Raw genomic sequence first — 243,793 nt, 5'->3', positions numbered from 1 at the left:
GGCTGAATTTTATCCTGAAAATTTCTCTATATGAATAAATTGTAAGGATTTGTAGTTTTTCAATTAATTTTATGTGTTAGCATTACAAGGCAGAGGATTCATATGATTTTCATACCACGGAACATTTTCAAAACATGTGACAAGCAAATTTAGTGCCTCTCAACCACTTATCTTTTCTGGAATATTTTACCCTATAAGCAAGTATTCCTGTAAGTAAAGAAACAGTGCAATTGGGATCTAGGTCTTCTTTAATGGCATTTATTCTGACATTATAAGCCTCTAGTCAGATTCAAGTATACAAATTTTTTTAAAATTTGTTGATAAAATAGTCCTTCCTCTCCTCAAAATGGGGAATTACTTCCAAAATCACGCTGTGCAGAATCCAAATTCATCTTAGAACTATAATTCTCACCATTCAAAAAAGAGCTAATAGGTAAGCAAATAAAAAAGGAATAAAAAAAGTATTGCAAGTCAGTTTTAGAAGTTTCATGGTTCTGAATTCTGCACAGTTGGACTCACAATAACTAAGGGTTCTAGCTCATAAATCAAGGAATCTGAAACACATTCAGATTTAAATGTTTAATGTACTTTTTCTACAATGTGAGACATTGAAGAAACTGTAGTTTAAAGGTTATGACATGATCTTTAATTAGTCATTGATAGCTTCTGCTATCCAGAAACCATTAATACAGGCAATGTTGTTAAATACATTGACAGCCATGCAAATATAAAAGTGTCTGAATATTATATACATATGCATTCTTTTTTATATGGAGTCTAGGGAGATAAGAGGCTTGCTATGGGGAATAATATTTCTGCCCCTCTGTTATAACAGTGAGTTTGCTGCTGACTGAGCAGATACCAACACTAGATCCTGCAATTCTACTCTAAGAACTAAATAACAAATTTTGATGATGCAGTTAGCGCTGTTTTGTCTTACCTCTTCCTCGGGGAAGCATTTTTATGTTGGTGCATCTATAGCTACATCCATTCTAGAAACTCCATTGTAATAAAAACATTAGAAAAAATAAATACATCTTTAACTGACAGTACTGTAAGAGTTTCCAGCTTATACTTGGTTTTTAAGAAACTAGAGAAATATCATACTGTTAAGTGTAGGCTAGAATGGGGGTTTGTATTTGATTTGTTTCTAATCTTGTTCCTAAAAAACCCGAACTTCTAATTTAGCTTTACTAATTTTGATCTTTTCTTTCTTACACTTTGTTAACAGGATTGTCTTGTGCTAAGGTAAACCTGGGTGAAACTGAGAAAAATGGCACTTACTTTCAAACCCAAATGGAGCAGTGTGCCAAAGCAGCTGAAGAGACCCGTACCCCAGCACGTGTTATGGGAACGGGGGATCTGGACAGCATTTTCTGTCAAGCTGTGAAGGCCTGTATGGGAACTAGCGTTTCGGGGAGGCCTTCCCAAATCTAATACCTTTCCGGCATAGACCTGGCATTACCTAGCCAGAAGGGCCAGAGCCATTCAGTGGTTCCAGATTTAACCAGAAAACGTCCATTCCCATTTCCTCAGAGGTGGTTTGCACTATTGTCCTTCAGAATGAGAACTGCAACGTGATGTATTCCTCCTCATGGACAACTGTCGTTGTGCACCGTAAAATAACCTCCTTCATTCACTGAGTCATGGATGTATTTAAAATGAAAATACCCATTTTAAAATATTCTTGTATGTTTATCAACATATTTTAGGGATCTGATAATTTCTCTCTCTCGGTTTACTGAAAGGGTATGTCCTGTTATCAGCAATTCCACATTCACCATTCAGTAATCATGCAAATAGAGACCAGCATGGAGAAACATGAAATACTCCCTGCATCAGAAAAGGCACCATCTTCACAGAGGTAAGAAAAAAAAAAAATCTAAATTGACTACTTGACAGCTTTTATTTTTACTTAGATTGTTCTATAAAGTGTTGGTAGGATGTTCTTCTAGTACACAAAGGAATTGCATCTGAAAGTACAAAAAAGATGTTCAGGAGTTCAGGTTTTTAACCATGTTTGTAATTCTGCTTTTTAGCGTTGAAAAAGAGAAAATACCATCTTTCACCTTTGCATTTTTCGAGAGAAAAAGTCATGTTACTATGGGTAGTTACCAGGTAGGTCATGTTTGGTGTCGTTCTGTAGGTCACTTTTCAACATCCAGTTCTTGGTCTCCCTGCAGACCCAGGGGGGTTCGGCGGGCGGTGAGCACAGGCCCGGGTTGGCAGCCGGCAGCAGCGGCGCTGCCCGTCCCTGCCCGTCGCCCCGCGTTGCCGGCAGCAGCGGCGCTGCCCGTCCCTGCCCGTCCCCCCGCGTTGCCGGCAGCCCCATGGCCCGTTGCCGGCCGGCGGCGGGCAGCGCGCGGCTGCGGAGCGCCCCCTGGCGGCGCCGAGCGTTCCCTCGCGCCGCCGGCAGCGCCGGCCTTGACTTCCGGTGCCGCGGCGGGGCCTGCGCCCGCCCGCGCGGCGTGGGCCCGGGCTGTGTCCGGGCGAGCGAGGCGGCCGCTGTGCAGGCCCAGCGTTGAACACGCCTTAAGCCACGCGGCCTTCTTCCCCGGAGATGCAGGTGGGGCCTTTGGCAAGTTTAGGTTTGGTTATGAGGATACACGGTTTTGCGGTGTGCACATACCTACTGTGGTAAATCTTGGCCAGCACTTTTTTCCTGTGCTAGCCTAAAAACATTGTTTTAAAAGAAATTCCTTACTGTATTCATACTTTTGGGTGAAACTGATACAAAGTAGCTAAAGGTAGGGAAAAAAGCATCTAAAGTTCGTTTAAACTTGTATTAATCTCCTAATATTTTCTACAGGTACCAAGCCGTAGGGAAAGAAACCTTCATAAGGTAAGCAAGACACAAAAGCATTCTAGGCCAGATTATTCTCCTATACCGGTCAAAATACAAAGGTTTTGTTAAGTAGAATTCATTCAGATCTGGTATGACTAAGAAGGGAATGCAGCCTACCATGTAATTTCTTGAGGCTTCTGTATTTTAGTTCAGCTTGCAGGACAACTCAGCGTTCCTCTTCAAAGTCATTATATTTAAGTTCACTTATTCTGGTGTTACTGATTTAGCAGTGGATAAACTATGTATTCATTTAACATTCCTGATACCTAAAGCTCACCTGAGGACATCTATATGGATGGGCTTTGGGTTTCGAAGAGGGAATAAATTTTATTACACTGCAGTTGTACAGCCAGTACTGCTAAGTGAGGTTTATGCATACACTGAAAGATTTACTATCGCATTTTATTGAAAGCCATGTGTTCAGATTTCCTCACTTGATCACACACAGGATAGAACAGAGCAACAAATCCAGGGACCTAAACCGGAGTGCTTTGATATTTTAGGAAAACATTTAGCCTCATTTGAGCACAGAGACACTATTTAAAGTGATGACCTTGCATCCAGATTGCAAACATACTGTTTCTGGGTTCACACAAATGGTGTTGAAGATCTGTACATTAATTACAGATGGTTCTAGTAAAAAAAGGTAGAAAAAGGGTTTTCCTTATTAGTCGTTCAGAAAAAAAGCATTTAAGAAAATATATTAGACAAAAATTAGTTTCTGTCTTGTCTTGTTCTTTCTGTAATTGGTAAAATAGGAAACTTTGGACTATAGCAGAGTTTGGGAGATTAACGGTGTTGTGTTCAATGGCTCAATAAAGTATTCCTCTCAATCCTTGGTCTCAAAATATTATGCACATTATGGTTGTGATATAGTTTTGCAACATCCTGAACATATACACTTAACACTAAAATGTTCAAGGCACAGAATTTTGCAGCATAATATCTATGACATCTGCATAAAGCGTAAATGAGCATTTAACGAGCATTTTGCACTCTTTAGCAAGACCAGGACCTGACACAGGCAAGACACTTTAAGGAATGGTTAGGTCAGAGCAGCCCACTGATCAAGGTAACCATGTAAAAAAGATTTCTGGAAATGTAACCTTCAAAGGGGAGATGGTGGGAAAAGATTTAGAGCAGAAAAAGGAAAAGATATGTAGCAGGAAAGAGATCAAGAAAGAAAAGGAGGTAACAGGTGACTGCTACTGCATCTAGCGGTGGGAGGCAGGTAATTTAGGCTGTGAACCTAAAGGAAGTTGTGCAGCGTTTCAGAGGTGTGGGCAAAGAGCTTGGTTTGACACGCTGAAGAACAGGAAATTACAAAAGGGTTTTAGAAACCGAGACAGTGGTTTGGCCAGAATAATGACATTATTAACTGACTGAAGATTTTAAGGTGGCATTTTGAGGACAGGAAAATAGGAGAAGGTTACAGTAATTGATACAAAGTGATAACCTTAGCATGGTAGTTTTGCTCATAGCTTAGGAACAAAGAAAATCCACCCTGTATTCATTGATTTTTTAATTTTGTCTGTAATTTTCATACTTGAGATAGCATGGATTTTGTTGTCATCTTCTAAACCTTGACAAATTACTTCAGTTTTAGTATAGCATTTTGTAATTGTTCTACTGGGCTCAGAAAAAGACCAATTACAAATTAAGTTTTGTTATTTTGCTCCTTCAGTAGTGTTTTAGAGGTAAATTTTGTATATATACATATGTATAGGTATAGTTAACTATAACTTAACACCCTGTGTGTATGTATACCTGCTTAGCAATCGTACTGAAAGCTGGTATTAACTTCCATAAGGAAAAAATCCAACTAAACCGTGTTCTGCAAAATGCCGATTTTCAGAAGCTGCTAAAAAAAGCGGCAGAAGCCGCTGCGGGGTGAGGTCACCCCTCTCGGCTTGCTCACGCAGCGCTGGGCGCCGTGGCGCCCCTTCGCTCAGCCTGCCCCTACCCGCTCCCGCCCCGGCTCCGGAGGCAGCCGCTGCCCGCCGCAGCCCAGCCGTTACACCGTTACACCGTTACCCCCTTCCCTCTTCTCGGCCTTTTTTCACATCCCTTTCAGGCCACACGTGGCGGCGGTCCCGCAGTCCCGCGCTCTCCCCTCCCCGGCGTCACTGCACAGCGCGGCCACCTCCCCCCTCCCCCGGCAGGTTCTGGCCGGACAGAGGGACGCTGACGGACAGACACCGGTGCCGCTGCGCCCCGTCCCTCCGCGGCCTCGGCGGCGGTTCTGCAGCAGCGCCGGCGCCCCCCGGCCCCGCCTCCCCGCGGCCCAGCCTGCCGCCAGCGGACGGCCCACCCGCCCCCGGCCCGCCGGCCAATGGCACGCCTCCCCGCTCCCGCCGCCGGCCAATGAGAGGGTTCGTTTCTCTAAGGTCCAGCCCCAGCACTTGCTTCCTGCTGAGAGTGTGACAAGTGCGTCACCACGGCCCCATTGGTCCGCCCGCCCCAAGACGGACAGGCCGTGGGGCCAGTCCCCGTCCCCAGGGCGGAATCCTCAGCCGCCGCCCGCCCCGCGCCGTGACAGGAGAGGAGCCGGCCTTAGTGCATCCCCGAGAGGACCGTGGCTGTGATTGGCTGGCTTTGTCCCGTCGCCCCGCCCCGCGGGACCTTCCCGGAAGAGCCGGGCGGCGATTGGCCGAGAGGAAGGCCGGGCCCGGATGTGCGATGCTGAGGGGCGGGCTTTAAATGGGGCAGCGGCGGGGGTAAGGGGGGAGCGGCGGCGGCTGGTGGGGCCTGGGCCGCGCGTGCAGCGGAGCGGCGGGAGCCTTGGAGCGGGTGAGCGCGCGCGCTTGAGTGCGGTGGCCGAGCCGGGCCTTCCCGGGCGTAGCGCCGGTCGCGGGGAGACGGTTCCCGCCGGTACGGGAGGGCGGCGGACAGCTCTGGCCGCGGGTCGTCTGTCTGCGCCCCACAGGGCCGTCACCTGTCGCTGGGAGGGGCTGGGCCGGCCCGTGCGGCGTCCTCCCGTTCGCCCAGTGCGGAGCTGCCACCGCCGCGCGGACCGTCTGCCGGCCCGGCCAGCCCCGTCCCTGCCGGGGGGACCGGCCGCCCGTCGCGTGAGGCCCGCGCGGCCCCTTCCTCCAGGGAGCGCGCGGCGGGGGCGGGCACCGGCGCTCGGGGCGGCCGCCGGCGGGGCTGGGGCCCGGCGGGCCTCCCTCCACGCCCTTCCGAACGGCGTCGCTCCGCGGTGGCAGACGCAGCCCTGGCCTGGCCGCGAAATGCCTCCGGGAACTGACAGGAGAGGCTTCGCCCCGCTCGGCTCCCGGCACTTGGCAGAACTGTTTTTTTTCCCTCCTGTGACCCACCAGCCCTGCAGCTGACAGCCCCCTCCGGAAACCCACCTCTCCTGCCCGTGCTCCAGGTCACCCCCTTGTCTCTTTTACTGTTAGTTCCTGTATAAGAGCTGGTTTCGTTGGCGTAGATTATGATTTCCTCGAGGAGTGTGTTAGAGGAGTGAAGTCACAGCAGCAGGTGTCGATGTGAAAGGTGTAACCCACCCGTGGAGGAAGGGTTGGTAAACAGGCTTGGCTGGTCAGCGTTCCTGTTCGCTGCCTGCACCCAGTCAGCGGCTGCCGGGCTGGCCAGTAGGTTAAGGGGTGGGCTAGTGAAGTCCTTGCGTCCTGAGAAGACCACGAGTGGGTGTGCTGAGGAGAAATGAGATGTGGTGTAGACTGACAGTTACAGTTGCTGGACAAACGTGTAACAGTGTTGTGATCAACATGTATTGTTCTCTAGTGCTCTGCCTAATCCGCTCTGTTTATTTTCAAGTGTAGGAGTGGTTCTGTCCCCTTTTGGGTAAGGAATAAAATGCATAAAAACATATATACAAAAATTTGTATATTATGTTTGTCTATACATTATTTGTTATCTTCTTGAGGAATCACTTATGTTTCCAGACAATATTTAGAAAAGTGCTGTATTCCAGGCAGATGGAAGTTTTTCTCAAATTGGTTTAGTGTTGTATCTAATCTAATGAGTCTGCTGATGACAGGGGAAAAATACAACACATGATATGACAGTAGGTATAAGTAATAGAAGTAATCTTTAATGAAAATACCTACTGTGGAGTAGGAAAAGGTGAAAAACAAAGCACTTAACATTTTGGTTTTCCTTAGAGCTAACTTTGTTTTTTGAAGTATTTTAGAGTGCTAATGGAGTACTGCCTGAGTTTACCCTTGCTCTGACTGCTCTCGTGCACTGTGTACCTTGGCGCTGGTGAACGTCAGCATAAGGCTACGCCTGGTGGCAGGTGGCTTTCTTAGTCCGCCTGTGACAGGACCTTAGTACCACAGGGCTGCTTAGGAGCTAGAAGGCCTTTCCAAGAAGCAGCATTTGAAATAGTGTTTCTTCACAAATTTGTGTTGTGTTTTTTTAATTGCTGTTGTACTAGAAGAAAAACACTAGCGAAATAAATACCTATAAAAAGCCCGTGTGAGGAGGACTGCTTAGGAGGATTGCTGTTACTTTCTATTCTTGAAGTAGTAAAAATTAGTTGAACTAATTAGTAGAAATTAGTAGAATTATTAGAGTGGTACACTATTAAGCCTGTTCTTAGATGAGGCACTGTGAATCATGACAGTGTGAGAGTGATGATTTTGAATGTATTTATTCTTTTTTTCATAAAATGAGGAGAATGTATCGGGTTTTTCGGGAAGCCTGTGGTTTCAGTAGTTACAGCACTGTAAGATGCTGTAATGGCAGGTACCATGTCGTAGACACTGTAGCCCCATGTAAGACTGAATGACTAAACTGCCTAGACATTTCACTTAATGGTACTGGGACTTGGCTCTCCTTGTCTGCTGCAGACCTTTGACATAGTAACAAGTAGGATAAATAGTCTAACTTAAATGTGCTGTTACTTAATTATTTTTTCAATATTTTTTAAAATTATTCTTATGATTAATGTGGGGTGGTAAATTGTGAGGTGAAGACACCACAGAACATAAGCAGTTGCAGATAAATTTCCTGTACTGACACGGTTCTTTGCTTCCGTGTAGCATAGCTAGAAGGAGTGAGTGTAATTAGAAATAAACAAACTGGAATGCCTTGAAAAGGCTTTTCAAATGACCCTCCTCTGGGAAACTGGTACTATGAGGTTATTAGTTCTCCATCATAAATGATATTTTAACAGGTGAATGAGACTGGAGACAGTTTAACAATAAATTTAGGACAACACCATGTATGATTTATTACTAGCAAGCAACTGGATAAAAGATCTCTGTGTGGGAGACTCTCTGGAAGTTACTCTGTAGTTTAACTAGAGTTAAAATAATGTTTTATTTGAAGATATAAAATGCTCTTAATAGCCTGTAAGTAGTCATCTCTATATGATGAAAAGCTTTTCAACAAAGCTGAAGGTGTACTGAGATGCACAACTGCTTTTGGAAAGGTGGAGTCAGTGACTGAAGTCCATCTAGTACCAGTTGTCAAGCTTCTAGATCAGTTCCCTGTTTCACTGGTAATAGGTCAGGCTGTTTTTTATATGCATATGTCATTCTTTGTCCTCCTTAACTCCTGTGTCTCCTGTCTCTGGAATGATGCAATTTATATTACCTAGTCTTAAAAAAACACCAGCCCCAAAGAAAGAAAGAAAGAAAGAAAAAAATCCCAAACCTCGTAATCACTCCAGATTCCAGCTAATTGTTTTCCAGCCTGCACCTCAGGTGCCAGCACTTTTTTCTCTTGTCAAAGCCATAGCACTCAGGTGCTGCCTTTGTGTGTCAGTTCCTCCACCCTCTGATTACACTGAAGTTTCCAGAGGAGATGTCTTGTACCTTCTTAGGTACAAGGTACACCCAAAATGTGTCCTGCTGTCTTAGTCTGGCTGGTGTTTCATGGAGGAGAAAAGGCCCGTGGCATAGCCCTCTGGTGTGGCTCTGCTTTCCAGACAGGAGATGGGGGGGGAAAGTGAAAATCTCTTCTCCCTGCTATTGCAGGGCATGCCCCAGCACAGTAGTCACGCTTTTACTTTCTGTTTTCAGTGGCTCAGAGTGGTGTGAGACTCTGGCTGCTGAAGAGCAAAAATATCTGCAGGAACCATGTGTACTGGAATGTGAAAGTTTGAGATGATTTTGGGGTGGGGAAATTAATTAGTTTTCATCACTTTTCTGAATGGTGCTTGCATTTTTCAAATACTTGGCTGCTATATAGTCTAGAAGGATATCTGTGACTTGGGATCAGTGTTTCTTTTAAAATTTACTATTGCCAGGCTTCCTTTGGATAAATTGTCTGGCTCTTTTTTTCTTTTAACAAGACTGGCATTTATTTTTCTTTTAGGAAGACTTTTGATCATAATGTTACCATTTTCTCTGTAAACTAGTCAAAGCAATTGATGAACAGGTGGTGCCTTGCTTACTGTAGAAAAACTTAAATGTTGACCACAGTAGAAGCCTCTCTACTTCTCTCACATCCTGTGAATTGCCTTGGTCAGTGTTGTACAACTTCCTATTAAAGGAATTGAGTAAAGTGAATTGCCTCAAAACCTTACTTAATGGAGCCAGAAATAGGGGGTGAGGGGAGGGAAGAGGAAGGGAAACTAGGAGAACTGGAGGGGAAAAAAAAAGAGAGGAGGAAATAGGCTGTGCCAGACAAGAGGTGCTGTAGATGAGAGTTCTTGCACAAATAATAGGAAAACTTTTTTTAAAAAAAAAAATAGAGAGAAAAAGAAAACCAAGGACATATGCGGTAAATGGATGACACACTGAAACTCCAAATACTGCTGAGGTGCTTGTTATTGAGCTGCTGATCTAAAGAGCATTAAGCCTTAGTACTCATAATGCAACCACTAAATAAGCTACAGAAGAACTTCTGTGTTCTGTGGCTTTGTCTGTTCCTGGTGATGTTCCAATGCAGTTGAAAACAAAATGACACACACGTGATGCAAACTCAATGGGAGGATCATCTCTTTCATTGGGAATAGCAGAGATTTTTTCAAACTGGAGCGCTGCACAAACATGCAAAGTTAGCAGTGTATGTGAGGGACAACACTGAACCATGCTACAAGAGTTAGCTGTTGAAGTACTGCCCAGTGCTGGACTGAAAGGGTGAAGTGATAACTTTTTTATATTTGCATGTGTAGAGGATCTTTATTGACTGTGCTGAGCCAACAGATGGTCTTTTTTTCTAGTTGGCACAATAAAACATGGAATGTAGAATCTAAAATGTCTTTCTAGCAGAAAGAAGGCAGGGATTCACACATAAAAATTATTTCATAGACAACTATATTATTGTCCTGGAGTCTAATATGTAATAGAGCTTGGGAAACTTTACCTATTTTCACTTAACTACAAGAAGTTTTGTTCTGAAGTTACAGAAGTATAAAACTGGCTGCAGAATTAAATCTGAATCCTATTTGTATATAGAGTCCTGTTTATCTGTTAGAATGCATATTCATTCTGTGTATTTTTAGGGTATAAACCAGAGGGGCCTGAGGACACTCTGAAGACACTGAGAAGTTGCAGTCCTTTGTTTGGAATACACGTTATGAACCCTTTCTGGAGCATGTCTACGAGTTCTGTGCGCAAGGTACTTAATGAATGGATGCCATAAGGTGTGAACATGCATTGAGGTGTGGTAGTAGTTCTGGAAAAGACCATTGGACAATCGACAAATACAGTTGGGGTCTGTGTTTTATCCTGAGGTTTGTGATCATCTGCAATAGAAGTGTAAGCTAGCTTTGAGCTTCATTAACTGCAGTGTGCCTGTGGATGGAGTCTACTCCAGAGCTGGTTGACTTTTCTTAGCTGAAGCATTGTAGGAAAGATGAAACAAACTTGTTCAAATGGTTGAAACGCTTGTTTCTTAGGACATTTGTTTACTGTCTTATATAGATGCTAGCCAGGCACTGCGTGGGCAAGTGAGCATTGACAAAACTGTGCCTCCATAATGCTATTGCTACTTCGGATTGTAGCAGTGATAAAAGCATGATAGTTCTAGGGTTAGTCACTTCTCAGGCATTCAGCGCTAGGTCAAATTATGTAACTTTGATGATGCTTGTAACATAGGTATTGTTACTAGTCCAAATCTCAAGTGCTTTAAAACACTATAGCTTAAATCATGCCTTTAGTCACCACAGCTAGTCTAATCACAAGTCTATAGCCTGTAGGTTTGTCTTGGCTATCTATAGAATGATTCTGAGATCTGTACATAGTGTGTTCACTAGGAGTGTAGGAGTAACCAATTAAGTAGAAAAGTTTTGTTTGTTTTTTATTTTTTGACAAAAGACAGCATAAGCATAAAAAGATTGCTATAGCAAAGAAATTTAAACTCGCTATTACTGTCAAATGGTGATTCTGTCACAGTGGGAATGGGCTATATGATCGGTTCCAAGTGGGATGTTTGTGTTTTAAGCACAGGCAGGAAGTGAAATACATGAATTTTTCTGTAGAAAGTTCTTCTTGCATCTCAGGTTTACTACTCTACTTTTAAAGGTTCTTTGAAGTCTAGAATGTGGGGATGCTTGTCATTAGAAATGATTTATCTTGATGCACTGTGTGCTAGAAATAGATTGTCTTCTAAGCTGATGTTATGGACTATCTGGTTCCAGTTTCTAAATAAATGTAAGCCTCCTTAAGCATTTGTCCTAATCTGCAGATTTCCTGTCCAGCATTGATTACTTCTGTGCTTGTAGGCTAGGTTTGACTGAATAAAAGCATAGTTAAAAACAAACCCCAAAGAGACATGACCTCCACCCCACCACACCCAAGCAATAGAACACTGAAACCCAAGATATGTTTCATTGGCCAAACTTGTAATTAGCAAGATCGGGTTTAAACCTGTGCTAAAACATATTCATATGTTAAATGTTTATGAAATATGGCCTGTAATCTTGTGTTTCTCTTTTAATCTAACAGAGACCTGATGCTGAAGAGAAAACATTGAGTGGAGAGCTGCGAACCAGTCCTCTACGAGCCTCTACAAAGAAACAGTTGCCTTCTATTCCAAAGAATGCTGTGCCAATAACCAAGCCTGCTTCACCTGCTGCAGCATCCCAGTCGACAAATGGAACACATGCTTCTTATGGGCCTTTTTACTTGGAGTATTCCCTTCTTGCAGAATTGTAGGTTTTCACTTTTTTGTCTTTATCAGGTCACTGCACTTAAGCTTCAGTGGGAGAAGAACATACAGGGATCTAGTTCTTGCACAGTGTCTCTGCCATAGTCCTTGAAGAAGGCAGTAAAACTTAAGTTCCACTAAATTCTTTTTCTGGAGCAGCAGTCTAAATCTCTCGAGGTAGAAGGGGAGAGGAGAATGAGATGGGATTTTAAGGGATGTGTTTAGATGCGATTCTCTGAACTATTACATTTCTCAATCTTGAAGTAAACACATTTTGGGTTTAGGCATCCTGACCAGTTATCCTAATAGCTTTTTGGTCAGAAATATTGAATTTTTCAGACAAGTGTTAAAATAGAAGCAAGCAGATGTCTAGTGGGAAGATGGTTATGAATGTATGGTACTGTTTAATGGCGTTAGGATGTGGGAGCTTCCTTCAGTTGTTACACGGAGCACTTGAACGCCGCCCGATATGGCTCACTAAATGGGTATTAGGAAGACTATATTCTTTCCTGTCTTTCAGTGGTATTTAACATGAAACTTATGAGGGGAGGAGTTAGTGTGATTTTAATAGCTTTCTTTGAATCAGTTGAGTTTGATCCAGTCTAGTGATTTGTAGGCTGCTGTGGGAGCATACAAATCTCTTATTTGTCTGCAGACCTTCCTAGTCATATAAAGTTACATAAACTGTTTTGTGCCACAAAGCTGAGGGGACTTCCTCAGTAATAGACATACTGGATTCTCAAGTATGTAGTGCCTTTTGGAATTAAATCCCTGGAGTCGTTATGCAACACTAAGTCTCAGTTCTTGCATTTAACCATTAAATTGAAAGTGGGAACTCTCAGAACGTTAATCTTTTTTTTTTTCAGGGAACTGACCCTGACTACTTAATTCAAGAAAGATGTTTTTCTTCTGCAGCATGCAGAAATACATTTATATCATAATGTAAACTCCTCCAGTTTAACAAATTCATTATTAGGGAAATAATAATGAATATTATGGAAATTGTAAGCAGAGAACTATGTTAATATTTTTCTTTAAGATTATTGTTTATTTGTGCAAGCATGCGGAGTTCAGTTTAATGGACCAATATGTCAAGTAACTGGAAAACTGATGAAGTGAATAATTTGATTTATCGTTTATAGTGTCCAGGAGAATCTGCATATCATACAACTACAGCTGGTTAAACTTCCTAGCAGCTTTTTGTGCTCTTTGGTTTGAAAAATAGTAAAAATAGCGCATTTTGCCCCAGTAGTACTGTTGATTATCAAACAGACTTTCCTAAAAGACAAACAGAGCGATTGAAACTCTTTTCATAATGCACTGATCATTGATGACTGAAGATTATTGCATTATCATCACAGTGAAGAAGTGAAATAGCAAATAAGTGCAAGTTTTTAGGAAAATGACTTCATCCATCCTGTTAATGAGATGCCTGGAATCACTCACTCCAGATCTCTAACATACCCTGCTCCTTGACTGTCCTTTTTATTCACTGTTACTTTGTTTTGTCAGTTACCAGTGTAATTTTTGACCTGCAGCATAGTCTCATCTAAAACTGAGAAACTATTTGTTTAAATAATGAAGTTAACGTTCGGTCACATTTCAGAATTAACTACAATTGACTGCAAATCTGTGTTCAAAATTACCTAATTGCATTTTTTTTTTTTTCCTTCTTTACTTTGAAACTGGGGATTCAGTAGAAAAGTAGAAATTGCAGTACTGACACGCGTTAAATGGGTCTACTGGGGGAGGAATTTCTACTTGTCTACTTCGAGTTTTCTCAGGAGAAACAATGTTTCCTATTAGTAACTCTCTTAAGTGGAGGGATAGGAAAAGCAAGAGTGAAAGAATATGCTTTCACTAGTTTTCTGCCATCTCCTCCTGTGAGCAATCTGCCCTTGGCAATTGAGTGTAAGTTTGCAGAAGTCCCCTGCTAAGCTATTGGTAGGATGTTCTGGGTTTACTGTTGTCAGCTTGCTGTAGATTTAGTGTAGTTGTGGAGCTATTCTAAATACTGATTCTAATTGCAGTACCTTGGTTGTAAAGCAGAAATTGCCGGGTGTCTACGTGCAGCCATCTTACCGATCAGCATTAAGTAAGTTTAAACTTAACTTTTAAAATTTTTTTATATATATGTGTTTCTAAATTCTTTCACTCAAGCAAACTTTCTCACTTGCAGTGTGGTTTGGTGTAATATTCATAAGACATGGGCTCTACCAGGATGGTGTGTTTAAATTTACTGTCTATATTCCTGATAATTACCCAGATGGAGACTGCCCGGTAAGTGGTTGTGTGTATTTTTGGTTTTTCTTGTGTTCTGGTGTTTTAAGTGTGACTTTCTGTTACAGGTAACATACCAGTTAGCTTTTCATTTTCTTGAACTAGTTTTGTTCAGCTGGCTGGGCTCGCTTGCAATGTCTTGTACATATTTCCTAACATCTGTGGAGGAATCCTGTTACTCTGATGACTGAGGCTGGTGTAGAGTGAAATTCCTGAGGTTAGATGCATTAAAGTATTAAGTAATAAACAGGTTCTTTACCTCAGCTCTTGATCTGCTACTTCCTCAGCAAGGCAGTTAACATTGAAACACTTAAAGAAGTATCCAAATTCTGAGTAGTGATATAATGGAACATGAAATCCAGGCACTTGTTCTGTGCTTGCTGTAGTACTGCAGGATTTCTTGCCTGTCTCTCCTGAATTACATTGAATCAAAGAACTAAAAGAATTTGAGGAGAACGCTGGTGAAACAAAGGGAAGAGGAGATAATATGGTGTTACCTTCCATTTGTTTTTCTCTTTAGGAAAAAGTATCCGAGTAACTACATCAATGAAAAAAAAGTAATCTTGTGGCAATCTGACTCTCCAGAGCAGAGCAGCTGGCCCTCTTGGCCAGATTTCTTTTAGAGGAAGATTGGGGGGCAGGTGTATGTAACTGCTGTAACTGAGAACAAGTTGCTGTGTCAGGAAGCTGTCTGCTGGGTATCAAGTTTTGTGTAAAGCTATCGTCTGTAAAAGGACAGAACTAGTAGGAAACAGTTTCTTTCAAAGATTAGACTTTAGTGTCTCTCATACAGCCATTGTTCTTTTGCTATCATAGGGCTTTAAAACCTTCCTGTTGAAACTAAGTTTTCTTTTGGAAGAATGCACAAACACCAGAGGAAAGTAGCTGTACAGAACTGAAGACACCACGGTGTCACTGCAGAGTTTACTTTAAAGTGTGTAGGATAAAAAAAGTGTTGATTGTAGCTCAAGTATGTAAAAAGCTTTCAGTCACAAATAGCTAAACCAGAAAAACACCTTCAATCTGATCTTATCTGATATTCTTGCCTGTGTTGGCACTCGTGCCTGTGCAGTTAGCTGGATTAGTTTCCTGATTTGGTGATAAGTGTGTGAGAGGGGACAAGACCCTGCATGTAGCATGGGTGTGCTGGGTTACAGTTTTACAGTTGGTATAAATCACTTCAGGTTGCTTGCTTTTAATACAGTAACAATTAATTAGTATTTGGAAGCAACATCTGACTGACCTTCACCTGGTGGTTTTAACATGAGGATTGAAGTTGCCATAATGAATTTCTTTTCTCTAATGCAGCGCTTGGTTTTTGATCTGCCTGTCTTCCATCCGCTAGTAGATCCTTTATCTGGTGAACTGGATGTGAAAAGAGCATTTGCAAAATGGAGGTTAGTGATAACATATTGATGTATAATTTGGAAGAAGTTTGTTCCTTTCTCATTGTGTTTTGTTCTTTTTAGGCGAAATCATAATCACATATGGCAAGTATTAATGTATGCTCGCAGAGTTTTCTACAAGATTGATACAACTAGTCCTCTGAATCCTGAGGCTGCAGTGCTGTAAGTATCTTCCATGTGTATAGACGTGGTCTCTTAAGAGATTTTTGCATAGACTTGCAGAAGCAAGATGTCTGTAAAATTGTTTATCAGTTCATGGTCTCTACCTCCAGAGGTGGTTGTACTAGGAACTGAAGTTGAGGCTTTGCCAAGTCTGTGCTTCTAGAGTAAATCTGTGCCTCCTTGCAATTACTTAACATGACTTACTTCTCTCTTGCAGGTATGAAAAAGATATTCAGCTGTTCAAAAGTAAGGTGGTGGACAGTGTCAAACTATGCAGCAGTCATTTATTTGATCAGCCCAAAATAGAGGATCCCTATGCAATCATGTAAGTACCATGAGCAAGTTTGCTGTGTCCTAATGTTTTGAGAACAAGTTTTGGTGTAGTTGTTGATTTGAAGCCTTTTTCTGCCAAGTTGACTGACCTCTTTTTTTTCTTACATTTATAGCAATAGTTTGAATATTCCTACCCTCATTTCCTTCTGTTTACTGTTGAGTGAATCTTAAATGTAATCAGACACTTGTTTACTGTTTTTTTTTTTCACTAAGCAACCAAGACTTAAAAAATAAATCAACAAACCCCCAAAACCAAACCAACAAACCCCAAACAAACAAAAGCCCCAAAACACCCCACCTCCCTCAAGTAGAAATACCCATGGAGTAAATACTGCTTTTGGGCTTTCCTGAACTCAGTTTGCATGACTGTAGCTTTGGTCATGCTTTTAAAATACTCTTAAGCTTGGCTGCATGGGGGATGGAGCAGTCAGCTCCATAGTGAATACGTGTAGTGTTTCATGTAGCCACCTGCTGAATTGCCAGTTCTTATTGCAAACAAAAGAAAAACCCTAAATATTTCTTGTTGAGAAGATCCATGACACTGTGAATGTAGTTCTTAATTATATGTTTTAACACTGAAAACTCTAGACTTGTGGTTTACTTGAAATTCCACAAACTAAACCAAGGAAAATTGCTGCTTTCTGCTCTGTCTGCAAAAATGCAAAGTAAGAGATAACTCTACCTTCTCCATAGTTTTTCTCCATGGAATCCAGCTATACATGATGAAGCTAGAGAGAAGATGTTGACTCAGAAGGTATGTGCAAAGTCCAGATTCTCGCTGTAGTAAGGGTTTATTGCCTGATAAGGGGAGAAAGGTTCTCTCTTTTTGATGAACATGTACCAGACAGACCTTATTCACCCCTCCTTTGGATCAGCAGGCATGCTGAAACTGATTCGGTCTCCTAACTAAGCACTTATGTCACCGTTCTAACTTCAGTGTGTTAAGCAATTAATCATTTAGCCAGCTAGAAAGCTTTGTTAGTACAATTGTTGGCACACCAGGCAGATTTTTTGTTTAGGGATGGAAGGGAGGGGAAAGAAGAGATTTGCTGACTGCCTGTTAGCTTGTCCTGCCTTTGGCCATTACCATTTCTGTATAACCTGACAGTCCCCAACTTCTTTGTTTTTTCCTGTTAGGAGATCTTTCCTTACTGACTCAAAGCTTCAGGGCGTTCTTCTCATTCCAAACTTTTTGAAGGAGCAAGCAGAGTACTTTGCTCACATTTTTAATGCTACCATTTCTAATAGGATGTTAGCTAATCAAACGGTGTTTAGAGTTACTTCTCTCACAAAGCACCTGTACTGATACAGCAAGAATGTGTTGGCACATACAGCTTTCACCTGAGCAACACCTTCGGTTTTGGAGGGGAGAGGGGTTCGTTTGGTCTTTTGTTTTGTGGGTTGGTTTTTTTTTTCTCATTGTTTCTTTGCACTTGACAAGAGCTGACAGCAATTTGTCTGCACTGAGTGGCATGACAAGTCAGTCCAATTACAGTGCCTGGGGATTCTGAAATGGTGGCTGTATCTTTCCTAAACTGGCAAGGAAATGCACTCTGAAGGTTTCAGTAACTGACTTGGGCTCCTTGCACTAGAGCTGTGGTGTGGCTTGCTGCTTTTTTTGCAATTAAAAAAAAAAAGTTTGTCATTCCAAACTTCAGTCTTCCTTGATGCAAGCTTGAACTCGTGTTCTTGCATGAATGAGATTTTTACATTGATCTTGATACAATATGCTGCTGCCTGTAAGCTCAGTGTAGTGATGTTCCCAACTGCCAGAGTCACATCAGCGCCTGAGATGAGGTGGCCTTTCTCCAGCCTTAAAACACACAGGAAAATTTTGATCAGATTCTGACTTCTTGATGTTCTTAAAAACTTAAGAAATACTTTTGACTCTACCCCCCCACACCCCTTCACCTTCATGCTCTACCTCCTCTTTTCTTATCCTTTAAATCAAAGACCTAAAGAGAAAGAATGGATTGAGGTGTCTGAAACGGAAGGGATGTGATTTTTGTCTGAGACTTGTGGCAAATGATGACTTTTCTTTTGTTCTTTTTTTTTTTTTTTTTTGGAGATGCATGTTAATTTCTTTCTAAGCAAAAACTAACATCTTCAGTAACTAGTGCATGTGTGGTACTTTAGTTGCTCGAGTAGTTTGGTGATAGCAGGAGTGACCCAGCTTCTGTGCCTTAGGAGATTTGTTTCAAAATGTCAGTGTAGCTGAGAACGTTCTCTTCCATCCCTGTAAAAGGAAGTTCCTAACCCTGTATCCTGTCTTTCCCTTCTTCTGCAACCCTGGATCCTTGTTTATTACCTGTGTAATTCCTTTGCCCTGGGAAACACTAGGCCGTTCTAGAACTGTAGCCCAGGAAAGGCTGTGACATCCCCGTTCCCTGCTGAGCACATGGCACTTGCTAGATGATGTCCTGTGTGCAGCATATGAGAGGCAGCTGCTACTCTGCCAGGCTCAAGCTTCACTAATCCCTCTTGTTTGTTGTTGTCTGATGTGTTACTGCAATTATGTCACACAGCGTCACCTTTTACACAAAATATGGGGAGGGACAGAAGTGGTGCAGGTTCAGTTTGCTTGCTGACTTAATTTACTTTGTCAGGCAAAAGACTTCCTGTAGTAGGATGAAGCCTACTCTCATAATTAGCACTTTCTAGAACCTGATGTGTCATTCCAGGTCTGATGTAGTTGGCATTCAGATGATCTGATGAGCCTATAGCAGTGTGGAGGCAGGACTAGTTCCTGGTATGCATAAAAAAACCCTCCAAGCTAGTCAGTTTCTTTGTCGTGCTAGAGCAGGTATCTAATTTACAAATCTTCTTAAACTACTTTAAATCTACAGATGCTTAAAGTTGCATCTTTCTCCCTCAACTTGAAGCTTTTTCTTCTAAATTGCAGTAGTCGGTCTCAAATGTTTGTTGCATTGTGTTGGGTAGAAATAGTTACTGTTCAAGCATTAAACCGTGATAAATGCTCAGGGAAGGAAAGGACCATCCTTGGAAAGCATTAAGAAACTCCATGGTTTAGCAAAGGTACGAGTTGCTACTTTGCCATGTTAATTTACGTTCAGAAGCCTTCATGGAGCGGGGTACTCCTCCACCGTATGCCCAACATCGCGAGGTCGTGTGCTATGTTATAACGTCGGGTTAACGACAGAAATGTCTTGGTTTGGACTGACGTTTCTCTCTGTAGAACCAAGAGATTTGGCAAATAGCAATGTAGTGGTGCTGGCCAGTAGTGCCAAGCAAAGGCACTATTCCAAGAGTCTCTTCTAATCTTCATGGCATGACAGGGTAGCAGTACATGAACCAAGTCATTAAAACTCTCCTGTGATGTCAGGGTGGTTCTACAGATCCCAGATACATTCCCAGAAATAAAACCAATAGCCATTTTACTGTTCCTCTTCGAGGAAACGATGCTGGCCTCTTTTATGCTTGGATTTGCCAAAAGTAGAGTGAACAGGGACTTAAGAGGGTTTGGGATATCTAATAATTCTGACTGCAACTTTCTTCTACCTAGAAGAAGCCAGAAGATCAGCACTGCAAAAGCATGCACGTCTCTGGCCTGTCATGGGTGAAGCCGGGCTCCGTTCAGCCTTTCAGCAAAGAAGAGAAGACGATGCCTACTTAGCTGTTCTGGATGATGGTGCACAAAACACTTTCTGTGGGTGGAGGGAATGTAAGGGAGGGAGAAGCAGCAAAGCAGCCGTTTCCTTCTTGACTACGGATTAGTACAAACCGAATGGTAGCAGTGACTCCAGTAAACCTGTTCAAGGGATTACTGACTCTTAATGTTTTACATATGCATTAGGTTTTAAAGGCTTGCCTGGAGTTTGGAAGTCTCTCTTGAACACTGCAGTACTTCTACCTGAAGACTGTCTAGGGTGGGTAATTCCTCAGGGCTCTGAAATGCCTGGAGGTTTTGGGTTGGTTTTTAAGCTTTTATTTTTTTCCCTCCAGGAATAGCAATTTTTTAAAGAAATCTTAAATTACTGGCAGAAATATTAGCATTGGAAATATGATGCCAGAAGTAAGCTGTGTTCATGTAAACTAATATAGCAGAGTTAAACACTATATTTAATGGTTTTAAATACTTTTGGTTTCTATTGTAAATATATTAGGATTTGAAATTGTAAATAGACGGTTCATTGACTCCATTTAGCACTTTCCAGAGGTAAAGCTGGGGATGACGTATGATGTATTATTGATTTGTAAATGGATATTGTCACTAAAGCGCACATTAGTCTGGCAGAGTGAAAGCTTGTTAGACTTTTATTACATAAACACTAAAATTTTTTAATGGCGGTCTCTTGAGCTAATAAAATCTTAGAGGATTTTAGATTCCCTAGGTGTCTAGGGGATTACTTAGGAGAGCTTGGCTAATGTGTGTTAATAGTGACATCTTAAAATAAAAAGACACCATGATCTAGCCTTTGTCCCTCTGTTTGTCTATATTGTAGACACTTAGCAAAGACTGGAGTTGGAATGGAAGCACCTGGCTGCCTGCGTACATGCCTGCGCGTGTGTTCAGGACGCGAAGGGGGCTGAAGGGACTGGCTAAATACAGTTTTGTTCCACACTCAGGAGAACCTTTCTAGAGCATGTGTGAGCTCAGGACAGAATCTCTTACCTTTCATGAGAGTCGTCTTAATGTCATAGCCCAGCGTAAGGCCTTATCCTTGCCTGGCAGGATTTTCCTATGAAAACCTGTGATGTTAACCCTTTACAGCTGGGCTGCCTTTTTGTGACACCTCCTACCTGTCCTGATGGCATTAGTGCAAACCCTTCTGTCTAGTAACAAGTAGTAGTGACTTTTGTGTATAAACGTGATGTGGTGTTTGGGGAGGGTGGGGAGTGATGTGGTGTATATTTTGATTTTTGTGGGGTTTTGTTGTCTTTCGTTTTTATCTGACGAGCTAAATCCACTTGTCATAGAACAATCTTCCCCTGTTCCCTTTGAGAACAACTTCTTGGGAAACAGACAAAAACTTCACAAGTAATATGCTATCACATACCAAATGAATAATTTAATGTACTGGTGAGGATGACTTGAGTGGTTTCTGTGCAGCACTTAACATTGTATAAATTAAGTACTTTCTCTGTTTTAGGTAATGTTGAAATCTTACTGCGTGATGTAGCTTTAAACCTAAAGCTTCCGCCTTTGAGATGCAGCAGTTTCCTGGGGCTGCCTGGAGTGTCTCCAGTACTGCTGGAATTCCTCTTTAGACAGAAGAATGCAGAGGGTGTGCAGAGAGCAAGGATCCTCTTTCAAGGCAGAGAAGGAAGTGCATCCAAAGGTGCATTTCTTGGGGCTACTCTTTCCTCGTTAATGCCCTCATCTTTTAAAGTGTCTATTATAGGACCTAGGTTCTTGACTAAATGCTAAAATGTTCTTTCTAAACCTTAGTATAGCCATTTATACTCAGTGTAATAAGAGAAATATAAGTCAGAGCGGCTCCTTTCTAAACAAATTTGAGGTTCAAGTAAGAGGAAATTTAAGTATAAGTTACCAAGCAGGAGCTTCTGAACAAGGTATTTACAATTGAACTATTGCCTTCAGCTCTCAGAAAGCTCTTGGGAACTCTGTACTAGTGAGGTATGGGACTATGTAAACCGAAGGCTCTGGCAGGCTCTGGTCATGTGAATTAGTACAGCAGATTTAAACATATTTAATGGAACTTTTTTTTTAATTGTAAACTGTATTGAAAGTGGTGGTTGAGTGCAGATCTTCCAAAAGGACATTTTTGCCAAGGTTGAGTCAGTCCCTGGGTGAGATGTCTGTGACTTGGTACGATTTTGTAGGGCAACTAACTCAGAGTAACCTCAGTTTCTACTGCCTTCAACACAAATCTGTCTCCTCTAGCTCAGAGCTCAATCCAACTTTGCTATGAGGCTGAGAAGATGATGTGTTAAGGCAGTGGATTTAAAAATGGATAGGGAAATCTAGAGCACATCTGCAGTCTTTCGTGACTCTGAAGGCTGCTGCTGATACGTTTTCAGACAGTTGCAAAGTTATTACTGGAGTAACTTTGTGTATTTCCACTTATATCAGTATTGCCATGTCATCCCCAGAGAAGCTCGTCACGGACCATCTAGTGCTTTGGTGTATCAATAAGTAGAATAAAGCCAACAGACTCGGGGTAGGATGTTTTACCGTTTAAGTCTTGAAATGGTGGCTGCCATCAGGAGAAGCACTGTGTTTCTGCAGCAACACAGCACCGGCAAGGTAACACCAAACTAAATGTTGCTTTCTTGCTGGTAGTGATGGCTTGTTGGAGCAAAATGTTCAACTCCAAACCTCAAAATAAGCCTATGCAGATAATGGATTTGAGATTTTTTTTTTTGTGGTCATTTCTCTCGTCTCCCTTTCCTACCCCTTTGGACAGAAGGCTTAGGACTTGTAAGAAATTTGCTCTTACTCTTAAGTATTTTTTTGGGGAAGGAAAAAAAAAAAAAAGAATGTTTCATAAATAAACTGTTAAGTACTGTCTTCAGATCAAAAACTTTGAGTGCAAATTCTGAACCAGCACTTTGGTTCGTGTACTTTTTCCTATAGTAGCAATATTCTACCCCTTTATTTAAAGGCATTTTTCTCTAACCTTGGTTTTTTGGTCTTGCATGCTGAAGTAAGGTATTTTGTGAGAACAGGACTTGGATGGCAGATAGCTGTAACCCTTTTAAATTTTTTACATGTATCAGTGTAGAAAAGAAGAAAAAGCCTGTGGATCTTGGAAGAAAGCAAGCAGTTCTCTCTGCTGTTCCTGTTCTCAGTTCTGGGATGACACGTGCAGAAAGACTTTCTGTCCTTCCCTCGCTTCCTTACCCACTGTGGGAAAGCAAAAGGAAGCACAAACCTTCTGGAGCAGTTGCTTAGTGCCACAGCTGTTCCTTGAAAAGCTAGTGAGTAACTAATGCTGCTAGTGAGTGAGTAACACTGCTAGAGAGTAGTGTGGGAGTGTGCGTGTGTGTACGTGTGTGCGCGGGCAAAAGAAGGAGGAACTGGGCCCATGGCACTTCTCTGCCCCAGTCCTCCTCATTCAGTGATCTTTAGGAAACCACTCCCAGTGTAAAGTGGCTTGGAAACTTATTTTTTCAGTCTTTGAAAGCAAAGAATGTTGGTGTCACCCTGTATTGCCACCCATGGCAGCTGTCTGGCCCCCTCCATCGGGGCAAGGGAGGCCCCGTGGGCCGGGCGGCTGCGGGTGCCCACCCTCGGGCGCAGCGGGCGGGCTGCCTGCACTGGCACGGTAGGCGTGTGCTGGTGGCACCTCCTGGGCCAGCGTGGCCCTGCGCCGCTCCACGCCTCCACGCAGCTCTGCAGAGCTCCCGGCTTCGCCTCCCAGCGCGGCTGTGGTCACCTCTCCCGGGGATCTTTGCTGAGGAGATTGAAGCCCTCATGGAAAAGGGTGAGTGGTCTCGCTGCTGATCTGCTCCTTCGGGAGGGAGGGAGGGAGAGCGGGACGTTGGTAGTGGGGGGGTGGCGTCTTGCTCAGCCTCCCTCCTCTTCTGCCAGAACAAAAGCTTGAAGGTGGTGCAGGACAGGGCTGTAACAGCGACTGTAGTGTGGGACTCCAGTTGTCTTCTGCCTCAGGTGCTTCTGAAATACTTGGTAGAAGCAAAGGCTGCTGAGCTGCTGTATTGTAGAAGCAAAGGCCTTGAGCGCTTGTGCACATAGACTGGGGTTGAAGGGAACTGTCCAAAGACCCTTTTGTTCTCAAGGGCATCCTTAGGTTCTTGGGCATGTTTTGCTCTTTTCCACACTTGCCATTTTGCAGCCCTGAGGGCGGTGTGCCTGGGGGAGCCACCATTCTGGGGCAGGAGCTCAGCTGTTCCCTTGCTCTGCTTTAGATCCCTCCAGTGCTTTTGGGTATCTTCTTAATGGCTCTTATTTAACCCTGTGCTTTGCAATCTGTATTAGGAAGGGCATGTGCAGGAAGCAGCTCGCACCCAGCTTGCACCTTCCCCAGCACTTTGATGCTTTGATGTGTGGCACAACACAGGGGAACATTTGCAGCAGCCACAGCTGATGTCTCATGCCTAAATCAAAGGACTTCTGGGAGTGAGGGGTGGCTGACAGCTGCTTGACAACTAGCTTAGCATTTGGAAAATGTTCCTTTTGTTGCTCTCATCTTTTTTTTGATTCTTGTGCAGCTGATTTGCTACTTCAAAAAAAATCCTTCATAGTGTTTCTGGCTTTTGTTATTTGCATTGTAGGAACAGATTTCTGATAATCCTAAATGTGCACCTGTTCAGTTTCACGCCAATCTCCATGTCATGTGCCACTCAGGGGTTGTTAACCTTCCCAGCTAACGTAGGGTTTTAGTCAAGCCTGACCTGCCATTGAGCAGCTTGCTTTCAGTTGTCCTTTTCTGCTGGGGAAGTCTCTAGAACGGGGCACAGGGTAGCTGGAGTGGGCTTTAATGTGGTGTTGGACTTGTGAAAACTTGAGAGAAGCAGCCAGCTGCCTTGTAACCTGTACAGAGGAAAAAGATGGCCGTGTCTCCTGACTTCTGTCAGCTTTCTCTTCCATGTGGCATTCATGCCCCCGTTAGCCTGTGCGTGGTGGATGTCTGGCAGGTTCTGAGGAGTCCTGAGGGCCTTGGCATTGTCAGATGTTCTGAGTTAGCAATAGAAAACAGAAGCGAAGGAACTGACCCGAAAGCTGAGCTTGCCTTGCCTGGGAAGTGGCTCCGTGGCTTTTTCAAGGAAAGCCTGTGGGAAAAGTTTTTGAGGGCTCGTGTAGCCACTAAAATGCTGTGAATGTTAGTTCTGTTGCTGCTGTTCTTTCTCTCACATGTTTATTGGGAAGGCTGAAATTGAAATGTGAATGCTTCAGGTTTAGCATTAGTGAAGTTCAGTTAAAGGACTCGGTGTGGAGCAGAAATGGGCTGGGCAGTGTGACTGAGCACCATGTGCCAGCTGGGCAGGGACACAGCACCAGTGCTCAGCTGCAATGGGATGGTTCCTCTTTCCTTATTTTTATGATGATTCAGAAGCCTTTGTAATAAATCACTGACTTGCAGATTTTTCTAAGCCACTTAGGTGAAGGACTTGCGTAGAAGTTTAATCCCTTCTAATCTCGGGATGTTTTTCATCTCGGCTGCAGCAGAGTGGCCATGGGACCTAATTCCTACTGTGTCCAACGCAGGAAAGCGCCTGTGTCCCCACGCTGGCTGGTGCTGGGGGGGAGTTGAATAGGGAGCAAACCTGGTGTCACCCAATGTCAGCTCTGAGCTCTGGCAGCTGCTGTTTGATTTGTCCCATTGCTGCTGGGGTTTAGAAACCACCAGTTAGTAAAAAGAGTGACAAGGAAGAATGGCAGAGTGAGGTAGTAGAAATGATGGTTATTTGAGTATGTTTTGTTTACCTTTGAGCTATTATAGACCTTAGAAGGGCTGGTGAGTCGCTTGGATTGCTCTACGCTAAATCCATGCTAATAGCAGTTTGCTGAAAAGAATTTATTTATTTAAAGATTACAGAATTATTACTTTTAGAATTGAATAACCTGAAACCATCTTTTCTTAAAATTAGATTTAGAAAGGGGAGAGAACACTAATGATGTCTTCCTGTAAGTGGATTTCTGTATCAAAAGCAGCTGTTCCAGGAGCAAAGTAGGTGAATGAGTAGTGAAACAATCCCACTGAAATCAAACCCTTTTGTCCTGAATTGAGCTGTCAGCTTTCCTAGTGCAGGTGTGTCATTTAATGGCAAATTTAAGTTTAGATCCCTGCCAGTACTTTGATAAGGGGCATTTTTGAATATCATCTTTGTAGCTGTGAACTCTCTATTTCAGAAAGAGAAATATAAGCTATGCTACAGCAGTCTTCAGCAGTTGAGTTTGCAGTTGGACTAGATGATGGTTGTAGGTCCCTTCCAGCTGAACTATTCTGTCTTGAAGAAATACTCTGAAGTTACTTCAGATTTTTTTTTTTTTAATTTTGTTTACATATTAGATATTTTTCCTTTGGGACACCTCTGTTGACTTTTTAAGCATTTGTTTCAAAGCATAAACTACAAATTGTACCTCATATTATTTACAACTGAGGGTTACTAAACAGTTTGGTTTCAGAAAGGGATAGAAACCACAGAAGCTGATGAAAATGAGTGCCAGGGCCAGTGGGTACAAGTGCAGGGGCAAACCAGTACGTGCTTAGCTATAAAAATACTGTACCTGGCTGCCAGTGGCCAAAACTGTTCTTAACAACTTAGTTAAGAATTGTTAGAAACTTCCCTAACTCAGCTCAAACGCGAGTGCAGAGGCTAGTGTGTGTGGCAGTAATTCTGCTCTGGCTGGCTTAAAATGTGTGATCTGGAGTTAAAGGCGGCCGCTGGGCTCTGGTTTCTAGGGCCCTCTGCCACGGGGGTGAGCCTTGGGGCTGTCCCTCTGCCCCAACTTCGGGTAGTGCCACAGGAGGAAACACCTTCAGAACAGACACAGCGGCTACACTGGGGCAAGAGTCAATCTTTTTCCCTGCAGTGGGATCAAGTGGTGTGTTTATTTTTTAATTTTTTGTTAAACCATTAATTGCAGTGCTTGACTGAAGTCCCTGCAGTCCCCTGTACTGTGCTGTGTGGATGCACTGAGATCATCATTTTGATTATTTTCTTTTGCACTGACCAGTCCAATGTGGTATTTGAGAGCTACAGGCTATTTTTGGCTTTGCACATACAATGCTTTTTTCACACAAGAACATAAAATTGTGAGTTTATAAATTCTTTATTGAAAAATACACTTGCAATATTTTCATACAAAGTAACATAAATGGTAGAGAGTAACAAGAATTGTCAATTTCATAAATATTTTTACAGAAACATCTACACACTTTCTGGACTTCAGCCTTTTTTGTTATCAGGTAAGAATTCCACTGTAAATTCAATGAAAGTAAAGTAAAAGCATCTTTCATTAAGCCCTAAATTTTTCCCATTATTCAGAGGAGTAGGAATGACAGGAAACACAGAGCTTTTAACTTTTGCTTCCTTATAAAAGCTTCTAGAATTGGAGTGTGCTACATGTTACATTACCACCCCACCGTCCCCAGTTACGACACCGAAAAGCAGTAAGGGGGTGTACTGTCCCGGCTGGTAGTAGGCTTAATGCTTTCCTATTAAGTCTGGTATTTTGGAACTATTTTAAATGGAACCAACTAGTAGAAGTCTAATATATGCACCACTTCCTTATCCTGTTAGTAGGGGAGAGATTTCCCCAGGCAGCCTGATTTAGTCCATTAAAAAAACCCCAAAACAACCCCCCCAAGCCCTGTCCTTTAAAAACAAAAAAGCTAAGTCTATGTTTTAAGAGCTGGACCCCACCGTCCTTTTGCTGAGGAAGTGGAGGGGCCAGTTCCTGACTTGAGAAAAGCGATCTGAAGAAACATTACAAGCATATAAAATTCCTTAAAAAAAGCAAACATCCCTGGCTTCCCGCCTTCGCCACTGCAGATGCAGCAAGCGAAAAGGAATTCCTCGTGGCATTTGCTGAAGAGGGGAGCTATGGGATGTCAATTTGAAAATAAATACAAAAGTCAAATTGCTTCAATACAGAAAGACAGCTGAAGTCAGCCTTTGAAAAAAAATATTCACATGTAGAAAGTGCCATTGCAAATATACAGCAAAACTAATCTGCCTTAAAAATGACGCTTCACAGCCCTATCAAAAGTGCCACCTTTTGAACATGAGTTCACGTTAAAACATTGCACAGCTAAAACCAATGCATAAACAGAGTTATCTACCTTTATACAAGGTGCCCAGGCGTTAAAGCAAGGTAAGGTGATGGTTTTCAGGGGCACGCAAAACATTTTGGCAAGAGTCCATTCAGACAGCTTCCTTCGGGGCTTAAAAAGATGATTCCCATCTTCCCTTTCCAAGCAGAACCGGACTTCGCTAGACTAGTACTTGTGAGTCAGTGATTTTGTGGAGGCGGTTCCTGTGAGAACCGAGGCAGGGCTGAAGAGGGTTCCCCTGGCGCAGTGTTCCCCCACCTGCTGCCCCTGTAACCTTCTGGGCCCACGGCGACAGGGGTCCAGCGCTGACAGCAGCGGCCTGAGCGGGCTGGTCAGGGCAAGTGGGTGGCAGGAGCCTGCGTGGGGCCTGGAGAGGGAGCAGGTGCTGTGCGGGGTGGGCCGTGGGCCCGCACTGTCCCAGGCAGCTCTCCTCCAGCCCCGGCCTGGCCTGGCTGCCACAGAGGCACGGGGTGGGGAGGGGGCCGCGGGGGGCCGGGCCAAGCAGGGGGACAGTGGCGCAGGGCCTCCCTGCGCCCGGCAAAGCCACCTGGCCCCGTGAAGCTGCAACGAGGGAGCAGTGGGCTCAGTGAGACCCTCTGTCATTTGCTACGTCCTGGAGTCGTCTTAACAGAGCCGTGTGATTCTCCTGACAGATTCGCTTCGCTGGCGCTTCAGTGCCATCCTCCAAGAGAATGCCTCTCTTCTTTGTCGGCGTTTCTCCAGTTCTAACCATGCTGTTAATTTCCTTTAGTCTCTGGAGAGAGGAGGGGGAAAAAGGTAGAATTATTTCTCATTATTGTGACTCCCAAAATACAAAGCGAACGTTTGGTACTTGCATTACACTGGGATTCCTTGTTTCTGGAGAGCTGTTCTGTTCACAGTGCTCCTGGTGGCAGAGTAACCTTCCCGAGGGCTGCACTGGTCTCTCCGTTCCCAGAGTACACTAGAGCCTCGCTCAGCCCCACGCAGGCGTGTTGCCGCCGCGGGTGCAGCGTCTGAAGGCCGCCCTTCCGCCCTGCTCTTACACCACAGGTGCAACGTTCCAGCTAGAAGGAAGATGCTTCCCAGGGAAGACTTCTGCTTCACTCTTGGTGGCCAGAGATGACAGGATTCAGCCCATTACACACTGACCTGGTGAGGCCGCTCATGTTAAGAGCCCTGTGGAGGACTTTTTCCCCGTGAGGCTGGTAAGAGTGTGATTGTGCTTCATGTTCCCTTTGACCAGTCTCTGTGCCCAGTGACCCCCCGTGACCAGACAGCCGAGGGGCCCAGTGCTGTGCAGCCCGAGGCACTCATGGGGCTCGGTACAAAGAGTAACTCTGAAAAGTACACAAGGACCTCAGACACTGATTTGCTTTACAGCTTCTCGGTTACCTGAGCGGACAGTTTGAAGAGCTTTAGGGGAGAGAGTACATGTTAGACAATGCAAACCAAAAGGTGCCTTCAACAATCTTCTCTAATTTTGCTACCAGAAAGAAAAGGTAGAATTAAGGATTTATAAAAGCAAACTAAAACGCTTTAGTCTCACCTTAGATGGGCTGCTGCTGAAATAATAGAATATTTTCTCTCGAGGAGAGAGAGTAGACTCGTTTTTGTGTGGCGAGATGTACACGGGGTGATTCTGGGACAGCTGGATTCTGCGAGGGGAGCCAATCCTTACGAACGGGTAGGGCGAGAGTGGGGGAGAGTCCGTCTGCTCAGGAGAAAATGAGAATCACCCAGTGGCTGGTACCTGACCTCAGGTGTTACTACTGTACGGCTTCTGTGAGCTGGGCACCTTACACACAGGTTAGGTTCTTCCACCAATGCCATACCATACATGTTTAGAAGCTTTGTCGTGTTATTAGGCCAGATAAGTATTTTTTTATTTACTTTTCTAATGCTGTCTGAGGCTGGTGGGTGACTTGCCCAGTGCTGTTTCATACAGAAGGAAACAGTAAATAGGCATCGGAAGTACTTAGTATTTTAGCAGCAGAGCATGTCCTTGAGGGGAAACTATTGACATAAAACCAGAATCCCTTGAATTTGCTTACAGTGAGGTTAGCTAAGAGTACTTCACTGCATGTGCAGTAAAACAAGATCTACTTACTAATGAAAAGCACAAACTTTAACTTACTGCGTTTGAAGTGTACTTCAGGGCAAATTCCTTAATCTGCTCGATGTAGATGTTGTTGTAGAACTGTATCAGGTCCCCCCGCTCTTCCTCCTCGGTGTCACTGTTGGCACCCGTCAGGCGGGTGGGCGTGGGGGGAGCGCTGCTGGGGTGGGGCACGGGCAGGGTGCTGCTGGAGCGCATCACCGGGCTGGAGTCCCTGCTGGCTGCGAGGGCCACAGACACCGCTCCGTTAGTGGCCACCTCACTAGCCCCCGACCCTAGGTGCAGAGCCCCGCCTTCCGCAGGACAGCGACCGCCATCTGGTGTCAGTATCAGTGATGCTAATTCGGGCCCCTTAGCACCTTCCCATACAGAAAAGCTTTACGTTGTTACAGACCAGCAAACTGCTGCGTGCGTGTACAGAAACACACCTGATTTCTAACTTTATACTGGATAAACTGCAAGTGGCTTTTCTGTATGAGCTGAGTTTCGTCATATGAGGAGAGCTAAAACTCCTTTTTTCAGGCATTTCTGCTATACTTTTAACAGTAGCTCTTTCTTGTTGCCAGCTGGCACTATTGCAAATCAGAAACAGTGGTCTTTTTCAGCTGGTAGTAGAAATACTTGGCTTGGTAATACTTCCTGCTGGTTTAACAGGGAAGCTGCATAATATATAGTATTTTGTCCTCCCCTCCCTGCCATCTCTATGTGACAAAAAACATTAATACCTACAACTTACAGTGTTATCTATTAAATATTTTGAAAACGGAATATACAACATCTCTTATTTGCTTTCCTTTATAAAAGTTCATTCAAGGAAAATGTGTCAATTCAATTATCAAGGAAAGAATCTTCAGAGACATCAGATACACTGAAATAGATGCTGTGGGTGGCTGGTTTGTTCCCATCTCTGCAGCAGCCAGCGACTGCCGCGAGTAAGAGTAGTGGTGAGCAGGGCCTAGCACCCGTTTCCTTGCATTCTACAAAGAGATGGGCAGTGGTGCCCAAACCTCACAGTAACCTCGTGAGGTAGGTGCGAGATTCAAAGCTGTCAAAGTGGGGGTAATACTAAGCTTCAGTTACAGCAACTCTTCAGTGTTATCGATATATTCTGAATTGTGTCCAAGCTTACCAAAGAAGGGAATGTTTGGGGTGGGGTGACACAAAATCCAACTGTTACCTTATGCATGCTGTTTTGGAAATGGAACTAAACCCAAATGTCTGGAATTTGGAACCACTCACTTCTTTCTTTGTTTCTCTCTTTACTTCTGTCCGTAGGCGAGTTCTGCTGGCTACTGCTGTCGCTGCTGCCAGACCGGCAGCGTCGTCTCCTGCCTTTGATCAGGACACTCCGGTATACCTGCAGGGAAAGAGGCGCATAACAACACGAGGATGATTGGATGTGCAGTCGCACAGCCGGGAAACAATAGTCTGCATGATATATCTGCCTTTTAGAAACTTCATTGTGGTATCACGTTGCTTCTTACAGGGGAAGACACATCCTCTTAAGAGGAGTATTATCCAATAGGCACTGCCTCCTTAGATTTTAAGTGAAGATATTTTCTGTTTTAGGTATAGTTTAGCATAAAAAGCTTTCAGGAGTGCAGGATTTTGGATATGACTGCTGTGTCCTGAGAACAGCTCACAGACTGCATTCATTTAATAGTAAATGTTACTTCAAAAAGCAATCCATTCCTAAAATGCAACTAAGGTGTTTACTAAACTGGCCCCCACGTTGTTCAATAGTAGCTGTGCTTACATGACTCTTGGCTTGGGGCTGTGTCCGATAGCAGCGCATTATGTTCTGGAAGGACCTATCTTCCTTAGTAACCTAAGAGGAGATGAAGAGAAGAGGTTAATAGTTTTTCTGTGGGTGGTTTATATTTGTTTGGAATTGGTTGTGTGTGGTGTTTGGTTAGCTGTGGGTTTTTTTGAGGAACTGTACTCTTTAGAACATAGTCTTGAAGAGGTTTTCTGGTTGGTTGGTTTTCTTTATTCACACCTTACCTTTGCCATTACATAGATGGCACACATCAGCAGCTGATCCAAATGTCTGTCCATCATGATTTCAGGGCAGTGCACCAAGGAATACTCAAAACACGTCCAAATCTTTTTCCGCAGCTCATCAGATATATCAAGTTTGACACAGAGATCTCGCAGCCGCACACTAGCTAAATGATAAACCTGTTGAGATGGAGAGTGCTTAGGGACTCAGCAATACTGCTTTTCTTACCCCAGACTTGCACACCCTGTAGCACTTGTGCAAATGAGGAGCCAAAAGAAGAATAACTAAACTTAACTTGTTTGCTTACAGGACACAGACCCTCTCAGTACTGGTTTGGATGCTAAGAAAACATTTATTTGAAGCTTCAATTCTGAGTTGTCTTGAGCTCAGGAAGGGCACTGCATCCCCTACAGAAACCACTGTGTTGAATAAACCAGAATTTCTTTCTTTTAAAGAGCTATAAAGAAAATGGCCACCTGTAAGTACCAGCTGGCCAAGTACATAATCTACTTCACAACTTGTGCTGCGGTAGCTGTGGTGATAGTCTACTCCTTTGCTAGTGAGAAGTTCCTGCATAAGAAAACTACTCTGCAGGTATGTGCGTGAATAGACATCGGGTGTAGATTAACTTGGAAATTGAATATTCTCTTAGTAGTAGTAATAATAAGTATATATTTTAAAAATCACTGAAGATTTACCAAATACAAACTAAGCAAAGCACCAATTAGATTGCAAAGTACCTTTCTAAAGAAGAGTGCAAGGGAGCCCATCTTGCGAGGCCTGGTGGCCATGGCAGTGCTAAGTTGCTGGGTTGGTCTTTGCTCTCCAGGAGAGATCTGCTGGACAGTTAACGGGCCTGGTAACTGCAGTGTCGCCCCGGTCACCTGAGGGTTCAGGGTACCAGCAAGGGTCTGAGCACTGAGAGGCTGAACGGGCCCGGAGACAGCCTGCGGCTGGGTACCTACATTTACTTGGACTGGGAAGAAAGTTATTCCTCCATTTTCATTGGCAATACCTGTAATTTAAGAAAAAGAGTCTGAAATAAGAGCGATTTGGGGCAGGGAGTGTTCCTGGTTGTTAGTGGTTTTGTGTCGGTTGGTTTGGTTTTTTAAAGAATTCAAGAATTCTCGTATTAGCTGCTTTTAACTATATGTTTAGTATATTATAGATGAAATTGTTTCATCAAAATACTTTGGACTTTTCATCATAAGGAGACAAGATAAGGGAAATTGAACTAAGTTTGTCATACTAATGTAACTTTCATCCTGTGCCAGTTCAGGAAGGAAGGCTTACAGAAATAACTAAGTTGTATAAAATAGATGTTGGCAGTCAGAACACCCTTGTGCTGTACATGTTCTGTCTCTAAATTGTGCTCGTCTATTCAAACAATTCTTCCCAGTTATGAATCCTTAAACATACTTTTTTCTTCACTGGCATACTGTTGCCCTCCTCTCCCCGTTACTGTGTTCTAACACTCTGCTGGGAACAAGCCTGAATAATTCAACAGTCGCTTTTCTCTCACCTTGCACTGGTATGGTCACAGTTTGCCCGTTGTTGGCTGTGACGGTGGCAGTTGCCACTGTAACCAGCGTCTGGCCGGGCACAGGCGTTACCGACATGGCTTCAGGATTCATGTTCTGCACAGGCACCGTGTTCACCACGGGCTGTTGGGAAACTCTGACTGGAGTGCCACTGTCAGAGGTACTATCGCTGTCAGCAAACAGTCTCCTCCTTGTAGGATTGGCTGTAGGAGAACTGTATCTGTCATACAGGGTAGTGGGAGAGGATGACAGGCCTGTGGATTAAAAAAACCAAAACATATATAAATATATATATTTAACACTTGTTGTATAAACCTTGGTTATATAAATACATGACAGAAAGCTAATGAGAACCAAAATATGTCAATGCAAAGCTCTTCAGGAAACACTTTTTAAAATTCCGTATGTCTACATTTGTGGCTTACAGATTGCTTTTAGCAATGACTTAATCCCAAGTAATGCCAATGGATGATGGTTTATTTTTCCAGAGAAGAAGTTTGAGACTTCACATAACATAGTGGAGCTTCAATTGTGGTATAACAGTAAAGCAAACTGTTCAAGTGCTACCGCTTATAACTTAAGTAGTGTGTGTGTGTATAAATATTATTTTACATACATACATGCTGTTCATATACATAGCCTCCTGAAAACACCCGATCACAACAGTATTTTGTTCACACTGAAATAAGGAATGCATTGATCTTAGACATCTGACTTAACTATGTGAGTTACAATAAAAAAAGTCATTTGCAAATATGTTTGCAATTAACTGTCCATCGACATTAAAGCCATGCTTGAAGATGTGTAAGCATGTTATTAAGTCTCACCTTTTCCTAGTCCTCCAGTTTCAGCACGAACCTCGTTTATTCGTCTTGGTGTCAAGGGTGAACCTACAACACTGTTCCCAGCAGATCTCTCAAAATACTGAGGTGGCATTACCTAAAATATTTATTTATTAGAGTGGCTGGATCACAGATTAATTACATAACAAATTTTTAAAAGCTTCTGTACTACAAATTTGGAACAGCAGAAGTGTATGGCAAAAAAAAAAAACCAAGAACACTGAACCACTTACTTACACCACACACTGTGCTACTCTAGAAGATGCACTACTGTAATAATCTTTCTGTGACTGCAATTAGAAGTCTGTACTTTTTACTATGTTTCTTCTTGTCTAGTAATCTTTTCAAGTGTGAGTGAGTGACTGGGCCAGACCTTCCCTGCTTGTCCATTCTGTTCACAGCTCTGCTGTGCTGTGCAAGCACGGGGTGAGAGTCAGCGCAGCGGCAGCTCTCCTCTGACTGTCTCTATCAAGGTGTCCGTGAACAGGCTCGAGCATGCTACACCGACTGTTTTCTCTGCCCGGGTTAACCTGTGGGGTGAAACTGAAACCTGGACCCCTGAAGTCTCCCCTTCGGGGTATAGCATCCACTCTCTACCTTCCTGTCTGATATATATATATATATATATATGGAGGTGCTCACCTCTTCACAAGTAGGAACTTTGTTTTCATTCTCTTTGATTCTGTCCCACAATATGGATTCCTGTTTCCATGCCATACTTTCCAAGATCTGTTCTTCAATATGATTAAGGTGTTTTACCACTTCCCGACAAAGGCCGTCCTCTGCTCTAATGAACACCTCAATTACCTGTAAGGTGTATAATCGTGATCAACATAATGTACTTGTTTCATACATTTCTTCTTACAGAAAGATCTAATTCCCAATTTTCAAGGAAGAGATCATTAGAAACATTAAGGCTGCATTTCTATGATTCAATCATACGTTGTCTTGCAGTTTTATCAGAAGATAGTTGTTGGTATCTTATAGACACTCGAGCAGTATTTTTTTCAATACAAAAGGGACAAAGCTGAGAATGAAGAGTTAATATCTAAGTTAAGGTCAAGGTAAGGAGATTACTTAATATAAGTCAATAGAGTACTCATAACTTGATAAGCATTTCTAGTTATCAAGCACTTTACCTTATAAAAATGATAAACTGGAATGTCAAATATTTCAGTGATGAATGGGAAGTTCCCAGGTGGCTTATATGTAAAAGTAATTATCTCAAGGCAACATGCCAGCAGAGATCTATGAAACACATCTTGCTCCAGTATTGCCTGCAAGAGAGTTGCAAATTTCAATGCTTAATTTACAGTGTAACCATAGAATAATAAAATGCTTTCTATTCTGCCTCATCCAAAATAGCATGATTATCAAGCTTATAAAAAGAGATTTTTTTTTTATGAGACAGAACAGAATCTAAAATGAGCCATTAAAAATTTCATATATCTTTGTGTTTGTAAACAAATAATTTCTTCTACACTTTTTCTTCCATTCAGGTGTACTTAACAGCCTATTTCAGAGATTTACCCTCATTTTAAATAGTTGTCTGTTCTGCTCTACTAGTTTCCTTTTCTGTTGGTCCAACTTCAAAAATGAGGTACAATTTGATTAGTTTTCCTTACAGATAAGTCAGTGTCTCCCAGTCTCCTCCTCTCTTGCTCAATGACTGATTCCAAGACCTTGTAGTATAGCACCTCAGCACGACGAAAATGCTTGCTAGCAACATCTGCAGGAATTTTAAACAGAAAAATATTGTGAAATGTGAGAAAATAATTATATCCTTCATCTTAAGCTATAGAGATACAACAATTTAGTGGCCTCTGTGTATTTCTGTGCTGCTGTGGCTACAATACTTTCACGACTAGATCAGTTAATTTTTTAAATTAACTTAGGCATCCCTCTCCTACGCTGCACTGACTTGTGAATGCAGAGCAGAATAACATATTACTGAACCCAGATTCTGACGAAAACCCTGTATATAAGAACAATCCTTAACATTGCTGTAATATAATAGACACGTTTCAAGTTCAGAAAGTACACTGAGAAGTATATCTATACGGATCCAACTTGCACTGCGCAACAGAAAACCCTGAAGCAACTATGCTGACAAGAACAAAGGAAGGCCCTATTAAGAAGCAAGAAGGTCAGAAGCATCTTCCTTATTTTCAATCCATCTTCATGCACTTCACAAATCATGACAACTTTGCAAATAATACTTTGTGTTTATACTGGCAGGATTTTAATATCTGTACTAATCCATCCCTGTATGCAAGCCAAAACTGCTGTAGGGTTTTTAAACACTACAATTAGTCAGATTTTTCATTACTATCACAGAAATCCATACCATTGCTATTATTTTTATTTGAGAGAGAAACAGTGGTACCCTAACTGTGCTTTCCATTTCAGTTCCGTACAACTGAAAGTATCATCAAATTCCAGTGATTTAAGCTAAGGCTGATTATAAAATTCTATGCAGGGTTGAAATTTGCCACGTCTTAAGAATACAGGGAAAGACAAAAGTAATAGAAAAGACGCTTGTGCTGAAGCATAACCTGTAAGTAAAACAGTAATTGCAAGAGATCAATGTGTTTACAGGCATTTTAATTCTTATCTGTATAAGTAAAATGTTACCCACCTTTGGAAAAATTACTGAATTCTCCTTCAGACTGCATGCTCTGGCAGTATACTTCATACATCTCTTTTACTCTGTTTGCAATAGATTGAGAAGGATCTCTGGAACATGCCCTGAAAATAGAAACTAAACATTCTCAACATTCCTACTAAGACAAAAAAAAAAAAAAAAATCAACTATTTTTGTAATATGATGAAGCATGAAACTGTAAATATATTGCATAGCAATACAAACACACCCGTATGTGCCTGACTGCATATGCGCTGTAAAGTGTCCACAGCATATTATTATTATTGTATACATTGTAGCAGGGATAAATACTTAGAATTTTCCACGTGATATATAAAAATTGCTTTAAAATATATTGTACCTGAAGCAACAGTTTAGCTATATGGAGAATAAATTTTATTTTGCATCTCCTAGATTATGGAGTGATTTGCTAGGAAGTGAGATTTGCTAAGTAGGAAGAAAAGTCTTGAAAATTTTGTATTAACAGTTTGCTGTTAGAGCCAAGCTTAAAACTATTGGGTTTTACATGTATGTTCTTACAACCATCAATCTCTTCAGGACAAACATGTCTAAACCAAAGTCTTTTGAAATTTAAATGCCTCTCTGGGTCCTATTTTACTCTAGAACCTTTCAAGACTGACTCACATTTTAAATTACACTGTTTAACATTAACATTTGTTATTAAAACTATTTAAAAAATAGAATTATTTGGTTAGCTAAGCATCAAACTTACCTGAGTATTTGCTCCAGATTTTCACTGGGGGCATTTTTCAGTCCTGCCAGCATCGTATGAAGGCGGCTCAAACTGTATGTTGCTATGGAAACAGGTGTCACATACGGGTTGCTCTCTTTAATATACTTGCGGCCAGTAAGTGGGGTTGTAATCCTAAGTGATTTGGACTAAAAAGACAAAAAGTAAGCATATAACTGTACACTATTATAAAACATAGATACAGGCCATAAACAAGAAAGTGTCGATCTGTAGAATTCTTACCCTGTGTTGTGATATATATGCCTGGAAAAAATGGCTAGAAATCAAACAGCCCAAAGTAGCTCATGTCTCAGATAACAGCCAGCAACGAAAGATCGATCTGTGTCCCTCGGTTGTTTGTACGGGACAGTACTGTATATACACAGAGAGGATGTGACCTCACACTGAAAGGCAGATACTGGGAGTGAAGTGTGAAACAACTAGGACAATCTAAAAAAGCCCCCCCAAAAGCCCAGCAGTCTCCTCCTATCCACTGAGTACCAAAGGTAGCCATAGCTCAGACAAAGCGTACTGAGCCAGGGTTTCCTTTCAGCGGGTTTAATACTGACCATGAAAAGTCCTCCTGAACCTAACACTTAGCATTTTAATTCGTTTGCATCAGTTCAAGCCATCACATCAAAATAATTTAACACCAAGGATGTTCCTTCCATTAGTGTACAGCAAAACCACGCATCTTCTAATTATCTAACCACACAATTATTTACCAAGAAATGTTTTCCTTACTTTAATGAATATGTTACATTTTGCAGTCTTTTCACCATGAAGTCTAGCTCCCAATACTCCCCCCATTTTCCCCACATGCTCCTAAGTCTGTTTTATTTCTGCCTCCGTGCCCTAACCAGGAAAGATGCTTCCCCCAGCCCTGCCCTGGGCTCGCCGGTACATGTCACAGCACAATTATTGCACCTGCAAGCTGCTGTCTTACAGGCCACGCTGTTTCATCACTCCAGAAACCTATGAGAGTCACGCACCCAGATCTGTGCCAGCAAAACTCGGCAGCTGATTATTTCTTTAAATAGATCGGAAGCAAAGAATTAACTGATTGCACCGATTTTGCAGGTTAGGTTATTTTGATCTTTTCTCTCCAGAATGTTGAAAGCCACTAACCAACTCTCACTCTGAAAAAAGATCACATAATTATTTCAGTGATCTAGACTGTTTTACCCTTTTGCTCTCTGTAATCCAATTGTGCTAATACAGCTTATATCCTTCTTTATTTGCCTGTCTTGTATCCTTCCTCCTTTAAGATACCTTTTCCACCTTCAGGAACACTTTGATACTCTATAATCACAGGTATACAAGTCTGCATTCAAAGCTGGCACCTGTTTTTCAAAAGCTACTCTAGTCACACAAAGGCCCTGCTAATTTTCAGGGTCTTCACTTTATTATTCTGAAACACGTAGTTTTCTTTATCCTCTCAAAGACCATATTCTATGCTATTTCATTAGTCGTATATAGAGACATATCTACATGTCATGCTTTTAAGCAAGCAAGGTGAAAACTATTCCCTAGAGATTTAACTAAAACAGTGAACAGATGTAATATCAACACCTGAAGCACACCTGTGAAACGGAAACAAACAGAATGCATAGAGCAAAGTGCTGAGCAGCTTTGTGTATGTTAAACATATGGGACAGGGATAGGAGGGGAGAGGATGTGGGACAGACAGGTCCAGAGGACCCCGACAGTTGTGGGAGAAATCAGCACCTGCCAAACAAGCATGGAGAACTGCCTGTTCTGTTGTGCTTGAAAATCTTCACCTAAAGATACCTCTTTAAGTAATTACCTAAATATTCTCTATACTGGATTTAATCAAAGAAAACCCAAATGAATGGAGAAATTCTGTCCCAAAACCCCCGAAGTAAACAACATATCTAACCAATTACGAACCCTAACACAGCTATGCTGGGTGCACTCCCAGATCACCTTTAACAATAAAAATGGTAATTTTTAGTAGCTGCTTCTCTTCATCAGACAAACTTACTCTCCATATACAAACAGCAACACAGACCGTGTCATACTCACCCTGTCAAAGTGTTGCTGCAAGTTATGCTTCACCTGTACTCTTTCAGCTGTTTCCATTCCTGAAGTTGTATTTAAGCACCTTGTGAGAGTTCCAATTTCTTCATCTGCATCCTCCCCAAGAAATATTCGCTCATCGAGATTTCCTACTGACAAAACATACTCCTCGTAGGCCTTGTTGATGGCTTTGCTACAGCAGAAAAGGGAAAGACAGATATAAAACCCCCTTTATTTAGACAGTGCTTTGTTCACCTGCTTACCAAATGAACACAGTTCTGGCCTGCTGGGAGTCTACTTCACAACTTCTTTTGACCCTGACTTAAGCATTGGAGCTCTTTTAAAATCTACAGTATCTTAAACATGACATTATTTTTCCACTATATCTGATGGCTTGCCATTTAGCATAGCTGCAGGAGGAACATCATAAAACCAATCTTATTTGGCTGGAAACTCCTCAAAAGTTACGCAGCATCACATCATCATAAACTACGCTTACATTTTTCATACCATATGAAAGAAAGTAAGTCCACCTCATAAGCATCTCTAGATTTCTAAAGAAAAAAATACCACCAAACCTTCTTCCCAATACCACTTGCCACTCATTTAGTGTGCTCCCACATCTTTTTCATACGAATACTTTGAGTTATATATGAAAGAAAAAAAAAAAAAGAGGAAACATAGAAACATAAGAATAAAAGCAGACGTCAAGCAACACCACCCTGAAAAATCATTCCTCTTTCAAATTGTACCACCTCAGATCATACCACCTCAAAGAAAAGGAACTGAAACACAATGTAATGTATAAACACCAAAAGCTACCCAAGTCAACTTGCATAATAATGCAAGTGCAACTGTATTACAGAGGGATACTGATGCAAACCAAACCACAAATACAGTGACTCACAAGCTATCTCCAAAGTTCCCAGGATCTAGAAATCCAGTGAGATTTTCATCTTTTCCTTTTAAAAGCTGTAAGACAGTTAAGAACAAAGGAGGGACATTTCAGTTCTTAAAAAGGTTTTGAAGATAATGGGTAAGGAGAAACTTTTCTACATTACATATTTATTGACCAACCTTTTTGTCAAAAAGTTTCCGAATATATGGCTTCCAAAAATGTTCCTTTATGCCTTTTGCTTCTAAAACTAATCCATAATGTAATGAACACAGTTTTTCAATGATGCAGGGAGGATCAGATGATACTTTATAATCCTTACTATGAAAATCTTCAGGTAGACCTACAATTAAGAATACTGTATTATTTAATTTTGCAAATCCATATCCTGTTACCTTATTAACCTTAAATTCTATGCTGTGTAGTCTAGACAGTGTGAAATTAAAATGGTAAACTAATTAGTTCTCTTGAAAGAATTCTTAATTATGTATGCCCACTCAATTAGATAATGTTATCAAAAGTCAATTTTGAGTCAGAGATTTAAAATAATTAGATATTGAGTGATAAAAATTAAAAATATCAGTTCTAATAGAAAATTGATCAAACACTCATGAACTATAATACTCAAATAAATTTGAGATAATGGTCCCAGGTCACATCCAAACCACTACAAAGTAAATGGATACCGTACAGCACTGAAAATGTCTAGAAAAGAATTGAATCAGAAAGAGTCTGGAAAGAATGAAATGAGAAATTCAGTGGAAACTTCTCACCATTCATTTGCATTTGTGGTGATCAAGTCAACCTGCATTTCCATTCTCTTCAGAAAGAGAACAGCAGCAATCCAGAAATGAGAGGGAAACAATCAAGTTTCCACTCTCATATTTGAGCACTGAATCTTTCCAAACTGCTGCCTCAGAGGAACTCTCCAGTCTGACTGTGTCCAAGAATGACCGCATCGTTATGCACTCTTTTACTGACATTAAAATGTCATTAACTGAAATTTTTACTTCGGAACTTCCTTCAATGGTGTTTCCATAGTAAATTAAATTCTTGACTTACTATATTATTGACAAAATTCAGAAGTCTGTTATTACATACTACATTAATAGAAATCTATTTGTGCAGCCAGATATAGAACATATTAATTCCCACATACTTCAAATCAATATTATTCAACTTATTCTCTGTCACACATTTTCACACTAATTTCAGTAGCCTTAGAAGTTCTTGAAGACTTTATAGATAGTTTTTTTCAACATACCTTTAAAATTAGGATTCAGAAGTTCTTTACGGTTAGGACACTGGAGAGCATTTCCATACACTAGATCCAAAGCACATAACAAGAGATGGTAGGAATTGACCAAGTCATCACTGATCATAGGGAAATTACCTTCAATATCAGAAAGATGCAAGACATTAATTAAAACTAGCATAGAGTTAAAATTCTTTTAAGCAAGAAACTGCTGATATTTCTATTACAATCAATAATGGGGTCTTGGAAACATGGACTTTGGTGACTATAAATATCTGGATAGAAATGCAGGCAGTAAAACACACACACACTTCATAAAATATAGCAAATATAATAGTAAAATATGTTTTTAGGGAACAGCAGCAATTGTGTAGGAACTCAAATATACTGTGCTGTGTTGAAAACAAATCTTACCAAAATGGTGATAAACACGATATTGCAGACTCTCTCATCCACAGTAATCTGATTAATCAGTGCTTAACTTGAAGCAGCATGAACAGTATAATGTAAAGTGCCTCAAGGAAGAAAAATTTGTTACCATAACTCTGGCAACACAAGCCCCACTGTCTGGCAGTGTTACGTCCTTCGAGATTCTGACTCCATCTGCCCGAAGCAGAATCTTGTTCTGAAGGCACGGAAGAGGGAATAACGTGTTCCAACTGAGACTCTCCTTTTCCCCAATTATGCATTGCTGTAAAGCATTGCAAAGAACTTTTAACTTTTGCTAGGCTAAACCCAAATGTTCAGATGTCCTAGAAAAAGCAAGCACTGCTCCCTCCTTCAATTTCCTCCCATTCTCCAGAATGAATCTATATTCAACTCAAAGTCAGGAGATTATTTTTCTTTACCAATCTGCTTTCTTTACAAAAATTTTGTGGGGGCATGCTCATTATAAACAGTAATAAATTAAACTTTATTTCTCTTGCGCTTTACAAAAGAGTTCAAGTGTGTTTCTCTGATCTGGTTTACAACGTAGCTTTATTTCCTATAGCTCCTAAAATATTTTTTATTTATCACCTTCCTGTAGAAAAGAATCCTTGTAACCTCTTCACTCTTTTATCACTTTTCACAAAGATTATATTCAGATTCATTACTCTCTACTGAATTCATTTAGGTTTATGATATTCCTTTAGAAGAATGGCCATAGCTAAAAACAGTCTTGTAAAATAAACGATACCATTAATTAATACCATAAATCACAATTCCATTAATATATATGCACAGCATGATTTTCTGTCACTCTTTCAATACTAATAACTCTTCTACTCTTTTTTTGTTTTTTTTTTTTTTTTTTTTTGGTAAGCTCCAAACCACTTAGCTGAGCCCACTATGAAGAACAGGTTTAAATCCTTGAAGAAATCTATCATACAGTAGCAAATTCACTTAAAACACATCAAAATGTATATATGATTAAAGAATTTTCTAAATTATGCTGTTACTTTTCTACCTGTAATGTACCAGTTTCTTCAAATTTATATTCGATTTTCCGATTCCATGTTTATTATAAGAAAATAATTTTCACGCAGTTGAAACAACTTAAAGTATTGAAGCCTACATGAAATGTGATTTAACTGTACACATTTATCAGTTATTTCCAAATCATTAAAGGTTCGCAGCAAAGCAATGAAAGTCCTAAATAAAATAGCAAAATATTAATCGATAAAAATTTTAATGAAGTAACTCTCGTAACATAGGTTCACTTTCATAACCACAAAGTCTAGCACGGCAATCGTTACTGTCAGCACAGTCAAAAATAAATCAAATTTTACAGAACCAGTAGTTTCATACAAATGATTTGTCAATGACATTTCAAACAATAGCTCACTGCTTCCTTTCACAACCTAGTACCAAATAATAAAAAATAGTTATCTCAGTGCAGCAGAGATGTGTTTTTTCATTTCCATTTTAAAGAAAGAAAAAAAAAAGTCAAGATAGAGAGTTTAAAGACAAATTCTTACAAGAACTGCAGTATCGCTACACAAAGTCGCTATCTCACTTTGCAGCGTATACCAAAGGTACGAACAAGACTTGTACTTTCTGCATCTGTGAAACTGAACGCAATGATCTTCAGGCTTGCAGAAATATCACAGAGACAAGCCTGAACTTGCCACTGATGTGCGGTTGCCATGATAAGGATTACTGCCAACCCTCAAAACACAGCGAACAAAATGTAACATGACTATTTAATGCCTTAAATGGTCAACATTTAGTTTCCATTTTTGTGCTGCCACACTTTAATAAATTTACCACTAGTCACCAATTTCACAGTTTATAATTACTGTAGATTTTCCTTTTTCTTGTAAAATTTAATTAGCTATGCTATCAAGACAATATCCTTTGCAAAGTTAATTTGTGTGTCTAAAACTGCTTCCTAATTAACATGTAGTTAATTGATGATGCAGTTACACAAACATATTAACCAACAATTTAGCAATAGAAAGACTCAAAGTCCCTTTGCACCTTGTCAACTGTTCAATCTACCCATAGAGGTGGGGACTTCACAGAAAGGAAAAGAAAAATCAGTGATGTTTCAGACTGACCACTTGCTCTCTCAGCTGCCTAACTGTGCTAAAGAAGTAAAGTTCTGACTGACTGGAAATAGAGTACTAACTCTCCTCTGGACTCAGTGGAATATGAATAGGTATTTCAAACTACTTGAGAGCGCCACTCTGGATTGAAAAAAAAAAAAAATAAAAAGGACGAAAATCATACTGTGTTTCAGGGTTGCAAGCAGCATACTTGTTTAGGAAAGATTTCTGTTTCCCAGTAAAGTGGACTCTGCAGCCTACTGGAAAAAGGCATCTGCTACACAAGAGAGAGTGTTCAGTATGGCACTCATGCTACACCACACCCTGCTTGATCTTTGTACAAAGATGTGGTGGTGAGGGTCAGTAATACTGCCAGTATCTTTTCCAACAGGGAGCTGCTGGCAACCCTCTGCAATGTGGTGCAGTGTAGAAAGAAAGGCTAATCTGTAAATCAACAAAATTAGTGCCAGATAATTCAATATTGTGACAGCCTACTCGGTCCTCTCCTCAAAAGCAGCCAGTTAAAGAAATCATAGCACGCTGAAGGAATCTTAACAATGATTTGCTTTTAAATTGGAAAAAAGCCACCCCACCACAGCCCCCCAAACCAACTCAAAATACCTTTTATCCCTTTACTTGTAGAAATTAAACTATTAGTTTTCTTCTACTAGAAGTTATCTTACGAAAAAATATAAAAAGTCTCTGGAAATTATCAATGGACCTGAATCTACAAAGCTATTCTTTCAGTGAGGAATATAGATCTTGTCTTTCTTTTCCTCAAAACACTATCTTTCTTACACAGAATTCCCAGTGAACACTCATCCAAGCAGTACTTGAATAAAGCCCTAGGTATGCAGAAACTCTTTTAAGATGCAGATTTGATGAGGAAAGGCTTTAGATTATATGTGATACAACTGAACAACTTAAGCCTAAAATAAGGGTTTAATCCTGTTCCCTCCTGTGGCTTTTTCTCCCAGCAGTCATTATCAAGAAAAACTGCTGAAATCCCCTATTCTTATTAGCTTTAAGGCTGCTCTTATGATCAAGGTTATATATACACTACAATATATTGTCTGTTCATTGCATTATTTCTACAGAAGCATATTAACAGAGGATCCCCTTAAGTGTTCCAAAGGAATCTGAGTCTTCAGGACAGTCAGCCATTTATATATATACTGCTATGGTCCAAAATGCAAGAGAAAATCACCCTTGCAAGGCAGGTGTGGGCAGATATATTTAGTAATGCATATGGTTATTTGACACAGTTGCTGTGTGCTCATTTTTTAAAAAGGTAGGGGGGCAAAAAGGCTATCAAAAGAATTAGAATGCTATCTGATACTAGCGTGAAAGTATTCACACCTAGAATTTTATGATAAATTTTTACTAGAAAAATCATTAAATATTTTCAGTGTTGCTGGAAACCTAGGAGATATTTAAATATTCTTTGTTCCTAGTAAACCTACAAACACACCTTATGTTAATTACAACAACATCTAAATAAGAATTCACTAAAATTCGAAGCTATTTTTTTCCCTTGGAATTACAGCGTAAGTCTCCACAATACTAGAAGCTTTGTGAAAATATTCCCCACAAAAGCCAAACTATTTAGACGTATAGCTCACTTTAGAAGTGTGGTAAAACATACAGCTGGGGAAATTATGACAGAATACATTCCTTCAGGCTGTTCTGAGAAGGCCCATTCTCCAAAGGCATTGCTGGATTCAGAAATGCCTGCACATATTTCAGTGTTTAAGGACTGATATAACTAACAAAACGAGGTTTGCCGTATTTAATCCCTTTCAAATCTCTTACCTTTTGCATGAACAAACAGCACCCAGCAAAACTGGAAAACTTCAGTCACAGTACATGGTTGTCGTCTTTTGGGGAAAAATACAGCAAGAAGACACCAAATAAGCTCAATGAATGAAGACCGATAGAACATCATATAACATTCAGTCATTCTAAAAGAAAAGTAAGTTTTACTACAGTGTGGCCAAAAATCTTAAGCCCTTCCCCCAAAAACCTGAGTAAAGGTAACAAAGCAAGCCGCATGCTGGTTTCACAAGTGGAACCCCAGTCTCAGTCTGCATGTGAAGATTCAGATGTCACTACAGCAGACCAACACAGCAGATTCCATTAGAAATACTCCAAGACGTGAGCAGAAAACCACTGTAAATTTAATGTTATACATGGCTGGCCTAAATGTTTTCTTTTAAGGCAAAATTGCTCTCTCAGTTGCAAAGAACAGGTAAATATCTGAATTTAAAACTTACAGAAAATATTGTTTCTGCTTTTTCATACAACAAATTGTACATATAGTCAATTGAAATAGTTTGAGAGCCAGAGCTGAAATTCCTTCTTTTATAAGCATTCTGAGCAATCTAAGCATGTACGCATGTTCTTAGAGGAACACATTGTGTTGATATTAATATACTCAGTACCGGCAAGACTTGCAGAACTCTGTGTTCACAAGAGTGTCATCTATCTACATCACGTAAAGCATTTTGTATAGGATTTTATGTAGTATACAGAATTTTGAAATATATTAAATGTTTATCAGAACAAAGTTCCTCTGCTGGTCTTTGTTTAAAATGCTTTCAAATAAAATATAACTCATTCACGAGGTCCCTTCTTAAATCAAAAGTTTTGCAGCTATTGAGAATTTATTATTTCTTAATACTACCATGTGTACCATACTGGATGATTTTCCTAAATCTTCTTCCTACTTTCACATTTCTGGCTACTGGCTAGTAAATTCGGTTTGTGTTCTTGGTAACACAAAAATCTTGGCAAAGTAATCTACTCATCCAAAGTTTTTATTTCCCCCCCTCAAAAATCAGAAACTATGCTCAAGTATTTACTGTGTGGATTAAAAAAAAAAAAACACACCCCAAAAAAACAAAGAAAAAAACCACAAAAAACCCCCATCCCCTAGCACCGATTTTTATAACTCGATAGCACCAGTCCTTGTTTCTATATAACATATCGCTACAAGTGCTATTTCATATATTGCAGCTCACCCCCAGGACAGAATAACATTAGAGCAGCAAAGAAGGTGGCATAGGGATATGTTTTGTTCAATATTATCACATTCCTTTTAATTTTTTTTAAAGTATAGCTGTCTGATTTAGATTGTACAATAGGCATGGGAGCCTCAAAACCAAGCAGTCTTTGCACAACATAAACCTTTATCAGGTTTTCTGTGTTTCTAGAAGCATTGCTTGCTCTGTAAGACTGTATTTAGTATTATTTATTTCACTCCATATTATGTATTTCTGTTGGAAATTCTTTCATTCAGGACAAATTAGTTCATGGTGAGTCCATATTCTTTTCCATTTCTCCAGTAGTTTGTTCAGCCTTAATCTTTTATTTTCTTATTTAACTACCTCATCAGGTTATGTAAAGAATGGTTTTCAATGTCGAAACTAACATACATTTCACATAAAAATTACTAAGTCTCATGTTCCAACTTAATCTTCAAAATTACTTCACACCTAACCAACTAGCAGGGTTTACACTTCTAACCACAGAATTATATATGCAGGATATTTTAATTTCAGCATTATATACAAGTAATAGTTTCAATACACAACTCTATTCCATCTGTAGTCTAACTCCAATTTACTCACCTTTTGCACTCTCCAACAAAATAATTTAGGCACAATCTTGTCTTTTATTACAGATTCAAATACATTTGGATTATAAATGCCACTAAGTGATGCTCACAAGAACATCGGGGGGGGGGGGGGGGGGTGTGGTAGAGCCAAAAAACCCCAACTAAGAAGTAGTCTGGAAATATTACAAAAAGTAAAAGAAAATTAAAAAAAAAAAAAAAAAACAAAAACAAAACACATAAAAGCAACCAGACAGTGGCACTTCACAGTAGTGAAGATGAAAGAAATAATGAATGGGAATAAATCAATCTCTACTAACTACCAGGAGAAATCAGAAGCCATGCTAAGTGTTGGCACAAACAGATGAAATCTTGTTAAGATCAGAATAACTCAAAAAGCACTTAATTTTCACAGCACTCCTAATACAGTAACAAAGAAACAAAGCTTCTATTATAAAGTACCCAGAAGATCTGCATCTATGAAGAAAATGATGGGAATTCCCAGGCAGTGAAACAGGCTGAGTTGTTCTGTGAGCTATCGAGGCTAGATAGACTCTACAACGATCAAATTCTTTCAGTCTTTCCCATCTTAGAAATACTATTTCTCTTGTCTACAGACTGATTTTAACATCTCCCCTTTCCCCATCCCCCAAATCATAGACACTTAGCAGCTTTAGGATTTCCTGTACCCTGTTAGATCTGACAAACTGCAAAAAGATTCAAAAATTAATGCAAGCAAGGACAGACAGACCAACTTCAATATTCTAAAGAACTAATATGAAAGTACAGTTAAAAATACAACTAAAAAAATGGAACAACTTCATTATATTTTTGTAACAGTAACACTCTAAAATCAGTCTGGAAGTAACAGAAATGTACCTCTGTTTTCTTCCTCTCTGTTGACGAGGTTGATCTTCTTGAGGATATCTGAAAATATCCTGAAAAATGGGCTCATACTTCTTAAAAATTACTGCAGAAACTGTAAAGTTTCTCTCTAATCTCTCAGTTCGTTCTCTGAATTGGGAGGGTAGATTTGCCATGTCTTCCCACTTTTTCATCTTGTTAAAAAATTCGATCAAGCTGAAAACATCAAATGGGTTAGATCTGACAGGGTTTGTTGTGATTTTTTTGTTCCCCCCCCCCCCCCCCCCCCCCAGAAATACACAATACATTTTCAACAAAAGTGCAATTTCTGCTTCCCAAACTACTGATAGAAGGGCAGTTACAAACACAACAACATACTCAGAGCCAGTCCTTCACCCATAAACAAGGATGAGCTCAGACAGCTTGCAAAATATATTTATATCCTCAGTTGATGACCATGTTAACTATATATTCACAGTTTTGGCTTTTCCTCACAAAGACACAATCACCTCCAACAGTCAGATTACTCTAAAATCATATTTCCCTAATTTTTCTGAATAATTTATTAACTTAAATAAAACAAGCTCTGCATTCTACAATGCTAAAAAGATTCTACAAAGTATGAAAAAACCCTAAGTTTCAGTAAATTTCACTTTATAAATTTGGCTGTCGTTTATTTTTCCACTGCTTTAGCTACACCTACTTTTTCAGTGTTATTAGTCTTTGATAGCCCAGCTCACAGAAACAATTTATCCACTTTAAATTCCCTGAATTTCTGATTTGGAAAAAAACAAAACCCAAACAACAGTTTTCAAAGGAACATTTTTATATTGTTTAAACCAATAGCAATGCTCCAACAGTAAAGGAGATGGGAAGAAAAAGTGCATAAGTACATTTGTTTTTTCTGCCATTCTACTAAATTGTTATGTAATAATCAGATTGCTAATAAAGTCAATTGTTTCAGGAAGTCTTTCTTCATTGCTTTACAGAGATAAACATTTCCTACAAATTTCTTTGTCAGATTCTGACATCACTTAAATTTCATAAACCAAGAACATGTGGAAAGCAAAGTCTTCTTACAAAAAAAAAAAAAAAAAAAGAAGATAAATTGTGTGAATATTTTCACAGCCAATTAAAAATGGATTCTCATGTGAGAAGTTCACACTTTGCACACTCTTCAAAAACAGACTATTCTTCAGGGACTGGTTTCTTTCTCCTTTGAGAGAGGGAAGTCAATATCTGATTTTGGAAACCTGTGTTTTGACAACATAGCGATGACCAAAGGGTACTGCCCTACTTCTGTGGCAATGAGCTATAACACAAAGATTCCAGTGATATAAATTCTGTCTTTAAAAGCAGGAAACAAGACAGACGCTTAGCCTTTGTTCTCAGTTTCTAAATTTCACAAGGTGGTCTTTGAGATTTTTGAAGGTGTTAAAAAATTAGCAAAAAGAAAAGTTACCTTTGCTCTGAACAGCGCAAAATTCTGGTTAAAGACACGTAATTTCCCTCAGCTGTCCCTCTGCTCACAGTTGGAACTGCTTTTCTGCAAGCCACATACAAGGCACACGCTAGCCAGTGCAGATCATTTCCCTGTGAATTAAAACACCAGACATCTAAAAGAGTTCATTGGAAAGAAAAACATACTTTTCAGCTATGCGCCCAATGTCAGGAGAAAGGACAGAACTGTGTCCTCAACGAATGAAGTTCAACCAGTGACAAAGTTGATTCGTCGTTTCAAAGTTCTGTTGAGCTACTTTGTGTTTCTAACTACAACAAAAAACAGGCCTCGAACAGACACTTAACGCTGAACAATGTCAAAACTAAAATCACAGTTACTAGTTACCTTTATAAATTTCACATTGACACAAAGTTTAAGGGTATATTTTTAGTGTTGCTCTTCTCATATAGTAACATTTTGTACTGCCTTGGTATTAAACCAACTAACAAACAAAGTTAAAGTTCCTTGCTATCAGAACATTCTTCTGTCCTGAACAGACAGTGGGAACAGAAAAACATAGTTTCCATTTTTCTCTGTATTACACAACAGAGCAATTACTCAATCTGGTACCTAAAGACAAAAATTAATTCTAACAAAAACCTCCCAAATCTTATTCTCCCTCTTCAATTTAAAAATAACGTTTCAATAGGAAAAGGACAGCAAAAAAAGAGGCTGTGAACGCTGAACTCGATGCTGTGGGTTTCCTGGGCTACGTGATATCACCGGGCCAGAGGAGCACACACCTTCGGAAAACGCAAGTTTTCTGTCTGAGCCTCCCAGCCCGTTTCTGACGGTTACGAGCGGCGTGTGGGACAGAGGAGCTTTGAGACCTGAACACTTCCTTCCCCCGGCAGCCGCCACAGCCCCGGGCACCGCGGGACTAACCACCTTCCACGTGTGCTGCCTGCACCGAAAGCTGCCTGGCGCTGGGAAGGGAAGCCCGGAAGAATTCCGGGTAACTGCAGGCAGACATGCTTTTATCATAAGCGCCACCTTTATTTTTAAAAAGCCACCCGGTAAAAGGGATGTCACAGAGAAAGAGGGTGCGTCACTTTATGTTACCGTTTTCAAGAGTGATGTTACAAAACCCGCACGCTTTTAACAGTCCATGAAGTTTTGTTATTTGTTATATCTGTGCTGAAATTATCTACATGGGCAACTGAAGAGCTGCTGTTAAACGTTCACCGAGATAACTGTATTACGTCTGTCAGCTAAACAGCTGAGAGTAGAAAGGCTACACCGATACAGTCGATTTTTGACGCCTTTTCACCGCTATGACTCGGCATTATAATTCTTTTCCCCCCAGTTTCAGCGCTGGAGAGCACCGCTGCGCTCTGTGCGCGACGGCGGGCCGGGCCGGCGGCAGCGCCGCTGCCCCGGCGGGCGGGAGGGCCGAGGCCGCGACCACGGTGCGGGGCGGCGGGGCGGGATGTCCCTCAGCGGCGGTTCCCGCGGCGGAGGCGCGACCCACGAGCGGGCCGAGGGCTGCCGGGCCGGGCCGCGGCCGCGCGGGCGGAACGTGCCCTCGCTCGGCTGCGCGCTAACGCCCGGGCAGCGCCTCAGCGCCGGGCGCTGCGAGGGAGAGGCCGTCGCGCCTCAAGGGCCGTCCCCTTCCCTCCCCCCCGCTTAACCCTCTCCCTCCCGCCGGGCTGTCCGCCCGGGGCCGGTCGCCTCAGCGCGGCCGGTCACCTCGACACGACCGCTCCCCCCCCGCCCGCCGCCTCAGCGCGGCCCCCCCAGCCCCGCCGCCCCTCACCTCCAGCGTGTAGTTGCGCTTCATGCTCTGGTAGCTGAGCCAGGCCTCGGAGCGGGCGCGCTCGTCCATGTTGAGGCTGCTGCAGAGCTCCTCGTAGCGCTGCCGGGTGTCCCCCTCCTCGGCCGGCGGGGAGGGGGGGGCGGCGGCGGCGGCGCCCCCCCCGGCCCCCGACTCGGCGTCGTCCTCCTCCTCGCCCGGCATCCCGCACCCCGGCGCTAGGGGGCAGCACCGCCCGGCCGCGCACTGCGCTTGCGCCGCCGCCCCTCAGGGTCGCGACGCGCATTCGAATCCAAACAGCCGGCGCCGGGCCCCGCCCCCCCTCCCCCCGCCGCGGCCTCTCGTTGGGCGGCGGCCGAACGCGCGGCCCGTCCGCGGCCTGGCTGCGCGCAGGCGCACCGTGCCCTCGGCGGCGCCACAGACTTCCCCTCCCAGCCTGCACCGCGGCAGCGCTCCCGGCAGCCCGCGCCGCACGCTCGTGGCGTCACCGCGCACACGGCACGGGCGGCGGCGCCGGTCCCTCCGCGCCGTTAGACAGCGGGAACAGGAGAGAGGGGGGTAGGTCCCATGGCGCGGCCTGCACTAGGCGCGGCCGCGGCCCTTCCACCGCCTGCCGTGCTCCCGGGGCAGGGAGGAGCTGAGGGGCCCGCCGCCCGCGCTCCCAACGGGGGTGGGCTAAGACGGCTGTTAGATGTAATTCTGCACTAATAATTAATTACGGGTAATGCTGTAACGTTGAGAGATCTTCAGGAGCAGAACAGAAGCAGTAGTGGTTAGCTGTCTTAGAGAAACCAATACATAAAACGGAAGGACAATGAATTCAATCAGTTAAATGCAGCTGTACAGAGCATTTACACAATCACGTAGAAATAACAGCACTCAGTTTTTCAAACACACTTAAGTTTTAGACCATTATGAAGAAAAAAACAGTTTCAAAACAAGGCCACAAAGTAACAAGGGTTCATTTGAATCACATCTGAGTCAAAGCTTCTACCTGTCAGTCCCAATAGCGGGCAGTGAATCAGGTGATAACCAGCTTTCAAAGCATGAACAGTGACACTGGACAGATAAAGCGAGAGCTCCTATCGTAAAGGCCCTACTGAGAAGAGACTCCCTAAGCTAAGCCTTAAGGGGAGGTTAGTCCTAGAGCAGGTACATGTGAACTTAAGAGATCAATAAAACAGACTGCACTTTATTAAAAAAGATTTATTGACTACGCCTGTTTGCTTTTGTACTACTAACATTTCAATGCTAACAACAATGAAAGCTTCAGGGGGGGAAAAAAAATGTCAAGAACAGATGATTTGGCTAACCTGAGATATTTTCCAGGACATGAGTATGCGTTTTACCCAGCTGCAAGAGCGCCACACAGCACCAGAAAGGCCAAGCTGGTGCTGCAAGATGGTGATGGCAGCAGGGTTCCACCGCCCCTGCAGCCCCCCAGCCTGACAGGACAACTTGGGGTCTTGCCTATTTCACTGTGACATTAAAAACTAATGGTTAGGCTGCATCTAATGTCTTACATCTCTTTTTTTTAGCACAGAGGAGCTGTGAACTTTGCAGCGAGGCAGCAGCTGCTTCAAGGTATACAGGGCATTGATGGGATGCTCTCTGCCACCCAGAAGTCTGTATAGAATGCTGAAGGGCTTTTCTGTTAAGCTGGATTTACTGTATCCATTAAAGCAGAAAGCAGCAGTAACACAGTACAGTATTTCACTTTCTGCTGAGAAACATTAATTTACTCTTTCAAAATCCTTTGGCTAAAAAAAAAAGTTACAAACACCCCCATATTAAGATAAACAAAGCCTAGGTTAAAGGTAAGGTTGTTAAGCTGTGATTACACCTGCATACTTCCCTATGTTTTTGTGCATCCAGAATTTGTAAATAAATGGTTTAACTTGACTGCTCTTGTGTAGAAGACTTTAAAAAAAAATATGTAATTTTTCACTGAATGGTCTACTGAAAACTTAGACAAGAAGTTTACTTTAGCCATAATAGACACACCAAAATATTTTTCATCCCTGAGGACTTAACTTCACCTCTCCCCCCATTTTTTCCCCTTACAAAGAAGCGGTAACTTTATTCAAGACAATGGCAGTGTTCAACATGAACAGTTAAATAAAGAGAGATCCTCATTTGGCATGTTAATTACTTGAATAATTTCCGCTACTGGATTCCACATTGTATCTGTGAATACTCTTAAGTTACAGCCACTGGTGTTACCATTGATGCAGAACTCGAATGGGGACACCAAGCCATCCTCTCAGTCCGGGTCCCTGAGAGCTGCTAGGCTATCCTATAATGAAATATATTTTTTACTGTTTTGAAGTTTCAGAACTTAGCTGATGAACATGCTATGAAATGGACTTCTGTATGAACTACCAATGTTAGTTAAGAGCATCAAAGGGCTTCAGGCACACATATTTGTTTGGTTTGTGCCCCCCGCCATGTCACACGGGAATGCAGCCGTGCCAAGTGGAGCTCTTCAGACAGCTGGCACTCCAGAGACACAGGGACTGCTTCCAGCTCACAGAACAACTAGCAAATCTTTTCAAAATACAGTTGCACAAAAATAAGGCAAATAGCCTCTAATTCTTTCCATCCTGGTGACTTTGACAATAAACTCTAGTCTCCTTGCAAGATACAAGAAACAGGCAGCACATCTTGAGGCCAAACTAATACTGCACAGTCATAGCACAGGCCCTGGCTCCACCGGCCCCAAGTAGGGAAGATTGACTGTGACAAGAGATGTCTGAAATGGTGGTTAATGTGGTCTACCTGTGGGGAACTAAGGTGGCCTCCCGGATATATGCTAGATACCTACCAGGCACAACCTGATCTCCTAATACTGAAAGTCCAAGATGACCAACTCTTGGAAGTATTTGTGTAAAGAGAAAAACACACCACGGAAACCTTTCTTGCAGTATCCTCCCTGAGACCTTCCCAACACAGCCAGTCTCCTGATACGCCTGATGCTATCTCATCAGTGTGCATGACTTTATCAGGAATATTCCAGTATTTGATACTTTACCTTAAGCTGCAGTTGATGAAGACCAATGATTATATGAACGTTTCACCTGTCTTTGGAATAGGAGAATGTTTCTTCATCTCATGACTCTGAGAAACATTCATAACAATAAAAACAAACAAACAAATCAATTTAGGTTAGAATTGCTGCTGCATTAAAAAAAGTGAAGCAGTGTACACTTATCTTATTTAGGGACGACGAGTTAGAAACTCTTGCCTTTCAGGAGCAAAAAGCCAAGATCCGCCCACCTGCTCTGAGAAGCTGAACAAAGATCAGACAGAGTGAAGCAGAGGAGCTGACACACCAGTTCCCAAATCAAAAGCTGTTCCCAGAAAACAGCTTGAGAACACGTGATAGGTTTTGGTGAACAAAGGTGAAAAAGAGAAATGAGGATACAGTAATGTGACATTAGGATCCCAAGAATTTCCCAAACCAGCCTCCCTTATACACAGAAGAAACTGTAAAAGGGTGAGGCACAGAGACCTTACCTGGAACACTAATGAAAATTTTGCACTTTTAGGGCTCGTTCATAGTTGAAGCAAACAAGAGGCAGAGGAAAAAAACCAGAATCCTCATTTTGCAGAATAACTTTACAGCAGGATCTTGTGAATAGCACTTTCCTTCTTTCCTTGCGAGAACCTAAATGGAATCAGTGTTAAAAACAATTAAATCATAGCCTTAATTTGTCTAATTTGAAAATGTCCCTGGCTCCTTAAAGTAGAGAAATGCTAGAGTTTGATTAATGCTAAGTAGTTTGGGTGTTTTAAAAAGAAATCTGTATGTTCGCTAGAGTATCAAATATTCTAAATTGAAACTAAAATTTAAATTACGTAAGTCAAAGCGTTTTGGGGTCATACCTATTCTGAATGGAGATACTTACCTGTATGTACGTCCCCAATTCAAGACTTCAAGCCATGCTATTTTGTGGAAAATTTTCCTTCATTCTTTGTATTTATTATTTCTCAGTGAACAGTGTTCCTAAAATGTTGGGTTACAAACTGAAGTTAACAATCAAAATATTGTTTATAATTTGTGGCAGGCTGGAACTTTTGGCAGTATGAAGGATGTAATTTACTGACACCACTAGAGTTACAATGCATTTCAACATCCTTCCTCTGTGTGTGTTGTCACTATTTTCAAAGACTTCTCTCACACATACTTAAGTTACTAAAATGTTGAAAAGGTTTTCTCCTAAAATACTTTTCTACAGGAAAATGTTAACTGAAACTTAACCACTGTCTTCAGAGACACTTAACCATCAGAAGTCCTTGCTGTATCTTTTAAGAAAAAAGTTTCATTTTACAAATCATTAGTTAAAAATAGTGATTAAGATTTTCTTACTATTTATGGAAAGCTAAATATTTCCTTTTCCTCTAAATGTAACAAAGAAATGATACTACCTGTCTGTGTAAACATTAGGGCCATTTAGATAAGCTGGGAGAGTTATTTTATAAACTTCCATAGCTACACCAGTATAATTAGTCTCCTCTGTAGACACCAGCATAACCTCAATGTCCCAACAATGTACAGATGTAAAATAAGAAGTTTTGGTCAACTATAGCACTGTAAATCCCACATTACACTGATACAGCTTACTTAGGTTGAATATAAGTATAGGTGTAATAGAACTAGATCGGAAACTTTTTATACAACTAAATGTTAGTAACTTTCACATCACATATAATTTCGTGTAACACTACGCTGCAGATCCCTTTACATTAACCTTGTACACCAGGCACACTTCATCCCACTACAGCTTAAATGCAGGCATCAAGCAAACACTCGTTTTGATGGTGTATCAGTACTGTTGTACAGAGCAGTAAATGAGAAAGATTACCAAATAACAAGAGAAATCATTTTGTCAGACACAAGATATAACGAATAGGACAGGAATTTGCCTGGGACACCTTGTTAAAAGTCTCATCTAATCATCATATCCAGATGCTGTTTCCAAACAGTTCGAAGGAGTGCAAGAAACTGAACACCAAATACTGTGCCTAAATCATCTGTTATTGGAAAGAGTTTCACTGAAAAATAGATCTAGTTATATTTTAATTTACAGACTAAAAGGACTGGATTGTAAAATTACAAGACATGATTTTTTCCCTTCTTTTTTAAAATCCATGACAGTTTTCTGATAGACCTGCTAAAAATAAATTTAAAAAATACTATTAGAGATTCTGCAGGACTTCCAAGGAAAAGAGAAAGAGGGGAGTACATGGAAACAGAGCTCATATGCACATGCACATTTTTATCACCTGCATACGGATCTGAGAAAGCAGCAGCTCAGAAGGGATGATCATGATCTGACTGGAATAAATAAGAAGGATAACAAGAATCATTCAAGTGCAATGACAGGTTAAAACAGGAAGGCACCTGACAACCAGGAGACGACTCGTGTTCAGGAGAAATGTCCATGCCCTGTATGAAATACATGAAAAATAGCAATATTAAGTGCTGTGTACATAACTAAAAGATTTAGTAGAAAGTAATGCAGAGTTTTAAAAAGAAAGATTCAAAAGGTACTTCACTGCCAACATGCTTACCCTGGAACATTAGCTGTATCGTTATTTCAAATTACGTCAACTTTTGGACCAGAACCTAGACTGTACACTCCTTTTTATCCATAACTACTGAAGGGCTGAACAACAGCTTATTTTGTTTGTAAGACACCAGAATTACAGGAAACTGATTCCCAGAAAAATTAAACAACAGTAAAGCATGGTCTTGGGCTGGGGTGGGGCTGTGTTACATATTGGCCTTGAATTTTTTTAGGTCTTAAGAATAATTTCAGTTTTAGAGCTTAAGACTGAAACTTAACTTTTGCTGCTGAAAGATACATGTTTAATCCTTACACAGACTGCATTATTTTCACATATTGAGGCCGACATCATGGGTAGTCAAAGAATATGTTTAATAAAAAATAATTAAACTTCCATTTGCTCTATAGAACATCATAGAAAGTAATTCAATAAATTACAAATGACTTTTTAAGACGCTTGTTCAACTACAGAAAGCAAATTCAGACTACACAGAACACAACTGGCAAATATTGCAAATGTCCAAAATAAAAACCTGGACTAAGACTTGGATCATGAAGCCTGAAACAAGGGATAGAAATACAAGGCAATAACAGCTAAGGTTCTTTTAGTAACTACCAACACACACTTTATCATCACCTTGGATATCCTTTTAATTTTAACTTCAGTATTAGTGTAATTCTACTGAGGTTTCCTTATAACCCTTAACTTTATACAACCATATTTGCATATAGTTTAGCTGATAGTGGGACATTTTTTCCCCTTCTGGTTCAAACTGATGAAAAATAAACCCAATATATTATGTTCAAGTCTACACCAGCCTTCATTACTTGAAACTGTAATTGCCTTATTACATAGAAAGAATCACTAGAATGGTAACCAAACTCACTTGACCATAATTAGGAAAATACTTTATTTCATAAATCTGATATAAATTAGGTTTTAGCCACAAGATTTAGGATTTGTTTTGTGGGGTAAAGGGTGGGAAGTGATGGTATTGTTGACATACTCCATCAGCAAACTAAGTTAATAACTGTTTGTAAAACTTTGGCTATTTTATAGATGCATCCTAGTTAAATAAAAGTGCTATATTACAAAGGGCAAAATATTAAATACGAAATACCTTTTTTTTTTTTTTTCCCCTCATGAAGAACTGCTACCCCCTTCTTTTGGCAGTTTAGTTTTCACTATTGCTAAGACACTGCATGAAGGGCCAAAAATCAGAATACTATTTGGGAAAATACGTAACCAGCACAATTCAAATGGTACTTGTATAATTGTGTAATTACATGTAATACTGCTTCTAATCATGGGGCTAGTTATTTTGCACATAGAAACTTATATTTCATTGGTAAAGTTCTTGATAAAAAACAACACAGTTGTTTTACTGTACAAGCAAGCAACAGAACTATATCAAAATATACAGTTTTTGTTTTTTACTTTTAAATTTATCCCTTTGTAAAGCTTTTTCAATGACTTCTACTAGTACCTGTATATATTTTCTCTTAACACTTGCCTATTCTTGGACCGCAAATGATGTAACCAAGGTCAACTGAAGTCTCAGTCAGTTCAGAACTTCTGTAAATGTGTATCTGGGCCTTGACTGTGTCAGAGTAATAGCAGCTTAAGAAGGAGGAATCATATCACACATCAAATATTAGACAGATTTTATATAGTAAAGGGTTCTAAGGATTTGGACTTAGGCAGATGCCTTATGCCCTGTTACTGTGGTTTCTAGGAATAATTTGTCTTTCTTACTATTCAAAGTGCTTTTTCTTTAGTGGGTAACTCAGCATAATATATGAAGTGATATCCCAAATAATGAGTTTGGGTAATATTTAATATTTAGTCAGATTTAAATCTGCAGAGAAGTTTAAACTCAAAAGGAGTTCAAAACTATCTATACTTTATTTACCATTATTAACTGGTAACTCCAGGAGGTTTTATGACATAAAACACAAATAGAAATCTACACAAACAAAGCAAACAAACAATTTTTACATGAAGTATGCAGTGTTGAAAGGTCTTTTCAGTGGCACTTTATGACAGTTTGCCTCTTCTGAGTCTTGGGGAAACTACTCCTCATTTTGGGGCTTTTAATTCTGCAGAGGGAGCCCAAAACTTTGCAAGATGTAAACTAAATAGATCTACATGGTGCCAAGTAGCATGAGATAAGACATTTTTCTTTAATTTCCCCTTACTGCTGTCAAATAGAACAGTTGTAGTAAAGGGGAAAAAAAACCCAATGGTCATATCTCAAATAACTCAGATTTTAGCATGATATACAGGATGTCTTTAGAAAACAAAACAAAACCTGAAAACAAGTAATAGAAACCAATGTAAACTTCCTAAACTAACTCAGCTGAGGTAACAGGTAGCCAGTTTAATTGGCTGATTGGGAAAAATTTATCTTCTTTTAAACACACTTGTACCTGAATTGGAAACAGCAGTGCATCACAACACTAGAGCATTTTCATGTAATTAAAGCAATGGATGGTGATGTAGATTCTACAGCTTTCATGACATTCATTAGCTGCCCAAATTATTGCTGAGTTTTGATCTGTAAATTATAAGTGTCAAGGAGGCTGTAAAACTATATTCAAATTAAATCAATAATATGCATAAAGTATTCTGTGTTCACTGCAAATATATTAAATATACAGCTCTTACTCGAGCATTATTTTCATAAAATTAACCCCCCAACAAAATTATAATGCCTTTTGTTGTAATTTTACACCATTGTGTATTTGATAGTACATACAAGTTCAGAAACTTATGAACTTCAAGAAATATTACATGCAAAACGTCTCTGAAAGCAGTTTGCACTTCTAAACAAATACTGAAATGTTCGGTCAGTAAATCATTGATGCACTCAACACTGGGTTATTTACAATGAAATAATTAAAGAACAAATTCAAAATCAGTTTATAATTTAAGTGCAGAGTCTGGGGTCAGTCTTCATCACTAGAATCTGAATCCTCAGATGAAGACGATGTACTATCAGATCCAGATGAAGCATCTGCTTTCTCTGAACCCTCATCTGTGCTGTTTTCATTGTGAGAGCTTGGCTCTGTTCCCCCTTTGTCTTCCTGATCTCTAACCCGAGAATTTTCCTCCTTTTCTTCTGTGGGCTTGGCTGAGCCTGTGTCATTGCTTTCACTGTTCTGTACATCAAAAATATTAGACTGAGACAAAGCTGGGATATGAAGATTAAGGCCTGGAGTGAGAAGCATCCCTGGGTAAAGTATGTTGGACAGAAGTAATGGGTTAAGAGAGAGAGGATTGGCAGCTGCAGCAGCAGAGGATGTCGAAGGAGAACTTGAAACAGAGTTTTCACCACCAGTATCCGTATTTTGGTCTTCTGTCCTTTCTTTTTTTGTATCTGCCTCCTTTGAATCGCTTCCCTTTTTTTCCTCTGAAATAGATTCTGTAGACTTTGTTAGAAGTCCTCCCATGCCCAGCAAGTTGGGTAATCCAGCCATCCCTGACAGCAGCATGGGGAACATGGCCGCCATGTTCTTCGCTTCTCCTCCAGCAGTTAAGCCAGCTGGCATTCCCATTAGTCCTGCTGTTACTTGCAGCGACTGCAGGTTTTGCAGGTTTTGTTGTAAGGCCTGAAGACTAGGCAGATCCACTCCTGGAAGCAATCCGTTAGCGAGCAGAGGGTTAACTGATACGCTTGCAGCGGTGGCAGCTGCCGCAGCTGCTGTTGCCTTTGCAATCTCACTTTTGGGGCGCCTTCCTCTCCGACTTACTTCTTCCCGCACAACAGGTCCAGTGAGAATACGATCAAACATACCTTCTGGAAGAAATCCCTGCAAGAGACACATTGGGTATTTTTAGTATTTTGAGAGCTTAAAGATGGAGAAGTAAAAGCAAACAAAAGACCCAAGCATACGGTAACAGTGTCAAAGATTATTCTGGTATGTTAGCACAGCAGCCTGATCTGCAAACAACTCACTGGAATTCCTGGTGACTTTGTGCTATTGCATTTCACACCTCTAAAGGCCCATTTCCACAGTGAGGTCTACACAGGTATCTTCTCAGACCCTCTGCTAACTCATCCTTAGAGGTTTTTTTGCAGATCAAGCCAAATACAGCTAATTATAGGAGCAATCTCAATTTAAGATCTAAACCAGCATTCCTTTGCAATATTACCACATTCCAATCATTTGACAATTTAATTAAAAAAATTACTCAATTTAAAGTTACATATAAATGCATGGTTGCACACAGAACAACAATTTCTGAGCCCTTTTCATTATTGCTAGTGTGTTTAACATCCTCGTACTTTACCTCATCCACAAGCTTAAGAATGAACAGTAAAGACTCAAGTTCAAATAAAATGAAATGCAGAACACTTCTCTTTAGGGCTTGCACAGTATTACTTCACCTCTGTAAGCCCTCCCACCTAACGATGAAGAACTGCAATGGACACTAATACTCCCTTTGAAATGTTTAGAAAATTCCTCTTAAAAATGGCAATCGTAAGACCACTATTATTCACCTCCACACAACAGCTTTTCATTCCCCAGCAAATATCTCTAATTTAAACTAGCCTAATACAACTAGAGAATTCAGAACTCATGCTCTGTTCTTCTGCCCTGTGGATAACTACTAAATTCTAAAAGTAATTCTGCTATTATTTATACCTTTACTCACTGCAGTCTAACTCTGTTCCTAGTTACCTATTTTTCTACCAGAACATCCCATAAGGGCACTGGAGAGACTGGCATTTAGAACCTCACAGAAAGATTACAAGTTCTGTTGATAGTGAACTAGTAAAAAAATTTAACATGGTCACTTCTTTGCCAGAGGCTGAAGGTATTGCGTAAATATAATACACTTCTGGCAAGTTATAGTAGGTGAGGGAATAGACTTCACAAGAATATTGACAAAACCATCTTCACTTCTGTTAGACACGTGGAATGGAAGAGTAACTGGGTTACCCAGAAACCATTCTGTATCATACAACACAACTTTCTGAAGTTCAAAATATGTCCTTATCTTGAAGGCAAACAGGGAATTAACTCAGAACCTCACACCACACTTGAACCAGCGATGCTTAAAAGGAGAGAGATAGCAGCTATATAATAATTCTTGTAATGAAAATGCACATCTGCTGTTTTGTTGGAACTGTGGACAAAGTCTGTCAAAAAACTTTCTTCTTTTGAATGTAACCAAGTACAAACCTCAAGCAAAACAAAACCTCAAACTCACTGAATGCATCTTGTAAGAAGCTGGCTCAGGACTACCAGGGAATGCAGTACTCTTATCACTAACTTTGCTGGTAATCCATACAGAAGGAATACATGGGCAACACTGTACTCCTAAAAATATATTCATATATATTAACCTCATTCTCTTCACTGGAATCTCAACACTAGTTTTTAGCTAAAAATAAAACCTCTAAGAAATAGAAAACAGAAATTCTAAGTAGTAGAAAACAGCTATATTAATACTTGATTTACATCTTGATTGAGAATAGTAATTTCTTCAAGGTGCACACTGGAAGTAAATTAATTAAGAAGTAAAATAAATATTTAAAACTATATTTATCTTTCTAACTGTAATTTTAAGAATAAGCAAGTATTCTGTAGGGTAATATCTTTCCTAAAAACCTCCAAGGCTACATTTATGAGAGGAAGTCACAGTACTATAGCACCTTCAACCAAATCTCTGAATTGGGGTTGCCAGCCACTGTCCCTCCCTTCCTCCTACTCACAGCTGTGCCAGCAAACCAGTTCAGGGAGCTGAGCTGGCAGAAAGCAAGCTAACACTGACTCACATTCTGCATTTAATATAATGCCAAAAATGAAAAGCATGCCTTTTGGCATGCCTTTTTTTTTTCCTGTTTGCCTTGTTTGATTTTAAGATACATTTCATGTCACGGTTATCTCATTCTGCAAATACTCACAGACTGTTTCACAACTTCTCCCCATTCAGGAGCCACTCCATATTCTGGATTTTCTTTCAAGAACCTGCACAAATCCTTCAGAGGCGGAGCAAATGCACCCCCTACCTGCAAGGCAGAAGATAGAAGTCAGGAAATACTTCTCACTCAGTAAGAAAAAGGCAACATTCATACCTGACACTGTTTCATTCTTGCTTTTTATATAAAACAATACAAATAAAGTCTCACTTTAAATTATCAATGAGTATGATGCAGCTTTTGACTACTCCTGGTGGTATATGTTAGATACTCCTGATTTGTTCTGAATCTACTAAACTCAAACTCATCCATTAAACTCATACTTCGCAACTTCAGTATTTGACAATCCTACTAATGTTTAATATCAGAGTTTATTTAGACATGGAATGAATAGAAGAGCAACCACATGAACGGAGAACAATAGTGGTGCAAGTATTACCAACCCTGTTAAGCTTTTCCTTTATCCACTAAATCAGTCCTATCATCTCAGACAACTTCTAAAAACACTTCTATTAAGAGGCTCTGTTTCTCTTGTGAAATTAATTCTTCTATTTTTTTCATGTGAAAAAGGCCAAGTTTGCTAAACTGCATGTTCTAATAATATCATATAAGCAGGAAAGTAAACTTCAAATTAATCAGAAGTATTATTCAGATCCAGAAAGGAAGAAGAAGTGGTAGAAAGAAGAAAGGAAAAAATTCCAGTTTCTGCTCAACTTCCTTTATAAACTGCATGTTAAACTCACATTTTCTAGGCTACTTTCCGTCCCCTCACCACCTGCTACTAAACATATAACTGAACTAAACAAGAAAATGAGACAAGATGAGTTTGGTGACGCAGAGAAGTTGGGTACAAATTATAAATGGGAAAACTGAAGTTAATAAAGTCAGAGTCTCAACTATGGTGTGGCAATTTATTAGAGAAAAAAGCCATCATGAAAACACAGGCTTTTACAGCAAGCACAGATCAAATCTCACTCCTTAATCATCAACTTTGAAAAGATTCCTCAGGGCACAGCTTCCTGTAGAGCAGCCAAGGGTCTGTTTTTCAAGAGACTAGCAACATACAGATTTCTCTTAGAGCTGCTGTCTCAATGCACTGAAGAGATTAAAGACTCTCAAATGCTGCCGCGCTCTCCTCCACAGATGCATAAAGCTTCTGACCTTAATATAGCAGCATAAAAAACTTTCCTGCTTTCCTTGCAACTGCTCTCTAGCAAGAAGAAAAGCTAGCAGTATCGCAAGAGAAAATGCTCCACACATTGACACAGTATCTCAAAGATTCCTACTGGACTGCTGCTCTGGTACTATGCTGACATTCAAAGACACCATCCCACACATCTGTCCAAATAAACAACAGTAATGTTCTGCATGCTTTTCTTGAATGTTGCCTTTTAGCCTTTCCCAAAGCCTACTCAAATGCATTATACCTTTCCCAAACTTTGAACACCTGTCCAAAAATTTGAATTCAACACGTGGTCTCCCATATTCCGTTGTTGGGATTTTATATAAGATTTCCCCTTCTACTTTTGTTCCCTTGTTGCACTACTGTTTAACTTAGCAATATGATTTACAACAGATATATACTGGTAAACCATAAAGGTCAAATGACAGAGAACTGGAAAAACAAAAGAACAAAGTAATCCAGTACACAGAATTTAAGCAAATCCAATGGATAAGTTTTTATGCAGCATGCACTACCAATGTAATTTTAATCATGCCAGAAGCAGTAATGAGAGGTACACAAAATTTAGAACTTGCGAGAATGTTGCTACGCTGATCAGAACAACACATATTTCAGTGGCCATGCCTCTGTATTAGTCAACGGCACAAATACTGCAATACATTGAGGGCTCAATTCTGTCAGAACATAAACCACAGGGTAAGTTTCTAGCCGTATCTTACATATTTTCATAGTTGCAAAATGTTTACTAGAAGATTGTCATCGACTTTCTTGCTCTGTGCCAAAACCTTAAAATGAAAACCTCTCATTTGTACACAGTATTTTAGCAAGTGTAGTATATAGAGTTCTTCATTTCAGGTAACTTTTCATTTGGGGAAGATCAGAATGGGAACAGTATTATGAATACCTTTCTTGCATTTCTTCTATTTATGAGCTGAACACGTTCTTCACCAGTCAAACTATTAATGTCCAGTTTATTAGGGTTTCGACAACGGTGCCGTTTTTGTTTGGGCCTCCCATCATGCAACTGCATCCTCTGTTATAAAGAAATCAAAAACCAGTAAAATGAGGTTGTTACTCCAGACGTCATACATATGACTTTCGTACATTCTGTTCAACATTAACAAATCTCAAATTCAGAGGTAACATAATGAGAACATCATACCCACACAAACGTCACTACCATAGCATTGTAATGTAGGTGTGAGATACAGCCCACAGTAGTCTTTAATCCTCTTGCACATCACTAAATATGTTGTTACACATTTTCAGCTCCCATCATCAGTATCATGGTAATAAGAGTTTTCTTATCTTAGATGATTTCTAAAATCTTACGTGAAATTAGAAAAAGATCAAATGTCTTTGTTTAGTATTGCTTTTCTTGGCAATTACATTTGTGAGGGAAACAGAAGGCTTGCAGAGCTCAAATTATGTAAAAAGAAATGGACATTTTCCTTTTCCTAAACAAAATAGAAGAATGAACAAGGAATAATTCCATGTAACACAGAATACAAATCCAAACACGTTTTATGAGAAATGTTCTACTATTTAGCGAGAACAGAGCTGAGAGAAATACTCACAGGAATACAAGCTCCTGAATCTTCAACATATCCAGGGTGTTCTTTAAGCCACCTTTCTAAATCTTTTCTTTTGGGGGCATCATCACCTGCAAGCCTTGTTCCATCTTTTAGGTTAATAACAGGAACTGGACTCTCTGCATCAAGCATGCCTTGGGACTGCGTGTAAGTGAGTGCTGGGTTTATTCCTGCAGCAACTTGACAGGAGTTAATACCTGGATTAACCTGGAGAAATTCAGAACATTTGAATTTCACACATAGAAAACCACCCACCACAATTATTTCATGTACGATACAATGAAGACCACAGCCCTGCAGATTATTATGTCCACACTCAAGGACTGAGTGAGACTTCTCATGTCATAGATAGCTCCCTTTAAGTCACGGGACAATCACGTCCTGTAACAGATCTTACAGGAAAGAATGTCAGAAAGTGTTGCTAGGTCAAATATTAAGTTTTAAATAACACATTGTTAATTACAGTTCATAAAAACTAGAATTACACTTACTTTTAAAGAATAGTTATCAATATTGTATGTATCTAATATTTAGTAAAACTCTACCAGTTCTCATTTGCGTAGTTGTAAACTATCAGTGAACAATTTCAGAAAAAAACAAAACCCAATAGTTTTGAGTAAAGTTTTTGTTTTATGTTGATAACTAGTTATGCTCAGTTAAGGGATTAACTGTATTTTGGACCTTATTTTTGGATGCAAAAAGTTTACTTACATGATTAGGCTGTTTATTTCTATTTATAAAGAGGACATCAACTCCCTCCACATTCTTCCTTCTTCCTCTTCTCTTTTTGACTACAGGCTGACTATCAACTATGACTCCATTGGCACTGGCTGTTAAGTGACTGGAAGTACCTAATTAATGATGCAATAAAATCAGTGTCAGATGCTTGAGCCGTTTATAACAAGAAACATGTCTGAATAAAAACAGGAAATAAAATTACTGGAAATAGTGCAAGTGCATGTAATTTTTACATGTAATATCTAATAGGAATTGCCTTTTGTTTTATGACTGTTTAAAACACTACTAGTATCAGGCTCTGAAAAGCCATTCTGCTTTGAAAGTTTCCTATTACTGTCCCTTACCCCCACCAAATCAATCTGTATAAGGAGGAGAGCTGTTAAAAACCACTGACATCACACACATGGAGAGGTAGACATCCCTAAATCAATGTTTGTAACAAGACCTTAATGGTATGTTGCAAAAGAACAAGAAAGTACAAAATGCAAGTGAAGGGTAGTATTTTTTTAAAGGAAATGTTCTCATCCATGTTAATCAGATGCTGGCCTAAATCAAGCACCCAATTCTAATAATTTCAAATATTTTAATCAAAATTTTAACTGCTTACTTTAGGCTCGTTTTTATTTGTCAGTGTACACCTACTGTTATTTTTTGTGAAAATAAGCTGTAAGTTTTCAGCTATAAGCCAGAAATTGGTTCTAGACTATTGTCCTACACTGTTTCTTTACTTGAGACACAGGAAAGAATACAAAGAATGCAAATTGATACAGGTATAAATCTAGAACTCTTCATCTTTACTTACAAACTAACTACAATAAGTTCTGAGTTAAACTGATTACTGCCAGCGTAGAGTGATGCACTTTACAATTATGAAAATCTTCTTGTGAGGGTGTTTACAATGTATAATGGCATCTTTCTAATAAATGGACATTACAGGAATTGACACTGTGAGAGAGTATTCATGTGGTCCAACCTCATGCCTCAACGCAGGTGCCCAGTTTCCCTAACACACTGGAGAGAATTCCTCCAGGCCGCAGTTTAGAAGAGATAACATTGCAAACATCTCTCTCCACTGCCTATACATGGAGATTGACGGGAGAACCCAGAAGGTAAGATTTAATACTAACCCTTATGCCCTCTAACATTTTACATACCTGATTTGGGAAGTGATTTTGGGAAGTTGACAAGGCTGGTTTCTGAAGCATTCTGGAGTTCACGTAGCCGAGCCAGGTATTGCTGCTGTCCCAATGCACCTTCCTCGCTTTCAAATGGCCTTTTCTGAGACAGTCCCTGCTTCTGAAAAGTCAATTTCAAACCACCTTCCTGTTAAATAAATGCCAGGGTTAGAAGAGTCTCTTCTGAAGCAGAAATGACTACTTCATAATCAGGATTCTCACATACAAACAGTTACTCCAGAAGAGTTGAGGAAGAATGAAAACATTGTATTAGACCTTGAAACAAGTCTTGCTTCTTCTCCATGTAAAAAACAGATCTGAACAGAAATTTCATGGAATTGCTTCTATGAATATAAATTTTAAATTATCTATTCTCTTAACTGAAAAAGCCAGACACTGAACAGCTGCCTACCCCCCTAATCCAGTCCTAAAGAAATGCCAAACCCAATTACAAGAGGAAATGGAAAATTTCATACATTTTTATGTGCTACAGTCTCAAACTACAGTAAGAAAAATGTTTGAAGCTTCTAGCCTGCATTTAAACTGGGAAATTTACCTATAGTCCTCTTAAAAAGGCATGAAAGTGCTTGCTGGATAGGACATGCTGAAATGTTTAAAAAAAGCCAAACAACAGAAATATCTTTTTCTACTAACCAGATTTCTTAGAAACAGCATGAAACAGGCTGTCTGAGGAAGCACCAGAACGGCAAAATTTCAATTCAGGGAGAGAAATAACAATGATTCCTTCCAGTGGCTTATGCAAATTTAGAACAAAATAAAAACGAAGAAACACCACCCCCCAAAAAAACCAAACCCAAACCCCAAACACTCAATGCCCAGAAGCAGCAGACCCAAATACCCACAAACAAGTGTGTGAAGGAAGTGAGAGTGAGAGCAGGCAGCCACTTGCAGGTAAAGCATGCCGCACACCGCAATCGCAATCAGGTCCTAGGGCAATAAAAATAAACATACGTCATTGATTTTCACTGTAAACTCCTTTTCTCGTACATGCTTCTTCACCTTTGACATCTGTGGTGATTGATCATATTCTTCCTTAACACCTGCAAGAGGGGGTGTTGGTGCACTGGGCTCACTGTAATCTGCAGCTGCACCTGGGCTATCCAGAAGTTTGGTTGTGTAGAAAGATGCCACCGTATTGCTGTCATAGCTCCTTCTTGCTGAAGGCCATTTACCTTTCAACACTGTTTGACAAATACTGTCAAGTCGATTAATCATAACTCGATCCTGAAAAGCAGAGAAAATATTTTTATAAGAGTAATCCTTACCACCACTGTACACATTACATTTATGTATTATCTTCTAATTCTAAGAAGAAGAGAAATGACAACATTTTTAATCACTGGACTTGGACTTAAAAGATTTCTAAGTTCCTAGATTTGTACCGGTTCCCTGTAAAAGTTTGTGAAAACCACCTCTGAGCTTAATTCCACCGCCTGTAAACAAATATGCAATCTCTCTCATCTATACAGGGTCTGGGGCCTGCAAATGCTTGAAACACAGTATCTCTCTGATTTTTAAAGGAAAGATATGGTAACTACCAAAGTAGTATTTGTAGGTCTGGCTTTGACTCATTGGTAGCAGGGTCTGAACCTTTGAGCAGCACCATAACATATCTGACAAACAGCATCTATAAAACTAAATCGACAGACTTTTATTCACATCTCATTTTAGCTTTTGAAACCATATTATTCCTCATTCACATTCTTTAGACATCAAACACAGATTTGACTTCACACACCTGCATAAAAAATAGTGAGTCCAATAAACTCAGCTAAGTACATGCAAGCTCCAGCAACTACCAGGTTTTCTGATGATTTCAGAAGGCAGTTCTTTGTCAAATAAAAAATGTGAATGCTAAAATCACCTGTTCTGTAAGCAAACATTTTTTTGCCAACTTGTAAAAAAAGCTTGATTTTGTACACTCTGAATGTCACTTTTCACAATTTGCAAAGCACCTGTGACATGGAAGTTATGCTCCCCTTCTCAAATTGAAGGTTCAAAAATTATGAAAACTAGTATTTATATTTGAATGCATCTTCCAGGAGCAAATGTAACAACTAAAAGCTCCTGAAGTTCAGATCCCACATCTATTTTTTCTGTTTCTTCACCCTTTTTGTGTCTCCTGTGTTGTTTTCCTTTTCAAACTTTCCTCAACTGCTTGACCTGGAAACTTTTCCTTCATTACAAGCTCGTGATCTGAATTTTCAAGCTGATTTGCAACTCATGTCTATTCCACAGAAGATTTTGAAATTATGTTTTTTTATTAAAATGCCAGTGTATTTTTTTTATATAGCATATGCCTAGCAACACACTAAACATGCTAAAACATTTCTTTAGAACTACTGGAAAACATAAGCATCAAAAAAATCTGTCACAAAGCATCACACAGGCTTTCCCACACTTAAAAAAAGTCACACACTGAAATCTGTAAGCGTAACACTGACTATAAAAGCAAGTAGATTTTTCAAATGCAGAAAACATCCAAGTCAATCTCATTTTCATTATACAACAGAAAGAAACCTATCCAAAAATATATCACAGTTAAAGTTTATGTAGTGAACAGGCATTCCAGCAATTCACAATTTTTGCTTCATCTTCTTAGTAAAGCTAGTAATTAAAGTGTGAGAAACTGCTTCTTCCAAGCTATGGCAGCCATAGAAATCCAGATATGGCTGAAGAGCTTAAAAATATTCAGTATTTAATTCAAAGAAGGTGAATTTGGGTGGTGAGACACTGGCACAGGTTGCCCAGAGAAGCTGTGGCTGCCCCCTCCCTGGCAGTGTTCAAGGCCAGGTTGGACGGGGCTTTGAGCAACCTGGTCTAGTGGGAGGTGTCCCTGCCCATGGCAGGGGGGTTGGAACTAGAGGATCTTTAAGGTCCCTTCCAACCCAAACCGTTCTATGATTCTATGAATTTCCAGTTACTTAGTATCTTTTCAAGGTATACTTTAGAATTTCACTAAATTCACTAATTCACATAGGGAATCACACAGTTACATTTTAACACAGAAGTTGTATTACACCAGTGCTTCAGCCAGCCTATACTTTAACATGATCTAGGATTCTGCCATGTAGCTGAAAGAGTCCTACTACTACCAAAAAAGTTTTTTGAATATTTAGCTTAACTGATTTCTTGCTCTGTTTCATTTTTTACATTCTTTTGGACTACTCTAAACAATTCCTCTCACGGACTTAAGATCATCCAGATACCTGATAAATTATCTCATCTTCACCTTAAATATGCTTCCTTTATAAAGTTTTGTTTCCTGTGTGAACATTCTCTCTTTTCCAGATACAGCTATAAAACTGATGTATAAAATGCTTTGTCATTATTTTACTATAATTTACCACGAACAAAATTCTGTTTTTTCCGAGACCTCCCCACAACTCAGTGGTATGGTTTTAACATATTTAATTCAATACAAATGTCACAGCCCACCTTCCCCTACAACCCTGGTTTTCAAAGCAGTACTATAAACTTGCCTTTGGCCAGTAGGATGCAGCCAACATGTATCCACCTTGTAGGAGATAACTGGAATTTGGTGTCCCATTGTTCATCTGGAAACTGTCTTGCGTCTCATCTTGTGTTGTACTCAGAGAGGCCACACTCTCTTCATCATATGCTTTTATATGCGGGGTTCCTTCTGCTAAATAAAACCACTAAAGTCATTTGATGCCGTAAAGAGGTTAAACGCTCATTGTAAGAGGTTCAGGTGAACAACACACACAGAACAATGTTCAGCGAAAATCCAAACACAAAGTTAAACTGAAGAATTAATGTTAGCTTTTTCAGGATGACTGTGGATCCTTTTTTAGGCACGTAAACTCCACACATATTCCTGTTAACATTTCAAGAGCTTAACGTGTCAAACAGATATTTGAAAACAGACATGCTTCAGAGTAATCTGATAGACAGTCCTTACTTATTTTAACATATTTCTTTTGTAAGCCAACATGCACTGAAGTGCAGAATGAAATCGAAACGACAGGTGTCTATCACCAGAACAAGGCAAATCTATTGGGATACTACTTTAAAAAACCACTCCATTTCATTTACTGGACAGAATGCTAAATGTTCCACATCTTGAACATATGTATCTGCATAATTTAATTTTTAACATTTTAATCACAGCGGATATTTTCCTAGTATCTTTCCAGTGTGTCCTCTGACTTTCTTATACTTCTCTTATTATTTTGTCTTTTGCCTCCATCCAGAGAACAATGTTAAGTTTCACTATGGCATAGGGAAAAAGTCTGAAAATACACAAAAAGTGCTGCCTGAGAAGGTACATACTACAATGAGTAAGGGAATTAAGGGACAATTCTACAGAACTCAAATTTGTCCTTAAAAAAAAGCTATGTATGTAGTCATCTGATACAATTTAGCTCTCCCTTAAAACTTGTTTCAAATACGAAAAGTATGTCAAAGTTCCATGATCACTGTACAACATATGAAATAAAACCTGGGCTTAAAATCGAAATGCAGATGAAGTTAAGAGAATTTTCCAGCATTTACCGATCTCTTCAACACCAATTTACAGCAAAATAGTCACAAAAGGAAAGGCTGATTGATTTAGGAGATTTTGCAATCTGAGGATGGCACAATTACTTGCCTGAACAGACTGAGCTGGCAGAAAGCAAGCCTAATATTTGGACTTGCAGCACATGTTATAGTATCCACCATCTAAATATAAATATTTATGTCATATAAGTATCCCTTTTCTTTCACTGTTTTAATGTTTGCATACAACTGTTTCCTCGGAAAATGTCCTTCCACTGCTACAAGGCAGCAGCGTCTTAATCATTTTAAGCAGCATTTTACTTGCCCAGTAATCATTTTCCCAGTAAATTAACCCTGTGGTTTCCATTTGGAATTTCCAGACAAGAAGATCCATCTGATTAATGCAGTGCCCTTTTCCCTGACATACTGGGAGAAAAAACAGCTTATTTACGTATGCTGTAATCCCACTGCCTAACTTCATCCTCTTCCTTGTTCTATTACCATTTGTTATCACACAGTAGAGAATTATTTTCATGGTCTGAGTTTCAATGGGGCAAGAGTAGCGAACACCTCATAGTACCAAAATAAAGGAATGTATTAAATAACAACTGGTTGGTTTATTAAAAAAATTTAAATCACTGATCAGAGGATTTTGCTTCTACTTTGAAGCTTTCAAAAGTATCTCTGGGCTATTTGGTCCTCTGCTCTATAATTGCCTCAGTCTTTCCTACGCAGATACACATTAAGTGTCTGAAAATTTTCAATGCAAGTACACTGCCTGGCCACCTCCAGTTCACAAGCAAAAGCAGCTTACATTACTCTACAGCTTGAACAGGAGGAAGCTTGCAGATTTGATGAAAGCACAGTGAAGAAGCTACAAAGACAGGTGAGCAAGAGCGGAAAAAACAAACAGGGAATCTCTATATTTAGGATGAAAAAGAAACAGTAGTAGGGCATACACACACAATATATATTTCCAGAAAACATTAGCCATTCAGTGCTCCTCCCACACGTGAACCATATGCACAGTAAGCTTGCTTAGGGAATCAGTCAACAAATCTTAAGTACCTCATCCTGCACTGATATGAAGCAAAGAAAATGCTGTATCCCTGAAATTCTTCCAACTCACTTGCAGAATCAAGAAAATATGTTTATTTAAGTTTACTTCTGTGGGATTTAATATCCTTTTTTAGACATTTTCTCATTAAGAATAAACTTATTCAGTGTAAGAGTTATACTGCAGAAACAAGACTACACACATACCACGTTTCTGTGCCTCCTCTTCATCGCTATCACTCTCTTCAGATGATGATGATGACGACGACGACGATGATGAGGATGAGGAGGAGGAGGATGATGATGCTGAAGAACAAGATGAAGATGATGAAGAGCTAGAGCCTGATCGAGAGTGTGAACAAGATGAGGAAGACGAAGAGGATGAAGACGACGACCTGGAAGAACAGGATGATCTATCTGAGTCAGAGTCTGAGTCAGAGCTAGAGTCAGATCCCCTTTTGCTGACTCTCTGTTTTTTGGAAGCTGGGTTTGGAGTTAGAGGCTCTGTCCTTGCTGCCACCATGCGCCTGTCTGTTTCAGTCTTCACGCTAGGTTTGTGGTCTGTATTTTGTATTGGTGTGCCATTTTTTGGACTCAAAGCTTCCGATTTCATTACTGTCTGCGTCTCCTCTGTAGACATAGATTCCTCTTCAGAAGACTGAGGGTCCTCTTTCAGATTTTCATTTTTAGCTTTTATGTCCTCAAAAGCATTCACTTTAGCATCTGACAATCTTGACTGAGGTGTAAGAGGAGAAGCAGATAATGCCATCTGGTACTGATGCAAGAGTGGAGTAGAAGTCCTTGAGAGTGCCACTTTATTTTGATTATAGTTCCTCTGGGCAGACATAAATGACAGTTCAGGATCACGAAGAATATGATAATCTGTCCTGCTAACTCCATGTTTAGCAGCTCCAATAAGTAAATCCCTGTCATGAGTCCCACACTCCCACCAGACAGGTAAGTCTGGGTTTGGCTGGCATAGCTTTAGTCGTTCAAACAACTGTGGGTGCCTGAGAGCCTGTTCTCGTACTTTCCTTAGGAGTTCAATGCGATATAAAGTCCGGGAAGCACGCTCCTCTGTAATTGGTTGTATAAAAATGTTTGGATCTACGAGTTCTGTATTAAAACAAAACAAAGATGAGAATCTGACCAAAAAAACCCCCAAACCCCACTGCAAATCAATACTAGAAGTAGATGGCTTTAATCAGTCAATAGATGTCTCCCCATTATAAGCTTTCAATTTTACACTTAACCTGTTTCCTTATTTCCTTCTCCCCCATTTTTATTTTTGAACACATCAAAGAAAAACCTTTTCAAGATGAGCACTGGCGACAGAAAGGAAAGATAAAACTAGAAGTAAAAATATATACACCCACCTTCTTTTGAGGGGAGACGACAGACTCTCCGGCACATTGACATAAATGCATACAAGTACTTCTCTAAGCTCTCATCAGTTTTCTTATGCAGTCTAGCCATTGCTCTAAATTTGGTCCAATCAAATCGTCCCCTTTCAGGATCAAACACCACTCCAAATGTGGACACAACTCTGTAGAAGTCAGCTTCTTCTCTTCTTGTCCATCTTGATCAGCAAGAAAAAATTTGGATATTCTGTTATTTTCTTCACAATTTCATGCAGCTAGCGATTATTATTTCTTCCATATTTTTTACATGAGGATGTATTAAAAATGTGTATTTGCATGCTGCACATACCTTTGCTGTCTTTCAATCTTAGCAGCCATCTTTGGATTTAGAGCAGCTTCTTCATAGGGAGGCTGCATCATACTAGTTTGTATTGGGAATGCTGGCTGGATCTGCTGGGCCTGCCTATTTTTACTCGTTCGCTGATAAGCTGTTATTAGACGACGAAGACGTGTTGTTAAGGCAGACTGAGTGGGCCAATAGATTTTGTCTCCTTCCATCATTTGTCCATCTATATTAAAATCAAGTCACAGGAAAAATAAAGAAGTTAATCACTGCTGGGGCCTATGGTTCTACACTAGGCAATCTGAACACATTTCAGCTAAGAGTTAGGAGAATTAAACAATTCAAGATAGATTGAATTGGCTAGGATTTGAAGTTTTACATATTTACCTCCATCTGCTATTACTAGATCACCTGGGGATGAAACATCATCCTGTAGAAAAACAGAAATGAAGCAGAAGTTAAAATGTAGCCCTCTCCAGAGATTCAGGCTAAACTTACATCTTGCAAGCAGTTTATGAATATGAAAAAGAACAAGAGTATAACACGTATGTTGGACAAATGGCTAACAAGGCATACAACAGAATTATGTAACAGTTCCCTCTCATTGCCCCTCACCCACACAGCTGCAGATACACACGGAGTAAGTTATAGCCATTTAGAGACATATAGAAAAACATAATAATTTGCTCAATGAAAAGGTAGAAGTATTACATTCTAAATATGTTAAAGGGAGCTATTAATAGGTTCCCACTATACCTCTATGTCATCTTTAAACATTGCTGGTGCTGGTTTATATTCTGGATCTTCTACATCCCTGTTAAAATTTCAACACAAAGGGACACATCTTAGTAATATTTTAGAAGTCCTTACACTCTTTTCAATTAAGCAAAACTCATCTAAATTTAGTTAGATATAGTGTATTTAATTTTATTCTTGAAATGAGGAAAATATATCATGGTAGCTTTGGCTTGAATCTTCCCCCCCCCTCAATTCACTATCTCATTCAAAGATGTTCTTCATGACCACAGCTGCTAACCTCACCTATGAAGCAATGAATAAAAGCAGTTCTCCCTTTCAGCCGTTACCAGTGATACCCAAATCAATCTACTGGGGTCACTGGTTAGATAGACAAGACTACTACACCAAGCTGACCTGAAATCAAATTAAATAGGTCTGTAGCACTTTGCCTCCGAAGGCTTTTGCACTTCAGTATCTAAGTAATATTTCTGATACTGCAACACAAGTTAGAGTCTTTGTTAACAAGTTGCTGCATTTTTCCTTTAACTGTGAAATTCCAAACTTCAATGGTTCTCTTACACTGTTCCTAACTTTTTTCAGTCTGTGGGAGTAAAATTGAAGTGGTATTCTTCACAACAATAACATCAAACTCACATAAAACCAGTTAAGAAGAGAATAAAGTACAACATATAAACTCAGTCTCATTTACTTTTAGGCCCCAAAACATTCATGCCCATTTTCATGTGCTCATACCCATCAATATAATCATTTGCTCTCTGTTCGGCAGCAACTGCTTTTTCATCTGGCTTGCCAACCCTTTCCAAGAAGCACAGGGCTGGGTCTGCTCTGATAGTGTTGTATTTTTCATAGCCTATAGAGGAAACAATAAGTGGCCCAAATTCAACTTGCAGAATAAACTTTAAAATAATTGAGTGTAGGGTGTTTATATTGAGGAGTGGGGAAGTACATACATAGTCATCCATATTACTCACCATGTTTAAAAACTCCAATTAGAAGAGATTTATCTGCATCTGCATCCCACCACTCTGCAGGAACTTCAGAGTGATCTGGCTCAGGGACCCAAACATCAATTTCACTAAGGAGAATCACCAACATCAGTAATATTCAGAGGAAGAATTTTTTTTTTTTTATTTTCTCTTTGTACATTTATACTTTATGTGGGATTTTTAAATTTGTCTCTTCAAGCACACATATACATTCTATGTCCAACAAACTAATTCAAAGATTACTTCGAAGGTTGTAAAGAATCCTAGGACTGAAATGTTTAATTTTTGCTATTTAATAGCATATAACAGTTAAAAAGTGGATTGTTATGCTAATAAGTTACATAAGCTATGCAATACAATAGTAATTCATCATTAAGAATAATTTGACAACCTAAAGAAACTGAGGCATACAATTTTTCACCTCTGCATTCAGTAAGACCCTAAAACCAGCAATACAAAACACCCAGACAGCTTAATATTTTGAACGTGACAGAGACCACTACCAGGGAAAGAATATGAAAGCAGAACCAGCATACAATATTCTTCCTCTTTCAGTAAACTCTGCCAATTCCTAGCAGTTTGTGCTTGCAAAATTTAGCAAGGATCATCTACTTTTGTGTTTAACAGCATGAGATGGACTGCTCTTCCACAAATATTTATAACAGCTTTCTGAATGACTCATAAATAAGAATCAAGACTTCCTCACATCAAGTTGATACAAAGTCTTTAGTAAAGAGTAAACAAAAACATTTTTCTCACAGTCTAAGGATACAAATATTTAGTTTTAATATTTCTTATTTAAGTCTAGGAAGATTTATGAACTCTCATTTGATAGTTTGCATTTAAAATAAACTAGCAAAAAACCTCTCTATAGTTCACCTGGCATCAATTCCATCAAACACCTTTTGGAATTCGTTACCAATGACTTCTTGTTTTAAGTAATACAGCATTCTTACTCGAAGCAAGACCCTAAACAAAGAAAAAGAGAAATACAAATATTAGCACTCTAAAACCTTTCAATAGCTGTTTTGTCTTTTGTAATATCACAAAGCTTTCAAGTCATTTTTCCTAAAACATACTTTCTTCAGTTATAAGGAGATAACCTCCAATTTAGGTCACCTAACACTTTTTATTGCAATCACTTCTACAAATTGTTTTATTGCAAAAATTCTTTCAAATCCTAGACAAAGACTAAGACTAGCAGAACACTCCGCCCTTGATTCATAAAATACTGCTAAGAACAAACTGCTATTTCCCTTTTCATACTTCGAAGATGCCCTCAGAAAGAATCATGCAGGCTGAAAATGAACATCTTCCACACCACCTTTTCATCCCTTCGCACTACAAATTTGGTGCATGACCCTAATGGCTTCTCCATGCTTTATCTCAATTCTTGACTACAGCTGTATGAAGTTTTCAAGCAGAGTATAACAAGTTTTGCTACAGAAAAATGATTTATCTAAATTAGTTATAATAGCTGTAATTTATAGCGATGAACGAGCTTTCAACAAGCTAGTAGCTCAGATGCTCAGAAGCCTAGAAATCATGACAGGTAAACAGCATGTAAGATCGACGAGAACAACTTTAGTGCTTTCAGTTTCTCTACTAAACACTCCCAAACCCTTTAGTCCTTTGGCTGCTACAAGGCTCCCCAAACATGCTAGCAAGATCGATCTCTCTTTCTCTGTACAGACACAAACATACAGTTTCTTTAAAAATGACAACAGCATTATTTTAAATGTGAAATACTCGGTTCACCTCCTAATGCACTGTAACCTGTTTATTCTAGTCAAGCTAACACGATTAAAACTTGTTTCTTCATAGTGCCACAACTATTTTAAAGTCTTCATAGACAACGAGGAACTAGAAGAAAAAAAAATCTTTACATAAACAGTGAAAGACATTCACATGTCAGCTACTGCTTACTTGTTGCAGTGGTGTTTTATGTGCTTTTTGTATCCTTCATCTTGCAACAGATGTTCTGGATTGTATTTTCGAAGCCATTCTGCTTTGTGTATATCAAAAGTGCTAGCCTGGGTTTTCACTTTCTTTCCTTTTCTTCCTCTAGGCACAGGGGCTGATAAGCCTACATAATTTAAAATATAATACAGTAACAGCAACAGGTAGGTACAGATTCCACCATACTTATAGTTCCTATATCCTATACCAGTATTGTGACCTGCAGTACAGAAAAAATACTAGCATCACAGCCTCTGGATATGAGGTTTTTTCTCTTTTGTCTCTTAAGCATCTCTGGAGTACATTTCACCAGCTAAGGACAAAGCAGGAGAGGGGGAGCGAAAGGAGAGTGTGCTGTCACCTGCTATGAAACAGAATAGGTTCTTACAAACTGAAATGAAAAGAAAGCTTACACAGAGTATACCAATCCATTTGGGTAAGCCATCAAATACAAAGCAAAGCAGAAATGACACTCCTTTTCCCATCAATTGAATTGCATATCTGGAATAAATTCCATTTACTTCAAGTAGGACACATTCAGAGAGAGTTTTTAGCTGTTTTTATCCCAGTACCACAGGCATCCGTGTAAGAAGCTATTTAACTGCAGAAACACGTAAGTCCTTACCAAGATGATTCTGTAACTCTCGTGTTTGCCCATCCTCTGTTGGGGTAATGAGATCCCATATAAAACTTTTTATTTTCTCATCCCCTCTGTAGTGAACAAGACAATAGGCTAATAGAGCTCGGCAAATTATCTCCACATCCTGTTCATTCAGCTGTCTCTTGAAGCGACCATGTGACAAAATTTCCCTCCATCGACCCCACCTAGTCCAAAGCGAAACACAAATCAGCACTTTGAGGTGAAACACATGGGTAGCCTGTAGATTTCTGTTACAAAAGGGAATTTCTCTGTAAAATATATAGATTTCCACTTGTTTCCTTCAGCTTAAGTTACTGAGTGGAAATATGAAAGTAACATTTGCAACAGAACTCCATCTGTTTAAAACAGAGCTTTTAACACAGCTTGCCTGTTTACGAAAAAATATGGATGATTGTTTTAGGCTTCTAAGACACAAAACTGATGGGAACTCATGCTGCTAAGCAAACAGACATTTATCTTATAAGGTGGGTGAGAGAAGACCAAAGATTTTATTTCCAAATCAACAAACCTGATTTAAGTATGTTTAAAATAACTGGTTAGCTTTTCAGTTCCTATTTGCACCTCATGGAAGTGCAAGATGGTCTGCAATTAAGAACACCAAGTCACCTGCCAAGCCTTTATTTCAGGTATTTATTTACACAGAGTTTTGAGCCTGCCTGCAGCACTTACTGTAATGATTTAGAGAGACTATTGTAGTGCCCATGTTAAAGGTGATAATCTCCTTTGAAGAAAGGTTTTCACCTCTCTTGAATGTTTCTTCAATTGCAAGTTGTCAGAAAGATTTATACAGGGTGAATGATAAATTCACATAAATGCATATTCTAAATAAACTCTATATATACACTCCAGATTATTCCAGTATATCTAAAAGTTATTCCATTGATACAATTTAGTATCTGGAAAACCAGTATTTTTTCAGAACTTCCTAGAAAGAAGTAGTATGTATACAATACCCATAGACCAGCAAGTTTTTTTCCACCCGAAAACACTCTGTTCTTCCATATCCATTGGAACGGTCACAAGGCCTGCGGAGTTTTGGTTTATCATCACCCTCGCTCTCCACTTCAGACAACTCAGCCAGCTCATCTTTCGTAGCACTAAAGGGCCGTGTTTGTTTCCTAATTCTGGGGGTATCAATAACCAGGCTGTTCTGCAAAATTTCAAACAAACCTTATCAGGGAGACAGTTGATAAGTTGTTCTTAAGTAGATGGCTTCAGTTCAGAAACAACAATTTTTATCTAATGTCATTAATAGGTATTTTGTAAAGACTTCACAGTAAAAACCTGTAAAGCAAGGGGTATTTAAGGCAACAAAGAAGGTGTTTCATACGATGATGCCAGTATATTAGTTATAAACAATACTGAATACCTCCTCTGAGCTGAATGCTTACACAGATTACACTGCAGTCTCTGTGAGTAAAAAGGGGCACTGAAACCTTTTTAGAACTAACTGCATGGCAAGTTCAAGTACAGGACACAACGTCCAGTTTATAAAACCGATATAATGCTTAGTCATAGAATTTGCAGATTCCAGCCCAGGATTTACAACAGAGAAACAGGGCTTACACACTTTCAACCATTTCCATGTCTTCAACAAAAAACAAAGATCCCCAAACTTTTTTGGGACAGCAGAAAGCTAGGAAATACTGAAGCTATCAAAGCAGGCTGATTACCCATGCACAAACTAACCAGCACACAGAAAGTATGATTTGTTGAAATACTAATCAAAAAAGCATCAGAAATCCCATTTCAGAGTTCAACAGCAAGCACATACTTGAAAAAACATGCATTAAAAAAAAGGGAAGTACTTACTCTACCACTGATAGCATCTATATCTATTTCTGCTTTTTTGGCCCATTTCTGCCAGAAGTTGGGATCATCTAATGAAATATCAGTCCTGTTTCCAGATGCAACAAAACTAGCCTGTAATAAAGAAAATTAAATCTTACCAACACCATACATCAAAAGTTTGTAGAGTCTGAATGCCTTAGTGCTGTGAAGACTGCATAACTTTATTCCATCAAAAACCTCCCAAGCAGCTGTTAAAGACTTTAGGAGTTACTTACAGCGCAAAGCAACTCAAAAGTTCGCCTCCCCCTAATTTTTTAAACAGATCCATAATGTATCAGAAAAATCTAATGAACTTTTATGCACCATCAGGAGAGAAGAATATTAAGCAGCAAGATACTTCTGCTTCTAAGTCTGAATCTAAATTACTTGAATGGAAGAAAATAGAATCTTTTGAAGAGGCTTATCAGCATTAGGGGATTTCATCTCACGCAGAAGTACTCGCTTGAGGGAAATTTCAAAGGAGTGTTTAAACTACCAACAATCAAAGCTTGAGAGCATGGAATAAGCCTAATTTCAGAAGGCATTTTAAAAGCCCTGATACACTGCTTTTGGGAAAAGAGTAAATACATATAAAAATTTCTAACTCTTCTAATAAAAAGACAGTGATGATGATATTTCCTAATTGGCTTACTATCTCTTCTTTAGAAGTCTATTTCTTATTTAAGCCACAATCAGCAAGATATGAGACTAAATAAATGTATATCTATAAGTAATAAATACACATTATATAAATAATAATATACATCTATTATTATAAATAATAAATATACATCTAAAATTTTTCCTTTTCCTTTGCTTTTTTTCTCAACTGCATTCATGAAGTACTCACATTTCCATCTCAGTTATACTGCTTGATTTTTTTTTTATTATTTACTTATGTATTTTTAAATTTTGGTTTAATACTCTTGGTTAATGCAGTCCATTATATTTCACACAAATCCTAGCCTTTTCAAAAGCTGCACGCCCTTACTACTCATCTTTGCTCAAGCATGTTTTGTGCGTCTGGCATTTACTCAATCTGTATGTGCAAATCTGATTTTGCTCTGTGCACATATTAATATAAACACATCGATGTAAGGACCCAAAAAATGTACCTAAAACACACACACTAAATAAAAGTAACCATAATTTTTTTTTAAAAAAGCATAAACTTTACAACATTCAGTTACATTTACAGCTCTATACTGTCAAAGAACACCTTGCTGCTTCTGCACCTTGGCAAATGTGGAGCCCCTTCCTTCCGATTCAATCGTGATAGTTTTAGTACGACGCTGCAAAATTTGGTCAATGTCTTCCTCACAGAATTTAGAGCCCTCATCTTCTTCATCCATAATGGCACCGTATGCACCTCTTCGAAGCAAGTCTTCTATTTCTTTTTTGGAGAGTTGTTGGATCTGAGTAAATAAAATAGGTTTTGGATAGTCAAGAAAAAAGTGCCCCAAAGTCTTTTCTATTTATCTTTCCCTCTCCAATGTTTTTGCAACCTAACTGTGCCTTGTAATTTATAAGCTTAAAATCTAGGTTATTAAAAACTAAGAGAAAAGTCTAGTTGACAGTTAAAATAATTTGTTATGTGGTCACAGTACACATTCTTACAAGTACATGTCTTTTGTTTTGGGTATTCTCAACACTGATGAATATAATTTTTAAAAATTACCTGTTAATACTAGATACCAATCTCATATTAAAGTAACAAATTATATTATTATAACAAGATACAGGGAAACAAAAGGAGACTTTTCTCCTTATTTTAACTTTGACATTATCTACCTTTGACCTTAGGAGGCAAGAAACAGTGAAAGATCTATCGGAGTAACTCACTACATATATAACTGTAACAACGATGTTGTTACTCCACATCAGAAAACATGACAGTGATGCAGAATGACAGAAACATGGTAACTTCTGTAATTTAATTTAGCTCCCACGTGATTACAAAGGCAAAAGGAAAATAATTTCAAAAAATAAATCTACGTACACCACCAACACTGTTTTCTCTTCCACTCATACTCTGTAAGACAGCCTTATCCAGTCCCAGTTTCAGGCTTGCTCTGTCGAACATCTCTCTTTCATACGAGTTACGTGTTATCAGTCTGTAGACCTTCACTGCTTTGTTCTGACCAATCCTGTGACAACGGGCTTGAGCCTTTTGAAGGAAGGGAGAACGGCAGTAAAAATTTTAGACTTATCTGGGAATGAGATACGATTCTTTATAGAAATGGTTTCTGCTGTAGCACAACCTGAAAAACAATAGTCTGAACTCAAAAAGGAGGTCGATTCACATTTAAGTAATTGGAAGATATCAGACATTTTCCCCATTGTGAACAACTCTCTAAAAACAGAGTAATTTTTAGAAAGGTAGTAAAATGCTGATGAATGTTCTGTGCTGAATGTTACTGAATGGTATTTCTCTTGCATTAACACTAGATAAGACATGCTAGCTCCTAAGTTATCTGATCTCCAGATACAAATGGGAAAGGTGTTGTGACTTGAGAACGGATTCAATTTCAGCATCCAATCCTAGATTTGATTAAGTCACTGTTTCTTAATACATATTAACCCTTTTCTATAGATGTTGTTTAGCTGAACAGCTATTTCCATAAACTATGTTGGCCAGTAGATGCAAAATCTAATCCCCAGTTTCATAAGTCATTAAAATCTTAAAAGTTTTATCGACTCACTACTTAGTTTTCCTGTGTTGTGCTTTTAAAGAGAGTAATCAGTTTGAAAGACAAAATTAGAACCCAGCCAAACCCAGATGACCTCTGCTACCCAAGTAGAAAGTATTCCAAAAATATTAAACATATGCCTTAAAAAAACCTGAACATTTTAAAATTATGCATGTGCAAAACATTGACAATGTTCAAAGTGACCAAATTTTTATCAACCAGGTTTGACTTCTTAGGCCTCACTATTATGCTCAAAGGAATTTACCTGCAGATCATTTTGAGGATTCCAGTCAGAATCAAAAATTATACATGTATCTGCTGCAGTCAAGTTAATGCCCAAACCACCAGCTCTGGTGCACAGAAGGAAGACAAAGCGATCGGAATCTGGTTTGCTGAACCGGTCAATTGCAGCTTGTCTGAGATTCCCTCGTACTCGCCCATCAATTCGTTCATATAAGTATCTGGAAATTGCCACAGATACACGCACACAAACCGTTACAAAATTTTTCGTAATTCGAAGGGGGATTAGAACAGATCTCCCGCTTGCATATTTATTCTGTACAGTGAGTAAGAGTGATAGAAACTAACTTTGATTATCAGTGGATAACATAACCAGGAATCACAACAGAACCTGCACATCTGTAGTACAAATACACACCAGCAAGTCCAAACACTGAGCAATTTAAGACAAGTCCACCTGAACTTTGTCCATTAAAGCAAGTACCTGATAACACATACCAAGAAACATGTATTACCATGGCACTTAGTCGCATTAAAACACACTATAACCTGAAGTCCCGTGTGGACACTTAGAAGTTTTTCACATGCTATTATGCTTGGATTCCTGCCTAGGGTCAGAGAAGCAGGACAGTGTACTTTTGTATTATATACCAAATTGTCTGAAAATGTTAGGGGTAACCAAGTAATCACCAGAAAGCAGTACCTGGTGAACTGTCATTGGACAAACTGCACATTGATTCTGTGAAGATTAAGAGAAATGGAAGTAAAATGACGTGACAGCACCTCTAACAGGTTTTATCAAGGCATCAATGAATCCAGGGCTTCCTAAACTAAAACCAGCTAATTTAAAAGCCTGAAGTAAAACTGTCAATCCTGTTACCTTTGATAATTACAAAGACTCCTATGAAACTTCTGAAATCAAGTGAAATGCTTAAAAAGGGAGCAAGTACTTCTGTACATTGTAAATGGAGTAAGATGCTGAATATGTTTCTACTCATCAAAAAGCCTCAGAACCATCTTTCTTCCAGTCAGCTATAAAACGGCACAGCAGATAATCCACAGGACCACAGGCATTTTGGCAGGCAGCCTTCTCCTACAGTCATGAATTCTGTTAAGTATGAAGTCTAATCATGTGTGCACTCTAACATTTCTAGTGCAATGGTAGCACAGGGTAAGTTTCAAGCTTATACAGGTTTCAGAAGATTCTACCTGTAGGTTTGACGCACTAATGTAGATGTTACATCGTTACAGAAAAAGGAGTATTTTCCATACTGGATTGTAAGTACTACTTATGAAGTTAAAATTAGTCTATTAAAATAAAACATACAAAATATTGAGCTCTCAGTTTAAATAGATACAGTTTTATGAAGCAAAAACAAAAGCACAGAAGTTATATAAAATTATCAGAAAAAGAGGTATTAGTACAATCTACTAATGATTTTCAATATACATTCCAGTATCCACTGCAAGAAGGCTTGACATTTTTACTTTTTTTTTTAAAAAAAAAAGAACTTGTTAACTCTATATACTATGTAGTTCACTGACAAATACACACTTCAGAGCAGTATGTACAGTCCAACAAATGGACTATTAGAACAACCAGAAATATGCCCTTTTATACTTTTTCAGGTTGACATAGCAACTACTGATGGTAACCAAGTGTCAGGTTAGATTTTATGTGCTGAGACTTTATACACAGTATTTAGTCACATGCTTCAATAAGCTCTTAGTTGCCGTGGAGTCAACAGTATAATCAAAGGGTTCTATTACACGTGACAGCAAAAGCCGATCTAAGGAGCTGCTTTATGGCTGGCAGTTCAGTTCTGCTGCAAAATTCAAAGCAGTAATAATTTAGGAAAGATAGGAAGCACATTTTTATTTTTACATGAATAATGTTGATTACCATTTTGTACTTATACTCTCTGTTGGGAGTAAGGAGCTGCATTACCCCTGTCTGGTCCAAGTTCAACACGATGTAAATAAAGAAGACATTCTATGCTTCCTCGGGTTTGGATGAGCAACACTGAGCTTGAACTTGGTTTCTGACAGGCTATGTATAAACAGTACGTACATATAAGAATGTTTAATAGAAAAAGCAACAAACTGAAGGCACATGGTTTACTCAACAACCTCTCTTTAGCTGTTCTCTGAAGTTTTTAATTTATTAGTGAATAAATGATAAACCATCACAGAACACAGCAAGTTAGAGTGATTAGCAAAAAAAAAAAAATTATTCTTATCTTTGGTATGCTGTAATGATTAATCCTGCACTAACATTCAAAGATATGCCCACTGAGAGCAATATACTACAGGAGACAATATGCAGGATCTTACCTTTTATGTATAAGGTAATCCTCCAAAATATCAAGGCAGCGCACCATTTGAGAGAAGATAAGGACCTTGTGGCCTCCTGCTTTCATTTTTGGAAGAAGTTTATCAATAAGAACCAATTTACCAGCAGACTGGATCATTGCTTGCAGATGGAAGTCAGGAGCACTTGGGCTATATGTTTCTTTAAACTCTCCAAGGATCTTCTCTTCAGCACCTACCAAAGAATGTATTTCTTAGGTGTATCTACAAAAATATCTCCATGTATATACAAGACTAAGTTATCACAATCAGTGGTTGTACTCTAAATATCCCCATTCGCCACTACTGGAGACAGAACAAAGTTCTGGATGGATCTAAAGTCTAGCAAGATCATCTAGTTCTATGCTCTTTGAAAACAAGTTTTAAGTTTTTAAGCAGAACACCACAGAGAAAACACCTAGAATGAGGTGACCCTCCCCACCCCAAACTGCAAAACCAAAAATACAACTTATTCTCAAGCGTTGTGTAAAATGCCAACCAAAAAAACACAAGTCCTTTTGTCTCTGTGATGTTTTAACATGGAACATGAGTCCCAAAAACAATATTCTGAAGACCTTTTCTGAAGTCCCACTGTGATTGAAATCAGCAAAAACTTTAAGGGCTTAAAGTGTATTTTCTTGCAAGCAAGAGAAAAGTAATGAAGACTGACACAAACCATATCACTTGCAAAAAGTGTTAATTTTTTTAAGTTAGCTCTACAAGTTCTTTATACTGCTTTTAAAAGAGATATAACACTTCCATGAGATAATTGCTTCTGAATGTTCTGTGAAATCCTACAAAACACCAAGTTCACATTTCAGGCCTCAAATACACAACTGCCTCACAACTTTGCCTTACATCTATCAAAAAAATGCTTCCACCTAATCCAATCCTTGGAAAATCTGATGAAAATGTCAAAGAATTACAACAAAAGTTCTTACATGTTTTCAATAAAAGTACAAAAGCAGTTAAAAAAAAATTAGTCTTTATCATGTATTTACCTTTGATGAGATAAGGGTGATTACAACACTTTCTGAGTTCCATCATAGTGTTAACCAGATTGGGTACATTTGCTTGCCCTGCTCCTTTGGATAAGAAAGCAAAATTTTTCTCCAAAATTGCTCGATAATACTTCTTCTGAATATTAGTTAGTTCTACTTCAATTATAGTTTCCTCCTTAGGAGCCAGCTTTTTTTCTACATCTTCCTTTAACCGTCTGAGCATCATGGGTTTCAGGATTGCTTGTAGTTTCTGAACCTAAATGAAACACAATAGTTTGTTGGAACATGAGAAGGTAATAGTAATGACAAATTTTTGAACTCCACATCACTAATTTTTTTTCCTAGACTTATATAAAATATTTGCCAAATAGGATATAGCCTTACTTTTAACCCCAAATTATGGAAGAATTTTTTCATGTGCTCCAAAGCAAACAAAAAAATTAACTTTTTGGCACTTGTTTGCAAAGACTCTGCCTATAAAGCCAGAAAACTTCAAGTTTTATTATTCTCACTATTTACTTGCCAAATTTATAAAATCGACCCAAAAAAGTAAAAATAAATCTTTAACATAAAATATCATACTTTAAGTGATTTCTACTGTCTGCACAGTTTAGAGAAATTGCATGACAAATGAACTCATAGGTGATATGTGAAGAGTTGAAGGGGGAGGGTGGGGAGCAATAATAGTTACTACCAAAACAAAAGTTTTTCCTTCCAGGAAGTCAGTCTTACACACTGAAGCTCAAAATGAACTTATTCAACATGCAATACCTGTTCCTCTGTTTTAAGGTCTCCAAATTCTTGCATGAATGTGGATTCAGCAGGAAATCGTAATGGTTCAAGGAAATGAAGGAGGCTAAATAATTCTTCTACTGTGTTCTGCAGTGGGGTACCCGTTAACAGCACTTTATGCTCCTGTAACAGGAAACAGAACTCACATGACCTCACATGCACACATTTGCAAAAATTTTTGTGTTAAGTCTGAATGTCATAACCTGAAAATGCCAGGTCTGTGTGCCGTTAAGTACACAGCTAATACAGATAAACAGATTTATAAAAGAACAAGTATTTTCTACTAGCTTTTCTTTAAATTCTCTTCCTGCATCTGTAATGAAAAAATGACTGAACAGTTCAACTTGTGCCTGTAATATTCAGACATGTATAATCCTCTCATAGTGTGGAAAATACACACTATGAAAGTATCAGCAAATAAAATGACTTCTGAGAACACGTAGCAACAAATGTCTCAAAGTAATAATGAAGTCAAAAACCCAATGCAAAACCAGTCGTAGTGCATCCTGTAGTAATGCACCAAAAGCTTCAAGATTCATAGTAGTATCTGCTTTCTAAAATCTTGCACTATATCAAATAAAATCTCAACTTTGGGACAACAGTTTTGTTCTAAATTCTACTTGCTTGTTTTTATTGTTAAATAACTTGTTTAAAATACTTTCTTAGGTTTTTAAACATTAATTACTGTACAAAAACTATTTTATTATTATAAGAAAAATTTTAAATTAAATCTTTGCCATAATCAAAACAAACTATAGAATAGTAGCATCAGAAATAGATTCTGCTTAGTTAGAACTCGTCAGATTTTATTTAATGAAAAACATATGAGCATCAGCTATCAAAACCACACACATTTGAAAGGAGTATCAGGAATAGATAACTCCTGAGAAAGACTACTGGAGAGGGGTTTTTTTAGCAGGTATAACAAATTTGTGATTTATTATCTTACTGTACTTAACTAGAATCAAACTCAGAAAGTTAAATATAGTTACTCACAAGGTTCATTAATTTTAGTCCTTCCAAGAGTTTGCAATTTTTGTTCTTCAGTCTGTGAGCTTCATCAATAATAACGCATCGCCATTCAATTGCATTTAACTCTGGACACCCACCAAGAATCATTTCAAAAGTTGTGATAATGGCTTGGAATCTGTAGGTACCTCGAACAATACGTCCCTAGGGAATCATCAACACACAAAATTTGTTACGTTACCTCGAATCTACTCAATTTCAGTATTTTGTTGCTGAAATTTTATCAAGAGCCAAACATCAGATTTAACATTATAAATTGTTTTGTCATCCCATACACATTTATTACATCTCTGTAGCTCTGTAATCAATACTAATGAGTAATTATCCATAGCCACAAACCCAATATTGTCTAAACGAACAGTAAAATTTAACCACTTTTAAATTACAGATATAACCATCTAATAAAAATTGTTTCAAAATAATGCAGATCACATTTTTAACCCTGGGAAAATCTGAAAGACTGACAAGAAAAACCCTACCGTCAATCAATCAAAATATATGGCAGCAATACATTTAACACAGTAAGTAATGAAATTATCACCCTGAGAACTAAAGGAACACTTTATATCCATCTTACTCTACTCGATGGGTCTGACAAAGAGAATAGGCAAGGCCTTCAATAAGGCAGTATACAATAACTCACTAGAGAAACATGATGTCATTTTAGTATTTAGCACTACTTCAAAAAAGTTTTCAGCCTTACCAATTTTGTAGAAATACCATGATAGTTTAAAAAAAAAATTTATTGATGCAGAATATACAGAAAAGGAAAAAAAAACCTTTCAAAATAGTCAGATTTCAAGATTTTTTCACATCATTTAATTTGAAGTATTTCAGACAGAAAAGCAAACTGTACACAGACAAAACTAGTTTACACTCGGAAAAGGAAATCAATAGCTACAGAAAGGTAATATAGAGCTTAATCAGCTGTATTTTTGTTCTCACTGCTCTTCAAATTCAGGACCCAACTGCAACCATCTGTGTAGACTTTAATCTCCATAAGTATCAGTGTCACTGCTATTCAATTGCAAAATTACTCAGCATACTGAAACAGCCATACATCTTACTGCAACCACTTCCACAGAATTTACTCAGTAAGCATATGTAAAGATTCTGATAAGTTAAAAGCTTAAAAAACATATCACGGGATGCAAAATGACTTTCACTAAGACATATGTACACACAATGTTAAGTATACTTTTTATTACTACTACCTGAAACAGGTTTTGGGCAAGTTATTGCATACAAGTGACATTACAATACCTGGGAGTCCCTGAAGTACATCTCGTACTGCTGAATCATCTGCCTGCTGATCATACTTCCATGATACACTACAACATTAAGGTCAGTCCACGTGCGAAATTCTCTTTCCCAGTTTGTAATAGTGGAAAGCGGAGCTATGATCAGAAAAGGCCCTCTTATTCCAGCCAGGAGGATTTCATAGAGGAATGTAATTGACTGAATGGTTTTGCCAAGACCCATTTCATCCGCTAAAATGCAATTTCGCCTGAAAGTAAAAGATATTTATTTGTTATTAGCATCAAAGAAAGTACACACACTAACACTGTTACTCAAATAGACAATTTATAAAAAACAAAGCTCAAGTTTACCAGTTTAAAACAGTCAAAATTGCGGCAGTGTAAAAGATGCTTGCAAATGTTCCCTGGTTATGGTGAAAAAGGAACTCCGTACACAAAACCACAAGCTTTCAATCATGTTTAGCTCTGGAAAAACCTGAGAATGGAATGTTCCATGAGCCTCTCCTAGAAAAATATTCCAGAAGTATTATTTTGGGACTACATCTGCCCTGATTAAAGGAATTCAAATTAATCAGATTTCCTACATGTACACTCACCTTGACAAAACAGCTAGAAATTACTGAAAATTCCCTACAAGTCTCAGATGGAAAGTATCCCAGTTACACTCACACAAAAAGGAGTGCATTATAGCCTCACTGACAAATTTCCCCTCGTTTCCAAAACTGAGACGGATGTATATAACCGAATTATGACATGATGTACCACTAGGTGCTCACCCTCAGCCACACATTCCAGCCCTTCGCTCTGTCTGCACAGATGCTCACACAGCTATGTCGTGCTTCACTGAGAATTAAACCAAAATTTTCTTTTGCAGATCACGAATGTATCCTATGGTAAAATGGTGTGCTTGCTGACATAATCTCTATAAAGGACAGGCAACTTACTTTGGAAATAAAGCAAGTAGGAAGATTCATGAATAGAAATCCAACATAGATACAGAGAAAATACATCATTCTGGAAAAAATCTGGACAGTGGATATATTCCCATTAATACATCACAGCATTAATGAATAAAAGTTAACTTTACCTTCCAGTGTAGAAAACAACTATTTACTAGCTTTATTTTTTGAAATGGATACTAATTCTAGAAATCATTTTGAAAGATGTAAGTGTTTCCCAGTTGTTCCAAAAATTCTGAAAGCTTGTACTTTTGTGTAAGTTGCTTTTTGTTTTAATTTCCTCATACCCACTGAAAATTTATTTTCGGTCAGGTTAGTTTTATTAAGATTTGGTTTTTGTTATTATAAAATATATAATAATAAATATTAAAAATTTATATAAAACAAGATAAAACCAAGGAAAAAAAAATGTGTTTTTTCCAGATATACCCTTTTAGCTATAAGCAGAGATGAATTTAGTTAAAACAGTGTTCAACTCCACTAGCAGTGATTCACTCCATATGGTTTAAAATTTACATTAAAAAACATTCCATGCATATACCTATTGTACCAGTTGAATAGGAGCCAGTTAAGTCCCTCCAGTTGATATTCCCTGAGCTGATTGCCATTTTTATATTCCCTGGATTGTTCTATCTTCTTCCAGGAGTTTGGAGGTGGTCGGTCCTTTAAGGGAAAGATTAATACATGTGCAAGTTGGTACACACTTTATTTTTCCAAAACATTTTAACCCACGATTTCCTGCGTGTAACAATTTAAATTTAGAATGTAATTATTCATCCATAAAACTGGGAAGGTGTCATTGTTAACATTACTCACTAATTTATAGTCTGTGGAAACCTGAGATTTGTATTTATTTGTCTATACAAATTAATATTTTAAAAATTAATTTAAGACTATATTACAGTAATATCAAGCAACTGATTTCTAAAACTAAGCATACAAATAACTTGGCACTAGTAATTTGAAATACTATTTCATTTGTATGAGAAACTTCAACAATATATGAAGTTTCACTTTGGAAGCTTTAAGAACAGCTGCTCAGAGCCAACTGAGTATTTGGGACTACCAAAATCCCCGAAGTGTAACTAACTCGGGATGCTGATGCTATCTCTCCTCAAGTGGTTTGGGGAATCTACACTGAGTTCCTGTGATCTTGCCCTTTCCTTTCAGCACTTGTCCTGGTCACTGCTGATCACTAGATCTCACAGTTCGCCCACTCAGGAATACAAAAAGGTAGACTTGTGAGTGGTTGAGTTCCCTGAATCGATTTCACCCCGGGATCAGATAAAAGACAGTATCAGCATATGCAGGATCATGATACAAAGGACATAACAAAACAGACTGTAACAGTATCGAGGTGTATCATCTTAATGTCCCTAGCAAGCTAAAGAAAAGCTGAGAGCCTATGTATAAACACACACACATACACACTAGTTCCCAAGCCTGGAGACTCAGCAGGCTGGCCATGAGCTTAGCAGGCAACTTAGTGGAGAAATCACAAAGTTTCTTGCTGATATGAGGCAGGATTCCAGCAGAAACCATTCTCTTCAGATAGCTTCTGCATCCCAGTGTGAACAAATTCACACATTCAAGCAAAATATTTTTAGTAAGAGCTTTTCTGATCAGCTGTACTTCCCACCCCCCTCTACATTTCTCAGTATTTACAAAAGCTTGCATTCACTCTAGACTCATGTGGCCTTATCTGGCAGCTCTGAATTTTAGATTTGAATTTTATATCTCTTTATTGCCAACGTCAGCATCACCTGACACCAGGTCCCTGAGCAGCAGTGGCTGTCCCTCCCCAGCAGCTGTGGCTTCCTCCCCTCACCCACAAGCAACCATCTGTCCACTCCCCCACACCAGGAGCAGCCACGCTCCTGCTCGCAAGGCTGCAGTCAGCAAATACTTTCTTGTACTTGCTGGGGCCTGGAACAAAAATACTTGTTGCTGATGCTAAGATGACTGTCAGTTGTACAGTTGCGCTTTAACCATCTTTTTCTCTCAAAGCCAAATACGGTAACAGAGAGGTATAAAGGCCCTTCTTCCCACATGCCAAAATGACAGGATTTAAAATAAATACTAGAAAAATGAACTAAAAATAATATGAACATGTTAATCGTGATTACCGTCATTATCTGTAGATGAAAAAAAAAAAACATTAAAATAAAATCCAAAGCCCACAAATTAAAACAGCGTGCATATTCAGTTACATAAAATAAGTAAGTTAGAACAAGTGTTCTACTACACCATGCAGGACACATGTCTTATTCTGACAATGACATACAGGACTTGAAATAGAACTATTTTGTTTTCTCCTGCTCTATGAGACAGAAGACTGGTAATTTAAAGATAAAACACATTTGCTTATTACACATATTTTTCTTCCTTTCAGCTAGCCCTTCATGACAAGAAGGAAAATAAAAGCAGGAATTACGGAATCTGTTTGACAGATCTCATTTGCCAATCTCCCTCAGTGGTGAGATGCGAGGCTTAATTCTGTCCTCTACAAAAGGATATTTACATTTTATTCTGTTTTCTCTTCATCTTAATGATGTTTAGATTCTGTGATAGCCACTTTCAATGTGTTGCTCTTCACTCAGATGTTCAGAAAGTTATAGCACTTCATATTTTTCCCTAAACAAAAACTTTTTTTAACGGAGTAACAAATCAGATGAAAATATTGATCTATGCCTACCTGGAAATATTATTCTTCTTAGGTAACAAGGCACACAGATCCTTTACACAGAATGCCAATAAACCTTATGTTTTAACACAAAAATTTAAAGTTGGGAAAACTAAATCCAATTTGCCAAGACAGACAAGTAAATTAAGTATAATTTTACCAATCTCCTTGAGTCAGGCCTGGAAGCTTGCAATTGTTCAAATTCTTCTATTTTTGCTTGATCTACATCTTCTTTCAGCTCCCACGTACTGTCTTCATATGGCAATGAACACCATTTTACTAAATAGTAAATAACAGGCTGCAGAAGAAAATTCTGAATGTTATCAGCTTTTATTTTAGTATACAGACTGTTAATATGCCTTACTATTTGAGTAGCTAGCTTACATGAGAGCTGGAAACAAAAGCACAGTTCTGATACTTTTTTAAATGTTTGGTGTAGATTCTTGTTATCTACTGACTTATCCTTGGCTTCTCATACTCTGCCACTTGTAGACCCCAGGAGTACTTTTCAAGTCCCACTTATCCTCAAGTAAATCTTAGTTTTATGAAAGATAAATTACTACGTTTGTGATGTTTGTGGAAATGGGGCAAGAGGCAGAATTAACTACAGAGGTTAACTACAGAGATGCTACCCAGAACGTTTCCTCCGCTTTCCAAATCAGGCTAAACCAAATAAGCCTAAAAGAGAGGTTTTTCTCAGCAAAAGAGAAAGCTTTACAGTCTGGTATCCAAGCTTGGATCCCAGTATGGGCAACATGCATAAAAATTCAGGAAAAGTCTCAAAAGATGCAACCAAAGAAGATTATTTTATTTAGATTCAGTAAATATGTATTTAAAACCCAAGTAAAAAATAATCTTTCAAGAAGTTGGGGGAAAATCTTATGACAACAACACATTTTTTTCTAAAAGTGTAATTATTACAAATCTGCTGCATACAAAGAAAAGTAATTTTAACCCTCAACCCTGCTTTAGGGAGATTAATGCAGAAATCACTGGGTAAAAATCTGCTCATTTTGCCATCTCGAAGAACAGAGTAAGTATCATAGCTATTCAAATAGCCTCAATCAACAACTTTGTCAGTCTTTGTTCTCTGCTTGCCTCAGATTCTTTCTGAATTGTGGCAATTTATTTGCTTGATTTGCTTTTCTGTTTTATTTTCTAATCTCATATTTTTGTTCTGTAATAGCTTTCCAGAAGAGCTACTTTAAGTTGGAAATAGTTTTGATAAATACAGTGGGTAAGGTCCACTGGTGACTATCAAAACACATCTCAATCATTTGCCAAAAGCCTAGGGACAGAGTTAGAGAGGGAGAGAGAATCACCACTGCCCTGCCTTCTCGTGCTTTTTTCAGCAGTGACTCCTTGTCCCTATCAGAGAGGCAGGACAGTACACGGGATTTGGCCTTTTGTCAGAACTCACAAGGCAATTCAAACCTCACATTTATGTCAGTAACAACCTAAGCTTTGTCTACTATGACCTATTAATCTTAATGAAAATATAAGCCATTGAATTCCAATTTGTATTCCTAAATACATGACTAGCATAAGAAATGACAAGACTGTCATGTCTCATTAAAAATATTATTGAATATTAAAACCATTAACATGCTACTCTGAAGTCTGCTAAAATTATCAAACGCTACTTGGAGGTGTAACGTCTCGACTTAATATGTATTTACCTCACCAGTGTCCTTATCTTCACAAAGAGATACTTCTAATACCCGGTCTACTTCAACATAGTCAGGATTAAAAGGTTCTTCTTCCATCTGCAATGCAAGATTAATAAAATCAGTAGAGGGGCAAAAAAAACTGGTATATGCTAAGGCTTGGTCTCATTGTACACAAAATGAATTTGGCAGTTGAAAGCTATTGAGGCCTGCCCCCCCCCCCCCCGCCCCCAGCCTTTTTTTGGGGAGGGTGTGGGACAGACAGGCTGGCACTGAAGAAGGATCTGATATCAGAATAGAAAATGCAGTCATTTAGAGATGAAGTGCTGTCTTGGGAAAGTCATGTGGTAGAGAAACCAGCCATACCAACACAATCTTTACCTCCTTACCACTTTTAAGTAGTGACCCAAACAATCCCAATTTTAAACCATGTAAGTCAGGTTAGTTCAGTGACTCCAGAAGACTTGCTCTTAAACATTACATTAACCAACAAACCCCCGGCTGCAACCAAAAACCCAACCCTAATGGCTAATTTTTACTTCTCAACATTCAGCTGTTGTATTTAAAAGCAAACTATCAATCCAAATTTTACAAGGAAAAAAAGCTTATTTAATTATATATTTCATACTCACATCTGCAAAAAAGTGAGCTCTTTGTGCTTGCCTTAGTTTGAATCGTTTTATTTTCTGCTGGATTCTTTTATCCTTTAAAAGCTGTTGTTCTGTGGCCCACTCACAGTGGAGATAAGAGCTAAAATTGCAGAGATTAACATTAAAATATTAGTGAAAGCAAAAGCTTACTATCTATTTTTAATATACAATGAAAATAACACTTTATAAACCAGAGTTTCACTCAAAAAAGAGCATTTTATCATTTAAGACAGAATTAACTGTAAAGATCAAAGATTGATTCCTCCAAATAATCATCTTACAGCATCTAGTTAGGGCACTGTTCTTAGGCTAGGATCCATAGAACTCACAATGGATCACAAATTTCTTTCATGTGTCCCAAGAGAAGAAACAGGCATACTCTTCACAGATACTACTGAACTATAGAGCTGAGCCCATTAAAAAAATCAGTGAGAGGAGCACCAGAGCCCATGGCAAAAAGGAACATGCCATCAGATTGGGCTGGGAGAGAAGGATGAAACACCAGAGTCAAAGGAAGAAGGAAGCATGAGCATCAGTACCTACATCATCAACTGCAAGTGAGCCTTTCTGAAGTTAGATTGGTTTGACAGAAATACATATATTTCTTCCCCAAACTCCCTTTTTAGTGTATTTTCATCACTTTTTAAGCTTTCTAAAGACATGCTAGAAATAAAGAAGAGCTATTGCTGGGTATTACTCATTCTCGGATGAAAAGACAGACTTTACCCTTTCAGAAAACAAGAGCTAAAAGTTCTCCAGAAGCCTATGAATCCAGAGTCTCAAAAAACCGACACTTATTAGCAAGAATCTAATGAAATTACTCACATACGTAAAATTAAAAATGTGCTTGCACTTTCAACATCAAAAACTGAGTAGTGACAGGAAAATAGATATAAAATTTAAAATAGGAAAACATGGAAAAAGTTCTTTTGCTTCTTCATTCTTTTTTGATTTCCTTCTTCTGATATAAAATAATTTCTATCACTACAAGTTTTTTTCTTTTTAAAACAGTAAGGCCGACTCCAACATCAATGTCTCCTAAACGTATGACACTGTAAATTAATTTATGTTCACAAAAGTAACTGATTTAAATTCATGAAATTTATATTAGCCTCAGGCATGTAAGCCCCTGCTGAATTTAATAAATAGATATTCTTTAAAAATTATGTTCTTGTGGCAATAATGCCTGACAGCTTACTGGTTACTGCTAGTTTCACAATACTGATAATTTCACAATTATTACTAACAATATAATGCAGATTCTTAGCAATTTTAAGATAAAATTTGTAAAGAAAAATCTCAAAAGATGACAAAATCTGGCTATAAGTAATCTTCAAACAATACAAAATTTTAGTACATGAATACGGTACTTATAATTTCAGTCAACACCTCCAATGAAACAACTTTTTAATACTTACTAGTTCTTGTATTTTACAAAAAACTCTTCTGTTTCTACTGTCATCCCAGCAGATATCTAGGAAAGGAAATACAGGGGAAATGTAAAGTGACAAATACAAAACCCTATTTCAAATAAGCAACTTTATCCCATGACAATCACTTACTTCTTTCTTTATTACCCTGGAGGATAAGATCTTGTCTACAATTGCTGCATCTTCTTCACTTGGATTTTCCTATAAATGCAGGAAAACAATGACATCATAAATTGCAGTAAATGCCCTCTCTTCAAATTGATCAGGCTTAAAACCTTCAAACACAAATGGCTTGTTTAAAAAAAAAAAATCAACAATAAAGGCAAATTTGACCTCTACCAGTAGCATTCTCTTTAACAGTTTGGGAGTAAAATTTAAAATCCAGGTCTATATCCAGAGAGGAGTACATGCAAAAGTACAGTAAAGCTGGCACTTCCAAAGAGCATCAGATGCAATGCTCACCTGCCACACTTACAGTGCAAGCAGTGGTGTTTCTGATGCCTTCCAGACACAGACTCACCGTGAGTGCCCTGCTGATCTGATGCAGTGGACATACCCAGAATTTAGTTATACAGATATGGAGAAATGAGAACTCTGGCAGACAGGTTAAAAAAACCCAAACAAAACCAAACAAAACTGGCATGTGTCAAACTCAGTTTAATAGATTGAGCATAGATAACAAACATGCTGTGGAATCAGGCAGACAACGCTATGCCTGGGAATTCCAGCAGGGCTAAGGTCTGACACAGACATGGAATTACTTAGCTCTGCCAAGACTGAAGCTGTGGTTCCAGAGATAAAGAGTCAATCTTTAAAGGTTGCTTCCAATAATAAGTTACCTTCCCTCTCAACTGATTTGTTCCCAGTCATACTATCTTTCTCCTTCCCTTACAGCTTTGGCATTCCCCCAACCATCTCACGAACACTTTTTTCCCTGTTTCTTTCCTGCCACTTTATTTACCTAGAATGGCTCAACAGTAAATTTGAGTACCAGAGCTGGCACAAGTTAAACAACAAAGTGTAAACACAAAGGGGGGGAAAAAGGGAGTAGTATCCTTTTTTAAAAATCTCAGTAAGCAAAGATCCCATAGGATCAATTATTTTTATACTTCTGAAAGTCATGATAATATTAGCACACAGCTTTTTCATATGCCTATACAGCATAACACATTACTCGAGGTACACCTATCCTTAGTCTTATCCTTATCTTCAGTTAAGTCAATGAATGCTTACAACAGAACATAAAAAATAGTAGTAAGCCATTTCTTCCAGTTTTCAAGACCTTAGAAAAATGTCACATTAAACAAGCAATGGCTTAGTAATAATAATGTATTCCTTCCAAGTTATAAGCTTTATTCACTGAACTACTTGAGGCAAATGGAAAGTTCCCACTAGAGACAAAGCCAGTTTTTACTTACCACAAACAATTGTAAAGGCTGTTCAGCAGGTAAAGGGGCAGAATTCTTTTTGATTTTCACAGAAACTTTAGCTTCTTCTTCCGATTGTTTTCCTTCTCCTTCCTCAGCATATTTTTTCCTTTTCACTTGACGATTTGATCTTCTCTTCTGCATGCAGGAGAAGAAAAATAGAGGAAGATTTTGGCAAAACTTCTAACACAAATTGCAAGTTTTAGGATACTCTAAGCAATACTTTAGCTGTATCTAAAACCAAAGGCCAACATTTGATAGAAAACATGAAGCATGTGAATCTCAGAGGGACAGAAGCAGCCATATACTGTTTTCGATCAATTTTTTTTTTCTGTTTCGTATAAATATTTGATACTTCCATTTTTAGAGTTCAAAAGCCAACACGGAACAACATTTTCAGGGTATGGGTACAAAGCCGATATACAACAGATCTCCCATAAGCATCAGTATTTTCAACAGCAATTTCATAATGCAGTATAACAGCCATGTGTTACTGTCCCATTCAAGAATCTGAGTGAAAGATAGAAAAGATGCTGAAGTGTCTCTACTCAGTAACAGCGCTACACAAAAAATTATGAAGACTTTCATTAGATCATATTGGTCAGATTGCTGATGAAGTCTGATTTGATGGCTAATAAAGTCTGTTGCTTGGCTAATGTATTTGTTTTCTCCTCTGCCTTATCAAGCTTGTTTAACAGCAGTATTTGGTTTACTTTGCTGTTTATCTCTCTAATCTTCCACTCTTGTTTCTGCAAGAATCTGAGGACAACAAGTTCCGCTTGGAGAAATAACATTAACTCTAAGAAAATACTTCCCTCTGACTCACTGTTTAAGTTTCAAATACTTAGATTATTAGGATATTACATATGCTTTCCACCTGTCAGTACCAATATGCGAGACACTGCATATTTAACTGTAAGATTAATTTGTAAATCCATTGGATAAATCATGATAACAGAATCAAACTAGTCAGCTAACATTTGAAAACACTGCAATCTGGCTTTAGAGATGACCATCACAAAAATAAAATCAGCAAAGTAAAACAGTCTTTATAAAACAAATTAATTATATTTAGCTACATAGCAAAGCACATTTTTGTTTAGGAAAAGCCATCGCTGGTTGCAATACACTGTAGTAATCAGTTGGGAGGAGAACAAAACAAAGCAAAACCCAAAATCCTGTGGTCATACTGGCTTCTGCTGAGCAGATATTAAGTAACAGTAAGATTGCAGCATTTCCTCCTGACTGTTAAATTCAGCCCTTGGTCTGGCTGGTATCTAGTAGAAGACCTAACTATAACAACTACATACTAAGTATTTCAGTAAGGTAGAGTAGTAACATTATATACAGTAAAAATCAAAGAACGGGCATCACCATTCTTCTGGAGAAGCTGGGACAGTGCATATATGAAACCACTCAACTTTCCACAATAACGTAGCCAGCTTAGCTATTATTCAATAAAGAATGAGTGTGTGCGGGGTGGGGTGTTAACACAAAAAGCAACTTCAGATTTTAAACAGACACAGTGTGACATAAAATGTCACATTATAGTTAAATCAATAATAGTTTGCTGACAGAAGCAGAATTTTTTTGTAAAGAATACCAGCTAGTAGGAGCAATGCAAAATGATGTATGAATTAGGAAAAGAAGGATTAAGAACCAGGTTCAAGTTTTATTCATTAATTATTTTTGAATTTTTCAAAACCTAATGAGGCATTAACTGGCATTTTCAATCCTTCTGACTATGTCTTTCCTTAAAGTACAAAGTGATTAATGAAACATCAACAGACTTATGTTCTCCAACATATTAATATATAACCTGAGTTGTTTGAAAACAAACTTTGTATTTCCCAGAGCTGCGAAGTATGGTAATAAACAAATGCTCTAAGGCACAAAAGAAAGTAGTACCACACATTTTTCCAAGAAATAAAGCAATGTATTTAAGGAAGACACTTACCGGGAAACTAAGCATACAATATGAAAGAGGGGAAAGAAAAGACCTAAAATTGCCCCCCAGAGCTTAGAAATAACTATTTGCAACAGGAAAGGAAAATCACAAAAATGTTCAAAAACTAAAGAGAGAATGAATTAATGAAGTAAAGCAACTTATGTCTTTCCTGTTATGCTTCTCCCAAACTCCTCTGAAGACAGACAGAGCAGTGCTGTGACATTCTGCAGAGTAATTTTTTTTATCCCATGTCACTCCTTATCATCTCTACCCTCTGCTCCCTTCACACTAAGATCATGCAATTTGATGATACTCGCTGTCTCCACACTAGAACTTAAGATGACCTTTGTCGTGCTAAAAATCAAATATGCAAAAAACAAAAGCAAGGAGAAAAAAAGAAGTTACCTTCAGTCTTCTATATTATATTTGTTGGCCTACAAATTTACACTATTCTGATTACAGAATCAACAAGGTAGAGTACTTCAGAACCACAAAACCTGCTTTCACCTTCTTCAGTGCACTGCATGGACTTTCTATACCATGACAAATTTCCTGAGAAATAAATAATTTCATGTTCCCTTTCAGGTAACCTTTACCTAAGACAAGCTATGACTTAAGTTAATAAAAAGTAATTTTGGGAAATGGCTTCTCATCCCTTTTTTCCCCCAGCATTATTATCTGTGAAATACTAAAGGTCAACTCAGTAGCTCATAATTGTTTTCTGACATTGTCATCAAATAATGCAATTAATTTTTACTCAACAACACCTTATTTTGAATATTGATTTCATCTCTGTGGATGAAATTGCCACAGGATAAAAACCTGTGCACTTCTAGCATATAACCTTACTTTTAATGGAATTTGCCCTAAAGCAAGAAAGCTATAATTCTGTTACTAACATATTTATACATACGATATAATCTCTTGCAAACAGTTCATACTTCTTTGTGCATAAGTTTTGCAAATAATTAGCTATGCTACTATTATACCAGGGCAATCTCTGAAAAAAATTGCAGGAAGAAAGTTGCAATGGATATTCCTCAGGGAATGACTCCACCACTTCAATTCTTGATCTGGCACTTCCTTCAGAGGTGTTCCACAAGCAACTAGAGCCTATCAGCATATTGATCATTGCTCTCTTCAGATTCAACACTGCAAGAAACTTCTACAGAAACAGAGCTCAGAAAAAACAGTGAAGTTTGAAACAAGCCTTTTATATGTTCTCAAAGAGCCAGTTTCACTGATAAATGTTCCTATTAGGCAATCTCTATTTTCCCCACTAAGTCAGCCAAAGTAAGGATCAGGTCTAACTGCCAGCTCAACAGATAGTACTTACAGTCCCAAATCTATGGATTTCTGTACTGAAATGTAACAGATACAAGAGGGCACTGATGTCCCATTTACAGAAAGGGAACTCTAACCTGTAGGATTTTCTGTTTGTCAACTGGGAAAAGTAGCTGATAATGTAATGTTCTACCTATGAGAGAGAGACAGCAGTGAGAGAGTAACTGTGACTGTGTCAGGAGGAGTATAACTTTTTGGAGAGAGGGGGGAAAAAAAGACCTGTAGAAATAGCAACACAGACAAATTTAAAAGGGAAAAATTCTGACAACTTACCTGTGAGTCTTCATCTTTCAGTGGCCGCTGTGGAGTCTGCTTAGCATCAGATAATTCATCTGAAGATTCATTTTTTCTTTTCTGTTTCTTACCCAGTGTGATGATTAGCTTTCTGTTAGGAAAAAAACCCCACATCTAAGCAAATGTCATATACTAGCCTACTTAACTTCAAGATTAAAAATACCACCACATCTACTAGCAATGCCCGTATTCTTCTTAATATAAAACTCGGGAAGCACCACTGCCTGAAAAATGAAAAATATGTCTCAAAACAAAAAGCTACAGCTTTACAGTAGACAGTATTTTCTACTACTGTTACTGAGCTTCTCTACAGGCAAGCAGTTACCTTACTATTGCGAACTCCTCTGTATTATACATATTTTAAATCTATAAATGAATAAGAGATGCAAAATCCAACATTTAAAACTAACTGACAATGGTAAACTGCACAAAGTTAGCATAAATACCATCTGCAGATGACAACAGTAAATGATTTATCATAAACAATTCGTCATTGCAAAATATATCTTCTCTTATTCTTACTTAAAAAAAATAGCTACGGACAACAATCTAAAATCATTCAAAGCTGTCTGATGTGTAAAACTTGTATGTTTAAATAAGTCATTCAGTGGTAAAAAAAAAAAAGAGGGAATTGCATGAATCCTTTTTGCCCTTTAAGAAAAGAAAGTGTAAAAAAGCTCTATTCAAAACCCAGTAGTTTTATCTGTAAGAAATCTTAGAACCCCTCAAATTATGTTAAGAATCAAGACTGTGCTGAATAAGCTAGTTAAATTCCAATGAAAAAGCACCAATTATTTCTTTGTTCAGATTTAAAGGTTATGCTGTAAATCACGATACCAATTAATCTGATTTGTTTTTAACTAAAGGGTGTCAAAATATTTATTTTTTCATATTTGAAATGTGCCAAATACTCCTCCTTAAATATGTTTTCAGTGGCATAATCTCAGAATGATGACAAACTATCCAATAAAATCACAGATAAAGAGCTGTCCTAAAATATATATTTTATACAGTATCTAATCATCAGACCTGTGTAACAGAAAATGAGGTAACTGCATACAAGCCTCTTCTGCCATTTTACAAAACAAATGAAACAGAAGACTTCATTCTTTATACAGACAGTAGAGTCATTTTACACCAAAGTAGCATCAAATATACCAGCCACCTGAAAAAACAGGGATGAGAAGGTAGTGGTTGAAACACTTGTATCTTATTTGCTTCTCTTTGCAAGTGTCCACATAAGAGAGCTATCACAGTTACTATGTCCAAACTAACAGTCCACATAGAAAATGAAAATACTGAACTACCAAAACACTACAGAAAGTTAAAGCAACATGGCTTGGATAAGATTATAAGCATATTTTAAAAAGCAATTAACATTTTCATTAATTTTCAATATTTAACCACTAGGCACGTTCAGTGAAAAGGTTAGAAAAACCAAACTATAAAGAAACTTTTTCCACTCCTTATTTTTTACTTCTAGTATGAAGTGAACGGCAATGGCAAATGGATGTTGAAATGAAGCTGCAGGAAGCATAATCACAGATCTGCTTGTTCTAAAGTAAATTCTGGTCCTCAAGTCCTTGCTTTTCATTAGGTGTTCTCAGTTTAATTATTAGTTAGAAAACATGTTTCATAATTGCAGGAAATAATTTCAACAATGAATACACTGGTTTTCGTAGCATCCTCAAGATTAGTTTGGGATTTTTTGCACCCCGCTATTCAACTTCTGATTAGGATTTTTTTTTTTTTTATCACTTAGATTCACAAATATTTGTCCAATATGACTCTTCCTAGTGACGGACCTGAAAAAAACACTTTTTCCATTTTTATCTCACTTTGTTTCATAGAATTTAAGTGTTACATTAGCACTTGTCAGCTAATATGTCAAATTAGCTAATATATTCCAAAGTGATGCAGACAAGGCACACTGTGATTGAACTTCTGAGCTTGTTGTTAAATGGAATTATGGATGCTAAAATTTAACATGGATTTAAAGGAAAACTTCATGAAGCTATGAGTGAAAATTCCTTGGAAGACCAGTAAATTCACAAAACAGTACCTATCCCACAAAGTTCCTGGTTTATATCTTTAGAGTTTGGGAAAATATTAACAAGTATCATATATGTCCTGCTCTTAAATTCTTGCCATTGCATCTGCTTCTGGCCATTGCTGGAGAGAGGATACTAGGCTCTCAACTACAATACTCTGGTCTCAACTGGGCATGCACTCTTCCAAACTTTGTCCTTAGGTTATTAAGTGCAACAAGCTGTGCTGTTCTGTACCCTGCCCCTTATTACCTTTTCATTGAAATAACTGGACATAGAGCATATTCAATCCAGTAAACTCACGTGATTGAATTTGTAAATTATTATTTTCTGACCAATAAATAAGCTCCCAAGTCTTCTCTTTGATTTGGAGCAAAGGCATTAAAAGCCTGATGCATGAATGGCACGTAGAGATGACTGTGAATGGGATACACATTTTGATTTATAAATGAACAAGACTACCAGCAACAAAGAAAAAGGATAACTAAATGTTTTTTCATCAAGTAAGTGTTGAGATATAAGTCAAGCTAGAAGGGGTCTCTGGAGGACACATGGTCCCTACTCAAAGCCAACTTCAGAGTTGCTTTATGTTGCTCAGTCCAGTCAAGTTCTGCTTACGTCCAAGGCTGACACCTCCCTGGGCAACCTATCTCTAATTTTCATCCTCTTTTGTGAAATGGTAGATTAAAATGCTTCATAAATGCACGTTGCTAGGTATTTGTATGCATTTGTATCTGCGCAACCACAATTCATCCTCATTTCATGCACTACTGCCTAGTATTTTAGGCTCAGGTTCCTCCTGGGTTCAAGAAGCACAATATTAAGGAAGGCCATGACTATTTTACTGTGGGTTGAAGTGGTATCCATTGAATAGCAGAGGATTTTAAGAACCTCCTGTTTTAGAACATGGGCTTACTTTGTGATTAGACTGCTCTAGCTACATCTTTCCTTGCACATTTTTTCCTCTGCTCCTCTGTAGCTGTAGTACCCCCTTGGGTTCACCTCTTGCTCTGCCCCTGTATTGGTACTTCTCTGCCAGCTTTTGTGTCTTATCTTGATCTTGTGTTCCCTAACCCCAGTACTTCTCTTCACAAGCATCTCCCTGAAATTTTCTTAACATCTTCTCTACATGTTGCAGATCAGAGTGTTTCCTCCTCTATACGGATATGGTGCCAATGAGAGGAATAAACGCACAGTTTCCCTTCTTTCTGATCCAGTGCCCAGATCTACAATGCTCCTTGCTATCAAAAGTTGCTACACGACAGTATGGTGTTAAAGTCACTCATTTCTATTAGTAAAAATGCAATCTGCTCATATTTTGGCCAAAAACTTCTAAAAAAATCTGCTATGTGAAAACAACGATTTTCAGAAGCTTGTAAACTGGATCAATTCTGTGAAAATTTTTCATTGAGAGAGCAGGTTCTCTTGCCAGTTTATAAATTTCTGCATGAAAGCATAAAGATCCTTGGCTAAAATCCCTTTTTCTACCCCGAAACAAACTGTTCTGAACAGAAACTATCTAGTCTGTTTCTATGAAAAGGAAACAGCACACTGTAGACAAAGAATAAATAATATCACTAGACTTCATTCCAATTTCACTTTCTCTTCCATCTTTAAATTTAAAATGTATTATTACAAAACATCCAGAAATACTTTAACAATTAGACAGTGTAGTTACTTCAACATATACTTCCTTCTTCTATAACTACAAACTGAAGATGTTGAGAAACCAATGGAAAAGCTTAAAAATAAGCCATCTCACAAGCTACTACTACTTCCCAACCTTAGCGCAAGCCTCCTAACATGGTTTAGATACACAAAACTAAAAGAACTAAAGTATCAGCAAGACCACCAGGAACTACTATTTGAAGAGCATTGCAACTTCTTTCTTATAAATTAAGAACCACTAAGAATCTGGTTCATTCCCCTTCTGTTCGATAGCAGAGAATGTGACAGAAGAGGTGTCAGCACTCTGAACAGCTTTAAAATTATAAAGAACAGTTTTCCAAGCCTTCCAAATAGAGAACATGAGGAAGTATTAAAGAGGAAGTAAAAGAAAAACAGCAAACATGTTATTAGGGACATAAGTTACAGTAAGTATTGCTGGTCTTCAATGCATGCCTTTAATACATCATTTTACTTCAATTTTCCCAAAACAGAAACACCAAGTAACTAATTATTATTGTCCAAGGCCACCTCCCAAATATTTTGATTTGTAGTCAAAGCACTTTGTTATATTACTAGCAATAAAACTTCTATGTTATCAACAGTATTAATATTTATCACTAAATACTTAGCTAAAAATCTTATCTATTAGCAAAACACAAAGCAGCTATTTCCTTGACAAGACAGTGTATCCTCTTGGAATAGAGTTACATTTGTGGTAGAAAAACAGTTGCTCATATCCTTTTAGCATGTATTTAATAAATAATACTAACACACTAATATTAGCCACTGTCACCTTCTGCAGTTGTATTTCAAATTAGTAACTTCTGGATTGTGCACAGATTTTTAACACGCTCCTATAGCCTTACTGGAACCAAGAGCCATTTCAAGCTCATACAACATTGGAATAATAATGCAAGAGAACAAACAAGTGTTCAGTTATTTATTCGAGTAGACCACACATACTGCATTCACATATTCTGCAGTAGAAACTTAAGATTATGTCACTTCGACCCAACTTATGCATCAAACCTCAAATCTGGAAGCAGAAAAAACTTCACCAAGGAGTCAGAACTCAGTGCATGCAAAGACATCCCAGAAGAATTATCGAAATTGGAATTTCTGTGCCATTTCTAATCACGACAGAAGTTGTTTATGATCTAACAGAACTAAAAGATTCAGCAAGCATCTCTTCCCTTTCAGCATAGCTCTATTAGCCAACATTTGCCTGACTTACACGAAACACAACTCACAACGTCTGCCTCCTAGGAAATTCACTTCAAGTTCTATGCATTAAAACTTAAATGATACAGGATCAGCGTAACAGGCAAATCGCTTCCTTTCCACCCCCCGTTCACTCATCTCCTGTTGCTAACTGAGTTTACACAGGCTTCAAACCATCTTAACAGTATCATATCAACAAGCGAGCACATGAAGATTTTCTGTCAGGGTCTCGGGTCCTGAAAATGCTCTGTCTTGTGAACAGTACACGAGATACCTGCTTCAAGGCAACAAAGACGTTTACTCATTTGAGTAGTGAACAGGATTACATAGGACTTGCTAGATTCATTACTACATAATGTAAGGGTTAATAAAAAAATTCCACCATTGTTCTTTTAGCACATGAAACAATACAGCCATTTCTGATAACAGGAAACAGTTTTGAATTTAAGGACTACCACCCTGAATTGAACTTCTGTAAATTGAATTAGAATTTGGAGGATGTATTTAAACTATGCAGTGATAAAAAAAATGAATCCTAAATGTAGTCTACTGATATTGTCCTTTACATCACCAATGCAGAGCTGCTGCTATTCATCAGGGCCATGATATTTAATTTTATGTTTGAGTAGGTGGGAATACATTGAGAGCTATAAAACCTAAATGCCAATCTACTTTTTTGAACAACAGAATGTTCACAAATTCATAATTCTTCTATCCTTCATATCAAGTGGTAAGAAGTAGACTTTTTAGTTTAAATATGCATCACCTTAAATGGAAGAAGTAGAATTATAATCAGTTAGAGAAAGCTTATAAATGGAAGCAAGTTCTATGCAAAATTAAGGGTTTTAATAGATTCTTAAACATCAATGCACCTTGGTAAGTAGCCAGGATATGAAAAGTGGTTCTGCAGTCCTCAGAAAAATTGTAAACTAAGTTAAATTTAAAGAATTAACTTGATCAGTAATCAAAGCATAAAGCAAACTGGTTACTTTAGTTGGTAAGTCTAAATGTATTATACATGCATTCTTCTAGTAATTTCTGTGATACACTTCCAATGTTCTTGGTAATAAAAGAATTTAGTCATTTATCTTTACCCATGCTTACGGCAGAGAAACTTTACTAATTACTGAATCCAGTTCTAAAGCATTTGACTGAAATTAACAGGCATTATTTCTTTGACTTCAACAGGTCAGAGGATTAAAAATCTTAATCCCCACCTTTAGGAAGGAACTACAGCCTGCCTAGAAAGTAACTGCTAGTGATTTATAACTAGCAATAGTAAATTGGAAAGAATTGTGCTATTGTTTTTTTCTGTACACATAGATCTCAGAGGAATCACTCAGAAAAATGTAAACAGTTTACATGAAGACCCCAAACACACCCCAATTATGTTTAATTAGCAAGGGGGAAAAAAACCCCCAACTTTACAAACCATCCTGTCCCCTAAACCAAGACACAGTACTTAAAACTCCTCTTGATCCTAGATGAAGACTACTCAGTTTCAGTAAAATTTGTATTGTATTACATTCAAAAGCACACAATTTTTTTTTTCACTGATGGCTACCAGGCAATTTTATCAAGGTTTGTTCAGCAGCTTGTGTTCCAGCTCCAGCTCTACCATATCAGCAACGCAGAGCGTATCATTTTCACAGATGGACAACTGCATAACTGTGCAAATCCTCCTTAAGAGCAATACAGGACGTACTACACAGGATATGCTACACAGACAGGACCGTTGTAAGATCCCAGCTAAGTTTATGACTGGAATCTAAATAAGAGGTTGCTGTTTGAGTGCTGGATTCAAGAAGGTACAATTGTGCTCATATTGGACAGGCTATGTTTGATGCTAGCAGATGTGAAAGATCAGATTAAAACCATTTTCCAAACACTTCTCAAAAAAAATATCAACATATTTATTAGTAGTTTCTGCTCTTTCAGATCTATACTAGCCCGCAAATCAAACGGGAGTCACCTGAAACATGTCTGATTTCAGATCTTCTCAAACACATGTAACTCCTCACCACCTCCTGCACTGGTCTTGCTCTCAGAATCCAAACTGAATCAGCATGTTCAAACAGCTACTGCAAGTTAAACGTGTCCACTATAGTAAACACTGAATGAAAAGAAATATATTCATCCGAGATGGACATATAGTGGAACTCTTCTACAAAGGAAAAAGACAGATGTACCCAAATTCTCCGCTACTCTTAAAAACGTATACTTCGCTACTTTTTTTACTGTAGACCTTTACTGGCTGCAAGGTTTCATTCATGATTTTATTACTTGCAGAAGAACTACAGTTGATAAGTTTACAACAGCTGGAAATTGTTTATCTTTTTCATCATGAGGGGACTTTCTCCCATCTCCAGGCTTTCTTTCCTGCTTAAATGCAAGCCAAGTTGTATATATGACATTGCTATTTTTCTCCTTGTTGAGTTAAATAAGGATTTTTGAGATCTATTTCCAAGAGAAAACCAAAAGTTTCATAGAATTGAGGTCCTCTCTCCCCTTCTTGCCCAATAAAGCACTTGTCTTCTAAAGGTATTATTGCAGCATGGTAAAATTTTCTCCCAAGATTCAGTCAGAGTCTGTTTTATTTTAAGAGAAATGAGAAAAACTATGTAGCAACACATTTAAAGCCCCAATCCTATTTTAACATAACAATAATTTCCAGGATGTGCTTACAGTCATTAGAAAGCATTTTCCTAAGAATGTAAGACAGAAAGAAACCTTTAGAAGAGTTGTTTAGCCTTACAAAAACCCTTATTATTTACTGGATTTAATTTTTTTCTTTTCTAAACAAGAAATTTTTTTTCATGCAATTTTTTTAACCACCTTTGAGGAGACATGTATAGCCATTCTATAGTAAATATTCTTATATAGGATCAATAGTTACATTTGCATAGAAAACAGAGTCTGGTAAGATTATTCTTTAAAAAAATCAGGGCCTTCTTGCAATTACTGGTCTTCAAAACCACTGTAGTATATTCTTTGTTGAACAGTTTCCATTTTATGTATTTATATAAATAATATAAAATAGTGCTAACACAATATAACAATGCATGATGCTTTTCGGATATAAAAATGAAGTAGGGGGATGCCTCAAAGCATTTGATTTACTGCTGTCCATCAAAATAACTAGAAATTATGTAAAATCTGTAATATGTGGCTCTAGAAGGGTCTCTTCACTGCTCTTTAACAGGATCTGACTGCTAAATCTTTAGGTACGTGTTCCACATAGTTAAAAGCAGTATCATGGTAAAAAACAAATATCATGGTAAAAAACATCGTTTGAGAAACATCTATTTCTCAACTGATGCTGTCACAAAATCTTGAAAGCTGATCCTAATTCATGTGCACAGCTAAGCATTTCATGAAGACAGAAAACTTAATGGGGAAGTATAAATCGGAGGTAACAGTTTATTTCACTTTTCTCATTAAAAACAGTTAAAATATTATGGGAACTAGGTAGTATATCATAAGGATAATATCTTGGCAGGTTTTGTTAATTACCCAAAAGAATGAAGAAAAAGCACACTGAGAGCAGTTCACATGAAGCTTCAGGAAACTGACACCAGCTAAACAACAGTGTGTACATCTTCTAATTAGAGGGACTCACAAAATGTCTGTTACAGAACATAAGTAAATTCAGAAACATGAAAGTAAAACAACATGGAGAAGAAGAGAAAAGGAAGCATTATACAGTGTGTTAAGGAGTACTGAGCAGTAGTCATATGCCAAGCCATAACCAGAAGATAAAGAAATTAAGACTATGAAAGTTCATGTTAAGGATCAAGGTGAGTTTAGAGCAGTAACCTTTATACTATAGGATACTCAAGGAAGTTGTTTACTTCAAACATGTAAGAAAAGCACTGATCTCTAGAAAAAAAAAGAATAAAAAGCAGAGAAATGGGCTGATTAAAAGCACATTCACTTCTGCTCCATATACATGAGAATATACATATGTAGAAGAGACATTTAAATTTGGAGAGATATGCCAGTTAATATTTCTGTTACCACAAAAAGCGCATGGATTTAAAAAATAAAAATCAGACTGTAACCAAGATTTCTATTTCAAGTCCTGACTGACATACTTAACATCGGAAATGACACACGTTCCTTTAGAAGTACACAGGAGAATGAGGTTAGCTCTAGGGTCGGAAGACACACCACCTACTGAACCCCTTGGAGTGTTCTAATATCTAGTGTCTTCTGAAAGCTCCTTACCCCAAGGTATCCACCCAGCTTGACCCAGCTGAGTCCACAATTTAAGAGGGCAGATTAAATTGATATGACTGAAGATTTCAAAGTGCTTAGAATACAAATTTTCCAACATGTACTTTACTTTCCATACATGTGATATCTATAAGTATATTCACTTGCTAACAAGTTCATTAAGTTTCCAGTTCCTCCCTATGCAGTTTATCATACACACTGTATTGAAGATACATGCCAAAATTGATAAAGACAGTATTTATAGTATCAGATAAACTTAATTTGAAGTCGGAACTGATTACAACACTAGATGAAAGATATTTTGGTCTTGTCTCTGCTTCAAAGCAAGTATAGACTATTTTAGGATATGAACTTAAAAGAATTCGTTTCAAAAGGACAGTCCTACAGTGATTTTATCTGAAGAGAAAACAAGGCATTCTTGTTCCTGAATAAGAGAGTCTACACATGGACTTAATCAGGAAGAATTCTGTGTAGGCAGTGGAGGAGAACATTTTATTATCAGTAAGCAGTTTTCATTTTAATCAAGAATTTACAGTCTGAAGAGAAGTAAGGAAACATTTCAATCTACTTACCCAATTTTTGTTTTCTCTTTCATTTTGGATGAGGAACCAGTTTTCGGTTTTTTGCTCTCCTTATCCTTTGGTTTGGATTTAACTTTTCTACCCTTCTTTTCCTCTTTTCCTTCAGTTGAAACACTGGGGAAGTTTTCAGGACTCATTACTCGTGGAATGTTTCTCTCTCCTCTCTCTTTTGCTTTTGCAATCGCTTCAGATATTATGCGATTTGCCTTCTCTTGTTTACTTTCCGAATCTGTTTTTTTCTTCTGCTTCTTTTCAGACATTGCCCTCACCTGGGTATTCTGCAACTTAGTATATGATCCTGAGCCATCAGTCTTCTTGGAGGAAGGAGGCTGTAGCAAGAGACAAGGAAACAAAATCACCTTATTTTAACAACATTTTTGGAAAGAACAAGTGCAAATCTTTTTGATCTGGATGTGCATTTAAAAAATCCAACTTGCAGGGAGTCATGCAGACAGAAAAAAGAAGGCATTCTGTTTATACCACAGAACGGCGTGGGTTTCAGAATAAGTACATCAATTGTGGGTTTTAAACAACCAATCCACGTACTGAAAATCAGTAAAAAAATATCTGTCTAAATTTCTCTCAGCCTTCTTTCCACCTCATAGTTAGAGGCACCGATACTTAACCTTTTCCAGCATTCCCATACATTGGACACACACCTTCAACATCTCCAATAAATGTGATTCTCATACAATCTGAAAAACCAAGGAACTCCCGAAGGTAACAGCATCAGTATTTTGCCTTTGGTAGGATACCAGGACCACAGTTACCTTAAAGCTAACGAAAGACCTACAAGACTAACTCTGTGCTAAACAGAACAGATGCTCGACCAAAATCAAGATTAAAAACCAGACAAAAGATAAAACTAGAACTAAAATTACACAGCTCTATGTTAATAAAAAGACCAGAAAGCAGTATTTCTTTTATTTAGATCAACATAAGGTCGCTGCCTTAGCTGGAAAATGTAACTTGTTTTTAATTTCAGGTTTTTAATCACCGTTGCATCGACGCAGAATTGTTTACACTACAAATGCAATATTCAGATTATCAGCCTCTCTTCAAACAGGCTAGAAGACATGTTTTTGCTTTCCTCCCCTCCCCCTTTCCCCTTTGAGGAATGGAAAGAATTTCCTATTCAAACAGACAAAAAACCCAGCAGATAACAGTTATGTTACATTCTCACCCGTAAATGCGCCTCTGCCTACAGCACGAAGAAAAGCCACCACGAATTCCCAAACACATTTTCGGGACAAATCCAGTGCACTTCACTGGATACATTTTCTATAGGTGCCTCATCAGGGGCTGCACAGCAGCGCTGCAGCACCGGGAGGGCGGCGGGGTTCAGGATCGCTCTCTAAAATGCCACCTTAAGGCCTACAGGCTATAACAAATAACCAAGACCCGAGAAAACAGCAACAAGCTCAAGATGGCGATGCAGCACGGCTCCCGCAGCAGCAGCCAGTAATAAGGAAGGTTATTCAATCCCATTAGCCTTTTAGCCCAACGAACCCCTCCTCCTCCCACTCATTCAGGCTTTCACTTACCCTTCCTCTTGGCCTCTTCACTGAAGACATTTTTGGCGTCAGACAAAGGCTTGCCCTCTGCTTTTTCAGCACCCCAGGCAGTGCTCAAGAGAAAAGCATTGAAAGAAGATTGCTAAATGGCCTATTTAGCGAGCTGCAGCCAAGATATGCACAACCCTCCACAAACACACATTGTGATTTATCAACATTTTCCTCCCTTGGCAAGCACACCTCCACAGATCCTCCCGCCCAGGTGTGGCGAGGGCTGCCCGCCTCCCCTCCAGCGCCCGGCTTCTCCAACAGCTGTAAGCAGATAGCCAGATTCCAACAAAGCACAGAAAGAAATGAATGCACAAAGCATCAAAATGCATCAGCATGAATATTAGAGATGTCGTTAAAAATACTGACTCCTTCTGCGGAAGTAGGCCAGCAGATGGTGCTACCCGTTATTATTCCATTAGACTCTGCAGTTTAACCCCCAACGGACTGCTCTTCCCTACACCGGGTACGGGCATTAACTCTTCCCGTCCCACCTCCTGCATGCCTGCTGCCACGGTTTTTTCGCTTGGATGGAAAATCGTGGGAACTGAGCGTTTTTCTGTCTCGGACTTCACTTCACTGCGACTTTGCTGTTCCGGTTCTCTCGTGAAACAGGGCTGGGGGATGGCACGGGGGGACGGCGACTAAAATCAGAGTCTGTGGCCTCAAGCATATTTTGCTCTCCAATGTACTTTTCATTTCTTCTCTCCTACACCGAATTTGTTACTATAAGCTAGCAACAGTGATTGTGTAAGCGTTTGCTTACAGACCTCCCTGCTTCCTACAGAAAATGGAAGAACTCCGTAACTCGGTTGTACCCCTCTGCCCCCTGCCCAGACCTACAGAGGCTTTGCGGTGAAGACCTCCCCTCCTCCCACCACATGGGACAGGGCTGTATGGTAAACTCCTCTTCATTCCAGGGGTAGTTTAAAGCGCTATTTTTAGAGATCAGACAAGTTTTTAAATACGTATTGTCAACACATCAAATAAAACCAAAAAGAAGATATGATCGGGTTTTTTGAAAGGTTATTAAAAAAACCAAGCAGTTTCTGACAGCACAGCTCCATCCTAGCAATACCCTTTGCTCTTCTTTAACAGCCTTCTGAGAATAAAGGATTTGATTTCTGTTTTGCTTAATATATTTACACTTTTATTTTGTGATGCACATGTGTTTTTCCATTGAAAATTTAAAACATTGCAAGCACTTTGAGGTTGTTAACATTAGGCCTTACTTAATCAGAATTTCATTTCTGTTTAAGATCAATTTCAAAATGAAGTTCATCATTCATTGAAAATACTAGGGGTACCAATACAGTAAATAGATTTTTAACAATACCACTTAAATTCAAAGATATTTCTGTAAATATGCAGCTTAATCACAAGGACAATTACTAATTTTAATTTTACTTTTGAGAACTCTAACCAAGATGCTTCTACATGATAGTTAGAGTATAACAAAGTGCAGCGATTTAGCTTTTAGGGCTACTATTTCATAACTCAGTAAAAATGCTAAGTAATGTACTATTTTGCATTTTGAGACCAGCTAGACAAAAAAATATTCCTAATGTACACTTGGTATAATTTGAGCTCTAAGCCAAATGATACTGAAGTCAGCGTGGTTAGAGAATTTTCAGAAGAAATTGGTACTTTCTTCAACACTCCTGGGCCAGAAACAAACAAAAAAAAGCCTAATTATTAAGTGGGCAATATAGAAATGGTGGCTTTTTCATAATTCTTTTGCAATGATCTTCCTAGATATTTTATTCCTTTAAAACGAAGTTTCTTACACTACATCTCCTCAAAGCTGCCTCCCCAGTTACTCCTCAACAACTTGGACTGCTTTCTTACTGTAGAACTGTGAGCATGCTGGACGAGGCTACTCTATGTTTTAATTCCTCAGGCTGACCCTCTGCTTCTTGCTCTACACTTTTGCTTGTTTATAAGTTATGTCTCCTGCACTGCACAAACAGTAAGCTATTTGCTAGAAAACCAAGACTGTATTTTTTTAACTTTGCTATGACATTTCTAACCTTATGGAAATGACATTCATGAAGATGCAGGAAGGCATCAGCAAGCCATTCCAAGCTAAATAAAGCTGTAATGAAACCTTCATCAAGGAAGTCACCATTGTCACAAAAAAAGAAAACTGGAAAGCAACACAAGTGTTTTGAGATTAGAACAACCAGAACACACTTGCACTACAGAGGACAATATCTGCGTGTACTTTGCAATCAAAGCACCAAAAATCATCTAATTCACAGCAGAGGTCTTTTATTCTGGTAATAATTTCATGCTTCCAAAAAAAAGTGTGGCTATAAAATAATTCAACAGATACAAATCATCATGCACACTGAAAACAATTTCAAAAGCTATACAGCATCTACAACAAAAAGGACAAAGCCTTTTTTGTCAAGCCAAAAATACCCCTCCCCTGTACTGACAAGGGATGCAGACCAAACATCCTAAAGGAGCAGCATATCCCTTTGCCAACAGCTTACAAACCTATTCCATCTATCAGCATTAAGAAATTCTTAACTGACAAATGTATAAGAGGGGGGGGGGGGAAAGAAAACCCCGAGGCACCCACGTATTTAAAAAGTGAAGATTTTATTTAGAAAAATATGTTTTTACTTTTCACGGTTGCAAAGATAACCATCCAAATGTAACTGAACGTAAACCAATGCAACGTGGTCTTGAGCCTGCACAGAGAGCTCCGGGGTACGTGCTGCTGCTAATAGCTTTGCCAAGCAGCAGCCGAGCGCAGTGAACAAGCCTCCCGTCAGTTCCCTGCTGCTCCCGCAATCCTGTGGGCAGCAGGGAAACTGGCAGGAATCATGTCAAACTCACCCTGCTGCTGCTGCCTGCAACAGCCACGAACAGCAGCAGGTACAGGCCGTACTGCTGTTCACATGGTAGAGCTAGCCCTAAAAAATACTAAGGGTGGAAGAGAGAAGACAACAGCTGCAGCCTTCCCCGCGTATGCCCTGATTCACAGCAGCCAGGGGAGCATCTTCTCGGCAGTATTCAAAAGAATTTGTCTTGCAGGACTAGAGAGTACACCACACATGTCTGAATAATATCTTAATTAATGGAAAAGCAAACAAGTTACCAGACGATGTCGAGAGGGAGAATCGTGACAGCAGTCCGCAATAGCTAGCAGTACTCTGCTGAGTAGGCTTTTCATAGAGAGGCGTTTCTCCAACATTTTGTTGTGGGTTGTGTAGGACACGCATTTGAAGACCTTCACTGGCATAACAGTACTTCCCACAACACAGACAAATCACTGTCCTCAATGCTTACAGACATGGGTTTTTTTCCCCTCAAAGGCCTAAAACCATTTTAATTTGCTCCACAACAACAGTTTCTTCACATCCTCTGCATATCACTACAAAGGAAGCCCCAAGGTAAGTTTAACACAGAAACTTCTATCTCCTAGAAAACCCTCCCAAATCCTGCCTTATCTGTTCCATAAGTAAAACATTGCTTCTACCGTAAGAACACTTTTCATACAGTAGGTATGGCCATTCGTGATAGAGGGGCATTGCTTTCAATTTTGTGTGGGCACAGAATCTTTGAGACTAAGTATCTCTCCTGAGTTGCATCCATTCTTGATATACTTTAAAGACTGGTAATGTCTTTCCCTAGAATGAGTCACATATTCATAATTTAATTATATAAAGCACAGGTTTTTAATAATGATTTTCACTTGTGGATCTACTTACCCAAACACTAGCTACTGCTAAGAACTAAATTATGACCCTAACTAGTCTAACAATAGAAATCTAAGGTTTACATTTGCAATTCCTTGAATGATTCTTTTACTTCTACTGGTAGTAGTACACACCTGCAGGGCGATGCACAGATGAAGTACCATATGCCTCAAGAGCGTATCAAGTTCTTGGTAGTCTACCAGGTCCTTAGGAAAATCAAAATGACCTTGACAAACTGCACTGAAAGCAGCTAAAATTAGCCACCTGGAAACCTGATCTTCATGCATTACCACATCATCTTTGTTCATGTTTATTACTAAACAAGGAATCCCTTTGTGCTTGTTGAGTCACCAAAATAGTATCACTATCACAACCGTAAAACAAATAAATGAATTGCATAACTAATGATAATCAATAGTTTGGTTTTTTGGTCTAAATTAGCTTTTCATTTTTTTCACTTTATAATCACATCAAAATTTGAAAACTGCAGTTGCTTTTAAGCTACTACAGTGAAAAAAATCTTAAAGGAATATCCATTAATGATTCAAATTATAAAATTGCATTTAGGAATGCAACTTCAAAAAAAAATGCATGAACTCAACTCAGACTTCTGAATTCCATTCTAGTGCTCTGAACTTCTTTCCTTCAGAACAGTCTGCATAAATAACTCTTCTAGTGATTTTATTAAATGCTTGTTTTATAATCAAAAAGTGGATCTATTAAAAAAATATAAGCTCACACCCTTGACAGAGTCTATCTGTAGATTTCTTACAATATGAATGTGTGTCACCCCACATGCATGTAGAAAGAAGTCTCCTTTGCTGAATGGTAATCCCAGCAAAAGAAGTGGTTTTCTTTAGATGATATATTGAAATAAGATTTCCGTGGTTGATCAAGCAATTTCTGCACAACTGATGGGAAGATCACCTAAACTTGCAACAGGGTTTCTTTTCTCCAGAAAAGTGCCCTTTTTTTTCCCTTCTAAGTTCCTTTGGAATTGCTTTTTATTTTCTTGTTCAACAGTTGCCTCACACCATCTGTTGGGATTGCTCTACAAAGCCAACAGCACTGACAAATGAAGATCCATGGGGTTCTATCATTTTCCATTCTCTTTGGTGCGTATATGGAACTATTAAGCATTCAGAATTGTGGTTCTTTCGGTATGCTGATAATATGATAATATTCTTCCTTTTTTTTCTTGCTTGTTATAATCACTAATGAACATCTTCGTGTTTAAGGAATACAGAATCTCAAGACATACGTATGTGAAACTCAACCCAAATTAAAACAGACGTGTTATAGATACATTAAAAAAAAGATACAGAGGAATAAAAAAATCTACCTTTTCCATCTTCAATATTTGTTATGTGTAACGTTGATAGATGAATTGCTAACATCTACAGCAATGTGGCTGGGCAACAGTTTTTATCTGTATAATACTCACTTCAGAAAATAAATTTGGTTACTGTGATTTCTACCTCACAGGGCATTTAACACCAAGCTTATGACCAAATTTTAAATTTACATGGAAATGAAAACATTAATGTAAAGGTCAGCAACCTTAAACTAGTCATGTTTCTAAGCCGAAACAAGCACCTGCTTTGCAGGTCACACACTCTCTATGTAGGGTGTTTTCTCAACTAAATGCTACAGAAGCCAGTAATAATATCACTAATCATGTTTCACCACTTCTTTAGCTATGATACCATAGTTGTGGTTAGTAGCAGCTTCTTAACCAGTAAGCCTCTGACTTACTGTATCATTCATTGGGAGAAAATCAAGCCACAGCCCCACGTAACCAGATGCTGCTAACCCGGGCATGCTGCAAAGGCAGCATCGGGTATTACAGAATGAGCCTTCAGCACACATAAGCTTCCATTTGGAAGATTTTGTTTGAAGACAGTTTTTTGGGGCTCAATGCCAAACATCATTAGAATGTTTTTCTGAATATTTAGTAGTGGTATAAAAACTCTGTGCAACTTGCACTGTAATTCTTAAAGAAGGTACTATGTAATGGAACATATTAAATTGCCAGGAAATGAAAGAAATTGAGAACTGCATCCTGCTTGCTCTGCCAAGCTACTGCATTGGATGCGTGTCAGTTTTCAGTGGCTTGGTGCTCTGTGCCCATCACATGCCCACCGCTCTTTGGTTCTAGTCTGTCATGGTGAACACAGCTATTTGGAAAATGGCATACAATATCAAGAAAACTCACTGCCTCAGCAAAATTTCTCAGGTGCTGTATTTCACAGAACTAGTAATGCTGGGTACTTGTGTTGATCTGAGCCTGATGCAGTGTGTATCTTTTGTGCCACCCATGGCGTGGGGTCCCCGCTAGAAGTAGCACTATACTTAACATGAGAAAACTGTGGGCTCTGATATATTAAAAAAAATGTCACTATCATATTCCAGTCAACTGGCATTGTGGATGCACAATAGATTTGAGTTACTAGGCTCAGATCAACTTCAGTCATGCTGAACCTCTACCTCTACACGGATTTTCTAGAAACCTTTAATACCTATCCTAAGGGTCAAAATGTTTTAGCAAAAAAGTCACACTACTCTGTTGCTTTCCTACACTCTTGACCAATCTTACAATTTTCACAATTATTTGACTTCTTAAAACCCAAAGGTGACTTAATTCTATACTCTATAAAAGGAAAGTCAGGTTTCAGTTCACTGTTTGAAACAAGTCCTGTGCAAGCATCTGGAAATAAGTCTGTAAGATATTTTGCCAAATACTTATGGGCAAGAAAATCACGCAGACCTTTCTGATTTAAAATGACTAGTCATTAGAGTTCAAAACGACAGATAAAGCCCTACAAATATACTGATCCACTGAAATCTCACACCAAAGAATCGCAGAAGGTACGGGTAAGAGTTAGCTGCTTCTGGAACACACCCCTGTTTTTACAATAGGAAACTTTTATTTAACAGGTAAAGCCAGATAGCTTCTATAACCATGGCGAGTGGAATGCTGCAAAGCAGCAAAAGAGAACAGCTCTGCCCAACTTCTTTTTAATGACCTTTTATACTCCAGAAAAATATAACATTAACTGAAACAGCACTAATTTCTAGTCTTTCATGACTGAAGAAATGTCGGTTAAAGTAACTTCTCACACCAGTAAGGGGTGCTTCAAGAACCTGCTGAGTAACAATACTGGAGAAAAGCAGAATAAGCTGTTAGCTTTGTTCTTTTCTGTAAGAAACTTTGCATTCGCTCACAAGCTGATATCAGTTTACTTTTGCATTATATTTTAAATCTAAAGTAGGGAGACTCCCTGAACAGATATTAAATGTAAATATAAAGTGCAGTGAGGGATGCTAAAAATAATTTTTACTGTAAAGATCTCAACTTTTCTTTAGATCAGACTACTGAAACATGTCTTTTTTTGAATGCCTCATTTCAACAAGGAAGAAAACTTACTAAACCTGTGTTCTCCCTTTAAAAAAAAAAACAGTAAGAAGATACTTTGTTTCCTAACTTTAAGATTGATAAGAGGAAAACAAAACCACATCACAAATGGAAGCAAACAACAGGAAATCCCTAAACGACTTTTGGCTGGAGTAAGTTTGGGTTTTGTTCTCCCTCTCCCAAAGGTAAATCACCTTTTCAGACATTTTCCTGGGGTTATTTTTTGAGGCTTTGGAGAAATGAGAAACAATATATAAATATTTATTATAAACTGGCAAGAACAAGCACCACCAGTAAAATTCATGCACACATAAAAATTTAATTATTCTATAACAGAATGACTCAGTATTCCATCTTTCCAGTTTGCAAACATCAGGTATCTTGAAAATATAACACATCGCAATAAAATGTACTGAGTATAAGCTTACTGTGGGCAAAATTTTTTAGTCTTCTGCTACCATCTGCTGAATTTTAAAAAAAGTAGACATAGCAGCAATAAGAATAAAGAGGGCCGACAAATGCCAGTATCAGTGTTGTGAACCACATCACTGCTCTTCAGCTGTCTGCAGAGCTCTGAATGGTAAAGTAGCAAACAGAGTTCACAGACAGCAGAGGCCTTTCTCCTAATGCTCCTCAATCTAAACCATCCCTACGCCAACTTAACCCACGCCAGTCTACAAAATGCCACACATTTTGAAATTTAAAATAGCAGTGCCAAGCAGTAGCCCATTTTCCCCCCCGAGCTGGATGCTTCATCACTGGACATGTAGAATGTTTTCATGCAGTTACCATTTTCAAGATTAATTTACCTAAATATAACATGAGATGGAGCTAAGTTTGTTCACTTCAAAACTTCAAACCTCACTGGCTGTCCCAGGGAAAGACATTATTAATACCTTCACCTGACTAGCCTCTTTCCCAAATTGCTTGATCTAAATGCCCCCCCACCTGCTCAAGTGACAGAACAGTTCTCCCCTCACAGAGCAAGGAACACTTCTGTTCCTTATTATAAAGCCAGTCTTTGATAATCATACATTCTTTGACTAAAGACTTACAAGAAAAATTTAGCTTTAAAATATTCAGTTAGGTTGTTTTTCAGCTCTCAGGTTACAGTTATACATGCACATTAAACTACAAGTGACAGCTGTTCAATTTTTACGCAGCTTGCTTTTAAAAAAACCAAGGCTGTACAACCATGCCATACAAGTTGGTGCATTTATGCTTCCAAACCCCTAGTTATTTCTAACCCATTGATCAAATTTAGTCAAGTTATTAGAACAGAAATTTCAGAGGTGTCCCTACCACTTACATGAAGCAGACAGGTAGAGAAGAGATACTGCGTGAAATGAAACAAACTCAATCCTTCTTGGACCTCTGAAAATCCACGTAAGACACAACAATTATAGTAACCACCAGTTGCAAAATCCAGCCCTTGGACATCATGTAATCTACCCATTCTTTCTTGTCTCCCTACTTCCACATAGATTCTCATCTGACAAAAAACCTGAACAAAAATTCTGCTAAAGCAATGCTAAACGGGCCTTCCTGTTACCTACCTCCTCCTCCCCCTTCTCTGAAGGCATTCAAATGCATCAAAACCAAGGAAGTGGGGAAGTGCTATAGGGACCCATATTTCTTCAGAAGATATTTTGACTAAGTGACCAAAATGTCAGTCTTTCACACCTCCTGTTTCATTGTTCTTGTTTCTTATTCATGCTTGTTAGTATCTAACATTGCCTTCTAAGTTCTAATTTTTTCCTTCACACCTGTGTATCTAAGCCTCTTAAATGTGCACCTGACAGGACTCCCATGGTAAATTATTACATTACATAGATTAAGAAATGGCTGAATACTTTTTAAAAAGACAAATTCTGTGGCATGTACTTGTCCATTTATGACAATATTTAAACTGTTGTTCCCCTACTCAAGTATTAATTTGTCTATGTATAATATCATTCTCTAGTGTTAAATTATGATTGAAAATGAACTTTTTAATATATGAATTAAAATGCATTAATTTTGAAGTTTTGAGGAAATTGTGCATTCACAGAAACACAGAGTTTATCATTCCTCCCTCTTCCGAGAAGTTTAATATAGGAAATTTAAAATTTAGGATGATATATCCTGAAAAGATTTTACTTACTGTATTTCTATTCTGACTACTCAAGACTGTTCCAATTGTCTATGCACAATAAAAACAAAACAAAAAGAGAAGACTGCTGTAATAATTTATATCTCTAACCATTAATTTCAGAAACTACTGCTTACTTCTTATACTTTTTTCTTTTGATATTCTAAACCTTCCATTCTGAACAACAGCAAAAAGTCAAAAGTTTGGTTGTCTGAAGTCAGTAAGACAATTCACACACTCAGGTTTAAACGCAGAAACAAACCTTGCAATATGATGGTCAAAGCAGAACGTCTGAAACGTAATCTTTCAGAAACTGCTTGTCTGGAAAGGAACAAGATCTATAATAATACAGCAGCTTACTTTAAGGCCTTATGAGTCACAAAAGGAAGTTAAGCATTAGCACTTTTCCAAAAGTGCAGGCATGATCAAAAAGCAAAACATGAGGCGAAATAAAATCCAAGCTTGTATTTGCTTGAATATACAGAACACTGGAATTCTGTAATCAGAGTGCAAAGAATTATAAATCCAAATCTGTAACACAACAAAAGGTGAAAAAATATCTGAAATTACATCTACTCCTTTCACAAAATAAGGTGAAAGAAAAAAGTGTTGCACATAGAATACACTGACCTTCCCAGTGCAACTTTTATTGTTCTTTTCTTAAAATTTTTTTTTTTTTTTTTAACAGCTCAAACTCACACTAATCCACTGGAACTCTATTGTTAACTTCAGCTTAGTACACAAATATTATTAAACGAAACTGTACCAAGCAGACGCAGCCCAGGAGTTCAACAATCTAACTTTAAGGCATACCAGTTATGAAAGCAACATACCCAACCTGTATATACAACAGAACACCAATACTGACCTGAAGCATCCAAGTGCTATTGTCATCCAGAGTGCAAAATAATAATATCTATTTCAATGACCTAATACCAAAATAAATAAACTGCAGTACACACTGTGAAACAAATACTGTGAAAACTAAAGACACGATTGTGTTTGATCATTACAGCTATATACAGTTGAAAACATACCACATAGATTTGCCTGTATAAAATTACCTCACATTAAAAACTGTAAAGGGGGTAAGAAAGAGGTATACAAACTCAATCTAACTAAAATTTTAAAATCTACATTTTTTTTCTGCATTACTAGAAAGTCTTTCACACTCAAGAAAACCTAAAAACTCACAGAAACAAGTGTGCAGCTTTTTCACCTGTCACTGTAAACTCAGGTCTGAGCTCACTGGGAAATATCAAGATACAAGATAATCCTGTCAACACGGTAGATACAGACAGAAGATTCTAAATAAAGGTTTTATTTTAGAAGCTGCATTTTATTTTAGAGGCTCCAAATTGTAAACAGCAACTGAAGTTTTGACTTATCTTTAAGCAAAACCAAACATTTCAGTAACCTATACATGCCATACAAACCAGAGGTCCTGAAGTTGAATGTCAAGACAGCTTTTATCCAACCCCTTTACTACACACCCAACAATTTAAATAACATAGGCACTATTCAGACTTAGTCTTCATTAAATTCATATATTACTTGAAAAGTATCAGGTTTTAGCTACTGTTTTCTTTTCAAGTAGTCTTAAATCAACCAATTTTGTTTACCTTTAGACAGAAACTACAATTTATACAAGATGACAAAATCCTTTAAAAAGCTAATTTTAATGTAAACCACCAAATAATTCGCTGCAAAAATATAAAGATCAGAAAAGAAATTTACAAAAAACTCCAAATTTAACTGAAAAAAGAGCTTTCCTCTTTCCATTTTCCCAAGTTCCCACCTGCCCACCCATGTTCTAAATGGCCACCATTTGTGTGTGCCATCAAGAGATTAATTTTCTCATGTTTTATTACCAAGAGAGAGGAAGACTAGAAGACAAAAGCCCACCCAAACTACCTCCAAAAAGAATAACACACAAGGAGCTTTTTATTCACCTTAATCCAAGCACCCAAGTTCAGCTTCAGCATGCCTATCACAAGCACACCAGGAAACCAGCAAGGCATGCATCTCTTGGCAAGAAAAAGCGACGGGATGTTAATGGTACCTGGTTCTTGTCAAAACTTAATTTCAGTTAAAGCGTTCCTTCTACACCACTCATGGGAGTGGCCTTGTAAGAAAACATTTTTATAATTAAAACAAACCCCCTTTTATCCTTATGAAGTTTATTACGGTCACTATTTCCATACACTCAGACTCCCCCTCAAAACCTCTCCATTTGTTTTTTGTCCCAGTCAGAAGACATTACAGTTGTGAAGGCTTGTAAACTGCAGAACCATCCATGGTCTTATTTTTTATACTCTTCTGCTACTTCAAGGAGTCACTTAACCTACTGGAGTGATGAAAGCAAAGGGCAAGTAGGCAAGAAGTAGGCAAGAACTATGCAGAACTAGCATGAACCTGCCCACCTTTTGTCTCAACACCTCACTTTTGTAATTACCTACAGAAAGGAAAGCTGGGCTAGGTCAGAGAAACAACCACAGATTAAACAAAACAGAGACAGATTCTCTTTCAAAACATGTTTTAACAGCATAATTTACCAAATTCTACTCAAATTTTGTAGTACATTGAGTGCAATGCTAAAATAAAATTCACTTCGAAGTTAAGTGAACCAGCTTATCTAGACTATGAAGGCCCCTGGAACAAGATGCTGCAATTGATCATTCTCTAGGTCAGTACCAGGAAGCAATTCTAATGACAGTATTGGCAGCCTCCTTTTTAATTTTCTTAAAAACCTATGCATTTTCATTGTTTGTTCATGGCAGAACAATGGAGTATTGTGGAAGATGACAGACATGAATAAAAAAAGTTATGATTTCATTTCATATTAATAGGAAAATACTGAACATGAACTATCTTTAAATCAGATTGCATATTCAGAAAGGCTAGCATGCAAGATCTTTATTTACAATAATTTTATTCACTAGAAGCAGTTAAGTTTAGAAGTTTACTCAATCTTTGAACATGGCTTTTTCTGGTAGTATTCCTTGATACCTAACAGAGTAACCAAAATGTTTTCAACGTTTGTAATTTCAGTGAGACAAAAAGCTGAGTACTTAACATATATTAAAATATACTAACAGAAATTGGGAAAAGTACTTCATTTTTAACATCAACAGCTAGGAAGTCACTAACATCATTAAAACCAGTATTGACTGCACAGCACATTGCCATTTAAATCAAAGGGAGACATACTTCTTCCACTTCAATTCAAATCAACTTACATATTTTTTATTTTAGCTTCAATGAACTACTTTCACAGTTTTTATGCCAGAATCTCCAATAGAAAAGAGTGTTCTAGCATATATGCAAGCCTAATGAAATCACTTCTCAATTAAATATTCCTGAACAAAATCCTACCCCCAGTCGAGGAGGAAAATTAGATGTCTTTAGAAAAGGAATTTATCAAAAAGAGGTGATGGTTTGAGAACAGAGGTCACAAGTCAGAAGATACTAGTGGAGAAAAACAGGATTGGATTTCAGGCAAAGAAAAAAAAAACCAAAACCAAAAAACCCAAACTGTTTTTTCCCCGGAAGTCTCCTAAAAAATTTCTAGAGAAAAAACATAGCATCCAAGAGGGGATAATCATAAAAAACACCCCAAACCAAACCAAAACAGTAGGGAACATGAACTTTCGGTAGGGATCAAACAGAAAAAGTTGCAAGACCAGTCTCTAGAAACATAAGCATAGCAGTAATTTTTTTATCTCAACTGAGTCCGGCTATTAGCAGAAGAGGCAGGACTAGACCCAGTGTAAAGCTCAAGACAAGACATATTCTCATCATCTTTAATGGAGTTCAAGTCAACAGAAACAGCAGAACGAAAGCCTGGTTAGAGACCACAGTGTGCTGCCAAGGACATCCTCAAGCACAGCCAGGAGTGTGAGCACCTTCATACCTCTGTCCTCAACAAGCAAGGTTGGGTCACCATTTCTGAAAATCTGAACCTGTACACATTTGCAATTAAACTATATTAAGTCAAAAAGCACACTGGGCTGGCACCATAAAACATGCCTCCTGTGTAGTATCTGGAGTTGATCAGATTTCTTAATACCACATGACTGCAGGTCAAAGAATCCTCCATAGGATGACATAAGTAGGAGCTACAACACAGACTTATCAAAATTAATTTGCCTAATCTTTTAAAAAAAATTTTCTTATTAAACTCAAAGAGAGTAAGATATGTGTCTGATTTTGTCACTCATATTCCTTAAATTAATTTACCTGCCTTACCTGTGACAACTTGTGCTCTGTAACAGCTGGTTGCTGCCTTTAAGGCTTCCATAAACAAAAGTTCCTGCTACAACAGAATTTACACATCAAGCTGAGCCATACCTGGGTCTCATGAGCAGCTGCTACAAAGATTTAGCAAAGGAAAACAACCCAAACGTACTGCATCTCCTAGCACTATTTCTTGTCCTTCTGATGTATAAAAACAGGCACTGTAAGCCACAGCATGTTCCAAGTCACAAAACGCACAATAGTTATGCTTTTCTAATAAGTTTGCTTAAAATATTATTAAAGAACTCTCCTTCTAGATTTGTCGTACTCAGTAAAAAAGATGGTACAGTGAAACAATTAGTTTTAAGATTACTCTTATTTTAAAAACCTATCAGTTAGAACTCTCTGAAACAGTGTTTCAAACTATTAAGATAAGAAACAAAATGCTCAGAACCAAAATATTTGCAATGTCTTCTTTAACACTAAGGCAAACTTCTCTCTCCTTTCCAACATATAAACTCTAACTAAACTGTCAATCATGAATATCTCTTACAAGAGGCCCTCCTATCAATCTATGAAACTAGTTCTGGTTTGCAATTCAATATGCTATTGAAGAGCATTATGTGCACATATACGATATGCTACTAACACTGAAATTACTTTCAAATACAGACTAACTCCTGAAAAGGCAGTATGTAAAAGATGGGAACAATTTCATAAGTTGTAAATTAAAATGCTAGCCTTCACAAGGGAGCAAAAACCCCAAGTAAGTGCAAACGCAAGACAAATAACCCCCACAAAAGAAAACCTGCCACATTTACGAAAGAAAAAAAATCAATCTCTACTACAAATTACACAGCTTTCAAAAATTTAAGATTTGTCAACTGCTTCTAGCCTAAAGCTACATTCCTATATTCATTTATCGAACTTATTCAAATCAAAGAACTCTGTCTCATCATCCTAGAAAGGCAATCACTTGTATTTATTAGCCTTAAGAGTTTCTAAATTCAATCCACTCAACACCTAAAGGTAGACACTGTCTTGGAAATCCATGTAACTAGGAACTTGTGCAAATTTTTTAACCTGATAACAAACAAAGAAAACACTACTCTCCAGATGTAGGAAGCTGTTAAGTGGACAAAGAGCTGGAAATTATTTTGATCTCTATATATTTAGAATTAACATAACAGCTAAAAGAAACTGTAAACCTGAGTGCACAAAGCGCACAGGCATCTGAACAAAAACCACGTGAATTCCAAAAGTACTTGCATATTCTTTGGCTTCAAAACCATACTACTGGTTAAGATCTTTACAAGTTCTGCTTCTCTTTCAGTAATAACGCTTCACTAATACTTTATAAAGTGTTGATTTTCTCCAAAATGTCTCAAGATGAAGCACTATTCTGGAAGCTTTAGAGGCAATAGTATGTTTGAAGCCACTCAAAAATTCAACTTTAGACAATGTTAGACAAAGCAGATGAGTGGTTACCAGTGCCAATGGACAGTCCCACAATGAGCCCACTTGGCACTCTCTTTGCATTTGAGGCTGCAGTTCTGTGTACAACTATTTTGCCTCTACCGCAGAAAATGATGCTTTCCACTCCTTCCTCTCTACCCACCAACGTTTCTACAGCACACAATTCTGTGCAACTAAGAGAACTAAATCAGGAACTTGTATTCCTGAAAAACACCCTAAGAAAAAGTAAACAGTCTCTCTGCACCTGAGTGACTTTCCCAGTTCAGTTCATAGCACCAATGGTTGCATTCACACAAAGTGGAAGAACAGGAGCTTTTTTCCATAAACTTTTTTCCCCTTAAACTCATTATAGTTTAGGCATATATTGAACTTCAGCTTTAAGAGTCTACAGTATAGGCTGCTGTCTTGAGAAGACAATTTAAGTTTTCTGTTTGCTCTGTAATTAGGTACCCTTTCTTCCAGACAATAAGCTTGCACAATAATATCAGTACTCTCGCATTACTGAATTGCTTTATAGTTCTTCAGTGTTAACAAGACATCTGCTTGCAAATAATTATTTAGATCATTCAATCACACTTATTCTGCAATATCATTAAAAAATAATATCTATTTTACTTGTTTTTGTCAACTAGTCTCGCCTTGGTATCTGTAGGATTATTGCTGTAAATTGACCTAGCCAGAAGCTTCCTTCCTATGCTTGCCATCTGTTAACTACTTTTTACAAAAATGCTTCTCTTTTGGCACATTTTGAAGACAATTATTGCAGTCATTTAATGAGTGTGCAATTATCTCAGGAAAAATTATATTCTTAAATTATAACAACCATTACAACAGCAAGTGCTTCTTTTTAAAGAAGAAACATACACAAAGAATTGGACAGTCTAATTATCTGACAAGTGACGAAGGTTAAGAGAGACTTAAGAAAAGCATTAGTGATAGCAAAAAAAGACTCGAAAAAGAATGATGAAACAATTCAACTCTACCCAGAGATGGTAATTACTAACAAACTCATAAAGCCTTTAAAACAGTAAAGCAAACACTCTGGCACACTTTCCCGGTTCTTAAAAGTCCAGCAATTTCTGTCTTTCCCTTACTATACAGCTGTATTTTGCAATGAAAAACAGAGAAATTAAATATTATAATAAATACTTAACAGTAAATGTGTTACAAACTAATCTCACAAACATGTGCTTCCTTTCCCCAACCTAGGTGATTCAGCACTTTAAAAAGAAGTAAAATGTATAAAATGCTTATGTAAAACTTAGATAAAATATATACAAAAGGAAAGGCTTCATACATATTCAACTATAAATAAAGCTATCAAAATATTGCTATCTTCAATGATGAATACATCATTGGCAAAAAGCCATAAATTAGTAATAAAAACGTATTATATACAGCTATAGTTTAAAAGACTTGGTTCATTCCAGAAACCGCACTACTCAAGCTCAGAAATGCTGCCCTACTCCTCTCGTCAACTCTATGCATTTGACAGAGCTTTGACACTTTCACTCCCTCACATTTGTGCAGGCCTTTCTGAAATAATAGAAAGCAAGCAAAAAAGCTGAAAAATACAGTACGAAGAAGGTCAGTGAAGGGATTACTTTCATTGCTTGTACATACATGATAAACCTCTTAGGTGCTGGAAGATGACAACTGAATTCTGCTGCCTCACTGTGGTAGAGAATTTATTAAGCTCCTACAAGGGAGGTGAAAATTGTTCTTTAAGCACAGAGAACTAAATCCGGAGCATACAACTCCTAGAAATGTTTAAAAGGAAAGTTCAGACAAAGATTCACATTTGTTAATATAATGATGTCACCCATAAAATTAACCATAATTAAAGGAACAAGAACAATATAAATACAGTGGATATGCTTAATGGGAGGTATACCAGCACTATTAAGGATTTTAGGAAAAAGAGCAAGGTTTTATGGCTCTTTTCGTTTGTGGGTTGGTTTTTTTGGGGGTATGGGTTTTTACATTTCAAGATTACAAGATATAATTTTTAATGCCCCCCAAACACAAACGCTTACTGAAAGAGGTGTTGAGATTTCAGTTTTCAGGTGATGCAAAGTGGGCCAAATTTTGAGACATGTATATTATTATGCTTGGTCCCACTGAAAACTGTCATCCACTGCTTCACAAGCAATATTATGTAACAGCATTATAATTTTACAATCTTGTATGGTAACACCACGCAGGACCCAGAACCTACAAAGTTACTATGCAAAATAGCCAGTCTCTTCTACAAAGACTATATATATATTTCTCATTATGTGCTCACTTAAAATTAAACTATACAGAACATAAGAAATACACTCTGACAAATACTATATCCTTGACTTTTATACATCTTCCATAACAGCATATATCAAGTTGTACCTCCCATAACTAGCCAAAAAAAGACATCACTGCTTACTATGTATTTCTTCAATAAAAACTTTACAGTGCAAGAGTTCATATACAAGTAGAACAGCAACCAATGGCAGAGTAAGAAGTTTGTGAGTGGAATAATCCAAGGGATACTTGTCTACAATAAACTTAGAGTTGATATAAAAGGGAGGCATCTGCTTACACAGTGAGAGGTGAAAGGCTTGTGACTACTCAGGGCATGCGTCTCAGCAGCACATAAGCCTGGACTTTGATCAGGTGCAACTTAGTTCCATCTCCGATGGTACACTCATGTATGAGGTTATGCCACTCAGATACATACAGATGTCCCAGCGTGCAACACCAACCAAGCAATCATCTACAAAGTTCTTTCTCTGCTAAACTTTCCACACAGGCAAGACAAATTCTCTCTAACAATACAGCGTCATCTGTTGTTATAAAACAAGTAAGTATGAAAGCTTGTGCTTGCAAGCATAAAAGCACTTGCATGTTTCAAGTCAGTTTTTTTTAAAAAAATTCAGATGTGACATACTGGAATTCATGAATATACTGAATTATCAAGTTAGGTGTCAAACTTTTACTCACAAAAAGGAAAAAAAGATTCACCTGATTTAAGAACTAAAACTGCTACCTTGTCCTAAAGATTATTAATGGAATGTTATTTTCCAGTTTAATCTCAATTACTTTGCTTTCATGTATATAGCCAGAAGATATTAAAATGCTTATTAAAAAATAACATACACAGTGAGATGGTTGTAAACTTCTTAGGACAGTTTATACTTCAGATTATCCTTCTGACTTCCTTTTTCCTCCAAACATCTAGAACTGAATGTTGAAGCATGTATTTTTGTTGTCTTTTTTCAACTTTATGAAAAGCTAATAGAATATTTAGCTTTAGCAAACTCAAAAACAGTTTTAAGTGGAGTTAAAAAGATCAGAAGTGTTCCATTAGTCAGAGCTGAGGCTACATGTATCTTGAGTGCATTTCACCACTTTGTTTTCAAACTAACTCTGATGAAAAATGCATGATGTAAAATTAAGAGGCACATTTTATTTACAATTATAATCTAATTATAACAGGCATAGAAAGTATAACAGCAGCATACAACATTCTAGATTGTTTTTCATTCTGCATTATTATTGCACTGAACAGATTGTATTAATTTTTAAATTAATTTCTATTGAAAAAATAGCTGTAGAAGTAAAAATGTGATGAGTATGCTTGCTTTCAAATAACAAAACAAGTAGTGATCTTTCTTAATTTTAAATAACCTCATCATAACTGTAGTTAAAGATTGTTGGTTGTCTAATGTTGGGTCCACTCCAATAGCTACAGTTCATTATTTCATAAAATAAATTTTTCTTTTCTGAAAAAAATCTCAATCATTATCAAACTAAAACTGATGAAGACAATTAAATACGCTAGTAACTGTTTCCTCAACGTGTACAAAAGCCAGTATGAAACACTGTCATGTTAAACATGAAACATTTCACCTTAATTATTACAGATAAAAGTTATCAAAATCCCTCCCCACCTAACTCCTCGCCTAAAGACTACCAGTTTCTGTAAGACCAATATTCCCTCCTTGTGCCTTACTCCACCTTTTCCCTCTCTGGTTAAACTACACACATTTGTTGGATGAGTTTGCATCTTGAACTTAGAATTGTAAGCAGTCACAAGACAGATCTGAAACACTTCTTAGCTTCAGTAATTGCCATATTATTCTATTACTATTCATATTACATACACTGCTGATTTAAACAGTCTTCAACATTGTTTGCTTCTGTCACTCCCCCATCAATACATTCCTCACAGTAGTTTGACAGTTACCACTTCACAACCAGTTTCTGAAGGAAACATTAAACATCTGTCCAATTAGATAAACTCAAGGTCAGAATCCAATTTATTGCATGCCCTGAAATAATAAACACCAAACCAAGCACTTGTGTAACTATTTGTTTTCTGTCTCTTTCATTTCAAGTTCCAGGGGAAAAATGTAAAAATTTTCAATACTGTAAAGTTGTTTTGTTTTCACACCTCAAAAAAACCCCAAAACCAAGCCCCCAAAACCTTAAACACTCTCCGGAGGTCTCAGAACTTTCCCTCTATTCCTAGTTACAAAACAAAGGGCTAAAACTGATGTCAGTGAGATCGAAATAAGTCTTAATAGGTTCTGATGTATACAACAAAAAGTCACCGTAACAGGAAGTTTTATTAGACCTACTTTTCGTCAACTGGTTCATATCCCACATGCTTCTCACAAACGATACCAACCCCTGGATTTCTCGCCACCCCCACTTTTCCTGGAATCCACTTCCTCTTCACCCTTCACCCCAACTATGCTCATGGGAGACCAATAGCCTCAACGCTAGTGTTTGCAGCTCTGGGTTCTGCTGCTCCGCTTCCTGGCAGGGAACTCGGGCACTGCTCCCTCAGCAGTACTGTACACACAGTAATAAACAGGATCACATTTCATTAGTAGCTACTATACCATGTGTCTTTAGGTTACAGACAAAACTGACAAGAGAAGCTATTTGGGCTGTGCCCTCTTCTTCCCTCTGCCCAACCTAAAAAATAAGAAATGTTTATCAAAACCAACAGATTGCATCTCCTGCATCATTCAGTTAATCTCAAATACACAGCTGTATACACATTCTATTAACATCGCACCACAATTTTACAGAAAAAGTTTCACTAGTAGCAATTGACAATTACATACTCCATAAACATAAGCAGAAGTTGTAATGGAGAAGCAATCTACTGAACCAAGACCAAAGATGAAATGTGTTAAACCCTTATCTCTACATTAATGACATTAAAGGGGGGGGAAAGAAAGTGTTAGATTGCCTCCTTTCACAGGCCTGTGTCCTGCAAACTAGCAAGAAGCAAGTCAGTAATTAAGTTCCTTTCCTTCCCAATATTTTTTTTTTTCCAAATAAGACACCATTCTGCATTCTCAGGCAGAGAAAATATTATTACAAGCTTTTTAAAGCTGTCTGCATGTATATATTTGATGTCAAGAGTTGCCTCTATTTTGAAATGCACAGATTGAAAGTTAGAAAACATTTATATTCTCTCTCCTTTCCCAAATACAAGCTAAACTCCTACTAGAATTTAAAACAGGAGTTTAAAATAAAATTCCTACTTTCACTGTTCACATGCACATGGATTTCAACAGTTTTACAATTTTGGAAACCTGAGATAACCAGCAATGGCAGCAGAATTTGAGTGTTTATCATATAGAAGCTACATCCCCTTCTGCCAAACTACCTAATTGAAGACGTTTCAGTCATTCCTATCAAATCCAATTTGGGCTGGAAGCTACCAAGCATAACCAAACTGTGATAATATTAACGTATTAACTTATGGGTAATGCAGTCACTGATACCACTCTGCAAGCATTAACACAGAAAGCCACTAAACCAGTCTCCAAAACCATAGCAATATTTTTAAAAATTGATAAATTTTAAAAGCTGAAAGAATAATTATTTGTGCCTTTGGTTATTAAGCCTCTTCTATATTCAAGATGTATTTTCTTTTGATTTAGGAATTTTTTGAGCTGAAAAATCTGCAAGAATCTGCCAAGGTTTCTACTAACTGTAATAGAAATGACTGTGCTGGTTACAGTGTTGTGAAAAAATAAGTTTACTTGCCCTATTTTGTTTTTGAAAAGCACAGCTACTCTTATAAAAGACTAAAGCAATCCAGAAACACTAGTCTTCATTTCAACTTACTGACTCTTACATACTTCCTACAAAAGGGAAGATGATGATACAGATGAAGAGAAAGGTCAGCATTAAAAAAAAGGGACTTGATACCTCAATTAAAACTATTTGAAAATTCACTACATGACATATGTTATGAGAAAGCCCTTGTAAGGAACAGGCTGAAGATTGAAGGATTGTCTTTCTGAACTCTTCAATGCTCACACAATTTTAATTTCTCTCAGATAATCTGAAGAGTACTCTCTGAAAAGTTGGTTTCTCTTGTATACCATTAAAAAAGTACAATATAACTTTCATGCTATCTTGTCCTCCATGTGGCGGGCTTTAATACTTGCAGTAGATGTACATGTTACACTAAAACAACTGCAGTTTTTTTGTTTAGCCAAAATTAACAAAATCAAACACAGACACAGCCTTTTATATGTTTTCTACGATTACTAATCACATCAAAACCAACAAAGTTTGTATGTTTAGCTAATGAGCATGAGCACAAAGATACCAAGCAAAGGACTGAGTAAGAACAAAACCAGGGCAACTCCTGTGGAAATCAGCCACGCAAGTCTTATTAAAGCTCTTAAAAGTATGTTGCTGTAAGTACTTTAAAAGACAATAAGACATCATATTTGCAACAAAATAACAAAACAACCAACTTGCTCTGCCGTACTTAAGAAATACAAGCAGCAGAAGGAGTGGCACCATTTTCTCTAAATTAAGTATTTCAGGTCATGTAAATCTTGTTTTCCACAATGGAACGAAAACAACAAGAAAGCAAGATCTGCATCAACAGGCTTTTTTTTTTTTTTTTTTCTCCCCTAAACTAGCTGTTAGACTTCTTCAGGGTCAAATACCAACAGCTCAGAGACTTCATTATCATGCTTTGGCACGAGCACCAGTCACTATTATTCATTTCACCAGATCAACCAAATCAAACAGCTCAACCCCCCGCCCCCCCCAATCCCTACATACCTGTCCTTGTAAGGTTACACGACTTCTGTCTTGCAGATGCTGATTAGAAACTGAAGAATGCCAAGGATGGATCTGACTTTGAGACTGTGCCCGAACAAGATCAGATGACTGGGTTACTTGCTGGGGGGTTATATGGTGTTCTAAGTCATGCTCTAAAACATGGCTTGTGCTATCCTGAACAAATGCAGAATCATCAAACTGTGGCAAAAGGTCTTCCTGAAGGAGGTCATCCGGGTCAAGTCCTGTAAATGGTTCATTATGAGTCTCGACTTGATGAAGTAAGTTCTCATCTAAAGATGTAAAACCGTTGCTTTCAATAGGGTCAGTGAAATGGCTTATCTGAGAAGCAGAACCAGTAGAAGCTGGAAAATTAATATTCACAGGAGAGAGTTTTGAACTACTAAAGTTGCCCTGAGGATGCGCAGAATGCAACATTTGAAAACTATTTGAATTCAAAGGTGTATTAGGATTCAACATGTGCTCAGTTGTTTCTTGCTTGGTCCCTGTTTGAGATGTAAAGGCATCGCTTCCAGTGAAGTCAGAGATAGAGTGTGTCTGCTGGCTAGTAGAAAGAGCTGTTGTAGATTGAAGAAGGCTGGTAGGAGAAATGTGGTTATTAGAGTAAGAATAAGGAGATGAAAACTGTTGGTTATTATTGACAGAACATGGAGTAATAGTTGGGGACTGTCCATCAAAATTTCCTTCTTGATTCCCACAAAAATGTATTGAAGCACTTGCAGTTTGAGAAAACTGTTGAACAGACAGAGGCTGCTGTGAAGTCGATGGATTAGAAACTGGAGGTGGGTGGTTAACACTGACTCTGAGAGAAGTAGATACGTTCACTTCCATGAAGTCTTTTGGCTGACTCAGAGCATCTTGCCCCGCGTTGTTTCTGCTTTGTTGCGACCGTAGCGAGGCACACTGATGCTGCGGTTCATTAGCCTGAAATAAGGCAAAGTCATGGTGTGCTACAAAGCTTTTGTTTTGCTGCATAGACTGAGAATGTCCTTGGTGAAAAGGGGACCCATTTTGATTCGAAACAGTTGTGGCAGTTTGATGTCCCCACATAGGACTACCATCAGCCACATCTGGAAACATCCCATTAGACTGGTTTTGCGGATGAACTGGTGAACAATTGAATTGAGAGTGTGGTGATAAGACGTTGTCAGCTGAGCTATTAAAAGACTGATTTACTGAGTGAAGTTTCAGTGAATCATACTGATTCAGCTGATCAAAGTCACTTAGCTTTTGTTGATTTTGAGCATCTTGCACATGGTTCAATGAGTCTATGTGCAAAGGTTCAAATTCTGCACCCAAATTCAATTCATCAACAAGTGAAACAGGTCCAGGCTGAACAAAGGCATCATCTGACAAACCTTCTAAGGTCTCACTAAAAAGATTGGCATCATCAAAAAAATCCATCATAGGATCAGTCATCTTGATAGGTCTGTACTGCTTTTTCTCTCAACTCCAAATGGAGTCAATTTTGGCTCTCTGCAGTAAACAGAAACAAATGACATCCAGCGGTCACCACCTTATCCAAGGCATGCCAACATCCATTAGTGCTTCTGATGAAACATTCGTCTTAAAGTATTAAAGCATCCTATGCGAGAGAGAAAAAAAAAAAAAAAACACAAAGAAAAAAAGGGGAAAAAAAAGGGAAAAATTACTTTCATGACTCTCATCACTCCTTCCCCTCCCCAACACTTTTAAAGATTTTGGATATTTTTTTCATAACTTTACAGTTTAGTTAAACCACAAATCAATTCATTTTTTCTTATACTCGATGCCCTGTGAAGCATTGTTTTTGTGCCTTATGTAATTAAAGTAATATTTGATGTTTTAAATGTAACGGTTGCATTTTTTCATTCAGTTTGCTCTATTACCTAAGCACAATTTTAGATTCACCTTTGCCATTTTCATTAAAACTATGTGGGTTTTAGTAGTCCAGAATTAAAATGTTTGCAAAAATAAATCGTAATACATAAAATGTATACAATAATTCTGTATGTTTAAACAAGAAACTTGAGAAGTTATAAACCACATTTAAAAACAAAACTACCTTGACTTCAGTAGGAAAAGCTGAGATACTGTTTCTTCTATTTAAGTTGCATTAAGTAAGCATCTGAAAAACTGTATTTTATCTCACTTAAAGACATAATAGAACTCTTATTTAAAGACAAGGGGATGAATACAGTGATACAAAGTTAAACACAGGAGAAGAACTCCCTCAGGTTCAACAACAGTTTACACACCTAGTTTTGAAACACAAGTTGGATTTCTTTATTTATTCATAGTATAACTGAGTGATCACCAATGAATTAGTTTGCAATCAGGTATTTCAGGCAAGAGGAGCTGAAAAGGATGGTTAGTTTCACTAGCCTAAAAATGTGCATATTCGTAGTGTAATCAAACAGAATGAGAAATGAATGAAAATGTGTCTCATAATTTACCTCCCTAGATAACTAGTAGACATCTAGAATAGAGGAGCAATCACTTTAAATGAGCATCTTGATGGAATAATCATTCCTTTATCCTGTCAATACATATATCTAATTACTATAAAGAAAAAAAGGAAATAAAACAGCCACAGCTTTTAATTCCTGACCCTACTACTAAAGCTCACCTTCATGTTCTCCTCCACTTCAGTAACAATTCTTCATTAATGAATTCTCCTAAGAATAAAATCGGTATAGGATCCTTCCAGAAACAGACATCCTGGAAATCTTAAATATTCTCTGATGGACAAAGTTCACGTTGAACATATTAAGTACAAAGTAGTCTTTGACAAGCTGATGAAAATCTGTTCTGTTTACACTCCTAATCCACTGAAAGTGTTGTGACCATAGTCAGAATAAAGCTTAACCTAAATTAATAAACCTTATTAAGGGTTTGGGTATGTAAACCTTCTGTTCTACACAGAAAAAGGATGCATCCTGTATCACACTGAAAGACACCAATTGGTAACATCTATTAAGTATGGATTGATATAAGCATTAATCACTGTGAGTACAGAGAACAAGCATGCTATAAAAAAAAAGCACAGAAACTTAGAAACGTGACCGCTTAGCACAGCAAAGTAGCCATAGATTCCAGATGATACATGAAGAACTTACTGCTTAAAGTTAGGACTTCCTGAAGTCCAAAGTTAAAGGAAGCGCTAACATAAATTAGACCCCATTATCTTCTAACACTGATTAAGCTGTCTGCTTATGATTAAAAGCAACAGAATGATGACTTTTCCAGTTGCAAACACCTTCCAACAGATGATAAACCTGCATCAGAATCCTGGCAGATGATGTGGCATGGTTTTAGGTTTTTGTACCATTTCCAATATAATCACCTCTCCTTTTTGGATATTTCAAGTCAAAAGATAAGTCGGGCAAGAGCTATTTTAGCTAAGAGAAGATAACCAAGTCAGAGTAAATACAAGGAAAGAATATTGTAGACACAGGACAAATGATCCAATTAAAGAAACCCCCATCCGGGGAAAGATAGATATGAAAGATAAAAAAGAAAGAAAGTTATGATAGCCATGTGTAAAACATCACGTTCTATGCTATCAAGGACTCCACTGTTAAAACCTCAGATTTGAAGCCCGTATTGATAAAAGTTTACGTATTGAGACCAAGTATCAATAGCTCAGCGGTCTGCATACAGCTCCTTGGTTATGCCCAGAGATAAACTGTATTTCACTGCAATTTATGAGGAAGGCTATTCAATTTGTGCTAACTTGAAAAATAGAAAAAAAGACAGATTTGTTCCATCTTTAGCGATATATACAACAGTTTTTTGGCTTTGTTTTTGTTTTTTTTTTTTTTTAAACAGAGATTAAGTGACCTATGGGCCAGCTACCTATGGTAATTAATTACTATACATGCTCTTGAGTTTAACTACATAGTAGTCTAGAACTACTGAAGAGGACTAAAACAACCCCATATTGAAAAAGCACATACCAGACAATCTCTTCATGTTTTATTGACTGACTAACTTTATAGTAAAAAATGGGGGAAAAAAAGCATGCATAACAGCATTCTACAACATCAATATCTAAGAACTCCTCAGACCAATTCTAGACAACTAAATGAGCACCACACCAGATGTACAACCTGACGAAGCAACTGGAAGACTACAGCTGTTGTACTTGAATTTAAGAAGTTATTGTCCCCTATAAGCTGGAATTGCTTCAGCAATATTTACCAACTATAGGATATTTGGTAAATTTAAGAGTTTTCTGCAGTGGGTTTTGTTTTGTTTTTAAAGATAATGGAACCCAGAGGCATTCAGTGATGTTTCTAACTAGTACTTAGTTTCTCCCTTTGTATTTTAAACTCTCAACTTCATATCATCTATCTGATTGGTATGAAGCTGAGAGAAAACTAAACAAGCAGGAACTACTACTACTGGGTAACTACTAATGGCTATATAACAAAATCATACATTAGACTCACTATTCTGAAAAAAGTTATTTTTTTCTTTTTAATTAACAAGAAGTTTTCAAAATTTGTTTCCAGGAAACATCAACAGTATCCCCCAAGTTAAGCTGAAACACATTTCAAGATTTGCCACCTTCAGATATGCTTAAACATCTAGGATTTAAACAGTAAATTTTTTCAGATTGCCAACTCTACCATTTGATGTCTCACACAAAACATATCATTTTCTGCCAGAAGTATTAAGTTATTCTGCAAACATACTTGAATCAGAACAGAAACATCTCCCAGCTCCTGGGATTTTTTGTCTGGTTACCATTCATTAAACTGAACACCTATACTTTCTTTAATCTACTAGTTCTTAATGTTAAGAGATCTGTTTTAAATTAGAGATTTAAACCAAAGTAGTAGAGCAGGAGAAAGAGTATTAAAACAGATCTTAAGAGTGCAAGTGAATGGAAAAATACTAATTTCTGCATAAGCCATGTTTTTCATTTAAAAACAATGTTGTATTCTGTATGGTCTAAAACTATATTTTCAATTACAAACAGAATATAAATCAATGCACTGTTTCTGTTCCTCTTAACCAGCAAAAGCAGCTCTCATGTACTACTACTATAATTTCAACTTTTTTAAACTTTAAGATTTTTTTCAAATTTTACTTATTATATTCAAAACACTCAGAAAGTAAACTGGCTACACTCAGCCCAGCCCAGTTTGATTCCTTTCCTTAGGTGCGTGCAACAAGAATGAATCAATCCTAGAGCTAGGCTAGGAAACTGAGGTTTCAAGTTAACACAGTTAATGCAACTCCCTGCAAAGGGGAAAAAGAAAAAAAAGAAACTTCCTCCATTTTGATTGTCCATCAGAGTTTAATAACAACCCTTTATTCTTGTCAGTAAGAAAGACCAAGAAGAAAGACAGCCTGAAAGTCTCAAAAAGATGATTCCCTTTTATACCACACTAGTGTGTGGCAGATCTGAGTTGCAAAAAGACAAGCTATAGTTACAGACACAAGCAAGAGCACAAATTAAGAGAATGGTACAAGATTTAAAGACTAGAAGGAAAGAAAGATTTTACAGAACATATCAAAAAAGAATGAACACATAAGAAAATAGAATGAAACAAAAACATCATCAAATTGTGCTTTCAAAAAAAATGAAGTGGAAATAGCAGTAAAATACAAGATAACAAAAAGCTACTGATGTATTTCATTAATTACATTGTTGATTACTTTTGATGAAGTGACAACAGAAAACAAGCTACTCTAGTTATAAGCAAGTAAACCAAGTACAGATTCAGCACATTACCATGATACGCACACTGTGACAGACTAAGTATCCCTGCTTCACATGACGGATGTGTGACAGTATCATAGATAAGAGAAGGTCAATGACTTTGATGGCCATTTTTCACAGAAGAAATTGAAACAATGGCTATCCAGACAAATAACAGAAGCTATCTCAGAAAGAAGATAGGGACAAGTTAGTGGACAGAACGAATTAAAACTTGTCATAAAAGCATGACATAACAAAAATCCAGACTACAGGCGAAGGACACAGAAGGGGCAAACACAGTCATAACTAGGGAAGAGTTTTACATTATATGCATGCAAAATGTTTTGGTTTGGGGTTTTTGTTTGTTTGTTTGTTTAGGAAAGCAATGCAACCAGGCATAACAGACTTACTTACAAAGGGATCTGCCAAAGAGACTGAAAAAAAATAATTGTGTTTGCTATGTTCTACGCAGCATACAATAGCATAACAGGTTTGTGGCTTTGTACGATTTGCCCATCTATGAGCAGATGGAACATTGTGTAGCCAATACAGCGAGTTAAGAAACAAACACTCAAAAAACTGATCACTTCTGCATAATACTCGGAAATGACAGAGACATTCCCCTCAATATTAAAAATAAAAGACAATTACACTATCATTATTTGTCAGATTTAATTATAACTAAAGCTTTGACCGAGTTCACAAAGCTGCAGTAAATTAAATAATACAGAAGTTACTTCCCACTGATGCGCCAATATAAATGATATTCTATTATAGATTTAAAGATCAATGTACATGCTAAATTTAAAATGCACAGAGACACAGCACAATTTTCTCAAAATCCCAGAAACACAGAAGATCAGAAAAAAAGAACATTTAGACATTTAGTGGAGATGAATTCTTTTATGTCCTAACAGAAAGGAATAAGCAAGTCTTTGTACAAGAGTGCCATGGTATCTGTAGCTAAATGTGGACTGAAAAGATGCAGTTTCTCTTATTGGTATCACTAAAACTAAGAGAAAACTTGTTTGGGTAGCCTGTTTCACTAAATAAAAAAATATACATCCAATTATATACATATATAAATATGCATGATTTTATTTTAAAATTGCTTTTCATTGGTATGCATTTATAATTGTTTTTGAGTAATGAGCCATCCCTTTTGTAAAATCATACCCTCAACACACTGATTTTATTCAGAATTCTCTAACAGAGTTCACAGACTTCATGCTAAATACTCCAAAGACAACTCAAGTACCTTGCATTTTGATTTGAAGATTAGAAAGACAAAGATCTGAAACTGATGGTCTTTAAATTCTTGGGACTAGGTTCCAGTCCCTGGCTATAGTTCCAACTCTGAGTAAGAATGTAAAACTGGAGCAAACTGGCTTGTGTGTGCTTGTCACAGCAATTCAGAGTAGTCTGTTCTCATACCTACACTGGTTTTTGCTTGCACCAAACACCTCATTATAACTGTTTCCCCTCTCTAGTCCCCAGATATGCACAAACTCCGTTCTACCATCTCTCCTCCTTTCTCACAGGTAGCCTCTGGGAAGTAAGTATTAAAAGTTTGTAGAAGAAAAAAAAACATTCAGTAACTGCCAATTGTTATGGTCATTCATAAAAGTTCAAGTCAACATACATGACAAATGACATTTCACTTGGAAAGTAAACCCATCTTCCAATGCAACTAAAGACAAATTTCTACCATTCTCAGAGATGTTTGCCTTCACTGTAAACGGCAGAGCCTCTTTATTTCAGCTGAACAGAACAAAAACACACCAAAGAGAAAGTATATCACAGAACTCTCTGTATAAAACCGCGTATCAGAAAGTCCCACTGCGTACATTTGGGCCTCTTACTATACTTCTTTAAAAGATCCATTTAAACATTAATTTTTAACTCAAGGTAAACTTCTAAAGTCTCAAAATCAGCAAGCAGTGCTTAATATATGGAGAGAATACCTTATAACAAATTCTGTAATGCTTGAAGTAATCTTAGCTGTTTTATTTAGAGACTTACGAAAATTATAAATACTAGCAGCATTTAGAACAATTCATATTTTCTAGTGAGACTTCTGTGGTTGCTTTGTTTCTACTGTTTTGAAGTGTGGGGGGTGTAATACCACAAACCTTCTTCAGATAAAATATGGTTTATATCATCGGAAAAAAATGTTGTTTATTTTTTAATACTACAAAATTCAGATCCTTTCCTTTTGTTGCTTTCCAGGATAGAGTTTCTTTCTTCCCAAAACTCCAAATTCAAAAGATGTGTGGTGAGATACACAATTACAGCCTGTAGAACTGTTGTACATCAGAAAAAGAATCCCAAATGACAGAGCAATTTTCAAAGTATTTACCTATATACCACCATGCTGTTCCTCTGTCTGCAATATTAAGAATTAGAGTGATTTAATTAGAGCATTGGTACTTAGATATAGGAATTACAAAGTTTAATAATTAGTTTGTGTCAAAATTAAAGACCTAGCACAGGCATCTAAAGAACCCTATACTATAAAGGTATCTGATTAATCTATAAGATGTAAAAATCAGTTGCTGAAATCTTCTAAATTAAAAATATATCACAAGGTATTTAAGAAATCGGTCCCAGTAAAGATAAAAAATATCCTTACCCATGAATATAGAACACATCTCTTGAATGAAGAATGAAGAAGCTCAGAGATGTGCTTTAAATCCAGATGGATACCTCATCGTTAGAGACCTGAAAATTAAACATGGTAAACAAGTCACACAATAACCAACTTCAGGAACATACATTCAAATGTAACACTTTACACTCAAAAAATTAACAGATACCATAAAAACAAGAACACCAGAATTCATACACAATCACTAGTACGCATGATTTTATAAATGTCTGATAAATAGGCAAGTAAAGCGCTCATTTTGTAGGACTACTGAAAAACAACCCAACCCTCTAAACCTCTAAGATTGAAGGGAAGAGTCTGCACCAGAATGCTAGAAGTTTTAGGGCCACTTGAAGACACAACGTAAGGACCATGAAAAGGTTCTGAGGTTAGGTTTTAAACCTGTCAATGCAAAAAGCCCCGTACCTATTATCTTTTAATAGCAATATGCTATTACATACTGACAGATGTACCTGCCAGGAGGAACTGATGCTGCCTTTCTAGGGGAGCATACTTGCATGACAGCTTTATCCTACTCCTTGCCTCAACATTAGGTAGAGGAGCTCAACTTCAAGAGGTTCTTTTAATCTGAAAAGGCTTCAAAACGTTACCGTTTAAGGGAAAACGTGCATAGGGTCAAAGTAAAGGCTTCTAGGGCCTGTGTGTAAAAGCCTCAAAACAAACAAAACCACACTCTAAAACAGACAAAAAGTTAGTATATGAACTTACATTCTATACCAGTCTTCTTCCATAAACAATGCTACTCTTTCAAAAACATGATCCTTCTCTCCAAGGCCCTGAGCACCCTCCAATTCCAATAAATAGATATTTCCCTCTCCCGAAATACAGTTTCTTAGTGAGAAACTCTTAAACACCTTTGCAAGACTACTAATACAGTCCAACCTTTAATCTTTACTAAAAAGTAAGATAGCATACATCACTGCATCAAGAAGCAGATTCTAACACAAAGATTTTTTCTTCTCACATCTTTGAGACAATGTTGTAACATATGTCAAAGACATAAATTGGTTATAACTGCTATCAAAAGCCTGCAATGTTGCAGTAAAAAATTTTATTCAGTACTAATTTGGTACATAAATTATTACATTTATCCTCCTTTTATTATTCAGTAACTTCAAGACTTAGTTCAAGGTTGCTAAACTAAAATGTCTCTGCTTGGCAATAACAGGGACACTTAAATAACATGCAGACATTTTTTAACACACAGATTTTTTTCTAAAATTCATAAACAGTAAGCATGTACCTAAACACATACTTAGGTAAAGGTAGCTAAAATAATTCCATGTTTATTTGCCATCTATGTAAAGTCTTCACATCCAGAAATTAGAATCAAGTTTGGAATTATTTAACCATCAGGTTTTATGCAGCATTTCAATGTATTTTTAATTCCTAAACTTCTGTTATTTAAAAGTTCTTTGTTGACTAAAACAAAGTTATAGCATAAAGGTTTTACAATATATAAATCAACTGAATAGAGGCATTCAAAAATGTATTTTTATTTGAAAAAAAGAAAAACTGAAAACTTGCAATCAAGTGATTTATCCTAGCTGTAGGAGTTCAACAGTAAAAAAAGAAACCTAATTTATCTGTAACTAACATATAATACAAACACTATCTTGGATATTCCTCAACTAGCTGTTTTGGATCCTTCCTCAACTGGATTCTTTGTGAATCCTCAAAATAAAGAAGAAAAAAAGATATTTCTTACTCTTTAGGACAGGGTCCACTTGCTTGAACAGCTTCCAATATGGAGACAATTGTGAAGTACTTAAAAGTTTGAAAAATCCTGTGTTGAAAAGAAGAAAAAAACATATATAACTAGATATACATTCACCAGACATACAATACATTATTCTAAATGTAAAATAAAAGAAATACTTCAGAGAGTGGAAGAATCATTGATGATTATACTAAGTGCCAAAGAGAACTCCACACAACTGGAACGTAACGCTTTCTTAAGAAGAAAAATGAGATCCATCTCCACAGATTCTCAAATGAGCTATACTGTATGTGAACTTCTAATTACATATTTATATAAATATATATATCTGTTGAATGTGATATGGTAAAAAAATGTTCTATCAAGTCTCCTTCCTTGGCAGACAGTCTTAATGCTTGCTTTCAAATTTTGAATTGGGAAAATTAACTGACACACAACAAAGCTTGTACTGTATTAAATAGAACCAGAACTAGATTTGTTATAAACATGGCTAGATACATATTAAGCTATCTCAGAAAGTTTTTAAAAAATGATCTTCCACAGCCCAACTAATATAGTCTTCTCTTCATAAAATACTGAAAAAAAAAAAAATATATACATTTCCCTAAATACACACTTCATTATGTTCTTGATGGAATCCTAAAGCAGTACGAAAAAAAATTTTGAACAACAGCAATCTTTCTCACTTTGGACACTGAAATGCAGACTTGTGCACACATTAGTGTAATAGGAAATAAACTATTCATTTTAATTAGTTTAGAATAACCACTTTATCCCAATTTCTATTTTTTAAAACAGCACATAAATTTAATAAAACAATTCAGTTTTGTACAAAATTCTTGTCTGCTTTTATGTCTTCAGTGTTTGCAACTACCTCTAGAAAAATTCAACAGCACCATTATAAGAAGGTATTATTTTCAACTACTTCTTCCCCTCTCTGCCAAAGGCTATTGCCCTCAAAGCACCGCCTGCAGAACAAAACATATATGTGTGCATCAGCTGCTTCAGCATATAGTCTCCCAATTTAGTTTTAACCCTTCCTCTTGTTAGTTTAAATAAACCTGTTAGACTTCGCATACATTCTGTCATCTATATTTTGTGGGTATTAATTGCAATAAAGGGACAATACAGAGAATGATAGCATCTTAATTTGCTACAATCGATTGTGAGTTAGAAAGATACCAGAAGCTCATAGAATCTTCTTGAAAAGAAGAAAATTTGTCCCCAAGTCAGTTTATTTTGGTGAAAAAAACTGTTAAGTGCAGGGGTTTGGCCACGAGGCTACTGAAAGAAGCTATACTAGTAAGTAGTTCTGCTCTTTAAAGACTATTGCCATTTTGCTTCTCCAAGGTGTAACTGTGAAGACTTTCATAAATTTCAGGACTTCAGCGAGTTCCTTCTTATTTTTCTAATACAGATAGCAAAAATTCCCAAAGTTATTTTGGTTTGAATACCACTAAACCCACCTTTTTTTTCTTTAGGAGATCTGCCCACAGATCTTAGTGTATCTGTACAGAATAGGAATGCCTGTTTTTACTCTCTTTAGTTGTCAAAAGAGTTAGAATAATATATTCAGTGTAATACATTTGTAATTTACAGTTTACTTCTGGTCAACAGACAGTTACACAAGCATCCTTCTAAGTTTAAAAAGAAAATCCTGTTGGTGCTGTTCAGATTTCTGATGTAAGCATTATAGTGTTTCTATAGTTTTATCATAACTTTCACCATTACACCTTAAACTAAACCTAAAAAATAGGTTTCTGAATTCTGGTATCTTTCCTGAGGGCCTACACTGCCATTTTAAGATGTAGAGAAACATTTGCATTGAAAACCAGAAAAAAGCCTTCTCATTTTCACATGTGGCCTAAACCAAGATTTCATTACAAAACATCAGAGACAAAAGACTTCACAGCATAGCCCTCTTTGAATTCACAATCTGATAATACACTAACTTCCAATAATTCTCATGTTCTAACCTGATAAGCATCTTTGTGAACTACTGCAAGTTTATAATCTGGACGTACCAACTAGAACAATGCAAAGGATCACGTCTGTTATACAGATGCCTATGGTTCACCATCTACGAGTACAGACCAACAGTTGTGAAGACTTGACACTGATAGATAGAAGTTTTCTCTGTGAAAAAAGGAGCATAATTTCAAGTCTTGACACAACCAGATTAGAATACCATGGTAGTACTCTACTGAACAGAACAGGTCCAGACTTCCCACTCCATACTACATCAGCTGGCATAAGGAATTTCATCTCTAACAGAAGTCTATACCTTTCAGAGAGAGAGCCTGCATACAATTTTTATGTTTTTTGGAAAAAAAAAAAAAATTCTAAGATTTGATATCAAAGTAACTCAAAAAGTTCCTCCCAAGCACATGTTAAGTGAGACACTCTGAGTTTGTGATTTGTTCAATATACTCTTTTTAAGTTAGGAAATCAATTAAAACTGGTATTAACTGAAGCAAAATAACATTCTTCATCATTTCATGGTTTCCAGCAGACTCAGAACATGTTCCTGAATTCACCTTCAACAGAGAGAGACTCCAGATGACTTCTACTATAATACCAATACTCTGCCACAGAGTCTGACAAAGTGGACTTTTAAAAAACTTCCCCAGTTAATTGAGACAATACTTATCTGTACCTCAAGGGTATCTATGAATTAATTCTTAATAACTTACCTAAAAATCTGGCTCTGCAGCTAGCATTTAGTTTAGCTTCTGAACACTACCAAAAAATCATTTAAAAAACTACAAGCTGAAACCACCAACATCGTATTACATGGAACAGGCCCACTGTATTGCCTAACACTGCTTTTAATGTTGGTGGAAGGCACTAACTACAATGGCTTTACTACAGGCTAACTGAAAACAAAAACAGATCCTATTTAATGCTCAGATTTCTTCTAACATATGGAATATCAGATAGGTAGATTTTCATGCCATTATACAGATGTAATCTTTCTGAAGCTTAAAACTTTCTCCATTAGGGTGTTAAGTATCAAATGTAATAAAATCACTTACTCTTCAAAAGCCATTTGCAGAATAAATTTTGCAGGAATTCCTGAATTTTAGTGACCAACATAGAAGAGTGAACCAAACTTTTAATGCAGCTCATGCAACACTAAGAAAAGGGCCCAAGAATGCATTGCAGAAGGAAATAATTTGGTAACCAGAGTTACTACATTTTCTAATATGACTCAGATAAAGAATGAAGTCAAAATTACTATTTGTCTTCACGAAAAAGATGGGAACATTTTCCATCTTCCTGCAAATTTTAACTGTTGATTTAAGATTAAAACAAAACCATGCATCTTAAAAAACGAAAGATGCATGTATATGGGTGACCTAAAGACATTACTAGTTGGTACCTCTTTGGTAATATGGATGAATGAAGATCTCAACACATTTAATCACTGACAGATGCCATATCATACCAATATACTTCTGCTGAATTCTAAATTTAAAAAAAACGCTTCCTCCAGTGTAACTTGTTTCTTGCAGCTTAGTAAGTGAACATAATGTAAAGGCAGCACTGAAAGGGGAACTTGGTTCCAAGGTGCTGCCAAAAGTAGCCTTTTACTTGACCACTAAAGCTCATTCTAAGAGGTAGCTGTGTATCAATCTGAACACTATTATATATATATAGTTGGAAACTACTATTAAGATGCTAATGTTTCTGAAATCAAGCTATAGCTTCATTAACCACATTGTTAACAAGTGTTTGATTTAGAGTTGGCCTTCTGCAAGTTTCAAACAATGCTGTTACTCAAAAACACAGTCATTGTAAAGCACATTATCCCTTTTTCATATAATACTTTAGGAAAAAATACTGCTTAAAACAGATGCCTCCTCCCTACACTATTGTAAACAAGAAAGTCTCATGTTCAGCCTGTTTGACTTTTGGCCAGATTGCTCTCACATTTATGAATTGGCCAGACGGATAAAATATTAGAATCCTGCTATTCCTTCAGCCAAAGCAAGAGCTGCAAACTCTTTCTGGTGGCTGTTGTATCAGCAAAATTACTTCTCAGCATCATAGTTTCTTCTGTCGAAGGGGAAACAGAGTAAGTCAACAATATTCTAAAATATTTCCAATAATGCTATTAATTCTTGAAAGTTTGACTAAATAAACAGATGGTTTCTCCATCACCCATGTATGTGTACGCAGATACCCGGCATTCCTGAAGCACCATTCCTAACTACAGGAAGAGCACTAGAAAATAGAATGAGACACTACGTGAGCCTGGGGAAGTGTGAGATTTTTAAGTGTTCATTTAGCTCACAGCTCCTTAGTTTGATAGAACTGAGGCCATTACAAGGACAAATACAGATAGGTCAGTGGAAGAACATAAAGTATCCACAAAACTAGTTTGGTTAGAAAAGAAAATGAGTGTTAAGGGTTAGCAGATTTCAGTTAAACAAAGAAAAACATTTCATCTGGGTGATTTATAAACATAAGTACCAAACATTACTGAGAATTCAGTTCATATATAGTGGTGGAAAGAAACAGAATACTGCAACCCACTGATGAATAGGATCATGACATTTGACTCCATCAGACCCAACTTGCCCTCATCCTAAACTGCATCAAAAGTATTAAAGACAATGATGCAGTGTTCGAGCACTCACTTCTGCAAGACTGATATAAAAGAGAAAACCCAGACCCATAAAATACATAATTGTCCAGCTTACCTGTACTTTTGAAATGTTTGAAGATATAGTCTAATTATAGGGAAAATTTGTATTGTAAAATTATAACATACCCCCCCCCAAAATCTTACAACTAGTCCTATAAAGCACGTAAGAACAAAAGTTCATCTATCTATTTACTTTATGGGTTGCACAAACAAGGCAATTTTAAAGCAGCATGTCAATCTTTTTGTTTTAATCTGCCTGCATCACTAACTTGTCTGTCTCATAAAAGGAAACAAATGAACAATGCCTGTTTTAGGGCCTCGATAGTCTCTTAGTGGTGGTTCATGTCATACATCTTTTAGATAACATCACTAAAAATAATTTTTTAAAAACCACACTGTGCTTTCATCAACATTTCTCCATGACTGCATTCTTGGACTAATCTTCAGGAGCATTTAGCACCAGCAGCTCATGTGAAATGAGTAGGTGCTGAGATACCTCAAAATTCTTGAAAAATTGTAAGACTTAAAATTCCAGTTCCTTTTACAGGAAAAATGACAGCTTTACTCAGAGTGAAGTAAGTTAATACATCTTCATCCTGAAGAGCAGCATGAATTCTTATAAATAGACCTACTTGGTTGAACACAAACAAGTTAGCACAAAGTAAACCAGCACTGATGCATTGTAACTACTTATGTGCCTGCCCTTATCATCTTATAAATGCAAAGTAAATTGATGTAGCTTACACACCAGTGGGGGGGGGGGGGGGGAAGCTACTTCATATTTACTTTAGAGAGTTCACAATGTGCACTAACCACACAGTTGTTGATATCTGAAGTTCACATCTTACCTTACTTCCCACTAACGTCTCTGTGTGCCCTTGATTTATACATAAGGCCTGGCACTTGGATCCCTGAATTGGTTAACTTTCAAGAGCATGTATATTAATTCTTGGTCTTTGGTTTATAAAAACTGGGCATTGAAGACCATGGCACTTTGGAAGCCTCATCATTATTCACTAGGGGTGTGAGGGGTTGCAGGTGTGTAGCGACTTTGTCAGTAGGTAAAACCAAAAGATACTAATTGCTACTCTTTCTTTAATAGTTAAAGTACAGAATAGGAATAATTAGTAATTTTAAAATATTGACCTTGTGAAAGAAACTAGCAAGAAGCTCATCTATGAACCAATACATTAAAACTCAGAGCCAGGCTAAAAATTCAGATATTGCTCAGAGATGACTGAATGTTAACATTCTGCCTTGAATGCTAAACATTTATATTTGCATAGGAATGATTACATGTAAAACAAGGTGAAATAATTATTTTACCTCACACCTGCCAAATGGGAACTTGATGGTGTCAAATGACACAGGTTTAAAAACAGATGCAGAGAGCTCTTAGGACCGATGGGCCTAGTCTTCCTGGGAGAGGAGGATTACTTTTTACAGCTACTTCTTACAAAGTCTCAAAAAAGACACAAAAGGAGAACTAGAAACCTTATCCCTTTGCACAGATTGCTATTTTGTCCCCCATGAGCACGCATTATAACACTACAGGGTTCAGATCTCTTCTACATAAGGGAGGGAGACAGAGCCGTGTTTTCTCACACTGATAAAGTTAACTTTCACGAACTGAAGGAAGTTTTTAGTTGCTAAAATTCAAGGCACTTACGATACAGCGAGGAGTGCAAACTATTTCTTACAAACTGAAAGTGTATGCATCAGCAACCTCGATGTCAAAGCTATACAGCCATATGAGAGAATTCTGGACTCTCTTCACCCAGTTTTTATCCCTGTTCACAAAAATCTGTGGTTGAAGAGGGAATGAAGAGGTTTTAACATTTCACTGCTTTAAGCCTCACTAGGAAATAGCATAATTTCTCCACTTCACTAAAATAAAGATGCATGCCACCTATCCATCCAGTGCTATGCACATACAGTACCGAGCTAACCCTCAAAATCCTCTCCTGGCCATCCCTGACAGAAGTCAGCTTGTGGCCCCTACCTGAAAAATGCCAGTCCATAAATTCCAACCTTGCACTTCCAGAGCCAAGTCCCTTTTTAAGCCTCCACCCATGCAGCGGGAACCTGCGGCCATGCGCCGCCGGTTCTCCTCACCCCAGAAGGACAGCAGACCGCATGCCCACCTCCACCTCCGCCAGACACACCTCACCAGTGTCAACCCTCCCCCTTCCCATATCCCTTTCCCAGCTCCCACGTTTTCTGCTGTTGTGGATCCAAGCCAGTGGGCTGCCAAACTCAGCTCCTCTCTCTCCTACTGCTTCGCTTGCCCTGGGAAATTATTCTAATTCCTCCCTCTGCCCACCCCTATTATCTTGCGTAGTGAGAAACCAGGTCCAACATTCCCACTTTTCTGCCTGGGAGGGTGCCACATCCCTTCCCTGCCGCGCAGCCCCCTTCCTCATCCACACAGGGTGGCGGGGGGTATCCTTGTGCTACCTTCCTCCATTCAAGCCCTTCCTCCCACTGCCTCCTTCCCGCTGGGGGAGAGAGGGGCAGCCAGCCTCCTCCTCCGACTTCCCTGAGGAGGAGACCGGCCCTCTTCCCTTCGCCCTGCCATCTTCTTACCTGAAGGAGGCCGGGGCCAGGACTTCCAGCCTCTCCCCCACCCCGCTACCCGGGCAAGGCCCGATTCCTCCCCTCCAAACTTTGCCCCCACCCGCCGGCCTCCCCTGGGCCCCGCGCCGCCCCCTCGGCCCCGCTGCGGGGCAGAGAGAACGGGGGCGGCGGGGACCGCATCCCCGGGCGCCCCCGCCCGACCCGCCGCCTCCACCCTGCCCCGCTCCACCCCCGCCGCCCCCAGGAAAAGCTCGCCTCGCCGCCGCCCCCCCGCCTCCGCCGGAGAGGTGCGAGGCACCGGCGAGGAGCCCCGCGCCCGCCGGCTCGGCCGCCGGTGTCGGCGAGGGGCGGAAGCAGGTCGAGGCGCGGCGGCGGGGAGAGCCCGGGCGGCGAGCAGGCCGCGCCGCGCCGGCCCCCGGCGGGAGGAGGGGCGGGGGGCTGACGGGGCGCCGGGGCCAGCCGGTGTCTCCGGCACCTGGAGCGCGGCCTGCTCCGGAGGCGGCGGGGAGCAGCCCGTCCCTTCGCACGTACTCACCGCCGGGTTCGCCATTACACGGCGGCGGCAGCGCCTGGAGCCGCCGCCGCTGCCCGGCAGGAGGCACACGCGCGGGGCGGAGGAGGAGGAGGAGGAGGAGGAGATGCCCCGCGCCTGACAGCTCCCCGCCGGGGCGGCCTCGGGCAGACGCGGCGACTCAGAGGCGGCGGCAGGAGCGGCGGTGGCTTCCCCTCCCCCCTGGGGGATTCCCCCCGCCCGCCCGGGGAGCCGCTGGCCGAGGGCGGCACTTACCGGGTGGCGGGGCAGCTGGCGCAGGCCGGGAGAGGCGGGCGGCGGCGGCGGAGCGGGCGAGGGCGGCGCGGCGTGCCCGGCTCTCCCTCCTCCCCCCGCCGCCCACTGCGCAGCCCGGCGGGAGGGGCGCCCGCGCGGGGGGCGAAGTTTCACTCGCTCCGCGCCGCGACCCCACCGGCCCCAGCGAACCCGCGGGGACGGGCCGGGGGGCGCATTTGCATATTTGTCACCCCCGCGCTGATTGGCCGCCCGCGCGGGGGCCGCCGCCGCGCGCTGACACGGCGCCTCGGGAAGGGCCGGGGGGGGGCGGGGGGAGCGGGCGGGGTGTGAGCGGCGGCGGGGCGGGCGGGGGGGGGGCCGCGCGCGACCGGAGGGGGCCGCCGGCGGGGGGAGGAAGGGGAGGGCGGAGGGAGGACGCGGGCAGGGGAAGGGGTGTGCGCGGGGCGGAGTGTGCGCGGGGGGTGGAGAGGGGAAACGGGAGCGTGCGAATTTCCTCCCCGAGACACCTTCGCCTCGCGCCGCAGCCCCCGCGGGAGGGGGCAGCCCTGAGCGGGGAGCGGGGCGGGGCGGGGGGAGCCGCCGCGGAGCCGATAAAATGGTGTGTGAGCGGCGGGGCCGGCCGATCCAATATGGCCCCCTTCGCCGGCAGAAGCCAATCCCGGGCGCGTTTACTCCGGAGGCTCCGGCAGAGGCCCGGCCGGGTTGCGGGGCAGGCCCCGCCGCTGCTCCCGCGCAGGGGAGGCGGCCGCGGCGCTGGCTGGAGCGGCGCCCGCCCGGCGTGCCAGCCCCCGGGCGGCGGGGGGAGCGGGGATTTTCCCTGGGAAAGGGAAACTTGGAGCTCCGGCACGTTTCCGTGAGGCGCTTACGCAGTCGCTGTCGGCGGTTTCCTCATGACGAGGGCGGCGGGCGGCCCAGCGCCTCAGGGCAGAGCCGCGCCGAGCCCGCCTCGCCGCCGGGGCCGGGAATCCTGCGGCGGCGTTACCTGACGGGAGGAGGCTCCCGCGGGGGGCACCCTGCACGCCGCCTTCACCCTAGTAAAGTGTGTGGGGCCCGCTTAGCGCCTCCACTCGAGATACAGCTTGTTAGCCAAGACTCCCTCTCTCGGGAGAGCCTGTGTGACTAGGATTTCAGTTAACGTGACCTATCGGTGGCATCTCAAGATCTGGCATTGGAGGCCAAGGGCCAAGTACTGGCGGGGAGAGCGAGGAGAATTACCGTCTTTCCAAGGTAGATAAAGGGGGACACCAGGCAGGGCGAGCATAGTCCCACGCACACCATATCAAGCCATTTTCAAATTGGCTGGTTGAATATGCCAAGAGGGCACATAAGTTCCCACAAAGTTAACTACGAGCCTTTCTCTTTGCTTTTACGTAGTATTTTTTCAGTCATGGGAAGCAAGATGCATTAAATGCCAAGAACTGATTTCAGTATCAAAATCTGTTAGCAGTTGACATAACATTTTACATCCGTATCACCTGAAGTAAAGAAGAGTCTTGAGCTACAAAGTTATTGCAGGACTCATTTCTTTGTAGCCGGAGACCAGAGCAAAAGGTTTGGAGGAGTGAGCTTCCAGCGTGGTTGAAAGGAGAATCATCGAAGGGGCTTGCTTGCAGTTTTGTCTGTAGTGGCATATAAATAGAAAAAGCCCTTTAGTCGAACTGTTCCATAACTCTCTATGAGTTGACCTAAGGACTAAATTAAGAATTCCAGGAATACAAGAGAATTCCTCATCAGAGTTGTCCTCACTTGGATATTGTGCCTGGGAGGACTATACGTACAGAGGTAATGAGCAGCCTCATCCTAAGGCTTCCTTCTGTGGTTGCTGGTAGGGAACTAGGGATATACTTTAAGTTCTCTCCAACCTGTTGTTTCTATATTTGGGATATCATTTAAGATAGCAGTTTGCCGTTATACCCACTATCAGACTTCTTGGGTATTTTACATATTTAATTATATATTGCAATACATTAATTGATTTCAGGGTTTCTAAATAGCTCAGCTGAGCTGTAGATGCAAGCCTAAGGTAGATTCTTATTCAGCATTAGTTCAGAAGACACACCTTTAGGCAAGCTACTTGAATATTTTAGCTTTACAGCACCTTTGTCTTTCTCCCTGCCTCTCAATTCCTCCACAGCTGAAAGTTCAATCTTGCTCTTGGACTGTTCAGAAAGACTACTGTTAACAGTTATGCTATAGTTCCTGTACTAACTTTCTTCTTTTTAACCAGCCCTGTAAGATTTTTCATCTTTGTAATTTCCCTTTCTCACATGAACAATTGAGAACAACTTCAAAAAATGAACATACCTGATTTTTTTTTTTGTCTTAGTGGTTTCTAAAAAAACCCACATACGTGTCTGCTCCTCAAACCTCCACAGACAAAGAAGCAAGTGCTTTGATAGAGAGAAGGCAGCCTTCACACTCTTATTAGAATTAGCCAGCCAATTGCAGTACTTCCTTAATAAAGCTTCAACACTATTGTAACATCGTGAAGGGCTCTCAGCTGTAGATAGTGTGAATGGTAGTGTCATAAGTTGAGAGCACAGGCTTAGAATGATAAATCACATGAATGACTGAAAATAGGATCATGTGACTGGTTATTCTGTTGCTCAAAAAGACTCTGAATCTCATTAACACTTAATGTCTGGATGGATCCTCTTAGATTTTATTAAAAAAGTAGGTTGCTTAAATGTACAGAATTACATGGTGATTTTTGGTTTGGGCTTCATTTTCTTAAACATGTCAATATCTCATCAGTTTTGGAGATCACTTTTGTGCAGTGTTAAATTTTCTTTCCATCAGAGCTTCTGCCACTTTATATCAGCACTCCAAAATCTCACTATTGTTTCGAACAATCATAGCAGGTTTCATACATTTTATGAGATCTTTGTTTTCTTGGCACCACTACTTCACAATAATTATATTGCCTTGATCCATCACAGCATACAGATGACTCTTCTAAAATCTTGGGTTTGGTAAGTGTGGCAGTGTCAGCCCTGCGCAGCTGTGGGAGATTCAATATGTTAAGAGTCAAATCATGTGTTACTGGTAAATGATTAAGAGGCAAGCGGGCATTGGCCTGTCAGCCCTGCACAGCTGGGGAGATTCAATACTTAAGAGCCAAACAGACAACAGCCGGGGAGCTCTGTTTGGGAAGCTCGGCAAAGATGGACAGCTCTGCTCCGGGAAACTCTGCTAAGGTGGAGACTTCTCAGGAGAACTCTGCTTGGTGAGCCAGGCAGGAGCTCTGTCCTGCGCTGACTTGGAGAAGAGCCAGCTCTGCTCTGCACTGGCCTGGAGAAGTAGCGAGGCTTGGAGAAGAAGCAGGCCTTGGAAAAAAGATAAGTCAGCTTGGAGAGATTATAGAACTGTTTCTGGGAGAGAGGGTTGATGACTGTCTAGTTGCTGATTTATTTATCATGAAGTAAGAGCTGAGGTAGTGAGAGCAGAAGTGTATATCATTGTAATAATACAGGTTTTCCTTTTCCACTTCAATGGAGAGTCTGTGCCTCAGTTGCCACAGGTAAGAGTGGAAGAATACTTTGTCCTTCCCCTATTTTATTTTCCATAAATATTTTTTTTCAGATGCCCTATGTACAACAGAGTTTGAACACGTACTTTTTTAATGTTTTTGACTCCCACATAACTACAGCACTTTATTCTGCTCTAGGGTTTACCGTGTGTGTGCCTTGTAACACATTATTGTCTGTAGAAGGGGAAGTCCTGTGTACTCAAAACAAGGGCACTCATCCTTTATCCTTCTGTGAGTGTGGGATAAAATTTTCCAAGAAACAACAACAGAGGAAATCAGTTGCTGCACTTGCCTGGTTTCCTGTACTTTGATTACCCAAGGAACTTGCTGCAGGGGTATTGAGGTCAGGGCTGGAATGAAGTTCACATGCAACTGAATCAGCTGCTGGGATTCCACTGTTGCCACAGTGACTGCTTTGATCCTTCTCAGTAGCTACTCTGTGTGACTTGGGAAAGTAAAGACCAGCTGGCTGCACAGATTGCTGCTATTAGAGCAACTCTTCATATGTCTTTGTAGACACGCTCTAAAAGCCTGGTAGGAATCTGTGATGCAGGTGAAGACTTGTAGTGCCATGTAAACCAAGCCCTTGGTGAGGTGTTTCAGCTGCTTGGTGCATTGCCTCTGCAACCTGCAGCACCAATAGGGACAAAACACTCTCTAGATGACTTTGGAAGCCATTAACAAGTCTGCAAGGTGCGGGTAAGCTCGCGCATTTTACCTCTGAATATATTCAAGGTCACAGGTTCCTGTACAGTTCAAACTGGGGAGCTCTGCATGTTTTGTTGTGCTGTTGGCTGGCAGTTTGTAGGTTTGTTTGATCTCGAACATACACTGGAGCTCCTGCAAAGAGCAGCTATGCTCTGCACCTGCAGATGTGAAACACTGCAGATGCAAAGTAAGTACATGGAAGCAGATGGCTTCTCTCCTGGCCTTGCAGAGGCAGATGTAAACCAGGGTATGCTTATATATCTTTTTAGATTAGGACAAAATTTAATTCTCTTGACTCTGTGTGTGGGAACAACTACATTCAAGGGACAATCAGAAAGAGAAGCTGGAATTCTCAATATAAACCTTTCATATTGTGATAAACAACTATGAATAAAAATCTGATTGCTAATTAAATGTGCAAGTAATCTACTTTGTAAGATGGAAATCTCTTGGCAGGTAGAATGTTTTACTCTCAGGATAAGTCCTAAAAGTTTACCTGGCAGCTGGGTGTTACTGATGTAAATTAAGGAAACCTGTAGTTAGGGTATCAAAATGCTGATATCTAAAACTGCTTCCGTTACTGTTTCCTCAGACACTTACCTCTGTAAGTGTCTGCTTGCCACAATGACAGCCACAAGTACACTGTTAATTGATAAAACCATAATGGTAGTACTAAAAGTAAGTCTGTCATGAAATAGATAGCATGAAAGGAGAATATTTTAAATCTGAGCTTACTGAAAAAGTAGGTTTTTTACTAAATCATGTTTCCATTAAATTCAAAAAGCAAATTTTTTAGGGGATCGCTGGTAGTAACCAATTTTAGGTCTTGGCAAAGGTTTGCTGTATTGTCTTTTGAGAGAAGGGACGTTCGTATTGTGATAGGCTGAGGCTGGTTTGTGAATCTGGGTGCTGAGACTGAAGAGATTTATGAATTGGGGTTTGAAGTGTTGTCTGTAGAGATCATGTTCAAAGAAGAAAGGTAAGACAGGACCTCTTCTAGGCACTTGTGTTAGGAAGAAAGTAGCCCTTTAAGACCAGAGTTGGAGGTTTTGATGACCAGGTGGAACACAGGACTGAAGATCACTTGACTCTCTCTGGGCTTCATCAGATGACACTGAAGCCTTGCTGCAGTTTTTTGTAGAGTGGTTGAATGTGGAGGAATTTTCAAGAGAGAAGGGAAATAGCAATAGCTGTAGAAATAGCAGGTAAGAGCTTTTATTAAAGTAAAAATATGTTGGAGATTTTATGCTGTTTCTGAAGTCCAGTAATCCTGAAAGTGGGTTAAGTGATCTGATAATAGGGTGAGTGTTTTGAGTTGTGTGAGTAAGTAAGATGATGAAAGCAAATGCAGTAGTTAGGGCCTTCTAAAAATCTATCTTCCCTATTTTTATTTTCAATTCTCTTCTGTTTGGTTTTGTCTATAGAAACTGAACAGATATGCTATTACTTAATTTTCGTATGTAGAGCTTCAAGTGCAGTATTCTCCTTGAAGCTTTGTGCTGTTAAATACTTTTTACTAGGATGTATTTACTTTAGGACTAACGATCTATTTGTTGTCCCTGGGCTGGTTTTAAAGGTAGCTGGAGTTGGGAACTGCTTCTTGACTTGGGGAGAACTTCTAGGATATCCTTAAGTAAGGATTAAGTAGCTCTTAGGAGGAGGAGAAAGGAGAAGGATAGTATACAAGGGATTTGAAGTAGAGGTGTACTTTTTGGTTGTTAGTAAAAACACTCTTGGAGGTGCCTGGTTCCGAACTGAGATGCTAATAGGTCTCCTGCTAGAACTGAATTCTGTTCTTTGCTGTTGTTTTCCTTTGCTTTTTTTTCTTTGATAGTGGAATGTGCAGACAGGTGGTTTTAGGTGCTGTGAGACAAGACTGTCTACTAGAAGAGATATTTCAGTGGTTACAGCCACCGGGTTTTCGTTGTGGATAGACGATTAGTGGTAACTTCTACTCCCTGTTTTTGGTGTTCCTGTTCATGTGAAAGTGGTAAACGTATACTATGGGAAAAGCAAATATATGTTAAAGATTCAAAGGCTCTGGTAAAAGTTTGGTAAGGAGTGGGAAGAAAGGGCAGTATCAGTGTGGAGCTTCATCTAATTCTGATTAGTAGATTAGGGAAGCATTTCAGACTAGAAAGGAGATTTAGAAACTCTTCAGGTAGTTTGAATGCACAGAATATAAGAGTAGCTGTATAGTTTGTTAGTTGCTGTATTCTGGGACTGTAGTAGGTAAGGAACTCTCCTGAAGGGAAAACAAAATTATAGTCAAGAACAGTTGCCCTGTAAATAGGGTTACTAATCATAACGAACAGTCTTGTTGGAGTTGCCCTTGTAGCTCTACTGAATTTCTTAGGGTTCTAGCTTCAGGGGCGGTTTTGCAGTCCAAAACTAGCTGTAAAATCAGATAGTATAGTGGCCCCTTAAACTTGTCAGACAGCATAGTAACTCATACATACTTGTATGATCCATGTACTGGGTTCTCTTGGGCACCTCAGAAAATTCATCTGGAAATACTGTTTTATGTAACATGTACATCCATATTAGTATGCGTAGTGTCATCAGTTGTGAGCTGCATATGAAGTAAATAACTAAAATGTTTTAATGTAGTATTTTGGTGTAAAATGCTTTTTGTTTCCTGACTTTATATGAAGTGTGCTGCCACAAAACAGGCAACAAACTGTTGTATTATGATTTGCTCTTAATTCCCTTTTACTATTTCTGTAATGCTAAGCCAGTGAAATAAACCCTGGAAATGGACTTGTTTCCTCTAGTAGAGTAGTATTGCCTCATGAGAGCCCTATCGCCACAGATAGGTGTTTGAAGAGTTTGGGTTCGATATCTTAGTTCTGTGTGAGGCATTCGTTTATCTGATGTGACTTGATGGAGCAGAGCATGACTGAGCAGTGTGAATAGGGGCTCAAAACCAGCCGTACGAGACGAAACTTTTTGTTACTGAGTGTAGAAAGCTTCTGCTGCCCTCTTGTGGTCTTTGTAGAGATATATTTTTGCTCTGAAGCTGATAAACATTAATTTTCCTGTAAAGCTGAAGTTTTATCGGCCAGTAAAAGTTAAAGATGTCCTTATTCCGTTAGGCAAAAGCTGATGTTACAGAACAGGGACTATTTTTCTATGATCAAGTTACAAGCCTTGTGGATGACAGGAGAGCAGTGGATATCACTTACCTCAACTTTTGCAAAGCTTTTCACGCCATCTCCTGCAGTATTCATATACCCAAATTAACACTTTGTGTGCTGAATGGGTAGATAATCAGATGAGTGTGGAACTCATGGATGATAGGGCATGGAGAGTATTTATTACTCTGTACAAATGCTGGTAACATGTAGAATATCACAGGGATCCATACTGAGACTAGTGCTGTTAAACCTCTTTATCAATTGCTCAGAGGAGTTTGTTGGTGACATGAAAATGGGGGAGGACCAGTTGACATGCTCAATGACAAGACTGTCTTTCAGAGTTGTAGACAGGCTGGGGGACTGGCAGGAACTTGCTTTTCCTGAAGCTTGTTTTCTAATACCAGGTCCCGAGAAGGTCTTGAGAAATCGCCTGTGCTGTCTTGAACATGTTCAGAAATTTGTTCGGAGACTCTGAATAGCGTAACATGCCAAACCATAACTAGTCAACTTTTTGTCTGAGAAATGTGGATTATCATTGGTTGCTTTACAAATCTTGTAATGAAGCTATGAAACAGTGATTCAATCTCTTGTCAGTGGTGGCTTCAATAATTCAACCTCAAATTTGCACTGAGGTAACAGCCAAATGATCATGAACCTGAATATGAGGATGTGTTCTTAATAATTCTGTATTGTTAACTTAGGCTAAAACTCATCTGTTCTTAGACAAATTTAAAAGTGCCATGCATGACTGACACAAAAAAAACTAACATTATTTTTTAAGAGTGAGCCATCTTTTGTTTGCTTTTAACTTCTTATAGGTAGAAGCAAGATCTGCAGTTTAAGACCTGTGTAAAATAAATCTGCTACTGTGTAAACTTCATCAGTATCATATAGCTTGTGCAAATTGTTGTCTTGTGAATTCCTAAGGTTCATGGAGTAACTGCTAATATTAACGAATTCTGTCAACTGTATAGTGGAGCACTCAAAATATATGCACTGCAGTAATGGACTTGGATCATCTGCTCTGGACCAGAAACGTGGGTCTGTGTAGTACATTTCTAGAGTGGCTCTTGTGTGACTGCTGCACCTGGCATAGAATTTTCAGCAGTGTACTGGTTGTAAAACTTCTAAGCCGAAGAAGTTTTACATCTGTGTGCACCAAAGTATCTTCTCCTGAGGACTGATTGGAGGTAAACAGTGTGGGACTCAGCAGTCATTTGGCTAAAGCGGCTTAGGCAATCCCCAGTAAAGCCCGAGTACTGGAAGAGCCACGCAAGCAGGCTGCGGTCGTTCTGCTCATCTGCACTACTGAAACTGTCCAAGAGGGAGTTCAAGGCAGAGCAGAGATGTGGCTGTCTGCCAGGGGTTTTAGGAAGTCACAGAAGAGAGGTTTTGTTTCATCGGGGTTCTGCAGCAATTTGAACCTGTGTGCCTAAATCCAGTTGAAATAATTCTTTGGATCTGGGCCTAAACAAATGAAGTTCCTTTGGACCTTGACTCTCTGAGCTGAAGTCAAATATTTAACATCTGCTTACAAGTGATTAGTTAATGTGGTAAGATGAACTTTCAAAGACTTGTGAATGTTCTGGCTTGCGTATCTCGTGTTAAGCTTCATTTCTGTGAAACTTCTTTACAGGTCAAGAAGTGCAATAATATGGTGAAATAAAACTTAAAGGCCTCTTTAAATGTTACCTGCAGAAACCTTACTGAAAGGGAAACATGCAGCTTAGCCTACTGGTGATTGTCTTTGTTCAATGGTTGACTATTACTGCATACAGTAAACCATATCTGTGCAAGGGAAATGAGAAGTTTGAGTCTTTTAGCAAAATACTTATTAGCACATAACACGCTGTCACTCTTCAGAAAGTTACTTCTACCATGTACTGCCTAGGCGAGAGAGTCAATTGTATGGTACTGCTTCTGGTCCTTCTGTGTCACTTGTTTAGTTTTCTATTAGTACCATAAAACATCAGTAAATCTTCAGATATTTGTAACTGATAATGTATTTTGTAATGCTGTGGAATATAAAAGAAGTTAAAAGGCTGACTTTCAGCTGACTTGAACCATAGTTCACTAAAAATGAAGTCTTAAATATTTGTTCTATCCATCTAGCTATGCATTGCCAGTACAGTTTTTTATCACGATCTTCTAATTGTTCCCCACAGGCACCTATTAATTAGGATTGCAGTTTGGCTATGCTGGATTTGATTGTTCAACTGCTTTATTGCTTTTATTCTCCATACTACAAACTGTTTTCCTTCCTTTTTTTTTTAACTTCCACTAATAGTTACCTTTCCAGTCCTTGTCAGTCTAGTTATTTAATGCTTAAATTGTAGGAAGGCTTCTTGAGCATGTGTGTGTGTGCATGCATGTGGTTTTGTGGGTTTTTTCAGTAGCACTTAATATAGGAAGATTGTGATCCGTGATAATGGCTCCAAGAAACTGATTTTTGGTTTTTCCTATTTGGAAGCTAAGAATAAAGAAATTGGTTTATTTCCTTTTTACTAAGTTCAGTGGAATTTAAATATTCTTTTTTTATATGAGCATATTTATCAGTTTCAGAACAGATGGAGGTGGTATGTGTATGTAGGTATATATAGAGTAATCTTTTTAACAAGTGCTGTGCTTCTGCTTAAGAAAAGGCAGTAGCACAAATGCTGCCCAACCCTCCCAATATCAATGCTAAAACTGCTTCTGCAAACATGAGATTTGACTGCTCACGAGAGGGCACTACAACTTTACTTTTGTGCACATTAATGTGAGCCATGATATCTAGCAATAGAAAGGCAAATAATATTGTCACTCTCCAGTGTAATTAATTTTAAAACCAAGCTCTTATCAGTAAAGATTGCCAGCTCTGCTTTTAAAACAGAAATTAAATTATTGAAAGTAATGCAGAAATTTGAGTTAAGAGCTTTGACATGGAATGTCCTTTTGTCAGCTTCAGGGTCAAAGTGTTGTTGCTGGTGATGACTGAGTAAGGCAAGCTATGTAGAGGAATCTGTGATCTCATTTAAAAAAAAAGACTGACTGTAATGAACTAATTTATTTACTTATCAAAGCCTTAAGTGTCATTAGACAGCTCAGTAGGCAAGTCATCGTAAGAGGAGTGTTCACTTAATAAAGATTAATTATAGCCTCCAGCATATCAAGTTTATTATGTCCAATAAGTATGGCAAACAGCTGGAGGAACATGTTTGTCTTTACACTCGATAGCATTCTCTTGCCTCAAGGTCTGACTCCGGAAAGAATAATTAGTTGTTCTGGGTGAATTGTTCCTAATTCTGCAAACTGGTTTTTGGTGTGTTTTTAATTTTGTGCTTTAAGTAAAACAAAATGAAGGTATTGGGTCTGATGCTGAAGTTGTCAATACATAACTTTTAAAATAGCGTCTGAACTCTAAAGCAGAATGCTTTTTTTGTATTGGTTGCCTTTAATCCACGCATTCATTGGATTTAAACTGTTGGTCTAGAATGGTTTTTCTCAGTGGAAATATGAAAGACTGGCAACGCGCTAACAGTTGGACTTCTAGGGTCTATCTGCTAAAGAAATTCATTATAACAAGCTGGTTTTACAATTTTCCATAATGGATCTTTCACTTTTCAAATTACTTCCCATTGAATGATATAGAAACTTAAGAACTCTAAGTTACGAAAAAGCATGTATCACTGAATAAACAAGGCAGGTTTGGAACCAAATTATGTGAATAGCTAAAATGATCTAATGAGGAAAAACTGTACTTCTGTATAATGTTTTATTACATGGTTTTGAAAAGCATATATGCTATAGGAGTATGATGGGGGCTCGTAAAAGCTAATAGAGACATCCAAATATACAATGAGAAAAAGGATTAGTGAAGAAGTGAATAAGAAATGGTGTAAGGTACTTGAGTAGAGTAAGGAAGGCTTCCAATAGCAAAATGAATTTTGGATCTCAAGAACAGGATTTAGCTGAAGAACTTAAGTTTGCTTTTTATGCAGTGCTCGGAAAGTCATGCCCAAAAGGAAGATTTTTTGCTTTAAACAGTAAGAACCTCATATTGGTGAGAGGTAGAGGCTATTATTTTGTGCTTTGGAAGTTAAACAGACTGAGCTGTCCGGACGGACTTGTTACAGTACAGTTTTGAAATAGGGGGAGAACAATTTTTCTTAAATAAGAATGTCTAGATAAATAATGCATCAAGAGCAGATTAACGGTCACTGGGTACCTAGTTGAGTCTTTTTTTTTTTAATGTTGTATGACTGCTGTCCATGGCACATGAGTGTGACTTAGTAAATTTGATGTGATCCTATATGGGAAGGAATAAATCACAGTGGTGTCTTGCAGTACACTTGCAAATCTAGGCGGTGACGCTGCTATGATCTAACCTGAAAATCCTAACCAGCCTTGAATACCTTACCCCTTAACTTACTCCTCATGAAGAGCTACTAAGTCATGATTAGCAGTCAATTATGTGAGGACTGGAATTAAGATTCCAGCTATTGAGCCTAGTTTGTAAACAGAGTTCTGCTTCAGCAACTTGTCCAATGGTTCAGTAAAACTTGGACTTAGTCAATGTTCAGACCTTTGTTGAAGTGTACTGTTTCAAGGTGGTGCTAGAAAGCTGAAATAGCAAAACTTTGAGTATTTTATGTACCCAACATTCTTGTTATTGATGATATTGGGATATTATTGGAGCACAAGAAAGAAAACACTTCCCCTGTGAGGCAATCTGCTCCAAAAGAGAAGCCAATTATAAGAAGTATTTACTAAAATAGTTGAATGTCTTTCTTTGCATTAATATAAGAGCCTCAGGAAAAAAACCCAAACACACCAACCTATTGTCAGTGTCTTTTTCCTTAATTCAGTTTGTCTCTAGGACTAAAACATCTATCGAAAGCTCTGTGGTGACAACATATTGCTGAGGTTTGTGGTTTTCTATTTCAAGCCATAAATGGCCCTGGAGGGCTTAGGAGCTGCCATATTTGACAAGCTTGGGGGGAAAATAGTCCAGTTGTCTGAACTTACTCACATATGTTTAAGTATTGCCATATTAATTTAACGCTAAGTTGAAGGGCTAACATACATTTCATTCCCCCATGTGCTCCATATGCCTTTACTTGGTAGCCACTAGTCCAGTTCTCTCATTTTGTGTACTGCTTCTGATTCTGTCTCTACAGATAATCTTGTGTGGGTTTTTTCTGCTGAGAAACGATCGCTCAAGATGCACCTCTGTTACTGTAAGGAACAGCTCAGTGTTTGAGGGAGGCACTGCAGGTTGGAGAAGGCTCTGCTTATTTAGGGTACAGACTGACTCATTTTGTAATCCTAAGGCATGGGTTGTGTTGTGTTTCAGTGCAAATGAATTCTCAGGAATACTTGGTCTCCTAGTGTCTGATAACTTTCTCTGATACCTATTCCCCTGAAACTTCCCCTTTACCTGGCTCAGCAGCTTACCTGTTTTGTCCATTTTCAGTAGCTTTGCCTGTTTTCCCATTTGAGGTGTACTTGCCTCTGCTTTGAGAGCACTTCCCCACATCTTAAAAATTATCCAAAATGAATTGTGAGGTGCATTCTGCTTGACTCAAAGAGCCAATAGCCATGAAGAGACTGTCTGCCAAAATGCAGTTCTAGTGCCTTATGGGAAGAGCCTTTTGGCCATGGTATATTTTCTTAGCATGTGTAGCACGGTTTCTACAGAAGTATCAGGGTACCTTTCCTCATGTGTTAGGTGGCTTATTTGGTCTATAGTAGCTGTTAACTAAACTCTGGAGACAAAGATCAAGGACTTTGCCAGAAGGTGTTTCATTAAGTGAGAACTGTGTACTGGGACTTAAATCTTCTGGTTTCTATTGACAGAATTGAGTAACTGGACTCCACCTCATCAAGAAGTAGGTGAATTTGAGTGCAACTGATGGAGTTGATTTTTGAATCTAGGTTTTTCTGTAGAGTTAGGATGTGGTTCTGCACAGCTGAAAGGATTGGTTGACTGCATCAGCAGTCTACTATAAAGTCTGTTGGTCACATTATGTAAAAACTTGCTATGAGATGCAAAAGAATAAAGAAGCTAGTTCTGAATTGTTAATGTCATCTCTGGTTCAAGGAAAACTCCCGATAACCTTCTGGTAGTACTGTGAAATCACTGCTTCTGAAGTTTATAGGTCAGCTGGAGTTTTCTTCCCACAAATTGTTTCTGATTAAAGCACTGTAATCTCTGAAGTAATTATCACTGTGGTGATGGAGCTTTCATGTATTGTTGAAAAGTCAAAACGTTACTGTGGCTGTATTGGTTTTGAACTAGTGGTTGAAATGCTGAGCTTGCTTTTTTTTTTTTTAAGGATTATTGATGCTTTATAGTAACTGAAGACCCTTCTATCCTGGAATACACTGTTTATCACAGTCATGACCTGTCACACTGATGGAAGTCTTGGCAGGGGCAGTGCGGTATTTTTCTGTGTATTTATCTGACACATGGAGCATGTTACTAAAGCATTATTTTCTTCCCTAACTTGTCATGGTCTCAGACTGAAAGCACTTCTTATGTGACCTTTGCAATCCAAATTGGGGACCTCTATTTCAGTATCTATATTTGCGAAATTTAGTTATATATTGTCTATGGCTAGAATATGTCCATGTCGTAAATTCCCCAGTAGGGAAAAAAAAAGCTAGAATGACAGGACAGTGTTTCTTTGAAACTTAGTGATATGATTAGGTACTGTTATAAAAATAAAACTTCAGAATGGGGTAAACTTGCACTGGCTTGTGGTCTGGCTTTCTATGTTTTTTGCCATGCTGTGTCTGACTTCAGAGGACCTGGGTCAGGCTGTCATTGCTGTCTTATCTTGCAGGCAGATGCTCCCTGGCATGTGTAGAACTTGTATTCTCTGATGTTGGAATGGGATTCTTGCAAAATTTAAAACATATGTTCAGCAGAGTTTTATTGTTTAATCTGCAAGAGAATGATTTAATAAGTACAAACTGAGCAAGTGTGTGTGTATATACAGCAACCAATAACACCTATTAGATAATAGCATACTCCTTGATTATTTTAGTTGCACAAAGTTGAACACGCTGTCAAATGTGAAAAAAGGCATATACGTACTTAATGCTGCTTTTTGTTCTTGTTAAGTTACCTTCTATTATGTTCAATTTTGCAATAGCTGAAGTACATAAACTTGTTTTGTAACTACTCTCAATCTTCCCATCTTCACTTCTTGTAGAATCTCATTTGTATAATAGCACTATATATCCAATTGTCTTGTAAGGATTCATGATCAGTAGGTGTAACTCATGGGCAGGTGAAGCTTTTGATCATGAAAGGACAAGAGGTAGAACATGGTTGCTATGAAAATAGCTGCACTGGACAAAGAAAAGTGGAATGTTCTGTGAGGAAAAAAGCGGTGGACGGAGATATGATTGGATTGCTTAAATGGATGTTCAGTCTCTCCTTTCTGTTCATGAAAGGATAAAAGAAAATAATCTGTTCAGAAGGGTATTGTTGACTATATTGACTTCAATTTGTTTTTTTTTTTTAACCTACAGCTCTTTCATAAATGTGCTGAATTAACAGCACTTTTCAAAAAGCCTAATGTATATCTCACCTACATGTTTGGGTTTTTCTTTTTTCAGCAGTCCCACTGTCAGATTTGAACCTGCTTTTTTATTTCCAGCTACATGAGTTGATCCCTTTAATTCAAAAGTTGCTCCTTTTAGAACAAATTGAATACCACTCTCTTCTAGCTTTCCTATGAAATCAAAAACTTGAAAAAAAAGAATGTTAAGGTATTGGTCTTGGAATTAATTTGTGAATAATTATCTTATTGGTATTAATTTTTAATGTGCCTCCCCTTGAAGTGAGGGCAGCAGTACTAATTATATTCTTCTATGTGTTTCCAGCTCCTTAAACATGCCCAAATATGCTGTTTTGTTTTTGAAGTGGTGTTAAATCATGGCCCCAGTGGGTTCATGGAATTCTTCTCATCTCAGCAAAATGAGTTAGAATTTCAACTATGGTGTAGAAACTGTAGCTAAGTGAATAAATACATAATTCTGGATCTTGGCTGAGACTCATAATAAAGATAATGCCCTTGACAGGAAGACTTCATGGATGGCATGAGCATTTGGTTAACGGATTTCAGTGCCTTAAAATAACAAACTCCAAAAGAGCTGATGAAAATATTGAGAGTCCAGATAGCTGATGAGATAGAACATCAGGAGTGGCTGATGTAGAACAGCATAAGTCTGGTGAGAAGTTCATCAGGAATACCCTTGGTAATTTGAAGATACAGAATAGCAAACTTTCAAAATACTGCTTAAAACCCTGGTTCACAGTTTTGCAGTAGGCGTAAATCTTGGCTGGCCTCCAGTTATGATACAATATTGTTGTTATGTTTTTTATTACTACTTAAGGTTTTTCACCTGGTGATGGGCATCTGGCTGTTCAGAAATGCTGCTTCCAAACTATAAATAGTATGTTTGCTATAGCTGCTTGCATTAATGACTAAGGATCAATAATATCTGTAATAATTGGAAATAGTGGAGCAAGAGGAGCCACAAATAAGCTTAGTTAGATAAGGTACTACGAAGAATATATTGAGACCAAGTTTTAAAAGTTCTGAATAGACTGAACTTGTGGAATTGATCAATTGTTTGTCCTAACGTTTAGCTTATTACACTAGTTTTGCAGATTAACTATATAGATCTACCAACTATTGCTCTGTAGCACTTTGTTAATGCAGTGTTTTTGTAGACAGTAAGACAATAATTCCTGACCTATCTAAGGTAACTAAAGCAGAATCTAGATATGAATTAAAACTGAGGAGTCACTTGAGAACTGTGTGCCTTTACTGGAATGCAGCATGTGAATCCTGAGGCTCTGCATCTGTGCTCCAAGATCCTGCTGTGAGCTTTTTGGGGCTTAAAAGAGTTGATTTATATGTTGGTGCTTTCCACCCTGAATGGGTAAACTTCCCAACTGTTTCATGAGCCATAGAAAAACATGCACTTCCCCGTCATTATCAGTCCATGCTTTCGCTTGACTTTTCCACTTTGAGCTCTACCTTTCTCTTTTTTTTTTTTTCATTGTTTATTCTGTCCCAGAACATGAGAGAATATGTAAGTTCTATTGCAGGTAAAACTGCAATTTTTACATTGAAATCATGGTCTTCGTTCCAAGTTACCAGTTTATAAATCTTAAGATGTTTGCTTTCTTCTTCATTGTTAGAAGAAGGTATACTATTTAATTAACTATTAAAACAGCCTAAAGTGCAAGTGATCTTAACTTAAAAGTGTGTGTCTTGTTAACACCTCTAACAGATAAAACTATTCAGTTCTAAAATGTTTGTTCTTATGTCCCTTTCCATGCACTGATTTTAGGCTTATGTGATGCATTATTATAAGCATTAAGTATTAAAACAGTACTGTAACATCCAGTTTTCTAGACTATTCTGCGACACTGAACTGTGTAATAGCCTATTGATGTTCTACTCTAATGCAGATTTTGGAATTGGGACATTTATATTCTAGGTTTCAGGACTTGTGAAAAATTGTGGTTGCAAAGCAACATGTCTAGGATTCAGAAAGTGAAACTGGAAAAATAAACCCCTTTTCAAATTAGTTTTGTACTTTCTTGGTGTGTGTGAGAATGGAATATTGTAAGTAAGTACTTATGCAATGGGGTAGGAGGGGTGGGGAGAAAGAGCAGGTCAAGTATCTTAATGTCCTGTTATAATAACAAGAATAGCGTTGCTTTCTGTGTCTTGTTATTTTGCGGGCATTTGTCCCCCCTGTCTACAGGACCTTGTTAGATGGTAAGCTTTCTAATAGTTAGAAAGAGTTGCTAAGAGGATACTGTGATTTCTTTTCTTGTGATAAACTACATAACCTAAGGTCTAATGCTGTCTCCGATATTCAAGGAGACAGAAGAATTGTTGTACTAGTAAATCTGGAAGGAAGCTGTATGTGATCTGGCTGATAAAGAATACTTGTCAGATCATTAATGGAAGTTACTTTTAAGTTTGCTGTTCAGGCTAGGTAACAAGACTTCCAAGAAAACAGAAAACAAGTTATGGTAGATAATAATTGTATGTGGGAAATTTTTAGTGTGTAGGCTTTTGTGCAGAGGTGACTTTGTCTTCTGACAAGATACACAAAAGCTTAGAATCTCAGTGTCCTTAACTCTGTTGTGTCATGTTGTAGGCTTGTTGTTTCTCTGTGTCTTTCTCCCTCACCTGGCAGATAACAGAAACTTGGCATTTAATGATTTGCTGAGATACATTTCTTACTGCTGTTAAAAGAGTATGCACCCAAAGCTTACAGTGACATAGCTCACTTAGGAATTCTAAAAGCTCAGTTCTTAAACTTAAGTGAAATTGTCAAGTACTGTAACATATTTACTCCTTTGACAGACTTTTTTTTCAACCAGCCAAACACAGCTTGTGTTTCTAAAGAGAACAGATTGTCGTGGTTCCTTCTCCTTAGTGTATAGAAGCACAGGCATATTTGACAGCAACAGAACAGCACGTTAGAATTGAGACACAAAGTAGGCATATATGGATGTGTTCTCTGAGCTATTTACTGTCTTACTCTTCTGGGTTAATAAATAGCAAGTAGGCATTCCTTTGGGAATATACTGCTGAATTAATCCTGGATATCTACTAAGTAAAAATAATTAGGAAATAGTCTCTTTTCATATTGCCATTTGGAGCTTAAACAAGGCTGACTTGACATGAATTTCCCAGCAAAATCTATTAAGGTTACTTATCTGAGGTAGGCAGACCACTTCTCCAAGAACCATCGTTAATATAAGTACAGAATGTTACCAGTCTAGTCATTCAAGTTAAAAAAAATCTCTGATAAATAAAGAGAGGGATGACAGTATGTACTTTATGTGCCACTGAAAGTTTTAACACTTCCTTTGTGTTTTCACTGGCAATGGAGAACACAGTAGTGGCGAAGTAATATAGTACCCACAAAAATTAAATATCTTGGTTGTGTATCTGCAAAGTAATTGCAGTTCATTCTTGCTTGGAAGTGCTAGACCAGGTGGATCTGGCTGCTAGTGATCAAAAACTACTAGCCTGTAGGAGGAAAATCATGGAAGTACTACCTAAATGCATGACAGAGGCAAATCTCCTGAATGTGTCAGTGGACCTCGTCATCAGTGTGCATGCTGAGTGAACTCTATCACTGGAGCAGCTATAGTTCGTATTTGAGAAACATTTTTCAGGCATATTAAGGAAACAGTGTGCTGAGCCTGCCTGCCATAGGAAGATGCAGCTGTTTCTGATACAGAATTTGTCCGCAGAGGCATTCAAACTGTTTGAAGATTGCTGGCTTTCCATTAATGAATCTTCCTGCTCAAAACTAGTTGTAGGCCTTGTGTACTGTAGTTGTAGTATGAAATAAAGCCATAATGTATTCCTGCACAATCCATTTATCTAGCCTGAAGTATTTAAACAGCAGATTTTTCTTTCCAGTAGACCTCTATTTTTAGGGGTCACATCTGCAAAAACTTAGAATTCATTATCTGCAGTAATGAGCAGGAACTCTTTCACTTCAGCTGTTTGGTTAGATGGTGTAGAGGCTTGCCTTGTTTATTAGATAAATCAGTTTTGAACAAGTGTTGTTTGTCTTTTCAGTTATTGTAACTGCCAAAGCAACTCAATGCTTGAGCTAGGTACAACACTAAATACTAGACTGGGGACCCTGTATTACATGTGAGCAAATTCCCCATGTTTTTTTAATGAAGACATTGGGGAATGTTCCTCTGTTACTCAAATAAATGTGTACTTATTAAATGAAGAAACATGAAGAAATCTTTACAAGTCTTAGAGTTTGTTTGTATTTCATTTTTCACGAAACACTTGTAAAAACTAGTATGATCGATTAGAACAAATTCCACTGAAAAAAGTTGGGATGAAGATGAAAGCAATCTGTATTCTCCAGAGGAAGCATGACCAGGGTCATATAGGTCACTGTAGGATTTTTAAGAAGTGGAATCTAGCTAACACTGCTAAGAGTTGCAGAAGAGCTGTGCTAGGTGAATTGGAATGCTCACATGCATGTGCGTTATATGACTTCTTGGGCTGGTCGCTCTTGCTTCTTGTAAGTTTTCTCAGTCTCTTCCAGGTAAATCGGGACCCAAAAATCTGTTTCTTAGTTATCTTCTGCCTTCATAATAAAATTGTTCAGCTAGATTGAAGCCATTGATTATACAATTATCACTTCATGATTTAAATTATCATTTATTCAAATGTTGGATACTTTTCAAAGGTTGTGCCAGAAACTGTTCTCAGTCTGCCCTTCAAGAGCTTGGAATGCCTCTTCCGTTACTGGATTGTATATCAGTAATTCATCTAGCTGACTGTTTTCATAATTAACTGGCTTACTAATCACTCTTCCTAGACTTTTTAAAATATTATAATTTTAATACAGGACTTAATAAAAGTCAAACTGACTAAAGACCATGTCTTAAAATGTAGCTTAAGTGGTTTAGAGCACTCTGTTCCCAGAAGTCAGTTAGCTGTCTCCCAGTTTTTCCTCAGCCAGTTTAATCTTCCATGCTTGTGGCCCACACTTGCTTGTAAGTGCATGTTGACTGTTGTCTTGAAACTTGGCATGTGACTTCCTACAAAAGCTTTGAGAGGAGGTTTTCTTCTCTTTATAAGGGAGATAGATGGAAGTTGCTCAACTCAAATCTTAGGAGAAGCACAATGAAACAGACTGGTTTGTAAATGAGGTCTCCTAGGCAGCCTTTGAATCTTGGAGATGGTGGGCTAGTTAGGAGATGAATCAGGTGATCTCCCTTACTGTCATGGGAGATAACTGAGTATGTTTGTACCCTTTAAGACAGCACACAACATGCTCAGTGATATGTTTCAGTGTGGAGATTTCTCTGCTATTTTCAGGGTGCTTCTATAAAAGTAGTTGGCAAGTAATTGTCTAACAAGTAGACAAAGGAAAGAAGTTGTCTTTCAGTTCACTTACAGAAAGTGTCATAGTTCATTTATTCAAAAATAGCAGTCTACTGCATGGTTAAGTTTAGAATACTTTCTCATTTGTCTGGCTATTATGCACCTCCAGTTTTGAAAAGGAAATATGAGATGGAAAAACTAGTATTGTTGCTATGGGAACAATAATTTGTTGCAATTGAGTAGAAGCTAGTTGTGGCTGTTTAAATTTGTAGCTCATCAGGATGTTGACTGCTGCCCAGATACTGAAAGAATGTGCAGCCAGACTATAGAGGGAGGTCAGAAACTTTGAGAATGGGATATAACTATCATCAATAATACCTTAAAGCCCTTTGCAAATATTCTTATATAAAGTGCTTCTGCATTCGTTGTCCAGTTGTAATATATGACACTTGGTGTGTGAATTGTGCGAAATCTTAGGCTGCTAATACAAGCAGGGCATTAGTATTTTAGCTGAATGCTTTATCATTTTGAAGAAACCTGTTTTGGAATTTTTCAGTATTTTCAGGGATGTGCTGAAGACCTCTAGCAACAACTCTCTTCCAACAGAGGAATACAGTAAATGTGTTAAATCAAGATATGTCCCAAGGAAATAAATGATGCTGAAAGCTGGCAAACACACTTGCCCACTACTGCAAACTGAACTAAAAGTGAAATGCTATGAGACCACAGTAGTTTTAATTATCAGGATAGTGTCATTATCTAGGTACCTCTAAATCTTAAAAACTCAAGACACTGTCCTCTCTAAGTCTTATTTTTAGCAAAAGATACTGTGATTAACCCTGTAAAATTCTAATCATCTGGTGCACCTCTTGAGGCAACCATAGACTGTATAGCTGCACAATCCACATAGTATTCAGCTACCATCTAGTGGGGAATTCGAGATAGTGTTCTGAAAATACAGACCAGTAAAGGCTCCAGCATCATTTATACTGACACTCGTATTATGTTTGGGGAAGCACTGAGATGTTTGTCTGATCATAGTCCTTACAGGTAGGACCATTCTGCCTCTTAAGGCCTACCTAAATGAAAAGGAGGAAGTATACTAAGGAGGGTGAAACATAGAAATGGTGAAATGCAGAAGCATAGAATTGTATTCCTGGGTTTTCCTTATAAAACCAAAACCTACCCATGTCCCTTCAGAGTCTGAATGCCTCCATCTTCTTCTCTTATATTTTTAAAACAGGCATGCTGGGTTAAGTCAGTCTGGCAGATAGAAATTCCAGACTTTGGTAAATAGATTACAGTTGCTTTAGCATCTAGACTGTACGTACAAATAAATGCAAGATTAAAGCAGTAATAATTAGATTTCCAAAACAGATATGTTACTTGAGGAACATACCAGTTTATGTATCTTTTTAATGAAGTAGGTTTTTCCTGCTCTGTATACTTACCAGTGCTCACAGAGGTAAGTTGTTGACTGGGTGTTCTTGATGTTAGTTGAATAAACTGGAGGGTAGTAATGATGTAAAAAAAACCCAACTCTTGCTTAATGGCAGTTACTAAAACAAAGAGAACAATGTGAGCCTTAAAGCAGAAAGTGATGTTGCAGCTGCTCAGAACTGGGCAGAGGCAGTAATCCAAGAAGCATTTGGAGTCATGGAGTTTAACTTGTGGTGCTCTTCTGACTTGGCTTCAGATGTGCAAATTGGTGATCCTCCCTAATCTGGGGCAAAAAAAAAGAGTGCTTCCTTCACAAAATTTTAAACATTAACCAGGAAATTCAGTAGTGTCTGCCTCAAAAGCAGTGAAAATGAATTTCCCTCTTTATTTGTATTGAAGGTCTTTGAGGCACCTGTTAACCTTTCTCTTCCATATTAACATCAGTCTTCCTTTCACACAGAGACAGTTCACCTTAGTGTTTCTTTATTAAAAATTTGAAAGTGTATGTAGGGAAGATGTGCAGTATGGCATGTAGTGATGAAGCTTTCTGATGCAGCTTTCACTATATCTAGAAGATAAGGGCCTCGCTAGTCCCATACAGCCAACCTGTGCCTGTCACATTAAATGAGTAGCTGATCACTAAAGAAGTAGTGCATGTGTATGGCTCCATTGGTGATTGTGTGGACCTTGGTCTGGCAAACTACATGTAACTGAAGCCAAGCTAACTCCTAAAAGCTGCTTGTGTTGGATGTTCCAATATTGCCAGCAATAGCTGGGATTGTTAAACAGGTGAAACTCATCCTGGTTTAGAGGGTTTGGCTGAAATGTGCTGATTTTGTGCTGGAAAATATGGTCTTGGACTGTGTTTAAAAACAGCGGGGGAGTAATTGCAAAATGTTCCAGCACAGCTATAATTCTCCTCTGTTTCCTCCCCATACTTCATTTAGTGCTTTTTTTTTTTTTTTTTCTGGAGCTGCTGGATGCTGCATGCCCTTTGATCAGCTGAGGTTAAACGAGCTCTAGCCTTGGAATGGAAATGATTCTGGAACTTCCCTCCTAAATTCTTTCTTTTCTGGCTTGGTGGATGGGTCCCCTACAGTTATCAAAGTTCTTCAGAGGTGGTCCTCTCTTGAGCCCTGAGTATATTATGGAGAATTGTTGCTCAACTTCAATGCATTGCTGGTTGAATGCTGTGCAGGAGGGAGGATCTCCCTATAGTCAAAGATCTCTTTGTAGAAGCCCACAGAATAAATGTATGGCTGTAAGATCTAGTGTTGTTGAGCACTTCTCTACTATGTAGTTATGTGAAATAATGGCATATTTTGTTTAGCTAAATACAGCTCTGCAGTTAACTGTTTAAAGACTTGGTAAGGCAGGTTTTTTTTCATGGCAAACAAGCAATTGAGGTCTGTCTGTCCATGAAGGTACTACTGGCTTGTAGTTAGTTTGTAGTGGATAGATGATAGTATGAGCCAGTCACTGAACTCATCAGAAAACTTTGTCTGCTGGGTTCAGATGTAAGTTGGTTTGTTGGTTTAGAATCTGATAGAGGTGTGCTATTTGACATGATTGAATTCTGACTGTATACATTCAGTCTTGCTTTTCAGCTGATACCTTCAAGCTACTCCAGTATTGAGAGAATTTTAGGTGTATTTTTTTGTTCTGTATTTCTTAAGTCTTAAGATTCAAGCTGCTATTTTAAGAGGGTATGGGCATATAGACTTCTCTCAGTTCTGAGAGACTGCTGTCTCAACCAAGGTGTCTCACTACTCTTGGGGCTGCTTTTGTGGCTGGTAGTAACAAAAACATTTTAAGAGTAAGCTTGAGAAAATGGAAACTTGTTGCACGGTGTGAAAGCGAGCTCTATAAAATCACCTATTTAATGATGGGTTTGGTATTCACTCTACTACTGTTACTTCACAGCTGCGTTGAAATGGAAGCCTAATTTGTCAACAGGAAATTGGGCCAATAGCCCAATTTTTTGTTACAAAAGTTGTCATGTTTAACATGAAACGATAATTTCATTACTTAAATGAGGAAACTGGATTATATAAATGAACTGACCAAACCATTTGTCCCTTAAGGATGGATCAAGGCATTCTAATAAAACTAGTATTGGAACTTGAAAGTTGAGGACTCAAAGCCATTAAAGCAACAGGAACAAAACTATGGAGGGGTGTTACTGTTTATTTAAAATACTGGGTAGACTAATAGTGGTATAAATTGTGATCCTGAAGATGTTTACAAGATTGTGCAGACTTGCTACTTTGACAACATAGATTTTCCCTGTAGCCAGACACTGTTTCGTAGTACTGAGCTTTAGGACGTTTAGAAGTTAAAATAAAGCAGATTTCCTTGGACAAGACAATTGTGATTTACTCTATTAAGAAAAAATACTAATGAAAAACAGTTTCCTAGACTGAAAACTTGCCTTGTGCTGACTGCAGTAAACCATAGCTCTTCCTTAGCCAGTGCTTGATGGGCAGGATCAGTGGGTTGTTGCAGAAACCAAACATATTTGCTCTTAACAATACAATAAGGAAGGCTATTTAGCTTGCAGTTCCTTTGCTTCATTCCTGCAATGCAGGGAGCCTTCTATAGACATCTACCAAAAAAAAAAAAATCTTTTCAATGACTGTTTAAGACCAAAATGGGCTGCAATATCAGTAAGAGCACAACAGTTGTGGAATCTGTCCAGAAGCCTGGAGGACAGCCTGAGGAAGCAAGAAAAAAAATGAAGACCCGGGCACAGAAACAACTGCTGATGCTATCCAGAATTTAGCTGTGAAGGACAGTGCATGTGGCAGGACAAGATGAAATTGGACATTGATGTACTCCAAATACAGACTGTAACTATGAAGTAAGCAACTTGTTTATTGGCATTTTGCACTTGAAGGGATTGATCTTTGTTACTGGCACTGTGGAGTTAAAAGCAAGTTTCATATTGGATTTTAAGGAAATCTGTGTTTACAGACACTGGGGTGAGATTGCCATCTAAACTGATCAATTCCCTGCATGAATACTCAACGAAGACTATGTATGTTGGATGAGAAGCCTGGCTATCGACATAGCCTCCTGGAAACTTGTGCTGAATCTGAAGTAATCTCACAGAAATCAGCGAAGCCCTAAATCTCTGGCGTTAACTGATTTTAAAACAAAACTCAAAACATATGTGTATGTATCTGTTTTAATTTGCTGACTCTGGAACTGTTTCTATTGCAATGACTTTGAAGTATAAATAGCAATTACATTTGTTGAATAATCTTAAAGTGTTATCTAAGAAACATCTCACAAATCTATTTAAGAAATTAAAACCTGAAGTGCATATTAAATTCTGTCTATTCTCAACTGTAACAGTTAATCCATTGATTATCTTCATATTTACTATATAACTGCAATATATCTGATGGTAATGAACTCTAATGCATCAGTTTAAAAATCCTGGTTATAATCCGTTATGATTCCTCTTGATGCAACAATTTCGCTACGGTTATGTGCTTAAAGACATAACTAACGTAAATTACTGTCCTAACAAGGCCTATACCATTTGTATTTTAGGTTGAGGGGAATCTGGCTAAAAATTACTTGTTAGATATTTGGTTTCTTCCATTATTAACATTAGCACTAAAGATGTACATATGCCAGGACACACGCTGCTAGGTGGACGTTTCTTTGTAGACTAGCCTATATTTCTGTGCTTAAAATAGACTTCTTGGTTTAAAAAAGTCTGGCAGTTCATTAATTAAGTGCTTGTGAATAATGCTTATGTATGTTGATTTTGAGAAGGTGAAATCCAAATCGTATGTCCATTAGAAATGTTGAACGGTGTGTATTTCTTTAGTGGAGCTATAAAACTCAAACATATAAGAAGAGCTTGTAACTCTAGGTAACTGATTTATTTACAGAGCTGAATGATGGCTCTATAATAGCACTGAACTTCTGATTTTTTTTTTTGATTACTATATATAACAAGAAAGTATTTCTGGGAACCTTGTTTTGATAAATATGGCAGCTTTAAAGTTATTTGGGTAGCCTATTAATAATCTGAGCCTGGTGTCTGGTAGATATGCCAGAATGAGGTAAAATTATCTTAATTGCTTTGAACTACTGTAGGGGGCCTGCAAAGGGATTGATTCAAAAAAAGTATAGTGAGCTGGGAAGGAACTTCTAGCTGTTTCTGAATTCTGAAGCAGCTCTAGTTTAGTCATGGGACTGTACATGCCTTTGACTCCCAAACAGGCATGTGCACAGTATGCTTGGCTGTCCACTTAAATATCTGAGGATGAGCTGTTTCTGAGGGATGCTGGTATATTGCCTCAAACTGAGTAGAGTACAAAGTTTGTTTCTTAAAAGACAGGTTAATTTGGGTGGGGGGGAGGCTACCAAAGACAAGAGGTTTTTTGTTTATCAACTGTTGGGTGTTTGTTTTGGGTTGTTTTTGTGGGGGTGGAGCAGTGTGTCCCCCTCTCTTGTCCTGTCCTTGAAGGATGTATCAATCTGGAGGTGAAAAATGATTCATTAGGTTCATGCAACTAACAAGTAAAATCCTGTAGATGAAAATACACTTTTTATTAAATGAAATACTTAAAAATACTTGACCCATGTGTCACTCATTTGTGTTTAGACAGAGTAGTATTTCTGTCTCATATTCATGTAGCCCCAAACTTCACGCAATTAACTGTCATGTTATACCTGTAAAGGACGAAATTAGCCTTTGGGTAGAGAAGGGAGAATAGTAGATATGTTTCTCCAAAGAGTCTGTTTCTTGCTATGTTTGATACCTCACTAATGTGAAATTTTAAGTCCAGTAAGCAGTCTGAGTTCAGTAAATGACACTTTCTTGAATATGCCTATTGGACCTACCTCAGTTTGTGCAGAGGGAGGCATAAGTAGGAAAGAGAGATCAGGTCTGTTACTACTTGATGCGATGTTTTAGCGTTTTTTTTTTATTATACCTTCAGAAGCCAGTGAAGAAAGCAGAAGTTAAAGGTGGCTGGCACTTCCAAATAAATGTTCAACACTTGTCAGAATTAAGCCATAGTTAGCAGATTTAGAACATCTCTTTAGCCAAATACATGTTGGTTGGTGATTTTTGTATGTCTGCATTAGCATCTCTTGTTTTAAATGCTGGCAACATTCGCTTGGGAGTATGAAATACAGCTGTTACCTCTGTGTAAACTGAGAGGTTTCACTGGAGCAACCTAGGTAGAATTTTACTGCCAGTGACTAGGATAACAGGTAGGGTAGCCATGTGTGTACTGCTCTATACGTAGCCACCTGAAGCTCATGGGAGTTGAATCCAGAAACTTTTCACAGGAATTATTCTGTCACTGAATAGTTAACTGTTAGACTTGGTGGGGTGGATGGTATCTTATTTGAAATTAATACTGGACAATTACTTTGAGATATTAAACTAGTAGTGCAGGTGTTCCTCATCCAAGTGACTGGTGTCATCCGAAGTGTTTCAAAGTTGTGTGCAGCCTGATGAGAACTGGAAGTGGCCACTGTTAACAGAGCTGCCTGTTGCTACTGGTGGTATATATACATTCTGGCTTTCTCTTGTGAGCTGGAGCTGAAGTTCTTAGTGGTACTTTGAGACCTGAGGTATCCATATCGGTCATACAAAAAACCTTGGTGTGCTTCTCTTTCTCTGTAGACCAAGTGCAGGATTTCCTAGTGTATTTACAGCTCCACTCCCTTATAGGGGGAGAAAATTGCAGTCCCGGGAAAAATTTTAAGTGCAGTTTTGACTACCAGTTTAGTTCCTGCACTTTACAGCTGGCAGTTCTAACATGGATTTTTAAAATGGCACTTGATCCTTGAGTACTTAGCTTAAGGCATTGACTGGATAGTTATTTAACACTTCTTGATACAGACTTGTAGTCACAGAATTTACTAGTAGTTTATAGCATATTTATAATAAGAAAATAATTTATATTGTTACAGGCAAATTATGTTTTCTGATACTGTGATGTACTCATCTCTTGGAGGTTAAGTAGATGATGGCCTAAGATTTTAAGCTAGTGGTACTGAATGTCCTGTAGTGTCTTCTAGACATTGCACACAAGTCCCTTGTTCCTTCTGTTTTCACGAAGATAATCCTATGAGCTGCTTTTTGGTTTCCTTTAACTCAAAGACTTCTGTCATTTCCTACAGACTCTTTCCCCACAAAAAAGGGTTATCTAGTATTCCATCCTACTGCATTCTTCACAACATCTTCCTCTATGGCACAGCTACTCTCTGCATGTATCGGAGGTACTGCTCTTCAGAGCTAGGGGTTTTGGGTCTAGGCTGTTGTGACAGATGAACTATAATAAGATACTGCCACAGTGGGAGATGGAGCTGCAGATGACTTTGTTCATACCTAAACGAATTTTTAAAATATGTCTCTACTGGATCCATGTGCAGCATTAGTGTTGTGGAGCCCTGGACAGGGCTAGTGAGCTGTGTCTTGCTAGCTAGTAATGTGTGAAGCTAGCTCAGAAGGCTGTGCATTGTACCGTGATGTATCACAAATGCTGCAGGAATGGAAAACGATGTGGTAGGCACACAGTGACTTGGGTCTTAGTCTGGTATGAGTGTCTTCGACCTCCAAACATCAAGGCTTCAATTGGGTGTTTTTTTTGCTTTCACACTTCCCTTCCCCATACCCCTGTTCTGAGATCTCATCTTCATATCCTGGGAGCTGTTATATGCCCTAATCTTAAGCTTGATTCTTTTCTTCTTATCTCTGCATGTGTCTTTTGGAGGAAAAATAGTGGGTATATTATGTCTTATTCAAAGAACAAGGAAGACAAGAGGGAATTGCCTCAAGTTGCACCAGGGAAGGTTTAGACTAGATATTAGGAAGCATTTCTTTACAGAACAGGTTGTTAGGTGTTGGAATGGGCTGCCCAGGGAGGTGGTGGAGTCCCCATCCCTGGAGGTGTTTAAGAGTAGGGTCGACATAGAGCTGAGGGATATGGTGTAGTTGGAAACTGCCAATGCTAGGTTAATGGTTGGACTAGATGATCTTCAAGGTCCTTTCCAACCTAGATGATTCTGCGATTCTGTGAAAACTGTTGCCTGTGCAAGAGTTGCTATGTAACTACTGAGTAACTAGAATATTGCTAAGTCCCAGTAGTACCTACTTGGTTATTTAAAAAAACAACCAATCAACCAAGCAGCACATCTTGAAACATACTTGTTTTTTTTCCTCATCTACCATCCAGTCATCCTTAATGGAATGCCCTAGGGGCCTGGAAAGGATTATGCTGATGACTGAACTACTGGAGGGTACTGGTTTTGTGATTTGTCAAATGTAGTGAGACACATGTTTGCGTGTTTCTATTTTTCCCCCGCCCCGAACTGCTTTTGATAACCACTAACACTTCTCAGGAGATTACCTCTCTCTTGAATGCATAAGAGAGGGTGTGTGTTTGTATGTATAGAATTATACACAGATAAATAAAAAATATACTTTTCCAATGCATAAGTGCTCTATTTCATAGCAAAATTAAACACAACTTTTCAGGTAAGTTGCCAACAAAATTTTATATATGTGCTATGTGTCTTATTCTCCACTTAAGCAAAAACGTGGAGTGGCAGAGAAGTAAATCAGTAGTCTGAACTGGAATTTGTGGTGACATCTGTGCCACTAGGCTTTTTTGGAATGAGTCCTTCCCATCTGCAATTAAAAATACTTTTTATACTTAACTGAAATGCCAAGAAGGTTGGGTTAGATGAAGTGAGACCTAATCTGCACATCCGTCTCCTCTCCCAGCTGTAGAACACTTATTGCATACAAAAAAACTTGGTAAGACCTATTAAATTTTCTTTATCGGATCACGGAAGCAAAGGAATTGAGCTAGTTAAGAAAGTATCTGCAGGCAAAGCCCACTAGAGGGCAACGTTGTAAAAGGAATTACGAGACGAAAAGCTGTATTAAGGAATGTGGGTACACAGGCTTTGCTGACGACCAGTAGGGAAGAATGCAAGACACTAATTAATCTTGCATAGTTCTCTTAACTCTACCAATCGGAAAGGCTATGTGTTTTTAACCAAACATTTGATCTAAATTTTTGCCGTGGTTATGAATTGAATGCTTAAAATGTTTTACCTAGTGCTCAGGTTCTAAAGTGTCTTCTGTTGCTGTTATTGCATTTGTGTAACCAGTGGATATTGGCTACATTTGGGCATCTGTAGCACTAACTTATGGAGGCTATTTTTAGAGGCAGACTATTTTTTGTATGCCTCCACTCTGTCGAGCTCTTTGATAAAACTTTAAAACTGTTTTTGCTGTTGTGTCAAATATGGCTGCAAAAGGCTACAAGTTACTTTGAAAATTAAAGTTAAGCAGTAGTGAAAGAAAAGGTCAGTGGCTTGATGGAGGATCCTGTTGTCAGACATTTGAGGACATAGGTGCTGCTTCTAAACTATGGTTACTTTGAAACTTAGCATTTTTTTGTTGTTCAGTGACTGAAAACCATACGTTTGCTTCACTGTATAGAAATGTGGTAGCTCTCTGGGAGAGTTCAGAATGATGCTGCAGATGTACGATTTTTATTATAGTGAATATCTTGAACTGCTGCATACTCTTTAAATGTGAGAAGAAAACATATTGAAGTACAGTTAAAAATCATCATGAGTTTAGGCTTGCTGTCTTTAGATGATTCTTAACAAATTGGTAATGAACAACTTCAGGTCTACCGTTGAAAACAGTAGATTTAAAATCTATTTTAATTTAAATATACTTCACTCTCACAGTGCAGCAAGAAAATTAATCACTTTACAATGTGCAGAGGTATAACATTGCTAGATGAACCATTAAGAAGCTAAATTCTTCAAATGAAATACTTAAATTGGAGGAAAATTAATTACGCTTTATTCATGAGTTATGCATGTAGCTCTAGAAAACTCTTAAAGGAATGAATTCGTGAAAGCAGACTTTCTGACTGAAAGCTATTTCCTGTATTTGTCATGCAGTTCTGCAGTAAGTGGAAGTGATCTCAAATTAAAAAGAATATTTGTTTCAGTCATCTACAAAGTATGTGAAAGAGTACTACTTAGGGGCTGTCGTAGTAAAGGCTACTTTCTTACATCCTTGATTCATTGATCCATTTAACTTCTCTAACTTCTGTCAAACCAAAATTGCTGCTTTCTGATTCTGGATTATCTACCTCAGATGTCATGGATAAACAGCAAGTATTTAGAGTATTTATCTGGTTAAATTCCTAGGCTCTGCTATGATGGGAAATTTTTTCTAAAGAGATTCTTCAAGACAAGCCTATGTAAGACTTCTAGCATTATGTTTCAGCTGCATACTTGCTCTTCACTAGAAGTGCACTTTTAGGATTTTAACTCCTGAGTCCTGATATCATTTTTGTCTTTGTAGCCATCTACTCCTGGTTCCTGATACGTCCTGGAATCTGCTTCCTAGCCCTAATCCATTTTATTGAAACTTTCCAGAGCTTGTGTTGACTCTTCCTCCTTATCTGTCAGACTCCATCTTACTATATGTATATCAGAACAACGCAATCTCTTGGCTTGAACGTTTTTCACTTTGGTGTGTTCTGGGATGGTTGCTGTCTGCAGTGCTGGCATCAGATCCCATCTGGATAGGATTATATTCTCTGGTAAAGTAAATGTTATAACTGAGCATTGTTTGCTTGTTTAATTTCAATGTTTTTCCTCAAGCTGGTCATGTGTTATAAAGTATGGTCTTTGATAAAATATTTCTTTTGGGATGACAGTCACTTTTAGCAGATCCATAGTTTATATCTAGGACTCCTCTGTCTAAAATGTAAGGATACTGGGTGATTCTTTAAATGCAGTCTTTACTGCTCTGGAAAGTTTTGTGAGATTGCAGTGGAGTTTATGGTCACTCTCAGTTTCAATAGTAGTTATGTCACTGAGAATGCTGAAAAAATTGTCCTCCGTTTTGGCTTCTTTTTCAGCTAAGAAAACATAGCTTGTTTTCTGCCTATTTCAGATCACTCTATATAATCCACAACACTGTTCTACAGATACTAAAATATTAAACATAGATTTTAATTTTTTTAATCACGTACTGATGTATTTTCCACATCTCATGGGTACCAGCTTGGTTAAGCACTGGTGTTCAGTAAGGTACCAGACTTCAGGAGCTCGTATGAGTTAGGGCCAAGCTTCTGTTCTTAATTTCTCCAAGTGTATGGCAATATTAGTGCCTATACTTATATGTATTTTACTCCATATCCCTTATTTTCATTATTCTTCTTGTGGTCTCTTGGTACCAAAGCAAACAATCTCTACCCAATGTTCCTGCACTGAGTCTTGTATTTGAACACATGTTCAAATACAGTCTTCTTTGCATTATTCCTTAATTATTATCACTTGAAAGACAATAATTTTGAAGTGAAATCTAATTGCTCTGTTAGTTCAAACATCTGCTAGAAGATTTCAATAGAATGGTACTTTGAATTGCTGCAAGCTGGATTTTGTTACTGATGGCTGGAAGAAGTCCTTAATATGTTAGCCTCGGAGCTACATTGCGTAACAGTAATAGCAAACAGTTTGTACAAATAGAGAAGTCCAAGAGAAATACTTGCTTAAAAATTATTCTGATACTTTTATGTCTTTAAAAAGGTTCATTCTGTTGACTAGAAAATGTAAAGTTTAATAGAAGTTAGAAATTCTTTGGAGGGTTTTCTAATTCTGCAAAGCCATATTAAAGCTAATCATCAATTGGAGCCACAATAATATTGGTAAATAATTCCTATACAAACAGAAATTATAATAATTAAAAAGAATGGTTTTGTTTGCACCTTTTTACAGAAGGAGATCAATGAAAAGCACTTTATTAGAAAACATAAATCACTTTGTAATTTTACATGTAGTAAGGAAAAATACTTCTTCAGTTTCATTGAAATTGATTGGTACACCTGCAGAGAAAAACAGCTTTATCATCTCATTATCAGTCAATTAATATTCAGGTCTAAATGTGAATACTGTTGCAGTTAGCTGTAAATGAATGATTTTATTGAAGTCTTAATAGATGAGGAAAAGTAGGCTTCTGCTGTGCTAAATCAGGTCAGGTGGGGAAAAGAATAAAAATGAGTAATTCTGTTAGGAATTTAAATCTTTTCTGTGTTTCCATCACTTTAAATGGACAATTTTTTGATGCAAACTTGTTTTCTTGCTCATGCTGGAGTTTCTTTATAAGGGGTGCTACTGCTTTTATTGGTAAGCCTCCACATATAGGCTTTTTAATCTTTCAGACTATAGAATGACTTTTCTTAAAGTGGGAAAAATAGATTTGCATACAAATATCAGAGCACTATCTAAATGTTTACCAGACTCCAATACTTGAAATTCTTCTTGGATAGTTCTGCTTTTTCCTTCAACACATGCCTTGCTAGTGCTTTTCTGGACTAGTTGGGAGGGACTTGTGAAAAGGAAGGAAGAATGGGAATGATAAACTTTTCTTACAGCTGGAGTAAACTTTCTGCTAAACTATAAACAGAGAAGTCCATAGCTTGCTTCAGTTACTTCTTGAAAGTTGTCAGGGTATGAAAAGACAGAAACAAGTCAGCTGATCACAGCTAAGGTTGTGTTTTTCCTTGTAATGCAATTAGCTGTTTGGGCTTGGACTTTGGGATCAGGCTTTAAGTTAGTGCTTTGAAGGCAGTTGAAGTGTGATGAGATCCCTTGTTTTCCACAAAAGGGTAAAAAGCAGGTATCATAGGGCTTTAAAATGGAATTACTTATATGGGAAAAAGCTGTTAGAAATCAGTTGAGGTTGAACTTTATGGTGAATCCAATTCTTGGATGGGATTTTTCTTTTATAGACTAGTATAATGTTTCTAGGATATTAAATACTGTGTACATGTAGGACAAAAATGTATTACTCTATAGGAGTATCTGAGTTAGTTTGAATTGCAATAACTTCTGCTGTACTTGGAGGTTAACTCTAATAAATATGCAACCAAGGAAGTAAAAATTCTTCATGGGATAGAAAATTGCGGTAACACTCCAGCTTTCTTAAGTTGTAGTGTTCTCTGTTCATTTGAACTTCTCAAAAAAAGAAAAGGAAAGAAATTGGCAATAAGCATTTGATTCAAAACAGCTGCTCTGGAGGTTCAGAAAGCACACTTGTACTCATGGTTCAATACTGCATAGATGATTACATTATTGTTTGGCTAACTTCACTCAATAAAAGCTTGTGTAGCCAAAAAGGAACTTATTAAAGCGTAAGTACTAAGCTCCTTCATGCACTGGCAAGCTCCTCCATTAAGTGTCAAGGGGGAGAAAATAGTGATCTACTCGGTACTACATGTGATGCCAGAAAGAAGTCCTCAGACACAAATGACTGGAATTGGTATAAAATTTTTTTAGGGATCTGCCTCATATGTATAACTTCAAGGGGCAAGTGGGTACCTCCTTTTGAGTTGTGTTTTGTTTTTTTTATTTTTTCAAATAACAATGAATAAATAAAATGGCTTCCGAATAAAACTCTGAATGGTAAAATTTCTAAATTTTGATACTAATCAAAGCAAAAGCACTGGAGTGAACAGATGGCTGACATGATAATTGTAAGTTAACTTGCAGTGTTTTTAAACAAAAAGCTGTTCTGAAGCACCAAATATGTTCTCTTCATTTAGAAAATGTAGAACTATGTAAAAACTTTTCAAATTGCAAAAGTAATCTTTTTTGAATTTTTCTGAAACAAAAAGGTTCCATTGGAGAATTGCCCACTATCTCCATGTTTACAGAGTTTTCTTCTTCCTCACTTGCCCTCTGATTTAAAGGTTTTATGATCAACCTGTGTTGCTCCCCCTGTCCCCTCAAAGAACCTTCACAACTCAAGTTGCTAGCAGGATTATTTCAGCTGTAAGCATTTCTGTGGTCACTGTTGTAATGTATAGTCAGGAGGAACCTAATTAGAAGGTATGTGAGTATTAACTTCCTACACTTTTTCTAGTTCATTACTCTCAAAGGGCTAATGAGCTGGAAAGCCTGCATAGACACCAATATTATGAAGTTGTCACCCAACTTCATACGTTCTTCCCAGAGAACAAAACATCCTGATCATATGTGCAAAACCCATGGTCTCACATCGTATGTATAGATGAAACTCATCCACTCTTTCATTTAACAAAAAGTTTACAATAAAAAGATGTTTGTGACCTTATAAGCAAGTTACTGTCTTAAGAGGAAAATATTTTAGTGTGTGATGCTCTTGAGCCATTACAGTTGATATGTGTGTGTCAGTGACTACCGGTTTCTCTAGAGTGCTCTTATATTTGAGAAATATACATCCTTCTGCTCAAACATCAGTTTTACTGACCATTATTCGAGCAGATACTTGATATACCTGCACGTGGGTTGGGACAAATCCAGCCTGGGCGATGAGTGGATTGAGAGCAGCCCAGCGGAGAGGGACTTGTGGGTATTAGCGGGTGGAAAACTGAGTGTGAGCCAGCAGTGTGCACTCACAACCCAGAAAGCCAACTGTGTCCTGGGCCGCATCAAGAAAAGCGTGCCCATCAGGTCGAGGGAGGGGATTCTCCCCCTCTACTCTGCGCTCAGGAGGCCCCACCTGCAGTGCTGTGTCCAGTTCAGGACATGGACCTTTTGGAGCGGCTCCAGAGGAGGCCACAAAAATGACCAGGGGGCTGGAGTACCTCCCCTGTGAGGACAGGCTGAGAGAGTTGGGGGTGTTCAGCCTGGAGAAGAGAAGGCTCCGGGGAGACCTTAGAGTGGCCTCCCAGTACTTAAAGGGGGCTGCAGGAAAGGTGGGGAGGGACTCTTGATCAGGGAGTGTAGGGATAGGATGAGGGGTAACAGTTCTAAACTGAAAGAGGGTAGATGTAGATTAGATCTAAGTATGAAATTCTTCACTGTGAGGGTGGTGAGACACTGGCACAGGTTGCCCAGAGAAGCTGTGGCTGCCCCCTCCCTGGCAGTGTTCAAGGCCAGGTTGGAAGGGGCTTTGAGCAACCTGGTCTAGTGGGAGGTGTCCCTGCCCATGGCAGGGGGGTTGGAACTAGATGATATTTAAGGTCCCTCCCAACCCAAACGGTTCTATCTGCCAAGCAGTGTACACTGGCATTAATTACATTTCTCATATATGAAAAAAGTTAAAAGTCAAGAGAAGGCAAATTGCTCGTTGATATATGATGATTCATAAACATACAACTGCAGATGTAAATTGGGTAGAACTGAAACGTATGGAAGGGGAATAAATAGAAAGCTGGTTCAATGTCTGCTTTAATCATTAACAAGCTTTTCCCCGTGACCCTTAATTATCTCATTTATCTAATCTAGTGAGGCATAAGACACTAACTGCTGCAAAAGGACCAAACAATCATTAGTAGCCTAGCCCTATGGATAGGATAGGTGGAGTAAGAGTGTAAACTCATTACAGTCTTTTCTAGAGTCAACCTCTGCAGGCATCTGCTTAAGGAGACAATTACTGCTGATACTTTCCCTAGCTTCTTGATTTTGAAATTGCTATAGCAAATGCAGTTATTGATCTGAAGTTCCTCACACTCTGTAGCTCTATTGAATGCTCATCAGAGGTAACTAAATCTCTTGCAAAAGATTTGTCATCCTCTTTTCTTTGTTGAAAGCGAAGGCTTCATTATTGAGCTGCATTTGATCTGATTTTCGATATCTGAATTTTTTGCATGAGATTAAGAAAAAATATCCTGTAGCTGATTCTGACCCATGCATGGAATGTTTATGCCCTTGTGATTTCCTTGTTCCACCACATGACTTAATTTTACATGGCTAGATCAAGTGACTATGTCTTTGTCTTGTAATAGCTGAATATTGAAAATTATAGGTTCCAAATTATTCCACAGTTGTGAAAGTAAGCTGAGTAGGATGTTCCGTACAAGGGTGTTTTTCTTTTACAGAACAATGTGACATATTTGTTTACATATTGGTATTAAATGTTTGTATCTGATCATATTGAGTTTTGAACAATTGAGTCTATAGAACTGTTTCTCTGTTCTGTGCTATCATTCCTTTCTGTCAAAAACAGTTCTAAATGCCTTTACCTCAAGTGTATTAGTATGGGTTTATCAGTGTAATTCTGTGGAATCTTACACAACAAAAACAAGAGGGTAAGGGAAGACAAAATTATTACTATTTGTGTACTAATTAAAAACTTTCTCTTAAGTGAGGCACCAGTGAATGAGCTCTTCATACTTGTTTGATTGCAGAGTTCTTGAGTTTGTTTATATTTTCACTTAAATGCAAAGAGAATGTTCTTGTCATTGTATTATTGAGAATACATTTGTAATTCATATATAGTGCTGTTACAATAATTTCCCAACTGTTACCTGCAGAACTAAGTAAATAGTCAAGTGTTTCTCTTGACAGCAGGAACTTAGGGACCTAATGGCACCTTTCCCCTTGACCAAGTAATTTAAGCAAAGCCTTTTTGAACATTTGCAATATCTTTGAGTTGTAAGGGGTGGGAGGAAGGGAAACCCCAAAACACAAACACACTTTGAAGATAAACCTAATACTGCAGAAACTGGGGCAGTTTCTCCCTTTTCTTTCTCTAGAACTGTTATAGATAATTCTGCCTTCCCAACCACCAAGAAAGTATTACCCATTGTCCAATGTTGAGAAACTTTCCTGCATGCACACCCTGAAAATGTAATACAGGCAGCCAAGCTAACAGGTCACTGGATCACTGAATAGATCAGTACAATATCCATCTAGTTCAGTACTTATCTGTGCCTTTTGTTCAGCCCCTTCTGTAAGAAATGAAAAACTAGGCAGCTGCCTATTACTGTTGTTTAATCAGAAGTGTCAGAAAACCCTTTGACCTAATGAGTCATGTATGGATTAAAGCTGTGAATGTGAAACTTTATTAGCCCTTCAAGTATTCTGAAATACCTTACTACCTTCTGTCCCATTCCCCGCAACCCCTGCCCCTTTGAGTTCTTGCTGTTGTCTTCAGTCATGCTTTTAGACCACTTCTACAAAAGTAGCTTCTTAAATTGACCGTATGACACATCATGCCAGGGTCTATAAGCTACATCATGCTATGTTGTGTAATGTTAGATTTGTCAAAATCAACATGGTGTGTTAAAGAAAAAAACCTGAAGGTGCAACACTGTGAAAGTTAGAGATTTCTATGGTACAGAATATCTTCTTTCCCGTTTCTAACCAGTCTTTTAAGCAAATCCTAAAGAAAGACAATGTGTGTATTCTTCTTCTTAGCTTGGTATTAAATGGTACATATGTACAGTGTTTCAGAATCGGATCAGGTACAAAAACTACTGCAGAAGCAAGCTGTAGTAAATATTGCAGCTAGTCACTGACCCATTGCAACTCAGTAAAGATTTTCCTGGCTCTGACAAATGAGCTAATGTGTCCATGGATTTTTAACTGACAGCAAAAATCTCTTGCAGTTGACACCTAGACAGTTAAATCAGTATGTACATGTTTGTTGCTATTCATGGTCAAGTTTTCATAAGTATAAAACTGGTGGCAGGGATAAGTTGCAGTCTGTATTTTATGAACCATAACCTGAAAGTCTCTTGAGCTTCTTCTATAAAAAAAAAACCACCCCCCCATAAAGATTCTGTCTAAAAATCTTGCTTCTATATATAAAACTTTTTATGTACTGTACACACAAATGTGTATGTATATAAAAGATCCCCTCTCTATTAATTCTTTAAAACTGGAAGAAGGAGAATGAGAAATAATACCAGAAGCAGCATCTCTTCTTTTGTTTACGTTTCCATGAACCCACTTATTCCTTGGAGTGCCATGGGCAGGAATTTCTGTTTTCAGTTCACCTCAGTGAAGATCAGTGGTTGATATGGGGTGGATACTAGCTATGGAATAGTGATGACAAATGTGCCTGGGTTAGGCAAGTCTTGATTTGTATTTAATTCTTCTAGTAAATGTTAGCAGATCTCTGGGACCTGTGGATGATCTTCATAAAGGGAAACAAAATATAAATTCAAATCACCCCCCTAGTACTTGAGCGCTGTGTATTGTGTTGACGCTTCAGGTGGGCTGTAACAATTATTGAATTAAAAAGACTTCAGGAGAGGAAAGACAGCAACTACTTAATATACGAAAGCTGAAAGACAGTTTTGGAGAAAAGCTTCAAAAGATTGTCACTTTAAGTTGTGATAGTCAACTTAGACTTACCATAATGTCAGTATCTAAGCTGTATTTACCGATTTGCTCTATTTCCTTTGTATGCCTAACACACTGCTTTATTCTCTATGTTCTTTTCTCCCATCTCCTCAGCTTCTGCTACTGGTTACTGTTCTAAGCTTACACAAAAATGTGTTCTGATCATCCACATTGTTATAGTGGGCTCTTAAACTACTGTAGATGCAGTGAAGTAATTGCTACTTGCATTATGGAAGAACTAACGTCTTAGGGAGCCACTTTGGAGGGTGGAAGGACGTGTCACAATTCTGATCTTCTAACCATAAGTTTCCCAATATTTATTATCTATAGATCCATTCTGCCTTCAAAATACTTCCTTCTTTTTTTTTTTTTTCTTTAATGGGCTAACCTAAAATCTGGTTGTATTTTTAGGTTGGTCCCCATTTTTTCTCTTTTCCTAGTGAAATTAATGGGCTATGTTTCTCTGAGCTGTAATGGGATGCAGAAAATTGTTTTCTTAATGACAGCTAGGATTCTCAATTCCCTTGCTTTTCCTTTTCAATCACTTTGGTACTGCAGATGTATGCCTATCCTATACATAAGACTACATTACTACAGAAATGGATGTCGTGATAAATTTACCATTTTTGTGGTTGTTATTCACTAAGGATCTGTTTTTAAACAGCTGAAAACTTGCAGTTCCCTCTCTCAATAGCTCCATGTAGGTGTCTGACAAACCAGGCACCAGAATTCAGGTTTTTAATGTGAACAGATGTCGCAGATGAATAACTTAGGATCCTGCTGACTATGCCAATTTGTCACGGATGAGAGTATTTTAGATAGCGTAAATAATCACCATCAAAGTTATTAGCAAAAGTGATTTTAACATGATGATGTAAAAGTGCAACTTAAAGACGGATGGCAAAGTTTACTTTATTACTTACTACATGGAAGAAATATATAAAGGAAAATTGAATTAGAATCAATTTAGAATGATTTACACAGAGACTGGAGAGCCACAAGTGTAAGGGAGTCCTTCCCCTTGAGTCAGAAGGTTGAGTGGACCCCCTTTCTTTCTAAACTTCTGATGGAGCTTAGGTGCAGCTAGGTCCAATCTTAGTCTCGGACTTGGTCAATGGTTTATATCTAATGGGATTTGACACATGGATTTTATTAATATTGATTCTTCAGCATGCCGTCCGTCACTTACCGAGGACCTGTGGCAAGTAAGGGGTCTCTCAGCCTTGAGTAAGGAAGGATCTCTTAGTTTTGGGTAAGGAATCTCAAACCTTGAGAAACATCCCTGCTCAAGGGGAGAGTTGCTTGGCATGTAGTCCTGTTGCTGTCCAGGGAGAACTTTATTAGGCTCTTCCAATGATCTGTCCTTGGTAAAAGGTTTCGCTGCCTCAAGGAACAACCTTGAGAGGCATCCCAACTCCAGGGGATGTCACCACCATGCAGCCATGCTGCCTAGCAGGGAGAGCTCATGGAAGGCTCACTTAGGCTGGGAAATTTATGGGATCAAGTGGTTGGCTCGTAGTCAAACTGCATTCAGTGAGAAAGGAATGCGTGAGAGTCCTTGTACTCACAACTTTATCTGTTCCTTGATAAATGAATCTTGGAATAACCACCCCATTATTCATCTGTTAATTGCATGATTGGTGATCCAAGCTCATATGTATTGATGTTCATGGAGTGTCTCTGTTCCTTTGTTGGCTTCCTAGACAAGTGCTTGGCCTGGCTATGGCTCAGGCCCTTACCTCCTTTGGAGCCTGTACCAAAGTACTGCAAGTTTAAGGGTGGGTGGGGGGGGTCAAGTGCATCTGCCACGAGGGATCAAAATCTAGTTTAGCTAAAAATCACGAAGGTGACTATCTGTTAGTTGATGACAACTCATTGGAAGTTTTTCTCCTTTAAAGTGCTTTTCAGTTGTTTCTTTTAAGAATGTATCTGTGTGGGAATTAAATAAGCAGTGCTCTAGCTCGGTGAATGTAAGGAATGACTATGAAGTATAATATAGTAAATCTTCATTGTTACTTTCTCATTTGAAGTGGGCTATAGTGGAAAAATGTGAAAGATATCTGGTTTATCCTTTATTTACAGTTCAACTGAATGTTTTGGTTCAACAATATTGCTGTTTGTTGTGTTACAACAGAATGTAAACAAATGCAACTAATCCAGTGTTCTGCTGGTATGTGTGCATACATTTGCATGTGTGTGTGTATTTGTGCTGAAATATAAACCAAATACAATATTTATTTTTTGCTTGAAAAGAACAGCTGGTAAATCTTGGCAACTGCCAAAGAATAAACTGACAAAATCGGTAGTAACTTTCATCCTCTGAGTATATGGCAATATCGGTATCTACAGCAACAAAGCAGCCGATCAGCTGTCTGTAGTTACATCTCACATTAGGATATGACAGGGACCCTAAACAAGGTTTGTTGTTACATTGATTTTGCTGTTTTTTGTTAGATTAGCAACATATTTGAACATAAGGAATGTCATACTGCTCCTTTTTATCCAGTAAAGTCTAGTAGGACTCATCTTTTTCAAGGAAAAGGCATATGTTATCAAACTGTATAGGAGCCCAGAAGATAATATAGGAGCACCAGTTATATAAAAGCAGTTACTGGGACAACTGTGCTGTTCCTATTTCTGGAGACCTCTATCTTTTCTAAAAAAAGTAAAATTATTATGTCTCTTCCTACTTTTTTTTTCTGCTTTTTGAGCAGAAATTTAGGGTGAAACAAGAAGATAGATATAGCTGATGTGAAAATGATCACTCGGTCATAAGAAAGGATGGGTTGTCAAACATCTGAGAAGGAAGCAAAATATTTGAGTACAGAACGTTCCCAGGCATTAGCACCATAGTATTAGAGGAGCATGCAGAATACTTTTTTGGACTTCTTGAAGCATATCCGGATATATAGGAAGAGCAGTTTGGCACTTGCATCAATGTTAAGCGACATCTAACCACCTAAGTGGTGGGGGCGTGTGGTGCAGGGAGGGTGTGTTGGATTTTTTGGGTGGGTTTTTTTGGTTTTTACTCACAAACTTACATGAGATAGCCACCTAATGGGTTTTTTGGCTTGGAGTTCATATGGGGATAGCCACTGCAGGTTTTCCTGGTGCTTTATAGGTAAGGTCGTCTTGCTGAGGAACTTGATTTAGAAAGAGAAGTAGAATAAATGTTTGATAGAAGGTGCTGCAACAGAGCAGGTAACAGTGTTCTGGTCAGACATGTCTTGCAGTTCTGATAGTAAAGTTGAGGTCTTTCTGGGTTTTCTTCTTCTGAGAAACCAAATCCCTCTTTTTGTCACCGGATTAGTTTGTACAAAATTGTTGTCTAATGTAGTTACTGTAAATCAATTCTACTTGAACTGTACCTATACTGACATATACCTCTGACCAAAGGAAATATGGGTTAGGTAATTATTTGGAATTGGACCTAGTGACATGGAAGAAAAATAAAAGATAAAATGGAGAATATGATCATATATGTGGTCTTCTCCCTAAAATGAACTGTCTTCAAGGAAATTATCACCAATGACAATGTTGATCTGGCAATGTGAGCATGACTTGAGGGTCTTGGTTGTGTTGCCTGGATGTAGGTTATAGCACTCTTAACCTAGAAGGACAGGGCAGTGTATTCAATTATGCAGCAGGAACAAATTCAAAACAAAACAAACCCCCCCAAAATCCCCCAAATCCCAAAACATCAAAAACCAACCCCCCCCCCCCCCCCAACCTGAATTCCATCTCCCCCCCAAAAACCAAACAGCGACACTCTCAACACAGAAGAACCCTTACAATAAGCAGACCAAAATATCCCTCACCAAACCAACCTCAACTTGTATTAGTAACCTCATGTTTCTACTATTCAGGTAAACTAGAATAGTAGACACTAGTTTCCTAGAATCTTCAGGTATTAAATTTGTGCAACCCAGTATTTTGCAGATAGGTACATTCATACAACTTTGATTTTTGGACTCTAGTAGGAGAATTAAATTCATATGAAATTGATGGAGGCAAAGGTTAGACATGTGGATTGGGGTAGCTTTTGATATATTGCAATATAATTTCCTCTTTGTTTCCCCTCACCTCCATGTTCTATAATACTAGCTGTATCTTCTTGATGGTTTATAAATCATAGTTGGAAAATAGATCCTGAAGATCCAAAACGACATGGTTGTAAAATAGCAGAAATTTGTTTTTCTGATTGTAGCAGGTGTTAAACAACGCACAGTTAAAACATGATGTTAACTGTAAGGGTTATTTAAAACCAGGAGAGGTAGTATTTGAAACTCCTGTGAAAACAGGGACTAAAATTATCAAACTGCTCTGTATAGTACAGATACCTATCTCATCACAAGGCACTGAAGGTCAGATCAGACAGCATCGTCAGGGTTTGAAAAATTTTATTTAACGTTTTTCGGGGTGAGTGTGATGTAGGGTAAAGTAACTTGAATCCAGTTATATTTATCTTCCCTGTGGATAACACATCCACTGGTAAGCAATCTTAATTTTTCTCATCCCACACCTAATGCTTCAACTTAACCCTTTGGCACTGATCTTCCTTGATTTGAATGAAAGTGGAAGGTGCTCAAAACCTTACGGCATCAGGCAGCTGTAGAGCAAAATCATTACTGACAGTTTTCAGCTTGAGTTTTGTGACTCTGTACATGGTTTGTTTTGGTCCAAATTGAGGTTTTGGAAGAAAAACAATCTTGCTTTTCTGGTGGTGGTGCAGTGCTGTTCACAGATGACTTGGAAGAAGGCAGGATAATTTGTTTTAGTAGATGAGAGATGAAGCAAGTGTCTAACAGGCAGGCTGTCTGCAGCAGTGACATTTATCTGAAATATACATATGGGAAATGTCTTCTAAATTTTATATTCTGCTGAAGTTGATTATTTACTTTAGAGAACTTGACCTGTTAATAGATTTAATATGTATTTCACAGCAGACTTCAGATTACATCCCTTCAAGTTTATAAGTAGAGTTTAGGTGACAAAAGGATTTTTGTTTCTGTCTAATTTTGATGGTTTTGGAAAAATCTTTTTAGTCCCCTTCTCTCTCATACAACAGATAACGGTGGCAGAAATTGAATTTTTCCATACTACATTGAGATTTACATAATAATTCCAAAAGCTCATAATTGTAATGGTTACTTTTTTCCCTAGGAGCAAGACATCTCACTTTATTCCTAAAATGGTGCCTTAGTTGGCCTCTCTTTTGTTAATCTTATATTAGTATCGATTAAAACATAGGATAGGGGTGAGACTTTGGAGAACATGGTATTTTTGAGAGTTGTATGACAGATTAATACCAGTGAAAAATGTTGTGAATGTTTACAGATTTATCAATTAAGGCATCCATCTATTTTCATGCCTGAAAGCAGGATATTAGCATGGTCTGAACGGAGTACACTTGAACTATAAGAGAACTCTAGCTAAATGGCATAATATTAGACTCTGTTTAAATAATGTGAAAACAATGCTCTTTTATAGAACTTGTGGTTGTTATGGTTGTATGGATGTAGTGAATTTGTATTCATGCTGAGGAAGCATCAATCCCAATGCTGTATGTTATTATGTGAACCTAAGTAGTGTGAATCTTGGCTCTGATCTCTACTTTTGCTAGTAATATAAATCTTAACAGCTGAGTTAATTGGAAAGAAAAATGATGTCAAACCCAGAAATAAGCCTAATGAAATCCATTAAGTAACTTAATGATTACATAATTATATTCATTTAAGGAATTGATCGCCCCAAAGTTAATTTTCACTATCTTTGTACACACATATTTAAGCACACATATTTATTGTTAAAGTGAGGGATCATTTTTGTTTGACTGGCACTTTGCCTTTCATTGTGTAAAAAGAATATTATGTTTTGGAGTAAATGTATATGACCATTATTAACCTCTTAAGGGGAAGTCTGTTCAGTGGGGAGGTTGCTGCAGTTTAATGGACTCAACAATACTGACCTAAATTGAATGAGCTGAAACATATGGATAAAAGGTCTTCAAGTGCTTATATTTGAATAATTGAGACCAGACTTTGGGCTGATCTTCAGCTGTTCTTAAGTGTACAGATTTTTTTATGTATGTAATATCAGGCACAATCCTGTGATTCACACTTTCATTATCATTATGTTTCCATTCTGTAGCTTTGTCATTAGTACCATTTTTCTACTCCTTTACTAAATTGAGGTGGGAAGAATGTCTTCAAAGTTTGTAATGCTCTAGAACTAGATGCAAGATCTGATTAGCTTCCAGTGTAGTAATGAAGTAATGAAATCTTAAAACACCTACAACCCAATTTCTCCTATACTTTGCATGTGTGGGCCCTGACCACCCCCACCCATTGTATGGGTTAATCTGCATGATGAACCCTGATGGGCTGCAGCTTCCTGGGCTCAGGTCAGATGGCTGAGCTAGCATGAGTTGTGTGACTCCCTGCTGGGGTCTGCTTCCTCCAGCTCGGAAGCAGCACTGAAATTCAGTCCTTTGGCCTTCTCGTTTGCCCTGGCTACATTGCAGCTATGCCTATACCTGACTAACAGACCTGACTGACCCTGGCTCACCTCAGACTGCCTCATCATGATGCTTTCTGACATCCATTGGACTTGTAGCTGACCCTGATTGCTGTCACCAGACCTGCTCTGCTCTTTTCTGGCTACTATGGACTGCACCCTTTGCTGCCAAGGACACTGCCCTGTGCCTACCTTGCTGATATGCTTGCCTCCTGGCTTATCTTCTCGAACAGAACAGCCTGCTCCTGCTGCCTGCTGACTCCTGGTTTCTGAAATTTGCAGCACAGAGGCAGCAGTAGAAAAAAATATCGACAGCTCAGAAATTGAGTGTTAGATAAGTAATGTCGAGGAAAAAAAATTCCAAACCTCTGGGAGATTTCATTATTGGTCTCAAAAGCAGCTAGGCTAAACGGGAACTCCCAGAATACAGGTAGGCAATAATAACTATGTAACTTTCCCCATTGCACAGGGTTCTTAAATATTCAGGTGAATAATTCCACAGATCTAGATAGGAGTGGAGAGAATATGCCTGAGTCAACTAGCAAGTTCAAGTCAGGGGAGATGTTAGTGGATACTGGACTAGTTTAAATGTCAGGTACTAATCAGCAGAGGTTTCTGACTCTGTCCAAAGAGCACTGAAGCATTAATGTAGTGTAAAGTGGATTCAAACTGGGTATTCTTTGACTATCTCTTCATATGGCTGCTTCTGTACTTTTTGCCACGGCAAACTGTTTTAGACAAAACGAATGTAGAGTATCTTGAAATTGTTTTAGACTTGCAGTCTGTCTGTAATTGATTAGGCAGCTTTATGGAAGAAGAGAATTTCCTAGCAGAGGTATAATCTAGTGCTAGTATGTTTAACCTCCTTGGACATGCAAGCTACAACTGTTACAATATGTTGCAAACTTTTTTTCTGAACATGCTAACATACTGTACTTTCTCAGTATCCTCTTTGCTATAGTGCATATGTTCTTACCATGGTATTGATATGGAAAAATGATTCCATCCCATTTTAAGGGAGACTATGCTGCAACTGTGTCATAATGCTATTATGATGCAAAACTATCATGGCAGAAGGATTTAAAGATAGAACAGACTCTAATGTGATTCCATTACCACACCTTTAGTTGTTTGCATTACAATGCTGGAACAATTTCAGCTCGCCTGCACGGAGTGTGGAACTTGTTGCATTGCCATTTTGATTAGTTACAACTTGCATTAACATTTCTAAAATGACTTCAATATAATCTGATGATCAAATAATTACAAAGTCTTTCCAGTTACTAGATGTGGTTAAAGCAACAAATAGACCTAATTGAAGTCTAAATGCCTTTCTAATGCAAGTGTGTGGAAGGCATGTTGTGGTAATACTGCAATTTGTGATATGGATGATGACATAATAGAAAAGTCAAAAAAATTTCTAATTTATTAGTGGTCCTAAGGACTTAATTTAATATAAGAAATTGGAGTGCCAAATAAGGGTAGCTGTTGGTAAGAATTTAAATCTTGAAGTTGGTGTAAGTTGTGCAACTTAATGAATTCCAATTTGGCTGTAGGAACTGTCAATATTTTTACTGTTCCCTTTTACTTTATTGTGTATCATAACTTTTACATAGTAGACAACTAGAATTATAAAAGAACAGAAAAGCACTTACTGTAGTGGGAGAAGCAGCTAACTAGTTATCAGGGATCTATTTTTTTCCCCAGGTAGACAGCTAACCTGGAGACCTAAAAAGGAACTTGGGAGTCATTCAGTCAGTCCCTTGACAGAAGGTCAAATAACTTCCACAGAAAGCTCTCTACACTAAAGTAGTGGGGAGAAGACCAAGATTAGAAAAGGTCATTTTGGAGGAGGATTTGTTAGTGATCAAGGAGGAGGCATGACAAAATGTGGAGGTACAAATCAAACCTGAGCGGTGAAGGCTCTGAGCTTCTGTGCATTGCACTTCAAATCACTTTGCATGGAAAAATTGCCATCACTAGACAGAATTGAGAAAAAAATCAAATAAATCTGTGCATTCTAATGCACAAGTTTAAGATTTTTCTGTGGTCAAGAACTTAGTTGTTGTGGTTGTATTTGTTAATTATAATACTGACTCTTTAATGGAAGAGTCTCAAAATCCTAAGATACACCATCTTTGAAAAACAAAACCAGAACATAAAGTTAAGGTATTTCTCTGCATACATACAGAAAGATTTTTTTTGAGAGAGTATATGTATAAAACTGTCGGCTTGAAGTGATTTCTTTAGATGTTTGAGTTTCCTGCCTTCAAGGCCAGAACTAGTTCTTCTCCAACACTACCTTCTATCTCTTACTCTGTGCTTATAAATTTCTGTTCCCGTGTTGTGAGGGTATTCCACTGCTATCAAAATGTCTCCCAGGACTGATGTTTTCTTTCCTCCCTGGGATTTTTGTCTATTACCAGACCTCTCTTTTTCCTCAAGAATTTCTTCTGCTGTGCCAAACTCTTCTTACATTCTCATTGTCATCTTTATGCAACACGATAATCTTCTGCTGTTTCTGCTCTTCTGCAGCACTGCTTGTCTGACGGCTCTGTTCAAAGTCTAGGGTGGTCGAGATGAAATTTAGATGATGTTTAAGCTGTAGAAGCTGTTGCCTGTCCTTATAACAGCAGGAAAATGAACGTGTTTTTTTTTTTTAATGCCCCCAGTCTCTTCTGGAGCATCCAGCACTTAAATATGTGATATGCTTTGATACTTGGGCAAGTGGCAAGTTTTATACTTCAAAATGTTTGAGAGATGCTTTTCTGTGGAATATGTGAAAGGACCAATGTAAAGCTGCATTTCACCTGTGAAGGACCTTGGCTACTTATTTCTTTTGTTTAGTATTTGTATGATTTTAGAAGTAGTGGTGTCCTTTAGAATAATTTCCTTTTACTAACTCTGTTCAGGCAAGTTGTATGTTAGTGTATATCAGTGTTGCTGTTTATGCTACATAAACTTGTAATTTTTAAGTTAGCTGATAAGAATACTATACATCAAGGCTTTAAATAATTGAAACTACAGGAAAACCCAAGCTACTACACATAAGTATACTAGTCTGCTTTTTCAGTGCTTCCCTGCACAATATGCAGTGAAGCTACCTGCAAATAAGTGAGAGGTCCGAGATAACCAATACTATCTTAACCTCAGGGAAGAGGAATGCTTTTTCCCCCCTTAGATTTCACAGAGCTGTTAAGCAAAACAGCAGTGCGTTGTATTTGGGCATACTTTCTGCTCAGCCCAAGTCTGTGGAATAAAATCGTGCAGGAACTAAATAGAATTGTAAATCTCTCTGTCTCATTTCCAAGGGCAAGGAACAACTTGTTTCATCTTTTCACAAATTCAAGTATATATATCTCTGCAATACAGTAAACAAAGACAGAAACCACCACCAATCTTTACACTGACTGTACAGTTTTCTCCTTGAATAGCAGATAAAACAAACCAAACATGTTTGTATCATGTTTTGCTATGCATAACCATTATTTGGTCATGACAAATTTGGTATTTAATGCTGCAGTGTGAATTCATTGTTTTGTACTACGATATTGGCTGATAACTAGCTAAACATTTGTAGCAGTGGATGTTTCATTCTGGAATTGATTCCCCGTGAATTTTTTTGTATCCCAAATGTGAAAGTATTTTTCTCATCCAAGCTGTCAGTTGTCCTTTTTTTCACAAATTCTGCTTCAGACCTTTTCCTTGGAATATTGGCAGAAGGTCGAGCTGAAATATTTAAGATTTTGATCTAGGAAGAACTGGTTGGGGGGAAGATATCAAAGCAAAATGCTGCTTGATTTTTTGTTTTCCTCTTTAAAACACTTCTTCCCTTTGTTCTTTTCCTTCTCAAATAATAAGGGTAAACACTGAAAAAAAGAAACTATCTTCACCTTTTTAACTCCATAAATATTTCTATTCAAGTGAAGTAAAGTAGCAGTGAAAGCAGTTTCTCCACTATTTAAATGATATAAAATATAATGAAGCTGAAATTGACAGAAGTAGTCACTATTCTGAAAGCTGTACTTCAAAAAAAAATCAGACTCAGCCTACATTTCTAAAGCAGCACAAGTAATGAGATGATCCAGTATTTTGAGGAATTCTAAAATAAAATGCTACGTGGTACTAAGCATTTCTGCAGCAACAGTGGTTAAGCATATGCATAGGTAGAACTGTTTCACACATGTATAAAAAAAGGACAATTTTTTTGTAAAGAAGTGTTAAGAGACTCGATCACTACCTCAAACACTGTGATATAGTGTTCACTTTCATAGAATTAAAAATGGAACAAACGGAATGTAACTCATAAAAGAAAAGTAGCTCCCTGTTGAGAGAAGTAAAACTTGCACCCGAGTTTGCCATTTTAGAAAATTGGTCAGCTGGAAAACAACAGACTTAAGTAAACAGCCTTGCCTTACGCAAAAGAAACAACTGTGGCATGTCAGGAAATGTCCTTCTGCGTAGTTTGGAACATTGCTAAAATTGGCCTAATACCAGAATAAAAAATTGCTAGACATTGGAGAGTGCCTGAGCTATTAAATTGGATGTACTCTGGATATTAATAGAACGTAGAGGATGTAAATAATGAATTAAATATTGATTGAAATACAACTGTCTCATAGTCATGGCTTGAATAACTACTATCTTTGAAACTAGTTTGATTCTTATCAAATTATACGTTTGAATGTTTCCTTCAAATGTTCTTTCAAATCAGTATAAATAACTGTATATAGCTTGTATGCCTTGATCTTTAGCTTCTATGACAACAGGATACAGATAAATATATTTCCATAACAATTGTAGACAGTGTTTAGTATCACTGCTACTTTCTGTTAGTGCTGCTTGCTGCAAGAAGAAAATAGCATCACTTTATATGACTTGAAAGGAGCTTTTGTTGTAGTAATTGAAGAAAAATGTGCACAAAGATGATAGTTTTTGGAAAACTGAATGACAGTAAAAATGATACAGAGTAGGAGGAGAATGTTATTTTGTAGTGACTGGAAGTTGTTTCTGGCCAACTTTATTGGTGATGCAGTCTTCAAGTAAACTGTTCATTTAGCTGACATAATACCAAGTTCAGATCGGTGTATAATAAGCATCTAAAATGGATGCAAAATAATCTTCTTATAAACATCAGCCATTAGACCTTTACTTTTTAGAACTTCAGTAATTTTCAAATATAAGAGCATAAGTTTCAGATTCTTGAATGTTATATAAGCTGATATTCATACAGTAATGAGCTGTTCCATCTCCCATTCAGCTGAGAAAAAAATACAATGACATGTTAAAATCAGTTTTTAGGAGTACTTATATTTTATATATCTTAAATGGACATTTGATAAATATAATGCTGCTATAGTATTCTGAAACTGAGCATGTTTGAACAAGATAATATATTTTGAAACTAGATTGTACCTTGTCAATGGTTGCATGCTAATTCAATGTGTGTGAACAATTAAAGACCAAGCACTGAATATTCACTGTTTACACAGAAGGAAATTGGAAATTGATACCTCTTCGATATCATTACACAAATAAATTCATAAGCAAAGCATCAGATCTAGAATATTGTTGTTTCTCTGTTATCTTTAAGTTGAGACACTTCTCACTTTAGAGGTACTAGAAGCAAACTAGAGAAGAGTGGGGATCCTGCCTTGAATCCAGTTCTGATTGACAGAAGGAGTAAATTCAGGTTTTTAAATTGAAGTACTCACCAAAGCATTTGGGTTTATAGATAAAATTCATTATTCTTGCTATTGCTTATAAGCAATTTATACTATTTGTTTTCTTGAATCTCAGTAAAATTGTCTAGAAAAGCAGAAATTCCATAAACCATTAGGCAGTTTTCCTCATAATAAGTCCCTACTCAGATTATTTTATTAACAAGTTTTAACAGAGTTCTAGAATTCAAAGGATATGTTACTTAGCTTATAAGTCTTTCATTGTTATTCTGCTGTTTTCTGTTTTGAAGAGTAGACACTGATGTCAGCTTTGTGCCCAAGTATTCAGAAATTTAATATGTAATTACTGCACTTGGGTTTCTGAAATTTAACAGGGCATTACTGCTTTGTATAGAACTATTCTCCAGTATTTAATTTATTTTCTAATTCTGTAATTGTTTTTGTAAGTATTTTGGCCATTTGAGTTTTGCTAGTGTTTTCTTAGTGGAGATATTTTTTTCTGAACTGAAATAATTTAAATGTAATTAAGAGATTTGTGAATATCTGAGAAAAATCAGAATGCTTATGTAATGTTAAACAATTTTCTCTCTTGGTCAATATATCTAGGTCTCAGTAGTCTGAAAATGAGCCTTATATGTTATGGACTTCACGAGATGTGTTATCTGGAGGTTTCTTCTTGAAAGAAAAATAGCATGAACATCTTCGGCTTTAGGAAACTGCTTTAACTGTCACTGTCTTGGATGTAAGTTCTGTGCTCATGCTAATGGAAAAAAGTTTCATTTTTTACTATATATTTTTATTTTGAGAGCAAAAAATACATTGCTATGTATGAGCTAGTGTTGATAAAGAGTAGCATCCAAGTTTTAAGCACTTAATATCTAAGTAGTAGTCATGACTTTCTAAAATGCAATATATTTTTGCTTTTGATTTTTTGACAATGTTATGCTTAATTTTAAGTACTAACATCCATCTCTCTCAGAAAATCTTGTGTAACATTGGTGCTTTATGCACAGAATGTTATTCCAGGGAGTAATATTAATGTTACCTCTGCTTGCTCTTCTGCAGCTTTCCCTTTCTAGGCTCTACTGTAATAACCTCGACCCTTTCCAAGAGTCAGATATAGAATTGCAAGTAAATTAAAGGTCCATACAATTTGCTGTATATTCATATGTAGCTTATAAGTCTTCAGAGCTTTAGAGCATCTTTTATGTTACTCGTACATGCATTTTTTCTCAACATTAAATGATGAATAAAAAAAAATATGGACTTGAAATAACTTCCACTCATTACTGTTAGACTGTTCTGAGACAATGTTAGTCTTAACAAATACATATTCTTGACAATAGTTAGTAGAACTATTGTAGTACTGCCTGTCAGGTTATACTACTGATTAGCCAAAGAGATACACGAGTCTACAGCCAGACAATTCTAATGACGGAAGCAAACGTCAGGATGTGAAGAGTTGTCTGAAGAACACTGTGTTTATCTCTTCAGGGTGGAAATGTACTTAACTGAGTAAAAAAAGCCCATAAATGTAACTTTGGGAATTTTAGTGGTGTAAGTGTGTTTGTATTAGAAACCTTTTTCTTTGTGATGTAGTAGTACTTTGTGCTCTGCCCATATATGTTTTGGATGCTTCAGCAGCTTGATGGAGAATGGTAGCTACAAACATGCTCATAAATAAATGATAAATATGGCTTGCAGTATACAAAATCGGCATCTATTTTAAGTGTTGCCCTAAGTATTCCTTGTAAATACTTGAGCAGTTGCTTAAAATGGATTTTACAAGATCTTATAACAGAATGACTAACTTCAGTATTAGGGCATATTTGTTCATTCTTACGTAAGTTTCTGTACTTCATGAAATAACCTCTATTGCTTCCTGTGTGTGTTGTGCTTTTATATTTTTTACACTGTTTTTCCAGATAAGTGAGCAGCTCTTTAGAAAGGGAATTAACTGCTTGATTTTAGACAAGCAAGTACAGTGTGCAAATAACAAAATGTGTAAAATAGGGTTTAATTGCTTGCTTGCTTGTTGTTGTATCAGTGTTCTGTGGCAGAAGTGGAGTGAAAATGAAGGACTCCTGTCATTCAATTCCATCCGTATCATGTAAGCATAAATACTGAGTGTGTAATATTAAATAATAAAAACCTGAGTTATTAACAAAATAATTTTAAAGTATTTAAATATTTCAATCCCCTAGCAGCCAAGAATGAAGCGAGTATGTAATATTTACTTTATGTGAATATGGTAAGCTTACAGCATTGAGAAAATAATAATTTTATGGAAAATACTCTTAATTACATCAAGCTACAACACAAAGGAGGTCAAGTGGTCTAGAAATGCAATAGTTTGACAGGGATGAAAAGCAATATGAAAGTGTAAAGTATTAGTACAGCTTGAGAAGCAGTGCATTTAGTAATTCAGTGGTAGAAGTATTTGTGCCAGCACTTCATTGCCAGGATTGGGGCCAGAGGTAATCTTATTTTTTGTGCAGTGTCAGATTTCCATATGGATGACTTCTCTGTGTAATCCCTGCACATTGCTTATTAAGAAACTATGGCAGAAAAATCTGCTATGTGGAGTCTAAACTTTCCTTGATGGAGTAAGGTGGTGGACTAGAATATATATAAGGGTCTCAAGGTTAGTTGATAACCCACCTTCCTCTGCATCTTTGTTGTAGTTTTTCAGGTGTGACAATATAAATATCTTGTGCTGGTTTTTTCAGTGGTTCCATGTGTGTGTATATGTATGTGTAAAAAAAAAAAAGTGTATAAATATGAAATGTGTATGTACTTGTGTGTGTGATATATGTAAAATACACATGGAATAAAAATTACGTACTCTCTTAGCTTATTTGTATACCTATTACCTTGAGAAATCTTCCATGTTGTATTAGAGGTAAAATGACATTTTAAGGTCACGTATACATGATCAAACATGATGCTGCTATTGAGAATACATTTCCATTTTTGGACTCCTTTTAGTAAGTTAGGCTTGAGTTTCTCAAAGTTTAAAAAAATTTTTTTTGGTTGCTACAGTTGCATAATTTAGGCTTTGAATGCTGGTTGTGTATACCCTTACTGTACAAACACATAACCAGTTTTAAAAAGGCAGTACTTGTCACCTCAATTAAAATTTTTTTCTACTTGTAATATGAACCTCAATAGAATATTTCTGTAAACTATCCCTAGTACTTCATACAGTAACAGTGGCTCTAACCTAGATTAACTGTATTAATTCAATGAAACCGACCCTCTCCTTGTTTGTAACTTAACTGGCAAGAGCCTCATGATTTTAATATGTAGATACTCACAATTGTTTCTCAAAGGTATAAGCACTTTCTAAAATTTAGATTGTTATTGAAGCTATTTCTGAGAATTTTTTTAGTTGAATTCTGACCATAACTTCAATGTATGATTACCACTCTCCAGCATAATCTCTGTCCATAGTTCACTAATTGAGACAGGATGTTAAATTCTGTTTGTGTCTATTTCTCCAAATACTTATTCCAAGGATATAATTTCCCTTAAACACTTATATGCTAATCATAATATACGGGAAGCATGCCAATTACATATTTTAAAGATGACTTAATACTTGTATATTTTATGCATGATAACTGAAAAATTGGTATCTTCTACTTTAAAAAAAAGTACTTTATAGCAATTTCATAATAGTCTTGCTTTTTGACAGATTACTGTATTATATCTTAGTTGTACTTAGAATAAATTTTTTTAAAAAAATCTGTCCCAAAAATGTATCCATTCTAGTAGGCAAGAAAAACTGCGTATTGGTGCTCATCATGGCTTGGGTTTTCATTTTTTTTTTTAATTACAGTATAGTAAGTGGAAGAGAAATACTTTCAAATTGCAGGGAGCAAAGATGAATGAGGTAATGATACTTTTATTTAGATCATATATAAATGTGCTTTGAGGCACACATTTTTCGTAGACTGTGATTACTTATCCAAGAAGAAAAAAAGCACGGAGAAGGAATTCCCTTTCATTTGTCAGGTATTAATAAAACTGCCGTACGTTAAGTCTTTTAATATAGAATATATTGTTTGATAAATGTGACTTTATTTCTAATGTTTTCTACAACAGTAGATGTAATTTCATAAAATGAAAAAAAATTATAAAATGATAAAAGTGGCCAGATCTATATTCTGCTAAAAAGGAAGTTCAAGGAGGGAAGGATTCTATTTCCTCCAAAATGTTAATCCTGCTTCCTTATTTATAGGAGGTGGTAGCAAGTGAACCTTAAATCAGGAGTAGGTTGTGGACAGAGAGTCTCCTTCAGGGAGCAAGGTACCTCTCTTCCACACTTGGTGCTGCTCCTAAAAGAAAATACTCCTTTCTAAAGTTGGTGGGTGTGTGGAGTTTTTGTTTATTTGGTTTTTTTTTCCCTACCTCATGTACTATTAGCTTATCGAAAACATAATTAAGATTTTTGGTATGTGTTTCCTGTAAGGTATCTTGCTCTGCAAAAGGTGAAATTTTTGCTTAAATGCTATTCACCAAATGGCTCCTATGAAATAATAAATTACCAACTACTACTGTTGTAACTTCTGGTTTTACTCAAATATTCATAACTTTCATACCAAGTTTGCCACTGCAACTGTTCTTTACTTTGTGGGGAGAGGAGAGGAAAACTCCAAAACAAGTAACACCTGTATTTCTAGGGCATATCCTACATAATATGTGTCTTTGAAAAATATTATATTAACTATATTCAAGATGTTCTTTAATATATTGTCCAGTCTGAGGAAAACGATTTGCTATCATACTTCCTGAACTTGAAAATACGGGTGTGGTGCTACCTGTTTAATCAATACAATGCTTCAGACATCAGTCAGCACTTTGCTTCCACTACTACACAAAGTATTTTAGGCTTTGTTGATCCACTTCCATTCAGTGTTAAAAATGTCAGGGGTAGTATTTTTCTGAAGGAGAATTTTTTTGGTTTATAAGCTTTCTAGACTGAACCTTTAAAAGTTAATTTGAACGATTTCTGGTGACCACTTTCAAGGAGTTCTAAAACAACAGGCAAAAGTAACATTTAAAAAATCTCTGCCTTCCTCATATGATAACATTTGTATACATGGTCAAATGGTTTATGTAATGTACCGGGTGTGGTTTTGTTTAGCTTTAGTCACTGCTTTGTCCCACCACTTTTAGCTCTTAATATTTTTAAAAGCAGTTTCACAATATCCTGGAACTGGAAGGGCACAGTGATGCTAAAATGAGAAAGAAGTGATAAACATGAATACTGTGGGATTAGTTAGATTCTCGCAGTTACTTAAGTTCTAATACTTGTAATATTCCCCCCTCCCCACCCCACCCTCATCTTAAAACTTACATACATTCGGAGATGATGTTAAGTATCCTAGCAGGAGTGGGTCCAGTGCTCTTACTGGACAAGTATTAGTTGAGTTTAGGGTTAAGTATTTTCTGTTGTGTCTCTGCTTTTGGCAATATAGTGGCTCTTCTAAGAGTGAAGATCGGCACAGTCCGTGTTTCTTCACCTTTTCAAGGTTTCCTTATGGTATCACGCCAATATTGTCTTTTGATTTTTAAACTTTTTTCATTGTTTTACCTATGACAAAAGAAGTAAAAGATAATGTAGAAAGGGGTTAGCTCATTTTCTCCTTCAGCCATATGTTTAAATAATCAAGACTGTTGTATTTACTTTGATGTGTTAAGTTTGTGTTCTAAAAAAGCATCTGGTTCATACTAATGGAACATGGGGGACAGATTCCAATTTCTTTTCTGTTTTTAATTCAGTCATTGTCAGTCTACTGTAGTTTCTGTAGGTGGGCACAATGTAAAGATGGTGAAATAGGGGTTTGTAAGAAAAACAGTTTAATGGGCATTGCACCAGACTACAGCACTGTATGTGACTTCTCTTTCTCAATTTACACCATGCAAAATTTAGCTGTTTAACTTTGTATCAAAAATAAACACTTAAGAGGCCATATGTTTTATGTGACTGCTTTTTTTTTTTTTTCCTTGAGAAAGAGACAGTGATTCTCAGGAGTACTTAAGTATCCTATTTTTCAAATATGTTCTGTGGAGCTGTTTCTGAATCTGTAATACGTGCTGTGTTACAAGGTATTTTAAAGAAACTTGCACTGCAGCATGTTATCCTGGTTTCTTGTCAAGAGATGTTTTCATATCATTGCAATAAGACAATATAGAAATTGCAGGTTATAACGTGGTCCCTTTGTTTAACAGCCTACATTGATCCTTAAGCTAAGCTTTCTGTGTGTTTGAAAGGAAACAATTCTGCAAAATTGAATTAGGGGAGTTTACTGGGAAATAAAGACATATTTCTGTTGTACTGTGTCATTGCCTTTCAGTTCAGCTTCAGGTGATATGTATATTTCAGTTTGTATTGTGAGGTAATTTCTTGGATGCAAGAAATTGGCGTCTTTGGATTTCTATTAGACTTTCATTCTGAAGCCCATACTGTTTCTGTGGTCCTAATTTTGACTGATGGATTTGTGGTATTTCACTGATTTGCACCAGTCAGAAACAGTCAGAGCGTTATTTCAGTGTTTAATTCCAATTTATGTTCTCTGTATTAATCCTACATGTGTTCAATGTGTTGAATTTACCTACATGACTTCTAATGTGTAGCCTCCTACCTATATTTTACATAAACTGCTTAGACCTAAGTGTTTGCAAGTCCCAATTAACTCGTAGACTAATAAATTAGGAGGGGTTTCTTAAGTGTGTGATTTTTATATAGATTTCATTTAAAAAAGTTTGAAATAATCCTCATGCTTTGTATTTGACCAGAGTAATTCCCTCTGGCGTTTTGAAAGGATCTGTGCATGTGTAAGTCAGAAGGGAATATGATTTAAAAAAAAAGAGTAGCATGAATGTGAGTTCAGGAAGAACGTGTATTTAGCATCTGTCCTCTCTAGCTCTTCCAACTAATTTCTGCGTGTGTTCACTAATGAGAAATTTGTGGTCTCCATGGCAACTCTTCCGTTTTGTCCCTTTATTTCCTAATATGGAAAACGAATTTACATGTGGAAAGCTGAAACAGAAAAACAAAATATCCTCTACCCTTAATTTCTTCTTTCTATTCTCCCTGCCTATACCCTTAACTCCAAAATCCACGTAGAATGGTTTGGCTGGGAAGAGGTGTCTTGAAATACCTTCTCTCAGCAGTCCTATGCTCAAGTTACTTACACCTGAGGTGAAGTAGTTTTTTGAGTGCTCTCAGTTGTAGGTGTCTTTTACCAGACTGAAGGTCATTTGCTCTCTAAGAGGCATTCTTTGAGCCTTGAAGGATGGAGGCACAAGAAGGTTTTGTTGCACCAGCTTATCAGAAGTAGGAGGTAACAGGATGTCCAATTTATCCTTCCTGACACCTGAAACTGTTGGATTTGCACAAAACCAGTTTCAGCTCAGGTTAATGCATTTGTAGATAAGAAAGGATACAATCTAGTTAAGTAACTCAAAAATGCATCTAGTAGATACTGTGGTTTAAAATACTGTTTTCTCAGGGCAAGTCCATCTTTGGTCCCTGAAGAGAAGAAATGTTAGGAAAAGTTATGAGTTATTACCTTCTTGTAAAATATTAACTACAAGTTATTTGAGGTACCACAAATGCTGTGTTTTAGTTCATCTATTAGTACAGCAATGTGATGAGATGAATATGTTGCAATATGTCTGGACACAGTGTATGTATTTTTCCAGCACCTTTGACCAATGGTGAACAAATGCTCTTCCCATCTGCATAGGTTTTTAGAAAAAACCCCAAACACCAGCAATTATAACAGTAGTAAAAATGGCACCTTAGAATTTTTCAGGTTATCTTACATGTGTTCTGTTCTGAAGAGTGATGACCCTTTTATTACTTCAAATATTTAAGCGTTCCTGGATCCAAATGAGACCCAGAAAGATAGAATTATCACTTTCGAGTCAAGTTATGCAACTGTCCTGGAATGCAAATGCACAGTGTAGCAAGAATATTAGGGTCATACTGTCTTGAGTATATGTTTTAGTCTTAGTGTACATTGGCTGATTGTTTGGGATCTGAAATACAAGGAAAACGTTTACCAATTTTCCCATGACAGTACCATTAGAAGAGAGATTCATATATTTTCTGCCAAGTCATGTATTTTCACCATTTTCTTAGACAAAAGCATGTTGCTTACCCACATACTATAAACAGTTTATGCTTAAAAGTATATAGAATACACAAAATGTGTCTGTCAGATAATTTTGAAGATGTTTTGTGCATTAAAACATCCCAAATAAAGTATTTTTAGCCAAACTATGAAAATCTTATTTGGGTTTTGCATAGACTTGAAGACTTGTACTATATGAAGTGATACTGTTTTTTTATATATAAAGACTTGAGTCTATCTGAATCTAATGTATAAGCGTACTTAAAGAGTTTGTGTTTAGGTACTTGTAATTTACTTCACAGAGGATATGCATGTAGTAATCTCATACTAAAATTTCATGGGGTCATTGATGGGTAAGGGCATTAAATAAGAAATAAAAAAAGACCCAAACACCCTAGTAAACCAAGTCCTTCTGCTCCAGACCTAAAGTTTACATTTTATGTAACAGTCAAGGTTTCATATCAGAAGCAAGTGACCAAAGTGTATATAAACAAGTAATATCAATGTAGACTTCCTCTATCATATAATCCTGCCAAGGAGTCTAAATGTTTGAAAAGCATCAAAAAAATTAGTTGAAGCAGATGTGTTCTGTGGCTATTTATGTATTGGGGCTGGTCTAAAACTCAAGATGAAAATATTTGCAGTCTTTGGAAAAGCTCAGTTTCTCATTGTGCAGTGTGCTTTCAGTTGAGGTTTTGATGGGAGTCAGTATTTGCTGCCTATATACCTTCAGGAAACCTTTAGGAGTCCTGGTCAGTTCTTTGCTTGGGCTTTTAAAATCAAATGGGATATCTATCATGCATCTCATCTAAGGTGAATTTAAGTCTTGAGAAGAAGGAATTGTGGTCAGTAAGTGAATCCGAATCCCCCACTTGATACCTTAAGGTATGACATCATCTTATTTTTCCAGCAGGCTGATGGTGCAAGTTTTTGATTGGTTCCAGCATCACTTTCCCTGACAGCACAGACAATCCTCTCAAGGGAATAATGACTTTTGACCCAGTTATTTTGTAAAACTCATTTCTGCAAAGCCAGAACACCCCTTTATATGTGGCCTTTGAAATATGGTTCATATATGCATAGCTGACAATTTGCGCGCTGATTTTCTTGAGCTAGCATTTTTAGTTGCCATTTGTGCATTTTCTCCTGCTGCAGTTCCCAAAGGACTTAATGGGCCCTTACTGACTAAAATGGCTGCAGGTTTTGCAAGCACGTGTGATAAGATGATAATCTTGTAATTCTTGGGAAATGTCACAGTCTGCAGTTTCAGACTGTACAAAATGTCATATAGGACTACTAATCCAGAACTACACCTTGTAAACCATACCTGCTGATAGCGGGGGGCAGGAAGATATAAAATTAGGGAGACTGTCTCTGAATGTAGCCCGCTCATTTATTTGATTTTTGTAGAATATCTGGGTTTAAAATACAAATACAATAGAATTAAATGTAAAATGACAATAAAGTGTCTCTGCATAGTACTTTCCACCCATCTGGATCCCCAGGCATTTCATGGTGATTTACACAACATTTACAGACTGTTTCATTCTCATTGAGAAACAGCAATTATGCATAGCTGACGTGGTTCTGAATAGGATTAGAGTATAGTGTAACCTGATCTGATGTTCTGAATTCTGCTGAATTACTGTGGTTCAATTTACACTTGATTTCTATATTGTGGTAATAAGAACATCATTCTGAACTCAGACTACAGAGATGACTTTTTTAACATAGTACAGTTCAAGTTCTTGTGAAAAAGTTTCGTCAGTCTGTAAGTGTGATTAGCTAGTATATATGTCCTCATGTATTTTTTTCTTCGTACACATGAAAGCTAAGCATATGACTTATTTAACTTTAAACCCTAGATGAGGAAGGACAGTGTCCTTCTCTCCTGAGAGCATGGGCTTGAGCCCAGGTTTTCTTCAGCCTTCCTCTAGCATATCTAAATCCTACCTGTGCTGCAAAAGGAAATGACGACTGAATTTGTCTTCATTTTGCTTCCCTATTCCAACTTCCTTTTTCATATGGAAGGTTAGCCTCATAAAAAAGCTCTAAAGCTTGAGGTCCCACCCCTGCCATCCCAGTCTGTGTGTATGTGAGTAATATTCACTTTCTTTAAGTGTTCTTGTGAGGTAATTGACATCTCTTCTCCTAAAAATTCACACAAACCCCAAAAGGAACCACACAGTAGATTCAAACAAGGGTTTTCTAAGAATGTCCTTTAAATAAATTTGCAGATTGTTTTTCAGTATTGTCCCATCACAACTACGTCTTGACAGATGCCCTGCCTTTGAAAGATCCCATCAAATGTCACAGCGAACTGTCTTTTCCATGAAGCTTTTGTGCACACTTAGGTGCATACGAACCTTTTGAACCTCAGATTTATCAGCTAGGTGAAGCCACAGCTGACCTGACTACATAGTCCTGCTTTGAGTGGGAGGTTCGACTGTGAGCTGCAGTGGTGCCTTCCAACCAGAGCTTCTAAACTGAATCCCCAAGCAGCTCTTCTGCTTATATAGCAATGCACCATTATCTTCCCATGTCCTAGAGGCAATTTTATTTTTTAGTAAAAAACTGTGGTAGCTGGAGTTCTGCCTCTGAGTATCCTAGAATTTAAGGGTTCAGAAAGGTGACCTAGGATATTTAAAATGTAACCAGGGACTCAAGGAAGGAAACAGCTGGTGATGTACTGTGTGCAAAACAGATAAGCCTCAGTGCTTAGAACAAAGATGCTTTGGAGAAGTTGCAAGACTTCAATGAACACCTCTATATCAGCCTCTCAGATCAGTCCAATTCCCAATTGATGGCTCTGTTCTTCCATTTCTTTGTTTTACCTTGCCTTCTCCTTAGAGGGGTGTTGGAAGATGAATGCAGTAGATGGTTCTTTTGTATAATGTGCTTAGTTATTGCTTTTTTTGAAGCCTCAAGATTTTAGATTTGTTCCTGCCTTCGGGGCCTAACTAATGTGAAAGCTTAATTTTAAAAGTTTACCGTACCACCACTAGTTTTTATGACGATAATTTTCTGGGAGTGCTCAGTTTGCACTTGACTGTACCTCAGTTACTAAACTTGTCTAGTACACTGTCAGTGTAGCCTTGCTTCTTGGTGGCTATAACCTTGGCTGGTTCCAGGGAGAAATACTTTCTTCATGTTCTGAGAAATGAGTTATCAGAAATTTGTCCCTCTGTTATATATGGCTTGTTTTTCATGGAGGTAGTTTAAGTAATTTGTTACTACTCTTTTATTCGTGTTTTTATTCCTCTGGTCACTCTCTTTTTTTTTTTTTTCTTTTTTTCCTGAACAAGTAGTTAGCACCTCTACTAAATTCTGTAGTTATAGGAGATGGTTGCTTCAGGCAACGTGGGTTCTGTTGGGTGCCCTCTTCTCCCGAAGGTCTGTGCTGGTGAAGCTAACGGAGCTGCACCCAGCAAGCTCAATGTGAGTGTTTGTGTGAGCTGGATGAATTAGGTTATGCAGGGCCACAGGACGTCTGTAGCATGGTCTAGTCCTAAAGCTGCTACTGCTGACAGCATTGCTGCTGGAACAAAGGCAATTGGTTATTGCCAACCAAAATTCAAACAGCATATGATGAAAATGGAAAGATTTCTCATAGTTCTGGTTTAAATACTTTCAGACACAGAAGTAAGTGTGTGTGTTTAACCAAACCACTTAAATCCCAGGAATACCCAGCAGATGGCAGTTTGATCAAATATGTGTCTGTTGGACTTACATGGACTCTAAAAAGCTTTAAATATTTATCCGAATTAAATGAAACTGTGTTCATCAAATCATATGCTTACAGTTTTTTCAGTACATGGAAATGGCATTAAACACCAGTTTAATTCTTCCTATAGTGTTTGATTATATAGAAGCTGATATTTTGAGTCTTGACTGAAACCTGTAAAACTAGGCTGAGACTTTACCAGTCCTTGCATTAAATTTAGGGAGTCTAAAATCACTTAAAAAAATTCAAAAGACTAAATACCATAATTTGTCATGTCATCTTGTACTCAGTATTTATGAAGAATGTGTTTTTGTACAAAAGCCCATCAGTATCTGGGATAGCTAGGAAACTGCGTGACAGGTTCATTCTTGGGTATGTACAGACAGCTGCATGTCTGTACATGTGAGGAAGTACAGATGATAGTATTAAAGCAATAAATTGTCCAGTGCCTATGCCTGTCTAGTATAAACTGTTAAAAGGACTCTTTTCATATCATTCTACTGTAGTTGAATAGAGCTAAGTGTGGTATGCACACTTCAACATATGAAAAGATTCAACCGCAACATGTAGTTAAATATTGTACTGGAACTCTGCATGTATGGGTTGTTATGGTTCTGTTGTTTGTTCCTGTTCTGAATTACTGTTTTTTCTGTCTATCATTTTCCAATTACTAAAAAAAGTAACAGAAGTACTGCTCGTGCTTCTTAACAGGGTACATGTATGTGTCTGACTGTGTACATGTAAACCTCAATTAACAGTTCTTACTCTGTGGTCATGTAGTAGACAGAGTTCTATAGTACTATTTATGATCCTAATAGTAGTTACTGAGGACACGTAGAGGAAAATTAAATAAAAACTTAACGAGCCAGGAAAGCTGTGTAACTTCACTGAAATGTAATGCGTAGTAATTATTGCAAAAGCAACGCAGGGTGTCGTGGTTTAACCCCAGACAGTAACTAAGCACCACACAGCTGTTTGTTTGCTCCCCTCATAGTGGGATGGAGAACAGAATCAGGAGAGTGAAAGTGAGAAAACTCGTGGGTTGAGATAGACAATTTAATAGGTAAAGCTAAAGCAGTGTGTGCAAGCAAAGCAAAATAAGTAATTGATTCACCACTTCCCATGGGCAGGCAGGTGCTCAGCCATCCCCAGGAAAGCAGGGCTCTGCATTGTGTAATGGTTACTTAGGGACACAAAACTCCATCATTCTGAACATTCCTCCTTCCTCCTTCTTTTGGCTTTATATGCTGAACATGATGCTGTATGGTCTGGGATATCCCTTGGGTCAGCTGGGGTCTTGGCTGTGTCCCCTCCCAAATTCTTGTGCACCCCCAGCTTCCTCGCTGGTGGAGTGGGGTGAGAAGATGAAAGTGCCTTGACTCTGTGTAAGCCCTGCCCAGCAATAATGAAAATATCTCTGTATTATCAACACTGTTTTCAGCACAAATCCAAAACATAGCCCTGTACTAGCTACTGTGAAGGAAATTAACTCTATCCCAGACAAAACCAGCTCACAGGGTAATCACTGTAGTAAACAAAGACCATGAAAGGAAGCTGTTTTTTCTGAATGCTTCCTTACTTGACTATAGTTTAAGAATAAATTAAAATAGTTAATGTGCTCACCTAAATAACTGGATTTTAGTTTGGTCAAACTGTTTCATATTCTTCACAACATCTGTTTTCATGGGGGAACATTTCAAATTCTGAAAGTTTGTTTTCTCTCTCTAAATGTCTATCCAGGTTAATTTACTAAGGCCTTTAAGATGTGGCTTCATTTGGTCTTTTCTTGGGTTCTGTAAGTGTTTATCTCCAATAAACCCTTAAACAGCATCTTTAAAATTATTTGAATATTTATTTAAAATACTTTAATGAAAGAGGCACAGAGACCTCTGAAACAAACACAATTGCAACTCTTCTTCATCTGAAGAGGGAAAATCACACTTTATAATGGCTGTGGTCTTCAACCACAGTCCTACCTATGCCCAGATTAGAAACGTTCAAATATGGGTTTGATAAACAAGTATTTTAGTAGTTATCACCAAAACAAACAGTAATGTAGATTGATTGGATGGGGGGGTCTATTCTCTTTTTTTGTTTACATAATATTACCTAAATATGATTACTGTCCAGGCTAGAAATTAGTCTTCACATTTCTGCTGGGTTTGTAGGACCTGACCAGGAAAACCCTGCCATACCACCTAGCCTTTAGTTATGTGGTTGACTTCCTGCTTGATGCTGAGCCACTAGAGTAAAAAATACTTGGAGAAAACAATAAGGGGATATCTAATGCTTTTATTTTCTAGCTGGATTTCCCCTATCATAGGAACACTTCCAAATACTGCTCTTCTGATGGTAGTTCTTCAGTTTGTATGGAGAGACTCAAAATCCTCTTAGAGTGAAAAGGAGTACCTTACCTGTATTAACAAATTCCTGGGCTGCACCAAGAGAAGTGTGAACAGCAGTCAAGGGGGTTGATTGTCCCCCTCTACTCCACTCTCATGTGACACCCCACCCCCCCTGCAGTGCTGTGTCCAGCTCAGGGGCCCCCAACATAAGAAGATGGACCTGTTGGAGCAGGTCCAGAGGAGGCCGTGAAGATGACCAGGGGGCTGGAGCACCTTCCTTATGAGGACAGGCTGAGAAAGTTGGGGGTGTTCAGCCTGGAGAAGAGAAGGCTCGGGGGAGACCTTAGAGCGGCCTCCCAGTACTTAAAGGGGGCTACAGGAAAGGTGGGGAGGGACTCTTGATCAGGGAGTGTAGGGATAGGATGAGGGGTAACTCTTTTAAACTGAAAGAGGGTAGATTTAGATGAGATATAAGAAAGAAATTCTTTGCTGTGAGGGTAGTGAGTTACAGTTAGGTTCTTTTTTTTGACACAAGAGATGTTAATACCTATTATGTGAGTCTGAGACTCTTGTGCAGTCTGTGCCTCATGTTTTCTGTTAGTCCTGCACAGTTTCAGGGGTTGGAAGGGAAGAGTTTCATCAGTGGAATACACACAGCACAGTAATATGATCAGACTCAAGCTTGACACACTGGGTAATCTGTGATATGCTAACATTTCAGTATCATGTTAGTATTGCATTAGACTAATATGACGCTAATACAAAATGACAGGAAAAATGACTAATACAATAAGACTTTCATATATTACTTTAGGGCTGCCATATCTGTCCTTTTTAATTCACCTGAAACCCTGCTTAAATGCAGGGTGAGAGTTGCATCTAGAGCATAGCTGGGGAAAAAAAGCCCATTTTAGGAAGAAGGCCATATCAAATATTGTGTAACACCTAAAAAGAAATAGTCTTACAACACGTGTAGTTGACATGCTAAGAATGATGGCAATTTTCCCAAAAGGATATGATGTAGTGGTGAACTGTAATAATTTGAGCTGTTGGTGTCTGCAATAATGATTGAACAGAATTCTCTCTCAATTTTAAATTGATGACAAAATATAATTTCAATAGAAGGGACCAAGATGCTCTCCTGTGTTTGGAAACTCAGTCATGAAGGATTGCTTCCAATAATAAAGGTGTTTTTGTGGATTTTTTTTTTTTTGACCAATCCTTTCAACTTCCTAATTTTCAGACTGGGGAGGACAACAAAGTGGCACTGTTCTTTAAAGCATATATGGTGTCTGATTTTTGGATAGTGCATACAGTTGTTACAGTGAACAAGATAATATTTTTTCCAAATCTCCATGCTCTCTAACTCTCCTGCAGAACTGCAGTTCTGTATGGCTTTACACTTAAAGCAGATTATGTTAAGAACGATTTGGTGATGCACGTTCCTGACTTGACTACTCTTGCCTGTGTTGTTCTTATTAGAATGTAACAGTGAGATGATTTTAGAAGCTTAATTTCTAGGCTGTTGAGTAATGGTCATGTTCAGCTAGTTGTGCATGTATGTGTGTGTCTGAGTAATTAAATAATGAGCTGAAGTGGAATTAGAAACACATTTTAGAGAGATGTGTCAAGTTAAATAAGTCTAAAGATCTGTAGGGATTTCAGATATGGTCTTGGGGTAACACAACAAGAACCTCAGTGGAGCTCATAAAAAGAGGCATACAAGTTTGAAAACACTAGGTTTGTTCTCTTTCTCTGGGTGTTGCTTTTATGGTCAGTGGAAAGGTGAATGAAAAGTTTCCTGAAAGATTGTCAGTTTCCTTAATCAACTTCACTCCAGTCCTTTGTTGCTTGCTCAGGACCAAGCAGGTAATGCTGAAAGATGTCCCTGGGCATCTCTTCAAATTAAGCCAACCCTGAGCAAAACTGAGTGGCCAAATGGAACCACAGGACATCCCCATGTTAGTGAGCCTTCATGAAGTGTATTTGAAAAGTCTTGGATACCTGTCTGTCTCACTTCCTGTGACTGACTTTCTATATTGTTGACTAGGTAAGACAGTGTTACCATTTATCTGGTTGCTGTGACCCTTCGCTCAGAAAGTTTAGGTAAAAGCAGCATGGTGGTAAAACTTGCCTATAATGGTCACGCAAAACCAAGTAAAATGACTTATTTTTCTTTCAAAGACCAAGTAATAAGATAAAAAAACACAGAAATATTTAGTATGTGTACATGTGTTAAAATAAACAAGTTCAAGTAATACTTCCATTTTTTCATATTTAAATGCTGTAGCAGACTGATATTATTGGCAATGGAATATGCCAGTATCCTGTTGTGAAAGGTGCACTGTCAGGACTAACATAAACCATGTGAAGGCTGCACTTGTGCCTAAAATGTTCTGTTATTCTCTAGCTGTGCGTTTCCCAGCAGGAAATTTTTTTTAGTCATATTACGTTACTGATGTCAAAAATGCCAGTGCTGGTGCGAGTAGAAAGGGAGGGAATGTGAGGGGGGCAGCAGGTCAGTCTTAGATGGTCTTAAACCATGAGTAAAGCATCACATTAAGGAAGTGAATGAGATTTTTGAATGTGTAAGCAAAGGTACTGAAAACAAATACCTAGCTGATATTTCTAGATGGTGTTACTGAAACCAAAATAGGAATGCTGGTGTTCTGATATTAAAACTTTTTAAAAGGATCTTGATGAATTGGGCAAGGTTCAGAAAATGTTAAGAATAGCTGGAAAACATGTCTTTTAAATGAACTTCTGTCTCTTGCCTGTTTCTTATCCAAAAGAAACTCCTACATTACTTGAAAGAGTATGAATACAAGCCAAAATTTCACCCAAGAATTTACTTGTGCTCTCCCAAATTCCTCTTGTGCTCTGTCTGTGTGTCTAAACAATTGCTGTGGTCAGCTACAGAGCATAAAGTAGAAAACAGGTGGTCAGAAGCTTATGTAAATATGAAATCTGCATATTTTTACACTTTTCCCACATTAAAGATTAGTGAGTTTATCTTGTTTATTTCTCTGTGTTTATTTGCTGAATATGCAACATAATAGTTAGATCTGATAGTAATGTATGTTGAACTCAGGTTTTGTAAACTCGGACCAAAATATTTCTCAGTTTATGGAGTTCATAGGCACAGTTTATAGCTACTGAATTCATAGGTACAATTTTGGAAACTAAAGTAATGATGGATTTCCACCTTCTGCTTGGTTTTAATCAAACCTGCAGCATTCTTTTAATCTATTTCTCCCTTCTTAGTGAGAACAGTGAAATAAAATGTGGGTTTTTAAATGGATTTTGATATTGTATCTGCTGCTAAGTAGCTTTTAATGTAGCTTGATTAGCATTGCACATATAAATTGTTGGAGAGCTCATCAGCTTGGAGAGCTTATTTGGAAACCTGCCATGCTTAATGTACTGGACAGTTCAAAGCTCACCAAGCTCAAAATTTAGGGCAGGTGTTTGTCCAAACTACTATTCAAGATTTGATGCAATAGAGACTCTGCAGAGTCCTCAGGCAATCTCTCCCAGTCTCTACTAATAGAAAGGGGTTTGTTTGTGTTTAAACTGAAGCTTTCTCATTGTAATTTAAAACCATTACTAGTCCTGTTCATGATGGGCGTGGAGAACAGATTATTTTCTTCTTGTTTGTATAGCAGTAGGGGGTTGTAAATGTGTCCCTTTTTGTACAGAAACTTCAGGTGAGAGTCTGAGAACCCTGCAGTCCTATTCTTGTGTACTGCCTATGTGAAACTACAGGGAAGTATCTTTATGCTTTTCTCATCAATATGTAAACCATGATTTCCCTCTCAGCATGAAGATACTCATGAGACAGTGGTGAAAATTAATGTGCATTAACAGGGGGCTCCCCCTAGTTATTTCTTAGCCTGACAACCCTCCTCAAGGATAGGGAGACTGGAAAAGGAAGATGAAGTATTTTTCTAATCTTTCCAGTTAAGTAATTTGTCAGCGGTCAGTAACATTGCAAAAAAGTATTTTGAGCCAGATATTCTAATACCCTTGCTGAGACTTGTTTTAAAACCAGCAGAAGTAGAAAATCTTTTTTTCACAAAGAATACATTGGATGGTGTGATAGCATAGGCTTGCAGCTACTTTGTATGATATGTATGCAACAGGATGAAGAAAGTTGTAAACCTTGCAGAGGAAGCTGATTCCAAGCTAGCAATTACAAGTTTTTAACAAGATGGCAGGGTGTTCTTGAAGTTCTCTAGCAGTCACTCAGTCATTCTGCAGTTATTGACAAAGTAGAGTGTCTTCATAGATACTGCTATTTTATATATAGACAAAATATAAAAGGCATGTAAGTATTTCCTGTATATGTGTGCTCTAGAGTTTCCACATTGCAGGCGTATTCTGTACCCTGTGTTACTTGTAAGAACAGACTGGGGCAATTTGTAGGAAAGACAACAATAGAGATGGGGTCAGAAATTAATTTAATCAACAGGGAATAACTTTCTAGTGATAGTAACATTAAGTAAGGAGTTGGTCTGTGAGTTATAACTGGGAAAAAGGGAAAACATCTGGTGTATTACTGAAGGACCATGTGCAAGTTTTGGTGTTTTAATGTTGATTGTGCAGGATGTGACCTAGATGATATCAACTTGTTCTTAGATCCATGTCATGTGGGGCAGTGGCTTTGCACAGTCTTCCCCTTGTTAAGCTGCCTTTGCTAAAGTCAGAGGAACAAGGTTCGTTAAAGTAGTATGCATTTTTTCCAGAGGGGTCCACCTCTGATGTGCAGAGGTGGATCTTTCCCAAAGGAAGAAATTCTTGCCGAGAATATAGCCACATCTACATTTTAACTAAATTCTCCTTGTTATACAACTTAAGTAATTTTTTAATAGCTTTTGTAGATCATTTCCCAGGTGATACTTCTTTTTTTTTCTTGCATACTTCCTGTCCTTCTCAGCTTTCAGTTTCAGAAACAGCAAAGAATAGTATATGAATGAGCTCTAGAGATCACAAGTTCTAAAAAAGAAGTAGCATTTGAAGGAACAAAGCTTCCTGCCTGTATCTTCAGTTAAAGTGTGTATACTACTAGTATTGTAGCAGGTAGTTGTTGACTAGAATGTTGTGGTTTATAAGTTCCTCCACTGTAAGAGTAAATATTAACTTATCTGTAGTTGAAATTCAAGGTGGATTTTATTATGGAATGTGAGAACCAAAGGCTAATAAATATTAGGGCTTGGATTGGATTTTTAATATCCAAATGTATTCTCAAGTAATTAGACTTAAACTGCTTATTGGAAAAAAAAAAAAGATACAGTATGTGATTGTAGTGTAACATGTTCACCATGAAAAATCACAGAAACATTCAGTCCAAGTCAAGTTAGTATCACTGAAATTAGTATTAAAGTATTCAAGTCAAAGTAAATTCATTCTGTATTGATTTAAACAATCAAATTGATCAAATTACCAGGATAACAAAGAAACAGTCATGGAGCTTATGAAGTATGAGATTTGATCTACAGATGTCTGTGTTCTCTTAGTAAGTTACAAAATAATTTTGCAGAAAATAGCAGAATTACTTAGTTTATTAATTTGCCTAGTGTTTTAATTAAAATCATTCATATCAGAACAATGAACACTTTTAGAGGAGTATTTAAATCTTCCTCCTCAGATCTAGTCTTCTGAATAGAGATTGTTTCCTGTCAGTATTCTCCTTCCAACTTTAATTGTAGTAAGCATAAATATATATATATGATAACCTCAGATATTTGATTTTTGATGAGGAGTTCAAAACGTGTGGGAATATGGGACCTTTTCTTTCATGTGCTTTTGTTGTATGAACTTCTATAATACACAATTGCACTTTTTCTTACCTGTGAAACTGTCTACATAGGTTGAGTCCTCTCCCAGCCAAGTGCTTTTTAGAAGTACGTAAGACAATAAGAAAATAAAAACCTTTCCATCTCCTACAGTCTCTTCATCCTTCTAAACTGGGAGGTGTAAATGCTGTGTTGTGTCAGAAACAAATCTATAACATAGCTGATTGTTTCCCAGCAGTTGCTTATCTTTTGTCCATCAACATGAAAACTTATCAGCCGATTTATGTTATCTATCTTTCTGCTTTGAATCAGAGCTAGAAAATGAACATTTGTTTTTTCTGGGACATTCATCTTAATGGCATTATCAAGACAAAACTACTTTATTAAAATAAACTTATAAAAAATTATGTTTTCTTTACACTTTGACTTCTTCCCTCCCATATTTTACGTGTATTCTCTGGTTTAGTGCTGGACTGTGGTTTTATTTGGCTTCAAAATGCAGTGCTTTTGAAGACTATCACAGAGGAGGAGTAAAGAGGGATCTTGGAACTGGCTTCTATTACATGCTATTAAAAATACTATGTCCAAGAAGTTTTCTTCCACATGTCATTTCTTTTTGCTTCTGTGTTTACTTTTTTTTTCCTGAATTGTCTTGCCACTTTTCATCCAAACCTTCTAGCCTTTGATATCTTTGAAAATTCAATTTGCTTTTGATGAAAAGGTATTGCAATTTAAGACATTTAAAAATTGTTACGCTCATCTTGTATTCTATGCCCAGAAGAAAGGCGTTAGGCACTACTGAGCTACCAAGTGGTTGTTGGTACAGAACAGATGATGTGCTCAGTTCACAGTAGGTTTCAATAACTGCTTCCCTTTCCTACACACCCTGCCAATTTAAAATTATTGAAACAAAGTCAGTGTTGGCTGGTGACCATTAGTGCTTGTACCTGGTAGATCTGTAGATATTTATTTGCTTTTTATGTAAAAAGTAGCATTCTATTTGAAAGGAAAAAAAGCTTTTAAAATTCTGATTTATACCTTTTGTGAAGTTTTTTTTGTGATATGTACATTTACATTGACTAGTGTAATATTTATGTTGACAGTTAATGATTGATGATGCCCCTAACCTATTCATTTTCTTGCTTTTAAGTAGACAGTTGTTATAGGATATGCTAGTTTAGTGTGTTGTAACTGAGCAGTTTCAAATAATTTTTGAAATGTGTTTGTTTATAGAACTTTATGGCTGCATGACACATGCAAAATAAAAGGAGAGAGAAAGACTTGTCATCTTATATTTTTCATAGGGAAATAATTTCTTTTCCCATAAGACAAACTGATTTTCTTGCCAGTACTGTTGGAATTGTCTTCTGATGTGTCTTTGATGTTTGTTGAAAATGATGACAGACTATCATGCTCAATTATGTCAATTAACTCCCATAATTCCTGTAGAAGCCTCATGCCATGTCTAATTCTAGTGTGCATGTCCTAATCAGAAAGCTTCCACTTTCTTTTTACCTGATTGTTTCTTTAGGTCCTGTATTTCACAGAGCTGGTCATAGGCTGTGTTTTCAGAGGGTTCTGTGTCTTATTTTTCTAGACGTCAGTAGGCTTGGAAGAAAACCTATGTTCTGTACTTTGTAAGCCTTTTAATATTTACTTCAGAGCTTTGTATATGTAATAATTACTTTCAAATAACTGCTATCTGCTTGCATTTTTGACAGATTGTTATGCTGGTGTGCAGTCTGCTTGTCACTTTGCTAGTTAGCATCATTAGAGTCCATCGAATTCATCTGGGTGATTATGCTGTAGAAAAGTATTGTTTATCTTGTTTCAGCTATAATGGTCTTTGCATAAAAATGAAAAAAGGGTTGAAAAGAGGATTAATATTATTAATTAGGCTATCTGGTATAGGCAGAAAAAGCAGAACTGATCTCTGGAATACAGAGTTTGTGCTGGGACCTAGAGAAGGGTGGTTTCCAAAAACTTGTCTGCTTTTTTCTAGTTGTACTAGCTTATGTAGTAATAATTATAACTTCTCATTATGAATGAGGGGGAGAGAAGAGCCTAATTAGTTTGCAGTTCTGTAAGTCTTTAGAGAAAATTGAGGCTACTTTCATGTTTAAAGGTAAGGATGTGGCTGTATGTTTTTCAATATTAAGGCCTAAGGCTTCATCATGCTGGTGAACAAGGAATTTTGACATCTAAATCATTAGTAGTTTTATTTTGGTTTATGATTAATAAACACACCAGGATAAAGACTGGTGTGAAGAAGATTAAAAAAACATAAATTTAAAAATGTTTGCTTTGCTGAGGTACTTAGTGTTTTGTAGCCCAGAAGAATAATGTAGCTGAAAGAATGAATAGCGAGTGATAAGTGCTTAAGTGGTACCATAAATCACACTTGAGAAGACTGCCAATATGTTTTACAAAATGGATTTCTTATGGACAAATGGAGAAAAACGTAAAATAAAGGAACACGCTGTGAAAATGGCAGTCATAGAACAGCATCTTTACAGCAGTACGTGGTGTAACTTTGAGAGAACTATGAAAAGAAGTTCTGATAACTCGGCTCCTAGTGTAGTCATCAGTTTTTCATATGATTTTTGACATGTCATTGAGTTTTTGTCATATCATTGAGGTTTTGTCATCTGTCTTGCTCATCAGCCGCTGGAAAAGGTAATGTCTAATGTATAGACTTCAGGAGAGCATTGTCTTTGTAATGAGTTTCCTCAAGAGAGGTATTTAAGCATCCTGAAGTATGGAATAATCAAATAGTACCTTCAGATTTGTTTGGAAGCTGCACTCTTGTAGATACAATAACCAATAACTATCAGTACTGGATATCCAGAAATTTACCCAGAGTGTAATGTCCTTATGACCACTTACCTCATGAGACATGTGTAATTGCCTTCTTTGGATTTAATTTTTGGTATTTCATTTATCTGACTAAGATAACTGGTGTGTAAACATCATCAATCTTGATGTTATCACAGAATGTTTTTGGCAATAGCACTTCAGATTCAAGTAAATATCTGAACTTTTTTTTGTCTTGATAAATTGAGGCTTGCATAGAAAACTACTGAAAGAGTGGTAGAAATTGACCTTATGTTTACATCTGTTGCTGATGTGATTTCTTAAAAAAAAAATCAAATATGTGTATCTGAGTGGATGTTAATTGACACACTTAAAGAATTTGATTTAATTTGTTTTCTTAAAAGATTAGATTTCAAAAGTTTCAGTGTTCCTTGCCAAGTACCAGGCTGGGTATTTGGTTGTGGGTTGGTTTTTTGTTTGTTTGTTTTAAATCTGCAGACACTTCTGTCCTCCTCCAAGCCTTTAATTGAAACCTGGTTTATGTGTTGAAGCTTGCTATTGATCAGTTGCACAGAAGAGCATGAGTAACAAAAACGGGAGAAAATAAGAGTGTTGCTAGAGCTGAACAGTGTCTGGATATGAGGATTTGGTCTATCTGGTTGTTGAATTGACTGTCACTTAATAATCAAAACCAAGTTCAGTGTTTGGTCCTAGGATTCTGATGTTTGAATAACATTAGTATAGCATTGACCTCATGAAGATGTTAGAACTTTTTTTTCAAATAAGGTTAAAGATTGCTCTAAATCCTGTCATATCCAGTGGTGGCAATGGAAACCAAAAGCAACTGTGCCATCAGGACCATCAGTTTTAAAAGTATGAAAAGTTTGATAGAGATGTAAGAAACGCAATGTTTCTTTTAAAGAAAGAATTGGTCTGTCTTTATTCTGTACAACAGTTTTAAAGATCATATGGTGAGAATCACTTAAGCATGTACAGAACTATTTGGAAATGTTTTTAATTTTACTTAATTGTGTATTCATCCCAGTTTAACTTCAGAAGAGCCCTTGCAAGTAAACAAATGTTTTGTTTAAAAGTTTCTTCTGAAAGCTAATGTATGTACATCTATACCAGATCAAAGAACATGTTTATGCAGTGATACATAATCCATGTTCTATGTAGTCATTTCCTCTATAGCTGTAATGAATACCTTGAGGAGGGAATAGTGAAGACTTGCTGCTTCTCTAATTTAGCTACCTAAAACGTTCCCCTCCCATCAGTTAAATGCTATTAAAGGTGCTTGGAAGCCATAATTTAATTTTTTCTAGTATACTAGTTTTCCAAACTTTACAGATTGTTGGAATCTGCTACAGAAGGGCTATAAAAATGACCACATGTATTAAGAAAGGACATGGTTTCCGCTACCAGGTGATGCTCAGATGAAGAGAGCCCGGTGGTGCTGAGCTTGTCAAGGCTGGCAGCGCAGCTCCGCGCTGGCTCACATCTGCGCCTCAGCTTTGGCAGGTGCTGTGGCACCCGCGTCCCTGCCCTTGGAAGAGCTGTTAGAGTGGGAAGGGTGTTGAGTGTAGATGGGGTCTGGAGAAGATGTGTGTGTGCTAACAGCATCAGCTAAGGTCTGCAAATGGTTTGCAGAACTGGATGGAAGCCCACAGGATTGAGCAGACTTCTGAATTCTTTGGGGAGGATTTGGGTTTAGAGCTCCACTGTTGCATTTGATGATATCAACTCTTCATGCTGTGTGCGTTTTCTTCTGTCCTAGTGCCTTGAGAACTGGCCCTTAATGTTTGACCTCACAGACAGGGAGGTTGTCAGACGCTGAACACCAGGATTTGCATGTTGCAGGTTGTTACAGTCATACAGCAACTCTGGTCAAAAGCAGATATTTTTAAGAGAAGCAAAAATAGATAATTAGATTCAACACTACTGGGGATTTCCAAAACTGTGATGGAAAAGATGGTGAAGTTGACCTTCTCTATAAATAAAAAAGTAACTTTCAAACATTAAGTAATACGAATGATGCTAACATTAATATAATAAATGTAAAAATTTCTGTATTAAAGAGTCTAGCACTCCAAATATTAGAAATCATTGGTATTAAAGTTACCTGGATAAACAAAACCTAGGTTTATATTCAATTCTATAAGTTTATATTAGGTGTTTCATAATAAATTGTGTAAGATGCATACACTTCAACAGATAAATTATTACTAAATTAGGTTTATTTAACCCTTATGAATAACACATTATCATGTAATGTTTGTTTATATGCTTATGTATTTCATGATGGTTTGTGCTTTAATGTATAAACAGGAATATTCTAAATATGAAAGTATGCAAAATGAATTCTCATCTTCATATGGGTCTTTCTTTAAAACAAAACAACAAAAAACCCCTAAAACCAAATTCAGAGTGGTGATAATATTGTGAGCCCAGGAACTTGTGATTTCTTGGTCACTTAGGATATTATTATCTTGAATCCATAACTTCATCCATCTCCCACTTTTGCCACCTGTGAAAAGAAAATAATATATTAATTGCTATTGTGGTGGAGCTTAATTATGCAGTTTTTGAGTAGTACTTTGTCATGAACACTAACTACGTAGATTATTTTGAATGAATTTAGATTTGTAGCTGACATGCATTACAAATTCTATACACTTAGAGGAACAGGGCAGTTTAGAGCTGATGAATCTTAAACTTGGTGGACTTTTTTATTTTTTTCATTTTTTATTTTTTTTTTTACAAAAATCTATTACAATGAAAGCCTGTGCACTTTGAATATTGCAGCTGGCTGGGTGAATTTTATGATATGTTTGAGTGAGATCCTGCAGCAGAGTAGTAACTTGTGGTTCGATGTTATTATATATAAGGCTCTTAAATCTATTTAATCACTTTTATTTTTCAGTTTAATGGTGCTACGCTAACGAACGTACGCTACTTTTTCTCTGAAGCCTTTTATGCTACAACAGGAATCCTATAATAAATCATCCTGAAATTGTTTGTTTTATTTTTTTTATACTTCTGTAGTAACTTGTGTTACTGTAAGTATGCTAACGTAGGTTTGGTTTTTTTAAAATGTACTAGGATAATGAACATCAGCAGAATAAGAGTGAACGCAAGTAAGTCCATCTGTATTGGTGTAAAAAGGAACAAAAGTCCTAGAGGAGCATAAACATGACTTGTTGTTCTACTGAACAAATAATACAGCTTAGAAATCGCAGAAATGAACAAAAACTGTTTGTATCCTCAAAGTATTACTTATGTAAAAGATGTCTAATTATCAGATGATATCCTTTATGGAAATACAGAATGTTTTTGCCAAAAACACATCCTGAGATTATTCACAAGTCAATTTTCAAGTTTTTATCTCTTGTCCATTATAGTATTTTCAAGTTGGTTAGAAATAATTGAGTACTGTTATTTATTCGGTTTTTATGGCATTTTTTTTCCAGTTCTTTGAAATAAACTCAGGTTAAGAACCCTCATTATTTCATATTCTAGTTGTTGTTTTTCCATACGAGAGGGATTATATGTCAAAGTCTTTCTTCATGCTGACACCATATGCCTTAGCACAAACTTAAAAAGGCTGCACTGTATGTAAAGAGGGTGTGCAAATTCCGTTGCTATTCCTCACTTTTACTAGTTCACTGTCGACTCTTTTGGTGCAGGTTCTAATGCAGAAAAAAAGGGCAACGACTTAGGGGCCCTGCCTATGAATCCCATATGATGAACTCAGGAATATGCGAGATGGTTATATTGCCTGGTAACTAAAATCTGTGACCCAAAAATACACAAACACATGAAGATATGATTGGTACAGAAAATGTAACATGACTTAGGAAGTCTACTTAAAGGACTGACAGAGCCTGACAATTATACTATAGCTACAAACCAAAGGTTATTATGAGAAATGAACAAAGTTCCAGCGGTTTCACAGCAGGTGAGAATTTTGGTATCCAGTTCATTTTAATATACATTTGCTGCTCTTTGTATCTTGTAGGCTTTAGACTTGCCCCATGGTTTATTAAGTGGTTTGCTGGTGTTGATTAAAGCTAGAGAAATTTTAGTGAATAATTTTATTAATTTCTAAACATTATCAAACCAGAACAATTCCTGACTTAGATCATATCACTAAGAGAATTATTTTTAATGGCCAAGAGAGTAATAATTGATGTCTCTTGCAATCATGATAAAACTGGCAGAGACAGATTCATACTTGTAGGGTTTTTTGGTTTTGCAATTTGTAGAATACTTTCATTTGAAGAAACTATTTTGTTTTCAGCCACCCTGCAAAAAAGAAGAAAAGCCCCTATCTTACTGCTTATTATTTGGTGTTTGAATGTGCTCACTGCAGAATACTCTACAAAGTTTGCCTGTGGCTTATTTAAATGTGAAAGAACACATGTGGGTAGCTGGGAAACACATTTTTGCAAGCCATTATCTTTCTCTCCCCAATTCAGTAATTCCAAATACAAGTATGCTTGCCTTGCCCCTAGGTAGCATTGATATGTAATTGCCTTTGATGGTTAGTTGTATTTGGCATTGTCATGAAAAACAAATCTATGAATTCTGTATATTAATTATAATATTCCTCGAATTATTTTTCAAGATCAATATAAAGAAGTTTAGCTACAGTGTCTTTGCATGCATGTAATCATCTACATCAGAATCCTTGAGGAACCACAATAACAGTGATTCATTCATAATTCACAATTTCCATTATCTTCTTTCTGCATTTAGTATGTGGTAAAATTTATAGCTTCATTTAAATTGTGCTTTATGAATAATAGAAGAAATACAGTGAAGACCATGGGAAATGATCTTGTTGCTGCAGATGCACTCTTAAGCAAATCTGCATTACAATACAGCATATTGCCTCCTGCACAACAGTTTCTGCAGAGCCTGCAGCTGCAATGGGGACACTTCAGATGGTCTTCGTTAAATGTAAACTCTTTCATTTTCATCATCAAAGCAGCATAATGATGAAACCTTGAATAAATTGCTGTAGGTAAATGATATAGTTGCAGCCTTTAGTTACCCAACTACAGTGTAGTATCTTCATTTGAGCACACTCATAGACAACAAGTAGAAAGAGGAGTACTTAAGTAAGCAACTACAGTTTGTAAGAATGTTCTTACATTCTTAACCAGTTAGCACTCTGAATGTATAAAAGCACTTTCAGGTACCAAGGTAGAAATTTTTTCTATGTTAAATGTAGCTACTGTAGCAACACTGGTTTGGAGCATAATCTCTCATCAAAAGAAATAGTCCTAATTGAAGCAATAGAAATATTTAAAAAAAATTGGTAATATGCTATAATGAAATCTTTTTCCCTCTATAACACATCACATATAAATATTTATAATATTCTATTAAATTGTTGCTGGCATTTGGTAACCTTGCACTGCGTTCTTAGTGAATGCATGAAGTCATCACTAGAAATTACCTTAACTGCGACTTGCTGAATCTGATAGTACATTTGTGATGGATTGTCTAAATATGCTACAGTTAGGAGCTGTTAAGGTGTGCTTGTTAGCTCAGTTAAAAGTTAGAATTTATTTTTTCTTTACTTGTTAAATGTTCAGCTGTTTCCACTGAGATCACACAAATAATTGCACAATCCATTGAGGCAATTAATAATCTTTTGGTTCTTACACAAAATCCCACAATAATGTATTACAGAAAAGATTCATTTTCTCAAATAGTGGAGAGATCATGATACTGTTTTCAGGATGATAAAGGAAACTAATCTATTAAAAAAAAAAAACCCCAACAAAACAAACCCGCCAAAACAAAACCAAGTTATCAAAAAATGAAAGTGACTTAAAATTATCTTTTTCTTTCGCAGGGGCCAAGTCTGAGAAAGCAGTACAGTACATTGTTTTGAATAAATTGCAAACTTTAATTTGGTTGATTTAATTCTTACGCACTTTTTGTGCTGGCACTCAACTAGGTATACTGTAATGAGAAACACTCTGAGGAAAGTATATACTTTGCTATAAAAAACTGACACGTCATTCAAACGAAAAATGAAAGGAGTGGGATATGTTTTACTTTCTGAGTATTCAGTGTTTTCTATGCTAAACAGCATGGATTAGTTCTCTGAAATACTATCCAGACCAGTGTTCAGATGTCTAAGATGATGTCAGTACACTCTCTTTTTTCAAAAGCTAGTTCACAAAGCTGTTTCTTAGGCAATTCAGTATTTTAACTGCTCCTTCCATGCAAGTGTTGATACTCAAATTATGCTCTTACCTCTGTGATGTGAGGCCTTTAAGATCAGGGAGTTCAACTGTTAACCTAACACTGCCAAGTCCACCACTAAATCATGTCCCTAAGTGCTCCATCTACACATCTTTTAAATACTTCCACAGATGGTGACTCAACCACTTCCCTGGGCAGCCTGTTCCAGTGCTTGACAATCCTTTCAGCGAAGAAATTTTTCCTAATATCCAATCAAACCTCATCTGGTGCAATTTGAGGCTATTTGCTCTTGTCCTATCACTTGTTACTTGAGAGTCTGACCCCCACCTTGCTACAACCTCCTTTCAGGTAGCTGTAGAGAGCAATAAGGTCTCCCTTGAGCCTTTTTTTCTCCAGGCTAAACAACCCCAGTTCCCTCAGCCACTCCTCATAAGACTTGTTCTCTAGACCCTTCACCAGCTGCTTTGCCCTTCTTCGGACATGCTTCAGCACCAACATGTCTGTCTTGTAGTGAACTGCACACAGTATTCAAGGTGTGACCTCAAATTAACATGTTACTGCTCAATTCTTCTGGTTTTGGTTCCTACAATACTAGTCTTTAGCTTTGCAGACGTGTCAGGTACATCCACACTTCATCTTTAACATGCCTGTATACAGGTTACTTCAGTTGTTTTTCATAATTCTTTCAAGACAAATGGGACCTGATGCACTATTGGACTCATTGGGTAAAATCCATGCTCTGCATAGGTCAGTAGGAGCTTTTCTACTGATGCCGGTGAAGCTAAGATACTGACCACTTACTTCAACATAAAGGAGTAGCAGATACAATCCTAGAGCTGTTGTTCTCAGCTTTAGCCTGTTAGAGATCACCATTACTATTCAATGAGTTTTAACTGGTAGATAGAAATGTACATAAGACTGTATTGTACATGTTATTTGTTGTATTCTTTAAAAAATCGTGATTCTACCTGTTCAACAAGATTCCATTTCTGTTGTCCGGACAGGACACACAACTTGTTTGTTCAGAGTAGTCTCTTTTTTCTGAAGATTTACAGGGAAGATGTGACTGGATGTACAAATGCGAAATGTGTGTGTGATCCAGTAGATTGGCTTGAGTCATCCTGGGAGGACTTGTCTAAACAGCATAGAGGAATTGCAGTTGTACCTCATGATTCTTGTATCCTTTCCTCCAACTGCATCCAGCCTCAGGGTGATTTGGTCAGACAAATCAGACTTTAGTATCAATAATATGCACATGAAACATACTTGTCTAGCTTTACCATGTATGGGTCACAGGCCTTTGACTACACAGCTCCTGAAAGAAGTTCCGCTTCAAGCTCATGATCTTTTACACCACAGCAAAACATGCTACTTCACTGATGACAGCAGGTACCCCTGCAAAGTTGCTCCTGCTGTGCTTAGTCCCCTAATAGCAACATGATTCTAAAAAATACATTTCTTCCCTTGGCCAGAAAATAGCAATATAGCACATGACCAAAGCAGGATGCTTAGGTGATAAAATGATAACTGCTATTCTAAACCCAGTTTATAGCAGGTTGGAATGGCTTGTTGATCAGAGACTGCTCTTCAACTTAGTCTTTCATTAATCCTCTTTCCTCCCTTATTGTAAATGCCTTTACATTCAGGTGCGTGTGTTGTGCAGATATATAGAATACATGCTTCCTTTAGCTAGAGTGTTTAATACTCTCAGCTTTGTAAAGAACTGTTTTATGAACAATCCTTTTCATTATTTTCAGGAAAAAAAAATTGGATATACCAGCAAATTCAGCTACTTTGTGTGTAATGCATGTATGTATGTAATGCATGTATGTGTTGCATATCAAGCAGAGAGGCAGGTATAGTACATGCGGTGAAACGTTGTGTCATTTGCTAGAGAATACCTTATGAGACCATTGTCTGAGATTTGACAAAGTGTGAAATTAGGCTTTTTTGGAAGAAGATAATTCTAATGGCATTATTAATAATCGGATTGGAAATATAGGTGAGCATTCTTTTTTTATAGCTAGATGTTTGGGAAGTTATTGTGCTGGCTACATTATTTCTGTTCTGTCAGAGATGAGTTTTTGTGTTTTAGAACTGAAAATGAAATTAGGATCTTGACATTAGTCTTCGACCTCTACCTGATGTCTTGTGTAAGTCAGTTTTTGAACTGTATGGTGATTGAGCAAAAAATATCATGATTTGTTCCAGTCGCTTTCTATTAAAAAAAACCTATAAAGTTAATAAAGATATGTCTGGGTATTGTGGATTTGCCATCTGTGTAAGAACTCTAAAAGAGGATTGGATGAGTCACTGGTTGTTGTTAAAATGTGCCTCTTACAATAAGTGCTTATGTTGTACCGAATTCTGGCATCTGTTTGCATGCTGTTTTATTAGCACCACTGTTTTGAACTATAAAGAGCTTAGATCCACATAGGTAACTTTCATTGATTTCAATAGAAAAATTACATGTATCTAAGTGCAGAGTTCTAGTAATATGTTTGTTTTCCTTAAAAGTTGCTGAGAGAACTTAGATATTGCTGGAGTATAATTAAATTTCAGCTGGTATCTGAAAGGTGAAACTGCTATTTGCTTTTTTTCTCTTATGTTTACTTTAACTGTCTTATTTAGCTGCTTGAACTCTTTTTTTTTTTATGAGACTGTATACTTTTTCTCTTATTTCAGTCTACAACTAGTGTTTTTTAATGTTTTGGCCCTGCCTCTGTACTTCAGTTATTTGCAGGACTCCAGTGGAGGGAATAGTTCAAGGCAGTCTCTGTTCCCTTAGCATGGCTCCTTATCTCTGGAAAACGAATGTGAAACTGTTAGAACACATTGTAATGCTGTAGCAATCTAATTTTTTCCACAGTGATTTCCAGGATGAATTCACTAGCATACAAGCACATAATTCAATTTTAAATACGAAGTTTTCAGTGTCTGGAGGGATGGGAGAGACTATGGAAACTATAGCCACCATAACCTGTGTCTTTTCTACTACATAATAAAAAAAAAGTTAGAGCTGGTGCTGTCAGTTCTGCCTGTTAAGACTGGATACTGAGATTAAAAAAGAAGGCTAAAGAGAAAAACATATAATCAGAACCACAAGGAAAAAGATCGAGTACAAGAATGGTAGAAGTAATGAGTCTGAAGCAGAAAGAAAGGAGGAGAAAACCATGAGAAGGGGAACTGAAACCTCAGGCTTATGAAGACTGAGGACTTCCATGACAAATCCAATGGTGATCAGAACTGGGATGTAGATGTGGATAAGCCATGGAAGAGAACAATGGATGAGATGGAGATCATACCAGAACTGGGGGTTAAGTAAGAATTTTGTGATGGTTGGTAGTAGAAAAATTGTGAAAATCAAAAATCTGAAATCCTCTGAAGGGTGTTCTGACTGCTGTGATGGTTTGCTATTGCTGTTCTCTGGTTCTCTGGTTTCTCTATCAGGCAACAGTCAGAATTCCAACCTTGCTAACATCCTTGACGAGTATTGGTGTGACTGCAGCACACTATAATTAGACTCCCATACTTTTTTCATTGAGACATGTGCCTCATTCCCAGTACATCTGAAAGCTACTTGGAAACTCAGTGGGAGATTAACCATCCATAAGTATAAAGCTTAATTTTTCTTATTCATGAAACAACTGGTTTATATTCCACAACCTTATGAAATCCAAAAGTATTTTTCCTGTCACTGTTTGGTTTCAGGGCATTGTTTCCTTTTGGGATTTTTGTGTGGGTGTTTTTGTTAGTGTTGTTTTTTTTTTTACCATCAGAATATCTCTGTAGTGATTTACTACTATTACAGATCATAAAAGCATGACCAAAGAAAGACTCTATTAGTGCAACATACCAGCATGCTACTATTTGGATGAAAATGTTCAGAGTTATGCTAAAAGTTTGAAGGAAGCGTAGGAGAATCATGACTTCTGGTCCTTATAATCTTTATTTTTTCAATACAATGGACATAAATGGTTTTCCTTCATGACAGGGGCTGTAAAGACTATTATTAAATTTCATATTTCTAGCATAGGCTGAGTGGTTTTGTTCTGATCATGCAGCTAGGACTGCAAGAGCAAGTCTGAGGTATGATCTTATTCTTGGACTTAATATTTTCCAATATTTGCAACAATCTATCATTTTGACACTGTTTGGTACTGTATTTTAGTGATGCCTTCTGAACATGCTGAGTGATTTGGAAATCTGGGGGTTTAATTCAGTTTAAAAAAACCAAACAAACCACAACAAAACAAAAACAAACAAGAGAAGCTGCATATAATTCCATGATATTGATGGCATTTTGCTTGCTCAATTTAAGGCTGTATTTACTTATGTATCTTCAATAAAAAGGCATTGTAACCTAGCCATGTACTCCAGTCTGCAATACTGTTATCCACGCAAGCGTTTAAGGTATTCAACCTAAGTAGATGGAACATCTAAACTAAATTCTCCTCACAGTTGGTAATGATATTGTCATAAGGTGCCTTGCTCTTTTCTTCAAATTGGCCATAAATTTGTGCCTTACGTAGCGCTAGAAGGTATTGTATGAAAAGCCTTGTGGATAATACTTAGAATCGTTAGAGAGCATGTTATTTTTTTGTAAGATGAAAGGTATTAGCACCTTTCATATCTGGAGTATTTCCAGCTCTGCAATTAAGTTCTGTAATTATCTACAGCAATTTGAAATGAATAACAGTAATTTTTAATGTCCTGTCATAAAAACTGATGTGTGCTGCTGAATTGCTGCTGTATTCCAATCCAGAAGTGGCTCCATTTTACTGATGTGTAGAATGCATCATATCTACCTCTTTTGAGGTTCTGAGAGTGTATTTTGAATTTGTGATGTATAAAATGTTGAGATGTCATAACATATGAAACACTGATTTTATGCTGTTTTTTTTCTGATGATACCTTTGCTTATTTATATTAAATTTCACATGGATGTGATAAAACCACATACATTTTATCTACCAGATTATCATTCTTCCACTCCTTTTTAATTCAAGATATTCACTTGCTTGAGCAAGGAATATTTACTGTCATTTATAATTTTGACCAGCTTAACCCTTTTTGACTGCCATTTAAGGCTGTACCCCTATGTCACTGGGAGAAAATGAAGATGTAAAGAATAATGTTTTTAAAAAAGTTGAGTGTAAGAATACAAAAATTAGTTGATGCATCAAGACTAGAACATAATCGTACTTAATTCAGGTTACTCATATGTTCTAGAAACTGAGTGGATATTTGGAAATAGTAATCTGTTTTCTTTCTGTGTCATACAGCCTTTTTGTTCTTGGAATGAGGCTGTTACTCCCCTCTGAACTCTTCTGCTTCAGCTTTTCAGATCAATTTTTGCCAGGTGCAGTTAGTTGCTTTATGGTTTGAAGAAATATATTGGTTTATTCACCTGTTAGAACTATAATAATATTGCCTTTGGAGTCCAACTTAGTAATAAATCTGACCACTCTGTTCCCCAGAATAAAATAATTAAAATAAAAATTGAATGTGCCAGAAACTCTGTACTACAAACAGAATGGAATTGTGGGCTATAATTCTGAACATTTGAGTTGGCACAGTGTTCTATATCTTGAGAACAAGAAGGATTTCATAATAAGGCTGTATTTCACAAGGAACTTTAAATATAGTTTTCAGAAGCTTTTTTTTTGTCCTCAAATGAAGTTACACCTAATCCTATTGATAAGACTTACACTATAATTAAATTATTTTATTGTTCTAATTTTAAGAGGTGAGCTACCTATGTGAGCTCTGTCTGTGGAACTAAGAACATACATTTGAACGAGGTATGGGAGAACTACAGGTTTGGGAAAACTGCATCTCCTGCTGCCAGCCAGCCAGCATATTTGCATTTTGTGTTATCGTAGTAGCAATTGTGAGTATTTTTGAACAAAGATGCTGTATTTAAACTTTATATCTTTGTTATTCCATTATTGTATCTTAAAAAAGCAAACATACTTCCCCCCCTCAATTAAATACAACAAAATACTATCATGTCCTTATGTTCCATTGTTTACTTTATACTCCTTTTTTAATGGTAATCTGATGCATGTGTTGTACTTCTCTGATGAAGGATGTAAAAATCTATAAAAGCTGTTAACAGAAAAACTGTTTTAACTTGTGTGCTTAGAAGTTTTTATACTGTTTTCCATTAGTTGGTATTATTGCTAAATGCTAAGTTGCATGATAAAGGGTTACTGAAAATGGTTTCCTCTTCTGATAATACTATAGAAAACATAAGAATCTTATCAAATTCAATAGGATATTTCCTCTGACTTTCTTGGATGCTGTATTTAGTTTTTAGTGAGCTGAAGCTGTAGAGGTTGTTTTTACCTAACATAATTTACTGGTTTATTCCGTGTTGATGAACTGATAGTACCTTTGGCAGATGCTTCCTTTTATTCCTAGACTTATTCTCTTTTCTGTCACCTTTTTGAGCTATAGTTTAATTTCAGGTAATAAAATAAGAATCCATGTATTCATAAATAAAGATACAGCTTATAAAAGGCAATTCAGTTGATCATATTTTTTGTAATATGTTAGAGAATTGTTGTGTTGAGATCTATTCTTCATGAGGGGATAGCCAGTGTATACTTATGTTTCCAGACTTATGAATTACACAGGAATTGTTTGAGTCAGTTCATCATTGCATTCTTGAAAGAGTAAAAAATATGCACATAAAGGTAGTGCAATGTATTAACCTGTTCAGCTTTTAACAGTCATAGGGAGGGGAAGTTTGTCTACTAGACTTTGCATAAATGGATGTTTGTATCGCTGGTTTCCACTGGTCCTGGAAAGACCCTCATAAATCTTTACAGAGGTTGTATTGCAATTATTGTTTGAGCTGTAGGAGGAGTTAATCTGTTCCAGTATTCATGATACTTGGTAAATTCTCTGTTTCTTCTTCTGTGAAGAGAGTGAATGTTTGTTTTCGTTAAATCTGTACCTATTTTCAATAACCTGTCAGCACTGGAAACAAGAAGTCTGATTTTCATAAGCAATCCACAGGCTATACAGGCGTCTTCAGTGGGCTATGTGTCTGTCTGTTGGAAGAAAATGTCATATCACATAATCATGATCATACAGGCATATAATTAATATTATATTAAAAAAGGCACGGCTTGGGGGATAGAGACAAAAACAAATTCTGGAGTGACACAATTGCAGGATTTTCTAATAACCCTGTCTCTACCCTTCTCTTTTGTCAAGACCCACACTTGTAATAATAATAATAAAAGCTTCTGTAAAAGAAAAGTATTTACAAACAGTTCCTGAATTCAAGTAATTTGTTTATTAAATCAAAAACAAGCTGGCTTAATGTGAACTGTGACTAGAATTTCAATAGCGCTGATCCTTGTGGGATATTTTCTATAATATGTGCATCTAATAGTGCTAAATATGTGTTTAAAAACTCAGTCTTTTGGGGCTGCTTTTTTTCCTCACTTTCTTCCAAGTCAGAATGTGGACAAAATAACATTGCCTGAAAATCTGGGACGGTATACGCATTATGTGACTTTGCACAAATTCATGCTAAGTTAAAAACTTATATTAGTACCCAGGAAGAAAATCCACAGAGAGTAAAGCTGATTCTTCAAGTAGGGGTTAAATGACTTTACAAAGGCCTCATGATTATACTGGCAGAGCTAGGATTATAGGTGTGGTGGTCTGTATTTTTGTTCCAGGCTCTGTCTCATCTTTAAATCTCTTGTCTTTTAATCCCTGTTTAATATGCTTTTTCTGAGCAGCTTCTGAGACCCTTCTTACACCTTACATCACACATGGTAAAGTTTTGTTTGCATAGCTCCTGCAATTTTTGTTTATTTACCAAAACCAAGGAAAATAACTTTTAAGGTCTTCAGTTGAGTAACTTGTCTATTTTTAAGTCTTCCCTGATTTAGGTTTAAGTACCCGTCCAAACTCTCTTCAGGCTGTGTTAGCAGTATTTCCTATCACAGAATTATACATACCATGGAGCAAGAAAATCCATTGCTTCCAAATGTAGGCCTGTATGTGCTTACTAGCCTGAGAGGAGCAGTGTGGTATTTGCATAGTCACTGATGCTCCATCCCCTGAGTTAATGTCATTTTAAAAGCATAACACCTGGAAGATAGGACAGCGTGATGGTTAAGCACCTGAAAAGTTAATTATCAGACACTGTAAAATCATTCCGGGAAAAATTGGTTTTCAGAGGGGATATGTCAGAATAGCTTCAGAGTACATGGTGCATATTCATCCAAAAGAGACTGTAGGTGAGTATGGTGAAGATCTGTGGATATAGTTAAGTGCTTTTTCTTCCTGCCTTCCTGTATTTAATGTCAGTGTAGTTCTGCTAGGGAGTGATACTTACGTCTTTCAAGGCCTTACAACTGATCAAATGAGAGATTCATTGAACTAAACAGTTCATTCAGCCAGTGAAGAGTGGCCACTGCTAGCCTACAGAAGCAGGTACAATAAAATCGCAGAGCAGTAAATGCAGGATGAGAATCACAGCCACAAACCAGATTTCTTACAGGCTTTGAACGCATTTAGAGAAGTTATGTAGGGTTACGTTTCATACTGCTATACTGGGAATGTCTAATTTAAATATGACGTAAATATAGAATGTTTAAATAGCCCATATAGTAAATCAGTCTTCAATAGGAT

General features: G+C 38.0%; 3 protein-coding genes across 13 annotated transcripts; 1 reads left to right on the top strand and 2 right to left on the bottom strand.

Moving 5' to 3' along the window:
- The first annotated feature begins 2,448 nt into the window (after nt 1–2,448).
- Nucleotides 2,449–20,524, top strand: AKTIP (AKT interacting protein). 4 transcript variants are annotated; one of them, XM_074839812.1, is made up of 11 exons: nt 2,449–2,566; nt 2,810–2,842; nt 10,266–10,381; nt 11,710–11,915; nt 13,942–14,006; nt 14,091–14,191; nt 15,500–15,588; nt 15,661–15,759; nt 15,977–16,084; nt 16,786–16,846; nt 19,616–20,524. In XM_074839812.1, exons 3-11 carry the CDS (start codon nt 10,340–10,342, stop codon nt 19,724–19,726), a joined length of 882 nt encoding a protein of 293 aa, XP_074695913.1. In that variant the 5' UTR covers nt 2,449–2,566; nt 2,810–2,842; nt 10,266–10,339; the 3' UTR covers nt 19,727–20,524. The 4 variants fall into 4 exon arrangements, with proteins under 4 accessions (XP_074695913.1, XP_074695911.1, XP_074695910.1 ...); XM_074839813.1 differs by lacking the exons at nt 2,449–2,566; nt 2,810–2,842 and adding exons at nt 5,585–5,635; nt 6,166–6,218; XM_074839810.1 differs by lacking the exons at nt 2,449–2,566; nt 2,810–2,842 and adding an exon at nt 5,533–5,635 and having other exon boundaries at nt 19,619–20,524.
- Nucleotides 20,525–26,793: 6,269 nt separating this feature from the next.
- Nucleotides 26,794–52,376, bottom strand: RBL2 (RB transcriptional corepressor like 2). 2 transcript variants are annotated; one of them, XM_074839807.1, is made up of 23 exons: nt 52,146–52,376; nt 50,351–50,481; nt 48,904–49,104; nt 46,224–46,288; nt 42,422–42,574; nt 41,893–42,021; nt 40,811–40,971; nt 40,641–40,705; nt 39,740–39,926; nt 37,676–37,842; nt 36,937–37,046; nt 35,924–36,027; nt 35,438–35,575; nt 34,941–35,105; nt 34,284–34,395; nt 33,438–33,710; nt 32,656–32,930; nt 31,918–32,094; nt 31,670–31,741; nt 31,153–31,270; nt 29,932–30,134; nt 29,344–29,508; nt 26,794–28,569 (listed from the first exon to the last, which is right to left on the bottom strand). In XM_074839807.1, exons 1-23 carry the CDS (start codon nt 52,344–52,346, stop codon nt 28,399–28,401), a joined length of 3,543 nt encoding a protein of 1,180 aa, XP_074695908.1. In that variant the 5' UTR covers nt 52,347–52,376; the 3' UTR covers nt 26,794–28,398. The 2 variants fall into 2 exon arrangements, with proteins under 2 accessions (XP_074695908.1, XP_074695909.1); XM_074839808.1 differs by lacking the exon at nt 42,422–42,574.
- Nucleotides 52,377–58,067: 5,691 nt separating this feature from the next.
- Nucleotides 58,068–155,260, bottom strand: CHD9 (chromodomain helicase DNA binding protein 9). Of its 7 annotated transcripts, none has more exons than XM_074839890.1 (41): nt 155,052–155,260; nt 147,025–147,102; nt 145,281–145,369; nt 136,939–138,541; nt 113,314–113,651; nt 103,548–103,659; nt 99,974–100,120; nt 98,688–98,756; nt 98,544–98,599; nt 97,108–97,225; nt 96,488–96,574; nt 94,969–95,106; nt 92,667–92,788; nt 91,171–91,414; nt 89,875–90,051; nt 88,858–89,001; nt 88,087–88,342; nt 87,071–87,281; nt 84,762–84,957; nt 83,806–83,973; nt 83,042–83,221; nt 81,789–81,899; nt 80,930–81,126; nt 79,941–80,140; nt 79,283–79,442; nt 78,236–78,325; nt 77,342–77,445; nt 77,103–77,220; nt 76,368–76,425; nt 75,999–76,041; nt 75,618–75,837; nt 75,284–75,486; nt 74,115–75,023; nt 71,834–71,997; nt 69,303–69,575; nt 68,310–68,478; nt 67,129–67,268; nt 66,403–66,624; nt 65,730–65,858; nt 63,628–63,732; nt 58,068–61,525 (listed from the first exon to the last, which is right to left on the bottom strand). In XM_074839890.1, the coding sequence occupies exons 4-41, from the start codon at nt 138,373–138,375 to the stop codon at nt 60,662–60,664; spliced, it is 8,679 nt and encodes a 2,892-aa protein (XP_074695991.1). In that variant the 5' UTR covers nt 138,376–138,541; nt 145,281–145,369; nt 147,025–147,102; nt 155,052–155,260; the 3' UTR covers nt 58,068–60,661. The 7 variants fall into 7 exon arrangements, 6 of the variants coding, with proteins under 6 accessions (XP_074695991.1, XP_074695995.1, XP_074695994.1 ...); XM_074839894.1 differs by lacking the exon at nt 155,052–155,260 and adding an exon at nt 154,800–154,988 and having other exon boundaries at nt 68,310–68,451; XM_074839893.1 differs by lacking the exon at nt 155,052–155,260 and adding an exon at nt 154,800–154,988 and having other exon boundaries at nt 71,834–71,994.
- Between the last annotated feature and the right edge of the window lie 88,533 nt (nt 155,261–243,793).

The sequence above is a fragment of the Strix aluco genome, chromosome 14, assembly GCF_031877795.1.
Source record: "Strix aluco isolate bStrAlu1 chromosome 14, bStrAlu1.hap1, whole genome shotgun sequence".
Taxonomy (NCBI): Eukaryota; Metazoa; Chordata; class Aves; order Strigiformes; family Strigidae; genus Strix; species Strix aluco.
This window is presented reverse-complemented; position numbering and strand designations above follow the sequence as displayed.

Coding starts and splice junctions, on each gene's coding strand:
- AKTIP (XM_074839812.1), top strand. CDS start 10,340: ATGAACCCTTTCTGGAGCATGTCTACGAGTTCTGTGCGCAAG. Junction 11,916..13,941: donor TATTCCCTTCTTGCAGAATT/GTAGGTTTTCAC, acceptor TTCTAATTGCAG/TACCTTGGTTGTAAAGCAGA. Junction 15,589..15,660: donor AGAGCATTTGCAAAATGGAG/GTTAGTGATAAC, acceptor TGTTCTTTTTAG/GCGAAATCATAATCACATAT.
- RBL2 (XM_074839807.1), bottom strand. CDS start 52,346: ATGCCGGGCGAGGAGGAGGACGACGCCGAGTCGGGGGCCGGGGGGGGC. Junction 34,396..34,940: donor AAGTTCCTACTTGTGAAGAG/GTGAGCACCTCC, acceptor TAAATATTTTAG/GTAATGCCACCTCAGTATTT. Junction 31,742..31,917: donor CCATCTATGTAATGGCAAAG/GTAAGGTGTGAA, acceptor ATCTCCTCTTAG/GTTACTAAGGAAGATAGGTC.
- CHD9 (XM_074839890.1), bottom strand. CDS start 138,375: ATGACTGATCCTATGATGGATTTTTTTGATGATGCCAATCTTTTTAGT. Junction 81,900..83,041: donor GGGGCTCCACATTTGCCAAG/GTGCAGAAGCAG, acceptor TCTTTATTACAG/GCTAGTTTTGTTGCATCTGG. Junction 66,625..67,128: donor GAAATAAACAGCCTAATCAT/GTAAGTAAACTT, acceptor GAATTTCTCCAG/GTTAATCCAGGTATTAACTC.